The 288,358-nt window shown below is 29.7% G+C and overlaps 2 protein-coding genes and 2 non-coding genes across 5 annotated transcripts; 3 read left to right on the top strand and 1 right to left on the bottom strand.

Annotated features, from left to right (window-relative positions):
- Positions 1-417: 417 nt before the first annotated feature.
- Positions 418-489, top strand: Trnap-agg (transfer RNA proline (anticodon AGG)). The gene has a single exon. It is a non-coding gene; the product is annotated as a tRNA-Pro (tRNA).
- A 9,769-nt stretch (positions 490-10,258) lies between these two features.
- On the top strand, positions 10,259-10,330 carry Trnap-agg (transfer RNA proline (anticodon AGG)). The gene has a single exon. It is a non-coding gene; the product is annotated as a tRNA-Pro (tRNA).
- Positions 10,331-71,000: 60,670 nt separating this feature from the next.
- On the top strand, positions 71,001-82,884 carry LOC129969522 (CB1 cannabinoid receptor-interacting protein 1-like). Its single transcript, XM_056084129.1, has 4 exons — positions 71,001-71,324; positions 76,408-76,505; positions 79,994-80,138; positions 82,405-82,884. Exons 1-4 carry the CDS (start codon positions 71,247-71,249, stop codon positions 82,567-82,569), a joined length of 486 nt encoding a protein of 161 aa, XP_055940104.1. The 5' UTR covers positions 71,001-71,246; the 3' UTR covers positions 82,570-82,884.
- Positions 82,885-86,055: 3,171 nt separating this feature from the next.
- LOC129968490 (epidermal growth factor receptor-like) lies at positions 86,056-266,039 on the bottom strand. 2 transcript variants are annotated; one of them, XM_056082419.1, is made up of 29 exons: positions 153,240-153,503; positions 122,884-123,371; positions 122,606-122,730; positions 121,537-121,747; positions 119,855-119,992; positions 119,003-119,190; positions 117,323-117,464; positions 117,116-117,217; positions 115,185-115,476; positions 113,712-113,911; positions 111,428-111,560; positions 110,664-110,733; positions 109,920-110,044; positions 109,167-109,254; positions 108,429-108,530; positions 108,006-108,257; positions 104,980-105,092; positions 104,752-104,887; positions 103,092-103,232; positions 102,889-102,987; positions 102,483-102,668; positions 100,843-100,906; positions 100,643-100,734; positions 100,472-100,547; positions 98,710-98,856; positions 96,971-97,242; positions 94,930-95,134; positions 93,158-93,322; positions 86,056-90,832 (listed from the first exon to the last, which is right to left on the bottom strand). In XM_056082419.1, exons 2-29 carry the CDS (start codon positions 122,984-122,986, stop codon positions 90,591-90,593), a joined length of 4,209 nt encoding a protein of 1,402 aa, XP_055938394.1. In that variant the 5' UTR covers positions 122,987-123,371; positions 153,240-153,503; the 3' UTR covers positions 86,056-90,590. The 2 variants fall into 2 exon arrangements, with proteins under 2 accessions (XP_055938394.1, XP_055938395.1); XM_056082420.1 differs by lacking the exons at positions 122,884-123,371; positions 153,240-153,503 and adding an exon at positions 265,836-266,039.
- Positions 266,040-288,358: the final 22,319 nt, after the last annotated feature.

The raw sequence follows: 288,358 nt of genomic DNA, 5'->3' as shown, positions 1-288,358 counted from the left end.
ACTGACGAATAAATTTCTTTAAACTGACCAAATTATTTGTAACAAGGCTTTGTCATTAAAAGAAAAGAGAAGATTTATGAGTGGAAATATGATCATATGCATACCACACGTCTGTGTACACATCACTATAATGATGTGCGTGTATTTTCATCCTCTATATACATGTATGCACTATAATCTAAAGGTAAAAAAAATAATGATTCACATTTCTAAATATGAGCCATTTAGAAATCGAAATTCATAGAGATAAACAAAAAATATCACGAGGAAATATTTGAGGAGGAAAGAAGAAATAAACACAGGTGTGTTTTTCAAAAGCTGTTCTTACTCAACGACGTCTCTCCATCCATATATATGAAATCTTTATAATGCATAATAGAATTTGATTGAAAATACTTTCATGCATCGTTTTATCGAGGTTCGGTGGTCTAGGGGTATGATTCTCGCTTAGGGTGCGAGAGGTCCCGGGTTCAAATCCCGGCCGAACCCTTTTGATTTTCGATGCATCATGAAATTATTTTCATGCACTCATCCTCTTCTTGCATGTGTTTTACTCTTTGGTTCATTATAGAACATTAAAACGTAACTGAATTGAATAAAATTTTGATTTGATTGAATCAATGTTTTAATAAATCAAAAAAAAATTTTTTTCGTGCAAAGGGATTAATTACAACTCACTTCCTATATATTGAGACCACGCAGAATGAATTCATCAAATGCAAAAGTTAATATGATTGTTCTGAATAATAAATAATATCTTTATTAGAGAACAGTATATAAAAAGCATCTATATAGATATTCAATTTATAAAAATATCTATATTTCAGAAGAATATCTATCTGAAAACTACACATTTTAGTTCTGAAATTTTTCCAACAGTTCTAGTTTGTTATAAATTATAGTAAACTGTAATGAGTGGACCTTTTTTGTGAAATTTTTAATTCACTAATTCAAAAATTATCTTAATTTTTGTATTTTTACTTCACTATCGCTTCCTTATAAAGTATGTCATTCATTAAAAAAAATCGCGCTCGTCTTATATTTTATCTTAATATAAAATATATAATAAGAATATTAGAATGGTCTTATACTTTCATAATATAAGACCATTCTAATATTATGAAAGTAGTTTAATTTATAATGAATATTTTCGTATAATATTATTATCTGCAACTAGACTGTGCTTAATATAGATAGTTTTGAGTAAAGCAGCGAATGAAACATTATTACAAGTGAATTAATCTAACTAAATAAATTAATTTATATTTATGCAAACTAATCATATGTACTTCATGATTATGAGACAGATATTTTATCATTCTTGGCAAATAATATTTTGCATTTCAAAAGGAATAAAATTTTATTTAATATTAAGATAATCTTTCAGATTCTGCAAAAATTACGAGTACAATGCGATGAAACTGGGATTCATGCGATATTTTTAATTTCATCAACAACTGAGAAAAAAAAATTATGAAATTCTTTGAAATTATAAATAACATAATAAATTACGAAGATTTGCATTTGAAATTCAGCACATGAATCACGAATAAAACAAGAGGCGAAATAAATATAAAAATATTAATTAATTACTGCAGTTTTTTTTGGGGGGGGGGATTTAACAGAAATAAAAAAAAATACATTTGCTGTGTCACATACGTTAATGTTTAAGTGATTTTTTTAGAACTGAAATATTTCTTAACATATATTATCTAGAAGAGAAAAATAGAGAGTAGAGAGCAATCAATCTTCAAGAAAGAGATGTTGTTGCTGCTGTTTATAATGGCACTTGCCATGAACAAGCTCGCTGACGAAATCGGCGATTTTAAGCTAAAGGAGCGTCTCTTGTTTTAGTAGTGCCAACTAGGGCCAAGAGTACGTCTTAGCTACTCACGCATCACATTCGCGTGCACAACCCCTTTTTATAGGGGGGGGGGGCACATTCACACATCTCACAGATAGAACAGATGAAGAACAACCATGTCCGAACCGGGACTCAAATCCAGTACACCCAGATCACGGAAAAGAAGCGCTTTCCCTATGCTAAGACGCCGGCTCAAGAAAAAATAGATGGTTCAGTTAGAAAATCAAATTTAATAGCTCCTCAGGATCTTAGACCATAAATGGATTAATACATCCAGCCATCGGTCAGAAACCAGCCATAAAAAAAATGACCCAAACTCCTTGAAAAAACAGGAATATTGCTGAATTCTCACTCTTAAGTGCATCTCATTCATGCGCGGGGCTTTCACAAACAGGTACATTCGCAGCATTGGACTGCTGGAGACCGTTAATCAGTTGTCACAATTCGTATCGTCCTTCAAGACAGCCAAGAATTTTCTCACGTATTAGACAAGTTTCCATAATCAAGAATCATTCCATACAAGTTACGATCACCACGTTTTGAAATGAGATTCATAAGCGTTAAAAGTTTAAGTGGTAAAAGCGAAAGGTTCATGCTAGCCATAAGAACGTTCCCACTATGAATCGCTTAATACGATTTTTTGGCTTGAGAGTGTGCCAAATTTATCACATTATAAAGCATTGCTTAATTGACTAATTAAAATAAAAAACAACTTTTGAATTTTTGGTCCACTTATTTACGACTTTCAGTCCTCCAATTTTGGAAAAAAGGTATTTGTAACATTTATATTAGTAACTTATAAATTTACAACTAAACACTGGCATTTATTATAATAAAAATGCTCTATATTTCTCATACAAAAATTAATTAACTCTTAAAAATTTATTATGTAAATTTTTTAATCAATTTTCTTGCAGCGAGTAAAGAGAGGGGACCCTGCGGCGTTTCTTGGAGATTTCCTCCAATAATGCCATTTTTGTCTGAAAGAAATTTAATCTATTCACAGTAGAAAGTGAAAGGCAGCATATGGGGAGGAGAGATAGCTGAGTTGAAGTGTCCTTAAGTGGTTAGAAGTGCCAACAAAAGATAAAGTGAATGCAAACGCTTTTGAAGTTTGAAGGATTTGTTTTTCAATATTTATCATTGACAGAACAAAAATTACCCAAGTTGATCGAAATTCATTAGAAGGAAAGCTGTAAGAAAATTTTCGAATCTCTTCGAATGATTTTAGAAGAAAATCATTTAAATCAGTTCATATTGCTCAGAAGTAGAGTAGCCCGCTGTTTACAATTCATTTTTTTTTTATTATTATTATTCATATTATTTACATTTTGTTTTAAGTTTGAATGCTAAAAGATTCCATATGAAATTATTCCATTAGAAATTGCTGTTCATTTAAAATTGTGTTTATGAAGTGTTGCATGACAAATCTGTCTTTTAATTCCCTCAGTAAATAAAAAAAATATACTTTGCTGATTGAATTAGTCGCGGAATTACTTAATGACAAGATTCGAAGAAATTTTTTGTTTATCTTCTACGAAGCAAATATGAAAATAATAATACGAAAAATAAATTATAGAACTTGCAATAAAATGATAGAAAATGAAGAAAAATAAATAAGAAGAAATTTATCTTACAGTTTCTTCATAAAATGTAAATTCAATTAAAAGTAAATCTTTTAGAATCAAACTCATTAGAAAACTACTAAAATCATTCTGTAATAATTTTTTTTTAAAAAAATTCAGCAAAAAAATAATTTGAAAGAAAAATATATTTTGTAATTTTAATATAGAAAAAGAATATTTTTTATGGAAAATTGATTTTTAACCATTTTATATAACGTTTCAAATAATTTAAATGACACAATAAATAAATAAACATTATTTTTCAGTTAATTAATAACTGTGCAAATATAAAATTTGCGTTTTTAGTTCTGAAATTTTCAACTGCTAAAGCATTATATTTCATATTCATTCATAATGAATAAGTAATGTTTGTTTCACTAATGAGTTAGAAGCATTTCAATGATTTTAAAAACCATTCATCTATAATTTGGAGAAATAAAGTATTGGAATATCTGAGCTGAAATATTTGAATTCCTTAAATTTATCTTCAAATTTTCAACATGATTAAAAATTTCCAAATATAGGATTTAGATTTTCTTAAATTCCAATAACTTTTGTGAAAAGTTAATCGCAAAATACATCTATTGCAATAAAGACGAAAAATTTCATACACAAAATGAAAAGAAAAAGTTACAAAATATTTGTTGCTTGATTATTTAATGATACTAATTTTCAATTTCATGTAGAAAATTAAATGCACTTATATTTTAAAAGGGATTTAAAAAATATAACTTAACTTATTTTAATTTTCAAGGATACTAAGCAAAGTTTTTTTTCCAATAAAATCATTCAAACAATGTTGTTTTAAATTTTGCTATAAAGGATTTGAGACATTTCATTAAAATTATTTTGCATTTTGTTTTCTTCAACTTTTCGAAGCGTTTTACTTATTTATTTACTCCGATTTTCAATTAATAGTTTTAATGCAAAACCTAATTAACAAATCCACTTTTTCTCATTTGCTTTATTTAATAATTTTTTAAAAACTTTTCTTGAAAGTAGACTTTTATTGGTGCAATAAAAGTAGAATTCCTTTAGTTATTTTTTTTTCCTTTTAGTTTCCTTTATTTTGAAAATAAAATATATTTTAATATTTTATACAAAAAATTAAAGATTAAATTACATTTTATTATCAATTTACATTCTTATAAATACTGTGGATTTAATTTTTTTTCCCGGTCTCATTACTCATTGGCGCCATTCATTAAGTAAAACAATTAATTAAATGACTAAGTGATTTTAAATTCTAAAATCATCAAGACAGTATATAGATACCAAAATCATACAAAAATCTATAATTTAAAAAATATTGCATATTAGGAAGCTTGGGACAAATTTATTACAGAATTACAGGTTTATAGTCATGAAATAAATAAAGCTAAAGAAATAAGTGTAAAAATAATTCTTGGTATTAATTTTATAAAGACTATATTACATTTTCAATAATGCACATTGCTTCTAAATTTAATTTAAACAAATAATTAATCTTCTACCTTAATAACAATTTTCTTCAAAGTTTGTTGATTCAGTATTTTTTAAAGAAAATATTGGCTCATTCAAATTTTAAAAACTACTCAATTTTTTTTTTCTTTTTGTATCTTTCAGTTTATGTAAATATATTGAGACTGCATTTTAAGCTATTGAACGTTCTGTTTGTTTACCAAATGCTCTGTTGTTTAATATAAAATAGAATCGAATAATTCCGTATCCAAAAAACAGTAACTTTTCATATTGTCGGAAAATCCTGCAGATTTCATATCTAATGAAATGCTATATTAAAATTTTAAAAATAACTTATTGTTATTTTTTTTTAAATGGGACCAGAAATTGAGCCAAATTTTGAAGTGGTTTGTGCAGAGGTATTCTCAAATTGGAGCATTCCACTTTTTGCATTGCGTAGCTTTTTCTTTTAAAATGCATATCACATAAAGCATGCTACATTTAAGCTTAACTTGGAAAAACAGTATCTTTGAATTTATTATACATTTTTTAAAAATTTACGAACAATAAAACTAAAAAAACTGATTGCAAAAATAAGAATTTCTATTTTTATCTGAGGCATAAATAGCGGGTTTTCTGTTTTAAATACAAATAATATTATAGCTGCCGTAACAGTTATGACCAAGCAAGGGGCAAGTTCTATCTAATGGAAGAACTATAAATAGATTCTAATCTTTTATCTAAATGCAGCTGTCCCATTCCTCCCAACTCTCCCCTCTATCATGATGGTATGTAAGCCCCTCAGTCCGCTGTGGAACTATACAGGCAGTAGGCTGCTTGGAAAGTTTGATATACCCACGAGGTCTCCCCAGGATCTTCGGAATTCTACACATTTAAGATGGATGTGAGATTAAAGATCATGAACTAAGTTTCAAACATCTTTATATATATATATATATATATATATATATATATATATATATATATATATATATATATATATATATATATATATATATATATATATATATATATTGGATATTCTCTTTGTATATTTTTTCAGCCATGAGAAAAATTTTATTTCATACCAATAATATAGAGAAATAGGGGTTTATTTTCCTTATTTACGGAATTCACTAATATTTCTGAACATTTTGAATAAAAAGAAGTTGTTGTTTTTTTATTGTTTTCATATTTTTAAATTTACGCTTTTAATTATATTGTCTCATAATATCATCGAAATTTTATAACCATTTCAAAGACTTTTCTTTTGGCAACCTTTGAAATTAAATTTAAAGCTTTTCGGAAATGTGTTTGATAACTGTTAGAAACTGATAATTTTATTCTTTTTCCTTAAACTTTAGCAACCCAAACACGGATGAAAGGAAAGAAGGTATTTCACATAAAATGGCAGTTTGACGTTTTCGGCAAATTAAGTTCTTCAAATATCCTTCAACATTTTTTTTTTCTGTAAAAGTTAAATATTTCACTTCAAAGTTCTTTTTTTATTCATAAGGATTATCAAAGCTGTTTTCTAAGGGTTAATTAAGGAATTTAAACTTTAAAAAATCCCATTCTTCTCGGCCTTTCTAACCTTCTTAAACACTTTAACAGCCCTTAATATCTTTTTTTTTCACCCACTAAGTTATCTTTTTTTCATTGAATGAAGGTATTTATAATATTGGGTGAGTATTTTAATTTATTAGAAGGATTTTCTTCAATATTGATCTATAAGATATATGTTAAAATTTCTTTCAAACATACTCTAATAAAAATGTTATAATTTGTGAAAAATTACAATGTAAATGTTAAATAAGAAAAATAAAATTTTTATAAACAATACTTTTGTTTGTGCATAATATAATAAAATTATACAATACGAATAAAATATAAATTTTTATCAAAAACATACATACCGTACAGAACAACAGATACCATCTTTACATAGAAAACATTGTTATTTGAAGAATGGAAATAAAAAATACTACAAGTATTTTTCGATCTCGTTATTAATTTTACACGAGAACGAAAAATAACTTTCAAATACTTTTTGCTACTTACTGTGTTTTGCAGGTCATCGATCTTCCTTCAAGTTCCATTTTCAGTCTCTTTCATTTTAAAATTTTCGCTTTTACGATTTTTAGATTGAAGCTACGTCTCTATCATAGAATTCATTTTTATTACGCATCATGATTTTTTGCAAACATATTTTATAGCATATTGAAATCACAGTAATAAACTAAGCTGCTGATAAAAGGATAATAGCCGTAGGGATAACTGATGCAGCTGCTACATTCTCCAAATCTCTTATCGCAGTATTATGCCATTTTCATCAACTGATTTATTAACTGCTTAAATGCTATAGATTTATTAACTGCTGTGTTAGATCCTTTCAGTGTTTTCCTGATTCACAATGTTGATATTGTTTGCGTTTTGAAGTAAAAATAATTGGAAAGGCATTACACTCCTTATTTAAAAATAGGCGATCTTATTTAAAGGCTTTTAAAATTTCAGAATCAAATAGAGAAATTTCTCAATGGAATACATTTTTTTCCTTTCGACTATTTATCGCCTTTTTATATTCTTTTTATATTTGATTTTAAACTTTCAAAAATTAAGCGAAGGGAAGAGGAATGCTGCGATTTTGGACTTCTTAGATTGAAGCATTAATCTTAGAAACAAATATTTGTTTATTTTATTTAAATTTTAAAAATGCAGCAAAGGAAATGAGAAATGAAATGTTATTTACCAGTTTTAAAGCGCTATTTGTCCCAAAAGCAGCTGTCTTCTTCTGGATAATAAGAAAATGTTCACAAGTTCTTTTCAATGCACTTTTTTTGCCTATCACAATAATGAAATTGGATGTGCGTGTGTGAGTGAGTGAGTGAATGCATGAATGCATGCGCTTCGGTCTAGAGTCAACAAATTTGGCCAATTAAAACCTTGGAAGTCGGGAAATGGCCCTTGGAACAATTGTTTGGAAATTTTAATTAACTAAAAATTAAACTGCGTTTCGAGTTTCTCCGAGTTTAATTTTTGAAAATATGATCACAAAGAAAGAATTTTGTATCTTTTCAAATTTTAAAATAAAACCTAAAAATAACAAATATTTTATCGTAAAAATAACCCGAAATGAGTTATTTTATTGCAAAAAGGAAAATCTTCTTAGCTTAAAAGGAGGAGATGTAAAATTTCAGTGAAAATATTATTTGTGCTAATGAAAGAAGAATTATTTCTTTTGTGAAGCCAAAAGTAACTGTTCTTTCTAACACATATAAATAAAAGAAAATGTTCAAGTAAAAAAAAAATCCTTATCGTTACTCTTTAAATCACTAGGTTTCAAATTTTATCATTTAAGGCACAATTTTAGATGAGGCGCTTAATCAGAAGTTGAGTGAATATGCATTTGTTTTATTCAAATTCCTACAATGCACATTTTTTTACCTATTAAATTGAATTTTTTAAGAATTTTTTGCAGTATTTTGAAGAGAACTAAGATTGATTATTAATTTGAACTAGATTTTGAATTATTAATTGTTTACTTGAGATTGTCGTGTCTTTCTTTTCATTTCTCTCTCTCTTTATTATTTTTTTTATCTTTTTCTAATTGAAAAAGTTCTGAAATTAATGACTTCCTATCTAAAAGGCTCGAATTTATTCAAAGGAATAAAATAATTTTTGACCCAATTAAATGAGTTTGCACCATGAGTAAACACATATTTTCTAGTTCATCGTACCATTCATATTTTTAAATCACTTCTTTTTTTCAAACGATTTTCGCCTTTCGCTCACAAAGAATCAATTCAGAAACTATTTTAGCTTTCAGACACAGAGAAAGAAAATTGATTGTTCTCGAAAAAAGAGTCGTAGCAGTTTTTGTAACAATGTATCTATCTGGCGGATTCTTTGAAAATTCTTTTTAAATACGACTTCCTGTAGCAAATTACTAGTATACTGGTAATTTGTACATCGTACTGACAAAATATTGAATATTTAGGGTTTCGGCAAATAATATAAAACATGTTTCTTTGATTTCTCTATTCTTAATGACAGAAAAAAAATATAGTAGAAAAAAGTGTGATATTTAAATTGATAAAATACTCCATAAAATCCATGTAATGCTTTAAAATATTTTTTCTTTGTTTTAATATTTCACAAAACCAAAATAACACATAGAAATACTTTTTTCGACGTTGTCTTTTCTAAGAAATAATGCTCATATTCATGGGTCCTGAACGATTTCAGAGAAAATGAATTTCAAATCCTTACTAACCATCAATGCAGTCTCTGTTTTAGGAAGTAGCAAAATTACAGAGATCTGTGAATATTTGTGCTGTAACCGTGGTTTAAGATCATCCTAGACGCTTGTTTTTCATTTTATTAACTTTGGAATGGTTTGTAACGGAACTGTGACATGATTCTACGATAGTTATAATTTTTCAAAAGTAATAAAAAGAATGGATGCTTGGCCTGGTCTTGAGTTTACTCCACGACGACCCAGCTCGAGTTATTAAAGGCTACAAAAGTTTTCTATTTTATCCATATAGAGGTTTGATTGTTTTTAAATCTCCTATTTCTCAAACTCTGAATCTCTGATTGATTGTTTTCAACATATTTTTAGTTTCTCAAACAATTAGTTTTTTATATTGAAATGGTTAAAAAAATTAATTAAATTTTAAAACTTTTAATTTAATTTAAATTTAACTTAAATTTAAAAATATTAGACTTAAAGGTTTGCAGATTTATGCAACATTGCAAAGAAGAATACATGAATTTGTTTCCAATATACTGTGTTTTAAATAAAAAATGAAAATGCAGTTTATTTTTCTAAATTTTTTGTTGTCTTTTCTGTCGTTAATAACCCTATATCTTCGCAGTTGAGACACTTTATCTGTTGATGATGAGTACCTTGATTTGGAAATATAATAAATCTTAATTCTTACTTGAAGTTTCGAAATAGATAAAATTTAAATATATTTCTGTTGATTACATTGCGTCAAATTAAACGTTAAAAGTGCAGTGATGTGGCGAAATTTAATAATTTATTTATTTTTATCTTAGGCGTCATTCATCATATAATGGCACTGAAAATCATATAATGGCGCAAACATATCCAAAAGGTAACAGATAACAATAAAAGCATGGTAAAAGTTGTTCAACCAAAAATTATTACAAAAATATCACTTTTCTTCAGAAAAACGAACGATAGAATATAAGAATCAAAACAGAAAGAGAAAGAAAAGGGGGAATATTCCCGGGTGTATTTATTTTACATCCTCTGAGCAACATAGAATTGATTATAAAGTTTTCTTCTTAATAATCGGCAGCTGGTTCGGTGGTCTAGGGGTATGATTCTCGCTTAGGGTGCGAGAGGTCCCGGGTTCAAATCCCGGCCGAACCCTTGTTTTTCTCCAAAGAAAGCAATTACTATTTTCAAATTATTCTTTTTTTTTATCTTATACTTTGCATCGTCAGTCATTATTTCATTGGATTACATCAAGTTATTGATTGGGACGCTTATGTGCAAATTTTAATATGTAATCAATTTGAAATAATAAATTAATCTCATAATTCAGGAAAAAGGTTCTAGCAAACTTGAAGCATCTAACTGGATTGACAAAATAAATATAGTTTTGCATAGAAGTATATACACGAAAACGTTATGTTTCCATTTGCTCTAGAACTAATTGGATAATACAAATTGCCAGTATACTTATTAATTAGAAATTCTAATGAAAGGTTTAGACATCAGATATATGCTTAGCTAAAGCAAATGAGTGCTATGTTGCTTTTCTACGAAAAAATTTCCAAGCGTATGCTTGCTTTAGTGATTTTTTTAACATTTTCGCCAATTGATTTCATGCTCCACAATTAACACTCTCTGTGGTGGAACATTGGAGTAATCGAATAATATTTTCACATAAGACCATATAAGAGATACACTTCTTTATTTTTGGAGATAACAAATATTACCTTAATTCATAAAAATAATAATTGAAACTATATTGATATGGTTTTGATTACATTTGGGTATGTAAAATAAAAAATGGTTAATTCGTAAAATTCTGATGAGCGAAATTTAGAAATCAATAAAATATATTTTTTGACATATAAGATATTGGAACGATATTGTTGTCGATTGACTAGAAATGTATGCAATGAAAAATAAAATTAAGAGAAATCTGATTCGAAAAACAGTGTCAAGTCATTGTAAGTATGGACGGAGTCTTTTATTGGTAAACAGAACACAGTCTTTACAAATATTTCATGCAATAATTATTCACCCACAAAAGAATTAAAATCTAGTTTTATTTGGAATCTAAATTAGTCGATTAAAGTGTGAACCGATAAAATAAATAAATCGTTAAATTGCTCTAAATAGATGGGGAAGTAAAAAGAGGAGCACAAGACAGACCAAACCAATAAGAGCCTCTATTGTTTGCCTTTACATGTGCATATACATAGTTTCGCGTCCAACAAAAATTGCGAGATTTACGCTTTTATTTTCGAATTTTTTATAACGCAATAAAAAAATTTGTATAGCACGTGGCATTAATAATTCTTTGCGTCTTGTCGTTGCCTCCTGTGTAAAAGAACCTATGTCATTCAAAGACATTTTTAATAATAATTTTAGCTTGTCCGAAAAAATGTTCGACAAATATTAATTTTTTTTACAATATTCATTGTTTAAAATAGTATAATTACGCAACCCATGTTTCAAATTAAAAAATGATAATAATAATAATAATAATATAAAATGGAAACGTCGCCATTGAAAAAATTTTGCTTTTATGTACTCGAAAGTAAAATATTCATTATGTATTATAAATATCATAGAAAAAGTTAATAACTTGTCGAAAGTGTACAGAAAAACTAAAAGATTTTAGATTTTCTTTTCTTAGGGTTCCTATAAATTATTCATCGCTATTGTCGATTAATTTTTTTTTCAGTTAATGAACATTTTTAGAAAACTCATCTGCATAATGAAGGAAAAGATGAAAGAAAACAAGTTTAATCCATCAAGCATTAAAAAAAGGCAAGAAGAATTCTTTTTTTCTCAGGAAGAAAAAACCAGCTGCAAAATCTTTTGACCGCGTTTTCGGGAAACAAATTGTGAAAGAGAAATCAGTACCGTTTATATGATATTTACAGAAAACAAAAACGGGTTATTGAAAAGTATTATAAACGTTTCAATACATAAAACAAATACTCACTATTTTATAAAAAAATTATATAATTTGTGATTACTTAATACATCCTCATTCATTAAAACTAATTTTAGTCATAATAATAACTGTACTCTCATAAATATAATTATTGATTTTGCTAAATTTTTCCTCTAAATAACGAACATATTTATGTACCAATTAAACGCTTTCCCTATTCTTCGAATATAAATATTCATTACATTTACAGTTAAAAAATCTATAGGAAAAAATCAAATGAAGGAAGCATTACATCACGTCTGTAATGAAACTCACGAAGTTCTAAAACAGCTGGCGAATTAAAAATATTTAGCCGATTCGAATGGGATGTAAAGTAAGATGATGATATGTACATATATGTGTTAATAACATACATATGTACTTAATATTGCATATGCTTAATAACATATATACCCGTTATATATGCTTAATAATATATAAGGGGAGGGTTGACGAATACACGAGGTTAATCTAGAAAATAAGTTCCCCTTAGCAACACAAGAAAAGGAAACAATTATTTGAAACTAAGCTTTAAATAATGAAGTATAATGAATTTCAGACTATTTTTCGGCACAGGTACCACCATCTGTTAAGCATTTACCTTAACGGGGTGCGAGTGTTTATATATCTTCATCAAAGCACTATGCCACCCGTGTTTGCAATCATTGGGTAACAACGGATTAACCTCGTCGTTGCCCCTGAACTGCTAGCCAGCAACAAAGGACTTCAGATGCTTGAAAGTTTGAAAGTCACTTGGCTCGAAATCCGAATTTTAGGGGGGGAAGGGGGGTCAAAAATCTGTAATCGCATCTCCGTAAGACATAGTTGTTTGTCACCTTCAGTATTTGGACATTTATTGTCATGATTGAGCAGAATCATCATCCCGGAGTATGCTTAAATATGCAAGACGCTTATTCTGTATTGCATGATACAGTTTTCTAAGCTTCTCACAATAAAACTGTTTATCTGTCTCTGTTTTTCCGCATGCCATGAAGTGTCGATCGCAAAACACTTCACGCTCTTCATTAAATGCCGCATTCTTCTTCTGACCATGGAATCACTCATTGCATTAGGTCCGTAAACTTCTTAAATTTGTCTGCAAATTTCACAAACTTAGGTGTACTTCGCGTTCAGAAATCGGATGACTGATCGTATCTGGCATGCAACGAGAAATTCGATTGCTTTAAACGTTTTCAACTTTCATCAAACGATCACCGTTTCAGTCAACGATCTAAAAATGTCTTTCCTCCCTTTTTAGTGGTTCGGAGAAAAAAGACGAATGTTTGAACTAACAAATGTAGCTACTCAGTGGTGAAAATGGAAAAGGTAATTTCGTTTATGGATTATCTACTCATATGCATTAAACGAGATTCAGAGCATTTGGACTCGTAAATCGGAATATTTTTCAGTTCATCTCGTAGCGTGGTGACCCTATGTTGTTTCTTTTTTGTTAATATTGTTTAAAGAAAATATTAAAACAGCGTGAAAAAAAGTAAGGGAAATGAATATAGATATATTAAATAAATCTCACCCTATCTGGACTAGCAGATTATAAGAAAAAGGAGCCTATATTTTTCTTCTTATATCGCCGTGATGTGTCTGGAACAACAGTTTTCCTTAATATAATACCAATTTAAAGAAAACATCAATTAAACAAATGGCAAAACAGCATATATTAAACAAATTTTTTTAATATACATATGTTTATCATACATGTATATTAAACAAATTATGATTGTGGATACATAGATCTTTACACAGCAGAACTCGCTTTTCCTTTTCTCAACTTCACTAAAGCTGCTCTTTTTTTGTTTATGTCATGTCATTTTAATTAAAAGATTAATACAGTTTCATAAGATGATATGGGAGACCAACACGTGCGCATTAAGCAAATTTCAGACTAATCAGTCCCATGAATTGTATGAAAGCAGAACTTAACATTTTTCATTTCGTGTTGCCGTGATGTAATCGAAATTACTCTTTTCGGTTTTTTTTCTTTCAATCTCATAGAAACATAAAAACAGTGTGATTGGATTAAATGTTGTTTAAGTTATTTTATAAGGTCCATGTCAAAACGGTAAATATTCATACCTCGTTGTAGGAAAAAATGGGAGAATCAACGACTAATTGCAACACATTTAAATAAATGTTTATATATTTTACATGTGTTTACAATTTCTTGATTCCTAATTTTTTGGGCTTAACTATTTATTTATTATATACATCAAAGAGACATTCAACAGTTTTATTGATTTTAGCAATTTGTTTTAGAAAAAGGACAATTTGTAAGAGACGTGGAACAAGTTGTTATAATTAAAATAAATATATTATCTCCTATTATTTTCTTTTATTAATTAAAATGCATAAGGCATTTGGTCATTATTATCACTTGGTATAGTAAAAATAAATGATAATATGTGTGCTGCAGTAATATAAAAAGATTGTTTAACCAATTAGCATAGTAGTCAGTCTGCATCAGAATTATAGGTAACGCAAACGAATGCTAAACTGCTACTTATAGGATACATTTTACATGCACATTTGCTAAATTAAGAATTGAATTCGTTCTCTTTCAGCAGAATTGCTGGCCGCACTGGTCTTGTGGTGATCTCTTAATTTAGGGATGGATTGATCTTGGTTCAAAACTTGGCTTCACCAAAGAATCAGCTTGCAAGCGTGTCTGGCGTAAGTCAAGTGCGGATGCTTGGAGAAGAAACAACGGCTCATGCGCTGTCCAAGTCATCTGATTGCAACTTAAAATGCCATTGTGTGCTCTAAAATAGCCTTTAGGCTTTTTCAAAGCAGGCTATTAATGTAATATACTATAGCATATTATAGTGAAGAATGGGTGTACACGTCTCTAAAAGTTAAGCGAAACCATTCTTCTTTTCCAGAATAGGTATTCGAGTAGAAGAGATTCTTTTTCAAATGTTTTCTTTTTTTCTGAAGAAGAAGAGGAGGAGTTGACATTTCCTCTTCTTGTTTTCATTTCCTATTAATTATATCATCATATTTTCTGTTGCTTCTTTTTTAAATGAAGCAGTTTGCATAGGAAGATTTTTTTAATAAGCTTCTGTTAAACTTCTTTCGAGGCAAATCCTTAGGGATCACTATGACTTTTGAGAATGCTTGTTAATATTTAAAATAGAAATTCTAACTACATGAACCAAGGATAAACTAGATAAATCTTTGGAAATGTAATATTTTCCAATTTGCCCATTGCATAATTTAGGACATTTTTATTGATTTATAAAAAAATATTGCAATTGGCAAAAAAAAATTAAAGAAGTTTTTTTTAAAGAAAACTTAATACAAAGACCAAGTAAAGTAACAATCAAACTAAAGGCATTTAATGCTAAACTGGCTCTCTGATGTCCCAAGTTTTCTAGCAATTGAAGTTGAACCTTTACCATTACTATGAATCCTTCTTTCCCTATCGATAAATCTAGTCTTTTCTTTTCATACATAGAAATTTTTCTTTTCATACATAGTATTTCAATTTAAAGAAAGTGTTTAAAAAGTTTAATGGAATAAATTAGAAATTTATTTTTACTATACAGAAGTATATAAAGACGACGGTTGAGGTATACGAAGTTTTTATGAAATATGTAAAAAGAAAATATTGCAATCATAAAAAAAAATCGAATTATAGATTTAGACACATCTTTACATTTCAAACTTCCTTGATTTCAACCTTTTTTTTCATATTTTGTCTGTTTAGCTGCAAAGAAAATAATTTTAAAAAAGAACTTTGAGTTAGACAATTAAAATTTGGTATATGGAACTGCGACTAAATTTTAGATTTCAATCAAATTTTGGGCGAAATTTTAGTTATTATTAAAGTCTGAGTTCATACACGAGATTCCAATGGTCATGATTTTCAAAAGAAAAAAAACCCATTTTAAGATTATATAATATTTCTAAAGAAAAGGCTGTATTATAAAGCAATGACTGAGAAGTAGAAAATAATTCAAATAAAATATATTCTTTTTTTAGTATATAAATAAACATTGCATTTAGGAACCGCTTTTATCATTGATATTTGCATTATAATTCTTTATTATTACATATAGAAGTATTTATTACTTCTATTTTAAAAATTATTCCTTGTATAAAATTTGAATGTTATAGTTTTTTTTCTTACATAATGTTCAGAGATTATATTAATTAACGCAGTATATTGCTTAAATACAATCCTATTTAATTGGGGGAAATTAATGTAAGCAATTCATCCCGCTCTCCTTTTCACAGATTTTTTACAACAAGTTTGAAATAATACGGCAACATTATTAATCAATGTTCAAACATAATCTTTTTATAAATGCAATTCTTAATCAAATCCATAGCTCGACATCTTGAATTTAATACAATCTGAAAGCCGAATTCAAAGCGCGATTTCATGCATGTATAATCCAATCAGCATTCTGTACTATCATCTCTTCCACAGCAAGCGATATCTGACGAATCGTAATCTTGGGAAAGTAATTAATTAACTTGTAGTCTCTGAAATTCTGTCGAGAGAGTCCGTTGCTCCGAGAAAAGAGTCAAACCCGAATGAACCTTTCTTTAATCTGACTGATCGGAGAAAGCTGCTCGCTGGCAGTGACAAACGGCTTTGCGTCACTCGCACGCCTTGAAGAAGGATTACAGAAAATAATTAATCACATTTCACGATCTTCGCCAGTCTGCAGTTAAGATGTACCACTTTAGTTAAATATTATACTTGAATTGCAGAAGTTTGCATTTTATCGCTGTTAATGATGAAAATACAACAGCCGCATGGATGTTAATTTAATCTTTTGTGGTGATACAAATGACTTGGTTATAAATTTTAAGAACCATGGATTAATACCTGAATGAAGTCATTAAATGGTACATTTTAAAATATAATCCTTGTAGACTTTAAAAAGTAAAGAGTTTTTTTTTTTTTTTTCAAAACTTCAGATATTTTTTCAATTACTTTAAATAGTTTAATAGTGTTTATCCCTTTGCACTAAATGAAAATAAAATCAAAAATTTAAAAAAAAATTAATTAATTAAACATCAAAATAATGCAAGTCTTGAATGGTGAGTGAGAGTTATCACCCGAGTGCAAAGAGTTATTACATTTTGTGGATAATAACTAGGGATTGCAAAACCGGTATACGGGGATACCGAATGCCGTTATTTTGAGTCATTTGTACAATTATTGTAATACCGGTATTCACAAGTTTAAATACTTGTTTTCCGGTATTTACTAGAAATTTTTAAAATTGTCTCCACTATATGTTCAGGTATCGCGAACATAGTAATATAGTATACGTTTTTGTTTTTATGTCTCCCTAACGGGCGAAATTAATTAACTAATTAATAGCTTAATTAATTGCTTAAATCTAAATTAGCGAAACATGGATTATCCCTGAAAGAAAATATTGTATCCATAACGACTGATGGAGCAACAACTATGAAAAAAGTTGGAAAGTTGATTGGTGAAAATCAGCAATTGTGCTATGCACATGGAATTCAATTCGGAGTAATAGATGTATTATACCAAAAATATAAAGAACAGAAGAATCCAAATACTGTGGATATAGAAACTTCGGATCCCAACTTTGAAAAGAGTAAGAGTGAGAATGATATTGACAATGAAGATAATGACAATGTAATTGTGGAAGAAGATATTGCTAATGAGGATAAAATATTAACCTATCAAGAATTGCTTCCTTTAATATTTAAACGTTCCCCTATGAAAAGGATATATTACTAAAATATATATTAACTGAATATAAAACAGAATATATGTTAATATAAGATTCTAAAACACGTTGGAACAGTTTACTCCTAATGATGGAACGATTTTTGAAACTGAGAAATCCAATCCAAAAAGCAATAATCGACTTAAACCTGTAAATTAATTTTTCAGATAGTGAATTTGACTTAATTTCAAAAACTATATCAGCTCTAATTCCAATAAAACTGACTGCTGAGGCATTATGTCGGAGAGATTCTAATTCCTCAACAGCTAATGCAACAATAACTTTCATGTTGCAGGCACTGAAAGAACAGCACACACTAGTATCTGAAGAATTACATATTACATATCTTTCTTTATTTTTTCATTTATTTTAGCCAGTTTACGAAATCATTCCAAGAGTTAAAATGAAAAATTCCAAATCAAAAACAGAATTTAATTTCAAAATATTTCTATATTTATTCGAAATTTTACGAATCGAGTTCACGCACACGCGTAGAATTCATACGTATTCTTAACATTGTGCTTTTAGACCGGATTGAAACCGTATTTAAAGTTTTACTGGACAGTTGTAATGAGAATCTTAGACCCTTTAAAAGGTATCGGGGGACGAGGTTTGGTAGATATATAGGCAGAGTGTGGCGCTCAGCTTTCAGGTCTTCAGTTCGAGGCTCGAAGCCGAGAAATATTTTTATATATTTTTCTATTTTTCAAAAATACTTATTTTAGCCAGTTTTCTCAATCATTCCTAGAGTTAAAATGAATAATTCCAAATCATATACATCAAAGATAGAATTCAATTTCAAAATATTTATATATTTATTCGATATTTTACGAGTCGAGTTCAAATACATGCGCAGAATTCATTCGTATTCGTAGCATTGTGCTTTTAGACCAGATAGATACAGCATTTAAAATTTTACTGGACAGTCGCAATGAGAATCTTAGACGCTTCAGAAACTCTCTAGTTACTAGGCTTCGTGTTTAGATAGGCAGAATGTGCTGCTCAGTTTTGCAGGTCTTCAGTTCGAAGCTGAAAGCCGAGAAATGTTTTTATATATTTTTCTTTTTTTTAAATTTATTTTAGCCAGTTTTCTCCATCATTCCTAGAGTTAAAACGAATAATTAAAAATCAGATACGTCAAAAATAGAATTTAATTTCAAAATATTTCTATATTTATTCGAAATTTTACGAGTCGAGTTCACGCACATGCGAAGAATTCATTCCTATTCTTAGCATTCTGCTTTTAGACCAGATTGACACCGTATTTAAAATTTTACTGGACAGTCCTAATGAGACTCTTAGAATCTTCAGAGTCTCTCGGGGTACGAGGCTTGGTTTCTGGATCGACAGAGTGTTCCGCTTAGTTTTGCAGGTCTCCAGTTCGAGTCTCGAAGATGACAAATATTTTTATATATTTATCCTTTTTTTTCACAATTTCTTTTAGCCGGATTTCTGAATCATTCCTAGAGATAAATTGAATATTTCCAAATCATATACGTCAAACGTAGAATTTACTCTCAAAATATTTTTATATTTATTCGAAATTTTACCAGTCAAATTCACTCACATGCGCAGAATTCATTCGTATTCTTAGCATTGTGCTTTTAGACCAGATTGACACCGTATTTAAAATTTTTCCGGACAGTCGTAATGAGACTCTTTGACCCTTCAGAGTGTCTAGAGTTATGAGGCTTGGTGGCTGGTTCGGCAGAGTGTTCCGCTTAGTTTTGAAGGTCTTTTGTTCGAAGCCGACGAATATTTTTATATATTTATCTTTTTTTTTTTTTATTTATTTTAGCCAGATTTCTCCATCATTCCTTGAGATAAGTTAAAAAATTCCAAATCATATACGTCAAAAATAGAATTTAATTACAAAATATTTCTATATTTATTCGAAATTTTACGAGTCAAGTTCACGGACATGCGCAGAATTCATTCGTATTCTTAGCATTGTGCTTTTAGACCAGATTGACACCGTATTTAAAATTTTACTGGACAGTCGTAATGAGACTCTTAGACCCTTCAGAGTATCTTTGGTTACGAGGCTTGGTGGCTGGATCGATAGAATGTTCCGCTTAGTTTTGCAGGTCTTCAGTTCGAGGTTCGAACCCGACAAATATTTTTAGATATTTATCTTTTTTTTAAATTTATTTCAGAATGATTTCTCTATCATTCCTCGAGATAAAAAGAATATTTCCAAATCATATACGTCAAACGTAGAATTTAATATCAAAATATTTCTATATTTCTTTGAAATTTTACGAGTCAAATTCACGCACATACGCAGAATTCATTCGTATTCTTAGCATTGTGCTTTGAGACCAGATTGACACTGTATTTAAAATTTTTCCGGACAGTCGTAATCAGACTCTTAGACCCTTCAGAGTGTGCCGGGGTACGAGGCCTGGTGGCTTAATCGGCAGAGTGTTACGCTTAGTTTTGCAGGTCTTCAGTTCGAGGCTCGAAGCCGACAAATATTTTTATATAATTATCTTTTTTTTTTAATTTATTTTAGCCAGATTTCTTAATCATTCCCAGATATATATTAAATAATTCCAAATCATATACGTCAAACGTAGAATTTAATATCAAAATATTTCTATGTTTATTCGAAATTTTACTTGTCAAGTTCACGGACATGCGCAGAATTCATTCGTATTCTTAGCATTGTGCTTTTAGACCAGATTGACACCGTATTTAAAATTTTACTGGACAGTTGTAATGAGAGTCTTAGACCCTTCAGAGTCTCTCGGGTTACGAGGCTAGGTGGCTGGATCGGCTGAGTGTTCCCGTTAGTTTTGCTTGTCTTCAGTTTGAGGCTCGAAGTCGACAAATATTTTTATATATTTATTTTTTGTTTTTTTTTAAATTTATTTTAGCCAGATTTCTCAATCATTCCTAGAGATAAGTTAAATAATTCCAAATCATATACGTCAAAAATAGAATTTAATATCAAAATATTTTTATATTTATTTGAAATTTTACGATTCAAATTCACGCACATGCGCAGATTTCATTCGTATACTTAGCATTGTGCTTTTAGAACAGATTGACACCGTATTTAAAATTATTCCGGACAGTCGTAATGAGATTCGTAGACCCTTCAGAGTGTTTTGGGTTACGAGGCTTGGTGGATAAGTCGGCAGAGTGTTCCGTTTAGTTTTGCAGGTTTCCAGTTCGAGGCTCGAAGCCGACAAATATTTTTATATATTTATCTTTCTTTTTATTTATTTTAGCCAGTTTTCTCCATTATTCCTATAGATAAATTGAATATTTCCAAATCATATACATCAAAAATAGAATTTAATAACAAAATATTTCTATATTTATTTGAAATTTTACGAGTCAAGTTCACGGACATGCGCAGAATTCATTCGTATTCTTAGCATTGTGCTTTTAGACCAGATTCACACCATATTTAAAATTTTACTGGACAGTCGTAATGAGACTCTTAGACCCGTCAGAATCTCTCGTGTTACGAGAATTGGTGGCAGGATCGGCAGAGTGATCCGCTTAATTTTGCAGGTCTTCAGTTCGAGGCTCGAAGATGACAAATATTTTTATATATATATTTTTTTTTTCTTAATTTCTTTTCGCCGGATTTCTCAATCATTCCTAGATATAAATTAAATAATTCCAAATCATATGCGTCAAAAATAGAATTTAATATCAAAATATTGTTATATTTATTCGAAATTTTACGAGTCAAATTCACGCACATGCGCAGAATTCATTCATATTCTTAGCATTGTGCTTTTAGAACAGATTGACACCATATTTAAAATTTTATTGGACAGTAGTAAGGAGACTACTAGACCCTTCAGAATCTCTCGGGTTACGAGGCTTGGTGGCAGGATCGGCAGAGTGATCCGCTTAATTTTGCAGGTCTTCAGTTCGAGGCTCGAACCCGACAAATATTTTTATATATTTATCTTTTTTTCTTAATTTATTTTAGCCAGATTTCTGAATCATTCCTAGAGATAAATTGAATATTTCCAAATCATATACGTCAAACGTAGAATTTAATATCAAAATATTTCTATGTTTATTCGAAATTTTACTTGTCAAGTTCACGGACATGCGCAGAATTCATTCGTATTCTTAGCATTGTGCTTTTAGACCAGATTGACACCGTATTTAAAATTTTACTGGACAGTTGTAATGAGAGTCTTAGACCCTTCAGAGTCTCTCGAATTACGAGGCTTGGTGGCCGGATCGGCAGACTGTTCCGCTCAGTTTTGAAGGTCTTCAATTCGAGGCTCGAAGCCGACAAATATTTTTATATATTTATTTTTTTGTTTTTTTTTAAATTTATTTTAGCCAGATTTCTCAATCATTCCTAGAGATAAGTTAAATAATTACAAATCATATACGTTAAAAATAGAATTTAATATCAAAATATTTCTATATTTATTCGAAATTTTACGAGTCAAATTCACGCACATGCGCAGAATTCATTCGTATTCTTAGCATTGTGCTTTTAGAAAAGATTGACACCATATTTAAAATTTTATTGGACAGTAGTAAGGAGACTACTAGACCCTTCAGAATCTCTCGGGTTACGAGGCTTGGTGGCAGGATCGGCAGAGTGATCCGCTTAATTTTGCAGGTCTTCAGTTCGAGGCTCGAAGCCGACAAATATTTTTATATATTTATCTTTTTTTTTTATTTATTTATTTTAGCCAGTTATCTCCATTATTCCTAGAGATAAATTGAATATTTCCAAATAATATACGTCAAAAATAGAATTTAATATCAAAATATTTCTATATTTATTCGAAATTTTACTTGTCCAGTTCACGGACATGCGCAAAATTCATTCCTATTCTTAGCATTGTGCTTTTAGACCAGATTGACACCGTATTTAAAATTTTACTGGGCAGTTGTAATGAGAGTCTTAGACATTTCAGAGTCTCTCGAGTTAAGAGGCTTGGTGGCGGGATCGGCAGAGTGTTCCGCTTAGTTTTCCAGGTCTTCATCTCGAGGCTCGAAGCCAAAAATTATTTTTATATATTTATCTTTTTTTTTAAATTTATTTTAGCCAGATTTCTAAATCATTCCTAGATATAAATTAAATAATTCCAAATCATATACGTCAAAAATACAATTTAATATCAAAATATTTTTATATTTATTCGAAATTTTACGAGTCAAATTCACGCACATGCGCAGAATTCATTCGTATTCTTACCATTGTTCTTTTAGACCAGATTCACACCATATTTAAAATTTTACTGGACAGTCGTACTGAGACTCTTAGACCCTTCAGAGTCTCTCGCGTTACGAGTCTTGGTGGCTGTATCGGCAGAGTGTTCCGCTTAGATTTGCAGGTCTCCAGTTCGAGTCTCAAAGATGACAAATATTTTTATATATTTATCTTTTTTTTTTCTTATTTTCTTTTAGCCGGATTTCTGAATGTTTCCAAGAGATAAATTGAATATTTCCAAATCATATACGTCAAACGTAGAATTTAATATCAAAATATTTTTATATTTATTCGAAATTTTACGAGTCAAGTTCAAGAACATACGCAGAATTCATTCCTATTCTTAGAATTGTGCTTTTACACCAGATTGACACCGTATTTAAAATTTTACTGGACAGTCGTAATAAGCTCTTACACCCGTCAAAATCTCTCGAGTTACGAGGCTTGGTGGCCGGATCGGTAGAGTGTTCCGCTCAGTTTTGAAGGTCTTCAATTCGAGGCTCAAAGCCGACAAATATTTTTATTTATTTAGCTTCTTTTTTTATTTATTTTAGCCAGATTTCTCCATCATTCCTAGAGATAAGTTAAATAATTAAAAAATCATTTCCGTCAAAAATAGAATTTAATATCAAATTATTTCTATATTTATTCGAAATTTTACGAGTCAAGTTCACGGACATGAGCAGAATTCATTCGTATTCTTAGCATTGTGCTTTTAGACCACATTGACACCGTATTTAAAATTTTTTCGGACAGTTGTAATGAGACTCTTAGACCCTTCAGAATCTCTCGTGTTACGAGGCTTGGTGGCTGGATCGGCAGAGTGTTCTGCTATGTTTTGCAGTTCTTGAGTTCGAGGCTCGAAGCCTACAAATATTTTTATTGATTTATCTTTTTTTTTTATTTATTTTAGCCGGATTTCTCCATCATTCCTAGAGATAAGTTAAATAATTAAAAATCATATCCGTCAAAAATAGAATTTAATATCAAACATTTTTTATATTTATTCGAAATTTTACGCGTCAAATTCACGGACATGCGCAGAATTCATTCGTATTTTTAGCATTGTGCTTTTAGACCAGATTGACACCGTATTTAAAATTTTACTTGACAGTCGTAATGAGACTTTAAGACCCGTCAGAATCTCTCCAGTTACGAGGCTTGGTGACTGTATCGGAAGAGTGTTCCGCTTAGTTTTGAAGGTCTTCAGTACGGGGATCGAACATGAAAAATATTTTTATATATTTATCTTTTTTTTTACATTTATTTTAGCCAGATTTCTAAATCATTCCTAGAGATAAATTGAATATTTCCAAATCATATACGTCAAACGTAGAATTTAATATCAAAATATTTTTATATTTATTAGAAATTTTAAGAGGGAATTTCACGCACATGCGTATTCTTAGCATTGTGCTTTTATACCAGATTGACAACGTATTTAAAATTTTACCGGACAGTCGTGATGAGACTGTTAGACCCTTTAGAATCTCTCGTGTTACGAGGCTTGGTGGCCGGATCGGCAGAGTGTTCCGCTTAGTTTTGCAGGTCTCCAGTTCGAGTCTCGAAGATGACAAATATTTTTATATATTTATCTTTTTTATTTATTTATTTATTTATTTTAGCCAGTTTTCTCCATTATTCCTATAGATAAATTGAATATTTCCAAATCATATACGTCAAACGTAGAATTTAATATTAAAATATTTCTATATTTATTTGAAATTTTACGAGTCAAGTTCATGCACATGCGCAGAATTCATTCGTATTCTGGGAATTGTGCTTTGAGACCAGATTGACACCGTATTTCAAATTTTACCGGACAGTCGTAATGAGACTCTTAGACCCTTCAGAATCTCTCGGGTTACGAGGGTTGGTGGCTGGATCGGCAGAGTGTCCCGTTTAGTTTTGAAGGTGTTCAGTACGAGGATCGAACCCGACAAATATTTTTATATATTTATCTTTTTTTTTTAAATTTATTTTAGCCAGATTTCTGAATCATTCCTAGAGATAAGTTAAATAATTCCAAATCATATACGTCAAAAATAAAATTTAATATCAAAATATTTCTATATTTATTCGAAATTTTACGAGTCAAGTTCACGCACATGCGCAGAATTCATTCGTATTCTTGGACTTGTGCTTTGAGACCAGATTGACACCGTATTGAAAATTTTACTGGACAGTCGTAATAAGAGTCTTAGACCCATCAGATTCTCTCCGGTTACGAGGCTTGGTGGCTATATCGGCAGAGTTTTCCGCTTAGTTTTGCAAGTCTTCAGTTCGAGGCTCGAACCCGACAAATATTTTTATATATTTATCTTCTTTCTTCCTTTTTTTTATTTTAGCCAGTTTTCACCATTATTCCTATAAATAAATTGAATATTTACAAATCATATACGTCAAAAATACAATTTAATATCAAAATAGTTTTATATTTATTCGAAATTTTACGAGTGAAATTCACAGACATGCGCAGAATTCATTCGTATTATTAGCATTGTGCATTTAGACCAGATTGACACCGAATTTAAAATTTTACTGGACAGTCGTAATGAGACTCTAAGACCCGTCAGAATCTCTCGGGTTACGAGGCTTGGTGGCTGGATCGGCAGAGTGTTCCGCTTAGTATTGCAGGTCTTCAGTTCGAGGCTCGAACCCGAAAAATAGTTTTTATATATTTATCTTTTTTTTTAATTTATTTTAGCCACATTTCTGGATCATTCCTAGAGATATATTGAATATTTAAAAATCGTATACGTCAAACGTAGAATTTAATATGAAAATATTTTTATATTTATTAGAAATTTTAGGAGGGAATTTCCCGAACATGCGCAGATTTCATTCGTATTCTTAGACTTGTGCTTTGAGACCAGATTGACACCGTATTTAAAATTTTACTGGACAGTCGCAATAAGACTATTAGACCCGTCAGAATATCTCCGGTTACGTGGCTTGGTGGCTGGATCGGCAGAGTGTTCCGCTTAGTTTTGCAGGTCTCCAGTTCAAGTCTCGAAGCCGACAAATATTTTTATATATTTATCTTTTTTTTTAATTTATTTTAGCCAGTTTTCTCCATTATTCCTATAGTTAAATTGAATATTTCCAAATCATATACGTCAAAAATAGAATTTAATATCAAAATATTTTTATATTTATTCGAAATTTTACGAGTCAAATTCACGGACATGCGCAGAATTCATTCGTATTATTAGCATTGTGCTTTTAGACCAGATTGACACCGAATTTAAAATTTTACTGGACAGTCGTAATGAGACTCTAAGACCCGTCAGAATCTCTCGGGTTACGAGAATTGGTGGCTGGATCGGCAGAATGTTCCGCTTAGTTTTGCAGGTCTCCAGTTCGAGTCTCGAAGATGACAAATATTATTATATATTTATCTTTTTTTTTATTCATTTATTTTAGCCAGTTTTCTCAATTATTCCTAGAGATAAATTGAATATTTCCAAATCATATGATTCAAAAATAGAATTTAATATCAAATTATTTCTATATTTATTCGAAATTTTACGAGTCAAGTCCACGAACATGCGCAGAATTCATTCGTATTCTTTGAATTGTGGTTTTAGGCCAGATTGACACCGTATTTAAAATTTTACTTGACAGTCGTAATGAGACTTTAAGACCCGTCAGAATCTCTCCAGTTACGAGGCTTGGTGACTGGATCGGAAGAGTGTTCCGCTTAGTTTTGAAGGTCTTCAGTACGGGGATCGAACATGAAAAATATTTTTATATATTTATCTTTTTTTTTACATTTATTTTAGCCAGATTTCTAAATCATTCCTAGAGATAAATTGAATATTTCCAAATCATATACGTCAAACGTAGAATTTAATATCAAAATATTTTTATATTTATTAGAAATTTTAAGAGGGAATTTCACGCACATGCGTATTCTTAGCATTGTGCTTTTATACCAGATTGACAACGTATTTAAAATTTTACCGGACAGTCGTGATGAGACTGTTAGACCCTTTAGAATCTCTCGTGTTACGAGGCTTGGTGGCCGGATCGGCAGAGTGTTCCGCTTAGTTTTGCAGGTCTCCAGTTCGAGTCTCGAAGATGACAAATATTTTTATATATTTATCTTTTTTATTTATTTATTTATTTATTTTAGCCAGTTTTCTCCATTATTCCTATAGATAAATTGAATATTTCCAAATCATATACGTCAAACGTAGAATTTAATATTAAAATATTTCTATATTTATTTGAAATTTTACGAGTCAAGTTCATGCACATGCGCAGAATTCATTCGTATTCTGGGAATTGTGCTTTGAGACCAGATTGACACCGTATTTCAAATTTTACCGGACAGTCGTAATGAGACTCTTAGACCCTTCAGAATCTCTCGGGTTACGAGGGTTGGTGGCTGGATCGGCAGAGTGTCCCGTTTAGTTTTGAAGGTGTTCAGTACGAGGATCGAACCCGACAAATATTTTTATATATTTATCTTTTTTTTTTAAATTTATTTTAGCCAGATTTCTGAATCATTCCTAGAGATAAGTTAAATAATTCCAAATCATATACGTCAAAAATAAAATTTAATATCAAAATATTTCTATATTTATTCGAAATTTTACGAGTCAAGTTCACGCACATGCGCAGAATTCATTCGTATTCTTGGACTTGTGCTTTGAGACCAGATTGACACCGTATTGAAAATTTTACTGGACAGTCGTAATAAGAGTCTTAGACCCATCAGATTCTCTCCGGTTACGAGGCTTGGTGGCTATATCGGCAGAGTTTTCCGCTTAGTTTTGCAAGTCTTCAGTTCGAGGCTCGAACCCGACAAATATTTTTATATATTTATCTTCTTTCTTCCTTTTTTTTATTTTAGCCAGTTTTCACCATTATTCCTATAAATAAATTGAATATTTACAAATCATATACGTCAAAAATACAATTTAATATCAAAATAGTTTTATATTTATTCGAAATTTTACGAGTGAAATTCACAGACATGCGCAGAATTCATTCGTATTATTAGCATTGTGCATTTAGACCAGATTGACACCGAATTTAAAATTTTACTGGACAGTCGTAATGAGACTCTAAGACCCGTCAGAATCTCTCGGGTTACGAGGCTTGGTGGCTGGATCGGCAGAGTGTTCCGCTTAGTATTGCAGGTCTTCAGTTCGAGGCTCGAACCCGAAAAATAGTTTTTATATATTTATCTTTTTTTTTAATTTATTTTAGCCACATTTCTGGATCATTCCTAGAGATATATTGAATATTTAAAAATCGTATACGTCAAACGTAGAATTTAATATGAAAATATTTTTATATTTATTAGAAATTTTAGGAGGGAATTTCCCGAACATGCGCAGATTTCATTCGTATTCTTAGACTTGTGCTTTGAGACCAGATTGACACCGTATTTAAAATTTTACTGGACAGTCGCAATAAGACTATTAGACACGTCAGAATATCTCCGGTTACGTGGCTTGGTGGCTGGATCGGCAGAGTGTTCCGCTTAGTTTTGCAGGTCTCCAGTTCAAGTCTCGAAGCCGACAAATATTTTTATATATTTATCTTTTTTTTTAATTTATTTTAGCCAGTTTTCTCCATTATTCCTATAGTTAAATTGAATATTTCCAAATCATATACGTCAAAAATAGAATTTAATATCAAAATATTTTTATATTTATTCGAAATTTTACGAGTCAAATTCACGGACATGCGCAGAATTCATTCGTATTATTAGCATTGTGCTTTTAGACCAGATTGACACCGAATTTAAAATTTTACTGGACAGTCGTAATGAGACTCTAAGACCCGTCAGAATCTCTCGGGTTACGAGAATTGGTGGCTGGATCGGCAGAATGTTCCGCTTAGTTTCGCAGGTCTCCAGTTCGAGTCTCGAAGATGACAAATATTATTATATATTTATCTTTTTTTTTTATTCATTTATTTTAGCCAGTTTTCTCAATTATTCCTAGAGATAAATTGAATATTTCCAAATCATATGATTCAAAAATAGAATTTAATATCAAATTATTTCTATATTTATTCGAAATTTTACGAGTCAAGTCCACGAACATGCGCAGAATTCATTCGTATTCTTTGAATTGTGGTTTTAGGCCAGATTGACACCGTATTTAACATTTTACTGGACAGTCGTAATGAGACTCTTAGACCCGTCAGAATCTCTCCGGTTACGTGGCTTGGTGGCTGGATCGGCAGAGTGTTCCGCTTAGTTTTGCAGGTCTCCAGTTCAAGTCTCGAAGCCGACAAATATTTTTATATATTTATCTTTTTTTTAATTTATTTTAGCCAGTTTTCTCCATTATTCCTATAGTTAAATTGAATATTTCCAAATCATATACGTCAAAAATAGAATTTAATATCAAAATATTTTTATATTTATTCGAAATTTTACGAGTCAAATTCACGGACATGCGCAGAATTCATTCGTATTATTAGCATTGTGCTTTTAGACCAGATTGACACCGAATTTAAAATTTTACTGGACAGTCGTAATGAGACTCTAAGACCCGTCAGAATCACTCGGGTTACGAGAATTGGTGGCTGGATCGGCAGAATGTTCCGCTTAGTTTTGCAGGTCTCCAGTTCGAGTCTCGAAGATGACAAATATTATTATATATTTATCTTTTTTTTTTATTCATTTATTTTAGCCAGTTTTCTCAATTATTCCTAGAGATAAATTGAATATTTCCAAATCTTATGATTCAAAAATTGAATTTAATATCAAATTATTTCTATATTTATTCGAAATTTTACGAGTCAAGTCCACGAACATGCGCAGAATTCATTCGTATTCTTAGAATTGTGGTTTTAGGCCAGATTGACACCGTATTTAACATTTTACTGGACAGTCGTAATGAGACTCTTAGACCCGTCAGAATCTCTCGGGTTACGAGGCTTGGTGGCTGGATCGGCAGAGTGTTCCGCTATGTTTTGCAGTTCTTGAGTTCGAGGCTCGAAGCCTACAAATATTTTTATTTATTTATCTTTTTTTTTTTCTTAATTTTTTTAGCCGGATTTCTGAATCATTCCTAGATATAAATTAAATAATTTCAAATCATATACGTCAAAAATAGAATTTAATATCAAAATATTTCTATATTTATTCGAACCGTATTTAAAATTTTACTGGTCAGTCGTAATGAGAATCTTAGACCAGCGATTCTCAACCTGTGGGGCGCGCCCCCCTAGGGGGGCGCGAGAATATCCAAGAGAAAATATTATTTTAAAAATTTGATTAACTGACTGAAAGGAAAGCACACATAACACATACAAAAAAAATTCATTTCGATATATTTTATAACTTATTAAAGTAAAACAACTTACTAAATAAAAACTTACTTAATCAAAACATACCAAATTAAAAACAAATTTAATAATTATTAGTGATTTGCTTGGGCCTTTCTTGCAAAGCAAACTTTTTCGAAGGAAGGCTTAGTATTAGAAATAGCCATTTTCATTTCTGTTTCTATATTTTGTCTTCAAAGAAGCCATAGCAGAAAATCCAGTTTCCCAAAGTTGGATGTTTAAAATGTTAATAGAATGTGAAATGCCCTTATTTTTAGTGTTGAAAAATCATCCTTACTCCTGCCCAAAATTCAAATAGCGATTTATTACTAAATTGTATTTTAGTTTCGCCACTTGTCGTGAAGTCTTTGAATTTTTCTTCCTCATGAATTGAGAGTCCTTCGGGAGTCTTATGAAATAGATCCCTAACCAACTCGTAACTTGCTATCAGTTTGTCGTCAACAAGAAAATACTTTTTCAAAATTCTTTACCAGCATGGTTAAAAGATTTTCAATGATTACAAAACAACTTTTACATGTTCTTCTTCAGCCTTGTAAGTTTTAGTACAATCATTCACATTTGCAAACATTGTTAGGGTTTTTTGCTTTAAATTCCTGCTAAACAATTCCAATTTTCTACAAAAAGCATTAACTTTATCACTCGTATCCAACATACGTATGTGTATTTGCTCCTTGGAGTTGAAGATTCAAGTTATTTAATTTCTCAAATATGCCGACCAAGTACCTCAATTTCATCACAAATAAACCATCGCGAAAATTCTCTCCCTCCGGTCTGTTTTCTTTTGCTAGAAAATTGGCGATTTCTTCTCTTTATTCATAAACACGTTGCAAAAATTTCCCATATGATGACCATCTTGCCTCGCAATAAAATAGTAATGCTGAATGTTCTGAAACCCATGCCTTTACAAAGTGTGGAAAAGATTCTCGATTTCAGGGGTCTCATTTATATAGAATTTACTACGGTTACAACCGTAGTTAACACAATATTCAGACCAGGACTCATTGCTTTCGAAGCCAAAGCTTCTCTGTGTCACGCAACTTCGAGAAAAGCTGACACTGTACATCTTCGGCTATATCGCCAATTCGATGAGCAACAGTATCATTTGAAAGAGGTATGGACTACAATTGTTTTGAAAAATTATCTCCAAACATAGTTTCTGCAATCTCAATTGCTGCTGACAAAATAAGCTCTTCACCAATGGTATGAGGTTTTTTTACATCTGGCTATTTTGTATGAACTTTGTAAGATGCAATTAAAGCTTTTTTATTCACAGACAAAGTCTCTTTAAAAATGATGTTTGCTTTTTATGTAATTTTAAATTTAATTCGAAGAATTCTCTATGTTTATTGACGTACTCACTATGAAGCGTTTCCAAATGTCGTTTAAGTTTATTAGGTTTCATGCTGTCTGCGGCCAATATTTTTGAGCAAATGATACACAGGGGCCTTTCTTCTTCATTTACTTCAGCACTGGTAAACCCAAAATTTAATTATTCTTGAGAATATTTTCTTGATTTTATTTTCGGAACCACGCTCGTCTGTGCACTTGTTGATGTTTGACTATCGTCTAGTGCTTGCTTACTTCCGCTTAAAAATTTATCCATGAGTCTGCATAAATCTACTGCCGTGAATATTTAATATGGGGAATTGCAATTAACACGAAAACATATATAACATACACATTCACTATAGATTCGATAACGATAAAAGGATCGACTCGAATGAGACTGGCTGGAATTGAAACTTGGAACGAACATTTTCTTCTTACTATAAGAAAACATTTGCTCGGCGCATGCTCGAGACAGCATAGGTCGTGTGGATTCCCTTCCACAAACATTGCTTATTTTTTTCACTTTTGTTTAGTCATGCTTCTGTTTTATTTCTTTTATTATTCGAAAAAAATGTATTCCCAGTTTCTAAATTTAGCTAACCTCGTCTAGATTAACTTTCATTAACGATTTTTTTTTTATTTTCGTATTCTTTTAACGTTATTTCCCTGTTTGGCTATCATTTCAAATATAATATTAAAATTTTACCCGCTTTCATTCGCTTCATCTGTTTACCACCGGCTTGTCGAAAATGCAAGATGTGGTTTCTCGCTAACGTTTTCTCGCTTTTACTCTAGTTTTGGCAGTTAGTTAAAAATAATTTAACAACAGAATCCAAAATACTCAATATACATTATTTTATTGTAAGCGGGGGGAGCAATGGAAATTATGATTGAGCCCTCGGTCGCAAATACTGAAAGGTTGAGAAATGCTGTCTTAGACCCTTCAAAAGCTCTCGGTTTACGAGGTTTGGTAGTTCGATCGGCAGAGTGTGGCACTTTGTTTTGTAGGTCTTCAATTCGAGGCTCGAAACCGACAAATATTTATATATATATATATATAGTTTTTTTAATTTATTTTAGCCAGTTTACTCCATCATTCCTAGAGTTAAAATGAATAATTCCAAATCACATACGTCAAAAGTAGAATTTAATTTCAAAATATTTCTATATTTATTCAGAATTTTACTAGTCGAGTTCAAGCACATGCGCAGAATTCATTCGTATTCTTAGCATTGTGCTTTTAGACCAGATTGACACTGCATTTAAAATTTTACTTGACAGTCGTAATGAGATTCTTAGACCCTTCAGAAGCTCTTGAGCTGTGAGATTTGATGGCTGCTTGTGGCGGTCGCTTTTGCAGGTCTTCAGTTCGAAGCTCGTAGAAAAATTTTTTTTTATATATTTTTCTTTTTTTTTTAATTTATTTTAGCCAGTTTTCACCATCATTCCTAGAGTTCAAATGAATAATTCCAAATCATATGCGTCAAAAATTGAATTGAATTTTAAATTATTTCTATATTTATTCGAAATTTTACGAGTCCAGTTTACGCACATGCGTAGTATTCATTCGTATTCTTAGCATTGTGCTTTTAGACCAGATTGACACCGCATTTAAAATTTTACTGGACAGTCGTAATGAAAATCTTAGACCCTTCAGAAGCTATCGGGTTACGATTATAACGTATGTGCCGACAACTGCGTTGAACCGGAATACGGTAATTTAACTTTAATTACAAATTGAAAATTTAGTCGTAAAGGAACATTTCTTCCCTAAAATACAAAAGGGCATGTGCTGATATGAGAGACATGAAAATGGAGAAATGGAAAAAATATTCAATAAAAGGGAACAAGAGCATAGCCTACATCACTTGCTACACTACATTTCATTTTATTACTACATTAATATTCTATGGATGCTACTACAATAAATTTTGAATAAAATAAAATGAAAGTAATGCTATGAGAAAGAAGGAAAATAAATAAATATGTAAATGAAATAAAGATAAACAAAATAAAATAAAATAATGTGAAAAGAGAAAAGAATAACCAGGAGTTGTCATAAAATGATTTGTGTGGCACAGAGCGCATAAATTTGGAGGAATTAGAATGATGAACGCAGACGCACGGAGCCCCAAGTATTCTTTATATTAAACCACAAATCAAAAAACGGGCGTCATTGCCGAAATATTAAATTGAAATCGATTTCAATGATTATCTTGGTTTATTAACTTATCTTCACAATAATTAGCTTTAGTTTTAAATTTAACTCTTTTTTTTTTTTGGTCACAATGAATAAAATGTGGGTCAAGATAATTTCATTATTATATAATTATACTTTTTACAAGGGAAAATCAACAAATTGCATCACAAAAACTAATTATATGTGTCATAATTTTAAAATCTACTCTATATGATCAAAAATATTCGAGCACTTTCAAATTTACACATATTTTCGAATTTACTCTAGAACGGCTAGATGAAATACCCTTTGACCATAAAAAAATCTTGAACCTCTTTTTAAATGAAGATTCGATCTCAAAGGCATTTACCGTTGATGCATTCCTGGTGATACATGAATGAAAGAATGAATTCGGTTCACCCCCTTTATTGCTGTTAATGACTATCACCAATGATTTTATTTGCTGAATAAAATACTTGCATCATGTTCATAAAATCTGCATGCATATTTGAAAAGTTATTAAAGTATTTTTGAGAGACAGTAAAATTGTTCATGTGCTTTTGGCTTATAACATGAGGAGATTTCAACGAAATTGAACGAAATTCGAAGGTATCTTAACGAAATGATAGATTAAAATTGAAATTAAATTCTTTGAATATTCGAAGAAATTTGAATATGTGCAGCAATTTTCAAAGTTGCATATTCGAAACATAACATATATTTTCTTTGATAATTTCAAAGAAGTCATATAGGAGAGCTTTTATAATTATTCCTGATGGTGACCGTTAGAAGAACATCGGCATTACAACCTGTCTTTTGTTTGTTTTTCTAATAAAGAAGCTAAATAAAGAGGGTTTTCTACGAATTTATGATTTTTTTTTTAAATCAACATATGCTGAATACCCAGGCACATCTAAAAATTAAATACATAATTTGAAAACAGTAAATTAGAAACCATAAACAGCACTAAATTTTCATTAAGTCATTTATATTATTTGCACAAATATTAGAATCGTAACAATATGTATCTCGAGGAAAACTATATAATTAAAAGAATCCGGATATTTTTATGTTTATCTTGCAAATGCTTCAGTAACTAATATGAACCATCTTTTACTGTAACTTCGATTTCTACGCTACAATGACCAATTGTGTTTGATATATTTTTGTGTTTGATTTATTTTAATAGAAATAGCACATTCTATTAAAATAAATATGGAAAATTCTGTTAATGATGGGAGTTATTGTCCATTAATAGCATGGGCTTCCATTGATTACAGCATACACATTTGACATCTTTACTCATCCTAAATTTGTTTCACCAGATTGAAATTCAAGCACTGGGCAAAGAGTACAGTTTTTTAACACAATTGAAGTTAAAGATCCTTTCCTCTAATATTTCTGGAAAAATGAGAAAAATATGAAGTGCCTGAAGTGTCAAAAATGTTTTGATTCTATTTAGTATTGTCAGACATTCAAATTTAATAATTCCTCTTTTAACCAAAATAATATTTATTAAATAAGTATACATACAAACTTAAACTGAATATTGATACAAATTTTCTGCTTTCTGACGAATTACTTTTGAGTATTTAAATTTGTATATTTTGAAGGAATTAAAAATCTTTTTTTAGAAAATTCGTTGCTCGATATCTTTTTCTTTCTGAAATTTAAATTGTATAAAATTGAAGCAACTTTAACTAAGTAATTCCGTCAATTAAATTAAGATATAATGAAATGTGTATCTTGAAGCATTTTATTGTGTTATTCTTTTCTATTATCGTTATTCATTATAATTTATTGGCTTTCAGTTACTGGTAAAGCTAGCGTTTAGAATTATTTCAATTATCCATTCAGAATAAGATTAATTTTGAATATGAATACAATAGAAATTTTTTTAATTGTTCTGCCTATATAGAATGGGAGCATTTGAATGTCTTTGGAATATGCTTCTTGTATTGGATATTTCTTTTCTACTTCAGTTTGCTTTTATATATGGAAATTATTAAAATAAGAATAATACTTTTTCCTCTTTTGAAGAGTGAAGATAATTCATTTAATATTTTTAATTGATTATAATTAAAATACATAAAATCTTATGTTTATCTAATTCCAATTCTTCGATCATTTAAAACTACTTTTCTTTTATAAAAATCAATTTAGCATTAAACTCACATTTTTGTGCAGAATTTGTAATACATTCTGTAGCGGATTCGTGACTCTAAAAATTGGAGAAAATGTCCTTTCGTACAATTAATTGCTTTAGATTAAATTAATAGCTTGTCTAAAAGTATTTCCGCTTCATTTGCAATTTCAATTTACTGTTCGTTTTGTTAGTTTTTTAAGAGAAAGGGACTGAAATATACTCTCAATCAAACAAGCGCTACAGTCAAGGGTATAGAAATGCACACAGATATAAAATATTTTAATTCTCTCATTTTTATCAGATTAATTAATACCGGCAAGTATTTTCTCTTATTAGCAAGCAAATGGAATTTTTAAAACTCAGTGGTTTAATTAAGCAACATTATTTCTTTTAGTCAAATACAAAGAGAGAAATAAAGCATTATGCCATGAACTTTATAATCAGATCATTTTTTAAAATCGTATTCTAAGAATTTACCACAGATCTTTTATGTCTTTTTATTCATAATTTTTATTTCGATACTATGACGAATTCGTCAGTTGAGTACCCATTTTAAATGCTCTAAAAAATGATACTTATTAACACGTTGACTGCCGTGTCAACCATATTCGGGTGACAGCAAAAATTCTCATTCAGCTTAAAATTTGATGCAAGTATAAAATGCCTATTTTAGTTTATATCTCTGTTTTAAAATCGATTCTCACCATATGAATCGCCTGTTTTTCGTTCTTACTGTCCAATTGGATATTCTTTTCTCTATTAAAATGAAGAAAAAGCAAAGAAGCAAGCATTTTATTAGATAATGATTCGAATCACATCCATGAATTACGACATGTAATCTTTTTGAATCACTGTCAATTATTCACACATCACATTCATTTTACATCTCTCTCTATCTATCTCTAAGTTTTTTTAATTTTGTCAGTTGCCCTTGCAGGATCTTCGAGTCCTGTTGATACTGCTTCGTTCAGTGGTGGTGGAGTGCTCGGTTGTAAACAAGAAGAAGGATCTTCGAGTGCACAGTATGCAATATGCGGGAAAGCGGATGGATTCTTGACATAGCATCCGTACAGTTACTTAAGAAATGATGTTAGCATGAAAAGATGGACGAACAATTACGTAACATATATTAGCGAAAATTTTAATAATATGGAGAAGGAATAAAATGGGGAAGGAAGAAAAAAGGATGGAAGATATTTTATATCACAAACGTTTTTGGAGAATAGAGTACACATTTAATAACATGGATCTAATGCATGAACCCAGGAAGCATCCACTCAAAGTATAATTTGTATAAAAACTCAAATTATATTTTACTTTCTTCACTAAATAACAAATTATTGCAGAAAATGTATGGCAGGACCTAACAACTTCAAAAAAGTTTTTAGTGTTTTAAAATTAAAACGATCAATGCAGTAGTTGTTGAAAATTATAATCATTCATTCTTAAGAAATCTAATTTGATTAAAAAAGCGTTTGGGAGAATTTCTGAATAAATATCTGGAGATGATATTATGCTTACATAATCACTTTAAAGAGAGATCATATAATTTGACTTCAGATAACTTAGAAAACCATTCTGAATTTCATCACTTCAGCTTCGATATCTGTACTTGGTAAAATTGATATCATAAGTCCGGAATATTAGCACTTTATCGACAACAATAGTACGATTTCGATGATTCATATATGATATGTTTCCAATAAAAGGCAAAAGTCTTGTAAGATTACATTTGGAAAAAAAGTTTTAATCATACATTGACCTTTAATTTTGGATTTAGGATATCATAAATTTCCTGCATGTGCTTTTAGATGGCCTAAGGAACTATATAGTAAATTGATAAATTCAATTCGTTGAAAGTAGCAAATAACCGCCATTTTTCAAAAACATATATTGATTTATGATACGATAAGAAAACATCTACTAAGATTATTGCAAAAGTACTACTGGATTACATGTTAACATTGGAATGAGGACACCAGAAAGATTTTGAAAGAACTTTAGTAACGTTATCGAACATAGAAATACAGAAGAGATTATGGAAGACAGAATGGTAAGATTTGTCAAAAGCAGAAATGGGAAACACAAATTTAATCTTCTTTCATTTGGAGATAAACTATAAGATGAATGACCTGCGCAAGGCGGATAATAATGAGGATGATGAGAATTAAATAAAATTGACGCAATGTGTGCGTCGTGCATTGAATCCTCAAAAGAACGTTTATTTCATCATTGATAATAAGCTCGGTTATTAGCTACTCCACCATTAACGTCAAAACGTTGTAACTTACTGGTAAGGTCTCGGATACTGTGCTGGGAGATTTCAGACCAGAATTAAATAAAATAAATATTCTGTGTTTCGTGCATTGAGTCCCCAGAAGGACATACATCCCATCATTGGTAATAAGGTCTGTTGCTGGCTATTCTACCATTAATGTCAGGACGGATAACTTATTATTAAGGTATCAAATGCAAGGAGATTTCCCGCCAGAATTTAATAAAATAGACATATTATGCATCTTATGTAATAAGTCCTCAGAAGCATATACATCCCATCATTGGTGATAAGGTTGGTCATAAGTTATTCCACCATTAATGTAAGCAAGGAGTAACCTATTGGTTAAGTCTGGGATTTGGTGTTAGAAATTTTAGATTTGGCAAACCGTAAATCTATTGTACGATAAGCATTCCTCCGTTGGTGTGTAGGAGAAATTTGAATAGACATTCTCATTTCTGATATCATCTCTGTCTTCTGACCATAATTCAGAATGGTGTCACCATAATGAAATGGAATGGAAATCACCATAATTGAGAATGGTGGTTTCCATCTCCAAAAACCCCTTGTATGTTTTCATAAAATAATGTTGGTGTTAATTCACTATTTTTGCACTACTGAAAGAGCCAGAAAATTGCTTATTTTTTCGGTAACATTTCCTGCCTCCTCAAGATCCACTCCTCATAGAGATATTTAATGTACTAAAAATTTGTACAATTTCTAATCTACCCTTAAAAAATGTACAAAGAATTGTCAACGTTTCTTCCCGATTTCGTCTTTATATCAAAGTGAAAGTAAAAATGAAATAATGCTGAAAAGGAAGTTTTAGACCATTTATGGAACTGGTAATTGTTCTTTAAATATATTTAATAAATCAATAAGAAAATGAAGTACAAAATTAGAATAAATGTGAAGAAAAAAAAGACAGGATTAGAATGCTAAAACCTATTCGCTGGAAGATATTTTTTTCTAATATTCCAAAATCTTAATAATAAAGATAATGTGAGACTAAGCTAAAAATTAACTGTTTCATAAATTTAATTTTGAAAAGTGAAATTCATTGAAACGGTCAAAAGTTATAATGAATTCCAGTTTTTAAAAGGCTAAGAATATCGTTATTCTTACGTGGAATTCGATCATGTGCCTCAATTTAAGTTTCAGAACAAATAAAATTCTTATTTTCACAAGTTTTTTATTGTTATAAAAGCTTTTTTTATGTAATAAAAAAATAAAGTATTCTTGTCAAGAAATTCTAAATAATATTATGTAATCAAAAAAATATATAAAATAAATTCAAAATGATAGATTTTAAAAAACTGTACAATTGTAAAATAGTTCAATATCGAAACATAATTTTCAAAAATGCTGCAAAACGTCAAATATATATGAAAAGAATGATAAATACATTCATATATAGATACATATACAGATCTAAAACAAATAGAATAGAGAAATGAAGATGTTAAAGAGAAATTAAGCATCACGAATTTAAAAATATATATTATTACAAATACTCAAATATAAATTGGGAAAATGGTACATGCCTTCACATATATATATTCTTTTAAATCACAAATTGTGATTACTCGATTACAGCAATTCAATTCCTTTAAATTCCCCGCAGAAGATTAATCCTTTGTGATAGAAATCAAGAAACATTTCTTCATTTGATTTCTCTCGTGGTTGAAAGATGACTCGAACCGAAATATAATTGAAAACCAAAGGGAATGTCGATTTAAAACTCTTCTCATCTTTTCATTCTGAAGTATTTAACATTTAATAATGCATTCCTTATTTTAATTATGATTTTCACTTATTCATCACGAACACTTAATTTCCTACCTTTTTGGTTTCCGAGTACCAATTTTGAAACCTAATGGCATCACCTCGAGAGCATTAATTCTTAAATATTCTCTGTAATTGAAGTTAAAGTTTTAAATGTTCAAGTAATGAACAAGAAATTCCATTAGTATTTCGGAATAAATAGAATTGTTTCATTCTAACTTCTGATGGTAATTTGTATTTTATGAATGATGGAAATAAATGACAAATAATGAATGAAAATGTGTTCGTATAAATTTGTTTCATGTTTCTCTTATCAAAATATTAAAGTTCTAATTAATTTCCCAAGTTTTATCTTGATTTAGCCCATATTAAATTAATTTTTAATGTTCTCTTATTTCCTAATCCAATTCCAACTTTTTTATTTAATCAATACAACACGAGTTCTAAAATTGCTGAAGTCGATGGGTTCCTATGCTTTGAGCGAAGAGATGAAAAATTGTCCACCCAAGCACAATCTTTTAAAATATCCCTATAATTCCCTTACCTAATTCGACAAGTGTAAAGAAATCCCTCTCAGAATCCCAAGATAATATGGGATGTACCATATGATTAATAAGAATAATTAAGAACCATAAAATCGAATATGCATTTTGAATTGAAGCCAAAATTTAAATTGCAACCGATTGATTGGAACCAAAATTTAGAGTGAAACCGACCGATTGAAGACAAAATTCGACGGAGAACTGCAATTGTATTTGACTAGTATAGTTGGCATATTACATACTAAATTTCTTTTTGAGTTTGTACACTTACACGCATGCTAAAGTCCAGGCTGATAAACTGTTAACTCCTGGACGGATTTTGTTCCTAATTTAATCATGGACATAATTATAAAATGCAGATCCGCAACACATTTGGAACCAAATGAATCAAGAAATATTCAATATTCGCCTGTCATAGCCTCTGCTCGTATTTCATCATTACAAAACGAACTAGATTGTGTTAACACAGAAGAAAATTGAAGTGACAATAATCCTTTCGCGATCGATTACACTATCAGAAAGAACTTACTTTCCTCAGTTTGGAATCAAATAACTATTATTATATCTTATGTCTTTTATATCTTCGTCGCTTCAGACTACGAAGAACTGTGAGTGACTTACTATGTTATTTCAGGCCGTCATAGCAGACTTTCAGTTTTATACTCGATTGTAGAAGAAAAGTTTCCAATTACAACTCGAAGGCAATCCAGACCATTTTTTGTTCCTCAAGACTGACCGTGAAACAATTTAAAGAATTAGGAATTAACGCTTAAGAATGCAGATAATGCAGGGTTTGAAGCCAGTAAATTAATGTTAAACACATTTAAGAATTGACTTAATAAGAAGAAATTTCATTTATACGGCACTGTTAAATCTAAAAAGGATTTTGAATAAACAAAATCTGTAATTTTGGGAAAGAATTTACATTAGGATATTCCATTAGCGTGAATTTGAAGAAAAAATTAAAAATAAGATTTTTAAGGAGTTTTAAAAGAATCCTTATTTCTGTGAGAAGTGCTCTAGCCGTCATATTCAAACATAGCCAAATAACAATCATTTTCAAAAAGTACATTAATTTTCATAAAAGAGTAAAAGGGTGAATTCTCATTATATAAAATAATTATTCTGCTTCTATGATAAAATCTAATAACATTTGCGCAACTAATTTTGATTCGTTTTTTTTTAATTTGGTAATTTTTTTTTAATTCTCGCAATTTTTGGAGTATTAAAATTCTGTATTCACATATAATATTGGTAGAGTTTAAAAATAATTATTAATTTTTAAGTTTTATATGCCATTCCTTATCCCTCCTGGTCATCTTTCTCATTTATGGATAAAGGCATAACAATTAAAAATTTATTCTCCTACTATATGATAATTATTTTTTAAATGTAATAAAATAGAAAATTAGTTAATTAATTGGATTGCAATCATCATTTTAAAAAGATAAAATACTTTTAGCCATCTATTTTTTTCTAACATATTTGTACTTGTATATACATAAGCATATAATTAGAAATTACCAATAGAATCAAGAAATTTTTTTAAATGTTAAGCAAATATCATCTATATTTCAAATATGAGCTCCACAAAATTTCCGTTCCATAATCCAAGAAAAAAATCATGTATATATGTTATAAAATGAAATCAATTCCTTCAATAATACTAAGAAATAAGGGGAAAGGGGACAAAACGTATTTCACTCAAATTTTTATTGCGAAATATAAATCATACGGTATATTACACTACTTGACGTGTTATCGTAATTTATAGAAAAGTCTATGGAATAAAAAGTCTCTTTAGATTTAAGACCAAAGTGATTCCAAATATCTTTAAAAAAATGACTTTCCTGTTTTCTTTCCAAGATGAGAGCACTACAGATCACTGGAAAAATAGCAGCCGCCATTCTACTTTTATAATAAACGGAAAACTTTTCAGATGGAAAATAGCCAATTCAAAGAACAGCAATTTTATATCTTCTTGGGAAAGGATTTAGAATACGAAATGCTGTTACAGAATACTGATATGATAGCAAAACGATTCATTTACAAACAAATCAATGAAATACAAACATTTCTTATATTTGGGAGCTTCATATTTTACAAATCTTGTTAATTTTTATTCCCATCATTCGAAGCTATGCATTTTTAATGCCATGTGATGTGATTTGGTACTTTTTCATGTTACATTTTAACTCCGATCTAGCTACATTTTTTTTAAATTATCATCTCTATGTTCAGAAATTCATAAAAATAAAATAAATGTTTCTTATTGGTATTTGCCTCTGTTACTATTCTGCCATGACCAATGAAAAAATTATTTCAAAGCCATTTACATTACCTACCATGTGATTTATTAATTTATTTACATAGCTTTTTACTTTTCAAAATAATCATTGTAATGACAATAAGAGTTACCTTTGTCTTAGAGCAGTAAGCCATTTTTCATCATGTAGCAAAAAAAAACGCTTACGGCAAAACATAAATAAAACAATTTTTTCGTTCGTCAACTTCGAAAATTTCCTTATTAAATGGAATATACTGATTATTGCATTTTCTTGCAGTCATAATAGTCAATAAACATTTGTCAATCTAAATATTCATAAATTCATTCTTTGTAAATATTTTTGCAGATTGAATTGTTTAGGTACCCTTTATGAGGTTCATTTAACTCCATTCTTGAAAATTTATTTTTAAAATTATATTTTAAAACATATTTTGAATTCACTTCTTAAAATAGTTCATTTAAAACATATGCAGGCAAAGGCTGTGAGGTTTCATTTAAATTAAAGAAATGCAAAGACATTTCCACACTATCAATATGTTTGACATACAAAAAAGTATGCCATCAAGTTTGCAAATTATTTCCCTTTCTTAAAAGACAATTGGAGAATTCAAAAATAAATCTCAAACATTATTATGCTTAAAATGTGTAATCAGAAAAAACACAACAAACTGAAAAGAAATTGTTTCCTCTATTTTACTCATAAATGGTTTTACTACACATTTTTATTTGAATTGTATTGTTTGTAGAGAAATTTTTAGTCTGCTTTTCATTCACTTCATAATATGCTAAAGCTTGAAATTTTATACACACGGTGTTTTTGGTGGCAGTACACTATTTCATTATTTTCAGCATCAGTTAGTTAATTAACTTAATTTAAATTTGCCTCCATACGAGTAGCGCCATCTTGTAATGAATCTGAGAGTGAAAATACCAAATTTCCATAATATTTACAATAATAAATTTTGAAGTAGAAATTAAAAGGTAAAAAATAATTTAAAACAAAAGAATCTACTTTTTAGCTCATTAAAGAAAATGTGTTTATAAGAACTGTTTTTAAATCAAGTTTATTTTGCTTTAATTAGATATTTCAGGATGTCTTATTTTTACAACATGATTATCTGTTTTCGGATTCATTTAGCCGTTGTTTTATTTACTTATTTCCGACATGGAGGTAACGAATTTTGCACCATGTATACCTTTCACTGTTAGAAATAATATTTATCACTTGTTTTACTTTTTTCGGATATGTGCTATTAAAAGTGCAGCTAATTCTGCAACGAAATTAACAATGGCACTCAAACTTACTCTTATGCAATGCAAATTGTGTTCTCTCTCTCTAAGACATTCAAATTCTGGCTTTGGGATTGCAGCAACGAGGGATTCAACTCAGTCCTTTTGTTCACCACTTGCCGTGAATGGAAGCGGACGTGAGCAGCATCCGCGCCCCGGCAATTTCGATTGGCCCGCTAATAAGGAGAACAGGGGCTGTGCAAAGTGGTAATAGATTCCACTATCATTTAGTACAGCTGTGAATGGTTCGGAAGAAGAGCTTTCGATATTCAATTAGGCCCGATCGAAAGATTTGGAAACTTGTTCTGAATGCCCAATGATTCTTGTCTTTTGTGAGACAAGAAAAACGCCTGTAGAGCAAGTGACCTATCCAAACTGAAGAAATAGTAGTCATAAGATAGGAGCGTTTAAATGGAAATAATTCCATTTAAAACCAATGATTAGGTTTTAAATGGAAGTTTAAAACCATTTTATTTCAGTTTTATTCACTTACAATTCCTTCCAGAATAGTTTTTATTATGTGTTAATATGATATTTAATTAAATTAAAATATGGTGTTAATATACATGATATACATGGTCAAAAGCTTTCATGAAATTCAAATTTTTGATGGCAATTAAAAATAATTTTCTGGTGATTATTCATTTCAGTTAATATTTCTCTAAGATTTTCTGCAGAATCTGTAATACTGCAGTAAATATTAAATAATTATTTGAAAACTTTCATTTATAAGAACTCATTCATTTAATGCTACATTCCGTTTTCAGTAGCTTTAACTGCCTATTACTAAAATGTCGGCCTGTAAATTATACAAATATTATTCAATATTTTGCAAAAATTATAAGTTGGGGCATTACATAGGACCCCACGTAAAAGTCAGAATTTAATAAAGACATTGAGAATAGAAATAGCTTGGGAGGGGGGGGGGTGCACTTCTAAATATTACATTGCTTGTCACCTTGAGTGACCAGATAATTCGCTTGGAGTATTGGTTATATTTGATTTCAAATGAATAGATTTTTTATTAATTCCATGTTCATGATTCCATATCATCCTTTGATACTAATGTTATTTTAATTCTCTAATTTAAGATTTATTAATCTTGTATGTGAACTTTTCTAATGGCGATCGTCCCATAGCACTATTATCCGATTCATCTATCTTCTAAACTTCGCGATATTGTAACCTTCCAATTTTTATTTATCTTGCGAAGTACAGAGATATTAAATAGAATGTTTCCTTTTTTAGCTTTCAACTATTGGAGAAAATTACACTTTAACATTTTTGATGAAACAATAAAAATGTTTTGAATTTTTTAGACAACAAAATAATAAATATATAAATGGAAACAAGAAAAAAAATATTTTTTGAAAATTAATGAAATTTAGAAAAACTTTACTTGAATATTAAACTGATACTAATGAAACGAAAATTTATTAAGGTTTGAAATAATTCAAAAGTCATTTTTGTGCAATAATATTTTTTGGAAGTTATTTTAGAAATATGCCAAAACTCAACTTAAATTTTAATAAATTAAAACTTTCAAAAAATTACTCCCATGTGAGCATTCTTACTCTCCAAGATATATGTATGAGATTTAGTAGCTGTAGAACAAAATGTTTGGCCTGTAAAGCGCTAATACATAGACATAAATGCATTGATCTTTATTTTTAGTATAGGTAATTAATGATTAAAGAATAGAATAACATTGATTTTAAAAGAACTTCACTGTTCATGAGTAGAAAAAGTATCAGCCCGTTTTCAAAAGACTTAATAAACCTTCTTGAAACAGAAAGACATCGTCGTAGAGTCTCAAAATTCTTTGTATTGTATAAATGAACCAATATCAAAATCGAACAATAACAGCGAAAACATGATCTAAAACAATTTTTAAAACTTCACTTCTGTTCCAAGATACACCTCTTTATCATTAAACAAAGAAAGACATTCTTTATTTAAAAATTACTTGTTTTTAAAAAAAGAAAAATGTGTTGTCCAATCTGAAATTAAAAATGAAGAACATGAAAATATACCAAAAATTCTGTCCCTCCTTTTATGTTATCAAACAAACATCCATCAAGCGCTTAACAAATATGTAAAAGAATTTTAAATTTTTATTTTTGAAAATGAAAAGATAATTAATGACTATATAAAGAACTGAATACGTTTTCTTATTACCTATATTTAAATGACATGTGGGAAAGTATTATTTCATTCGTTGATATATTACTTAAGATTTAAAAATATATGTAAATTACTAAATTAATAAAAATAATAAAACATCCGCCTCAAAATGTAAAAAAAAAAAAAATACTACTTCAATGAGACAAGAAATCGCCGAAGTCTTTCCTAATTCCTTGTTTAAAGTTTTGTGCTGTTAGCAGTGTCAGAGATGTCATTTTTCACTTCTTGAAGATATTTTCTTTCAAAGACAAATATTAAACTCTTGTCTAAAGGAATAAAATTTTTAACATATAAAATATTAAAAGTAAAGACTGTTCTTTATCTTTTTCTTGCGAATTGTAGTTCACTTTTGTTATGAGAGATAAATTTGAATACCAATAACGCTCATAAATCTCGAAAAGGCTTTTGCGAAATATACAAATGGGCACCTCTTTGCCTTCATGTGGCTAACAATCTGCAAAGTATTGTTTCTGTTGGAATTTTCAGAAATAGTCTAAAATTTTCACGTTTGAATGACATTCATCAAAGAAAGAAAACGTAGTATAAGTTTTGAACTTAAGATTCAGACTACATTTAAAATAGGAATTTAATTTCTATTTCGTATGAATAAGGAGCATAAATTACAGTCAAACCTCGCTTAACGAGGAACTAACATAACGAGTCATTCGCTTAGCTAGCAAAACAAAATGGAAAAATAATGACTCGCTAAACGAGCTATATTTCGCAGAATGAGTGGAGAGGAAACAACTTGACATCACATACTGGATTTATATGAATCAGTCTGTGCTGAGTACTTGTTTGAAGAGAATCTGCTTGGAAGGAGTTTTGTCAGGATAGTATTGTCGAACGAGACTCTGAGCAACCACATGTCCACAAGATCTTGTCTGTAGTCACGATTAAGAGGATGAAGGTGCATTGAAAAATATCGACGAGTTAGTGAAAGAATTCAACCAGAACTACAGAAGTTTTGTATCTGCATTCTGTGTCACAACAAAACGCTGCGGCGGAGATATGGACAGGACAGGAGGAAAATCCTCCTTCCATGTGAAAACAATTCCAACAACCTTCCAACGAAATAAGAAAGATGCTAGAAAGTATTGCATCGAGAATTATTCATTGTACGCTGAGAAGCATCAACCTAATAAGGTGGCAGTTTGTGCAACTACAAATTCATTTAACAATGACACTACTTCTCATTTTATCAAATTTTGAAGCTCATCCAAAGTCAAATGTCTTAAGATAATTTTCTTGTCAAAAACATGCATTATAAATAATTAATGAAATTATTATGAATTTGTTTAAATATTTTTCCCACAATGGAAAACATTATCCTATTAAACATGGAATCCTAAGAAAAAAAAATATGTTTATCTTAACAAGTGTTTCGCATAACAAAAAAAATTCAAGAAAATTAATCTCTTAAAGCGAGGTTCCAATGTTGTTGTTCTTAATATTTAAGAAATCACAAACATCCAAAATTTAATATTAGTTTGAAAATAATTATTCTTCAACAAAAAATGGAAGATCTCTATGAAGTCATACAATAGATGGCATATTTTGCAGATTATTTATTATGCTGCATTGCACTATGGAACTATGAAAAAATTATTTTTATCGTAATTTTCCTACAAAGCTCAAAAAACGTGATAGCCATAAACTTATAAAATTGTGCTGAATATGACACAAAATTTTTATGCAATTACATTCTGTATTCAATTCATTTTTCTCCAAAAGTATAAAATTTGTTTCAATAGAAAAAAATATTTTTAACAAAATATGGACAAATTTTTAGCTATCTTTCCAAAACTATTTTGTTAAAAAAAATTAATCCCTTCGTGATTTTGCAAACGAATGTAATATTTTCAATTTCTTTACGTTCACTTAGTATGATAGGGACGAGTTTTGAGACATCCGTCATTTTCTTCGATTTAAAAGGATCATATGAGATTGATAATAGAAATGTAATATATGTGAGAGCATTATCATGTTGTGAAAGGTTAATTAAACAATGTTTTTTTTAGTTTACTTAATAATTAATCCATATCAGTTACAGCAACGTTCTTAATTACCGTGTTATGTTCCTAATTACGCCTTCATCTGTGGAGTAATTCGGAACGTGGACATTAACGAACTGACTTGAAGAGAATATATTTGAAATGATAGTAAAGTATTATTTATTATCCCAGAATTTATTTTGCTTTCAAGTCACAACTGTCCCAAAGTATTATCTTCTAAATGTTTATATAGATGTTTATATAATGTCTAAATGTTTATATAGAATATATTCTATAAAAATATATTCTATTTCATGGAGCATCTCTTTTAAACTATCATGTTATTTTATGTTTTCAATTTGGAGTAATTTATAATTATTCTATCCCCAATTTTTTCAGTAAATATATATTGATATTTACAATGGTCTTTCAAAAGACAGCAACATATTTGTTACCTGTAACATATTTTCACATGTATATATGCTTAGTCATTCTTTTTTATTTATATATTTTCTTTTAATATCAAAATGAAAGAAGAAACCAAATTTTTAAATCAATTATTAATTCCATATTTTAAGCTAACGTGCTCTCACATTTAGAAGTACTAAAAATACCAATTATTAATACTGGTCAGAGAAAATCGTTCTAATCAGCTTAGTAAACTCTTCGCTAGCACTGTCAGCGTCTTTGACGTCAGCAGTGTTTCTTGTGAGCGGCAGTAATTAACTGATATGGGATCATCCAACGTATTTTTATTCCCCGTGTCCTGGATATCTTGCTTATTTCGACAGTTTCTTGCGAACTTGACAGTAAGATATTTTAGGAGCTTTCAATCTTCATTCTCGTTAAAACAGTCCAGAAAAAGTATAAGAGACGTCCAAGTATTAGAACAAATTTTCAAAAAACACGTTACTTCATAAAATCTTATTGTTTTTATTTTATTAACTTTGTTACTAATTTGCACTATATATACGTTTTACAATAATTTTAAAATTGCACTTTTCAGAATAATATTTAGTGAAGCAGATATAGTCGATCAATTTCAATAAATGTTTTTTTTTCTAAATTACCTCTAAAGCAATTGTGGTATTCTTAAAAAAAAAGTTAATTACTTAAAGTAAAATGATGATAAATCCATTATTTTAAAATCACTAAAAGTGCCGTTTAAGAGACAGTTATCAAATAATTGTTATTTCATCATCTTATTTAATTCTATAATTTAATTGTGCATATAAGTAATGTATAAAAGATTTTACCGTGTTTAGTCACGATTTGAACCCGAAACCTCTGCACCATCAATGAGAATTGCTTCCTTATACTATCATAACACAACTTACGCTATCATAACATAACATTCTATAAAAGGAAGAACGATAATAGCTTAATAACATGTATACTCGCAAGTAGGACATATGAGTAACAATCTGCCTCAAAACCATACACTCCCTCTTTCTTTCGTATTTCAAACTATTCTATTCATAAATTAGAAACATTAATGCACTATTTTCTTCAAAAGTAGTATTTCATTATGCACATTCTGAAAAGAGTAATTCGTTGGTTAGACGTTTTAAAATAATTTGAATTTTTCAAATTGAAATAATAAATAAAGCTTTTCTTGAAACAGACATTTTTATCAATATATTAAAGATAAACAGTTTTTTAATCAAAAATCTGGAGGCAAAAATATAAATCAAATCGAATAGCTTTAATTAGAATTGTAAACGTATTTACAATGTATTTTAGCTTTTATATGATTGATGTTTTGGAATTTCTTGTGGTATACTATAAATTCGATTACAATTCCAATCTGTTAGAGTGTTTTTATTTGCATCCTTAGGTTTATCGGTTTTTGTTTCGATTATTTTATATATTTGATGGCAAGATTGTTTTGATTTTAACAAAAACATACTTTTAAACCATTTAGATTTTAATTTCTGCCTAATTCTTTATTGTGCCATCTATAAAGAAATTAATGGATCAAATATAATTTTCATTTCCTATTTAACTCTTCAGCATTTTTAAACATATTTTTTCTTATTTTTTTATAAAATACTTAAAAAATATTTCGATTTTCATTAAAATATAATTAGTTTGAAATATGTTTGAGTTTCAGTAATTCAAGTGATCAGATGCAAGCGAATTGGATAATTGATCCGATCATTCTTAAATTGCAAATGTAATTAGACATGAAAAAGCATTATTTCCCTTTTCCAATCGATCTCATTATTTAGAAATGTGCTGAAATATTTTCGTGAAGACTAATTTATTTTCTTCTCCCGTCTTTATGAACAAATTTTAAACTGAGCGTTCGCGTATAATATGCAAAACTCCTCCTCTGACAAGAACTGATTTAAGAATGAAAACTTGCATAATACAAGAACAGGCTCATTATTCAAATTCAAATCATTGTGGTGATTTTTTTTCTTTCCTCTCGGTTAAAATGAAATCCTTTATGTGAAACTTCTCCGATACGAATTGTTAAAGAACGGGAGAATTACAACGAATAAATCACTGACAATTCTGAATCTAACCTAAATTAATAATCCATCTTCTTTCCATTTAAATTATCGCAACAAATTTGCAAAAAAAAAAGAAAGAATAGTTCCTGTTGAAGCGAATGTGTAATTTGCGAAAATTAATGGAATAGATTTATTCATATATGCATATAGAGCAATCTTTCTTAACAAAATTTCTAATTGGATCAAAATGAATTAAAGTGCATACTTGTGAGAAATATTCGATTTAACAATAAAGATTCTACAATTTATAAATTTAAAAATTAAGTTTTGTACTTATTTTTTTACTTATCAAAGGAAAAAAATCTGCTTTTCATGAATGATCCAACATTTGTTTACAATTTTTAAGTTCTACACATGGCCAATTTTATTTTTTCTTCGGAAAAAAACATATTTATATTCTTCGAAAATGTTTAATAAAATTGTTGCGAAGCATTTTTATTTAATTCAATGATAATTTAATTTTTAATTATCATATTGTAAATTCTGTAATTTTAATATCTTGTATATAAATTATATAAAAAGAATATATTGTAATGGACAAAAATTCGAATTTTGTCGACACTCTGGAATTCACATCTTGAAGAAAAAAATATCGTAATTGACAAAAATTCGAATTTTGAAGGCATTCTGGAATTCACATCTTAAAAAGAAAATATCGTAATGGACAAAAATTCGAATTTTGAAGGCATTCTGGAATTTGCATCTTAAAAAGAAAACATGGACGAAATTTCGAATTCTGACGACAATAAGGGATTCAGATCTCTCCCTGTTTTTTTTTTTTAAGTGCATCTTTTGAAAGGATGTCAGTCTGTAAACACGATAATTAGAAAAGAGGAATGAAATTTCGTTTTTACACCAAATTTGTGGATTTATATCAAATTTTGAACGAAATTTATTATTCAAATTTTGATACACTCTAGAATTCACATCTTTAAAAAAAATGTTATAATGGACAAAAATTCGAGTTTTGAAGACACTCTGGAATTTACATCCTAAAAAGAAAGTATGGGCGAAATTTCGAATTAGAAAAAGAGGAATGAAGTTTGGTTTTTACACCAAATTTGTAGATTTCTATCAAACTTTGAACAAAATTTATTCACAGGATGTACATCTGTCTGTCTGTTTGAAAGGAAGTGAAAACGATAATAGCAAAATGTAAAGAACTTTTTACAGTAAATGTATCTAGTAAAAGTAAAGATCTAGAACACAATTTTAACTGTAGATCGGTCTCAGTTTCTGAACAGATTGATCATATGTCCCTCTATATATTTGCATACATGTAAATGCAATGACTTAGGTAAAAAGAAAAGTGGTGTGCGATCTTGTTATTAAAATTGTAGTCATCTATCGCTATCTTCAGAAAGATGTAAACGCCAGAGCTCAAAAATGCAGGGATTAATCACCAAAAAATTCAACAATGATCATATAATAGATTCAGTAAAAAAATCTGAATTCATAAAAAGAGAATGTTTCGCAACTATTGTGAACCAGTGCTATTAAGGGCGTTCTCTTCCTTACCTAATATTCATTTTTTAAGGTATTGGGAGAATTACAGAGTATTATTACCTTTATTACAGAGTATTCAAGAATATTTTGGAAAGAAAACCGCTTGTTTATTCTAGAGTGGAGGGGGAAATACCTCTTTTAGGGAGTATGTGATAAAGTTTTGAGGAGACCATTTCCCGAATTTTGCAACAAAACAAGAATTAAATCCAGCATTTATCTATTACACTCATGTCCATAAATAAATTAATTCAGAGTCGCACGTAAATCGAACTCTAAAATACATATATCACCCATAAAATGACTACACACATCTTCAGAAATCAAATGAAAATTGCAGGAAACCACCATATGACACCGATAGTATGTCACAATGACGAGAGTGTAAGAGAGTGATGTATAAGAAATACAGGCAAAGAAGTAAAATTGTTCGCAAGAGCTTTATAAGCCTTTCAGTGCAATAAGAGCATAGTTATGACATGAAGGACGCATTTGGATGGTTTTTTACGTGGTAGAATTATCGGCCGTCTGGAACGTGGGCGTACCCAGCTGGAAGTATCCGAGGAACTTGGAATCGCCCAAAGTTTCCTCTCCAGGCTTTGGCAACGATTCCAAGATGATGATAATGACAGTAGGCGTTACAATACAAATCGCCCCCATGTTACAAAACCGAATGAGGACCTGTATTTGGCAGTTACTGTCAAAAGAAATAGACGGAGCACAGCATGAGACCTGTCTCGTCAGCTCTCATCAGCCACTGGTAGGACAGTTTCAAGGCAGACCGTGTACAGACGCTTAGAGCAGATTGGTCTATATGCTCGTGTGTCTGTCAGATGTGTTCCATTTACTGCAACTCATTGTCGCCTGCTGATAGCCTGGAGTAGAGAACATGCATTATGGGCACCGCAACAGTAGGCGTGTGTGATGTTTTCCGACGAGTCCAGGTTTAGATTGGAGTCTGATTCTCGTCGGATTTTCATATAGAGAGCGCCAGGTACCCTTTATCACCAAGAGAACATCATTGAACGATGGTGCAGGATTGCTCGTTTCTGGAGGAATTATTCTGGGTTCCAGAACTGACCTGCATGTTCAAAATATGACCATGACAGGTCAAATCTATCGGGACGTCATTCTGGAACAACATGTACGTTTGTTTCGGGGAGCGATGGGCGCAGAATTCGTGTTTATGGATGACAACGCCCGACCTCATAGTGCAAACATCGTAAACGAATGCCTTTGATCGGAGGATATCACCCGTATGAATTGGCCATAATTCTCAGCGGATTTGAATCCAGTAGAGCATTTGTGGCGCATTCTTGGCGGACGAGTTGCTATTAAAACTTCCACAGTATCAAAACTCTGTGGTTTGCACATTTCTTCTAAAACTATTTAAAATCGGTTCTTTCTAGCTAGCTATCTCTTTTACCTTTTAAGCTTAATTACTAGGTTAGCTGTTCTACTTAAACCACGGTTTGGAGTAAGAAATCTTGACAAATTGTAAAAATTAGACTATATTTATGAAATTCTAAAACGAGTTAAAAGACTCTTTCAAATGAACAGTTAAAAATTTTACTACTTTTTTTTTTCAAATTATTTACTATACACTGTCTTTCTTTTAACTAACCTCTAAAAAAATATTTTTCTCATATCTTGCATATTCCATCATTTTAATTTTCTTTGTCTTTACTTGATTTGTGTCATCAATCAGATATAATTTTAAAACCTGTTCCACAACAACATGAAAACATGAAGAGAAAAAGAAAAGAAATTTTAAAGAAGTAGAAAGAGAGCAAGATACAAAACATTTATAAAGCTGTTTTTCCTATTCTTTTAAAGCAGCTGACTGAGAAATTCTCTTCACAAAATGCTGTAAAGGATTTTCAAGACTATAAACTCTACCCTTCAATAAAACTGAAATAGTAGTGCAAGTATCAATCGCCTTAAATTTTAAAGGAGATAATGGGAACTTCCATCAATTTCAAAAGAAGTTGACGAAGTTTTATATTCCACATTCTATTGCATCTCCTTTGAAAGAATTAAAGCTGACAATTCTTTCAGCATTATCACCACCAGCATTGAATGAAACAAAAATTGCATTGAAAAATTCAAAAGCAAGAACAATTTCATGTGCAGTCAATGTGCAATCAGTCATGTGCAAGTTCTCGTAGTAGATATGCAGCTTATCTTCATGAAGAGCATTAATGTCATAAAAAAGCATGCATTTTTTTTCTCCAAAAACATGATAATGTTGCAACCATGGAGAAATTCAAAAAAAAAAATTAAAGTTCCATACCATATAGCACCTCCTTCAGACAAAATGTCTGCTGTTGTTGGGCACTGGTAAAGTAATAAGGCAAAAAATGAATGAAAACATTTGTTCGCAAATTTCTTCAGCAGAAAATGGTTTGTTTACAGCGAAATGTCAAATTAAATCTCTTCTTAAAGAAAACTTATCTTTTCTAGGAGACGAAGAATAAGACGAAATTGAAAGTGAACACATCATTCAAATGCTACATGAACCCATATAGGATACCATAGGACATTATATTTTAAATTCTTGATATTAAGATTTAAAAATAGTTAAAATTTTCTTAGGATTATGTTTATTAAAGAGCATATTGTCTATTATTCTAATTAATTTTAATACTTTAATAAGATTTTACGAGTCATTTCCTTTTTTTACTTCCACGTATGTGATTGTTCAAGCTTCTTGTGTATTGTCTCATATCAGCGATAGATGGCGCTGTTCATTTGTAAAGTCTCCTTCATTGAAATCCTTATAAAAAATTACAAGTTGTTCTTGTGTGTGTAGCAATTGTGTGATATGTTCCTTTAAAAAAATATATATATATATATGCGTGAAGCTATTGATATAGTGTCAGTGGCGTTTATGATAACTATAAAAAAATTATAAGAATCATCGAAAAATTCATACTGACGAATGTCCAAGGTTTAAATTTCCCTGAATTCTAAAAACGCATTTTTGGAAAATATCTGTCTGTGACGAAAATAACTAGAAAGGTCTTTGAATTTAGGAAGGTGAAATCTTGTATATGACTTACACCACTATAATGATTTCAACAACTTACGAATGCAATTACTTAAAAATGTCTGTTTGGTGTGTGATTTTGCGACTATGTCAAATTTTTGATTCAATCGTTCGCAAAAAAGACGCCTAAAACAAAAATTTAATTTTCGGACACTATTAACCGCATGCTAGGAATGAATGGCTGAAAATAATTTACAAGAATCACCCTATAGATTCAATAAAAATTCTAAATTCACATCAAAATTTAATATTTCGAACTATTATATGACGCCATGCAAAGTGTTCTCTGGAATAAAACCCTTCTAAAAATCTTTACGCGATACAGTTTTGAGGAAACAGCATCCGCTGGTTTCCTCTATAAACATTTTACCTCATACACTGCTCATAGTGACATTTCTAAAACATATGAATGATTATATATTATAATATTTTGTAGAAGAAGTAAATAAAAGAATTGTGGCAACTCTCAGATAGTTTAATGTAAAATATTTTTTCTAAGAAAGTATAAATATTTAATATAATTCAAGAGCTTGACAAAGTTGAAGCTGTCGTTGTTGTTTAAACCACAGGATTCAGACGGACGCCACAGATTTCTGACTCTTTAGTGATTACTTATATGCTAATATATGTCATATAGATATTCTCAATGTAAATTATCAATTTTTCAGTTAGTAATATCATTTCCCTGTAAGTTCAACTCAAAGTCACCATTTGTTTAAGTATTCTTTTCCCCTCTATCCAGTTATTACATCACCAAAAAATTGAATATAGTCATGTAGGATTTGACACCAATATGATTCTCTCTGGAGAACCTTGGATGGTCTGTCGTCTCTTTCTTTTTATCTTCTTTCTTTCTTTTTTTCCCCTTCCATCTTGTGCTCATCCAACTGGTTAGATAACTTAGTGTTATAGGCACCGGGGGCACAGGATGGCGTTACGTTATGTCGTTGTTGTTTTTTTTATGGTCATTTTATCCCAGTTTAACTTAAGACTTAATTCTGGCAATTATACAAGACAGTTTCTGTAAAAATATTTTATAATTACAATTCTCGAAAAACATAGGTTAATTTCTGAAAATTAAGTTAATTTATGCTATTATAAAATATATTGACATTTTTTTTGCGATATGCTTAAAATAGTAGGAAATTTATATTTATTTTATTACTAATTAGTGAAATTCAAAGCATGGCAATTAACTTTGCACATAAAATTTTAAAATTTCCAGGAATCATTCAAACTTTAAGACTTTTCTTTTGCTTACCTTAAAATATTTACCAAGAAAAAAATTGTTTTTATCATTTTTTTAAATCACTGGAAATTGTAAATAGCTCTGTTTTAAATCAAATGTACTGCCTAAAACCATCATTAGCATTTTGCTGATTTCGCAGCTTTTAATTGGAGAAAAAGCTCATTCACTTTTAATTCCTTCGCACATTTTTATTACAACTTATAAAGTTAATTAATGTGAAAGTTATGTAGTATAATGTCAAGCATTACTGAGTTGAAAACAAAAAAGAAATAGAGAAAAAATGTCAGTAATTTTTTATAAAATATGATTGCCAATAACTGCACAAACCATAAAGCAGATTACTTCTTTTCACCGTAATTTTACATTACCATATGGTCGTATATTTACCATACGTTTGGCGCAGCATATCCATGTTTGACTTTTGTGCCAATAAAATCCAAATCCAACCAACTGTCCAAAACATTCATAAAAATAGTTTTACTAAATCTGTGTTAGAAAAGCCAGCTATTTTTATGTTATGTAAAATGACATTATACCTATTTGTGTATTTATGTTTTCATTAGAATTAAAGAAACTTATATTTTGATAAAAGTCAAATTAATAATTTGCAAGTGTAAACTTTTATATTCAAAACTATCTTACCTGCGATTTTAACATCTTAACTGTTTTGCCAGTACGCCATACGTGCCTCGAATTTTGATAGTAGTAAGCAAAAAATAAACCATTCATAACGATTATAATTCAATATTAAAATTACTTCGAATACATAGATAAATTAAGTATTCAATAGATTTCCATTTGAATCAAAATGAGAAAATGTTCTCAAAGTAGTAGGTACCATCTTATTAGATAGTAAAGAAAATAAAACAGTTAAGTGGTTAATAATACATTTTTCACAATTGGAAATCAGTTTGATTTTCATGGCTTAGATTCGAACCAAAATTTATTCTATTAGAGAACTTTAGAGTAAAAATTGTCAAAAGGTTATCTTTAATCTATAACTTTGGTTATTTTAAATTATTGTGATAATGATTTCAAAAAAAACAGACAAATATGGAGATGTAATTCTAAAAATAATGTATCTCAAAAGAGATTGAAATCATCGGAATTCATTAAAGTTTCAAGGAATTTTTAGACAATTACAATACTTTCTATATATTTACTTAGCTCATGAGAAAATAACAAGGTCTAAAAATAATAATACGACAAAATTAATTATTAAATTTTTCAATGAGTAATTGCTCCAATTTTATATTACAATTCAAAATTACTAGAGAGAAAAAAACAAGTATTCTATAAAAAATAAATTTAAAAAAATGGCCTAAATGTAAAACGACTCCTCAATTCCTCCCAAAATTCCAGTGACAGAATAATATTTCTCATGCTTAACCAGATTCACTTACTAATTTATCATTCAAAAGTGATGTATAAAGCATTTTAAATCATTTTAATATCATTTAACAACATGATGTATAATGTATATTTATTATTAAGCGTATTCTTTTTCCTTTATTTCCCCAACTTGATTGAGGCATCTAGCATTAAAGGATTAGTTCTACTGTTTAACACCTAGAAATGTAAATTTTATAATATTCAGAGATATAATACAAATTTTGTAATTTAATTTCCAAATCTAATTAAATACTGTCGCCTATGCTTAAAACCTTGTGAGCTGAAAACACAAATTTCGATTAAAATTACTGAATTTAGACTTTGTATTGGATCTTCTATAGTTAGTTATCGGTTTTCATTTAACTTGAAATTGTTAATTTTCATAAAGGTAGAATTTGGTAATACATTTTCCCCAGTTCTTGATAACTTTATTACAACTTTTAAAATTTAGTTATCAATAAACCTATTGATTTAAATTAAACATTCATTTTATAGAAAAGCCATCTGGTGAAAAACTGGCGAAAAATCTATTTTAAAATTTTACACTGCATACGATAATGAATTATGAAATAATTTATGAATTTTAAAGTAGAAAATCAATTAAAAGGAAGAGCTTTTAGAAACACTTTGTTAGCAAATTAAAAACTAAAAATTTTTTTTAAAAAAAAAAGTGAAGATTGAAACGCAAGCATAAAAGTGTGAGTGAGAAGAATTTTATATTTAAACTAAACCTCAATGAATAAGGTAAAAAAAAAATTAATTTAACTAAAAAATAAAATATGTTGCAAATGTGATTAAAATTAAAATTTTGATACATTCAAATTTCATCAGAAATGAAAATAGAATATTTCTGTTAGCACTTAAATTCCGTCGTTCACAATTTTCATTAAAAAAAAGTTTTATACATTTATTAATAAAAACTGTTATTATTAAAAACTGGAATATTAATAAAAACTGGTTTTAGGGAAAAATTTTTAGTTTGTAATGTATTCTGTAATTTATTATTATTAATATTATATAATCTCAAAATCAACTTTTTTCAAATTCACTCTCACATAGTCATCAGCAGTCATATGGAATCAACATTTAATTTAAATTCATAGATTAATTATCTTTAAATTATAAATATTAGGCAAAATAAAATTCCGAATTTTGCAGCATTAAGAAATGACAGAAAAACTATGACAGAAGTTCCATTTTTAAAGACATGAAAGGTGACAAGTTAAATAAAAAGAAGCAAAAACGTGTCATATTTTTGGTTTAAAAAATTCTACTACATTTTTAGAAAGGCGATTGAAAAAAATAACTTTTTTTCTATTTTTATTATATTTCTCCTCAGCTTCTGTGGCAGGCAAGTAAAAGAAAAAAACAGAGACAAATCCTCCCACAGAGGTGATATTTTTATTTGTTTGATGTTTTGCCGATCCTCTCGATCTATGTAAGTGTCATCTAGCTCTTTTCTTTTTTTTTTTCTTTCTTTTTTTAGCTCTTTTTGTCAGCTCTTTTTTACCATTCCAATGACTCCTCAAGAATCGCCCATTTCTTTACTTCCTTCAGATATGTATAAAAAGCTATTTCATAGAATTTCCTAGGAACGTTGAAGAAAACCATTTCCCCCTGCTCGGTTCACCTGAGTGTTCTTATTGCATTCTCAGAGAAGAAAGCAGGTCGTTCGGATAATCCCCATAATAGCTTCTTTTTTTCTTTTGTCTGATATTCTCTTACGTAGATCGATAGCTGAGTTGTCTTTCAAAGTTCCATTGAGTTTTGGAGAAGGAAGTAAAACTGAACAGCGTATATTTCATGAATCCTAAGTGCAAAATGATATTTATTTGAGTCAGAAGAAAATTAAATTACAGCAACGAATATTACTATTTATTAACAGACGTGGTACAAATTTAAGATCGCAAGTTCAAAACCGCTTTCGAGCCCCGTTGGCCTGGTGGTAAGGTCTTGGCTGCGGAGCCGGAAGGTTTCAGGTTCGAGGCACGATTCTACCGAATCATTATTGTGTAAGAGGGTCTGGTGTACCCTAAATCGGTCAAGGCGAAACGTCCTCAAGGTGGTGTGATCTGGAAGTTTGGAGGGGAGCCTGCTCAGGTGTCGTCTTCTTTATCTGACGAAGGTTCAAAATTCCAGCATAGAACCTGAAACATATCGATAAAAATTATATTTTCCTAGTTGCAAATCTTAAGCTTTTAAGAAATATAAATTTTATATATGATAAACTGTTAGGATAATATTTACGCTTTATTTACTGATCAGTTATATATTATAACTAGTCAGGTTCTAACTAATGTTTCATTATTTTCACTTAGTTATTTGAATATTTACAAGACTGAACATCTCATACATTAAAATTGTGTGCAAACGTAGATACAGGGCATTTTGAAGTCATGACAGTTATGCGAAAACAAACAGGTGGTGATTCATATTGATACGGGGTGATTCATACTGAATGGAACAAAAATAAGTATTCCTATGAATACTTTAAATAAATTTATTTTTATAAAACAAATTTACTATGAATCTACAATTATCCAAATTCTAAAGCTGTTCCATATATGTCCCTCCGGAGATACAGCAAATATCTATATATCAGTTGTTGCCACACTCATGATATAATATCTCATGTTGATGAGCCCTATAAGTCAGGTAACACATTTTACATTTCCAAAACACAGGCCACACTGCTTTTGAGGCATATTCAGAATTGCTTTCATACGATGCGTTGATTTTTTGGGATTTTTCAACAATTTCAGTTTAAGCGGGAACTTCTGATTTGCTTACATAAACATCCCATGTCCTTCAGGCAATGGGGGCTGCGGTGACCTGGAGATAAGGTCCGCTGTGGAATAGGAAGGTTTAATGTTCGAGACCCGATTCCACCGACGAAATGAGGTGTCGGTGGGTCTGGTGCACGCCAAATCCGTCGGAGCCAAACCCCTCCCATTGGAAGGTTGGAGAGGGAACCCCAGCTCAGGTGTCATCCTCGCCCTCTGACCGCGGTTCAAAATTTCGAGGTCAGTCTCAAAATACCCTTAGCGTTGCTTTAAATCGTGACATTAATATAACTAAACTAATCTTTAACTAATGTTCCATTTGGGGATTCTTCTACCAAAAGTAGTGCGAAAATCTCTTTAAACGACAAAAAGTGAAGATATTTTAGCGTAATCCAAAACGCATAATACTTTTTCGGGCAAGGATGACTTCATTTTGATAATGACGGTGGAGAACGCTTTCTACTAACATTCTCTAGCAGCAGTTTCATTATTGAAAGAATTTTCCCTATTGCCATATGAAACTTGTGTTATTAGATTTTCAAAATAAATTTGTTTCAGCTAAATAAGTCAATTAAAGAATTCGTACTTTACTGTTCTTTTTATTCCATTCGATATGAATCACCCTCTACATATTCAGAAAGCGAAATAAAAGACATTCCTCTAAAATAAATCATTATTATGCTAAAAATGAGCTGAAGTTTGAAATTATTTTAACTATCATGTTTAAATAAGGGCCTAATTATGTTCATAATAGAGGGTTGCTAAATATCTAAACCCGCCATTGTTAATATGTAGTCCTTTTCCGACACATTTTTTTTTTATCAAACCCTTAATGATAATTACTAAAAATAAACTAAGAGAAAATAAAATATTATACACAGTTACTAACATCTTTCTAACACATTTTATACATATTTGTTACGTTCCAAAAGCTAAATGATTTTTAAATTTCAAGTATTGTATAGATCAGCTTTGTCTGTGTTGAATGTGTGCGCAAATAAACTTATTGATGGGCATGGGGATGGCTCATGGGAAAACATTCGCATTCTGTATGAGCCTGTTAGTGATAAATCCTGTTAAAAAAAAATCAGAAATAACTGAAGAAAGTGCACAAGTATGCTGTTTGATACATCAAAATAAAATTTGTCACTTTAGGCAATAATCTATTTTCTACATCAGAATACTTCATGAAAAATTCATGTAGACGGAATATCAATATCGATCAATACTTGAAAACGTTTGCTGGGAGAATATTTGTCCTCTACACGATGTTTTTGAAATAAATCTGTTATATTCTGTATATCTATCTCGATAAGATTAGTCTATTTTTCAGGAGCTTATTTCGAATATTCATATAATATATATTTGGAAGTGCAATATGAATTCCATACAAAGTTAGGAAAGCAGGCATAGAAAATTGCCTATTATATTTCTGTATGTAACAATAAAATATATAAATCGTTTTGGAATGTCGCAAGATTCCTTGCATTCCTACCCAAATGGCATTAAATAGTGGAATTCATTTTGCAGATGGATCTCCGAATGGAAATGTATACGCTTGATATATGAATTGTTTGGCGCTTTCTTTTTTTCTTTTTGCCATTTACAGACGAATAATCTCAATAATTGCTCTTAAGTGCATATAGCCATATTGCTCACCCGAATATTTGGAATTGTTTCATATCCTCTCAGATTCAACAAATTCAGCTGACTCGGCTTAGGAATCTAGCTGACTTTTTCTACGATTATTGAGGATATTTTGCTTGCATTTCCCATCATCGTACCCGAGATTCCGTGAAATCCTGGCCTCAGGTTATCAGACATGATGGCGGTGAAATTACCAATGTTTATGGAACCCACATTTCTCATTTATTGTACACCCGGTTGAATGAATACATGAATGTCATTTGATGACTATCCTGTCATCATTTATTTTGGAATATGATTACATTGGCCCTTCTGTGTCATTTATCCCGATTTTATAGAAGAGAGTGTGTTTCATGTTATTAAACAAGTTTCTCAAATTATAATAGTGTTAAATGTGAAAAGTTACAAAATAAAAAAATATGTACACGAGTAGAAAAGAAAGAATTTATGAAATTAAATTCTAATTAATTGAGCCCACATTCCTCATTTATTGTACACCTGGTTGAATGAATGCATGAATATCATCTAATGACTATCCAGTCATCATTTATTTTGGAATATGATTACATTGGCCCTTTTATGTCATTTATCCCGATTTTATAGAAGAGACTTTATTACATGTGATCAAACAAATCGAAAGAGTTTTCGCAATTCGAATATAGCTAAATGTTAAAAAGTATAATATAAAAAATAAGTACACGAGTGAAAAAAAGAAAGAGAATTTATGAAATTGATTTCAAATTAATGGTACCTACATTTCTTCTTTATTATACATCCGGTTTAATTAATACATGAATGTCATTCAGTGACTGTCCTGTTTCTATTTTGTGTTGGAATATGGTTGTATTAGTCCTTCTGTGTCACAGAGAGTGTATTACAAATTGAACATGTTCCCCAAATTAAAATATAGTTAAATGTGAAAAAGTAAGTACATGAATAGAGGGGAAAAAAGGATTTATAAATTAATTACAAATTATTCCATGAATATACATGAGGAAATTTTTAATATCATCGCGGGTGTTATATATTTCATCAAGAGCATATTCGTTTGAAAGAGTCCTTAACTATTTATTGAATTATAATCTCTTATAATCCTCTGGTTTTTTTTTCTGTCAAAAGAGTTATAAACTCCACATCTGCATTAAGAAAACCAATCACTACCAACGTACATTTCCTTTTTGGTTTATTTTTATCATTAATACTGAAATAGTTCAAATTTTCAGAATTTCAATAAATATATTAAAATTCTTAAAACTTGCTCATTTTTTTTAAAAAAACAGCTCTAAATTCTGAATAAAAATAAATTACAACAATCTAATAATATTCTTCATTTTTTTTAATTTCTCTTCTATTTTTCATCTAAACAAAATCTCATTCTCAAGGTAAATCAATAAATATTTCTTTGAAGGTTAAAATAGAAGAATTAATCAGCAAGTCCTTTCCTTCTAAAACCTTTTGTTAAATTGACAAATTATCTCGTTTCTAGAACACGACAGATCATATTTGTTTTTCCGTTGTCTAGACACATATAATTTCTTTTGCTATGCATCTTTTAAATGTATCGTTTTACGAAAGGAGCATTTTACTCAACATTACTCTTATTTCCCATTTACATTATTTATTCCTTGTTTGTTCTTCTGTTTCCTTTTTCTCCAAAAGATAAATAGCTCAGGAAAAGATGCGCCAGATTTCTTGCCATTTTCACTATTTATTGGAAAATAATTTACTGTTCAAATAAATGTTTTTCTTCTTTTTTTTTTTTAGTTCTTTGAAGCTAATTCATGATTTATCTCGAAACTTTTACCTTTCTGTATAACATCAATCTGAAACTCTTTGTTATGATTTAAACCTAAAAGAAAAAGATAAAATTCGGCTCAATTTTTAATAAGAAATGCTTCCTTGGTGAAAAAAAATGGTAGATACAAAATATATTTATAGTTAAAATTTTAAACTCATTTCGCAATGATGTAAATCTAAGAAATAGAAACTTTAAAATTTTGAACTAAATTTTAAGTAAGAAATCTTGAAAAAAGTCGAACTTTGTAATAAAAATACAGAATTAAATTCAAAATCATGTTATAATTCTAAAACACAAAATATAGAAATAATGTTCTTGAACTGATGTCATCTTGGAATTTCTTGTTGTCACTACAACAACAAGAACTATATGATGCATAAAATAAATGCCACTATATAATATACATATTATATAGTGGCATTTATTTTATAAAATTTCATTTTGTGTATTTATCCTATATAAATATTAAAATTACTTCGATAACTTTGTAAATACATTTTTTAAAAAAATAACCTACTCAGTGATGGCTGGTGAACTCAAAATCTTGAAGTGGGGCAAAACATATTTATGAAGGGCTGAAATAACATTATCTATTCAAACCAACGGGAATGGTTCTCCTTTCGACTCTTTCAATTGCTTATACACTCTGATCCTTTTGTATTTAACCTTGTATAGGGAAATTAATCAAATTTACAATTTGGAATCTTTCTGACATCCCTATTCAAATGTATGGTTTTAATGTCGAAATTGTACATAAAAATTCATTTATCATGTTTATTAGTTTTGGAGTTGCCATGTTCACACAGACAATCTCTTCATTTAATGTATATCTTAACAATTTTTATGCATTCCAATTCAGAATTCTCATAAAATAATTTTTCGGAGGACAGCTCTTAAAATCTTTGTTATTTGAATTAAAAGATCAATTTGCAGTACTTTATAAAAAATTGCAAAAATTATCTTGATAACAACATAAGAGCCATGAGATATCCAATATAAAAGAAATAAGATTTAATAAAAAAAACCCTTAAATGTTTGAAAATTTTGTATCCTGTACAAAAATATATATTGAAGCGAACTAATAAATGGCATTATAAATGAATGTAATTATTAATTCAACTGTTTGAGAATTCTAAGAATCACATCGGTGTTACAAATAAATATACGTGCCTACTTATCATAAAGGAATTTCAGAGATATGTCTTCTACAGATCATTTTGGAAACGAACGATTATCTATAGTTCCCTCTAATTAGCTCTTTCATTCAGTTGAGAGATTTCCTTCGTTGGAATTCAAAGAGATGGTATTACAAATAAAAGTAGTGGAGAGGAGATGTGTTAATGTCTGTTGATACAATTCTATCAGCATTTAAAGTTATTTCAACAGATATTCTATCAACTTTGTTCCAATTCTGTTGAAAATTAACTCTGCTGAGTTTGACTAAGAAAAAAAGATAGAATCTAAAAAGCAATAATGCCACTCACAAAGCGCCAATGTCATTACAAATTATGAATGATAAATTATTCAGTCTACTACTTTTGATTTAATGATAATTTGAGGAAAAATAAAAAAAAAACACTATTTATAATAATAATTTATTGTTTCACCTTTGTTAATAATAAAAGCGTGTGTGTGTGCGTGCGAAGATGCGTATTTATCCAGGGCTACTAAATTTGACCCAAATATAATTTGGAAGTTGGAAAAGGTGCATATGATAAGGTTTCTTTTTTATTTGAATTAATAAAAAATTAAACGAAATGTTGCATATTTCCTCTGCAACTCCCGAAAATATTATTTGTTACATAAAACAGAAATGTATGCCATTTTAAAATTTAAAGGATTTTCTTTTTTTAGTGATATCAGTTTACGTGTCATGAATTTATTTTTATGAATTTTGGCAACAAAAAAAATCCCTTTTTTGCATAATTGTTAATGATTATTGTATAATTGCTCCACTAAAATTTAAGACGCTTTTATTGTTTCATCAAATATTTAACCTCTTGATTTTGTTCCATTCCTTTCTAAAGAAGAAACATTCCGTTTAATATCCCCGTAATTTGCATGAAGAATAAAACAAAGAAGCTAAATAAGCCAGAAACTATGATGATTCTATGATATCATTGGACCTGGCACCATTTGAAGGATTCGTGTTTATTATAAACAGGACAAAATTACATACAAAAGTTATGCTTAAGAGATTTAAGTGAAATTAAATACAAACAATACACTCGACGAATTAATTGGTCACCAAAGGCGGCTAGTTGTAAATAACATAACTACAAAAAATAATTATTAACTAAATTTTTAGCAACATTAATGGAATAATATTTAAGCAAATCATTGTGTTTATACAAAGATGACATAGTTTCTGTTCGTTGTTTTAAACAGATGAATAACATTAAATAATTAAATATAGTGTAAATTAATATTTAAAAAAGATTTCTTCCAAAAATGCATTTCTAAGTGACAGTCACAGATTGTAAGTAATGATATACCCCGCACTTTCAGCTCAAAATAATTTGAAGGCTAAAAAACCTGCCATCTTCCAGAATCAAATTCTTGGTCAGATTCACGGTAGATAGCTGAGAAATGTATACCTTCGTTTTGGTTATTTCACTTTCAAACTTCTTGACTGGAGAATCTTTTATTCAAATATGGGTTGGAGTAATAATCAGATGACTATAGAGAAGTGACAGAAAATATTTAAAACTATAAAGTTATTAAGACAAAAAGTTATTAAAACAATAAAGGTATTAAAACCGCATAAGTTTGTTCATCAAAAAAGGCTTTCTCTTCAGTTGAATAGAAAAACCAGTGATTCTGCTGCCATCTATTGGACAAAAATGGATATCTTGGTGATGGCAAGGCTGTTGTGTAAAGGAATGTAAACAGGTAACCTAACAGTAATTAAACGAAGATTAACAGGTACGAAAGAAAATTGTACATTTCATGGGACAGAACTTAACTTGTCTTCATATTTTCTTGTCTTACATGGCACTTTAAGCCTTTATTTCCTTTCTGTCACTTCACATTTCAAAAACTACTACTTAGAAGATAAAGGGGATATTTCAAAATGAATACAAAGATTAAAATATATGAATACTTTTTTCCATTTTTTCTTAAATAGAAAGCTTTAGTGTTATGTGTTGTTTTTTGCTTTTTTAAAAATGCTTTGCTCTTTTCTTTTCTTTTTTTTTTTTACTTCTTTTCTTCTTTTCTTTTTTATCGATATTATTAAATGTGTTTCGGGTTCTTTTAATTTTGTTGTTTTCATTCAGTAACTTAAAATAATTGCTTTCAGTATTTATTTTTTCACATCAGAAGCAGACGCTAATGTTTTCCTGTCGAGATTGAGACTTGATAAAAATTTTACATACAAAATGTATTATTATTTTCATTTGTTCTCATTATAAATTCAAACAGAAACTAGATTTTTGATGAAACGAAAATTCAAAATGTCAAATTTGTTAAAATGTGCTAAGAACTTAAGTAATCAGCTGATACAATCCCTATTATCCCTATTTGAGGATTTTGAAATTTTACGTACACTACTTGAAGTCAAAGATATAATTAGTACGTCTGACAGTTTAGTTTCATTTTATATACATCAGTTAATATTATGCGTAGCAGAAAGTCTGTATTCTATGCTTCGCTACTTTCCAAAAAGCGAACAAATTTCAAAATCATCTGTAAGTTGAACGGAACAGAATTTTTATACTTGAAGCATTATATATATTTTTGGTTTGGTTTTTATATTATAACGAAATACCGTAGTTCATAAATATATAATTTATAGTAACGATCTATTACTTACATAGTTCTTTAATTTTTATTAAAATGATCTTATTAATCATTTTCTTTTTCAAAAATACCAAATATTTTCATAGCAAAACATGATCTGAATATAATTACACTGTTACACAATTAGGTTACTTATATATATAATTTATCTGAGCAAAAATTTCCAAAATTTTGGCAATTAATGGATTAAGAACATGATTTTCTTCCTATTTCAAAGCTGCACCACATACTGTATTTTCCATTTTTGACTTTTTAGATTTTAGTACTAAAATGAAAACTAACAAATTAAAAATCGTATGGTGTTCGTATCTGCTTAGGCTTCATTTAATCAAGATAGTTAAAAATAGTCTAACAATATTAAAAGAAAAAAAATGTTTTTTTCGATTTTAAAGGAAGAAAAAAAATGAAACTTCCAATTCTCCGTTAAAAAGGTTACTGAAAAAGAAACTTCAGCTTTTCGATTCGAAGAAGTAAAGCATCATTTTGTTATGAAAAAGATGAAAGTAAATAATTTTTTTAAATTTTCCAGCCAGTCGACACGGAATTTTAATTTCTGTCTGTCAGGGAAGAAAAATAATCTCCTTATATCACAATGCTGACTAGTTAGTTGTTCACCTTCGATTTCAGATGGATATATGCTTGTTATTTTCCCGTATACGAATAATAGAGAAACTATAAAAATTATCGAAAAATCTGACTTCGAGATTTCGATGAATCTCCACGTATTAAACCTCTCTGAGTTCGAAAAACATATTTTTGAGAAATGACTCTGAACAAGATGGTTCAAAATTACTTTGAGCAAGACAAATAAAATTTGATATACCGCCTTTACATTAAATTTGTAAATTTCTATCAAATTTTGTATTTTATTACATTATACTTTACTTATTATACTCTATTACTTTATACTTTACTTACTATATCTTATTACTTTATATTTTATACTTTACTTACTATACTTTATTACTTTATACTTTATTTTATTATATTACTTTATACTTTTTATACTTTACTTACTATACTTTATTACGTATACAATTCTTCCAGCGGAAGTCTGTCTGTCCTGCTGTTCGAATATAAGTTAACGTGATAATTGTAAAACATAGGAAGCTAGATGGATAAAATTAGGTACGGAGATTTAACATCTGTAGTGTAGATCCCTCTCATATTTTCACCCATATCCTACAAGGGGTTGAAGGTCTGTCGCTCAGTATTTTTTGAAACATATAAACGCGATAACTCAAAAAAGCAATAACTTAAAGGTGTAAAATTTTGTATTTGATTTTGGATTGCAATTGTTGTTCTGTGTCAAATTTTGGTTTGAATCAGCTGGAAAAAAACTCATCTAAAATACAAATTCGGCTTTACTAGAGGTTTTTTTTTTTTTTTTGGCTTTATTAGAGGGGGGGGGTCGGCTTTATTAGACGGTTTAAATTTTGGGGAGACATCTCCCACTGGTTCTAAAACAGAAATGTATGATACAAAGAAGATAGCTCAGACTTAAGAAGACTGTAATGAAAACATTTGTGTTTCATTCTGCGCATTTTCCCCTTAACTATCTTAACACATCTTGAAATTAGCATCACATATTTTTATGTGATAATTTTGATTATAACTGTTGTAAGTGATTATTTTTATGTGATAATTTTTATGCATATCACACATCTTTTAATGACACATTTTTAAATTCTTGATAAAATTCAGCATGCTTTTTTTTTTTTTGTTTGTTCCAGGAAATTGTAACAGCCTTTGTGGTACACATTTAATGTTTTCTAAAAGGCTCTAGAGTATCTTTCTTGTTTAAAATTATTTTATTTTGGATTTAAAACATTCTTAATTTTGTAATTATCATCATTTTTTTAAGTAAACAACGTGTGCAGCAAATGTGAAAAACAAAACATTTAAATGTTTTCTCGTAAATTCAATAACAGCAGTTAGCGAATAAAAGACATCGTTAAAAATTAATTCTTCCAAGCTTAAACCCCCCGTGTTGTACAGAAATCTAACATATGTAAAGTATGTTTAATATCATTAGTGTGTTTGATCTGAAGTCAACTGCTACTGAGATAATAGGCAATACCGAAAACTGCTTGATTTTCAGTTCAATAATTGTATTCCTTGCCTCAACAAAACTAAAAATTTTGAATAAGAAACAAGTGTTAAAATTATTTTAACTTACTCGTTTTCATTTCACTTGATTTCTTTCGCTTTTGCAAAAATGAAATTTTATCAGTCATGTTTCTTTTCCTATTTGATAGAATAAAATTTCCAACTTGTGCGAACTTTTGTATTCTTGATAACAATATAATTCTTGCTATTCAGAATTTAATTATCAATTAGTTAAATACTAACCCATACCAGTGGTACCACTAGATGAGAATTTGAGAAACTGAATTTCAAGATCTCATATTTATAAAACTAAATTATAAATTAACTATATAAAAGTAAAAAATTATTATAATAAAGTGATTCTACCTTTTTGTATAGAAACAAATGTATGCTTTTAAAAATTGTTTTTTTTTATTCTTTTATAATTAGAAAGTTGATATCAAACTTTCTTCACACTTCATCAATTTGCACACTGATTCCTGTATCTTATGTTGCAAAAATATAATAGTAATATCTTTCACGTAATTTTGAAGAGAGTGACATTTCTTATCGTTTCTTATCTTTTATAGAGATATTGCTTAAAAACAAAACGTCTTTTTAAAATTAGATAAGAAAATCAAATCTCGGCATAATAAACACACAATCAAAATTGAAAAAGACAATCTGGAAATAAACAGCCACGTGTTTTTCTCCCTTAATTTCCGGCGTATTAATTATTTCCTGTCCCATTTCTTTTGGCAGAGCGAATATTCGAACATCTAATCCCGCTCTCCGAAGTTGGCAGAACGTACTACCTGCATACTTCGGTGATGGTGCAAAATAGAAAAAAATATATTCTCTTCCGTTCGGAACTTAATCAGCTTGTTCGAATTGTGAGATAATTGATATGACTTCATATCTGCACATGACTTAAAGGTTGAAAAACCGCCTCTTTCATTTAGCACACAGCCACGTTATGTTTAGTTTAGTTCGTATTTTTTGAAGAATGTGGGAATGAGTCTAACGGGCCACAAATTCCAAGTTTCTCTCAGTATTAAGAGAGATGATGGGAATGCTTTGGTGTTCTATAAGGCAAGTTGGCATGCGCCATTTTTTTTTCGCATCATTTCAATTTTTGTTTCCACCATCTTTTCTATTTCAATTAAATAAAATATCGTACTAATATATTTAAGATAATGATTACGTTGCAATATTTCTTTCATTTGAAAATATGATTTTCTTTTTATTTATTGATCTTAATGTAAGAAAATTTTCTTTTCGAAACCATTCGAATTTCGTTTTTAAAACCTGTTTTGGAGAAATTGCACTGTTTCTTATATTTCTATTTTTATACGTTTTAATGCAATTCTACATCTTTATACTCTGTTTCCTCAAATTCTAATCTATGGTAGAATTTCCTTACGAAAAACCTTATGATTAACCTAATGTATATTTTTTATTCAAATTTGATATAAAAGTTTCTCAATATGTTCTGCAGTTCCTGAACTAGAGAAAATGTAAAAATATTTAGAAATGATCTGAAGTTGTTTTAATACGTTATGTTATGCACAGTGCGAGAAAAATGGGAAATTTCATGTGATTTATCAGTCGGTGTGATATATATATATATATATGAAGAGAAATATCGGTTATTATTTTAGTTCAGAAACAAAATAATTGCACGTCTTTTAGCCAAAATAAGACTTTTTTCAAATTTTTAAAACACTTTTGTCAATTTAATTGATATATTTTCGTTTCATAGCTGTTTTTTCCAAGATTTTTTTTTATGTAAAAATTCAAAAATATGATTATTCTAGAGCGTTTTTCAATAAATTATTCTGAACTTTGTCACACATCTCAAAAAAACATCCCTAAATATTAAAAATAATCTTTCTGGTTGAAATAGTAATTAAGTACAGAAGGCAATAGGATTTATTTTAAATTATTATTCATATAATTAATTTTATCCTAAGTGGAATTCTTTTTTTCTTTTTTTTTTTTTTTTTTTGCCTTATAAATACAATACTTACATCTTACATATATGTAATGGTCTATTTCTTCCAACTACCATTTAATTGACATGAATCAAAATTAAACTAAGCCTACATTTTTTTAAATTTTATTTCCGGTGTATTTTGTTTTACAAAAAGTCCAATCGAAAAAGAAATAGTAATCATCAACACAACGTAATTGAGTAGTAAAAATCCAATCTTTGTACAAGAGGTTCATCATTAGTTTCAAGTTTATATAAATAAATGTATGTTGTGCCATTTTTAGAAACTCTTCGATTGGTTCCATTTTGTACAGTGAGCTGAGTGGTGGCTGATATGTTCAATTAATTTTGATTAACATTATATCTGAACCAACAAAAGAAGAGCACGTGTTAAAAAATGAATTCGCGATGAGATTTAGTATAATGGTAGTATATCTTTAAGATGTTCATTTATTAAAGCATTAAAACACAATAGCCATCCTGAATTCTGCGAAAATAGCTTTTAAACTTTTGGCATAGTTTATATACTAGTAACATGCATCTTGATTTTTGTAAGTGAACGACTTGGTAGTTTGACTAAATGCTGTATAATTATGATATTAAACGTGACTTTTTCTGCTGTTTTACTTTTTTATCAAAATTATTTAAATTAAATCAATAATGGACAAATACTTTTAATAAATATATTTTTCCATTTTTATGCAAAAATAAATGTTTATTTTTCTAATACTTGAATTATTATTTAATATTTAAAAGTAAAAGAATTATAAAATAAATACGCTTTTCTAAAAGACTTTTCAAAATTATTTAAATAAAATTTAGTTTACAGATAACTTTAAATAATATATTATACGTAAATATGTGTTCTTCTAATAGCTGAATTATAATTTAATTTTAAATGAAAGTAGAGTTAATATTGAATAGCAGTATCGAATATCAGAATATTTCATCAATATTAGGTTTTATCATTTGAAGGACGAATAAAATATTCCAAAAGCTTTTCTTTCTTATTCCTTGTTGGAATTTGAACGATCATTGAAATTTTCGACCATCTGCTTACGCATTAAATAACTTAACACCTGCTTCCTAATATTTCACAGCTGCTATTAATATCGGAAACATTTGCTAACATATTTAATAAATTATCAACTGTTCTCTTTAATATCCGGTATAAATACGGTTTCACTCAATTAGAATAAATAATTTGCCATTATTAAAATCCTAAAATTTAAAACATTTAATAGTTTTGAGACGGTAAAAGTAATTTACTTAAATAATTAAAGTAATTATTTATAATTATTAAAGTTATATTTCTTTCAAAATTTAAATTATAATTTAAATATCAGAGGAATAAACATTTTTTTATAGAAAAGGACAAATACATTTAATTAAAACTATTTGTAAATTATTAATTTAATCTAAATAATTTTGAAAACCTTTTTTTAAAAAAATACGTCTATGTTTATGACGACTTTCTGATAACGTCCTGCATAGGGGTAGTGCGTCTTATCCGTAATCTGGGCGTCGAAGATTCGAGTCTCGGTTTTGGCATGGTTGCTCTTCCGTTGTTCTATCTGTGAGATGTGTGAATGTGTCCTCCTGTAAAAAGGGGTTGTGCAAGCGAATGAGTGATGGTGAGTAGCAAAGTCGTACTGTTGGCCCTAGTTGGCGTTACTATAAAAACAAGAGATGCTCCCCCTCCGGCTTAAATCCCTGTCTTCGTAACAGCGGGCTTGTCCGTGGCAAAGGCCATAATGAAACAACAACGACATGATTATTTTCTTTGAAAAATTAAATTATTATTTCTGTATCAGGGGAATAAGCATTTATTTTTGCATAAAATAAAAAAAAATGTATTGCTTAAAAATATTTACAAAATGTTAATTTAATTTAAATAATTTGGAAAAAATTTTAATGACGAATCGAGTTCTGACAGCCTCGTTACAAAGCAGCTGCCTCAAAAACCATGCAGTTAGACTACTAAAATTGGGATGCAAACTTCTAGTAAATAAGGCTATTTTCTTGGAAATAGTTCAATATTGCACTTTATTATTTTATTGAATGAACATTCTTAAAATTATTCTACCATTTTATCAAGTCTCCTCCAGAACAAGATTTTTCAAATCCGTACTCTCCTGTTTTCCTTGTAAGGGATGAATTGGCTATATACATCGTGCAGATCTTTGTCAACAAATTCAAAATGCTTATCTTTAAGTTAAAAATGATGAACTTAAGCGCATAACTCGCATAAGGGCAAGTATAGTTAAAAGAATGTAATAATAAAAGTGCTTGTTTTGAACAAGTTTTTAAACACTTTATCTAGTTTTACAAAATTAAATGAAAGTTATTAAATACGCTATTATTTTTTGGATCTTTCATTTTAATGTTTCTGTGTGTGTGTGTGTGTGTGTGAATACAATCTTAAATGCTGATATAATACAGTGACAATCTTATCATCATTGATAAAATTTCATTCCGTTCATGATAATATATGTTTTATTGTATCGTAGTGCAGTGCTAATGTATTTTATGTTGTTTTGAATCAAAATTACTTCCTAATATAAACGAGAAGCTTTTTTCATTTTAGAAGAACAATCAAATTTTTCAAATCATGATAAATTACCATTATAATTTTAATGTTTTATTGCGCAAATTTTCTTTGCTTGGCACTTCAACTATAAGCATTATATTATGTATTGGATATATTTTTCTTGTAGGAAAGGTAAATTGCGTAACAAATATTTGTAAATTATGGCATGGCTTTTTTTTAAGATTAGTCAATACTTATCATTATTAATAAATCGATACAAAAAGGCTCTATCTACTACTAGATTTTTACTAATGTACTTCCAGTTTCTAAAGTAGATGGAAAAGACAAACTAACAGTGCAAAGGCTCCAGACTCTGTCTATAACCCACTCCCTTAAAATGCCTTATCAATAAAAATATTGCCTTTTTATGTGTTTTGAAAAAAAAGAAGAAATTTTATTTATAGCTCGAAATTTTCCAGCCATGTTTCAAAACTTTCTATCGTGATAATATTAATTCTAAACACACATTTGAAATCAATGATCAATGTAAACTCATTTTCTAAGTTTTTATAAGTAAAACAGGCTACAATAAATTTTGAACAGACATCGCAGAAACGCAGCATTTCTTACGTTTACGTCATACCAAATAGAACTATGATTGGTTAAAATTTAGGGTAGCACTTCTGGTTGCAAGATGAAAATGCAGGTGCGAAATATGCAAATGGGAGTAGAGGTTTTGAAAATCAAATTGGCCTGCTGTCTAACAGCATTAGTTCTCTTTGCATTGAATGCATAAACAATGCATTCCGTGGTTAGATATTTAAATTTAAAAAATCGCGTTTTGCTTATTCCCGGCCGCAAATAAAACATAATGCCAATGGTATGTGAAAGCTATGGTAACCATTAACGTCTCAGCAGAATTAATATGAGAATGTAAATCCTTTCCAGGCCAAAGATATTGCATTTTGGTAGCAGGTCCTTTAAAAAAATTATTCTTTGTTTTAAGTACTTTTCCTCAAAAATTCCTTGAATATAGGTTTCAAATAAAAAAAAGTATCTCAAGAACTATAGATATACAGATACAAATTATTTGGCAATAAATGCAACTTAGTACAAATATGCTGTTGGAAGTCTCCTGTGATTTGGCTAAATCAACAACAGTACAATGGATCTTGGAAGAATACAAGGAATGGAACTCGGAAGGAACATAACAATTTAATTTTAATAGCAGGGACCTAATTATTATCAGTAATTTCCGCATGCTCTCTCCTCATCCATCAGTTCCTTCTTCTAGAGTGCCACTAGAAAAGCCCTTGTAGAGAACTGAGAGACAAAGTCCTGCAGATACACAATCTACATTTGTTCTGGAAATTAATTTGTGTTTGTTGCTTGTTTCGTAAGTTGAAGTAACTTGATTACAACTGCAGAATACAGCAATAGCTGAAAATCTCTTGATTAATTTTGCTTTTGAAAGAAAACCTTTCACATTACTATAGGATGTCTAGCTCAACGTAACAAAAATTGTTCATTGTCATTCTTATTCTCACACTTTTTATGCTTTTCTGAGAAATATAAATATATAATTATTCATACTTCTAGATTAATTATTATTTTTTTATTTTATTTTATTACTTTACATTTTTAAATTTTAGCCAGATGGGCAGAGATTTGAAAATGATATCACCATCAAGATGAAAGTTCAAACACCCTATAAACTCTTGCTGACCGTGCGACCACCGCAGAAAATCAAGTCAGTTTGATTTCTTTACTATTTTTCACTCGTGTTTTTCATTCTCATAATTTATCTTTACTTTGGAAATATCGAAATATGAATTACTCTTAATAACCGTTGTTTAATATACTGTTTTCAGTCATATGTCCCCAGAACTAATGGATATCTGAACAAAAGACAAATAAGTGATGTAATCAAAAAGTATCGGAACTGGCGACCAACTCTCAAGGCTACGCTTGATACATGTTGACTTTTAAATCTCTTTCGCTTATTCGGAAATTTATAGTCCATTTTTGTGCAACAAAGTTTTGAATAGTTGTTTTACTGTTATACGGCAAAGAAAATTAAGTTGAAAGCCACATTTGATCTAAATTTGATAGGCCTTGGACCTTTCGTTTAATGGGGGGGGGGGACACAGGCAGATCGATTTAAAAAATTGATACTGATATAGTTGTCTAATAAATAAATTTGTAAAAATAAATATAAAACTCTAAAAATCGAATTGCATAAATTATGAAATATTAGAACAATATTATTATTTTGTGAGATATGACTAACCAGCTTCGAGTCTGTTTCATTTCATTTAGTGCAGTATCATAGACTCAAACTAATGATTCATCCTCTATTATGAATGACAATGAATAATTAATTGGTTTATTATAGATAGCCTAAGACTCCAATGATCTATAGAGGATGGTTATGAGCGAGGATAAAACCTGGGACCTTGTGGTTCCCAGCCGAGTAACAAGACCAAAAGCAATAATTGCCTGTGTTTCGTCGCTGTTATCTGGCTTATAAGCTTTTCACCACAGTACTCTCCCTCCACTGAGGCGGAGGTGGGATGAATGATATGGCTATTGAGTGGTGATGTATTTATTAGCTGTTGATTCTAATGCGCCTGTACCCAGTTGAGCATTTGAGTAGCTCCAAGCGTTATGGCGAGCGTGTGTGGGTGAGTGGTTGCTGTTGCGTCAAGTGAGTCTGACGACTTTTGGGTTGCTGTGGGTAGATGGCGCCACGACAGCTGCACGAAGGTTGAAGGTTCATCGTCCGAGGGCCCAGGTTCTATCCTCGCTCGTACCAAACCGCTATAGATCCATCCATATATGATTAAATAATATAGAGCCATTCAATTACGGACCATAATAAATAAATAAAAAAACCTATGCATTTTGCAAAGTTACCGAAATAAAAAATAAAAATAAATAATAACATGTTAATTAAGTTAAAAATGTGTTGAAATGCGAAACAAAATTGATAGAAAAGAAGGGATCTAATACTATACAATAATGGTTGCTTATGATTACGATCATTTTCAAATGGTTTTCCTTATTTATATAAATTTTAGGCGACCTAGCTTATCTTAAAGCCAATCTTTCTTTTATCTGTAGAAAAACAGCATTGGCAGTTACTTATCTAAACCAAAATTTTAAGATGGAATCGAATGAAATATACTATAACTACACTCTTGTGTCGCGATGTAGACTGACGTATTTCTTACCGCTTATTCTTTGCACGTAAATTATGCCTCCCTTAGAGAAATAAATCGAAATTTTAAATTTAAAATGTTTCTTCTATTCTGCTACGCAACTGCTAAAATATTTTTATACACACACCTGAACAACCTGCCTCTGAACAATGTTGTTATTTGCGACTGATTTAAGATGACTCCATTTTTTTTAATTTCTTGAAAGTTCCAAGAAATTAGAATAAATAGAAAAAAAATTTCATGCATACATTAATTGTAACAAAAGTAAAGCTTATAAATTATAAATATTCATACATTCTTTAACATTTGTATAAAAATTGAAACTGAAAATTATGTTACTCGATCGCATTAATATATTGAATGAAAGAACGTAAGTTATGGTATTGTATCTTTTAACCTCCAGATTTTCAACCTTGATATATGAAAATAACATTAAAAGTTTAAATAAGATATTCATTATACCTTTAAATAAGATATTTCATTATTATACCTATAGATATTCCATTTTACTTTCATTATACCTACATACCTTCCTGTATGAAATTAAAATTTATTTATTTATTAATTATATTCTTAGAAAAAGGTGGATATAAAATGAAGCGAGGCAAAAGAAAAAATTTTCAATTTTTAAACTGAAAATAACAGTAAATATTTAGTTTGAATTTTTAACAGTTTTAACAAATTATATATGACTGATAAATAAGATCGAAGTTATTTTAATAAATAATATAATAATTATTAAATTTAGTTTAACTTTAAAAATGTTGAAATATAGTAAATAAATAATTTTAATCAACAGAAGAAACATAGGACTTTGAATCCAATATTTGTACAAAATAATTTCTGACTATCTGTACAACTCACGCTTAATAGGCTTTAAATATGATAGTTTTTTATTTATTCTTTTATTGGCTGCCTTCTGCAGCATTAAAGCCCCCGAGGGAATGACTATAGACTATAAAAATTTATTCAAAACAGAGGAAGAAGCGATATATCTCATTAATAAAAAAGTTCATAAATAAAAATATACTTTTCTGTTTTTAATATAAATGTTGAATTCGCGAAATTAAATTCGAATTTTATACAAATATGAGTTAAAATCTTTTCATTGGTGAAATTTTACGGTATTATCTAGCTTCAGTTTAATATTATTATTTAAATAGATGCTTTAAAATTTAATATTTGTTATTCTATGTGAATGTATAACTATCTGCAATTGAATTAGGAAAAAGAAATTGAGTCCTTTAACTGATTATTGAAATTCCGGGATAGTTTCTAGTTAGTTCCTCAATTTTTATAATAATATGAGGAAATAACAAGTAATAAACTAAAGAGCAAAAATTTTTCGTCGTCTACATTCCAGTTATACAATCAATGAAAAAAAATTAATAGCCAAGCAGAAATTATGGATATTGTTGTACTTTATTCTATTTGAACAGATTTATTTGTCAGAAGAATTGCAAAAACTCGTCCAGATGAATTCAAAGGAAAATATAGTATATTTTATTTCATCCATATTAATTTAAATTTTATTTTATTCAAATAATTTAAAAAAAAAAATATTCATATTTTTGTAGCCAGTTTAATTCTCGAATTATACAAAAATTTAATCGATCATCTTAATAAAAATATTTTGGAACCATATATTTTTTCAATGGCTTATTACACATTCAATTTACTTTTGTAAAGCTGTCTAAATTCAATTTACTCTAAAAATTTGAATTTAATTTATTCTAATAATATAAAGTTCTCCAGTCTCAATTTATTCTGAAAAGCAAGAGACCTAGTTAAAAAAAAGTAAAAGAAGGAAAATGTATTTTTGAACAAAATAACAAAAATAAACAGAAAATCTTTGAAAAATATTTCTTAATAAATAGCAGAATTTGAAAATTTTATTTTGAAGAATTTGGAGAGCTGAATGCTTAAGGAAAAAAAAGATGATAGATTTAAATATAAATGCTCGTAAAAAATAAATCGTTGATTTTTTTTTTTTTTTTTTTTTTTTTTTGTAAATTAGATTGGCATCTATGAAAGGCGAGGAATTGGAAATGACTTCCGAAGAAGTCAATTCAGAATCTACGAAGTATGCTTTTGAATGGAACAGCAACAACATTCCTGTGACGAAAAAGAATCGAAGGTTGAGTTTCAATCTCATTTTAGAAGTAAGACTTCAAACAGAAATTTTTTGTTGACTTAAAAGATTTGTTGAAAAGGACTGTAGGAAAAAAAATATTATTTTGAGATGTTTTCATTTAACCTCTTACATTGCATGCACCATGGAGCCAAATGGCTACACATTTTTATTTCAACTTTTAAGCTTCAAATGACTATTCCAAAAGGCAACAATGAGTATTTGGAAATCCTTTTTTAAATGCGTTTTGATAAACATTTGTAGAAAAAAAAATTTATATAGAACTAGAAAATTAGATTTGAACTGAAAACTTAGAAAAATACCAAGATGGTTGTTGTATGAATAGTTCTAACATTAAAAATACTATTTAGTATTTTTAATACGTTGTATGTGAGTGCGTGCGTGCGTGTGTGCATGTCTCTGTGTGTATGTGTACGTGCGTACGCAACGTAGCTTCACAATAAAGCAAAATGAATAGAATGTTCATTTAGAATTAGCATTCTTTCCTCTATTAAAATTGGTCGAAAATGCGATCTACTGGCATATATTTTAAAACTTGTTAAGATTTTTTTTAAAAAATCAGAGGAATAAATATACGAATAGAAAAGCTTGCATCAATTATCTTTGGATTAAAGTCATAAGTTTACGTATTTATATTCAAATTTACTTGTTACATGTATACAAAAAAAATTATAATCTTGTAAACAATACTTTTACTTACCTTCAGATGTGTTAGAAATTAGAAATGTGATGCAAGTATGAGTTAGCGGCTATAATATAAAAATTTAATATTTTTAAAACTTAATAATCTTTTACAGGTTAGATTAATTTAATTTTGATTGTATATGAGTGGAGCCATTTTGTAGCGAATTTCAGATAAAAATTATTCATTAGTATGTATAATTATATTGGATTGGCAACTTAGTAGTTGCGGATTTTTTTTAGAAAATCAAAGACAATTTTTTCATGGAACTAAATAACTTTATTCTGTAATGTATTGCCCATTTTGATCAATGACCTTTTGCCATCTTTCAGGCAGCATCATAATCCCACGTTCATAAAACTTCTGGTTTTTATTAGCAAAAAACTGAATCAGGTACGATTTGACATCATCATCATTATTGAAATTTTTACCATTCAAGGAGTTTTGTAAACATCGAAACAAAAAGTAATCAGATGATGCAAGGTCAGGACTATATGGTGGATGTGGCAAAACATCCCAACCAAGCTCCAATAATTTTTGCCGAGTGACCAAAGATGTGTGTGGCCTTGCATTGTCATGATGGAATACAACACCTTTTCGATTTGTCAATTCGGGCCGCTTTTCTTCAACTGCATTGTTTAATTTCATTAGTTGTTCAATGTAGTTCGGTTTGGTGGTAAGAGTTCAAAGTAGACAATTCCTTTGTAATCCCACCAAACTGATAACAAAACCTTCTTTTGATGAATATCAGCTTTTGATGTTGTTTGAGTTGGTTCACCTGGTCTGCTCCACGATCTTTTCCGCTTGATATTGTTGTAAACAACCCATTTTTCATCCCAGTTATCAGTCGTTTTAAAAATGGATCATTTTCATTACGTTTCTTTAGCAAATCGCAGCTGTTAATGCGTTGCGTTAAATGCGTTTCTTTCAGTTCGTTAGGAACCCATGTATCGAGTTTTTGAACATAGCCAAGTTGCTTTAAGTGATTTTCAATACATATATGTGATACATGAAGTTTCTTTGCAATCTCACGTGTTGTACTGTGACGATCCGAATCGATTATTGCTTTGATTAGGTCGTCATCAACTTCAACTGGACGATCAGAGCGTTTTTCATCTTTGAGTGAAAAATCACCAGAATGAAATTTGGCATACCAATTTTGACACATGCCTTTCTTTTAAGGCTTCGTCACCATAAACAGCACATAACTTTTCATGAGCTTGCGATGCGTTTTTCCCTTTGCGGAAATAAAAAAGCAAAATATGACGAAAATGTTCCTTTTGATTTTCCATTTTTCAACGAATGCCAAACGAAAACTACGCAACCGATCAAAAAAATTTTTTTACTGATTGACAGCTGAATTGCCAACTATCAAATAACAAAATGCGTTTTACATTTGTGCTACGTCTGCAAACCTAAAAATTCAACTGAAGCCATCTATGAGTAAAATCCGCAATTACTTAGTTGCCAACCCAATAAATTAAAGATTAAATAACAAAATATAATAAAAGAATAGACACCTCTTTTATTATATTTTATAAAAGAATAGACATGGATTTTTAAAACTTATTTCTATGAAATCTATTTTTTACAGATCCAAAACGGGGGAGTCTTGGAGTTACCACTGCAAATGAAATTTTACAATGCGTCTGACACTCATCACTCAGCTTGGGGGAAAAGCTTGAATCACATCGAATTCAACTGCATGCACAAGACAGGCAGTTCTTTCGTAGAAATAATCAGCACAGTGTATCGTTGACAAAGTTCCGTGGCAAGAACTCATTTCCGACAATACAGAAAAAATAGTTCATTTTTATTTCGTTTGCTTGTAAATTTTGCTTGCAATAAATAGGAAATAGAACTACTTCTGAAACTTGCATAAATTGAGCATAGAATTTGGATCAACACTCTCCACGTGCAAGTCTCCAGTCTCTACATAAGCAGAATTCAGTGTATTCTACTCAAATCAGCTGAAAATGTTCTTGTCTAATGTGCTAAACACCAAACTGTTTAACTATTTTGTACGGTTTTATGATTTATATAATGCATGTAATAAAATCACTTATGCATCGTTTATTTATTACTTTTTCTTTAAGAATACAAACGCATGTTTAACAGAAAACTCAATATTAAACAAGTACAGATTAAACTGATAAATTAATACAGGCAAATATTCTCGCCCAATCATGAGTTTGATTGACACGGAAACTGCGGATAATCCCCAAATAGGATACAAATCAATGCAAACAATTATCTTTCAAACAGTTTTTTCTTTGCAATTAAAACGGATTTTCAGTTAGTTGATTGCATAGGGCCTTTCCATAAAGAAGGGCTGCAAGCAAGTTGATTAAAAAATGTTACAAAACTGTTTTCCAAATTAATAAATTTTTAAAAATATTTACGGATAATAAAATATTTAGAGTAAAAGATGTTTTTTACATTAAATTATACAAAAATTATTATTAATCAAATTAAAAATAAATTTTAATAAATTTCTATGATATTTTATAATATTAATTATTTATTTGGCGGTTTACGCTATGTTTCACAGGTCCAGTAAAATATTAAAATTTACTGATATACATTTTTAGATTTTTTATTTTTTAATTCAATTTAATAATTAAATATTTTAATTTGCAAGTGAGAAAGTAATTAATTAATAATTGTGGAATCGTAATTTGCAAAGAATTTTATTATTTTAGTCATTATTTTCCAATGATTCAGTACTAAAAAAAAATTAATTAAACGTGCATTTTCAGAAACTTTCATATAAAATAAAAATGCAACTAAAATAAAGTATTAATATGTTGTTTAAGTTAAAAACGTGTTAAAATGTGGAACACATTTGTTGGCAAGTGCTGTTTAATTTGTATCGTCAACGCCGTTATAACTTCATTTACTGGGACTGCTGCGTCCATGAAGAACGGCCGTTGGTGTTCTTTATTCTGTCCTTTGTCTTTAAAAATGTCTCCTAAAATTATTACTTTCCTTAATACTCTTGATAATTATTTGTCAAAACTAATAAAATTTATTTTCTATTGGTAATGAATTCCTCTGGCACTTTCCTTCCTCAGCGGCGTACACTATGAACCTGCTTTTTCAATAAGATTTCCAATTTAGTTGGTTATTTCAGCTCAATTTTAACATACTAATGATTTATTTTAGATTAATTGTTTTTTTTTATTTTATTATTTCAGGTTATTTTTTGTGAATATTCATTTGTTTTTATTTATTTACTAGCAGCCTTTAGCAACCAGCTGATTCGCTGGAAATAGCGGCTATGTTTTAGTTAAATCGTTTAGATAAAACTTAATGTCCATGATTACTAGGCATTAAAGCTGTGACATTTTGATAGTTTTACGTTTGTCGTGTTCTTTGTACAAATGAACTTTTCTAAAAGTAGTTTATAATGGACTGGCCATGGATCCATGACATAATAGCCTTATTATGTCCGATTGATCTTTAAATTTATTTACGGTATCGTAAATTCAGTTTTTTTATTTGTCATATAAACTGCATGGATATTAAACTATAAACTATACGGTTACTCAAAAAATGAACATTATTCTCAAGGTCCAAAGAATACAAAATATATGCTCAAGCTCCAACATATACATTTACCAAATTTGATAACTGCTCAAACGGCTTGTAGAGTGCCAACACATACATCTTTATCATTAATATAGATTATGATTCCAAATTACCCGGCATCCACATTTGTACACATAATTATTGAAGCAGAAGCACTACTTTATAAATAATTCTGATAATTAAATGAACGTTATAAAGATATAAAAAGTTGAACAATTGTACGTGATAAAGAGTGAATATTATCCTAATTTATCATTAATAGGATTCGTACTTTTTACAAATTTATTTAATTTGCAAAGAGGAAAATAAAGTTTTTTAATTGACTTGCTTGCGGCAGCTGCCTCTCTACCACAGTTAAAACGACGCTGATGACCCTAGTCTAAGGTTGAAGCATTACTTCTGAAAATATCGTTTACCTCTTTCAATCATCAACAAGGCATTGTAAAAGAAATAAAAACATGACTGATTCCACGAACGAATTCAATGTTGAACCATCTGCTCACGCACTTTATTTTGGCTTCAAAATAAGAGTATGAAAGTTTAGTGATTCCACAGTAGAAGGTTATTGAACGCATCATTGTTTTGAATTAATGAATTAAAAGAGAAGATATGTAGACGTGTTTTTTCTGACTCAGTTTTAAAACACATTCTTTAGACGCTGCTAGCAGATGTTACAGTATAATAAAATAAAAACTGTACTCTATCCCATTGTACAAAGATTAAATAACTATGTATCTAATATAAATTTCACTGCAATTGTTATGAATTTCGATGATCCATTTTGTTTAGACGTAGACTTTTTTCACATCAGAGATAATTTAAACACGTCCTTCAAAAAGTATAATGTTTCAGCATTTGCCATTCCAAATTGTAGTTTTTTTTCGAATAAGGTTTCTTGTTAACTGCTCCTAAATTTCATTTTTATTGGATAATGAACAATTTTTCTCATGTTTAGTACAAATAAAATACAATTGCCATTACTAACGAAATTCGTTTTCTAAATTTTGATTTTTAGTTGCTGGATCGTATTATCATGACTCCTACTGTTCAAATCATATAATTTGTTTTCAAGGCAATTAGCCAACTAAACAATTAATTCTCTCTTTTTTTTTTATTGGAAAAAAGAAATTGTTTCTATCAGGTGTAAGTAACAATAATAAAAAAAGTTTAAGCAGGGTTTTTTCTTTATATGCGTATATTTGATTTCATGGTTAATGTTTAAATGTAGTAAAATCTTTATTTCTTGAACAGTCAGAAATTACTACTAGGCTTCAATATTCATGCTCAATATAGTATATTATTCTTGCTAGTAACCATTCATTCCAGCTAAACCGAAGATAAAAGATCCCAGGCTATGCAATGAGATCTACATTTTTGGCAATTCGTCTGGTGTTGCTTCAGGGATTACCAGTGTTGCAGATAGTTCCTTCTGCACATCATTTGCATACATATATGCAACTTTATGATGTAAAATGATAAAAATTGATCCATTCATAACAGAATGAGTAAGTTAATTACTTTCTTGTATAACAAAGTACTTTCACGAATTTGCCAATACAAGCAATTTTTTAATAAAATCTTAAATATAAAAAATCAAGACATTTATAAATATACTTTATATATTTATTGAAAAATAAGAGTAAAAAATACACATATTTACAATCAACAAGGCACTGGCATATTAGACATTATCATCATCACTGGAACATTTACACGAATGTATTAACAAACTGTGAATTAAACAGTCTAACTGTGTAATATAAATCCCCCATCTTTGGTCATAATGCTGAATACCTAATTAAAAATTTATACTTATATTGAATAAGAATTTTTGAAGAACAGTGTGGAAATCCAACATTTTATATAAAATATATTTAAGTACACAATTAATCACAGATGAATTTTTCAAAAAATAATATACAAATAATTTTTATTTCTTATCATACCACGTACTACTTTATTTTTAAGAGTGTAAATCTGGAATGTAACTGGTTGAGATCCCTAGGAATCAACTACATAACAATCTAAATAATAATAATAATAATAATTAAAAAGATGTACAAATTCTTTATATGGAAACATGTGAGTTATATACAAGAAGAGTGATTTCGAAGTGTTAGGTAACGAATGCAAAACATGTTATGTATATTTCTAAAATTTATACAAATAATCGGGGGGAAAATGATACAAAAGTTCGTAAAACGTGCATAGAAACAAAAAAAAAATGCAAAGCCACAAAATTCTTTTTTTAAAAAAAATGCTTCTTGGTAGAAAACAAATATGATGTATCGAAGACATGCCATTTTTCGATAAATTTCACGGCTAAAATTACAAAGCTAATCAAAAAGAAATTCTACACGATTTAAAATATTGTTAATTTTAATAATTTTCCCAGCATTAATAAACATAAAAAGCAACGAATGTAATTGCAAGATCGTTAATGTTAACTAGAACTGAATATAATACTGCTTTAAATTAAATGAAATGTTAAACACAACGAAAAATATTTTAGACTCGCAGATGAAAAAAAAAAAACTTTTAATGATATCATATGCTTTACCAAACGATTCATCACAAATAAAGATTGTTAAATCAATTATTAATACATCTATACTGTTGAACAAATGCTGATAACAACAGGTAATTAATTTTCGTTGAATACAGTATAAAACAGAATATAGCAAATGTAAGAAAAATTGTACTGCATTTGCAAAGTTTGCGTAAGGATATTTAATTCTATCTACCAATATTCCATTTAATATTTAGCTTCACATCACATAAGGAATCAATTGACAAAAATATTACAAAAAGTTTTGCATCGTCATCGAAAATATGATTTAATTATAATCAAATATATTTCCTCTGCTATAAAAATTCTATTATTAATATGTGTATTAATTAAATTCTATGTAAATTCTATTATTAATATGTCGTTATTAATATGTGTACCACATATAAAGCTGTCCACCTTGAAAAAATAGACAAGAAGATACCAATGCTTCAATAGCAAATATTAAGGGCAGTATAATACTTTTTTTCAACAGTTTAAAATCAAATGAAACTAAAAAGTGAAAAAGGTAATATTTTAATTGTTTGATACTATACTTAATTGCCATTGCTACTTCTCTTTTTATTTGTACTAAAAATTTAAACAGATAATGAAATTTTATAAAAAAAAAATCGTTACTCAAAATTTAGATCTTTTTTCTTTAAAAACAATAAAAAAAGGCAAATGGATTAATTTACTAATATTTGAAATATGGATTTGTATTTATTACATAGATATTATCCTAATTAAATTATTAGCGAAGAAAATGTTTTCCCAGATAATACATTTCTATAGAAATTTATTGCCTGGATAAACATCACATGGCTAATCAAGTGGTTTGAATATATCTACACATTTCAGTAAATAAGGCGAATTTGGACAAAATAAGAACAAAAAAATACAATATAATAGAAAAAAAAATTAATCACTTTCCTTTACTTCAAAAATATAGCTTACTAAAAAATATTTTCTGATCAGAAAATTGAGTTTCATCATGATTTGCATTTAAAACATGTAGACAAAATGTTTTTCCAGTGAAAAAAATGTATAAACCATCATTATTCTTCAAATAAAACACTAAAAAATATCAGTTACACAAGAGTACAGAATTATGAACCACATATTTGGTGTTAGGAACATATGAGACACAGGTACAGTTTTTAATTAGAGCTTACACATATTAATGGTCATTTAGATCATTAAATATGAAATGTAGCTATACATAAAATGAGCATGTACAAGAAAGCTGGTAAAATATATGCCACCAGAATTCCAAGAACATTTTTGTTTAATACCTATAACCACTGTTTTCGGCTTTCTGTTGTTAAGTTTCGTACTCATAATATACATGACTTATAACTACAAACAATCCTTTTGTAGTATTTTTTCATTATCAATATTTTACAAGAGCAAATATTTTCAGCATCCAAAAGGAACGGAATTTAAAAAACACTAATACAGATATCGCTTAGAATTACAATATAACAAATATTAATATAACTCTTGTAATCCTGCAAAAGGATTTTTGATATTGATATTGTAATATCGAATAATACAATAAAATTATGGCAATTATTAGTTTTTACTTAGTAGGTAATTTTCACTTATTAAATCTTTTACAAGAAAAATAATTAATAATTATAGTCATTAAAAATAAATAATGTACATAAATTTAAATCCGTAAATTATAATTAGTATACAAACAATGATATTTAAGTAACATAAATTATAAATGAAGACAAAAAGCATTTAAAAAATCTATTGAGGATACGTACGATAGTTTTAGTACGATAAAATTTATTTTAAAATGTATGCAACATTTTTATTCCTGTAAATTTTATTTCCATTATAAATTTAAAAATGTGCAAAGCTTTATAAAGCAAACATTTATAAAGTACTGGCCTGCAGTAAGAACTCAGAATACAGAACAAGTATTGGTATAAAAAGGGCAGGGGATTCTCATTTAAAATGGGTTGGGTAGAAAGTGAGTATTTATAAAATTCTGGATTATCCAAAAGACCTACCTTTTTTTAATACCTACCAATTTGCCACATAATGTCGAATAGCTGCGAATCCAGCTGTATTCTTTAAAAATGAAGATTTAAATTGGAGTTTTATAAGACAATTTGGCATAAGAATATTACATGTGTATTTCAAATAACGAAGAAAATTTATGCAAGGAAAAAAACTAAATTACCTAAATTTTAAAATTTTCATTCAAATCATAAAACATTTTTTTTATATTTTGTTCTTTTATTCAAAAGGGATCATGGAATAAAAACTTCTAACAATAATGCCAGAAAACAAGAAAGCGTTTTTGTTTTTTTTGTAAGTTTTTTATGTAACAGGTTAACTGTATTTTTAGCTCACAGAAAAAAAGAAAAAAGTTTAAAATTTATTTTATTCCGGCAATTTTATTTTCATAAAGATAACCAGTGAATAAAAGTGAAAAGTAATAATTAAAATTATTTTTAAACTTTTGAATACAAAAATATCTCATTAAAACTCATTCATATTTTTTTTTTAAATTTTTGTAAACATTTTTGGGACAATTATATTTATTACTATAAGACTTAACGAAACCAATAAATTTCCGAAAATTGAAATTCAAATCATTTTTCAAATCTGAGCAAGTTTTAAATTAAAACATATGATTCACATATCTACAAATGCAAACATTAGATAATTACTTTTAAAATTAATTACTTTTTAAAAAAAATAAAGCAACTAATTCCAGGGGCAGTAAGTGAAAATATGTTTCAGGAATGCTAGGAAATAGTAAAAACTTTTGAAATACAGCGTTCAAAAAGCACTATTCTCTTTTATGAAAAAAGAGAAAACATATTAATATATATATATATATGAATATACAGAGTTTATAAAGGTTACTTTGTTTTGTACTTCTACTATGTTTTTACAAACAATATATATTTTCTATCAAAGGAAAAAGAGTTCATAAAATAATTTATATTCAATAATCACACAGTCCCATCAACATTTTCAAAATATTCACTGAAACAGGAAATTGTTGTTGTTACTCCACAAAAGGCTGCATTGCTAATTTTCATAATAACACTTACTAAATGGTGATGATTATCAATATGGGAAAAAACACTGACATATATCACAGACGGCTCAATCTGCTGGGTTCCACCCAATACTAAAAAAAAGATAATGCTTTGGAAAGTTTCAAAAAAAATTCCAGTTGGAAGACACTCTAAAAGTTTTCTGTATGAAATGGAAGCACTGAGAACACAGTTTTCTCTCTCACTGTAGCATGTCGTGTGCACATGAAATCGACCTGTATGAATATGACGAATTTGTATACACTACTTCTGTAACAAACTGTTAGATCCCTAGTAACCCACATATATTGTACAATATTGTATGATATTAAACAATATTTGCAATACTGAATAATATTGTTGAAAATTGTTGAACAATACTGTACAATATTATGTAATAGGTTGTTACTATATGGGATAGTAAGTAGTCACTCCAACAAAGATGATTGATTTAAAATATCGTTTACAATTATTCATTGTAACTGCTAATGGTCACACTGTACACAATGATGCAGTAGTGTAACCTTGTCTAGTTTTCCAGACACATTGTCCGTTCATAAACCGTTATTATAACTATCATACAGTTGTTTCATTTCGATGATTATTCAGAGGTTGCAGTTCTCTTTGAAGTCCATCGTAGTCATTATAATAGTCATGTTCATCAGTGTCCTCATCACTACTGTTGGATTTCTTCTGGTGAGTTGGAGGCACATCTGAAGGGATGTTAGGATTGTGTTTCATGAGATGATACTCTAAATTGTCCACTGCTTGGTGAGGTAAAGTTGTAACAGGAAGGAAATTCCCAACAAATGGTGGCACTATAAAAATAGTTATTTTAATACAAATCTGAATTTTCCGAATATAAGAAAAGCAAGTTATCTTAATATAAATCATTGTGGCAATGTATATAAGCATTTTCCACATCTCCTAAATAATTAAGTTGAATTCAACAAAATTTTTCACACTTATTAAATAAGACATATCAATTTTCCAAAGCAGAAAAATTAATTACATATTCAATTAATTAGAACTTAATAAAATTCGTACATTTTGAACTACTATTTTTTTAATTTTCTTTTTAATTTTAATATATTTTGAAACAATGTTTTTATTGGTATTATTTTCATGATTTAACCATGCTCAGAAATTAAAGTCAATCGCTCAAACGATAAAAGCTTTCCTATATTTCAAAGTTTGAAATTAAAATTTCCTATCTAATATAATAAATCGTAATAACAAATGAGGAAAATTAGCTATCGGTGATTTTTAAAAATAGTCAGATTCAATAGATATTCTTATTTTAATTAAAAATAGACAGACAAAAAAAATTTGTAAATTTTAACATTTTATACAAAAGTATTTTTAAGTTAAAAATGTTTCACGTGAAAAGATTTTTATCTCGAGCAAAACCGAATACATCAACCAAAACAATTATTAAAAAAATCTACCAATTATAAAAACAAAAAAAATCATATAGAACGATTCTAAATTTATAGAAAAAACTTTAAGGAGGGATAATGTAAGTGATTTTGAGCAAGGGATCACAAATACAAAGCGGTCATGCTATTAACCAGTAAATCCCTTACAAGAAACTGCTACACAGAAGAGATAGTGCGAAATTTAAATACACAATAATGCAACAACCTAGTTGTATGAATAAGAGCATGATATGTATGTATATCTACTGATGGAAAGTTCTTTAACGCTTATCTTATTCTTATTCTGACAGACCGTTGTTGTAATTCTGTGCCGCTGATTGTTGTCGTTCTATAGGTTGTTAAATATACGGGTAAATTGTTGTAAATAATAAGTTTGTTGCATTGGCAGATGTTGTTGCAGACTGTTGTTGTTGTTATCTTTCTTATTGCATATGATCAGTTATTAATGCAATCGTGTTATACTATTTGGAATTAATATTTCATTTAACTCGAGAAGAATTTTTCATCTAGTGGATCCATTTCTTTCACTTAATTCATTAAATGTTGCCTGCCTCTGCATTTGAAAGCCTGGTTTGTTCTATTGTAAAAATGAATTATTCCTGAATGCCTAACTAATCTCAAAGCTTGTTGTATAATTTAAAAATTACCAAGCAAGTACATGTTAAATATGCATTAAAAAATCTAAACATTTGTAATAGAAATATCCATCAAAATCTGTAACAGAAAGCGGAGTTAAAAAATATACCAGCTCCTTTGGTCTGCGTTATTAACAAATGCACAAATCCCAACTTCTGTTTTAGCTTCAAACAACTCAGACACTCAGCTGTCATATTAAATTAGATAGAAATTATGAAAACTACAAATATTTCTCAAGTAAATACACTACACAACAATCAAATCCAAAATTTAACTTTTGTTCCGGGGCACATTATCGTTTTATAAACATAGATGTTTAAATAGATTTACTGGCATTTCCATAAAGCTTATGATTCCATAATTAATTTTTATTCATGAAAAAATTAGTTATGGTATTAGACTGGGTTGTATTCTGATGATGATTAGTACCGATGAAGTGTAATACTGGAGTATTCTGATGATGTGTGTCAAGTACGGCGTTACACCGGTAAAAAACTCATAATTAAAATTTAAAAAAAAATAGAATTTAAAACTGGGAAAAAATAAATTTATACTGGATTGTAGAAAAAAAATCAATGAACTGAGCGGAATGATAAAGATTTAGCAGAGAGATAACTGCAGAGCATGTCAAGAAAACATTAAATCAAGGCTGACATATTGTTAACAAATTAACAGTTCATTTAGATGAACACAAGATCTTTGGAGTTTCTATAACAGTTAAAATATAGTCATTTTTTTGTGTTTAAATTATTAAAAAGTTGAATGAGCAATTGTAGACATTAAATTATCACCGTTTAATGAAACGCTGTGTGGAAAACTACCTATATTAATTTTACAAAAAAAAATTAAATTAAGATCTAGAATAATAGCAAAAAATAGTTAAACAAATAAATTAAAAGGCAAAAATTTAATTCCAAAACCTAATTTTTACTGCCAAAATTGTTTTCAAAAAATGTGCGAATTGCCACTATTTACTCTGTATTCAGTCTAATTTGTTCGAAATAAATAATAAGAACAAAGAACTGACAAAGAACTTTTCATAAAAGAAGCTGCAAATTCTGAGCTCACCTGAAGTTTTGGCATCTCCTACCAGATCCATGTATCCAGTGGAAGTACACGAGCGAGGGGAAGGAACTAAATAATCTTCTTGATCCACGGGCAAATCCAGTTTGATCTCCTTCGGATGCATAAGGGATGCACCGTTCGGATGCATGAAGAGATCTCTATCTGCATCTGCACAAAGGAATAAATGCAGCAAATCAATCCTCCACCCTTCATAGAGAGCAATGCTCAATCAATACTGAGTGAGCACATGTAACTCTTACTTAATTAATTACCTAATAAATTCAGTTACTGTAACAACCATTTAAATCGTGTATGACTTCAAGAGCTTAAAATTTTAACATAAAGCAAATATATTTACTGTCAAAAGTACACGTCTTTAAGTGTTTTTAGTTATGAATGATAGTTTTTTTCATGCGTGTATTATTTTTAACATCAGGTCATCTATATTTTAGAATCGGATTTTGCATGCGATGTATTTTTTAAAAAATAAATTAATAATTACGATTACGGCTATGATTTTTTTTATTTTCTTGATAACGTAATTGCACATTCTATAAATATTAATTTGGCATTATTTCAAACATTAGATTTCAAAATTATTAATTTGTTATCCAACTGTGAATTTACTTTAAACAATTTTTTTAATTAGTTACAAAATTTGAAATTATTGTAATTTAAAATGGCCAAAATGATTAACAATCTCATTTAATTTTTCATTTTAAAAAATCATCCTGCTTAAATTTTTTACCGGTTGAAAGTGCCTAAATACTCAAAATTTAAATGAAATAATAATACTTTTTTTGTGCACGTTTTCTTTATCGTATCTTCCAATTTATTTCTTGATTATTTGTAGCAATTAATATTACAAAAATTAAAACCCAAAAAAATAAATGATTTCAATAAATATATTAAGTGACATTAACAAATTAAACATAATTTGTGACATAATTTGTAAATCACACAAATTAAAAATTATTTTAAATATTATTATTTTAAATTTTGTTGCAATTAGTTTTAGCACTCCAGGGTGTGCGTGGCGACGGATGGGGATATTAGGTAAATTGTTGTTTTCTTTTTTAATAAATGGATTGGGAAGTTGATTAAACATTTGCCTTGGGCGCCATTTTATGTAGGCCCACCTCTGCGTCACAGGCAAATGAATTTAAAAGAACGAGCAACTCTTGTTGAATCACATATACATTATTAATTCATTTTATTTTTTATTATAAGATAAAGCTTATTTTTTTAGTAATCAACAGCATTCTTTGTCATTATGCATCCTAAAGATATTTCTGGAAGTTCTTATAATAAAACAATTACCATGTTATGCAATTATCATCAGTCTTTTTCTGTTCAATATTTTTTTAGTTAAGAAGTTGTCAATATAAAAGATTTTGTTTTGTGGGCTAGTCATATCTTAACTATTTGCAAAAATAATTTTAATTTGATTCCATGTGACATTACATTCAAAATGCATATTTACGGTAATGACTTATTTTCATTTCATGTTAAATATATGCATAGCCTAAAATATGAAATAAAAACAGTTCGTAAAAATATATCAAGAACGATACAAAACAATCAACAAAAAAGCGCCACAAAATACATTCGTTACAATAAAAACATTGTTATAAAATGCATTTTTTGCAAGTATTTATATATTCTGTTAATGTCATTTGACATGAAAGTCACTTTTTATTGGTGAAAAAAATTATGATCCAAGGAAGGTAATATATATGTATATCTGCACACACACTTCGTGCAAACAAAATTACCTCTTTCCAGAGATGTCAAAGGATCGGAACAGTATCTTGTACTGAGACTGGTGTCCCTGTTATCTCTGTTATGACAAATGTGGCTCAATCCACAGCTTTCAGGGCAATTGCATTTCAGGTTGCTGTGATTCGGATTCATTTCGCCCGAATTATTGGCGGAGCTGTTCAAAGAATCGCCATCGAAACCTCGATCTTCCATGAATTTCTGAAAGGGAAAATGATCGAAAGGTAAATATATCACATGGTTTAAAAGGGTAATAATACAAGAAATACATAATAAAACATCGATTTTTTTTGTTTGTTTCCGTAATAGGTCTTGATCTTAGATTTGTTTAGCCGTATAATGTAGAGAATGAAATATGTATAATTGATAAATGCCCCCTACAGAGATAGATATACCATTTTCTTCAGGCCCAAAATAGATACAAAAAGAATTTTAGTGATAAAATCATATGCCAAGTAGCATTCAATCATTCCTCTCATTGCATTTTTACTTTTTAGTATACGAAGTATAGAAAAAGTACTGCAATCGTCAAACTCGAGATTTTGATTTAAATCTCCGTGAGTTCAAGAAAATGCATTTTTAAAAAAAATGTTTGTTAGTGATAAAATTAAAATTCAAAAGCGCTTTGAGCTAGATGGATGAAAATTGCCATGCGGTCTTTAAATCAAATTTAGATATTTCTATAAAATTTTGAGTAAAATCTAATCAGAGGAAATCAATTTATTTGGCTGTTCGAATATAAGTTACCAGGATAACTACAAAATGAAGATAATATTCGTTTAATAATTGAGAATACGAAATACAATTTAATACAAAATGAAGATAATATTCGTTTAATAATGAAGAATAAGAAATACAATTTAATACAAATTTAATACAAAATGAAGATAATATTCGTTTAATAATGAAGAATACAATTTAATACAAATTTAATACAAAATGAAGATAATATTCGTTTCACATATTTCACAATGTAGACACACCAGTTGAATTTTGAATTAAATTCAACAAATTGTCGAACAACTGTCTGAAAATACTTTCAGAATCATGTAAACGCGATAATTAAAAATCGCAGTTTCTTAAATATATCAAATTCAGTATGTAATTTTGTGCCGATAACAATAATTTTTGTTTCAATCGATTGTGAAAAACATATCTAAAACAAAAATTCAATTTTCGTACATTATTAGCTGCATGCCGGGATAAATATCTAAAACACTTACAGAGGATCACTCGAGAAATTAGAAAAAAATTCTAAATTCAAGCCAAAGTTTGATATTTCGTAACTATTGCACGCCAATACCGTCCACGGCGTTCTCTGGGATAACATCTTTATTAGAGATTATGATAGAAAGTTTTGTGGGGACCACTCCCACTGGTTTAAACTATGCATATAAAAATAAATGGACACACAATGATTCTTTTCTCAATGGATTTTGTAGAATATTTGATACAGATTTACAATTTCGATGCGAAAACAATAAACCAAATTTCATGCAGCAAACATGTTTTGTATCGGAGTCATCATATTCTCAAAGGGAATGAACATAATAAAAAAGATATATTTTTTTCCCCAATTTAGTGAAGCCTAAGACATAATATTCATCAAAATCCCGATGTTAATCTTAGTATAAATCTCGATATTTTTCATGATTACAATTTTTTATTTTGAAAATGAAAAAAATAATAAGTATAAAAGTAATACTTATAAGTATTATTTCTAAACTTAGTATAATACTAAGTATAGAATAATACTTTATAAGAAAAAAAATTGTAATACTTCGAATTAGATTAATAATCCATCAAGTGCAAATAAATTTATTTGAATTAAATATAAGAGCATTTAAAGGCATCTAGAACAAATTGAATTAAATATAAGAACATTCAAAAGCATCTAGGGCAAATAAAATTTATTTGAATTAAACATAAGAGCATTTAAAGGCATCTAGGGCAAACAAAATTTATTTGAATTAAATATAAGAGCATTTAAAGGCATCTAGGGCAAATAAAATTTATTTAAATTATTTAAAATCATACCTTAATGGGAGTGGGTGGTGGTGGAGAATCCGATCCCATTTGATCCAATTTCGGCTGCAAGTACTCCTCGGCGTCCATGATTTCCTCGTTCCCTTCGATGGGCATACTAAGGGTGCGAATCATCTCTTTCTCGTCCTGAGGGGTGTAACTGGGCAGACGCATTAGCTTGTCTCCGGGGATCACCAGGAACCTTCCCGGATCCCGCGCCATTTTCGCAAACTCGTCCGCCAGCTCCTTGAAAGATGGTCGGGATTCGGCGTCCAGCATCCAGCCTGAAAAAGAAATCATAAAATTCAAATTCATAATAATTAGAAAGTGAAAAAATGCAAATGTTGAAATTAAATAAGTAGTCAAGGGAAGGAAAGGAAATGACTCGGATAGATAGTCGATAAATTTGATAAATAAATTACAAATTAATTTCAAAAATTATAGAATAAGCATTACCTATTATAACATAATTGTTAAAAAGCATTTTCTCAAAATAATAAGCATAAATGTGTGGCAGCGCACGGTGTGAAAACGATGAACTCTATGAAGTTTAAATTTCAGCATTATTAATGTTGACATGCTTAATGTTCAACAAATTTCATGAAAGTAACTTTTAGTAAATAATTTAAATTTATTAAAAAATTTTAAGCTAATAATATATTGTATATAGAGCTCATAATATATCATATATATATTGCATTCATTCATTCCATATATTCTCTCTATATTTCTCTTTGATACAATTGAGTCAATTCACACAACAAATTTTGCTACAAATATCATCCAAGAATCAAATTACCTCTCATATTACCATAAGCATGGTGTGTCCTTATCTCTTGCAAATAGAGCGGTGCCATGAAAAATCAAATTAACGTGACATTTAAAAAGTATCACATGAGAAAGAATCAACTCTTAGTAAATCATTTTTCTTTTAATATTTTCACGATAAAACTCGATTTCCTAAATAAAATTTTCATATAGTCTGTTCTTTTTGTAATTTTTGACTTTCATAATTACATTCTCACATATTTGATCTCATTTTTCTCTCTTTCTCTCTCATACACACGTGCAAAATATGTTTCTTTTATACGATTCGATATACCATAAAAGAAATACAACAGTCGAGAACATAATTTATTATCAAAAATTATGTACAAATATAAATATGGTTATTTTTCGATTGGAGATTCGGATATTTGTCATATCATGGAGCAGGTACCAATCTGAACCCTTACCTTTTAAGTTTCTTATCTGGCTGAAAGTTCTTTGAAAATCACTTTAAGGAAAGAATATAGGGAAAAAATGTCTAAACATCCACCCTTTTAAGTCGCAATTTCACACGCTGGTGATCAAGTACGAAGAAGGTTTCACAGCATGAAATTGCTTTATCCTTCGTTTTTTGAATGACTTGATCAACTTAATAACAACAGTAATCACAAAAGAGCTACACCTTGCCTCAACGGACAGGTTAGTTGAATAATGGAGAGGCAAAGAAATTTAAAACGAGACTGCAATAAGCACATTATAGCCTACATTACAAATGGTTCGTGTGTCTAGCTATCATACAAAAGTACAACCCTTCATGGGTGTGAAGGCTACTCGTTCCCATTATTATAAACACCAAGGAAGCAAGAACCAACCACCATGCCTAAATTTTTAATTTTCACATCTGGTAAATGATCTCCGGAAGAAATTTTTTTAAATACAATTTTTAAATAATAAATGATAATAAATATACTAAAAATCCTTACATTTTATCATGATCATATAAACATCGATGGTGCAAATAGAAGGCTGTGGAAGACGTTCTCCTTTTTCTAGCAAATCAGGTACTTCCCTGGCAGGGACATTTTCATAGGGTCTTCCGCCGTACGTCAATAATTCCCAAACAGTCACACCTGAAAATGCATTTTAAAATTTTATTTTTGTTTGAGAGTAGTTAACTATAGCTTAAAGCAGAATGACAAAGTTCAATTAAATTTTCGTTTTCCGTTATATGTTAAGAATATAGATCGATTCAAATTAGAAAAACCTTCATTAAAATATAATTAAATATCTTAAAGGTCTTTGATTTCTGATTAAATATAGATAATAAAATTTATAGATTTATAGATGTCTGTTAAATATAATATTCATACCGAAATTTCTAATCATAAAATTAAAGACAAAATTTGAAAAAAATAATTTTTTTTAATTTTACACAGTATATCAAGAAAAATTCGAATGATGAAGTCATTCCTTCAGGCGTTATATTAATTTTTTCAAACCAGAAATGAAGAAATAAAATATGTTTCAAATTCGTTTAAATCAAAGTTAAATTCAAATACATATAAATATCTCTGATTTATGATATGCATTATGGTTAAAGGTGGTGAGCTCTGATTTTTTAAAAAAATATTGTCACAGCGAGTTCATTTAGTAATATTAAATTAATTTATTAAGTTATATTAATGCAATATCTTGAAGTAACATAACAGTTATTTTAGGATGGATCCCGTACTCTCAAACCATGATTAGATGACAGCCTCGTTGGTATCTCTTCTCCACACTTTTGCATAACGTCAGAGAATGAATTCTGACTCCCAGTGGGCAATAAGTCCAGCATATGTCAAGTCTTTGATGATATAGGATTCCAAATTTAGAGCTTTTAAATCACAGAATAAAAATTTTATCACCTGAACATTCAGGTCCTACGTATATTTTCCGAAATGAATAATTAGTTATAGAAATTTAAGTATCATCACGGTTTATTTGCATACAGTAAGTTAGGAATCATTTGAATTTTAGTTTATTATAATAATAAATCTTCTAAATCTTATGTATATTTTCCGAAATGGATAATTAGCTATGGAAATTTAAATATTACTTATGATGCACCAAAATTTATTCGCATATAGTATGTTAGGGATCATTCGGATATTACAGCTTCTTATAATAACAAGTTGAACTAAAAAAAATTGAGATACTCAGATTTGCAAAGTAAATACTACAACAAACACTTCAAAAAACAATCCTTATCATTTAGGGGCAACGCCTATTTTCCGAAATGGATAACTGGTTGAGGAAATTTAAAAATTAGTTATGATGTACTAATGTTTATTTGCTTATTACTAGTAGTATGTTGGGAATCATTTGAATTTTACAATTTATTTGGTAGCAATTTGAAATTAAAAGAATTTTGAGCTACTGTAATTATAAAGTAAATGCCACAATTATCAGCGCATTAAAAAACAACATTTATATAAACACTCAAGCCTTAAGTAATTTTCCGAAATGGATAATTAGTTATCGAAATTTAAAAAGTTACGTAGAATCAAGGTTTATTCTCATACAGTATTATAGGAATCATTGAATTTTACAGGTTTATTACAGAAATAATTTGAGATTCAAAAATTTGAGATACTGTAATTACAATGCTAGAATTGACACTACAACAAATATTTTTTTTAATTCAATAAGTATAAAATAACCAGCAACAGTTAAAAAAATTAAAAACAAAAAATAAATAATTACCAAATGCCCAAACATCGCTTTTGTGAGTGAATATGCGATGTTGAATGCATTCCAGAGCCAGCCACTTGATTGGCATCTAATAAGAATTAATGGCATCTTAATAAGAATTTGTTCATCTCAATAAATATATTAAAATAAAAAGTTATTAATTATGAAAATATTCATTCTTACTTTCCCACCAGCGGCTTTATATTGTTCTTCATTGATATCTAACAGTTTTGCCAAGCCAAAATCTGTTATTTTAATGCAACCAGGAGTTTGAACTGAAAATGGAAAAATAATTGCATTATATATAAATTTAATGAGCACTCTTACTAGGTTGTAAAAAACATGATGGTTTATTACTAAAAAAAGGCAGTTAGAAGACTTACGAAGCACATTTCTCAAAGCCAGATCTCTATGAACCATACGACGTTCTTCAAGATGAGCCATACCCTAAAGAAAAGTATATAATTTGTAGATTCATATTTACTAGCCATTATAATATGTAAAACTTTTCTGAAATAGAGTAAAATTATTATTTACATATAAAGAAAGACGATGTTTTTTTATTTCTTATAAAATTCCGTGTGTATAATAAAACTTTTTTATAGAATATTTGGCAGCATATTTAAAAACATTTGTAAGAAATATCTTGTTTCACTTTGTGTAGTTATAAATGTATTCATAAATTTGCGAACTGTTGATGCGATATTATAATACCTCATTCTTAAAAGTGAATAAATTTTTTTTCATTATCTTTGAGAAAGTGATGACACTCCTATTTACTACATCAGAAAATTTGCAACGTTTTTTTTTTTGTTGTTGTTGTTTTTTTGCAAGACTTCTAAGCGATTATTGAATTTCAATCTATTACATAATGGAGTAAAAGGTTATTTTATATAATTTCTGGGAGACGATCGAAACAGTTAGCGGATGAAAGCTAAGAATGAGTAAAACATCAAAATTCTTAAGCAGTATGTGATGCAATGATATTATATTTCATAAACTTCCTTTTGTATGGTTCTATAAATATGAATTCAATATTTCTTTAAGGACCTTTTCACTTACTCGTATACGAAATATCGATTAAATATTATAATCGCGAAAAACTCAAACTCGATATTTTTACGTATTTCCACGCTTTAGATCTTCCCGAATTCGGAAAACACAATTTTGGAATATGTCTGTCCATCTGTCTGCAACAAAGATAGCTTTGAGATAGGTAGATAGATGAAATAGGGAGTATGGTCCTTATATCAAATTTGTAAATTTCTATCAAATTTTGCGCAAAATCAATTCAGAAGTCTGTCTATCCATAAGAGTTAACACGATACTTGCATGCGAAGAGAATTAGATGAATAAAATTCATTTTATAGATTTAACATCTGTAGTATAGATAGCTATTAAGTTTTGAGCCAAATTCAACAAGCAGCTGAACACCTATCTGTCTGTCTGTACTTTCAGAACCATGCAAATACGATAACTTAAAAAAGCAATGACTTAAATATATCAAATTTGGAAAGTGAGGGTGTTTTTGTGATTATAAGTATAATTCTGTCTCAAATTTTGGTTTCAATCGGTTAGGAAAGCAGTCTAAATCACAAATTTAATTTTTGGATATTATTTACCACATGACAAGATTTAATCGCCAAAAACACTCGCCAAGATAACAAGATAGATTTAGCGAAAATACTAAAACCACTCCAAAGATCAATATTTCGTAACTGCTACCATGTAAAGCGTTCTCATGGATGACATCTTTATTACACTAAGCGATGAAGTTTTGGGGAAACCACATCCTTTCCTTTGAGGGGAAGGACCTAATATAATAAATTGCGCTAAATTTAAACAATGCAACAAGTGTGTATTTAAATAACGCAACATACATGTATTTTTCCTTTCCTGATAAACTACAACGATAACTGAAATAGGAATTTAAAAAATTCAAGTACTTAATAATTAAATTGAATATATTATTATTGAGATATAAAACAGCATGAAAAATTATAATTTAACAAAAAAATCTTACTCTAGCTATTTGAGCACACCAGTTGAGTAGCGGTTTTGAACCAATTTTATCCTTGTTGTTTCTCACATAATCAAGCAGACATCCCAGAGGCATCAGCTGAGTAACCAACATCGACTGGGAAGCCATGCAGACGGCCAGAAGTTTCAACAGGTTCGGATGATCCACACTGGCCATGATATATGCCTCCTGAAAGGGCAATAAATAATTTTGAAATATAGAGAAATGTATAGTATTTGAAATCAAGAAGACATAATCGATTTTTTTAAATATTATAATCTTACCAAATAAGACAGACTAGTATTTTCATCCAATATATAAGCATGGAATGACAATGTATTGAAATTAATTGAAGAAACATATAATAAAGTTCTTAAATGTAAGAAATAAAAAAAGACAAATTAAATACCTCGAGAAAATCTTTGCTTGCACTTGGACAAGTGCCTTCACGAAGTACTTTGATTGCCACGGGAATCTTTATATTTTTTCCTTCAGGTACCCATACACCCTGGATTATATAAAAATAATTAATATGATACCAAAAAAATTAAAAAATTAATTTTAAATTTTGGCAACAAAACAAAAATAAACGCTTTCGACTCATTTCATTACTTTGTAAACTGTTCCGAATGCTCCGTATCCCAGAATTCCACCACGTCGAAGCTCAGCCTCTTTCACTATTATTAGTTTGGCCAGATTAGGTTTAACATTAGTTGGTTTTAAAGGTTCGTTGTCTTCAAATCCACTCATTCTCTGAATAAAAAATTTTCAAAAGAACATTCACTAACTCATAATAATTAGAACTTCCAACAGATAGAATACATATAAATCAATTGAAGAAGGAGATCCAATAAATTCTTTTAAATCAAAATAAAAAATTATTTCTAATAAAAAAAACGGCAAACAAAACTCGCTATTATTATTCAAAATACCGTAAGAAAATAATAATAAATATAAAAATTCAAAATATCAAAGAGAAAAGAAAATACAGTACAGCACCATTTATAAGTATTCAAAGGATTAATGTAATGAAAAAATCACATTATAAATTTATAATTTAATATTACCGATTTACATTCATTTAAAAGTAATTAAGTTCTTCTAGGCATAATTATTATAATACTGAACAGTACTGAAAGCAACAGTTTGATTGTAAAATTAGAGATTTATCAAAAAAACAAGAGAAAAATCAAACCATTATTGCATATCTCAGAAACAAATTAATTTTTCCTATTTTATACGATTTATTTAAATGAAGGTATGCATTAAATTAAAAAAAAATATATTAACCGTCATTTTAAGAGCTTATTGCTTGTGAATATTGATAAAAAAAAATTTTAAAACTGAATTAAATTCACTAGAATTTATAAAATAGAAATTTTTCAATGGAATAAATTGTGCCTTAAAAGGAAGATAGAATGAATTCTTCATCATAATTGTTTAAATTAGCACCCTATAATATACCTTCAATTAATTGATCAATTGTGGATGATTCTGAAGTTATGCTATTAATAACGTAATTCACACACTCCTCGAAAGCGATTTCTATTATCAGGAATTTCCAAACTTCTCTAAAACTGAACCCGACATTTAACCGAAACTTGGAATCCCACATTTTACAGAAACTTGTATAAAAAAGGTGTTTTATTATTGCCATAGTTACGAATGAATACGAAAGGGGAAACGCATAAACTCTGCTTTACTACATTTATTTGCCAATTAATCAAAAACAAGAAATTTAAAAATTCTATACGTACTAAGAAAAAAATATTTATTATATTTAAATACAATAAATAAAAAATGATCGTAAAATTGAAAATTAAATACATAGAAATGAACAAAGAAATACCAGAAAAAACATTTCAATATTTTTAAATGCTTTATAAAATGATCAGGGAAAATATAAAAAATCCTGCTATATTATGGTTGTAGAAATATGAAATACTTTTACAGTTATGATACAGTGATATTTACGAATAAGAATTCAAACAAAAAAAATTACATGTGAATTACTTCAAACAATCTTTAAAAGAAACAGTAAGATATAGTCTTTAATAAAAATGTAATAAAACTTCAGTCTTATCTTACAACAACAATACTTCATCTTAAAATATGCAAATCATCTTAATTATGCATATTCACATTATCCTAATTATGTATTATGCATGCTTACACTATACTAATTATGTATTATGCATGCGTACACTATCCTAATTATGCATTATTCATGTGCTCATTATCTTGGACACTTCGTTTTAAAATCAACACATACCATGGTCATCTTTACTGTATTTTCCTTAGTTCGAGCTCTTTGCAACCACTGGTAACTAAAAACGGCCATGAAAATTCCCAGGATGATAAAGCAACCCATAACACCTCCCAAAATGGCTGGAATGTGGTCTTCTTCACTGAAAATAAATTTTCGAAAATTAGAAAATACCGAGAGAATTTTTTTCAAAATAATCATCTGTTTTATGTCGAAATAAGAAAGTGTACGTACACTCCATGAAGAGCAACAGCATTTGCATCTTCTGAAGAGCAATAAGGGTCTCTGACATTATCCACAAAAATTTTGTATGGTTTATCTGATGGGCAAGATGCTGTGCAGTTAAACTGAAAAAGAAAACCAAATGGTTCTAAAAACAATTTTAGAAACACAATAAACTGTTTCCATATAAAAAACCAACATAAAATAACAGTACGGCATGCTGCATAAAGTAATATAATAGATTTTATAATCACTTATTATGCTTTAAGTTCTTAAAAGAAGCATTAGTGTTCTATATAATGATGGCACATAAAATTTATTATAGTCTCACGACAAATAGTGCTTAGTGCTTTTGCAATCTGTATTTTTATCATATTCGATATTCCTTTATAATCGCTCTTATTATAATATGAATATTTATTATATATGACATAATTCTTGGATACCTTGGATGGAAACATATAAATACTAATTATCTTAATTTTTTTTTTATGGGGGAACCTTGATTTAGTATATGATATAAAGGGATTAATAAGATTAAAGACAAAAGATGAAATTAATGAAATAAAACTACTCCGTTAATTTTCAAATTTTTTGCCAAATTTTTAATTTAAATGAATAGTACATCATTGGCAAGTCTTCAGATTTCGAAGAAGCATATAGAATTGATAATAACACAAGAAGGAAAATTCAAGGTAAAGATGGGAAAAATCCTTTTATTTTCAGATTTAAAAAAAATATGCAAGATTATAATTATTTACCAAGAAAGAAAATTTAGTTTTCAAAACTACACAAAATAGAATGAAAACGAGAAAATGATTAATCTAAAGCACTGCGATTTCATATGATGAATGAAAAAAAATAAGCATACAACTGAATCAATATATAGTCGAGGAAATACGAGATGCTTCTTACATAATACTGAAAAGAAGATTTCAACATAATGCAGAGAAAAACTGAAATCCTACTGGAAAAAAAATTTAATATCCATATTTAAATTTTCTTTACATAGACAATGGAAACAGCTTCACTCAAGAGATTGCGACATAATCATTATCATTTCTCTTTCGCTGGCATTTGATGAGTGGAATTTCTTTTGTTCCAACGTCCGAATGTAACCGTGTGTAACAAGTAGTATCTGCATTAACCCGCGAGCACTCGCACCCATTTTCGAACACGAGAACTCGCGCCGGGTATCTCATACCCTAATTCATTTCTGCTATTTAAATATTAATTAATACTGTTTATAAGCAAACCTTAGGTAGTTAAATATTACAAAACAATGCATTTAAGAATTTAAGTGAATTTAATAATAATTACTTACATGTTTAGAGACAATGTTTACAAATTACATACTGATGCTCTACACCGAGACTCCTTTCACATTTTTGGCACATAAACCTTGATTTTCTGTCTTTATTACATGGACAAAATGCACATCGTTTATAGTTTCCTTTGAGCTTTTTTGCAGGCGGTTCACTATTAGTAAATCCCAATTCCTTAGAAGTGCTTGGATTTGTTATTATTCCTTGAGGCTTACGGTTTCTATGTTGTTCTGAAAGAGCGAGTCCCAGTGTTTTCAGAAGCGACATTTCTTGAATAAGGTGTATTACCTGGAAGCTTGCTAATTATGTTCCTTGAAGGCTTCCTAACATTTTGCCGATATTTTGTCTTTTCCCATTTTGTTACTTTATCTTTACCTATATAACAATCTGTTGTTGACAGTGAACATTCATCTTCTATTTCTGTCTAAATTTCAGTGGAAGAATCGTGATCGCTGCAGTATTCTTCATCCTCAGAGGCAACACTATCGTCAGATAACGGTTCATCGTCACTAGAAAGTTTCTATAAGATGTCGTAACTATTCACTTTCTTCCTCGTAATTCATATAGCGCGTCATACTGCACTAAACTAAGAGACAGAAATGGAAACGTTTGACGAACACGAGGACTCGCATGGGTATGACATGCCCTCAACCCCTCTTTCTCAAAATCTATTTTTAGAACAGAACTGGTTTTTCCCCTAATGAAAGAATGTGGCCTTGGATGCAGCTACATGAAATTCTGGCCTAATCCGAAAAACAGGAAGCAACAAAAACACTGAATGAAAATGGATCGGGCATGTCATACCCGGTGCGAGTGCTCGCGGGTTAAATGTCACATGTGTGCAAATATTTTATGTGATTATTTTTTCGATATAAACCTTAATGATATATATATATATAAATGTAGTGACGAACGCCTGATGACGAGTGCCATCTGCTGGCCAAAAGGTGTTGATGCTTGTTAGACGGAGTACACATCAGACGGGTCTCTGAACGAAAGACGCGACGTAGGTCTGGACGAGAACTATGAGACGATGAATGCAGCTGACGAAACGACGAATACTGCCATGCAACGACTGCGATATTAACATGTGAATTAATCCTGCGACGTATTCGACGATATCTGTTTAATGTTCATTTCCTTTATATTGTTCGTCCTAAATGTAATTCAATGTGCGTGATTCTGATTCCTGAGTCTTACACACACACACACACACACACACACACACACACACACACACACACACACACACACACACACACACACACACACACACACACACACACACACACACACACACACACACACACACACACACATATATATATAATGCTAACAGAAATGGCTCTTATTACTTATTGCTGAATGGCAATAGTGAAATGTGAACAAATCATAATACGAACGTTTCAGACTGTTTTATAGAATGTTTATTCTTTTGCGCTTGATTCAATGTTTCGCTCATTAATGGCGCTGCAAAATATTATTAGAAATGTTTTAGAGGGTCTGTTATTCAATTAAATCAGGGAAAACAAGATGTAAAAAAATAAAGAAATGGGCGTCAAATAGAAAGTTTAACAAGCGCTAAAATAGGTTTAACCGTTGTCAGATGGATAGTCGCTATGATTTATCTACTCTATATTAATCACTTAAAAAGTCAATCACCTGGGATAGCAAGCTGATTGCCTTAGGCGGCTAGTTATTATTGATACTTACCAATGTTTTATTGACTTCATCATAAATTCTGAAGTTTCGGCAAGCAAGGCAGTCCATTGTGGTGGGTCCTGTACATCCTCTGCACTCATCCGCACACTTAATGCAAACTTGGTTCGCATCATCCGCATAGTGATCTCGTGGGCATTGTTCTTCGCACTGTTCACCGCTTAAATAATGCAGGCACTTGCACACAGTGTAGTGAATGCCATAGGCGGTGCAATTCTTACATAACTGATGACACTTGCGACATACCTGTAGAATAATTCATTAATCAGAATGAGGCACAAAGCATTCATATAATTATGATACTTTCACTAAGCAAAAGAGTTCAGATGGTTTTTCAAACTCTCTCCTCAAACAACATCAAATATTAATTACAAGATCAAAGCTGAAAAAAATCAAGAGTTAGAACCCCAGACTTACCGATTTTCCCGTCAGAGACTTCAACGCTCCTTCTTCCTGCGGTCCTATATATTCTACATAAAATCCTGCCGAACAAGGCTCATCAGAACGTAAACACTGTTCCTATAATGAAATAAGGAAACGTGAAGTTATGTTATACATTCATCTATCAACTTTAGAAGAATATTTCAAACATAAATACATTTTGTTTAAATTGGAATAAACATATTTGTGCACAGCAGTTTTCCAAATAAACCAGACAAGTTTATTTGGAAAAGTTAAGAAGCTCATAGCGTTACTAAGAACTACTTCAAATTCAACGCAGGCAGTCCAACAATCAAATGTGTATCTGGAAATGAATGATATACAAGTGATATTGATTTAAATTTCCTTTTACGAACTAAAAATATACAAGTTTTTTTTTTGGGGGGGGAGGGGAGATGAAAATATTGAATCAATTATATTTTCTTATTTTTATTTAAATAAATTCGTTTATGAACTAGATTCTTTGGATATATTGTTTTGGGTTTTTGTCAACCACACATCAGATAAAAAACTTGATGTTTAAGAGACGTATTTACTGATTTTCTAATCTATATTTATAAAATTAATTTCCTTTTGAAATCTTATGAAACATGGCGATTTGTTTAGAAAAATAAATTAATTCCAAAATTCATATAAAGCACTTTGTAATACTGTGAGCATTAAATCGCTTTTCTGTCTAAAGTGTTTTTAAAAATTAGTAAAAAGGATACTTACAACTATGTTAGGATCAAATGCATTCACAATTGCTTTATCACAACTTTTGCAGCCATTTGGACTGATATTATTTTCCGGGCCAGTGCATCTAAAAAGAAGAGCCATTTTTTAATAGTTAACCAGACTAAGTTACAGGAACAAAAAAGGCACAAAAACAATCTAGGGAATCACTTCACTTTCTAAAAAATTATTAGAATAAAAATACCTATTTCATTTCAAGTATGCAATAATATCAGCAGTATTCAATTTATTTTCAGAAGAAGGTACCGCTATATTAGTGATAATATGTGTATTTAGTTAAAATAAGAATGTCTTCTTTTAGTAGAGTCAAGTTAAAAACAATGGAGTTAATATCGCAGATCTGGCAAACATATCAAATAAAATAAGAATATATTTTATGAGAAAATTAGCAGGTTAAAAACGTTTTGAGAACCAATGTTAAAAACTGCAAAAACTATATTTTCTTTTGATTTAAACACACAATAATGCTACAAAAATGGCAAAAAAGAATAAATTTAAAAAACATCTTTCTATGTTATTGTATTCCTGGAACAAAAAACAATACACAAGTTTCATGTATGATTTACTCATAAAACTCTTGTTTAATTTCTCGTTTCTAATATTCCCTTAAATGATGCATCAAAATTATAGCCAGAATTGTATTCATCGAATTTCTATAAAAAAAGACTTCAAAAATTTGCCAAAATTTCAAGCAACATTTAATCTAATCTTTGAAAGAAGATTGTAACTTACCCTCCAACACAATTTGGATGACAAGGTTTACACTCTCCAAAATCATTGTATTTGGTGTCAGGACACTTATTGACACAATAGGGGCCATCGCGCACATTGCGACACGCAGTGCAGTTGCCATTTCCCTGGTAAAAAAATAAAGTAATTCAAAATAAATTGAAAATTTTCAAATGGTGAGATTTCTTTCCTTTTCTTTAATGTTTAAAAGACTGCTAAAATTCTCGAATGATAAAAATTCAAAACATTTGAGTACTTCATTATTTTTTATACTTCTACTAAATTCAAAGCAAAAAATATTAATGTTCTTATTTAATCCACAAAAATCAATATTACATTGTTCCATTATTTAACAAAGAGATTAAGATTGTTCCATTACTTAACAAAGATTTTATTTAGAATTTCATAGAAATTTTCAGCAAACTCAAAAAATTTATTTTAGTTAATATGAATTCAATTATTCAATGTATTCTAGTCACTATAATAGTACATTCAGACATTACATTGAAGTATCGTACAATAAATAGTAAGTGATTTTGAAGAAAAATAGTTAACTAAAAATTATAATACTGATTTTTCAAAATTAATTTGTAATGCAAACTTTAATTTTTGCAAAAATTCTGTGAAATTTCACAACAGAATCATAAGGCATTAACAAAGCTATCTAAATTGAATTGTCACTAATTCTGCAGATATTATTTATTATTATTATTGCTCTATTTTAAGATGTTTACTAAATGTACTTACAGGCCCAGAACATTGTCCTAAACATTCTTCATGGCAGTATTCACAGCGGTTAGCACCGGCATCATATATTCTAAAAAAAAATACATGTTATCATTTTACAATATAAAACCAAATGAAAAACATTTAATCCAATTTGAAAAAACTTTTCCCATATCTGTTAAATCAATACAAATAAAATTAAAATCAAAATTTTCTACATAAGCCTATTTTGAAACTTAGAATTTAGTAATTAGAACTTTGTGTACTGACATCGAATGGGAACTCAGAAATAAAATTCGTTTTTTAAACATGTTAAATTCTTGGATTGTTATATAATATGGATGCTAATTATTTTTTGGAATGCTTGAAAGGGCCATTTAAGGGATCCTAATTTTAATTTAATCTTATTATAGGTAAACAACTTCTGCACAGAACTTTTTACTTTTATATATCTAGTTTATAACGTGATCACCTAATTTATAAAGTGTAAAACTCATATAATTTATAAAGTGTTGCGGAAATCGATTGAAAATGAAATATGAAAAAATTTAATGTAAACTAAACCAGCCAGTTTGACTGTCGCTTGGAGACAAAGGCTACAAAATACTGAAACTTGAAAATATTAACCTAAAGAGAAAAAGAATACAAAATTTTATTTCCTAGGTATTTAAAACTAACATTTTTTCCAAAAATTAGTTACATGTTCGCAATTCCAAAAAATAAAATTAGAAAATCTGTCGTCTAACTAAATCAAGTGGTTCCATAGGGATAAAAAAGATACCTACCCATTTGCTTTGTCACACTTTGCCACACAGGTATCATCCAGTTTGTAAGCTTTGCAAGAAAGACACTCATTGCTTTTAGGACCCCAGCATCCGTCTTCGGAACATTCGGAATGGCAAATTAAATTTCGCTTACCTAACGAAAAGAAATACTTTCATTTTAAACATGGCAAGTAATTTATAGACGGACAAAGATATTAACAACACATATTTAAAATGGGGTGAGAGATCTCTCTGAAACTTTGAAGCAGACTAATAAATTTTCTAGCGCGTTATTAACTGCATGCCATTAGCAAACAATTAATGAATCTATTAATGTACGAACTTTGGCAGGATTTTTTGGCGACTCATCAAAGGCATGCGGTTAAAAAAAAAATGTATGAAAAATCCAAAACTATATTATGGGTGCCTTTATTTTGACTCATTGAAACTAAAATTTGATACACTACTACAAATATAATCACAAAATCACATACAAATTTTCATTTACTTTCATACGTTTTAGAATAACAATGTTTACATATTTGTGAAAGAAGAGGTCAACAGATGGTCAATCCCTTGATGGATGTGGTTCTAAATCTGATAAGGATATGCATAACAGATGTTAATATTGTGTACCAAATTTCATCAAGCGAGCTTATCGCATTAACTAATATTCGGACAGCTAACAGACAGAATTTGTCTGAAAGTTTTGTCTTAGTTTAAAATTGTATAGAAATCTTTGAAGTCTTCACATCAAATTCTACAGAAATCTATAAATTCGGGATTAATACTAAAAACCAAAATTCCGTTTAACTCAAAATGTTTTTGAGTTATCGTGTTCACAGGCAAATATAATTTTTAAGATTCGAGCTGAAAGAAACCTGAAATGTGATGATTCGTCAAACTTCCGAGATTGAATCTTTTGTCGATTCCAGTATTTAACCTTTATATACTTGACATAGCAGAAGAGTTGCAAATTATTTAGAAAAATTGTCAGAACGTTTTTTTTTTTTTTTTTTTTTTTTTTTTGACGAACACAATATTTTTTTCTTTGTATATTTTATATATGAGAAAGAAATAATAATGCAAGAATAGCTGCATGAAAATTTACAATATTAAGTGCCTTGCTTGCCATTTGCCATATAATCACGATCCGAAGGTTAAATACAATGAACCTTCAAAAACAAACGGGACAATTTAATTGTTCTTTTAAAGATTCATTTTTCTGCGGAGTAAAAATAATGAAACCTTTGAGAGTTCTTCCCACTTACTTAATATAACTTCACCATTTAGTAGAATCAGTACTTTGGAAGTAACCAAATGTACTGTATTAATCAAATAATTCCTAATTTCTTCCTAAGTAATCAAGATATGATTTTATAACAATCTTTGCCTTAGGCAGAAAAAATATGAAAATGAATTAGCATCCACATGGCACGAAGTTGCACATTGTATTTGAGTGTGGAAGCTGCCATCAACAGCACTCTTTCAGGCTCTGTGATCGACGTAGAAATACCCCCCATTGCAAGCTAATAAATCAAATATAAAAAACAATCCATCTAACTGAGGTACGGCCAGTCATCGGCGAAAGATCCAGGAGACGAAACATCGTATTTGTACTCACAAGGGAAGATAGAACCTGCTTATTTACTTATATGACAACTTCTTATCCCTATATTAGAGGTATCTCCCTTATCAACTGTGTTAACGGGATAAAAAATACATATCCGTAGTTTGCAGTTGATAACCTCCTTGAACTTTCATTAATGAAAGGGATTTCAAAGTGCTTTTCCAATTATAAAATCGCCAATTTGAGGCATCATTTTTTCAAGCGAATGTGAATTAAGATTGCTGTTTCTTTTAAAATTATAAACTAAGCTAAATTCGTAGTGGCAAAATCCTCATAATTTCATTAAATTTCAAAAACACTATTAAAAAATATCTTTCAACAAACTAAATACTTATCAGTAATCGGGGAGAAAATTATTTAAGTATGTCTATAATTCATGTGGAACTTAAATTAAATCATTGTCAGTCGAATATTTAAGAATTACGCCCTACCGCAATTTACAATTTCTTTCAGAGTGTAATTCTCAAATGGAGTAATCCAGAAAATTTCAATTGCAGCACTTTAATTTAAAAGTTAATAATTGTTTTCCACATGTAACAATATTAGCCGTTATTGTAGATAATGGCAGTTTGGCCAGCAATTGAATGGTTGGCAAACATTTCCTTGACAACACATCCCATTTAGCAACACAGCCTTAGTCATACCAAGAACTGCATTTCAAATGTTACTACTTACGGCATTGCGTTGCATTTGCGTTGCTCTGAAGGAGTATACTATGAGAGGATGACTTCATGAGGGACTGCCAATTAATGGTGTCAGCAAAACAGAGATTTTCATTCTCTAAAATTGCTACACTTCCCGAGCTCACTTTCTTCAAAGATCGCATATTGAGTGACTGCAGAGAAGTTTTGACGATGTATAAAGCAGCAAAGTATCTAAAAAATGTAACGTAAAAAATGCATCAACATATAGGAATTTAAAAAAAAGAAACAACAGATTTGCAGCATTAAAAGACAAAACTAAAAAATGCAGGACAGATTAATATTCTGAAGTTTTGAAAAATATTTTAAAGGTTATAAATTCTTTATTAAAAAATCTTAAATAAAAAATTCTAGTTACTTGAAATAAAATTCTTAAATTAATAATATAAAAGTAATAGATTCTTTGCAGAAACTGATTCAAAATACACTGGGTATATCATATTTAAAAAAAAATCAATACAAAAATATTTCAAATGTATTTTATACTTCCATATGATGCACCTTGCAAATTTGATGCACATCACTTTGAACATGCACATCAAGAATTTGTAAATATTTCAGTAATTTGTAAATATTTTGTAAATATTTTTAGTTTGTAAATATTCTATAAATGTCTGCCCTCTTCTTTTTTTTTAGAAATTATTTGACCGTTTCATTAATTGTATTCGTATTTTAAAAAATTGCTAATTTTATAATGCATTGAAGAAATGTATTTTATATCACTATCGAAATATATGGAATAAAAAATACAAGGAGAAAAGAAAACGCTTAAGAGATGGTTGAATGTAAATCTTATTAGAATTAAATAAACTAACTTAAAAAAATTATTATTTTTCATCACCAAATAAGAAAACACACACACAAGAATAAAAATGCAAAAATAATTTTGTTCTGATAAGGGTCGAGTACTTTTTTTTTTTTTTTTGTAATTACTCATTTACTAGAAAGGTGCAATAAGCACCTTTCTATCCGATATGTATCAGCCGGTGACGTGGCCGCAGTGGCCTGGTGGTAAGGTCTCGGCTTTAGGTTCGAGACCAGATTTCACAGAAGAACCGTCGTGTAAGCGTTGTAAGCGCACGTTAAACGTCCTCCCGCTGGAGTGGAGAGGGGGGGGGGGATACTAACTCAGGTGGTGTCGTCCTCGTCATCTGACCGCGGTTCAAAATTACGAGGTCCGTCCCAAAGTAGCCTTAATGGTGCTTTACAACGAGACGTTAATATAACTAAATTAAACAGCCGGTGACGTATCAAAACTCTACAAGACATGCAAATAATGTAAAATTAACCACTAAAAGCTATATTCTGAAGTAGTTTTTCTTAATTATCAGTTAAAAACAGAAATAATTTATCTGGTTAATACATTTTGAAAGACGACATTTCAAAGTTAAAATATATGTGCATTAAAATCTGTTGAAAAAAGATAATTGAAAAAAAATCTGCTTACTCTGTGAGTTGGCGACCGCCAATGGATTCTAAATTTCTAAAATATGTGAGATTTTTGAAATCTGGATGAGAAGCTTGAATACTAATGTAACCGGTGACTTCTTTTAATGTACTGAACACCTCCAATTTGGACGGATGCATCTTGGGATGGAGGGGACCAAAAGTGAAATCTGAATACACTTCTTGAAAACCGTCGAATGATGTGTCCAGTATAGTTATTGAACCTTCAATGATCGTACAGCCTTTAAAGGAATCCACATTATCCGCATGAACAACATCCACACCTTCACAGTCTGCAAAGGGAAACAATTGTTTAGTTTTAGAAACTTATATCTGACATTAATAATAAGGAATGTCTGTGTGCTTAATATTCTACAGGGCAGGCGATAGCAGGGCTTAAGCCCCGTTCTGACGACCTGTTGACTTACAGATTTGGTCGTAAATCTGCCATCTAACCTATTGTTGGACCACCCGCGCCTGTGGACGGCGATCCAGAATTTCCAGCAAATTGTCGATAAAATGAATAGATATCAAAGAACCTCAGAAAACCACGAGAGAGAAAAGAGGGGAAAATGTGCCTGACTCAAGGCTTGCATAGATCTTCAGGACAGGGTTTTAGAGATATTAAATCTCATACAAATACACAGGATGTACATAACTGAGCATACTAACTTTGCAACGCTATTAAAAAACAAAATATATTCTTCAGAACAGGGTTTTGCAGATATTAAATCTCATACAAGCACACAGGATGTAAATAATTAAGCATACTAACTTTGCAACGCTATTTGAAAAAGCAAAATATATTCTTATAGTTCATTCGAAATCAAAAAATAACTGATGGAAATTTAAATTCAACTCAGTTAAATATTCAGAGTATTCCTACATAAATAAATAAATCAACTTCGAAAGATTATTAAAAGAAAAGAAAACGTATCTTAACCCTGTTATTCAACAGAAATTAAAAATAACATCGAAAATTGAAATTCAACACAGCTATAAATGCTCAGTGTGAGCCCCCTCTAGAAATAAGTAGAACGTCGTGGCGATACAACAACTTAACACACAATTCTTAAGAACGTCTGGTGTGACACTTTGAAGAGATTAGTGTGTCGTCAACGTCAGGCTCTTGGGGACGAAACAAACACTTACTCCCACTGATTCCCGCGGGAGTTAGAGATTTTTATTCCTTTACTTGCAGTGTTGAAATTATAGAATCATCAAATTTTTACAACGCGTGTTAGAAATAATTAAATAAAAAAAATTGGGAATTGGATTAAGAAATGAGAAAAAAATGTGAGAATAAAATAATATGAATGAATTTATGATAAAAAACAGGAAAATAATGAATATTTAAATTAGATTAAAAGTTATATATATAATGTAGACATATATTTTTTAAGCAGCAGCGTAGTCGAATAGAGAAGACGTTTTTGTAATTTTAAAACTTCGCTTTTATTCCATCCCGAGAGATATAATTTATGTACAAGAAAGAAGCGATGAGATACGTCAATCTACAGCAAGACACAAGAGCAAAAGAGCGAAAGCGAGTGAATTATTTTTTCGAGTGATTTTTTATTATGAGATTCTGATAGGGATTTTCTTGACACGTGTCTATTTAGGTAAGAAAATTTAGGCATCTTTTAGAAGAATTTGCTAGCTTCACAAATTTTTATCCCTTCACTTGGAGTATGAGAAAGCGGTGCTTAAAGCAGTTTTACAGAGCTCGTGTAGCACTAATTATATAAAAAAGATGGAATTGGATCAAGAAATAAGAGAACATTTTAGAATGAAGTTAATATGGGTTAAATTACGATAAAATTTTGGAAATTGATTAGGATTTAATTCAGATTTAGAGATATCATTACATATATATATACATATATGTATGTATAAGAAGAAAAACGAATAAATATAACTATTAATAAATACTTTTCGGACAAGGTCCATCACAGGCCACGCATTCATGGTTCTCAGCTTTTTTATTCACCGGACAAGTTCTCACGCAGGCACCACTGTCACGTAAGAGATGATCTGAAACCAAAACGTAACGTAAATAACGGTAATTCCAAGATAAAAGAAATTAAAACTGAAAGCTTATTTTCTAATAAAAAAAGGGAAAAATAAAACAATAAATACCTGGGCAATTTTTCACACAAGTAGCACCATATGCGTATTTCCCATTTGGATTACTTTCCCACTGATAAGTTGCCGGATTGTACCTCAGCATATTCGGACACTCTTGCTTGCAGACGCCTCCGTCATAGAAGTTTCGGCAAGCCTGAAATCGGAGAAAGAAGTGGATTGTCAAAAGACATCCATTTTTCCAAAAGAAATGAATCTGCAATTTAACATCCGAGTTGGACTGGCTTTTATTTTCCTATAAAGACTCTAACAAGTGCCGTACCAAAATGCCATATCAGCAAATTTCCTTCTTAAACTATATAAGCTAAAATGATATTCCCACGGGCTAATAAACAAACAGAAACCAAATGCTGAAATAAGAAACATATGCTGTTGTTGTTGTTTTCAGATTGATGGTTAAATTCATAATTTATGTTTCAAATTTCTCCCTACATTATTTTCTACAAGGATTATTTAACTAAATCAACTGACTGTTTTGTTCATTTACAATATAAAATATCAGTGAAGCACCGTCGATACGTTTTTCATTTACGTTTTTTCATTGCTGTTTTATCAAAATTCATTCATAAGCATTGTAATGATAAAGTTTCTTTCTTTAGGGCGCAAAATTTCAGTTATACATCGATTTTTCTTCTTTGCACAATTAGCAGATTTGTTGCCATGGTAAGATTAGCAAATTTATCCGTTTCAACTAAAAAAAGAAATTTTTCCTAGAAAGCAGGGCTTGGGATAATATTCTTTTTTTTCTCTCGTTTCATTAATTTAATCTACGAAGAAGATTAAGATGAAAATGATCCACATTTCTTTATAGGACAATAGATTCCATAGAAAAATGTGTCAACATTTAATTTAATTTATTAAAATTCTAGTGAAAAAAAATTCAATAAATTAATTCGATTCATAATGCTGTACTAAATACTCATCACAATCTCAAATCCAATATATATTTTCACTTCTATGGTTAATTTTAGTTTTAATTATTTTATTTTAAACGTGAAAATTCAGAATTAATATGTAATTAAAATTAAAATCATTGTTTTCAATACCATATAATAATATATTAAAACATTTTCAACACTTTTAAATGAACTCGTTCCACTCATATTGTAATAATATAAATAGTTAAGTTTCCTGATATACGCCTTTACATTCACGCGTTGTTTTAAGTCAGTAAACCGAAAGACCTTTCAGTGATAATAATTTACTTCGTTAATTAAAATTTCGATTATCCGTCTTTACATTTATATGTCATTTCAAATCTGAGCCAGGAAGGATGTTTAAATGACGATAATATACTTTGTTTATTAAAATTTAGTTATACACCCATTTTATTTATATGTTGTTTTAAATAAGTATCTCAAAAGACGTTTAAATGACTATAATCTACTTTGTTTATTAAAATTCAGTCATGCGCCTTCTCGTTTATATGTCATTTTAAATCAGTACCCCGAAAGACGTTTAAACGACGGTAATCCACTTTCTTTTTTAAAATTTGGAATATGCGCCTTCTTATTTACACACCATTTTAAGTTAGTACCTCAAAAGACGGTTAAATGAAAATAATCTATTTTGTTTATGCACTTTTTTATTTTTACGTCTTTTAAATTAATACCCCGCCCAGAGATGTATAAACATAGCTTTATGTATATCTGATGTATATATATAAGTGCATACCAAACAATCGGCTTGTGTGGGTCCAGTACATCCTCCAGCACAAAACAAATGGCAGCATTCACGGGGATTCGGACCGAAGCATCTTCCCTGGTGGCACTGAGGAGAACAGTTGATCTTGGAAAAATGCTGACAGTTGTGAGGACCGAGGCCCCAACAACCTGCTTCGCAAGAAGAATCACAAGGCGGACCTATAAAGCAGTTTCGGATAGCATTTAGGAGACAATACTTTCAAAACTTTTTAAGGAATAAAAACTGAAACATTTTTTTTTTAGCTTTAATGACATCGTTTTAAATCAGTACCTCGAAAAACGTATAGAAAACGATAATTTGTTTTGTTAATTACTATTTGTATTATACTTTTAAATATCAATATACAAATTTTCAAAATTTAACCACTGAATTTTGAAACTCAAATATAAATTAAAACTTGATTTTGAAAAATAGGAAAATACTTTAAGCTTTTATAAAAAAATTGTATAAGAAATCTTCTTTATTTTAAGTTTAATAATTGCTCAATAATTGTATGAAATAGATATTTTTTTATATCCAAAATATTTACAAAATACTATATGCAGTAAAGTTATAAAAAAACGAAATTTGATATTGTTTGTTATCATTACCCTTTAGGATATCATTCAATTTTTAATAAAATTAACACATTTTTGATAATACATTTTATTGCTTAACAAAACGTATTTTAATAAAATAGCCTATTTGATATATCCATTGTCAAACGAAATGATATGTATATAATATTACAAGAGCTAAATAAACGTTTATTTTATAAAAACATTGTATCTAAAACAATTACAGAAAAAAATAATGGGTGACTAAAACACTCCATTTACTTACATTCTCTTTCTGCTTGAGTGAAATTGTAAACATAGACAGGTTTCGCATGAGGTCCAGTTAAAATTTCCTCCCATTTGATAGTTCGTATGTGACAGAGATTGTAATTATTATAAAAACCAACACTTCCGGCAAGAATATCTGAAAAATTAATGACTTTTAAATTATATCATCCGTTTAATTTGCGGCATGTTATCTAATATTACATCATATAGATTGATAGGTCAAAACATACAATATACAAATGAAATAATTATATTTTTTGAGCGTGAAAATTGATACTAGTTTTATAATTTCCTACTAAAACGCAGCTAAATGAAAGTTTCTTTAAATAAGTAATAGTATATAATAAAAAGGATTTAATTTACTTTTATTTTTATATAAGAGAATATAAAAGAATAATCGTATAAGAATATTTATTTTTTTATAAGAATTATTACTTTTATTTTTATATAAGATAAAGTAAATACAGACGATGCAACAAAAAATATAACGCAACCATCAAGAATTCATTCAGTGGGGTTTCGAAGCTTTGCCAATGGAAAGCCAATAAATTGGTTGAAATACTAAAAACAATATTAATAATTTTCTGATTTATTCGGAAAATTTTTATGGCGGCCGTTGTTATCTATTAAAAATTATATTTCTTGTTGCGAAATAATATTAAATCGATTTTTAACAAAATGGTAGTTTATTCAATCAATGCCCTCCGTCCTTCAAAGCACTAAAAGTTGAATAACATGAATCCTACTGACTAACGGCGGCCTATTTCATGGTCTGGTGGAAGGGTCCCTCCCGGCTTTGGAGCCGGTGGGTGTCAGTTCGAGACCCGATTCCACCGAAGAACCGTCGTGTAAGTGGGCATGATAAATCCGTAGGAGTCAAATGTCCTCCTGTTGGTGTGGAGTGGTAGTTTGAGGAGGAGTGTACCAGCTCAGGCGTCGTCCTCGTCATCTGACCACGGTTCAAAATTACGAGGTCAGTCTCAAAATAGCCCAAATGATGCTTTAAAAAAACGGGACGTTAATGTAACTAAACTAAGCTAGCAGGCCTAATGTATTTTAATGGCGCAGTATGGTCAGAATTGGCTCTTGCGCCATTAAAACCCACAAATCCAAATCCACAAATCTAATTTATTTTAAAATTCTCGAATATCAGTCAATCTAATTTCCATAGATTGAAGATCCCTATGAGCAAAACTATATCTATTTATTGTATCAAAGATCAATTCCTAATGATTCAATGATCCTAATAATTCAATGATTCCTAATAATTCAAGATCAATTCCTAATGATTCTAATCCTACTGATTCAATGGAGAGACATTTGTACTAGTTTTAAAGAAAAGAAAATTTCAAATAATGAACTATATACAGCATTTGTTAAGTCTCTGTATTCTTCCATACATTAATGGTACAAGAAGCAAGTTGCATCAGGTCAATACTTTCATTTCGAAATGCATTAACCTATTCAAAGGACCTAAATAAATAGACTCGATAGAGATTGCTAAAATCAGATTAAAAATCTTCCAATGTACTGACATATATTTTTCAAAGGTCCATCCTATGCAAGATTCTTCAAAGGATTTAAGTAAACAGACTCGATCGAGATTAATGAAAGCAATGTTCCTCTGTACCAACAGATGTTCTTCAAAGGTCTATAAAATGCAGTATTCTTAAAACTTACCTCTTAAGGACGGCAATTCCAAATTTTCCATCTTGCTAAGCGTGACCATGAGCGCAAACATCTCGTTCCGTACATTGAGCTTGAACAGATTCCTTCCTCGAATAATCATCAACTTGGGCAGGACGATCCGTTTCACGTCCACGTGAGAAATGAGAACATATCCAGTCACCTCCCGAATCTCTTTTAGGAAACTCAGATCGAGAGTCTCGTCCTAAAAAAACATAAAAAATGTGTGCACTGGAAACTTTTATAAATATGCAATTTATGATATTTAATACGTGTGGTGATACCATTGTAATATAATAAAATATCAGCTGATAAAATTTTGGGTGTTTCATAATTTACGCAGGGTTATGCAATTATTGAACGATTCAACAGATATTACGAGATAATAGTTATTTGCTCTAAACATTAAATAAATAGTTCGAATGATACCTCTTATCAATTAAGAACAAAATATAACCTATTGTATATTGCAATGAAATTAGTTCAATTCTGCGTAGCATGATTTTAACTGCTTAGACACAAGATGTAAACACTAAATTCATAAGAAAAAAAATCCATCTCTGAAGTAAAACTAAAATACATAAAATGCAGCTTGAGTATGAATTGCATACATTTTAAAATAATTACGCTGACTTTAAGAAATTATCCAGAATTATCCGAAATTGTTGGCTTTTTCCAGAATCCAATGAAAAAAACATGTCCAATCATAGAATAATTCGGAACTTCAAAATACAAAAATATTACACATTTAGTATGCATATGATTCCATTTCCCAACAAAAGATTAATTTCATTTTTTCTCTCACCCTCCCAGCCAGCACAGCCTGTTGTACAATACTGGCCAATATTATATTATTTAAAATTCACCTATATTATACAATATAGCAAATACTGCTTAATAGCATATAATAATGTACAATATTATTTCACATCCCTATTTTAATGATATGATATGGAAGAGCTAATCAATCAGAAAAGTTATCCCACAGGGTCCTTCAGGTTCATCCTCTTGCAATAACTACTTTATCAGCAACAATTCCACAAGAAATAGGATTTGTACTTACCTGCAACCATGTTAACTCAAGATTTCCGTCAACATAAGTACAGTTGGAGTAGCGATCTCTTAGATTCTGGTAATGATGGTCCCTATTGGATGGAACAGACATTCGTCCCGTCGTACCAATGCATACTGAGAAAAGCAGAACAAAATGAAATAAATAAACAATGTCTCCAACCAAAATACATACAAATCACATGGTTACTAGCAGTTAGAAGCCACTTAATGAAATCAATTCACTTTACATATTTACAAAACAAAAGAAATAATGAAAAACAAACTAACTTCTTCCTTTTGTTGCGTCTTCTTTCCAGATCTTTCCAACACACGGGTATAAAATTAGTATAAAGAAATATAAAATAAATAATATTTTTTGGCATATTATCATTTTTGCAGTCAGCAGTAAACTTCAGACATCTTGAAGTATACCGAGGAATTTCCGACAATGTTTCTTTGGCAATACAAAATGGCACGTTATGTACAAAGGAACAAAAGAATTTGGAAAACACTTTTTCACACAAACATTCCTGAGTCAGATGAACAGCTTTTGGGGTAGTTTGAACAACAAATGTTCACCGGGATAAACGATAGTTGAATGTGAGAAGAAATATTTAACATTTTGTGCATTTTTCCACGGAATCTGCGGGCCTTGTGAAACCTGATTTTTTCAGATCTCCTTCCATACCACAAGTTTTCACCGTCTTCTTCCACGTAGGACATTGCATCCTTCCATTCACAAAGCAACTTTCGAATGTGTAAAATACATCCACTTTCTGAAATAAATATGAATCATGAATGCATACTGATTTATTAAATGTAGTGAATCTCTGTCTTCTTTTTCCGAACTTTTAGGCATATTTATCCAGTTGAAATTAAACCAAAATCTGCTTTTTATCCAGAAAAAAATATTACACCAAGCTTCTTTCAAAATATAAACATATATTTTGGATCATTCTTTTTTAAAATTTGTGTGAATCTAATGAAATAATATTTAAACTCCAAAATTCTATTAAATTTTAAAATTTCAAACCAAAACTTTTAAATTATAAAATATTTGCTTGAAATTCATAGATAGCAACTTAAGTGGTAATAATGCGTAGTTTAATTTTGATTAACTTCAGTGGAATGATTCTTTAGACCATCATTTTGTTCTCAAAATGATATAGTATTTTACAGTCGAATTGATTTTTGATGAAATAATTAAGTATAATGTTGAATTTCAAGCAATCTATTAATAATACTGGAATCACTGTTTCCTTTTTTTCATCTTTGGAATTCATTGTTCGAAGTTTTCATTTTAATGCACATCTTTTACAATTTTGCAAATATATAGTGGGGAGAATAAATACACTTAATAATAAATAGGACTCGTCTTTATATACCAAATAAGATTTAAATAATATTTCATGAATTTTAATAATGATTAGAGACATTTGTACTTATTTTTCAAAATGGATTGTAGATACCTTTTAAAATACGCCTCAATTCTAATGTAACAATATTTTAAGACGAAGTTAAAAAAAAAAGTATAAAATTACTTTGAAGGGGATAACAAGAAGGGGTGGAATATCTTTTTCTTGTTGGAAGACATCTGCAGATAAAACTAACTAACTGAATGAAACCAAATTTCATATGCAGGTTTTGAAAAGCACAAGGTGAAAAAGTTTGCAAAAATAAAAAATAAATTTAAAAATGCTGAGCAATATATCCTGTGCACAGAGAAAAAAAGATAAAAATAAAATGTTGCACTTAGTCCCGAGAACTATAATGCTTAATAACAAAATATTATTTTCTGGGAGCTCCACCATACTGTATGTTATTCATTTCTGTATGAGCATTTTTAAATTTTCTATAGTTTATTTTTAGAATGCTCATTGCAATAATGTAACAAGTATATACCGATGTCAAGTCCGGGAAGAAATTTATCTATCTAGCTCTCTTCGTTTTATAATTATCGAATTTATATTCGAACAGCTGGACAGACAGATTTCCTCTGAATAAATTTTGCTCAAAATTTGATAGAAATCAAGAAACTTGGTGCAATTATCACATACCAAATTTCATCTGTCTAACTCAAATCATTTCTGGGTTATCTTTGTCTTAGACAGACAGATATTTTCAAAAAATGTGTTTTCGAAAACTATTATATTTTATAGTTATTTCTTTCGTCCAAGATTTTGGTATCTAAAGCAGATAACTGTAATAAGATGCTCTTATTCCCCCCCCCAAAAAAAATTCTATTATTTATGCCAAAATCTTTAATATTTAGTTATGCGGAGTCCATTTCTTATTCAAAAATTTCCACTACAATTCAGAATTTGTTATCTCCACAGGCAATCAGATTAGGAAGGCACGCATTCCAGATATAGCTTTTGAAACAGTATAAATACCTCTACTCAGCCTGGCTTTGGAAAAATTATGCATACATTTCTGTTTTTTATAGTTGTCAAATTTTAAGCAAAATTTCTGATGTAGATAGGAAACCGCATTTAATTTTCAGTCTGGTAATGTCTCAAAATCTCTGCAATCACAAGACAAAGAAAAGAATACCAAAGAAAACCCGAGATGATGTAACAAGAACAAAACAAGTTCTTTGTTACCAACTAAATTACTGCACAGAAAAGACGCGACCTGACCACCACAGTTTCTTCGCACGATTATTGTGAAAAAATTCGGACGGGGGTTGCGGAGAGAGGAGAAAAAAAAGAGAGGGTTGTATTTTAAGACAGGTGAGCAGTGTCAAGAACTGTCACGATTTTCGCCTGGGCTCAACATTCCAATAGAAAGAATTCTATGTTCGGTCCAATACACGGAAGATGATTGCGAAGAGGTGGACTAGGTGAAGTCGACTTTGGCGATAACACGGTTGCTGTCTTTCACGAAATATCGCCAAGAAAGGCGTCTGTTACTTCACGATAAAAGGTGGCCTAGAGAAAAAAAGCATTAATGGAGTTCAAGGACGGAACATGTAATGGATTACAACAATATAAGCGCGAGCGAGATTAGGAATCTGCCTTTCTTTATTTATGTTGTACACTCTTTTTAACTTCTTTTTTTTTTTTTTTTTTTTTTTTTTTTTTTTAAGCTAGGCACGATTCGAGGATGAGAAGGAAAGGTATATAATTTTATTAATGCTTCAGGGGGAAGAACTTTGTTGGTAATTTCCCGGAACGATTCCTCTACATATTTGGTAACAGAAGTAACCAAGGCGACGATTTTTACTCAAAACTTGATAAGGCGCTAATAAAGTGAAAAGATAAATCTGCGAAACGCTTCTCCCAGCGAGGGAAAATGGTAAAAATGGCGTGGGTAGAAATGGGAATATCCGTGTCTAACAGAAGTCCAAGCTGATAAAGCGCGGGTAAATTACACTCACGAGCATTCACTTTGAAACGACCGGCTACTTTAAGGTTTCAGTTACCTTTAGGAAGGAAATGAAAACGAGATATAAACTTACAAAAAGAAAATTTCACCTTTAAAAGGAAGTGAATGACTCTTAGAAAGAACAGCTGGCATCTGCAAGCAATGATAGTCTACGAATTTGCAGAGCAGCTATATACGGCCAGATTTCATATGGCAGCGTAAGTGATTGTATAATGTATGAGATATTAATCTGATCATCTATAAATTGTTTCAACTATTAGAATACGGCAAATAAATAACGCTCTGCAGTAACAAATAAAATAAAATAAACACATCTTAATTTTCTTTCCTGAACAATATTCAATAAAATTTAATTGGTTTCAACTAGCCAAGATAAACCTGCAACCTAAAAATAAATATAAAATTTTCATGCATTTCAATGTTTTATGATTCGTAAGATTTTTCGCTCCAAATAATCTAGTAAAAATTGTAAGCATTCAAAATTTTAAGAACCAGTTAGCACACTTATGGCTTTTATCTCTGTTACATTAGTTTTTCATGATTGGCACTAAAAAATGTGCTTCCATTTCTACATGAATTCTAAATTTATATTTATTTGAGATTGGATTATTTGAAATCATTCATTTAATAACTAATTTATTATGACATTCGAGAAAAAAAAATTGTTGGAATTTTTGATATGATAATAGACGATGAAAATTATAGATATTTTTCAGAATAAATTAAAATGAAAAAATCTTTTTATCTTTTAACATTTAAAAAACATAGAAAAGGAGGGTAAAAAAAATAAATTCTTGTGTAAAAAATATTACTCATACAATTCGAAAATTATATATGTTAAGGAGCAAAAAAATTTTCGTGAGAAATAATGTTTGAGATCTTTAAACATATTAACATCATTATAAATTCCATCATAATTTAAACAGTATTAAAGATAATAAGAAGTATTTTGTTTAAAAAATAATTCCATTTTATGTTGTTGGTATCATAAAAATCCATAGAACGGGCAAATTTTGAGTTAATTGAGTAAAAACTATTAAAAACATCGGTCAACCACACGACATTTAGTTTTCCATATGGCACCAAACTATTCTGAATAACAAAATGAAAAATACCTTTATACGTTTTGGCAAACATTAAGAAAATAATGTTTTGCATGAAAATTCATTTCAAACATTTCGCAGTTGAGTGTAGATAAACACAAGTACATCAGCATTAATATATTTTGAACCGATAAATAAAATTTAAAAAAAGGAGAATCACGGTTGGCTTTGTCTTAAAACAATGCTAATATCATTTTCACTGTGAGTTTTTCAATCACCAATACTCAGGGTTTCAACACTAGTTCATATTTCCCAGAATATTTCAGAGGACAAAAGTTGTCATGTGGCAGGTGTAACTGATTCCTGACAAAAATATTTAATAAATATTCATGATTACTAAGAGAAAACGTCAGCAATTTTAATTTTTCACGCACACTGGAAAGATATTTTACCATATTGACTCGCCTTTTTAACCATTAGTTTCAGAAGTACTTCTGGGAAGGTCGATTTCTAAAGAAAAATATTTTGCAAATTGATTTTTAATGAAGTCGATGCTGCGCATTTAGTTTATGACTCCTATGCTAATAGAAGGGTAAAATATAAAGTAAATTCTACATTATTGGTGGTTGTTATTTTCAAAATGTTGAAAAAAAATTTCAATCATAAAAAAGAAAGATATCTTAATACTGAAAAAAAAATTAAGGATATTCGAGCCTTAAGGTGGAAACATCGTAGCATGGTATTATTATTTTTTTTTCGTTTTTTTTAAATTTGATCTTAATAATATCCCAATGATAATACACTCAGCAAATCTATGCAATATCACAGCAACACGTTTGTATATAAATTCGGTGACCAAAACAATTAAAAGCACTGTTGTAAGATATATACCAAATATTTCTTAAATATATTAAAATTACAGAAAATTTTTTCAAAAATGAAATTGATCTTCGGTTATTCACAGTTGCCATACAACCTAATTCGGCGGACAGTAGGCAATTTAAGGTACTTATATTTTCAAGTCTGCGATATAACAATTTCCTTACAATTAAAACATTAGTATGCAAAGGCCTTGTAAACAAAATAACAGCATATAAATAAGAGTATAAAAAACAAGATTTGAATTAATTTAACATGTATAAGAGTTAATTAAAGAAAATATCTTTTATTTTACTTTGACATATTTAAATTCCGTTTCTATTTAAAACATTCTTAATTTACTTATGTAAAATACATAACTTTAAGTAGAACGCATTTCTTAAAAAATTTGCAAATTTATTTCAATTATGACAACATAAGCATTTACACGAATATTTAGTATTTCGCATTTTATGTATTTCAATTTATTCATATGAAATAATTTTTTTATTCATCCATGCATAGAAAAATGGTAAAAGCTAATGAATAAAAAAAATTAACTAGAGAATTATATTAAAAAAATTCAAGAAAAAGTAAAGTTTAATTCAAGAAAGCTATTTTTGTTTAAATATAAAGGACACTTAAATGAAATGTTCATTTTTATAATTATTATTACTAATCTGAAATTTTAATTCTAGTTTGTCGGGATAAAAGTAAACTTATAATATTTTTTCTACAAAATTACTAATTCAACATTTTTAAAAGCTGAAAGTGTTTAATTTTCCCACGATGCATCAAATAACATAGATTAACCTCTTAATGCACACAACAGATACATAAATGTAATCAGCATTAAATACTTGCAAAGAGATACATTCCTTTAACATTAAAAAATAAAAAAATTTTAATATTTTATTTGTTAATAAAAATTATAATCATTATTACCCTTTTACAATTATCAATATAATTGATTTCATTCTTGTCTCATCTTAAAAATATATTTTTTAAGCAAATGAATTGATGATAAAGCATACAAATCTATTATTATTCAATATTCTTTTACCACATTAAGAATAATTAATTTTTCATTTGTTGATGATTGCTAATTAAAAAAACATAATTATTGTTACCTTTTTAAAGAATTAAAATTAATAGCAACAATTCATTCCTGTCTCTCCCTCTCTCTCTCTCTTTTTTTTTTTTTTTTTTTTAGAACTATGAAAATACCTAAAACATTAGTCACAAGCATTTCAGCGATGAGCACTTATCATTAAAGCTAAGTAAATTCTTTCCTTCAATTCTCAATCATTAAATTCAAATCAAAATGTAGCTTTCCAAAAACGGAATTTTTTAAAATTTTCATTTGTTAATGATTGTTAATAAAAATTATAATCAATATTACCTTTCTGCACCTATCAATATCATTGATTTCATTCTTGTCTCATCTTAAAAATACATTCTTGTTAAGCAAATGAATTAATGATAAAGCATACAAAACCTTTATTATTAAATATTCTTTTACTACATTAAAAATCTAAAAAAAAATTCATTTGTTGATGATTATTAATTAAAAAAATATAATCATTACTATCTTTTTACAATAATTAATATCATTAATTTCATTCCTGTATCATCTTTTTAAAAAAAATTTAGAGCTATGAAAATAACCACAATATAAATCACAAGCATTTTATCAGTAGGTACAGATCATTAAAGCTTAAAAAAATCAGTCAATCCTTTATTGAAAATGTAGCTTTTACATATTAAATAGCTAAGCTGCGCAGAAAAAAAAATGTAAAAACAAAACCGAAAGATTGAACAGCGAGTTGAAGCGATTTAATATGGCCACCAATCCGATAAGATTATTGTAGTGGGATAGCACGAAGGGCGTGATTTCGTGTAAAATGCTCTCCACATAAATGTGAGAAATCATGTTAACGATAATGTTCCAGCAACCGATCCTACGGCATTCCTCGTCCGCCCCTCCCCTTTCCCTGACGCAGGTTCGACTGATTCTTTTCAAAGGATAAGTAAGCTGCAGCCACGTGCGTGGCGTGCCTATGGGATTTTAGCTTCTCCTTGAGATGTGATGCTCCCGCTTGATACATTGAAGAAAAATGAGACAATGAGTTAACGTGCAGTAAATGCTGACCGAATGCATTCTCAGTTAAGTTTTAAAAAAGAGCCGTGCCTCTTAAACCAACGACAGTGGTCTTCCCAAAACTTACTCGCATTTTCACAAATAAAGGTGTTATTCCCACCCCTGCAAAAAATTGTGGATCTTGGGTAAGGTAGAGACCGACATGATATTGGCATACAATTGTTATGAAATATTAAACTTTGGCGTTTATTTAGCACTTTTACATTTTTACCGAATCCACCATGAGATCCTTGGCACTTTTTAATATTATGAGTGAATTATATGACTATCAAAATTTGAAGTTTAAAATATTTTGATAAAGAAACTATTAAAGTAGGAGTTGCATAATATATTTAATTATTAAAATTTTAACAAACATTAAGATTAGCGAACCGGCTGGTCGCCAAAGGCGGCTAGTAATATAATAAAGTCGAATTCATTTTTTAGAACGCGTTTGTTTTCTAACCTATTAAAACCAAAATTTGATGATAAAATCAGTTACCTAGTTTAATTAAAATCAGATAGTTTGTTTTTTAATTATCGCGTTTACAGGCTTCTGAAAGTACTAACCGACAGACGATTAACTACTAGTTGGATTTGGCTCAAAATTTGATAAGTGTCTTACACTATAGATGTTAAATCTATATACCTAGCTCTCTTCGTTTAGTAGCTATTATGTTAACTTATAATCGAACAGCCTGACATACAGACGTTCTCTGAACAGATTTTCCTTGAGTTATCTTTGTCACAAACAGACACGCATTTTACAGAAAAGTGTTTCTCGAGCTTAGGAAGATTTAAAATGTGTAAATTCGTCAATATGTCGAGTTCGAATTTTCTGACGATTACAATACTTTCTCTATACTTCTTACTCTCTTATACTAAAAGAAAAGTAAAAAGAAAAAAAATAATGAATGCATTTTTCAGTTTGTGAAAACTATTTTGTGAAAATCAATATATGACTACCATTACCCTTTACTTGATCGCAATTTTTCGAAGAAAATTTTACTTACAATATCGGGAACTACCCCTAAACGTTTCTCAAAAATTTCCATAAAAGGATGTCATGAGAAATTTTTGATTGTAAAAAATCTCGTTTGCGTAACATGCAACTATTTTATAAAATATTCCAAAATCACCCATTCGAAGATACTCATTTAACTTAGACTCATTTTTTGCAAATTATGATAAAGACTGAACACCAAAGTTCACTCGTTATGGCTCAATGTTACTGTATTTAAATGATTATCTGCAGGTAAATGAGCAGATAAGTCTACTTATTAAAGGCTAAAATCTTATAAAAGCCTACAGTTATGATTATAGTTATAAAATTAAATTAGTCTATCTAATTACTATTTTAGAATTGCCATTTTTACAGACAGAATGCCATACCGATTGAATTAATTCCAAATATGTTCTTAGCATTCTTGCAAATCTAAAACAGAGAAATTCGTGTCAATGATTTGAGTAAACATCGCAAATAGAATTTATTGATAGCATTAGAACCTCTCACTTCACTTAGACGAAATACTAACAAAGGAAACGAATTGTTATCGCCAAAAAATTCGAAAATGACATTTTTATGAATCCACATCTGATACCTCAAAAACGCTTTTAAAAAAAAAACTGAAAAATGGTAAGCTCAAAAACGAGCTAGAGAGATAAAATTTAGCGTCTTTACATTAATATTTTGGATTTATATGTTAAATATAATCCAATCAAAGGAAGTCTATTAATTTATTTCATTAAAAGATGAAGAAAATTACTAAAAAATGAGCATCAAGGCAATAGAAAGGATTTACCCAAAACAAATGACTATGAAACGAAGATTATCAACCTAAAGTGTTTCCAGACATTCCACATAAAATAAAGAAAGATAGAAATAAAATACAAGCTTTTAAGCAGCTCTTACAGACACAACATATCAATCTTATAAAAACTGCAACGAATTCAGTTTCTTTAAAATAAAACTAAGTCGAATGTTTTACCAGATTTATATATAAAAAAGAGAGAGAGAGAGAGACAGAGCGAAAACACAAGGGCATTCTTCCAGCATTTACTGTCCCGACAAACCATCCAGCCTCGAAAGTTTCAGCTTATTACTAAATAAGGGGGAAGGCAATAAAAAAGGAGAAGGCATCCCCCCTCCTACCCGTGCCCACAGGTATCAGTCACGTTCGCTCCACCTTAGAAGCTTGGGGGGGGGGAGGGAAAAAAAAGAAAACTGCAGCCACTAATCTATTATTAGTTATGTTGTGGAGCAGGCAGGGAGCCGATCTCTTCACAGAAATCGCGAGAAGATCCGGAATCGGGGGAACCACCTGTGCCTCCCTCCCCATCCCCACTGGCCTACCTGACGCCTGGGATGTCGATGATTTGCCACCTCCAAAAGATTTATGGGTTCTAAGCCGCACGAGCAACGCGAGCATATCTCGCAGCAATTTTCGAACACAGGTCGCTAACTATGAGTACTGAAATTCGATACAGAATGTAATGGGTGTCTAAGACACCGATGGGAAAGCAAAAAAAAAAAAAAAAAAAAAAAAAAAAATTTAAAAGATAAACATTTATTGAAAAAATTTTAGAAAAATGTTAGTTAGAGACCAAGAATTATAAATAATCTATTTTGTTATTATTTTTTTTTTTTCTTCCGGAGTGTTGCATTCATGACAGCCAAAGTAAGATGACAATTTTCGATACATAATATAGAAGCTAGCGTGTTTAAAAAAATAAATGCAGCTCATCGTTTTTAAATGTGAATTATTCGCTCATTCGCAAACCAGCGGAAGTGGTTTCTCCAAAACTTTCACACATATTTTCTGATAAAAAAAGTTATCTCCTTTCCCTCGCAAACAATTATAGACCTTGGGTAATAATGGAAATGCCTTGCATGGCACTGATATACAATAGTAACGAAATATTTATCTTTGGTGTAATTTCAGGATTTTTAATGAGTCTTATCATATATACCTTGGCAGTCTTCTTTTGTGAATTAATCTTTGGCATGCGAGAAATTGAATTTGTGTTTTAGACTACCAACCGATTGAAACCAAAACCGAATGATCTCCCAACCGATTGAAGCCAAAACTGAATGATCTTCCAACCGATTGAAGCCAAAACTGAATGATCTCCCAACCGATTGAAGCCAAAACCGAATGATCTCCCAACCGATTGAAGCTAAAACCGAATGATCTCCCAACCGATTGAAACCAAAACCGAATGATCTCCCAACCGATTGAAACCAAAACCGAATGATCTCCCAACCGATTGAAACCAAAACCGAATGATCTCCCAACCGATTGAAACCAACTCCCAACCGATTGGAACCAAAACCGAATGATCTCCCAACCGATTGAAACCAACTCCCAACCGATTGGAACCAAAACCGAATGATCTGCCCACATAAAAAAACTACAAAATTGCATACCAAATTTGATACACTTAAGTCATAGAGTTTTTGAGTACTTCCATTTACATGCTTCTGAAAGTACAGATAGACAAGCTGTCAAACCGTTGTTGGATTTGGCTCAAAAATTTGGTACTTATTTACAATATAGATGTTACATTTGTATACCGAATTTTATTCCTCCTTCTGTCTTGTAATTATCGTGTTAGCTTAGATTCGAACAGTCGGGTTTCTTCTGAATTTAGTTTGCTCAAAATTTGATAGCATTCCACAAATTTGATGTAAAAAACATATACCAAATTTCCAAAGCTCAAAGCATTTTTGAGCTATCTTTGTCATAGACAGATAGATAGATATACAAAATACCAAAACATGAATTTTTCAAACTATGGGAAGTTTAAGATCTCCAGTTCCAATTTTTTGATGATTGCAATACTTCGTATAAGAGAAAGTAATTACAAGACAATCTAAGGCATCTAATTCAAATTTGAGATAAATTTAGTATACCTCATCAGTCTGCAACTATCTTAATTAATTGCAAAAATACTTGGTTCTTGCATCGATTTTATCAACAGATTGCAGACGTCTTTAATGCAGGCAGTGTAATGCAATAAAGCTTATAATATGCTTTTAAATATTGTGAGAGTATCAGATTTACTTAGAACAATTCTAAATATAAAAGAATTCTTAAACAGAAATTATGGATAAAGAGCGACTGAACATCGATTTAATTAAGGCAGCACATTTCTGAGAATTTAATGTAATAAAGGAAATTCAGAAAAACATTGTAAAAATTTGGCACCCAAAATCGGCAGGTTATATTTAATTCAATCGACACCATGGGCAGGTTGAATTTAATTCAATATTTTTTTAATAAAACGCGTCATATAACATAACTAAATGTTCTTTCCTTAGATTCTAAAATAGTTTGCACATCTTTTCCCAGATAAGATTGTTTTCCATTAACCGAGAAATATGAATGCGAAACGGACAACTTATATCTTGCATTTATTACTTTCTTAATCTATATAAATAAAATAGAAACATCTGTTTTCCTGTTTCATATAAAAACCTTAACTACTGAACACTTTCTTTGCATCTGTCTTATAGATACTGAGACAATGCTGTGCGCTGATGAATGACAACTACAGAAATATTCCATTAAAAATTTATTTAACTTATAATTGCATTTATATAAATTGTTTTAATCTGAGATTTTCTCATGTGTTTGAAATATGGAAAAATCTAACGAAAATTCGCCCGATAATAATTTTTGCGACTCCCAAATTTTTCCTCGCAGTTCTCAGTTTGACCAAGCTTGATATAAATAAAAACTAAAATAAAATCTTGCCGTGAAAGTAATTGTCATTGAAACGTTTTCCAATTGCTTTACACTACCATACATCTATCAGGCCTCTAGTCAAGTAGAAAATGTTTTTACAGCAGAAATACGATAAAATTTTAAAAAAATGAGAAATGACGACAAAAGTCAGTAAAAGGAAATACAGTCATGAAAGAGATCTAAACCATTATTTTTTAAAGTTAGAAATCGAAATGGGATGGAATTACGAAAATTGGGTCTTTAATAGGCCTCGAATGCTAAATGAGAAAGGAAACACCAAAGATGCTACTCCTACTTGAATGCATTTTTTTAAAAGGACAAACAACTTGAAGATAAACCTAGTCAGGATGAATAAAAATATAAAAATAAAAGGTATTAATTTGAGTGAATTAAAAAAAACTCAAACACTGAAAAACTTTTGTATCCAAATTTTATTATGTGTTCATTTTGACTGTATGTATAAATGCCGTAAAAATATATATGTATAAAAAAATATATGTATAAATGCAATGAAATTTGTCTTAATACTTTATCCAAAATGACCAAAAGACGATACAGATATGAATTCACATGAACACTTCTAAAATGATAAGTTTCTGACTGTCAACTGAGGACAAAAGCGAAAAACGAGACCAATCATTCTAAAAGTAGAATGAACCCACTCAAGTACACCACTGGAGATTCAAAAAATTACATGAAACACTATATTGTCATTAGTATACCAACCGGCAGTATATGATCACACCGCTATAGATAGACTATTACTTTGTAATTTATATCACTCTTTTCATTTAAACAACGGGATCAAAATGAACACATAATAAAATTTGGATGCAAAAGTTTTTCAGTGTTTGAGTTTTTTTGTTTTTTTTAATTCACTCAAATCCATACCTTTTTGTTATTTTACCTGTAAATTTTTAATAACCAAAAAAATGGGGCAATAAAGAATAACTTATTCCATTTAAGATAAATTCAGGACTAAAAACTCAAAAAGCAGGGTAGCTCCAGCTGAACAGAGGGACCAAACGAACATACAATACAATTTGGACACAAGAATTTTTCGGTGTTTGATTTTTTTTTTTTTTTTTTTTTTTTACTCATTCAAACTAATGCGTTTCTATTTTACATGAGAATTTTTATTAACTAAAAAATGGGGCAATAAAGAATAATTTATTCCATTTAAAATAAATTCAAGACAAAAAAAATCCCTGAAAAAGCAAGATAGCTGCAGCTGAACAGAGGGACCAAACGAATGCATAATACAATTTGGATATAAGAATTTCTCAGTGTTTGATTTTTTAAACTCACTCAAACGCATGCTTTCATTTTGTTTTACATGCGAATTTTTAATAACCAATAAAAAAATGGAACAACAAAGAATAATTTATTTTTAAAGATAAATTCAAGACAAAAAAATGAGAAAACAGGATTGCTCAAGCTGAATACGGCCATCTGAACATTTCATAAAATGAAACATCAGACGAAAAACGACCTCACTAGACTAATGCGAAAATGGCGACGCTTCGAAATTTAAATTTCAAATGCAACCTTTCAACGGCTGTACGACATATTTGTTTTGCAAATACAAGCGCGCGGTATCAGCAAATGCTCACGAAGCACGATAACTCCGCTTGAAGCACTGTTTGTCTAGGGCTCTGCCTGCTCAATACAAGCCGTACGACCCGTCTTGTTTTGATAATACATGGCACAAATTGCGATTAGTCCGCCTGTAAGCTGCAGCTATTCAGGGATCTCGACGAAAACATATCTCAAGTGCCCGAAAGCAGCGATAACAATTGCAGATTACAAAGACTTCGCAGAGACATCAAATGCGAAACAGAAAAGTTGCAACCAAATGAAAGTTTACTATCAAATAAATTCCATTACATAGATGGTATCGAAATTTTGGCGCGATGTTCTAAGTAGCGTACTTCGATGTTTTTAACTTCTTTTCTGGATGCTATGTGAGCTAGGGGAGGGTGGGAGGGATGCATAGCGGGATTTTACAAAATCCAGAATTACAAAAAAAAAAAACGTAAAAATTAATAATAAGATAATTTACTATAAAAAACGATTTTTAGAAAAAAGGAGAAAGAAACACAAAATATAAGATTCTGTATTTTCTTCAATTATTTTTTTTATTTTATTTTCCTGCATCGATTTATCCACAATGATTACATAAAAGAATCATTATTCACATATAGCAATATCTGAAAAAGTTGACATTTTTGAATAGTCATATTCTTTATCAAGTAAAATCTAGGAAGAACTCTTCAAAAGCTAACTTTTTTAATGTTATAATTCATTATACATTATTAAATCCATTTCTTAATAAGCAAAAACTGAGATGGACCGTGCAGTGGCAAATTTTGAAAAGCATGAATCCAATTGAATCAGTTTATGGCAAATTAAGAATTGCATATACTACGAAATAAAAATCCTACGATGAAGTTGATTATCTGGCAAAAGCACGCAATTGAATTTTTGATGGATGCGTTGTAAATTCGTCGTAACATTGTTATTTATTGTATATAAAATTGAAAAATATTATAAAAATTAAGGAGAACATTGTACCGAAATAAAATTATTAAAAAAATCAGTTTTAAAATAATCGGAGGACCATTTTTGTAAAATAATTGTTTTAGAAACTATGAACAATTTCTGTAGCGATTACCCATTTGGCGACGATTAAATTTATTTTCGCACTCGATTAAATTTTCTGTTTGAAACGTATTTCTTGAATTTTTTATATCTTTCCTCTCACTGAAAGTACTTTTTGGCGACAAGGTGAACACTCTACAGGAACATATTTCTCTATAGGAATATATTTATAGTCATATTTTGCACTGTCATTTATTACTGAAAGGAAGGCTCAATGAAGCAATGTGAAATTCGTACAATAGTTTGTTTACATTTGACTGTTGCCATTCAACAATAAAAATAAGAACGATTTCTATGTCACATACACTAGCGTTTTATATACGTTGATTATTGGTCAGGTTCTTATCTGTTATATTAAGTTCACTTATTTATAACATTGATTTCAAAAATGGAGTGTCTGCTTAAACAATAGTGTGCAGAAAGCTCCACAACCGTGAGTTATGATAAATAAATAAATAATAACATAATGAAGGGTTGGCCTTATCTTTTAAATCTTAGCTTTATTCCTTGTCATTAAAGTGCAACAAAACCTTCCATTTTTAAGTTAATTTAAGTTTTACAATTTTATTGGATCGCCATTCGCCATGATTTTGAATAGCATCCTCTCGAAACCAGCGCCAAAAAAATTAAAAAAGATTATTTTTCTAAAAAATTGATGACCTAGAATTTCAATAAAGCATTTTATTTTCATGTGTTTTTCATACACTTCAATGTTAGGCAAAGTTAGATACTGAGAAGTGTATGGAAAAGCAGATGGCAAGTAAGCCAGAAGTTAAAATAAAAGTACTTTTTAAATTTTACTTAGTAAGTATTTAGAAAAAGGATTAATTTTTAAAAAGTGAACAAACTGAATTTATTATATACTAGCCACCTTCAGAGATCAATTGTTTACTGAGGATTAAGGCTCGCTAAAAGTTTTTATTAAATTCACTCTAAAATTTCTTATCTTTTAATTTAAGCGTGTATCCCAAGAAGAAAAGTTTAATTGATAAATCTAATTTCAAGAATCAGTATTTGTCTTAGGTAGTTAATTTCATTTTTTATATGGATTCCACTCAGTTTTCAATTAATGATGTAATCAGTCAAACCTAATCAATGTCTCAAATTACCTGTTCTAGAGATTCTAATCTATTAACTGCTGAGAAAAACCAACAAAAGTCTGATATAAAGCTTTTAAACTTAATGCAATATTATAATTCACTATCTTAAGAATTAATTTTAGCTTTTAAGCTTCTGTGAAATTGAATTTTAAAAAATGCTTCCAGACATGGAAAAGAACTGTCTGGAAAATGTTCTTAATCCATTCAAGGTTATTTGTTTGATTAGGTAATAAATACATGATTATTGAATTAAGGGCTTTTTTATTCTTCTAAATACTAATTCTGAAAATTAAAATATCTAACCTAAACTTGTTTACATAAACGAGAAGACTGGATTAAATCAGGTTGGCAGAGCTTTGAACTTGAGTCCGATTTAGAAATCCATAATAAATCTTATATATGCAAAACAATAAATTCAATATAAACATGTTGTTTTGAAATAATTATTACATTAAAATTTTGAGCAGTTTAATATTCCAATCGAAGAGGTGAATCACTAACAGTTAAAACTTTCCACAGAATGGCATTTCCCGACTTTAATTGAGAACATTGGCTTCTAGATCAAAATATCCGCATGTATGTAATCCTGTTAAGTATCAAATATGAAATCTTCGATCAAAGATCTCAAGAATGCCGCTCTTATGTTTCAACTGACTAGTTTCATAATAAAATAGCCGTCATGTAACTTCAAAATGGCATGTTAATTTAACTCAACAAATCTAAACTTATTTCTGGCGGCGCCCTGGCATAGGGGTAGCGCGTCTTCCCCGTGACCAAGGCTTCCCGACTTCGAGTCGCAGTTCGGGGGTGGTTGTTCTTCATCTGTGCTCTATCGGTGAGATGTGTGAATGTCCCCTCTTGTAAAAAGTGTGTGTGCAAGCAAATGTGATGCATGAGAAGCTAAGACGTAATCTTGGCTCTAAATGGCGCTACTGAAAACAAGAGACGCTCTCTCGGCTTAAAATCGCTGAATTCGTCAGCTGGCTTGTCTATGACAAGTGCCATACGAAACAGCGCCGGCGTCCTGGCCTAGGGGTAGCACGTCTGCCCCGTAATCTGAGCGTAATGGGTTCGAGCAAGTGTGTGAGTAATATCTTCATGAGCTAGAAGTTAGACTTCTGCTCTCGGGTGCTCAGGGGTCTTTACCCTCAGAAGCTACTGCAACCCTCTTTCCGTGGTGATACGGCATCATCATAAGAAACAACAAACTTATTTCAAGTTGCTAAAATCCAATAAGCATATTTTTGATTACACTCTTTAGAAAAAAATCGTTCCAAATTTTGAACAGTCGGATTTTTTTTTTTTTTTTTTTTTTTGGCAGGTATGTATTAATTTCAATCAGCTATTAATGAACTTACATCTCATCAAACTTCTATAATTTAATTTGAAACTTTAAATGTCATTTGGATCAATAAAATCTAAAAGAATGAAGTTATAACTGTAGATAACAGCAGGCGACATCTTAGAACAGCATTCAGAAAACGCGAGTTAATTCCGTGATCTTTCCTCTATTCTGATAGTATGAATTTTAAGTGAAAGAAAAGTTACTGCAACATGCCAACGAATGACGATATGTAGGCTTCGAAAATGTATACCAATAATGTAAAAATGCTTTCAAAGAAACCAAATTACAGATAACATATCATTTTTAAATTACAAATATAAAACCCAAGAAAAGTCATCTATGTTTCATAAATATATAGAAAAAAAAGAACATTACGAAATACTTTTACAGTAATTCGAACAAATTGATATGATAATCCACAGGCATTTTGTGAGATTTTTTTTTTTTAAGATAACACATTTTTAAGTGAAACACAAGTTGAAACGATAAAACAATATTGATTACGATAGCAGTTTTATCGAATGATAATGTATTTTAACTATATTAAATTATAATTAAGATATTTTAAAGATCAGATTGGACCAGATATTATTTTTAAAAAAAGAATTTCACGGCTCATCGTATTTCATATAAAATATACAGTTCAGTCTTGGCCTAATAGCTAATTTTTAAACCATTACAAATAGGTGAATTAAGGTGTATGTATGTACACACTTAAAGCTTCAAAAATCGTTCAAAATATCGAATATTTTTTTATTGCTTAATAATGTTCACTAATCCTTTAGCTTTCAGACGATACCAAGATGTCAGTATTCGAAATATTTCTCGAGTTATAAATATTTTTCTTGAGGTGCTTTCATTATAAACTCTAGTTACGGTTTAATTGGGCAATTTCGAATATTTTTAATTATTATATTACAATTTATACATATAGTAACCATTATATTATTTAATTTTATAATAATTTTAATTATTTTTTGCTAATAATCAACGTTTGGTGAATTCAGCAATTTAATTTTAAACTTTAAATATAGATTCATGAATACCGTGGGAAAAAGTGAAGCATTAGTTGCTTGAAAGGAAATATAACTGGCTTTCTCCAGCAAAATAGCAATTTTAATAACTATAGAACAAATAACAAATATTTTATAAATAATATTTAATGCGTTACAAAATTGAAAATGAGAGATAATTTAATAGTAGACGTTGAAATATATTATACGTTTAATAAAATTAATATTCATAAAAAATTCTGTTTCTAATCCCTCTTTCACTCTGGGATTCAATCCTCTAGATTAGAGACAGAAATCTACCTCCAGTTGCCAAAAAAGGCTTTAATGATATAAAGAATGACTTTTTTATGTAGTTTGAATCACTAAATATTGTACTGAAATAAAATAAGAAACACAATATCCTATTATTCAAACTGAGTGAAATAATTAAGACATAACTATCGTTTTCAATACTTCTGCCACCAAACCCAATCAAGTTATTCAGCTTTAAATTATCATATTTTAGTTAAATCAATGACTGCAAAAGTAAACGATCTACAGATGTATCTCAAGGAAGTTTTATAAATTATTTTCACTGGCATATAATTTTTAACAAATGATTACATCTACACCCTTTTAACGCTTTTCTTTAATTGAAAGTATATTATCATCTTTATCAGTTTAGTAATTAGCTTCTAAATGGCGATTAGAATGGATACTCTGATTATAAAAAATTTTTAGCTGTAATGAATATTCTAATTGTTTCTAAATGACTGTAACTGCGCTTATGTTCTTAAGTTGAATTAATTTTTCGGAGAGAACGTATATCAATATCTTAAATAATCAATTAAAAATATAAGAAGAAATTAATCAAGGAAAACAATTTTTTTTTGATAAACTGTCAAATTATATGTATCTCTTTAAAAGAAAGAACTAGAATAAATTTTAAAATAAATTCATTTCTTTCACAATAAGCTCCTTCACTAGTTATTATTTCCCTTCTTTCTTCTAATGTATTTCATATGAGACTTTGTTTTAGTGCTCAAAACCAATCTTATATCTTAATTCTTATGAATAGAAGTAAATTCTGCAAGTAAGAGAAACAGTGTTCAAAAAGCCAGGCTTTCTAATGCAACAGTTACCATCTTTGATTATCTGTACCACCTTGTGGATTCTCAAGAGCCTCAAAGCTCTGAGATTTCAGATAACTAAAATGCCTGAGGTTCTTTTTCAAAAATAAGAAAAATTCTCTGTCCCCTCTCAAAAGTCTCAATAACATCTTCTCGGAGGGGGGGGGGGGTAATAATTCTTAAGAGATTGACATATAAAAGAAGATTCTTTTAGCTGACGGCTACTGGGTCCTCTTCCTTCTTTCAGAGAGTAATAATGCCTACCATGGGTATTCAATTTATCATACATGGGGAGGAATTCGCAACAATATTCGGATATTTCGAGTGATCGCCGTACTTCACTTGAACAAGCGCTTTGAATTCTTCCAAGTCTAAAAAAGTTATGATTCTCTCCCAAAATCTGGAGCACCCCTCGCATTAGTTCAAAAAATCTAGCTACACACACAACAAATCCGACAGATTAATGAAATATTTTTAACTCTTCATTAATTGCAATCATTTATGTTTTTTAATAACAACGATATATCATGTATTAATCAGTGTTCTTGGCGATTTTTAAATTTATTCAACGTTTTGTCCATCGGGATTTTACTAATTTTTTTTTCCTTTACAACCATAAAAAATAATACTAATGAGAATGTAAATGAGTATTCTGATCTCTTTCTCTGAATTCCGAGAAAAAAATCATGTTACAATGAGTTAAAAACAGTCAATATAATAAGAAAGGTGTGAAAGCAAAACTAGCATCGCATATAATTAACTGAATAAAATCAGAAATGTTGTTACTACATCAAAAATTATGGATCTGAATCAATTTTTTCAATTGTCCGACTAAAAGCATAATGAATGCTGATTCATACAAAACTATGTTTACATAGTAATTCAAAACCGAATCAAATTGAGAAAATAAAATATAGTAGATGGTTTTCATACCAACATTTTAATTTACAGAGTGATAATAAATGAATAATATCCCAACTTCGTAGCGATATTAAAAGCAAACAAAACAAAGTGCAACTTTGTTGTTAGTCGGAAATTAAAAATAATAATTAAATGATAAAATTCAATATAATTATAAATGTTTATTGTAAGCACCTCCAAACATATGAACGATTTAGAGGCGGTATGATAGATCATCCGATAATTCGTCAGTACTTTTCATGTGAAACTTCATTTCATGTGCATATATGCGTATCTGAAATTCATCGTCTTTAGTTGATAGTGGTGAAATAAACACCTACTGTTTTATGTAGCCCCCCCCCCCCAAAAAAAATTGCCATCCAAACATATCTGCAAATTTTTAAAGCTTCACACCAAATATGCTAAAAAATTGTGGGTTAGGTTATCCTATCAGTTCGATTTCTTTCACATTTTTGGAGGGGCTCACACTGAACACTTATAACTGTGTTAAATATAAACTTTCAATAATTATTCCTATTTCCGATGAACATCAAGGCTATGCTTTGTTTTGCTTTCTTTTAACATACCTCCAGAGTTGGAATATTCATTTACATTACCCTGTTTTTGAGCGCTTGGATCAAACTAGTCAAAAGGATGAGATATTTCAAAACGCATGCGATGAAGCTAAACATAAAAAGTATAAAATCAAAGAAATATATTAGAATATCAAGAAGTTTTCCCGCTTCTTTTAGTGTAATGCATTATTACAAACATAATTTCGAAGCTAAGGAGTCATAACAATACCAAAAAGAAAATATTTATCAATATTAATAATGGCAAAGGAGCTCGGGCGAAATGCAGATGAATTGCGCCACTGAAGGGAAAATTAGTGTCAAGAAACCCCTGGCGCCGAAACAACGTTTGGGAGAGGCTCTTCAAGGCATGATGCTGCTGTTATTCCAAAAGGTGTTTATTCTAATCGTCTCGGAGCCCAACAGAAACGATTGAGAGCGGAATTTGCAGGGAGTGGAACGATGTTTGTTCAAACGAAACAAGACTCGGAATTAACAGACTGCAATGAATAAACCAACTCGAAATACATATGCCATGACATGCGAGAACTTAACGCTGGTAGAAACGATAGATTATATAAACACACAAAGAAATAATGAAAGCAGGCATAAAAGAAAGAAATAATGTATAAGCAGGCATAAAAGAGGAAAGAATGTGTTGTGGAATTGTGTTAGTTATATTTTCTTTATTGAGAGAGGTATTGATGAAGGCTAATTTTTCTAATTCAGCCGATTCACATAAATTCAAAATAATAAGTTCAGGAGTAAGGAAAAAATAATCTATGACAGAATTACCAGCAACAAAAACGAAAGTCTAATCTAAACAGTAGAATTAAAATATATATATATTTTTAAGAGTGTTTTTACTATGAGTTGAAGTAAATTATTTTTCCGTGCAAATGTTTGGATAAATTTCTTTTACAACTGCATAATTTATATTTGATTATTTTTGTGTACAATTAATAACTTACACAACCAGCTGCGAAGGTTGTGAGCACTCGATTTTTTAAAAATGTGATCAGGCAACAGGGCTTCAAATTCATCTTTTGTCTTGGATAGACATGGTTATCTTCGTGTATTCATTTCATTTAATGTCATTAAAAAAATGGCAAAATTATAGAGGAGAGACAAATAGAAAACAATAAGTGTTAAAACATTAAATTGAGACTAGATCCAAAATAAAAATATCATCTCATTAATTCTTTACTAATTATGCAAGATTTTTAACATAATAATTTTTATTTTACCCAAACCCAAAAGTAAGGCTCGAAAGCAATTCCCCGTTCAGTAGTGTAGCTGCATAATTTGAACTATCAAAAATAACAACAACAAAAGCAATAAATAGGAAAGTATTTTATGATCTAACCGCTTTATCATATAATTTTGCATTGTGATTGACAATAAACCTTGGCAATAAACAATAATGCTATAAATTACTTTAAAGCTCATATTTTTAAAAAAAGTTTTGAAGAACTGCATGGATTTTTGAAATTATGTTTTATTTTAACATTAATTAAAATAGAGTTTAATGTTAAAAACATCTAGAATTGAAGATTTAGTACAACATTTAAAAAATGAAACGAATATCTTAATTCTATCAGGAAAGCCTTTTAAAATATATAACTAAGTCCTAATAGTGAAAAGTATTTAACGATAGACTATTATTTTGTATTATCTAATTTATTTTCCGGAAACTGCATTGATAAAATTCAATACGGACACACAAAATCGTGCTTCGTTAAATGCATGTAAAAATAAATGTTATAGAAATGAACATAAGAAACGGCAGAGAATAGAGAAAGAAAAAAAGATTTGCTCATTTGTAAAATTGATGATGTTACGATTTGTTTACGAATCTTCTTTGAATTGTTTATAAATCTGCCATTTGGATAACGAAAATTTCAATTCCTATGATGCTTTTCAGACAATGCGTTGGAATTATACAATTTAAAATTTTCCAACTTAATTTTTTTTTTAACTTTAGTTGATCTTGCCAAAGTTATTTGAGGCACCAATTTCATACATTTACGGGGGGGGGGACGACTCCAAGAAACATGGCATTATTAAAAAAATGTTCGACCCATTTATCAGCTTCAAAATCAGTCAAAAATCATACTAATTATCCATATTATTATTTCATCTTACTATAACCAATAAATATCAATTATTGCCACTTGGTGGATTTCGGCATTTTCCGGTCATAAGGAAACAAAAGTCTTTTTTTATTAACTTGAATGCATTTTTAACTTAATCACCACATTACGAATTTATTTACGGATCACCACAATACGGATTTATTTTTTCACTTTAATAAATTTGTAAAAATGTACACATTTTTATTTATTCATCATGACTCATGACTGTGTGGCATCTAAGTTTTATTTCTAAGGCAGGTAACTATGTTGGGAAAGTAGATTCTTTGCAGAAATACCTTTTTATTATTATTATTATTATTATTAATTCTCGAACAATCATCCTTCTTCAGTGTGAATTTTGTTTCTAAAATCATTCTTTGTAAAGTTACATCGATATTCATATAACACATGTTATAATACTATTTCACAGTAACTTTATTTTAAAGTGCTGTTTTCTCAAATACTTAATTTTTATAGAATACCCATGCACAAAACATCACAAATTAAACTCTAAAGCATATTTTTAGTTCAAAATTGGCAAATCATTTCTCAATAAGCTGTGCAGTTTCTGAACGAGTGAATAAACAATCTGTTCATTTAAAAATATTCTATAATTGTTTTAATGCTTTACAATACCAAAAAAAAAAAATTAAAATTTTGAGTTTTTTTTATCAATGAACCCCAAGGTTTAATTATTAGATATAAGGAAGGCTTCTATTTTAGTTCAAGAACTGGGAGATATATTAATTAAGTCAGCTGCAAGATTTTTCGCAAATCATTCATTAAACTTTTAAACTAGAAAATTTCTGCTTTATACGTACTCCATTTTAGCCAAAACACCCACTTTTTCAAATAGAAAAAACTTCAGACATTTTAATTATATATTTTGTTTTCATTAATGTGTTTTCGGTTTATTTTATGAAAAAATATATAAGTACGGCTATTTTACAGCATTTAAAAAAAAAAAACATCCCTTAATTTGTCATATACCAAAACAGGCCTTAGTGTTTATAATATTGCAATAAGTAAGTGAATGTAAAAAACAGACAGGAACCTGACTAACCATATTAAACAAAATGTAATTTGTATTTTTTCAAATTATTCCATTACTACGCTCATGCCATTTTTTTTATTTATTTATTTAACATGCCTGTAATTCCATTCCACTGAATAGTCCTAGACGATTAGCTAATCTGCCATTGATTCTTACCTGAAAATGATGTTTTTATATTTGTGTTCAATTTCTAAGTTCCGAATTCATACGAATCTTATAATTTCCGTATTTCATTTCAAGAATTTTATCAAACTGATAAATCACATCAGCAGTCCTTTTAAAGCTATAATAGGGATACACGATGACGAAAGGCATTAAAAAATGATTCATATGACAAACACGATATTTGCACCGGCAGCTAATGTGTCTAGATTCTCACATTATGATAGTAAAAAGTAAATGTTAAGCCCCGATAAATTTTTGTGAATATCAAGTCCGTATATATTAGAAGGAATCTCGAGTTGTAAACGCAAGACCATTCGATCCCGAGACAAGGATATTGTCTGGCCATTACAACACTGTCAGGTATTTCTAAGAAACAAATAATATTGTTTCTAATGAGCAAATTAAATATAATTTTTTTGTCCCAGATTAACCAGGGTACTCATAAATTTTACCTGATTCTCAAGAGGTCTGTCTATAAATAAATTCTAGATGAATTTTTTGAAAAACGTTCTAAAATAGATATACTTTTGAATTTTTACATTAAAAAAAATTTAAAAACATTGATGAAACCAAAAGATACCAATTAAGTAACAATTTTTCCCCTAAAAAAGAGGTATAAAACAAAAGAAAATTATCAAATTATTTGCTTAAAATTTTGCAGATGGTTTACGAAATATATTAGTTAATTCCTAAAAAAAAAATGAAAAAATAAGCTGAATTTTTATCTACTCTTTAAATACAAGACTGACTGACAAAAATACTCTTTAAAAACAGTTCGACTGACATATAACATGAAGACTTCAGACTTTTTATCATTATTAAATATTAAAACGAATATAAAATATTTCTAAACGAATAGATTACTTATTCTCGACTTCAGGCACTGCAGATTATATTGCTAAATCATTATACAAAACTGGGGCACAAAATATGCATCAGATTTTAATTTAAAAGGTTTCCGTAAGAAGATTCTATCTATGATTAGAATTTGAGGAAATAACATTTAATGGCGTAAAATCGCATTAAAATTACATAAATGCAAATACAAAAATTAATGTAACCTCCCAAAAAATAGAATCAGAAACAAAATTTTAACGACTTTATAAAGAAACCTGTTCAAACATTATGAATATTAAATTTTAAAAATTCATGTTGTTTTTTTTAAAAAAATGGATTATTTAACGTAATCACCTATATTATTACATGTCTCTAACTTAATTTCAAAAAATAATTGATATCGCTACATACAAATCTTAATTACAAGAGACAATTATTAAGACAATTTATTCTCTCTCCCAATTTCTATTAAATATATATTAGGTGCTTGGATGTAATTTAACCAGTGACACTAATTGGTAAACATGCGAAGTATTTATAGAAAAGGCAATGATTTTGGGTTTTACCAATTTATTATTACTTTATTGCAATCATTTTGAACGTATTACATTTAGTATTATTAAGTTATTCAGTGTATAAAGATCTCAGTCATGGAACGCTACAAATTGCATTTTCGACATTCATTGCTTTTTTTTTTTTTTTTTTTTTTGATTTGAAGATATTTGCTGCCGAAGCCCATCAGACACTTTTAGAAGCTCATGGAGATGCTGCTCCGTCATATCCCAATTATCGGTTTTGGTTTCAACGATTCAAGAGTAGTGATTTCGATGTCAATGACAAAGAACGGTATAGAGGATCCCCCACCCCATCCCCAAAAAACGAAGACAATCATTTGCAAGACTTATTAGACGATAATGGAAAAACGCTGTAGAAAATGATGGAAAATATTTTGATTGATATATATTGTGCCAAGTTTTCTCAATAAATGTAATTTTAAAGTGAAAACTGATCAAAATACATGCAAGCACCTAATAATTAAGTCCCATTAATATGACTAATGGGGGCACATCAACCTCAAATAAAACTGGAATAATAATTAAGAATTTCATTGTTTCTGAGGGCTCCCCCCTCCCTCTTCAATATTCGGAATTCACAAAACAGTTAGCGACTCGCGATCCAGAACATCCCGGATCGAAGTCTGGTCACTTTAATCCAACGCTTTTCTCTGAAGTTGATTCAAAATGGTTCTAGTTGGTCACGAACTGATGACCAAGAAATGAAAAAAGAAAGAAAACTGATGAACAAGAATTCGGCTGAGAAGATGCTCCAGCGTTTCTCTCCGGCAGCGTCCATGGCAGGCGGGACAGGAATTGATTGATGAATGATTACAAATACAAAAGCGTAGGTCGGTAAACGTGCTTGCCAACAAGTGATGGCTACAAGCTGCATTTTTGTGTGTGCACTCAGGCTAAGGAAAAAACAAACCAAAAGAAAAATAACGAATGTAGCTACTAAGTCCAGTTGTTTAAACTTTTGCTCCAAGTTTTCTAAAATAGAATAAAGTCAGTGATGCGATCTAATAAGCAACTGCATTCTTTAAAACAAAGAAAAAAAGGAAAAAAAAAAAGAACACTGGAAGAAAGATATACATTTTAGAACTTAAAAAAAAAAAAAAAGAACGATGAAAGTAGTTCGCATTAATAACAAACCGAAACTTTGAAAAGTGATTTCAAAACTTTTCGTTAAATAATTCACAGTGAAGTAAAAGAAATATGCAACATCATTATATAACTAGAAAAAAAAGCATTTATAAGCTAAAAAACACTAGCCCTAGAAAAATATACAAAAACGAAGTTTTGCAAAATACTGCTAAAAAGTAGATCAATCATGGTTCTAAAATCTTCCTAAAAAATATGCTATAGAAATTTCAAGGAAAAGAATGATGAATAGATGAAATTTAACAGCAACAAAAATTTCCATAGACTTGTTAAATTTATCAAATGTTATATTATACATTTTGAGTTTAGGAATACCTTTCCCAAAATATAATTCTATCATAAATAAGATTTCTGGATGTAATCAATTAAATATACTAAGTAGTTCGGAACACTAATTTGAACAGTAAATTAAGTAGATTACAGTTATAATTCAGTTCCCAAAATTTTGATTTTTGTACACTTTTTTTTTTTTAATGTTTGTACAAAGGAAAATTTTCAAATAGAAACTCATGATATAAAGAATAAGATAGAGAGCCCTTTTTAATCTGTGTTGCAGCTGATGCTATGAAATACACAACATCGAAAAGTAATTTAATTGGATACAACAATTAAATATGAATTCCCATTAATACAAATCGATAATGATCTAGAATAATCAATAAGGATCTTTTAATATACTTTAATTAATATGTATCAATTATATATAAATCACATCGATTACATATGAGTTAAAGTCAATAAACAATTTCCATTGTTTGTTTATTATTAATAATAATGGGAGAATTGCTATTTTTCGATCTTTTTTGCTTCAATGAACAAAGTCCTCATTTTTCAAAAGAAATGCCTGAATATTCCCGTTTCGCACATAAAATTAAACCATTTAAAACAAAAGTTTAAAAACGATCAATTTATTTAAGAATGATTTATTCAGTTTATAAATTTATATTCAGAAATTTCCTTTCACTATAGTCAGTAGCACATTTAAGTATTTTGCAGCCCTAGACAGAGCGCATTATGAGGTCCCTGTTCTAATATGCTTGTCAATTAATAATTTAGTTTATTTTTTTAAGTAGAAACTTCGTGAAAATGTCTGTCTTTTATTTATTATGATTCATAATGGCACGTCATCCACATTTGTAAACAATATAATTCAACAGAGGTATGCTGTTTATATTTGTAGTAATAACTAAATAGTAATTACTATAACTAATAACTAAATAGTAGTTACTATTTGTAGTAATAACTATTAAGTAATCAAATAGATATCTGACAATGTGTTGGTATAATCCTAATATTTTATATTTAACAGAATTTGTATTTTATAGGAATTGCTTAACAATTCGGCTAATAGAACTTTTTTAATCGATTGGCAAACGGCCCTAAGTAGTTGCATAGATTATAATCAGGTTATTTTTCTGAATACTACAGTTCCATATTAAAATTTCACAGCATATATTAATTTCATACGTAAGCTCACGTTATTACTGTCACTGATAAAAAGCTCAAAATAACAAGGAATAGTTCAGAGGGTCAGAGGTTTCGACTGGCTGCATAGGCTGCACACCTCAAACCCTCATTATCTAAAGTGTCTGGGATTAACTATGGCTCCAGAGTTATTGAAAATATCCTGTTCCCTTTAATTAAGACAAAGGAATGAAAAACCAAGAGATTTATTTCAATTAATACAATAATCACCAAAAGAAGTCATTGCATAAGAATGATTTATATTTTATATTATCCTTATGTTTTACTTTTTTTTTCTTTTTTTTTTACATTTTTCACAGATTTAGAAGTAAAACAACAATTCTGAATAATGCATTATCATATTAATTTTATAAATGGGTATTTTTTTCACCTGAATACAGATGTTACATTTAAGATAGAAATTTTAAAATTGCTACTTAATTCAAACATAACGCTTGCTTTTCCGTCGACTCTAGACAAAAATGTAAAAACAAAATTTTAAAAATGTAAACGATTTTCTGGGCAATAACTACAAACAGCAATGCGAAATTTGATGAAAACATTTCTTCGAAATTCATTCCAATTACGAAATCCTAGAGAGAAAAATAACAAAATTTGCGCTATCGTTCTAACCACAGATATCGCCATTCGCCCTCGTAAAAATTGAAAAATAATTGTTAAAAAAAAAAAAGGAAGAAACCGATTCTCGCGCGTACTGGATTGTTTAGCAAACAATGATGGAGTTTTCTCTAAATTTCTCATTCTCTCTCTCTCCTTTTATTGATATGATACATTAATATTGCAACACTCATACGTTTTTTTTATTAATATTATTATTATTGAATTAATTGTCAGATATCCTGGAGCAGCTGAAACAATCTCCAATTTTGACTTTTTGTTCTGGATTGAAACAACACATCGTATTTGTCCGTGCCTCTAATTTAATGTATCTGATTGTTCAGTTTTTTTTTCTTTGTTCTTTTTATAACTAATCAGCTGAGATTAATTTCGTATTAAAAAATTACAAACTAAATTTGATGGCTAACTACATATACGCTTTCACACAGAATTTCTTTTAACTTTCACAATACATTGTGTATGTAAAGCTAATATAACCAATTGGAAAGGGTAAATTAAAAGGTACTTCGCCTCAAGAAAAAGAAACAGCGATTTATTTAACAATCTATTGATACCCTAGATTAAGAATATAACTGATAGGATTGTTTTATACTATGGCATTTTCTACCTTATTTTAATATATTTTTGCGTTTCATTTTGATACCCCTTTTTCGGTTTCCAGCAAAATCTAATTACATCCAATTATTCACCACTCAATGTATCATATGGCTAAGATAATTTGCCCATCATTTTTGAATTTTTTTTCACGCTTTCTTTATAGATTTTCTGCATAATCCACTTCTAAAATCTAAAAATGTCGAATTTATATAAATTAAATAAAATTTCCAATATATAATTTCAGTAAGTCTGTATGATTTAGTGCGTGTATAATAAAGACGTGCCTCCCTTGAAGTTTTATGGGCTCTTCACTATTTACTACACACCATAAACAGATTTTGGAGAATACATACTTTAAAAATTTAATTTATACGCCAAATCAACACAACCTCTGGAGTTTACAATTTATACCTATAGCACAAAAAAAAAATGAATTATAAAAATTCGCATTTATGACTTTTGATTTTCATTTCCTTATTTTTTTTAAATTAAAAATAGTTCATATTTAAAAAGAAATTGCAAACTTTCAGCTAGTGATATTTTTGTTAAAATAAAAATACATCATAACTGTTTTTGATATGCTTAAATAATACGATTGTTTTAACTTTGTATAATTACCTAAAAACATAAATATAATTTTAATATAGATATATGGCGGAAACACCTGGCATTTAAAATTAAATGTTTCATCTTTTTGGCGAAATAAAATTTTCTTATCATAAACGCGTTTATAATTTGATACACAGCAATGAATATTTTTTATTAATTTAAATTAGTTATTTTAACTTTATTTTATGAACAATTTAGTTTTTTAAAAATATATACAAAAATTATTACAGTCAATGTTAAACTTAATATAGACCAAACAAGCATTTGAAAAAAATTATTAGACCAAAAATCATTACTCTAGGTAACATTATATGAGAAAATATATTCCAGAGAGAGGTAATAAAAAAGGTAATATTTATATTGCTAGTAAAAAGTCTGTAATTTTAAGATTCTGGATATATAAAACTGCAATGTTGACGGAGGAAATCACATAATCACACATGAATTTAAGTTCGGAAAAAGAAGACACAGGTTCAGCAAAATCAAAGCAATCGAATTTAAAACGTATTTATTCAATATACTCTAAATAAACAAACTAATGAAAACTTACCTCTGAAGTCCCCGACTTTGTTTACGTCGATTCCTTTGAAGCATGAAAAGTAAGCATATGCGTTTGAGATTCGAAAACTTCGCACTCTGACGTTCAGCGCAGGTGCGCACAAAATTAAATTTTACGTTCCACACGGTAGTGCACACAAACAAGGTGCGCACACATCAAAACAAAACACCGTGCAGTCTTTGCTTCATTTACACGCACAGGTATGTAGAAAATACCGACGATCGGCCGGAGCTATGAAATCGGTCCGTGTTTGCAGGTAGATCCCGCGTAAGCAATCTGGCAACGAACTTGTTTTGCCCGGGGCGAGTCAGGTGCCCATAAATCGGAGAGATTGCCACATTTGGCGATTATCATCGTGATTTGGCTCGGGGAAAAAAAGAAGCTCTGTTTTCGTTTAAAATAAATAACAGGATTATTTCCAGCGCGGCAACAAAGAGATATGAGGAATAGTATGCTAATCATGCCGCTGAAACATGACGCCTGGAGGAATGTTATTAAACAATCAAATGTAAGATTTTACCTTTCTATTGATAGGTTTCTTTTAATCCTATTTATTTTGTTCACAACATAATCTTCCGAGATGATTTAGATCAGATCTGATACCAAAAGGCGATTGATTTTGATATAAAAAGCACGATCTAAACATTACTTTAATTATTTTTTTTCTTAGAATGGCTGAAAATTTATAAATGTTTTTTTTTATGTATATATATATATATATATATATATTTCAATGCATAAAAATAAAACATGAGGAATAAACTAAAAAAAATTTCTGCTATACAATCCCGAAGTATACTGTTAATATTTTAATGATTTCAGCATATACACATACAAAAAGACAAAAAAATTTATATGAAGCATTGACACTTCCAACTAGCTAGTTCCTTTAGGGAACTAGTTTGAGTGAGGGCTCTAAGCAGGTGTTATTAGAAGACTTTATTTTCCTACTTTGAAATAAATAAGTTTGTAAAAAATTCAAATTCTACAAATGATAAAATATTAAGCTATATTAAGACTTAATCACGTTTTCGTACGTTTCATTAAGTTCACTTAATTATGAGAATATTTATAAACACTGAACTTATGTTTCAGTAATATTATGTATGAAATTGGATGCCGAGAAGTCTGGAATTATAACAGATAAATAGAAACATACATTATAACTAAGTTGATAAAATTTAAAAAATATATATATTAATCTAAAATAAATCACAACCTGCTAAAAATGTGTTGAAAACTAAGTAGATCAATTTATTAAAAAGGGGTATCTCGTAATTTAACCAATTTAAGGCTGCAAAATATCCAAATTCGCCGCTGTAAAACATACAACTGTAGATATATTTACATGCTTTTGAAACATGATGGTACATTCTTAAAATCACGACTCCCTCCTTATAAATATGATATGGAAATACACTTGATATATATTTTATGTGAAAGGAAAAAAATCTCTTTCAGTAACATGCTCTTAGCAAAAAGTAGAGCTCCCTCTCTTATCTCTAAATTAGTAAAACAAAATTTCTTTTTTGAAGAAATTATATCAAAAATATAGTTTTTTATAAAATTTAATTTTGTCTGTGATTTGTGAACACTACTTATGACAACAAAATAAATCTGAAAAAAAATGTAGAAATAATCATTGATATAATTTAAGCAGTCGACATTCAAGTCTAAAATTTTGTAATATCGTTTTAAAAGTATTATAAGACAATCTTTGCAAACGGTCAAGTAAAAATAACTGGGGTCAAGTAAATATAACTAACCTTTGTGATACATAAAATCTGTATGCAAATATCAGTATCATATAGACGAAATGTATTTTTTCCTTCTGAAGGTAAATCAGATGCTAAAAACTTTGCCTTTGTAATACATAAAATCTGTATGCAAATATTACTATCATAAACGAAGTGCATTGAATAGATATATATATAAATTATTCGAAAAAAAAGGCAGAAAAAAGTCTTTTCAGTTATTATCAATAAATGGGGAAAAAATTAACGTTCAAATCCACTTAAAATAGTACCGCATTAGCATTTTCTTTTTCCTTTAATGTTTGACCTGTTAATAAATTTTTCAGTACTTTATCGGGTGAACTTTTTAGTGGCCGCCCATCACTCAGAGGTGGTTGAGGCACACGAGTAGGGACTAACCGCACGTGAGCCACGCGAACTTGCTTTTGTTGAGAATCGAATTCAGTGGGTTTTTTTCGCCTCAGGCCCGCTAGTTCTTACACTTATTTTGCGCTTTTTTATTTTCCGTCAAAAAAAATTGCTTGGAAGATATGTTGCATAAAAGCCGCGGTTTGCTTTTTATTGTTTTTTTAAAAATCAAAACCGGTTTTGGAAAGGAGAAAAAAAAAATGGCTTCGGAGCAAATTAAAGATAACAAAAAGATATTAAAAGCATTTACAATATTTTTAAGTGCATCTTACAAAGTTCAGATGAGCCCGAAATATTTCTCATCCTCACGGTTATGGTTAATGACAAGCCTCTGACTTAAGCCCGAATGCAGCTGCTTTCGTTTCATGCATTAAATTATAGATGAAAGCAGTAGCAAAGATAAAATTAAGAGTTAAAATAATGAAAGTACTTAGAACTTTAATTTAAGACATGAAACCCTTTTCAAAATAGTTAATAAATGTGCTGGTCCAAATGAAAAATAATATATAAAGAAATAAACATAGACCAACTTTTTCCCCCATTAGTTATAAATAGACTTCTCAGAACAAGACATAAAAATGCAAATATACGGGTATCTTCCAATCATTAGAAGTAGGCATAACGTTTGAATTGGAGAAATGCTTCAAATGATGCGAAGAATTTTTTTTTTTCTTATGTGAGTCAATAAATGTAATGCTAAAAATATTACCGAATATAAATATTTATACAATCGCCCTCTCCTTAGTCATATGTACTAAAATAGATACAATAACATTTTAAGTGGAGGAACAAAAATAATTTGTCTATGACAAACCTGAAAAAATTATAAAGTTCTTAATTCCATCATTAAGACCAATCAACGACCGCCTCAAAAGAGTAGTAGTGTCCGTTGATTGAAAACTCAATAATAAAGGGCATTTTAATAAACTCAATAAATAAGGGTATTTTAAAGGGCAAAAAAAATATTAAAGAGGAGAAGGGAAATAGCTAATTTCCGTAAGTTCCAAAATTTAACTATTTACGCATTCCCTCGTAACAGTCTATCAGTTTTCTTGTATAAAAATCTCCTTTCTGTATTCAGGTTACGTTACTTGGACATGTACAATTTTCGTAAATTTCATAAGGATCTACAGTTTCTGCTTAAACTGTGTATCAAATTTTATTCAGATATTTTTTGCGTTTAATGTTTATCTTACACCCCTGATTTCAGACAAATTTCCTTCGATCAAAATTAAAATATGCAGGCAGTTAGTCATTTGATAAATTTCGTTCAAAATTTGATAAGAATCTACAGTTATAGCTAAAACGGTGTACCAGATTTTATTCAGATAGAGGTGTGTGTGTGTGTGTGTGTGTGTGTGTGTGTGTGTGTGTGTGTGTGTGTGTGTGTGTGTGTGTGTGTGTGTGTGTGTGTTATATATTTATCGTGCACTCTTGCTTTCAGACAAATTTTCGGAATGGATTTCGTTCAAAATTAAATAAAAAGCTTAAAATTTTGATGTAATGAGCTTATGCTTAATTTTAATCGTCTATGTCAAATAATTTATGAATTTATGAGTTATTATGTTCACAGACAGGCATAGTTGCAAAAAAACAAATTAGTTTTTCGGTTATGAAGAAGTCTAAAGTGTGAAAATATATTGAAATCTCATATTTGAACTTTTTGATGATCATAATAATTTTTTAATGAAGCTTTTTTTAAAAAAATTTCATGAATTTTATGCACGAGAAAATAACAAAAAAAGAAAGCTCAAAAGTTCACTGCTAGTAAAAAAAAAGTCATAAAAGATATGAAAAGATTAATTATACACGATTTTCGACTTCAAAAAAAATATACATATAAATGCATTTTTATAATATGTACCAAATGAAGTTTCATTTACGTCATTTATACAATTAAAAAATCATAATTATGATTTTTTTGAGTTTTAGTATTTTGGTCTTTCAACTTTTTAAAACTCTAATAAGTTTCTGGTCACGACTTTTATTTCAATTTTTCTTAATTAGAAGAACTCTTTTAAAAAATAAGAAAACATTCTCGGCAATAACGATGTTGGCCTTAGTTTTCTTTTAAAAATATGTTTTTTTAGTTATGGCATCGTTGGCTTATAAGAAGAAAAAAAATCTTTTAACAAACTAAACGTTATGGAGTAAAGTTTAAAAATAATTTATTTACAAATAAAATTGTTCGAAGTGTAAGCAAAATCTAAACAAACATTTTCTTTCGAATTTCTAAGAAACTTTCCAAAGAATTGAAATCATTGATATCTTTGAACTATTATTATGTATATCTATAAACATGAGCTTAAAAGTTTCAGCTATGCGATTATTCTAAACCAGTTAATGAGTTTCAGTTCTTCGACAATTTTAAAATAGGATTAATTCACGATAAAATTAAGAATTTGAACAATCCTATTTGAATTACAAAGTCAGAGAAATATTAATAAAACTAGTGTGAAAAGCGAAATTTCGATATATTTCATGAAATAAATAAAATTTGCTATAAAATTAACAAATTCCTCATCGATTTATTAAAAGGTAAATTTGCAGAGAGCGCATTTAATCTTTTCTGAGATTCCGCCCAAGTTTTTAAACATTAGTCATAGTTTAAAACTATTTTTAGTCCCGAAAATGCCTTAGAGTATAGAGTCATAACTGAAGAGTATCATTAGACTCGCAATTATTTACTAGCAAAAAGTCATTATTCGAAATTATTCTCTTAGATATTTTAGTAATACACTTCGTTCAGACCTATCCTTGTTCTAATTAGTATTTTAAAAACAATAAAAATGTGAAGTGGAATGGAATGGAAATGATCTATTTAAAGATCATTAAAAAAATGATGCATAAATAATGGGAATTCAAAGGGGGCTTGGGGACTGTGAAAAATTAACAAACACTCACGACCATCAACTCTTATCTTAAAATTTCATCACTGGAAAAGAACAAGAGAATTCCAGACACTTAATCAACTGGTCGTTGTATGCATGAAGTGAGAGGTACAATGAGAAACTACATTCTCAAGCTGTGCAGAGTACCAAACTGTTCCTGACAAAAAGAGAATCCAAAAGTGACCGATGAAATGTTTAACACGACAGGTATGTAGACGGACGGACCGCCAAACACCGAAGAAACCTGATCCGCGGGCAGGATTCAAAGAATTCCACCCCCTTCAGGCCAATGGGGACATTAAGCTCTTTTGAAGTTCTTCGGTTGACACCGCGATTGTGGGGGTTGCAGGAGACAGATGAAAAATGTACTGTGGTCCAGGTGAACGAGGTGGTTGCTCCGATGTTTGTTCAGAGGAAGCAACCACACAGCCACCTGAAGATGTTCTTTGCATTCTTAGAGCATCCCTCTTTTTAGTCCTCATTCACTATTCTGCTGCACGTTCATTTTTCGACGGACTTCTTCGGAACTAGCATGTACCTCGATCAACGGAAATGTTCGACGAACTCGTAAACCTTTTGTTACAAAAATGAGACTATTAGCGGTATCAAAATTGAAGATTTTGCTCTGCAGAATAAAATATTTACTAGAGAATATTCATAAACTTTTTGCCTTTTGAAATTTTAAGATTCCCCCTTCCCTAGATTTTGTTAAGATAATTATTGAAAATTATAATAGTGCTATTATTTTACAAAGCATTGTCATCTGTTGCATTAGTTGCCCTTTTATCTCAGTCCAGCTCGTTTGAAAATGTAGTGCGAAACAATAATCCTAAATGCTTATTATTTGTTAACCTTTTCTTACATTAAAACCTTACATCAGTGTTATAGTTTTAAAATTGTAATATAAATTAAATAAATAAATTAGTGTTTATTAATTAAACTAGCATAAAATTTGTAAGGTCTTGAACCGATATTTTTCGGTTTTTTAAAGTTTCTTTATATATATGTAAGCATTATTTTATTTGAAGCAGAAGGCAGGTTTGAAGACATAGCCGAGATATTTTACATTTTTAAATTCATTTTAATCCATCAGGAAAGCATAATTATTTACAAGCAGAGACGCGGACAAGGCAAGTCCGCCACATCGCGTCACAAAAGCAGAAATGGGGAAGAAGAACGAAATAAATTATCCCTCGTCTTATATAACCCGAGATTTTGACACTGAAAATATTTCTTCATAGTGATAATATATTAATAAGATTTTGATGGGGATTTCTGACGCATATCAATCACAAGCAAGGAAAACACAGGGATCTTTTAAAGAGAAAGTGCTTACTAGACATTTTCCTATCCTTTCACGCGGAGCGTGAGAATGTGTCGGCGTTTAGCCGATTCAGCAATTTTATAAAGCTTCTTTTGAATTAATGAAGTAAAGAAAATGGAATTGGATCAAGAAATAAGAGAATGAACTTATTATGGGCTAAATTAAGATAAAACTTTGGAAATTAATTAAACTGAAATTAAGAGTTTAAAATATCATTACATATATATATACACTTTGCTAGTTATTAATAACACAGTTCTTTTCATTTCAACAATGTTAAAAAAATTAAATTAGAATTGGCTTAGTTTGGACCCAACCACAAAAATATTCCGGCATAAATTCAGATCGAAACCTTTGGACAATTTCATGAATTATATGGGCTAAACTGTCGAAATAAAAATCCAATTTCCCTGAAGTATTGAAGTAAGTATTTGAAGTAATTGTAACGTTTTCCTGATATAAAATCTATATCAAGGGAAGATCTGTGCGGAATTGGTTAAAATGCTTATTTTATAAAACAAGGCTTCTTAAGTTTTCCCTGCATGCAGTTATTGTTTGAATGAAATAATTTTTATAACTATTTCACGTCCGAATAAAATATTCGTCATTTCCAAAACACATAGCAGTAAGCTTGTTATACAAAAGTCGCAGTAAATGACTAAATAATGAACTAAAAGTACAGGTGTCGAAACTAGGATTTTAAAAGTAATAAACAAGCAAAAATAAATTGCAGAATTTGTAGTTCGATAAAATTTATAAAGTTATTTTAAACAAAATGGATTTCTAAATGTTACTTTTTGTTAAAATTCATAAGCGTTTTTGAAAATAGAGGCCATTAGAGAAGTAAGACATATTTTCATAGTTCCAAAATAATAAGACCAGTATTCTAAGAAACTATTTTTAATGTAATCATAAACTTAATACCTTTAAATGTTTGCTCACAATGTTTAGCATCTTGATTTATTACCATTTGTCAAGAAAAATTTAACAAAATACTCATATAAAACCACTCACTTAAAAGTTCTTTGTAAAAAAAACCGTTTTCTAAAATATAAAGCAATGAAATAAAGGACGGTTCTTTAAAATAAATACGTAAAATGAAGATAATGATGCGAATTGTATGCGAACAAATCCTTTTTTAATGAATAAGCGCAACGATAGGAAAAAGACAAAGTATCAGTGCTTGATAAAGAGAAAGAAAAAAAATGCACAGCTGCCTTTTCTTGTCCATAAATAAACGAAACTTCATTCCGGGGCAAAACAGGGAAGACACAGATTCGGAAGCGAGATTCCAGCAGCGTTAGTGAAGTAAAATATTTACTTGTATCAGAAATCTTGGCAGGAGACAGCTCTCATTTCCATTTAACATGCAAAAGCAGAGCGTTAAGAACTCGCTAGGCAACTGATATTTATGTTCCTGTATTGTGTTGCTCAGTTGCAGAGCATTTAAGAGATGCTCTTTGACTGTGCCGCTACTGCTGAAGATATATGTTTCTCTTAACTGCAGCATTAATCCGATCTAATACTTCCCACTTACCAGAGGAATATATGTGTTAATTTAAGCATATCTAATTGGTCATGATTCCATTTTACAGTGATTTTGTTACATTTCAAATTACCTCCATGGTGTAAATGATAAGAGCTATAAAATTTCATATAAGTAAATTAGAGAGTTTTAATATATTATGAATATAGAAAATATAAGGGAATTAACAAAAAGTGCATTACAAGAGAACGTTAAAAACGGAAATGTAAAAGCGAAGTACTATTATGTATTGAGAGAAAAATATAAATAAAGAGAAATTCAGCTGAAATGCATTAAATAATTTTAAATATAGTAAGATCATATTCATGACTTCTTAAATGGGCAAATGATACACCAGACAGCTGTAAACCCATACTGTGGAGTTATTGTTTACGATAAAAACTTCATTTAGTCTCTATAGTGATAATGTTAATAGATAAGTAAAAGCTACAGAAAATTAAAACAACAAATTCATCAGATAATTAGAGATGTAACCTTTAAAAAAATTGAATCATAAATTACTATACTATATAAGAATAAACACATCTTTGAAAATTCTTAAATGAATTTATCGACAGTACAAAGTACGTAAAATTATGCAAATGTGGACGATAAAAGAGTTCTTGTGATTTGCATTCGATTTTATGACAAACGGAAACTATAAAAACAGATATTTAAGGACTACAGTTAAAGTTACTGCACATATAAAATTCATTGCACAAATGAAGTGACATATCAAGGCACGTAAGGAGTAGCATAAAATCACACCCACGAATAAAAAGAAAAATATATTAACAGAAACGGAGAAACATGTTAATTCAAAAGCTAAAAAATAACCTTTAAATCTTTATTTTATGAGACTTGTTGCTTAAAAAAAAAGTTAAAAAATTTAATTGAGAAATAATCAAAGTAATTTCCTATTTCAGATTAGATATATTTTCCATGAGTGAATAAACCATCCTATTCTAGAATCTCATAGTATAATAATTTCTATATAACAATTTTCTTGTTTCGCATTTCGGGAATTTTTTCGCGATAAAAAAAAGAGATACTATGAAAGAGATACTATGTTCAAAATACTTGAATGTTGTGTTGAATGTCCTTGGTTAATTAAAGAAAAATTATCATTCATATTTAATTCCTGTAACAAAAAACAAAATATTAATATAAAAAGAAACGAATACTGAATAATCATATAGTATTACAGCATAGAGTAACATCTTAATTAACAAAAGGAAATTTATCAAGAAATTTATCTATAAGTTGTCTTCTATATTTCAATAACAAAATCAATCAATAATAAATCACAATTATGTTGTAAAAGCAACTTCATATTTAAAGTTGTCTAGTATTACATTTTAACGCTGTGAGTCCCCCCCCCATCCTTTCTTTTCTTATTTTTCCTTTTCTTGTAAGATATCAAATTTAATTAGGTACAATATGCCTCACGTGCACTGCGTGACATGTATAAATTGACGCCATTCTTTATTTCCAGAGAAAATTCATGGTGTATTTTTTTATAAGAATATCTGCTATACTCGATATCCACAATGCGCACTTCGTCAAAAAAAATCTAATTGTATGCAACATTAATTCGTATAAAATCAGAAAAAATCTTGATCCAAGAGTAAGAGTCGATAACTCATGATTGTGCATAATATTTGCATGAATGCTCTTTAAATGACAACGCTTAAAAGAAATAAAACTCCGTTGTAAAAAGGTTAAAATCTAAAAATTAATTTGTAAATGTAAACTATTTAATTAGAAGTAAAAGCAAGATAAATAAGAACACTTTGTTGGAATTTTGAACTTTCTATTAATCCGAAATAAAAAGAAATCACAGTCAGAACTTTCCCTGATTGATCTCACATGTCGGGTCACTCTATCAAACAAGAGACTTGAATGAAAACTACGGAAAAACAGAACAAATTCTAGATTTGTTTGTCAATCTGAAGCAAAAATTATATCTAGACTATCATGATCTATCTAATTCCCTGTATTGAATTAGAGATTCCAAAAAATGAAAACCTTTGTAATGAAACAAGCGGGATTTTCAATTAATCCGAAGCAAAGTATCACAACCGTGAGGCTATACTAATGGATACAGGAGGTCTGATCACTATTAAATTAGAGATTCGTAGAAATGAAGGCCTCTCAGCAACCACTTTAGGAATGGAAACGCATTACAGAGATCCATTAAAAAGACTCAGAGGCCGTCAGTTGAAGAATGTGAGGAATCTAGAAAGAATAAATCTCTTTTCTCAACAGGAATGAGTGCTCCAGTTTTGATTGCAACAGACGTGAGTCACGACTCTGCTGACAGCCTTGATAGACTTAAACCAAAAATACAAAAAAAAAAAAAAAAAAAAAAAACTCGATTATTTTGGCGAGGCAATTAAAGCGCCGAGAAAGAACATAATACAGATAGATGGTAAAAGATTTCTTTCCTATCGCCCAAAATCCGGGGCTTAATTTGCATTGCGCCATCTTTGGATGGGCTTTCGATCATGCAGAGTAACCTCGTGTTGGCGCTTTGAGATCATGATAGGATAACTCAACAAAAATTGATGGAGCTATTCAGATGAAGTTCAAGGGGAATTTTCGACGAAAAGTGTTCAAATCAAGGGGTAATAATTTATTAAATGAGAATACAAATCGTCCGTTTTTATCCATTTTTGAACCGAATCCCGCCTTTTTTTAAGGTTTTTCCTAGTTCTATCATAGATTGAAATATTTTGGCTCGTTTTTTATTACTAATTGAATATCTTGAATGTCGAATCATTTTTTCTGAATGTATTGGGGCTTATTATTCGTCTATCATAAAAAAAGTGGCTGTGAAACAAGATTTTCCCTGATAACAGTCAAAAAGTTCGGGAAGATTCAATTCAGTGATATATATATAGCAACCTTATTATTTCACCATGATCTGCTTTCTGGTCCATGATTTTCTTTTTTCATCAAATGCAGGTTAAAGATCACACATATATTGAGGTCTCGATTTGGTGCATATGTACTAAATTACTTCACAGATCTGATTTTTGGAACCTGACTTCATCCTATCCCAAGAACTGGCCCCACGGTGTAGGGCATCTCGTAATCGAGGATGAGAAGCTCCCGGAATGGTGGTTGGTTCTCGCCACCCTTGTGAGTTTACGAAAAGGTGGGGGCCTGGCTGCCCCCATTTATAGCGGGTCGTATTACCTTAGAAAAAGGTTGTACACATGGCCGGTGATGGCCCTTAGGACTCAGTCACAGTTCCCGCCAGTGTTGCTGTTGCGGCGGTCCAATCATTCAAGTTTTTTTCTTGTGTCTTCTGGCGGGTCGGAGTATCCAGTTTGTAATATCCCAAGAACAGCACTTTCAGTCTTGTCCCAAATGCAAGTTATAACGCAAACATATCGACACGAACCAACATAATTTCTTGTCCTTTTAACAATTCCAATATGGCAATGCAAAGGATGTGTGTGTAAAAATATGAAATAACAACAACCTGAACCTCATTTTAAATGTGCTTTTTACATATAGTTACGAAATTTAATTTCTTTTTATTTCCTTCATTTTATTTAAGACTTTTATTCTACCAGTTATTCCAAATTTATGGGTCATGACATTTTTTTCACTCTAAATATCGCAATCTTTCAATTTTTCGTCGCAAGTATGAAAAATTGAAAATGTTTAAAATGCATCTTATTTCTTATTCTTTAATTCTTAATTGCAATTGTACCAAAATATTTTTTTTTTTAATTTACGAATTTATTTGCATGTGGAAGTCGGCATTTACGAACTTCAACAAACGGAAAAAGATGTTGAAATCAAGACAGTCAAATACCAAGATTGTTCCTACTCAGTCAGGACTAGGGATTGCAATACCGGACCAAAATTTCAATACCGGTATTCGGTATTTTTTAGATTTTAATACCGGAATACCGGTTTTAATACCGGTATTAGAAATTTTAGAAAAAGAAAGAAAACACAGGTGTTTCTTTGTTTTATTTGCCAGTTTTATAAAAGAGTGTAAATATCACCAAAAATAATATGTAACTTATAAATTATAACAGTATATAATCACAAAAAAGTAAAGGAACATCTTATTTATTTAAATCACAAAAAAAGTGTAAATATCACTATTCAGTCTGTGGTACTATTACAAATTTTTGAAATGTGATCTTAAAAAACATAAAGCATCAATTGTACTGTCTTTAAGCCTGAAAAGTAATTTTGTGTGAAAATTACCAGCTGTCGAAAACGCTCTTTCGGCATCTACGCTAATTGGTAATACTGTTAGCAATGCGCGATATATTTTTTCCAAGTATTTACCTCCAAATCCCTCATCTTCAAATAAATCAATTTCTCGTCGGATGGTTTTGAATATAGCTGATTTCTGTATTGTATTTTGGTTCGTTGATTTTTTTTTTTTTAATTTATCGCTAATTCTAATTTCTGTTCAAGATACAATTCCTTTTCACTATCGATATTATTGTCATCATAATCTTCGATAACTGAACCTAATTCTTCTGAATGTGTGTATTTACTATAAACTTAATCAGATTTGAATTGATTATTTTCTTTTCTTCTTTTTCATTTTCATTTTTAAAATCATTATAATTATGTAAATACCATAAGACATTTTCTATTTCGGTATGCCTTTCTTCTGTGCAATTTTTCAATGTAATATATAATTCTTTAGATAGTGGTGTGTGCTGTTTTTTCAGTGACTGCAACATGAAATTTATTGTTGCATTAGCTGTTAATAAATTAAAATCTCTCCGACATAATGTCTCTATAGTCAGTTTTATTGGAAGTAGAGCTGATATATTTTTGGATATTAAGTCGAATTCATTATCTGAAAAATTAATTTACAGGTTTAAGTCGATTATTGCTTTTTCGATAGGATTTCTAAATTTCAAAAATCGTTCCATCATTAGGAGTAAACTGTTCCAACGTGTCTTAGAATCTATTATTAACATATATTCTGTTTTATTTTCACTTAGTATATATTTTTGTAATATGGCATTTTTTGCAGGGGAAACTTTAAATATCTTGACAATTTTTCGAACTTTATAAATTATAGGAAGCAATTCTTGATGGGTTAATATTTCATCCTCATTAGCAATATCTTCTTCAACAATTACATTGTCATTATCTTCATTGTCAATATTACTCTCACTCTTACTCTCTTCAATGTCGGAATCCGAAGTTTCTATATCCACAACATTTGGATTCTTCTGTTCTTTATTTTTTTGGTACAATACATCTATTACTCCTAATTGAATTCCATGAGTATAGTACAATGGCTGATTTGCACCAATCAACTTTCCAACTTTTTTCATAACTGTTGCTCCATTAGTTGCTATGGATACAATATCTTCTTTCACGGATAATCCATGTTTCGCTAATTTAGATTTAAGTAATTAATTAAGCCATTAATTAGTTAATTAATTTAACCCGTTAGGAGACAAAAAAAACGTATACTATTTTGCTACGTTAGCGATCCCGGAACATATAGTGCAGACAATTAAAAAAATTTCTAGTAAATACCGAAAAACCGGTATTTAAACTTGTGAATACCGATATTACAAAATTTTAAAATGGCTCAAAATACCGGTATTCGGTATCCCGGTATACCGGTATTGCAATCCCTAGTCAGGACATCTTAACACTTTTCTAATGTTTATAATGATACAAAGAGCCTGCGTATAAAGCAACAATAGAAAAGGTTTTTTCATAAAGAATTATCTTTTAAAATAAAATGATTAAATTCTGCATACACTAGAATTAGGAAAAGATCATTGCTCGGACCCTAAAATTTTTTAAAAAATGATTCATTCAACTTTTATTATAATTATTTTAATGTGAACTTGTTACTTAAAAGTAAAAAGAAGTTAAACATGACACTTTATTTAAAATCAGGAGGAAAATGATAATTTTTTAATGGGATAACATTGCATTGGCAAGGAGAACTTATTATGCTGTTGTTTCTTATAGCACTTGCCATGGGCAACCCCGCTGTTACGAAGACAGTGATTTTAAGCCGGTGGGGGAGCGTCTCTTGTTTTTATAGTAGCGCCATCTAGGGCCAAGAGAACGACTTAGCTACACACACGCCACAACCTTTTTACGGGGCGCACTTCATTCAAGCATTTTCTGCTTATTTACTTATTTATACCGCTTTGTCAAATTTGGTAATATAGAATAAATTGAATGAGCAATTATATTTCGCTCGATGCGTCTTGTAAGAGTGTTTACAAAGCATGCATCAGTACCGTATCCACCACCGTATCATTGAGGGATAAAGAATCATAGGCCGAGATATTGACGGTGAATCCGGGACATCTGATCATTTTAATTAAGTTGTTAGATTAAAATTAAGAGTGTAAAATTTTTCAAAAAAAAAAAAACACAGACTTATGCAAATAAAAGCTACACTTGAATGCCCACAAAAAGGATAATAAATATGCAGCTGAGCAGATTTCGATTTCAAAAGTCTGGTGACATGAAATTAAAATTAAATAAATGAACTAATATAGTGAAGAAGGAATTATTTGTGCAGCTGCCTATAATAGATGCCAATAGTCATAGTCGTAAGCTGATATAGTGTAGGTGAATATCAGACATCTGAGCTCTTAATTATGCTGTTGTTAGATCAAAATTAAGAGCGTAAAATTTCTCTTAAAAAAACGGACTTATTCAAGCAAAAACCATGCTTGAATGACCGTAAAAAAGAATATTTCATATACAGCTGATCAGATCTCGAAAACATTAAATAGAAATAGATATGAAATAAATAAACTAATGCAGAGAAGAACGAATTATTTGTGCGAGTAACATCTGCCTGTGTTAGACGCCAATGCATTCGTTCTAACGATTCCCAGTATTATGCATGCTTGCCTGGGGACAGCAACTACCTGAAGATGCTACTTATAATAGCAGTTTTTAATGCCCACGATCGCTCAAGGTCAGAATTCAAAGTTTCATTATACAATCCACTCTTTTAAAAAGTCATATTCCATGAGTTGCACGTTTTGCTATCTTCCTTGCCTCAGCTTTTCCTCGTAAAAACAATTTGTTAAAGGTCGAACCGAATTCCGCGCAGAATGGGTAACGGGTCATGCATCATTCAAACAGGTGTCAGAGTTTGGCTATTTAATTATGTGCTGACGATGCTCCGGGGATGTTCGTTTAGTGGACAAATTCCATCCTAGCAACGTTTTTCGTAATGATTCCGGGCTCGACACATGCGTCATCATTTAGTGATAATTTAGTTTTTAAAAATAACTTTTTGAAAAATGTACAACCCTGGGTTTTCTGATTTATTTTTTATTTATTAAAAGAAAAGTAGGAAATTTTTCTAATTTTTGAAAAATTAGAAGATTTTAATGAATTTTTTAGGCAAAAAAGCTCAATAAATTGTAACATAGTGTCAATACTGCTTCAAAATATTGTATATTAAAAACCACACACAGTAAAACATAGGAAATATAAATGAACTAGCTGAAATTATTAGTGTAATACTGTATTTTGAAATAATATTCAACAATTTGAGAGTCGATGTAAAATGTTTTGACAAATTTACCATCGATGTTTTGATGCAAAAGTGACTCTTATTTTGTCCCATCATTTCCAGTTAATTACTCGGAAATAAAAACAAAAGTTTTCTTTTCAAAAGAATTTCTTAGAAAGTTTCCCTCACAAAATGTGACAAACAAAATATAACAAAAAACAATACAGCAAGTTATATATTACGTTAAACTCAAAATATTATAAATATATTCGAGCTTTTTATGCTGTTTCTAGAATGGGAAGAAATCTTTATCAATTTTCAGCATCTTGATAAAGAATTCTTCTTTATCTTTATCTTCTTGATAAATAGATTATGGTTACCCTCGTATACATATGAATAAATTTAAAGAAAAAGCAATGAAAGTAGTAGCAAAATGCATAATTTACGCATTTTTATATTTTTTTGCTTCACAAAAATATTTTAACAATTCACTATTCCATTATTTCTAAATTCTATATTATATTTTTTGACCGATTTGCTGAGTTTTAGTCAATACCTCCACTCTTCTCCACTTCCAAACAGCTTCTCGAGTGCAAGATCATTTTAATTGAAACAACTTTATTTTCTGACTCGTTAGTTATTTTCCCGTACTGCTAACTATTCAGTTAAAAAAAGTTTAATTCCGGCTAAGAAAAAATAATAGGTGTGTGTTGAGGGAATGCAAAATGTTTTTCTTTTTATTTCACGTTTTCGAATCATGAGTTGGGTTTAATCAAGTGGGTGGTAACATTTTTAACATTATTTCATTAAACAAACCAGATTTCGATCGCATCTCATTAAATACTCAACAAATAAAGTAGAATTTTACTAAAATAAAAAATTACTAACCTATAAGATATTAAAATTTTTAATTATTTTATCGATGAGTGAAAGATTTTTTCTGTTTCTTTCCTGCTATATAATTCGGAAAATGAATTATTTCAAAGATCAATTTTTCGACTACATTCGCTCGTTTACGGATCTGTTTTTAATAGATCGTTTTCTTCAGACATCACTCATTCTCTGAAGAAAACGATCTGTCAACAAAAAAGCATCTGACAAAAGAAGAAAACAACAAACATTTCCTACAAATGGATTGGAATGTTAAGATATTATAAAATGAGATGAACTAAAAGAAAAAAAATATACAAAAAAAAAAAAAACTATATATGCAAAAAAATATATAAATTGCATTATTTTTTATTATTTTTCTTTCATTTGGAAAGAACCAATGATTTTAAACAGTTTTAATCGTATTGAAAAAGTCGAGAATGATACGTAACGCGAATCTTGAAACAAATTAGTTCGAAATGAATTCAGATTGTCTACACCTTTGCCTCAATAATCCCTCCTCAATTTTTCTATGGGAATGAGAAATTTCTGTAAAAATAAACAAGTACTTGCTTCTATGCAAGGTGGATAAATGCTCGTAATGTCTCCCTAAATGGATCATACTTCCGTTTGACTGACCATTGCATTGGCCATTCATTATTTATGAAGCTTTGACCATTTATTCCAAACTTAATGTTCACGGCGGCTAGGTTCTTAAGTTCACCCAGGGAGCTATGATAGAATTAGGTAATTTCTTTGTAGATATATTTAATTTATGTTTCATGCAACTTAACATACGTCAAAATATAGGACCGCCAAAATTTATTAAATAAAATGTAAATTAAGTTCCATTTTGTACACACTACAAATACCTATAAAACTTCGTTCCTTTGAATTCTGTTTCATTTCGATTCATTTATCCCATTTCGAAAAAGCCTTAATTAAGATTAGCTGAAATCGCAGATATCTTAACGTTAAATAAAATTTGCTAGTTTTTTTTTTTTTTTTTTTTTTTTTCATTTTGCATTTTTCTAAACAAAACAGAACGATTATAATGATCCTTTCTGTGCATTAAAGTACTACTTAACTCCAACAGGAATTGCATGTTACTTTTTCTGAAAAGTTTAAAGTGATATTTCGTGATTGAGTATTCAATGTACAAAAATCTGTCAATCCTTTACCGGGTCACCTCATGGATTATTCCTTAAATCTGATTTTTAGCCCCTAACTGCAATTTTGTATGGCCAGAAATGGTTAGTTTTATAATTAAAGTAAAAATATAATTCCTCTCATACCGGATCCCAATTGCCATGCATAAAATGAAATATTTTTGAAAATTAGAAAAAAAAATAAAACCTTTTCCTTATTCTGGAAATGACTTCACGGTTTTTTCACTTCCTTCTTATGACTCCTGCCACTCTTATTAATCAATAAAAATATGATGGAATTCATTTTAGACTCAGAACGGTTTGTTTTGCATTGATACTTACGCTATTAATCTTCATATATACTTTTCATTTAAAATGAGCAATCTAGAACATCCGACGATTTTTCGTTACTACACCTCTGCATGTGTCCTGCTTATTAATTCCTAAAAATGTTATAAAATTCTATGAGATTTGACGCAGTTTTAAAGACTCTTGATACCTTACGCAGGGTGCTTACCCTGTAAACACGCCTTAACTTACAGATGCAAATATGCATACAGTTTAAATTCGTTCCGAATCTTACTCTTAATGCGCAACACTCCTTAAGCAAAACAATTGTTTCTATATGAACTTCTGTAAAATAGACAATGTGTCTATTTTACAGGAGTTCATATAGAAAGGTCTATTTTACAGGAGTTCAATTCCAAAAAGAAAATCATACAATTTTATAATAATGTAATTTATGATTTATAATGCATACTTTTTAAATTATATACATAATATATGCTATTTAATATTTATAATGCATGCCATTAGCTACGCTTTAAAATCTGAGGGAAATGAGAAATAGAAATAACAAAATGCTTCTCATCCTGTTTACAAAAGTGTTTCTCACCTGTTACAAAAGTGTTCACAATAATTTCCCGCACTTTCAATCACTCTCTCATGTTATTGGAGAGTTGCTGCACGTCTGAAGGTATTATTTACTCCTGTCCTGACCAAATCTCTATCGCAGCTTCTTGCTGCTGCTCAAATTACAGCTTCACAAGTTTCTTCGGTAGTCTGGCGAGGTTCTTCCACCAGCTCATTGTTTGGGATAGTGATATAGTCTTGTCGATTAAGGTTCCACTGCCCATCGAAGTGACATTCGACAATCGCAGTCACTATCTGGGTCAAAATCTCTTCCATGTAGATGCCAGTGTTAACTATTTTTTTATCGCTGGCTGATATATGTGTCGTCACGATGTTCCCTCGCTAGTCATTCTACGAAGATTCACTTGATAAGCGAGTCACAGTATTACATTTTGATTTTGCACGTTATGGGAATCACTCGTTGTAAGAGGCTTTACTTTACTTTATTTTTTTTTTTTTTTTTTCATTTTCGTTCATTTGACTTTACTTTACTTAATTTTTTTTTTTAAATCATTCTGTAAACGCTTTTCTTAAGCATAATAGTGATAACTCTAAAGTTTATTAACTATATAAGCAGATGCAAATACCATTATAAATTACACATTAAAATAACAAAGGATTCATAAATGCACAGAAACTAAAATGTATAGACCCTTTTTCAACGATGCTTTTGTAGTAAACATCTATGAATAATTCTTATTTCATTCCTAAAGTAATGCTTTCTGATGTCGATAAAAACATCAAAATAAAATAAAATAACTATCTTTTTTTTAAAAAAAATAGTAGTTTCGTCTGACCTTCGAAGACTCGTAAATAAATGAAAATAAATAGCTGTTTTCCTCGAATACTAAATCAAAATACCATCCATTTTGCTGTAGTAATAATCACCAAATAAAAACAGGCTTCGATTTGCCATGCTTAGATAATTGCAAAATGTTTAGCACTCAATCGTCTGAGATTACTCGGTAAAAGATTAGGGGAGAAAAGATATGCACAGTGTGATACCGACGCTTGAAGGATAGTGATGTCTATTAGACATCAGAACTCGAGATAAGTAATCACTCTCTAATCAAAGACATCTCACAAAGTATTGATAAATCACACCGTTTTAATTTGAGAACAAGATTTTAACCCTATGAATAAATTAAATCCCATCGCAGATCATATTCCGCTGGAGAAATATCAAAACATTAATAACGAAAGATTGACAAAGATAATTTCATTAATTGTCAAAGGGTTATCAGTGATTAATTGTGATATCTGATTAATTTGTACCTTTCCAGTTTTATATATTGCAATGAGCCATTTAGGATTTGATTTCCTTCAGCAGAAACAAAAAGATGATAATAAATTTTTCGGGATTAAAAAAAAAGAAATCAAAAGCAGCAGCAACGAGAGAATTCATTTGGTTATCTCGTTTTTACTCTTTGACACCACGCGGCGCGACTTACATTACTTCCATATTAATTAGGGGAGTGTGCAAAAACAAAATAAAAGTCACTTTTCGGCGGTCATATGCAGAATAGATAGCCGTCAAGGATGTCAGAACAACTTCAATGACCTTCAACACAGAAAAGAAAGAACCGGACTGTTGCATTGGTGCATTGAGGTGGAACAGAAAGTTATTGGCATCTGATAATGATCGGTGGATCCTCGTCTAATCCTACAGACCAAGAAAAATAGTTCAAATAAACAAACAAAAAAAACCCCTTCTTAATTGGAAATATCTTTAAAAAATAATTTAATTTTTTTTTTTTTTTTTTAATTATCGACTTTTGTTCTATACTAATCCATGCTTGCCACCAAAAAAATCTTACAAACTCGACGATTAGTAAAAAGAAACACATAAAGCTGTTTCATAATTTTTGACAACATATATATTATTACTTTTGTGTCACTTTAATATAATTTTTGCATTGCTATCGGCATTTGATTGGCAAAGTTCTTAATATCTGTGGATGCTCGTTTTAACGAAATCCTGCAGACCAACAAAAATATTTCAAATAAACAATAAAAAACTTAAATGGAAATTTTTTAATAAATAATTTAAAAATTTGATTTTTTAAATTCTCGAATTTCGTCCTGTCTATGCTAGCCACCATGGTAGCTACCAAATCCTAGGTGTCCAAATGCTAGCTAACAATCCAAAATGTCCATGCTAATCCATGTTAGCCACCAAAATAATGCAATGACAAGTAAAGCTCAGTATCAGTATTAAACCTATGGAACATTTAAATAAGCTCAAAGAATTTACCGACTGAGGCAACACGCTTCTCAAATTGTTATTTTGGCAAAGAGTTTACTGCGATTGAGATTTCTGAGATGATATGGATTTCCAATATCTGACCCAAGAGTCATGAAAATTCATGAAACCTTATGATATAGTCATCCATTCCAGTTTAATGTGAAGCATTTAAAGTCGGTAATGGCGTAGCAGAGATGGAGCGCTCGGTTAGTTTTCTTTTCACTTTTTTTCTCTTTTAACCTTCCCTGATCCTACAACAACCCAATATTCTTGTTACCAGTGGTTTCATTTTACAACAGAGCAAACTGGATATGTAAGATGTTGTAAAGTGAACTAATTGTATTAGAAATTTGCCTTCGTCTTGATACCTATGAATTTCAATGTAAGCATCTGCAGTCATAAGGCGTCCCTATCTCTACGCTACTGAAAGTCATTAATTCCATAATCTAGTCTCTGATACACTAACGAAACATGGTTGAATTTCTTTATGTTCCAGATTCAAACCAGCTACGAAGCTCGATTCTCAGATCGAAGGAATTCCTTGTAAAAGGACGAAACCAGAGAGAAAACAAGTGTCAAAAAATATCGCTTTCGTAGGTGATTTATTTTCATTCAAGCGGAATGCATCCAAGCTCACTTAAAATTCCAATCAGGTGTTCAGCTTGTCGTCTGTCCGGCGCGTGCATTCACCACTTGTTTTGGAATTCATCAGGTATGATAAAGTACTGGACATGTAAGGATGAAATCGTTTAGAATTTCAAATAGCAAAACAGATTGGCATCTTTTGAATTATAATGATGTCATACTTTTTTCAGTGCTTTAATTAATTTATTATTCTACGTATTTATTTTGCAATACTTCCATAATGAGCAAGAAAAAGAAGATTAAACCGCAAGTGTTTTTATAAAATTTATATTTTTATTTCTGTTGATGTACTCTAGAGTAATAAATAATATTTTATTGCCTTCATATCTCCTAAAAAATGCAGTCGAACAAAAATAGAATATCCTTATGGGTGCTCTTTCGTTATAATAATTATTATGAATTTAAAAAATCATTTTACTTTTTTAAATTATGATATTAAAGCATAAAACATTAACACAAGGTACTTTAAATAGATCAATTTTATAATCGGTTAATTTACAACCAAGATTTTAGTATGGGAAGTTCGGAAATACTGGTATGCTCATTTTATTGCGTTCCAGCTCTGTTATATTGGTGGGTGCTTATAACAAATAATAGCCTATATTTTCGTGCGTCCGCGTGTGCTTGTCCTGAATGTAGCACGCACAATTGTCACATATATAATAATAATGATGATATAATACTAGATAGAATAAATGATATAATGGACTATATATTCAGATAATCTAGATGATATACTAGATATAGATGATATAATTGCCAGAGATACAAAATCTATTATATGATATGTTCATCTATGTTATTTTATGATATATTTATGTTTTTTTTTCTTTTCATTATGACTATAATAATCCGTTTTAGCTAGAAAACAAATGAATATTCTGCAAAAAATAAGGAAAATGTAAGTTAATGAAAGTAGACTGAAGCATCAAAAAGGGATTAACTCAATCTGGAATGCATATTCTTTAGATATTGTGACTAATAAAAAAATTACGATATCGTGCTCTTTTAAATTATATAATTTAGTTTAACTGTGAAAATGAATGGTGAATAGTTAAATAATTAGAATTTTATCAAAATCAGAGTCTATGAAACTATTTTATCCATTATCTCTTGCTAAAAAAAATCACATCTGCCAAAAACGGAAATGAATATTAAAAGAATCATGATAATATGAGATCAAGAGTTTCCGAGAAAATGAAGCTCCCAAACTGGATATTAATCCAAAAAAATCAAACCAGACATAAAGGAGAAATTTTAAAGCGCGGTCATTTGAATTATTTTCAGATTTTCGAATTCTACTAAGCATTCTGACTGTTGATGTTTACCCCTAAGGTTTGAAAAAAAAATCTTTTCAAAAACATACCTTCACAGATAGAAAAAAAAAATCCAATTTAGTTATAGTTTTCCTACGAATCATTAATGCCAAAATTTCGCAGACATGAAAAGTTAATTTACTACAGTGTAGATGAAAAAAAGAAAACTATTTTCTTTAAATCGATTCTTCACCTTCATGATTGATTTAAAGCCAATTCTTATCTGAAAAGTTACAACGAACCGGTCGAATCTACCGACGTGCAGACCATAATTCGCAATAAAAAGCAGGTTTTGATCTACGAGTAGATGTAGGAGGCATTGAGAGAGAAGTAATTTGTAGGTCTAACGATCTTCCGTGCTCGTGCTGAAAAGTCAAAAACCAAGAACAATACGGTAGTCTAAAATATTTTCCTGGATACCGTCAAGACCGGTCTAAAGATTCATAAGGTAAGTGAATAGCAGAATTTGATTCAAAACCAGCGGGACTACTCTATACAAAACTTTATCGCATAATCTCTAATAAAAGTGAATTTGTGTTTTAGATGTGTTTTCTCCCCACCCGATTGAAACCAAAATTTGGCACAAAATTATAATAGCAGTCACAAAACCCCATACCAAATGTGATAAATTTAAATCATTGTATTTTAGAGTTATCTTGTTTATATGCTTCTGAAAGTACAGACCGATTGACAGACGCTCAATCTCTTTTTGGATTTATCACAAAATTTGATTGGTGTCTACATTATAAAGTTAAATTTGTGTACCGAATTTCATCCATCTAGCTTTCATCGTTTTGCAGTTATCGAGTTCACTTATATTCGAACAATCGACCAGACAAACTTGCAGTGGTTATAATTTGTTTAAAATTAGAAATCTACACATTTGACATAAAATATACCAAATTTCATTCGTCTTGTTCAAAGCATTTTTGAATCATCTTCGCCACTGACAGACTTACAGACAGATATACATAATGCCAAAAAATGTCATTTCGAACTCAAGGAAGTTTAAAACGTGGAGATTCTTTAAAATCTCGACTTTTAATCTTTTGACGATAACAATTCTTTTTCTATACCTCATATAAGAATAATTAAAATTGAATGTGAATTGAAAATTGACTCTTGGGGTTGTTGCCGACGTTTTTAAATCCAGACCTCTTATGAACTCGATATCGAAAAATTAAATGATAAAAATATTTGTCTATAAATATAAATTTTAAACATATTTTATCAACTTTATGACGGATCAGTATGATTATCGGGAACCTTATAAATGCAAACAAAAATTGAAAACAGCGGTAAAATGATTAAATTCGGAAACTGTTGCACAAAAGATACAACGTTATCTACATGTAGTTATCAACATTAAAAAGTCAAATTCTTTGTAAAAGTATCAAATATTTTTTAATTCGATATTCTTAATTCCTGGATAGTTTTCATAAAACTATTTGAATTTTGTTCCTAAGCTTATTTTTTTAGGAAGTTACATTGAATTATATATTTGTATAATATATATTTTAATGCTATTTTATATCTTTAAATACGATTTTCTCGCAAATTAAAATCTAATACATATTTTTTGTTCGAATTTCACACAATAATTTTTTAATGCGTTCTATCGTTTTTGAACTAGAGAATAATCAATCTTTCCAATTACAAACATTCAGTAGTTGTTTTAATTCTTCAAAATACGAAATAAATTTAAACTTTCATATTATTTATTAGTTGAAACCCAATATTTGAAGAATGAACAAATCATTTGCTACAGTTTGAAACTGAAAGGCTTTACATTTTTTTTTAGCCAAAGACCGCACTTTTTTTTCCAGATTTTAAAAAATTGTTGATATTTAATTCCCATATTTTAGTTTCATTAATGATATTTCAATCTGTTTTATAGAAAAATTAAAAAATATTACACTCTTACTATGTTTTATAAAAATGTTCTTCCCCAACATAACTACATTCCTTTAGCCAAAATTTAAATTAAAGAACTTATTTACTGACGGCAGTTTTTTTGCCTCTGTTTTCTGTATTACTTTCCCAATATTCCTAATCACTTATATTTTATTACGAAGAACAAAAGTTAAAAACACAAATAAATATATTTAGAATTTTCACTGGACATAAAGGTATTGCTCTTGTTAATAAATGATTAACTAAACAAATATATAAATGAGACCTTTTTTTCTGGAAGTCAATAATAACCTACAAAAAAAAAAAACGTAAAATTTTTTTATTTAATATGAATGTCAATACTCGCTTTATAAAAAAAAAAAAAAAAAAAAAAAAAAATTAGGCTATTATTATAAATTCTTTCCTGTCGATATCTGAGCTAATCTAAAGATACAAAGCATCCTTAAATCAAATATTCAGATATCACGTGATACATATATATATGCAAAATATATAACGCTAAAGCACTTGGTATAGCGATCGCACTTTTTACTTCTTGTTGAATGGCAACAGTCAAATGTAAACAAACCATCGTACGAATTTCTGACTGCTTCATTGAACGTTTTTACTGTTGCATTGAATCCAACACTTTGCTTAGTTAATTAATGGGACTGCAAGATATTATTAAAATAATTTCTGGGGACGGTTCGCCGTGTCGCCAAAAAACCACATTTATTTAAAGATACAAGATATATATAATATTTAAAGAGATAAAGAAGGTATAAAAGAAATCAAGAAGTAGACTTCAAACAGAAACTTTAATTGAGCTCAAAAATAGACTTAACTATCGCGAGATAAGTAATCGAAATGGTTTGCCTAAAGAAATTGATGCTCGTATCATCCAAAACAATTATCTCACAAAAATATCTTTCATGTAATGATCTTGACACAACATATTGCCATTTTAATAATATCAAATTCATCTCCGTACACCACCACCCTTTAATTTTCATATTTTTTTATTTAATTCGATACACTACTCGTAACAGTGTTTTTAAATATTATGGTGAAATTTCAACTCGTCCATCAAAGCATTCAACCGCGAGTTTTTACTAATCATTAATTACCTAATAGGATTTTCACTTCCGTTTTTAATTCAAAATATATATACTTTTTAATTTGCAGTAAACTGATTCAATTGAATTCATGTTTTTCAATCATATCAAGTAGAAAGATGAAATGTTTTTAAATGCATTTTAATAGCTTAAAAAATCAATAATCTGAGTGAAGAAACTGGTCGCCGAAGGCGGTTTGTATAAAATAAATGTCTCGCTTATTATTGCGTAAATGTATTTCTGCTGTGTAATTATGCAACAACAAGTTACAATCTCAAGTATGAAACTTACCGACATTTATTATTACTTGATGACAAGTCTATTTATTAATTATATGATAACATACTTAATTTTTCCTGGATAGTATACAAAGGTGATCTTCAATCTTTATAACTTATTTATTTTAATTCACATTCATTTATCTATGTAATTTTTATGCTGATACATACATGAAAATAAAGTGGTGAATCATTTATTATTAATATTGTTTTAGATGCAGGAAAACTGCTGTTATGTGATTTGGATATCTTGGATGAACTATACTGCCTTTGGATCTAATTTCGTAGGGGGAAAAAACCTTGTTTTAATTAAAAAGAATTATTTCAAACAAATTATCGACAGAATGCAAAATTTCCGTTTCCTACTCTGTCAAATATTATCAAGATTTATCTGAAATGGTTAGCATATCTCTGTTTTTATTAATGAAATGGTGGCATGTTTTTCATGAATCCTTTGAAAGACTATTTTTTTAGATCCTGAAAACTACAGATGCTATTATAGGCTTTTCTGTCTTTAGCCTTGTTCTCTGTGCCATGTACTTCTTACACATTTCCTTTCACTGTCCTGAAGTCACGAACGTTGAAAGCTTCAGAAACCCTACTTCAAACCAGACAACTAACTTCAGATTGTTTACTACACCCCCAAATGTCGCTCATGAATTTCTCGAAATTCCTTTCGATGATAACGTGACTTCGAATACGAATAGCTTCATCCAGGGAACAATTTTTCCGAACGAAGTCAACGACCAATCAGCAGGAGAGATAATCATCTTTGGTAATGGGGAGTCCCCCCTCCCCCTGTGTCTACATTCCTGCTGTTCAAATATGAAGTTCAAAACTACGCGAAAACTTGAGATAGATTTCTCGTACTCAAAGCGTAATGTTGGTTTTGGAGATAAGGTTGGCCTGGGATCTGGGGTAAGAGGTGATAAGACTTAAACAAAGGACCAGGTGTAGGATTATTGCGACATCTCAATGCTGCAGGACAGAATGCTTTTCGTCGCATATTTCGATCAAAGCATCTTAACTTTTGATAAATTATAAAGCTAAGATGATCAAACGTCTCAGAATCGTCTCGATTTCTGCCATATTGATTTAAATATTATTTAGCTGGGGCAGACCCCAGGTTTAAGAAGGGTCTGATTCATTGATTATCACTTTGCACTCTGCTCCTGTTTATGAAATAAGAAATCTATCACATTCAATATTTAGATAAATATTATTTAGCTGGGGCAGACCCCAGGTTTAATAAAGGCCTGATTCATTGATTATCACTTTGCACTCTGTTTCTGTTTATAAAATAAGAAATCTATTACATTCTGATTCCTTAGACTACTCAAAAATTTATCTGGGACAAGTGCACTTATTATATGAAAGTACAGCGCATGTATGCATTTCTAAAACTGCTGTTCGATACAGTCTTTTAGCTGAATTTTGATAAGTATATAACTAGCTTAAACTTCGCGAAATCTTAAATACTGAGGAGAGGATAAGAAAAATTATCCGATTATGTAAATAGGACATTAATTCCATTATCATAATTAAGAAGAAAGTACAAGCGATGACGGAAAGAATGAAAAAGAGCATGCAAAACTGGATGAATATGCTACACGTTAATTTTAGTACATTATATGATGTACTTACTATAATCTACTATACAAGATACATTGTGGTAACAGCCTTTGTCGCTATATTCCTCACTGTTTATATTCAATTACTAAGATACATTATCAGCGATAAGGCACGGGCAGATGGATCATGTAAGGACCAGGATCTCTTTTCCTGATTCCAGAATCTGATTATCCAGCACTTAATACCGGATAATCTGCCGTTCCTTTTTCTGTAGAAGAGAAGTGGGTATTGGAAGATTTGCCAGGCGCTTTCTTTTAAACGAACTACTTATTTGTTTTTATGTTGTCTTTGCTCAAAGACACACACACACACACACACACAAAAAAAAGTGCTGTTTTCATTTATTGCTTCATAATCACAGTAAATTTTTGTTCTAATGTAAGAAAACTACTTTATATAATATGAACTATATATATTAAGAAATAAATGCCAGGATATTTCATTCAAATTCGGGTGCCGTCTTCAATCCAGGGCGAAAGACGGAATTCGAGATTTCTCGAGGCACTCGGTCATTTTACTTAAGGGCACATCTGACTTCACAAAGCATTCAATAACAATGTTGAAATGTTTCTTTTCTAGAACCCCCCCCCCCCTATTTCCAAATTTACCTCGAGATCATAAAACTCCTCCTCCTTGCACCTGTAAAAATTTCCCTTCTTTTGTTCTTTTTCACCTGCGCCAAGGTTGCGAACATTTCTCCGAGCGGGAAAAATTCTTTCGGTGGTTGGTCAGTAAACCGTCCACATAACCCCGCCCCGTTTGCGCTCAGACGCGGCGCGGCGCCAGGGGTTTTATGGACACACGTGCAGTAAATGAAGTAGGTTAATGAAAGATGCTATTTGCAGGCGTGGAAAGTGGCACACTCTGCGGCTTTTTTCCTTCTCTGTGTGGTCGGAAAAGATATTTACCCACTCATTCAACCTTTCATAAACATTCTATTTCATAAACATAGTTCGAAAGTTTTAAGTGACTAGGGCTTACAGACACAAGAAATCAACCATATTTTTCAACTTGATTTTTGTTGTTCATTTTATTTGTTAATACAGAAATTGGGATTGGTGTAATGAACTATTCGAAGTAATATGAAGGATGGGGAAAAGGATAGAAAAAGCGATGGATAACCAGAAATGTTATGAATTCTCAAATCCTACTCCGCACGAATCAATGAAAACATTACCCCCCCCCCCCACTTTTTTTAACTTTCTCATATACAAAGAATAAAAAAAGAATTGTAATCGTAACAATATTTCTCGAGATTTTGACGAAACCCTCCTTTTCACACCTCCCTGAGATCGAATAACACACTTTTGGCACCATGCCCGTCTGTGACAATGAAGGAAAAAGTTTTAGCTAAACGGATGAAATTCGGTATACACCAAATCTGTAAATTTGTTAAAGTTTGAACAATGCAAAATAAAAAATTGTCAAAATTAATTGTCTTTTTCATTGGACAATGATGGCATTAATGCGAAAAAATAGGCCTAAAATGAATGGTTGCCCTGGGTACTGAAATTGGTGGTTATCCCTTATCGATGTTGGGAGGTACTTTTTAAGAGAAAGGATATACCGTGACTGGTGCTGGCATTTAACATTCAACATTAGATACCGCCAATGCTATCGCAGGTAGTCATTGCAGTCAGTCATATACTTGCACCCCATGCACTTGTCTTGCGAGATGCAATGAAAACAAAATAATAGTGCGTTTATTATACTTTTGAAATTTAAACATAACTAAAGATACCGAAAGAATCAGAAGCTACTTGTTCTTTCTTAGCCGATTATTCGTTGTCTTCCACGCTTTTGTTTTCCTGTTAGGCAATTTTTATTAGGATCAGTAATCAAACTTAACTTGTGAAAAATTAAATATATCTAAATAAAACAAATTTCAAGGAATATTTATTCCTAGCCGTCTTTGGTGACCAGTTTGTCCGCTCAGATTATTGATTTTTTTAGGTTGTTCAATGGTTCATATAAATTAATTTTAACTAAGTTCTTTAGGTACTAGGTGCCTACTTCAAAAGCACTTTTATAATGAAATTATTTGAATCATCAAAATTTTGACAACACATATTTAGCACAATTTCACCAAGTTCTATTTAAAAAAATGAAAATAAATTAATTCAATAGATTTGTTTTATTAAACATCCTTTTATTTACAAATATATATGTATAATATCTATCTCTTAATTATTTAATATTTTACTATATATAAGTATACTCGCAGTTGAAAAAATAATGTTTTTCATTCGAAAATAGAATGATTAAAATATAATCATTCCATCTTTTTTAGCCAAAGAAATGCCTCAATTGCAAAAGGATCAAAAATAGTAGTCTGCATTCACTCTAGTTTTTTATTCGAAATTCCATTTTTATTTTTTGATAAGACAGGTTTTCAAAAATAAGAGGACTGGACCACCTCAAATCCATGACAGTTAGACCTGGAAATCAGTATTTTTGTAGTCGGCTCGCTTTGTGGATGTCTGTTCGCAGAAATAGCAATGTCTTCATTAAGGATGTGCAATTTCGAGGATACACCAAAGAAAAATAATAGGGCTACCTTTGTTCTTTCCGAAATAAATGCAACGTTTTCCAAAATTTAATAACATTAATACCGAAAAGCTATTGTTTCAGAAACGTGCGAAAATTTACAGTGATGCGCTCAGAGATGAAAGCATTACGATTGCTCTCGGTTATATGTCGAAGGATTGTGAGAAAGTCAGCGAAAAGAAGTAATGACAATGAACAAATAATCCGACGATGAACCGCAACTACTAATTTGCTGTTAGAGGCGACCACAAATTAAAAAAAAAAAATCATTCACATTCGTTTGCATTTGAGCTTACAACTTGTTTTCACGTGGTCTGTGAAATAGGTTAGCTTATTGTGAGGTAAAATATACACTTTTAAAAAAGTGGGTAATATTTTTGTCGTATTTTTCACTCCGAATCTCTGACTTAACATATTTGAGAGGACACACAATACTCTTTGGTTTTCACATATCACAATGTTAAATATCTGAGTATCCCAAGTTATAAATGAATGGACACGACATTCATTAAACCAAGCATTCTAATTACAAACTCAAACTTTTTTAAAGTTAGAAAAAATAAAGTTTTCCTATAGCATATTGCTGAATAATCTTCTATTAAATATACGAATATTTTTTCATGCGGCATTTCTTTAAATTGTAATAAATTGTAACATTAATTTTAATTTTAATATTTTTTGGTGGGAGAGTATTAAAACAAAGAGGAAATAAAAAAAGGCATATGTTTAATTAATGAAGCAAAGTGCAGACGACCTAGCTGAATTTAGTAAGTAGCAGCAACTATTCATCTTTCTGCATATCACCCTTTAGCGAAGTACAATCGTCCTAAGTAGGGATTGCAATACCGGACCAAAATTTCAATACCGGTATTCGGTATTTTTTAGATTTTAATACCGGAATACCGGTTTTAATACCGGTATTAGAAATTTTAGAAAAAGAAAGAAAACACAGGTGTTTCTTTGTTTTATTTGCCAGTTTTATAAAAGAGTGTAAATATCACCAAAAATAATATGTAACTTATAAATTATAACAGTATATAATCACAAAAAAGTAAAGGAACATCTTATTTATTTAAATCACAAAAAAAGTGTAAATATCACTATTCAGTCTGTGGTACTATTACAAATTTTTGAAATGTGATCTTAAAAAACATAAAGCATCAATTGTACTGTCTTTAAGCCTGAAAAGTAATTTTGTGTGAAAATTACCAGCTGTCGAAAACGCTCTTTCGGCATCTACGCTAATTGGTAATACTGTTAGCAATGCGCGATATATTTTTTCCAAGTATTTACCTCCAAATCCCTCATCTTCAAATAAATCAATTTCTCGTCGGATGGTTTTGAATATAGCTGATTTCTGTATTGTATTTTGGTTCGTTGATTTTTTTTTTTAATTTATCGCTAATTCTAATTTCTGTTCAAGATACAATTCCTTTTCACTATCGATATTATTGTCATCATAATCTTCGATAACTGAACCTAATTCTTCTGAATGTGTGTATTTACTATAAACTTAATCAGATTTGAATTGATTATTTTCTTTTCTTCTTTTTCATTTTCATTTTTAAAATCATTATAATTATGTAAATACCATAAGACATTTTCTATTTCGGTATGCCTTTCTTCTGTGCAATTTTTCAATGTAATATATAATTCTTTAGATAGTGGTGTGTGCTGTTTTTTCAGTGACTGCAACATGAAATTTATTGTTGCATTAGCTGTTAATAAATTAAAATCTCTCCGACATAATGTCTCTATAGTCAGTTTTATTGGAAGTAGAGCTGATATATTTTTGGATATTAAGTCGAATTCATTATCTGAAAAATTAATTTACAGGTTTAAGTCGATTATTGCTTTTTCGATAGGATTTCTAAATTTCAAAAATCGTTCCATCATTAGGAGTAAACTGTTCCAACGTGTCTTAGAATCTATTATTAACATATATTCTGTTTTATTTTCACTTAGTATATATTTTTGTAATATGGCATTTTTTGCAGGGGAAACTTTAAATATCTTGACAATTTTTCGAACTTTATAAATTATAGGAAGCAATTCTTGATGGGTTAATATTTCATCCTCATTAGCAATATCTTCTTCAACAATTACATTGTCATTATCTTCATTGTCAATATTACTCTCACTCTTACTCTCTTCAATGTCGGAATCCGAAGTTTCTATATCCACAACATTTGGATTCTTCTGTTCTTTATTTTTTTGGTACAATACATCTATTACTCCTAATTGAATTCCATGAGTATAGTACAATGGCTGATTTGCACCAATCAACTTTCCAACTTTTTTCATAACTGTTGCTCCATTAGTTGCTATGGATACAATATCTTCTTTCACGGATAATCCATGTTTCGCTAATTTAGATTTAAGTAATTAATTAAGCCATTAATTAGTTAATTAATTTAACCCGTTAGGAGACAAAAAAAACGTATACTATTTTGCTACGTTAGCGATCCCGGAACATATAGTGCAGACAATTAAAAAAATTTCTAGTAAATACCGAAAAACCGGTATTTAAACTTGTGAATACCGGTATTACAAAATTTTAAAATGGCCCAAAATACCGGTATTCGGTATCCCGGTATACCGGTATTGCAATCCCTAGTCCTAAGTGATCGTCTCGGGATCATGAAACAAACAGTAGAAACACCGCGAGCTCGCTAAAATAATATTATGTGTAAAACGTGGATACTAACCAAGTCATGATAAATAAATAAAATCATTTCCATAAAGTTATTAAAATGAGAAATAAACAGAACGCAAATAATGAAAACATTCATTATGCTAAAAATGCGTTGAAAAATTAAACGAAATTGATCCGTTTAAGGACCTCATAATGTAGGTTATCTGGAAACACAAAATTTCCAAACCCATATAACACTAAGAAACGTATAAATTTCGTGTGATATGTGTGGTAGTTTTTATGCCATAAAGTACAGAAAATTCCAATTCGTTTGATATTTTGTCATTGTTTTATATTTCTCCATTCCAATTTTTATTATAAAAGTAATGCAGATATCTTATTTCACGGAGTAAAACCGAAAGCTGCAAAAAAAAAAAAAAAGAAAAGAAAAAGGTACCTGTATGAGGTACAAAATTCCCATGCCCATAACCTGGGGATGGGAGGGGGGGGGTCCATCGACAAGAGATAAGGAAAGTATATTTTTCCTAAAAATAATTTATCGCCTATATGATATTAAAATAGTTTATCGCCTATATGATAAATGCCATATACATGAACTAAAAATTTACATTTGTTTTCTTTGAATACAAAACTCGCATCTTCTCTTTATATTAATAAAAATTACTGTTCGTGACTAGGACAGTAACTATGACGTTAACTAGGAAACTGGAAGAAAGACTTTTCTCTTGTTTAATCATCACTCACAATTCACGAACGGAAGTATTTTGGCTTAGAACCGGGACTAGCTTTCCAAAGCCATAGTTTAGTTATACATCAGTTTAGTTATAATTCTTAGAATTTTCAAAACTTATTTTCGATATGTGTAAGTTCATTCTATTTTGACATCAATGTTAAAAATACCAGATATCCCGGTTTTAGATTTTCCCAGTAGTCCCTTCCCCAAAATCTATATCATCCAGATTGACAGTTCAAGAAATCTGATAATTTCAATATAGAAGAACCTAGGAGATTGCAAACGATATCTCTATAGTCAGCAAACACGCAGTTTGTAGACATTTTGAAATCTCATCTTTACTTCCCTAATATTTGGAAACGCTGATACAACTCCTTTTCCGCACCTATGTAAGCATATCCGCAGATATATTGCTCAGGATGTGTCACGTGGTTGAACGACGTTCAGTTGAATCGTTCTAAGATCATTCAGCAAAAAGATTTGGTAAAAATCCAACTGCCTGCATGATCGGATTAGGACCTAAAGGGACTTGAGGCAACGCAAATATCGTTCCTCACCACTTTCTTCTTTACAAGTTCTAAAAAAAGATATCTTCAAGCGGTTTAAATTTCATTTCTATATTCAAAACAGTTTTTCAGTTTTAAAAAAATTGATTGCAAATTGAAAAATACAAGCATTTATTCGCGTGTCACTTTCTAGATAGTTGGTCTCACCTAGAAACAAAATTTTAAAAAAATAAAATTCATGAAGAAATTAGAAAAATTTTAATTTAATATAAATGCTCTTATTTAAAATTTACTTTAAATATTATTTCTGAGTTAGTTTGCTAAATGCGAAGAAATTTGGATGACACATATCTGTAAGTAAATACAAATGCAAAAAAAAAAAAAAAAAAAATCTATAGAACTATGTTGAGAATTTTAAATGATATTTGATTTCAATTTTAATAATGACACTTGTAATTGACGAATGCGATTACATGGCTCTTTTAAATCAAATGGAACCATAGAATGAAATGATCTTAAAATTTCAGCAAAAAAACAAAGAAAGAAAATCTCAATCATGGCCCAAAGTTTTGAAGTCCCTAGAAAGTTCCTTCAGCTTTCAGGGTCGCATTATCAAATAGATAAATGATAATCCGTTAGTCACTGTCTCTACTATGTGAAACTCGCAACCCACAGTGATAATATTTGGAGTTGATCAATATTGCAGCATAGGAAATAAAATATCATAAAAACTTCGTGAATTAAATTTACTTTTCTGAATTTCTAATATAATTCTAGGTGAAATAGTAGCATTATATCAAAAATACAGGAAAAAAAATTGTCATTTGTATTTTTAAGACGGTTTAAAAGCTTCAAAACTTTTATTTTGACCTTAGCTTTAACGAATATATTTCCTTATATATTTAACGAATATATTTGACCTTAGCTTTAACGAATATATATATATAACGAATTATTTAGCTTAACGAATATCACGCATTATTCTCCATTTTTAAAGCATAATGCATTATGCTTTAAAAATGGAGAATTATTTGCATACATCAAAATAAATCAAGAAGTAGGAAGCAAACTACATCTCATTTTCAGCATCATACGCTGTTGCTAAAATTTTATTACTTATAATCTTGTTTAATAAAAAAAATCTGATTATCCCTATCTATATCTCCTATATATTGATGTCTACATGTTTGATGAATAATTAATGAATTTTCTTTATATGAGAAGACAAGTGAATAAATGAAACAGTATTCAAATACAATAAAATATATAAAGCTCGATCGCAACGAATTGAAAATGTAATCCAAATGATGCATCATAAACTGTTTCCAAAATTTAATTACTTGTAATCTTGCGCAATAAAAAAAAAAATCTGATTTTCACTATCTATATCTCCTATATATTTGATAAATAATTAATGAATCTTCTTTTTATAAGAAGGCAAGTGAATAAATGAAGCAGCACTCAAACACAGTAAAATGTATAAAGCTTCATCGTTGTGGATTGAAAATCTAATCCAAATGAATTATTAGCGAAGAAACGAAATCGGAAATTGAATAAATACAACTTATTTTGCTACAAGAATGTAAAGAAGTAATAATTCCTTTTATTCGTATGCTTTTATGAACTTATATTATTTCTTCTTTTAATTTTGTAATTATAAAAGAATAAAATTCTCTCCTTTACACCCCCCCCCCAAAAAAAAAAAAAATTGGATGAATTTTTAAAATGTATATCTGGATTTGTTAGTAACTATATCTCTTCTAAATGTTCTGTTAGCATTTGAATCAAACGTGCTGCCATCTAGGTACGATTGTAGAAATTAAAGCAGATATTTCGTAAAATAGTTGTGCCGCCATCTACTGGATAAAAAATACATAATAAAAGTTTTTATTTGATTTCATAGGCGAAAAATGTAACTAAAATATTTTCTGATGAATTTTTTTTTCCTATTACTAATGGTTTCTCATTTGACATGAACGTATAAAAAAACGTATCAGATGACATCACTTATTTCTCTTGATTTAAAACTGGATGAAAACTGTTGAATGATAATGCAAATAAATAGAGTCTAAATTTATATATCCTCATGAATACTTAGCTCCCATACAAAATATTAGAATGTTTCAAGAATATTTAAAAAAATTAATACAAGAAGCTAAGTTTCCTAAATTTTCGTTTCCATTTTTATTTTCTGCATTACATAAAATGTAGTGGCTGTCTTCAAAATGTAATTCGCAGTTTTTCTTAATAATCGACTATTTTTGTCATATTTTTTTTAATATCTTGAGATGACCATTCTTTGTTTAATTATTTAAATAAAATAAAAATTTCATAACATTTTAAGATGAAAAGACACATGTCGAATCTTTTATTTTTTTTAACTTAGATTTTTACCATGTAAAAAGTATTAAGATCTTTTTTTAAAAACATGACGTATTAGGAATTCAATATATGTATGCTAATAATCAAAGGGATTAAACCTTATAGATTTATTTAATGAGAAAAATAATGCTCGCATTAAGAATAACTTAATAGTTGAAATAAAATTTAATCCATGATCCAAGTTTTTTTTTTCTTCTTTTTTTTTCCCTCGATAAAGGTTCTTTATACATCCATTTTTATTACCTAAAATGTTTGTTCAATTCTTATTTATTGCCCAAACTCCTAATTTAATTTAGAATTATGGGGATAATTAGAAATTTTCTTTTAAAAAAATTCTTTCTTGGTTCTGAAATATTTGTTTGGTTATCATTTTCAAATTAAAACATGAATTAAAGCAATACTGTTAACATAAAAATATTCTATATTAGAATAATTAAAGTGAGAAAAAATTTTGAATGATAAATGATGATTTTTCCGTATTATGCAGCATACATTGTTATTCGGTTGCATTCTTTTTCTTTTTTCTTTTTGTTATCTTCTGGAGATAGACGAATTACTATTTTTCTCAATATTGTTTCATTCATCTCACAATAGATGTCGCCACGCTTCAAATTATATCACTTTGATTTGTGACATTATTTGAAACGAAAGTAAAATTTCCTACTGCATATAATATATCCTGAAACATTATTGTATTAATAAAAAAAAAAATGAAAAGAGGAAAAAAAGAGTGGAAAATAAAAATGAAGTTCAGAAATCAATGATTTTATTACGCAAATTGCGCTGATTTCTGAATAGAAACAAAGCCTTGTGTCAAAGTAACGACCGAAAATGCGGTTTCTTTTAAAATCATTTTGTAAGTGCCCGCAAATCACAGACGGATTAATTATTCAATTTCTTAGAATGTTACGTCTTTCATTCCTAACCACTGGCAATGGCTATTTTTTTTTTTTTTAATTTACACATAGGGTTCGTTATTTCTTTATCCGAATTACATAAAGAAATTCCTTTTAATTTGATTACTGTATTTCAGCTTTCTGTTTATTCCAACAAAAAAACTTATCACTAAGAAATAAGTATCAGAAAGGAGAGTAAAAGAAAGCATTATATTTTGGAAGAATTAATCACGGTATCTTGGAAGAATAAATCATGAAACCTTGATCATTTTCTAATGAAAATTTATCTTTCGTTTTTATTCCTCTGATTTTTTATTATGCTTCCATCTTCACTTGTAAAACTGTTTTGTTTTTAATTCAAATTAAACCACATTGATTTCTGATAAAGTTTTCACATGTTTTTGATTTTTGATGCTCTAATATATTTCTGTTGAAAAATTGGATAAAAGTTATATCATTTTCTATCAATTACATTCTTATTTTCCCAAGGTTTTCATCAGAATCACTTCAGTCACTGAAATATAGAAATTACAGAAAATTTCGAGAAAAAAAATTCTCACACATTATTATAAAACGAAGTATGTGTATGTCAATGAATCAGCAATGCCTGATTATAGCACATAACCATATGCTTAATGATACAAAATAAAACAGTTTAAATATCTATTGTTTTTATGGTTACATTTTATTTTAGGTGAGATGGTAGATTTAAAGAACTGACAGGTGTATAGTATAAAGAACAAAAAAGAAGTTAGACTTTTAAAATAGTTTAAGTTACATACCTATCAAAATTTTAAATTTAAAAACAATTTGCCTAGGAGAAATAACAACTGAAAATTAGAAAATCTTATTAATATTTTTCGCCCTCAATAACTCCGGCCAAACAATTGATTGTCGAAGCTGGCTAGTGTAAAATAAAACGAATTAACGGTAATGTATTTTCATTATAGCTATTCTCTTTTCTTTCCTCTTCATCTTCTATCAAAATTTTTAATTTAAAAATAATTTCCCAAGAGGAATAGTCAACTAAAAATTAGAAAAATTTTATTAAAAATGTTCGCATTTGATAACTTTTGCGAAGTGGCTTATTGCCAAAGCTGACTAGTATAAAATTTAAAAAAAATTAATGCTAATATATTTTTATTATAGCTTTTTTTATTTCTCTCTTTTCCTCATCTTCTATCAAAATTTTTAATTTAGAAATAATTTGCCGAGGAGAAATGGCAATTAAAAATTAGAAAAATTTTGGTTGCCGGAGTTGGCTAGTGTAAAAATGTTAAAATGTTTTCATTATAGCTTTTTTTATTTATTTATTTATTTTTTTACAGTTTTCAAAATTTTTTTCTCTAGTTCGACAGTTCTAGTTTTAGTTAAATTCGCTCTTATTTCCTATTTCTGTTTTAGTGATTTTTGCATAAACGGAGAAAAAAAAAATCTCTTTACCGCATCCATTGATATTTTCATCCAAAGATATTTTATCTTCTCTGATCCCTAAATAATGCCACTGATGTGGATTTTAAAAAAATCTCAGAGAACTCTCATTGAGCTCAATGGCTTTTATCAAAACATTTCTTCATTTGTTCAGATCTTTTTTGCTTTTTTTTGGTAACTTTTTTTCCAGTTCCTGGTTTAGTGACATAGATTTTTGTCTAAATGGAACTAAGAAGTTTGAATTTTTGAAGCACATCGAAACTTCTGCTACCATATCTTATTGTTTTTAAAAAAGCCATGTTTGTATTGCATCCTCTCATATTTTCATTCAGAGACGTTTACTCCTCTCTGGCCCCTATATAATGCCATTGCTGTCGTCTTTCAAAAAAATCTCAGTGACTTCTGATAGTATTTTTTTTTTTTTTGACAAATCTGATTTACAACAGACGGAGACTATAAGGCAAAGGATTTTGTAATCCTTTCTCTCTTCACTTCCTCCTTCGAGTAATTTTTTCGCTCGTGTCATAACTTTCGGTTGATACTTCCCGCGTGTGGCGTCAACTGCAGGATGTGCCTGTGACAGATGAGAGAGCCTCGCATCTTCCATCTGCTCCGAGGATGCTGCTATCAGTGGTCGGGAACTCGGCGCTCCGAGTGCCGGAAATCATTGCCCATTAGAATCTCGGTTCTTGCATTAAATTGCAGCAGTTTTCGGTTATCTCCGAATATGAAATGTTTAGAAATCAATCAAAGTGAAATCTTAATTCTTGAATGAAAATGTCAAATGTTCCGGAAATTTTTGGATACGATATGAGTTTTGAAAATCAACAGAGATTAAAATCTCGAGTCATGCATTTAAATATTGCAAACTTCTGTAACTTTCGAATATGAAGTAAACTTCGAAAATATAAAAAAAGGAAGAAAGAAAAAGAAAAGAAAAAGTTGGAAATCCATAAAAGAATATTTTATATCATAATATAGAAAAAAAATGAACACGAAGATCAAAATTTTAATTTTAAAAACTAATTGTGAAGCATAAAAACCGTCTCCTTTTTCTCATTAAAAATGAAATAGGAAAAGTTTTTTTTAAGATCAAAATAAGTATAAAATGAAGGTTTTCGTTCTGATATAAATATATTGATTCATTAAATACTTTAAAATAATAACTTGTCTTTCAATAAATTCAATAAAAAAAACCATTTCATTTCCATGATTAAAAAATGTCAGTACAAGAATTGAAAAGAGGAGAATAAGGATCGAAATTAAGAATTTAGATCTCGATAGTTATTAGAAAAGATTAGGTCATTTGTAAATTTAAATTAACAATAAAAATACATTTAATAATGCGAGAAATGAATATGCCTCAAAAAATATATATATGGTAATTTAAAATCTGATTCTAAGATAAAACCTAGAGATCTATGAACGGTAGCTTCTTGTTCATTAAATACAATGAGACAAAAAAATTTCTTTTAAAAACTAAATTAATTCAAAATGGATCTTACTTCTTGTGATAAAAATGGTCAATGAAACTTTCGAATATAGAAAGAACCATAGAAAATAATAAAGAAATACTTGTTTCTAGTTACCTTTACGATTAAAGATGGCAGGATGAGTGATAAAAAAAACAGTAGGATTAAAATACTAAAAAATTGATTCTCACATGGAAACATAGAATGATTCTAAAATTATATACTGGGCGACGATTTAAAAAAGTCTTAAATGCGTACTCAGTTTTTCAACAAACGATTGCGTAAGATGTCACAATAGGAATATAAATTAAATTCTTTCATTAATATGAAAATAGATTTAAAAAATGGTTATAAATAGAATATGTTTTTTTCATTAATAAAAACATCTTCCATACATCAAAGTAGATTCTGAGGCTCTCAAGATTCTAAGAGAAAGTTTATATAAAAAAGTACAAGAGTCACTTCACCCATCCTCTATTTCCAATGAGGCAATAAAAAAATGAAAGTGGTCAAGAAATCATTTATCAGCGGTACAATATATAATGGCTATTGTTTTATTGGCTACTATTTCAATTACAAAATTTCCCTGAGGATCTTCATTATTTATATTTTGTGCGGTGCGTTAACAAAAAATTAAAGAAAGTAAAGCTTTTTATTAAAATTTAGTCTTCTCAATAAAACATTAACTATTTTTTAAAAAATATATATATAGCTATGATAGAATATTGCTTTTAAATATTGTTATTCATTGCTTGAGAGAACAACAGAATTTTTCAACAAAATGAGCACTAGAATTTAATAGCTTTAACATTATCTCTTTTTTTCCAGATGCTTTTGGATTTGAGCTCCCCCCCCCCTTAAACTTTTTCGCATACAAAGAATAATTATTGTAATTCTCAGAAACTTGAAATTTTGTCTAATGTCCACATTTTATACTTTCCTGAATTCGAAAAACACATTTTTGGTGATACGCCTGTTTCTCCGTTTCTTTGCGAATATAATTAAAAAATACTTTGAGCTAGCCAGCTGAAATTTAGAAAATGGACTTAACACTAAATTTGCAGATATCTTTCAAATTTTGAATGATATCAAATTCAGCTTAATAAAAAGACACGCAAAAAACAAAGTAAAAAAATAAAATTGGAGCAAAAAAAAAAAAAAGAAAGAAAGAAAGAACCCGAGGAATTTCGATAAATGCAGTACAAATTATTCTGAATAATCTTTGTTATTCACACGCTTTTTAAAATAAATTCATTTGTCGCTTAATTATTTTAATATTTCTTTAACCTAAACAAATTAATTATGCCTAGTTATGTTTAGAATGAAAATGAAAGAAAAAAATTACAATATATATTTCTAGTTATCAAAATTCCTTTGCATCAATTTTTTTTTCAGGAATCTTCATGCTCTACACATAAAGGTTCAAACGTATTTCGGAAATAACTGTGCCACTCCATCCACATCAATAAGTTGGAAAAACTGATTATAAGATCCAAAAATATATGAATTTCCATTCTGAAATAATGTTTCCTGAATGCGTTTGTGATTAAAAAAGGGTATATTTCAAATGTAAATTCATATATTTATTTATAAAATGATCATTAAACAAATAACTATCACTATGATCTTTTGCCTCTTCACAATTGCAATTAATTCTAGCTCTTTGGCATGAAAAATGTAAGCAAAAACTTTGATAAAGGAAAAACTTCCACATTAAAGGTATTCAGCGTTTGATTAATTATGCAATGAAATGTTCCTGAGACCCTTGACCCCCACTGAGAATATTCGAATCAACCGCCCATGAACTGTAGGACCGGCTCAGCAAGAATGTTACTTTAATGACTACTTAAAACTGCCTCCTTCCATTTCCGCTCCTCCAAAATTCTTCAAGACGGTGCAACGGATTCATTTTAAAAACTCGGGCGCCTTCAGATCCAGTCTTTCTCATACTCACATCGCTAGCAATAAGTGGCCAAAAATAATTTCACTTAAATGTATGCACCCAAAAGTTGCAACTGACATTAATTAAACTAAATATATCTAAAAATATCGCTATTCGTTACGACTGATTTTAAATTTTGAAATTTTGATATTTTTTTGGTAGAGATTTTGATTGATATTTTTGGCAGGTCTCACAATGTTCTCCCCGAATTATCTGCTATTTAGAGAACAAATACCTATGCGTCCATGTTGCAAGTGTGGAGCAACAGCTTTTCACATCCTTATTGATTGGTCATATTTTAATGATCCACTCTTATTTCACTTAAAAATAATAACAGTGATTTTGTTAGTGTTGCCTGGCGATGATCCACATGCTAGCCTTTTAGCCATACAATCTTATAGTTTTACTTAAACTAACTTTATTATTTTTATTATTATAATTGTCTTTTGAATTTTATTATTACTTTATACAACGATTATTTTAGACTATTTTATTTGAAACTACTCTTTTGTTAAGCATTGAAGAAAAACAAAAATTTGTTTGACGCATTACAGTTTTGATTCTTGAGCTATTAAATCACAAACCAAATTTGGCAATAATTACTTTATTCGTTCGTAAGTTCAAAAAAATCTTGATGCGTGCTTATGATTTGATTGATGCGTTGCTTATACTGATTTATTTGGAACACCTAACTCTCGATTACCTGGAGTTGTTAAATACTGCAGTTAAAACACAGTTCAGTTAAAAACACTTCAGTTAAAAAAGAATAATTTTATTTTAACTTTTTTTTTCAAAATAGGCAAGTTAACAATCTGGAAGTACAAAAATCTTTTATTTATATAAAACCATGATTCTATGTTTCTACCAAAAAAAATATATATATTATTATTTTTTTTAAGAATATTTATTGAATTTTTTTTACTCCCGGTGACAACGACATCCAGTTTCGCTGATAATCAGCAGTTTAACGTTTTGAAATTTTATTTTTTATCATAACAGCGCCATCTATCATACAAATTAATAGATAATATTTTCAATGAACCGAAAGAAGCCTTCAACTAAATAAAGTAGTTACTAAAAGTATATGTAATATATTTCTCAGGTATTCTGGTTTTCTCTTCTAAATATCTTAATGAATGGCTATATTAAATTTTCGCAATTATGTTTATTATTTGAATGTAACCTTTCTTGTATTAACTTATTTCAGTGGCGTAACAGAAGTATCTGTCGCATTGGGTATAGTACAATATTTTCGCCTCTTGACACCGTTAACTGGGCCTGGGTATGATATTATTTTAGCCGCGGGCTTGCGCCCTTTCGTCACATTTTTTCTAGAAAAAGTAACATAACGCTCTAACATTTTGTCTCCGTGGCGCCGCCGAAAACTGTCACCTGGGAGTCCTCCCTCCTTGTCTCCCGATTTCATTATATCAAATTTATAATAACGTTTATTTTTAACGTCATAACAAATATTCTTAAAAGAATATTTAAAAAATTAAATAATAAAATTTGAATTATATTTTTAAGAAATATTAGAAAAGAAGTTGTTAGAAAAAAAAGAGCAATCATTGAATCAATATGAATATATTTCGATTCAATTACGAGATATTTAATATTAAATCAGGTATGTAAAATTTGTTATTGTTAGATGAAGTACATATCCATACAAGCCAGAAAAAAATGCTCTTTGCAACAAATCCTAAAAATTTTAAATTTTAGTTCAACAAAAAAAAAAAATTGCTCCTTAAAAATAATTATGAAATTGCGATTACTTTTTTCAAGTTTATCGATATAATAGCTTTAGCTTTAAAATTTAATGCTTGATTTATAGAGAAAAGAATGGTTTTGTAAAAAAAAAAATGAAAAGCAATATAAACCAATAGAGAACTTCTTACTACATTAGTGAGTATGCCGTATAAGTTTTTATCATGTATTCAATGAAACACTACAAGTCAGTTTCGAAGAATTCTTCTGGGTTTATGATAGCATTTAAAAAAATCTATATGAACAGCTACATATGTTTGAATTAAGTTTTTTAGTACATAATTCAAGTGTTAATAAAAATAGAAAAAAGCGCCTTATGAATATATTTGGATTGTCTGCTTTTATTACATATTTGAGTTGTCAGAAAATCAAAAGCAAGAAAACAGTAAAGTAAACTTGGCTGCATATCAAAAATGTTGTTTTATTCACCGATAGATTGCTTTTTATGAAATTTTGTTACATTTAGCTTCTATTTTATCAGAGCAATTTAACAAAATATTTAAGGTTAAGTAGCTGTTAAACAACATTTTAAATGAATTTCACTACACAATTACAACAAAAGTAGTTGGACCTATTGGTAACAACTGATAAATATTGAGTTTAGTTTGGTTTAGTTATATTAACGTCCCGTGTAAAGCAACACTAGGGCTATTTTGGGACGGACCTAGTAATTTTGTATCTCAGGCATATGACGAGGACGACACCTGAGCAGGCACCCCCATCTCCACGCCACACCACACCAGCGGGAGGACGTTTGGCATGACGGATTTAACGCGCAACAGACCACTTTACACGACGGTTCTTTGGTGGAATCGGGTCTCGAACCTGAAACACTATGGCTCACAAGCCGAGACCTTACCACCAGGCTACCTCGGCCTCCTGTCAAATGTTGAATAAAATTAAACCGTACAAAGGAGTTAAATTATCGGCAAAGAATTGTTTTTAAAATTTTCTTTCTGCAAGAGAGTTCTAAACCCAAACTACTTTTTATTTTCTCGTATAGGAAATATTGTAGTCATCACAAATGTGGAAAATGAGATTTTCAAGAATCTCCACGTTTTTCACTTCCCTGGGTTCGAAAAACACATTTTTGAAAAATGTTTGTCCATCTGTCTGTGACACAGATAAGTAAAACATGATTTGTGTTAGAAGATGAAATTTTGTATATGTTCTTCTTACACCACATTTATAAATTACTATCACATCTTCAGCAAAATCTATTCAGAGAAAATCTGTCTATCCAGTTTTTGGAATATAAATTATTACAAAACAAAGAAAGATAAATGGATAAAAATCGATCTACAAATTTAACATCTATATTATAAGCACCTATCAAATTTTTGAGCCCATTTCAAAAGGGAGATTAACCGTTTTCCGGTCTGTGCTTTTAGCAACATATCTTAAAAATGCAATGACTTAAAGATATCAAGTTTTGTATGTAGTTTTGTGGCTACAAGTGGAGTTCTACGCCAGATTTTCATTTTCATAGTTAGGGGCAAACGCTTTTGAATCACAAATTCTATTTTCGTATATTATTAGCCTGCAATACTAAATTCAAGCCAAAGATTAATATTAAGTAACTATTGTACGTCACCGCCATGTAAAGCATTCTTTGGGATAATACGTTTATTAGAGAGTATACAAGCAAGTTTCGAGGAGACCACTGTAAGATTTACGTTGCAAGAGGGTATTGGGATACATTGCAATCACTGAAAAAATATATAGGGATGTAGTGTAAAAACGGTTGCCCTGTTGGGTGACATCAATTTCGGTTACGCCACGGGGTGTAACGTGAAAGGAATGAAGACCGGGAGACGGAGACATCTGCTTTTCCCTCTCCCTGTGTTTTTCGAGTTATCCTCACTCTTCCTCTCCCATCTTCTTCATTCCCCAACCGGTTTTTCAAAAAAATCGATAGTTCTTGAAGATAATAATAAATAAGCTCTTATTTTAAAAAAGTAAGTTTTATGAATGATTTAAAATTATAACCTAATGGCTCAAGACCTTTTTAACTGTGTGTTTAGATCTCAAATCAGGTAACGAACATTAATTTTAAATTCAGACATGAAATGCTTGTCAGCTTTTAGATTGATTAACATTCCGTTATTTCCCGTCAAAAGTTTTGTTCCAGTCTTGAAAGTTAGAGGCAAGATTTCGATTTATGAATTGAAGGATCCCAGGTTCGAAAACCTGGTTCATCCAAAATCTGTCGTCTGTTCGTTTTTTAGTAATCATGTTATCCCGGACAACCGTACAATCAAATTTCCTTTGAAAGGATTTCATTAAAAATTTTATAGAACTCTATAAATTAGATCAAGAACCGCATATTAAATTTTGTTTACCTAGCTCAAAGCTTTTTTAACCATCCGGTTCATAGAGGAACATACATAATAATAAAAAAATATGTAGGGCCGTGGTGGAATGGTGCGGTTCCTGCGGTTCCGGCTTCGGAACCGCAGGGTTTCAGGTCCGAGGCAGTATTCTAAGCTGGCGTCCTGGCGCAGGGGCTGCGCATCTTCCACATGAACTGGGCATCCCGTGTTAGGGTCCTGGTTTGGGAATGGTTGTTCTTTACTCTGTATTCTAAATGTGATGTGTTTGAAAGAACCCCACAACTTGAAAAAGAGTTGGGCAAGCGAGTGTGCGAGTGCCATCTTCATATAAGCTAAAAGTCAGACTCCTGCCTTCGGGTGTTCAGGTGCCTTTACCCTCAGAAGCTACTGCACAAACTCGGCTTAAAATTCTTTATTTAGTCAGCTGATTTGTCTATAGTAAATGCCATAAGTAACAACAACAAATAAGGTCTTTTTCTAATTCATAGACGTTCTAAACGAGAAAATTCGTCAAAATTTGGATATTTTTTAAGACGATTAAATTCTTTCTCTTTGCTATACGAGGGGGGGGGGGAGAGAAGGGAAAGAAAGCAATAGATGATCAATCGAGAAACATTAGCATGATTTCAACTCATCAGAACATTTCGAACAGGCCAAGAGATTACGAGCTGCAATTGGTCAGATGGCATGAGACGGCGACCCAATCCTCCCAGGGTCATGCGAAAGGACTTTCTCTGAAAGGGAAAAGCAAGCTAAGTTTTAAAAAACGAGATATCGAAGAAAAAGACCAACGGCCTTTCAAGCACAGTCATCCAATTTGCCCGTTTATCAGGTTCCATCTAGTCTTCGCAAACGACCAATCTTTTTGCAGAGGGAGCGGATGCTTATTTTTGCAAGGAGAGAGTAAATGACTTCGGAGGCAGACTCACTCATCTGTGACCCGCTACGGTGAAGCGAGGAAAATTTTGTTTTCGAAATGCGCGTCCTTGAAATTTGGTAAAAAGTGAAACAATGTCGTCCGACCATGGCATGGTATAGCACCTTATCTTTTCAAGGCACTTTTATTTTTCTTGAGTGCAGGAATGAAGCAGTTTGATTGGTGCTTTTATACAAATCTCCACTGCTCCCTATTACTGAAGCTTTAAACATTGTTTAATATCGATTACAATAACGCTCGCTCTATATTAAGCGCAACTCCTTTATTATATAGTTTAAAAACAAATATTAAGTCGGTTCTGAACTGAAATTATAGGTATTAAGTCGAAGAAAGGTTTTATTATTAGATACAGCATGTTCTATCAGGTATATGCGAAGTATGACTATTTTCGTAGAGACAAAAAGGATTTTATTATTAGATACAGCATAATCTATCAAGTATATGCAAAGTTTGGGTAGTTTCCATAAAGACGAAAAATATTTTACAATTAGATATAGCATGTTCTATCAACTATATGCATAATTGGGGTTGTTTTCGTAAAGACGAAAAGAGTTTTTAGATACAGCATGTTCTATAAAATATCCATAATTCGGGCAGTTTTCGTAAGAACGAAAAAAGGTTTTATTAGATAAAGCATGTTCTGTCAGGTATATGCAAAAATTGGGTAGTTTTCGTAAAGACGAAAAAGATTTTATAATTACATACTATCAGGTATATGCAGGATTGAGATCGTTTTCGTAGAGGCGAAAAAGGCTTTATTATCAGATAAAGCGTACTATCAGGTTTACACAAAGATTATCGCAAAAGGCATGATTGTTATCTTATCACTGTGGTGGAGAAAAAGAAATGGAATTTGATATTTTTCATTTTATCCGCAATTGTGAAAAAATGAGAAAGGAAGCTAGGAAAAGAGATCGTACACCATCGATGGTAAAAGTTTAAACATTCTTAATAACTCTTCCATTAAATAATTATGCATTTTACATTAATAATTATGCATCTATTCATTTCATCCACATCTTATTCTAAATTCTTCAAATTCTATTAAAAAGATCTTAAACCAGCATTAGTCCAAGACCTGTTTCTCTTATAATCATTTATTTGCCGCCAATTCGACATAGATCAACACCATGGTAAAAAAATTATTGCACATCCCCTTTCAACTCAAAATTATGATTGCATTCTCTAACAACAATAAATGAAAATAAATAAAATACTTAAAAACTCCACTTCCTCTTTAGTATTCAATAAAAACCGCTCTCGGTTTGAAAATAGTAGTCCTGCAAGGTAATGTTATTTTAGAAAAAAAATTATGAAAGTCAGGTATATTGGCCTATCCATTTACCTATGACAGAAAATAAACGAATCAGAGCATAAGGGCTTCCTGAATGATAGCCAACAGCTCTTGTTTACCAGATTGGAACTCAAGCAAATCAGTCGACTGATTGTTTAGACTATTTGCTGTTATTATTATTATCATCCCTATTATTTGATTTAGTTTTTCATTTGGAAATCATCATTGGAATTATTTCAATAAATCATTTGAAATGATTTTTAGTTCTATCAGTTTTTAATAATGAAAGTCAGCAACAAATCATGGAAGGAAGACCAGAAAGGTGAGGAGTGGCCAGACTCATAATTGTTTCAGTAATGTCCGAACCTTGACTTTGTCGACACAGGTCTCTAATGGTTATCATGGAAGGCCATTGTAATATTTTTGCTTTTCTCATTCTCCAGAATCTGAGACCACAATCGGTTTCATGAGTATTGAGGGATGCTCAATCGCTTCACCTTTCTGATTGTGCGGGGTGTGGGAAGGGCACGCTCGGATGCGCCCGGGCCGGATGCTCTCACCTCTTAAGTAGCTGAGAGTCTTCTGCTCTGTTCCCACAAGCATTGAGAAAGGGTTCAACGCAACCGCTCGCCCGATCCGCATCAATGCATCCCTACTCCCCTACAGAACTCTTCTCGCTTTCAGCCACTACCCCTTATGATTTTGAAACAAATGGGAAAGCTGATTTTTAACGGTGGTGTAATCGATGTGGACAGTACATGCTTGGTTTTTATTGTTCAAGTCAGTAGTGGAGCTTATCACAAGTTGGTTTTTATTGTCAATGACAATAGTGGAGCTCATCAAAAGCCTGAATTTTACTGTTCATTCCTAAATCAAAAATTTGCCTATCATTTTAGCCTGACTTGAGTTTGTGTTTCATGGCACAAAAGTTCTTCGGTTAGTTTGCGTTATGTTATTAAAATATTTAACTCAGTGTTATAACCACCGGCTGTGCAGGATGATGTTATTTTATTAAAATATTTATAGCAATTTATAATAAAATCAAAATGGGAATGCCAGGAGAAATCCAAATCTATATATTTTTTTTAAAAATCACAATCTTGTAAAACGAAGCAATGGTATAATGTATGTACAGTTTAGTTATATTAACGTTCCGTTTTTTAAAGCAACGCTAGGGCTGTTTTGAGACGGACCTCGTAATTTTGAATCGTGGTCAGATGACGAGGACGATACCTAAGCTGGCACCTTCCTCTTTCCAAACTTCCACGCCACACTAGTGGGAGGGCGTTTGGCCCCGACGGATTTAACGTGCACCAGACCCGCTTACATTATTGTTTTTTTTTTTTTTTTTTTTTTTGGTGGATTCGGACCTCAAACTTGAAACCTCCACTTCCGAAGTCGATACCTTACCAGCAGGCCACTGCGGCCGTTAGTTATAAGGTATGAATGACATTGTACTAAAAAGTTCGAACTAACGTTGATATCTGATTATAAATACCTATAAGTTTTTGGTTTTTTTAAAAAATTATCATGAGCAATTTTGGAAAGCTATTCATCCAGATTAGGATAAGACATCTGAAAAATTGTTAGACGTTGCGTTGTGAAGCAAATCGCAGACATTCTACAAAAATGTATGAAATAGACTCGAACATATACAAACTGAGCAAAATGATGCTGGTCTCCCTATCAGCAGATGTTAGTGGGTGAGCAATCCTCGACCAAGTTAAAGTGGTGTTGTCCTGTTTTATGCTAGGTAATGTGGGCTAGACATCCATTGAAGACTTAATTGTAGGAAAGTTATTACGAATCTGTTCTTCTCTAACAGTTTGCTAATGCAAATGTAAAATACTATATATATATATATATTTCTTATGATTCGGAAGAAGGGAAAAACAGATGAGCTTTTACATCAATACCTGTTCTGTAGTCTAGAGAAGGGCGAAACAGAGCTGTCCTCCCAACAGTAAATGTTGGTGGGTGAATCGGGTGTGACCAATATTGAATCTAGTTAAAATGGTATTCGATTTTCTGCAAGGTAATATGTACCAAAAATCTGTTGTAGGCTTAACTATATGAAGCTTATTATGAATCTATTCATCCTAATCAGTTTACCATTGGGCATCTAAAATACCGCAAAAGTATTTATTATGTTCCGTGAAACGGATCTGTGTTTGCAAGAAGCAGATAAGTCATATCGTTTATGTTAATGCACTGGTGCAGTAATCTGGAGAAGGTCTAAACAGAGAGTCAGGGGGAAAAAGAATGCTACAAGAGATAATGAATGTTTCGACTAAGAGTTCAGAAAGAGGGAAGAAAACCAAAGTGTTTGTGCGTTTCCTTTGTACGACGAAAAGAAAAAATTATTTCTCTAGCTGGGCTTTTAGTTCCTGTACAAAACCAAGAAAAACGTTTCTCTCTCTCTTTTTAAAGGTGGTGTAGCCGATGAATACATCATTTTGGGACAGTAGTGGAACTCATTACCGGCCGAAACTAAAATTTTATCTACCATTTCAGCTTGGTTCGAAACACATGAATCCCATATTTTATATTAATTGCTTCAATGGCTCAGCGAAAAGGCAAGAAGACATAGGCGTTCTAAGTAACAACCTTCTGAAGGAAATGTAGCAATCACTAACAAAAAAATATGTACGCTACCATTGTATACCTTACTATGCTATGTATTGTATTTCCCTAGATCAGGCTGTATTTTCTATGTCAAAAATAGTGATTTTATAAAAACAGAAATAATATATAAAAGTTGCCATCCGTTAAGAAATTCACTCAAGCAATGGAAGGGGGGGGGATTCTAGTAATATATTACCTTCTTATTCTAATAACACTGAGGGAGCATTAGAAGAGATTAATCTGAAGCTATAAACTTAAAATGATCGATTCTCAATTATACCAATGGTTTCGTTCTGAGGCTTTTAAGCAATATGGAAACTCTAAAATCCTTAAAAATTTACGTAAATCATGACATCATTATCATGAAAACGTATTCTATAAAGCAGAAAAAAAAAAAAAAAAACCGCCAGAAAATTTTTGCAGTTTTGTTTTGCAAGAATATTTTGCGAAGTGTTTTTCGTAGATAAACAAGTTCTTTGAAGAAAAAGTTATTTCTAGGATAAACAAAAATGATATGATGTGATGTAGGAAAGTAGAATTAAAAATATTGGATACATTTTGAGATTACTTTATAATGAATGATTTTGATTTAAAGTACAAAATTTTAAGTAAGTTCCAATGTTTATATCTAAAACTAGAAATAAAAATTTCAAAAAAAAAATTATTTTCTCATACTCATAATGTATCAAAAGATAATAATTTATGTGCAATATTCTCTTGGAAGTTCAGCAGTTCCGCTGTAACAAAAAAAAAATTAAGCAATTTTAAAAACTCGATGGTTGTTTCTAAATTGAAATTACCCTTCTTTAATAGCTTTTAAAAAAATTGCTGTCCTCATTTCTAAAATATAACAACTTTTTTTTCTATTGGGTATATCCTATTTCATTGCTTCCCTCAGAAGTTCAGACTATTTTTCAGCTACAGAATTAAAAAAAAAGTGAAATACAAACATCAGAAATCATATGGTATCTTTTTTCTTTCTTTCAGCTGTCTTCCTTACGACCGTAAACAAGATGTAAATCTGTCAGGCAGTCAAATGATACAACTTTTTCTTAGCTTTCAAATTAACCTAAATTCCCTCTTAAACGCATTATGTTCTCCTATTTCTGACGTCACTGTCACTGGATTAATTTCTTGGATTTCCTCACTCATCTCGATGTTATTTCGGATTGTGCGCTTTAGTTAAATGGTATCTGAAACGAATGGATAACTTCTTTAACAAGAGGAAATTACTTTATTTGAGAATCCTATAATACTAACGGGAAAAACTGCAAGTGGACAACTAACAAGTAAACAGTGGGCCACATGAAAATGCTTAGTTTGAGACCCATTTTTCGGAACAGTAATACGTCTATTTTTTATGTAAAGATAGTAATGAAATCTATGTGCCAGTGCAATAGCTAACATTCAGATCCAAGAAGACTCTAAGACGCAGTATTTTGCCAATCCCACTACCCTATAACTATAATATTATAATATTACTACTGTAAATGGACAGTGGACCACATGTAAATGCGTAGTTTGAAACCCATTTTTCGAGACAGTAATAGTCCTATTTTTTAGGTAAAGATAGTAATGAAATCTATGTGCTAGTGAAATAGCAACCATTCGGATCCCAGTATTTTACCAATTATTTTGCCTAGTATTTTGCCAATTCCACCTATATACTATATATACACTACCTATAACTACAATATACAATATTACTAATGTAAGTGGACAATTAACAAGTGGGTCATGGGTCACAGGTAAATGCTTAGTTTGGAACCCATTTTTCGGGATAGAAATAATCACATTTTTTTAAAAATAAGAACAGTAATAAAATCTATATGTCGTGCAATAGCAACCATTCGGATCCCAGAAGACTGTGAGGCCTAATATTTTGCTAATCCCACCACTCTATAACTACAATATTGCCCATAATAGCAAAAGTGTAATGTCAGTTTAACATAAAATGACTGTCTACAAACATCAATTACTGATCCCACCTTGAGTTCATGATGAGAGGTTGTGTAAAGCAATGGTTATCCCACCGAGGTTCGAGATGAAAGCAGATAATGTGTAAAACAATGGTGCGAGGCCAAATTACCGTCGCACTGATGACGAAATATCCTTCTACGGAAGTTGTACTGCGGTTTGTACATTAACCTCACCCTCTCAATTTCAACGGTCGTTCTCACCCTCATAACCTCACAACGGTCATTCAATTCCCTTGAAAGATAAAATAGTGCAAAAGCAAATGCATCGATTAGTACCTCATAAACTGATAGTAGGACGATTAAAGATATTTTTGGAAACACCAATAACACAATTAGAAGCCTCGAAATTACTGTTAATGACAAAATCGCTTTCATTTCAAACATATAATAGTATAATTACTATCTTGAAACAGTTCAAAAATAGTAATTTAGGTTCTTTTTCATAATATTCTACTTTTGCAGAAATTCCATTATAAAATACCAGTTTGTCTTGAAATATTACATTTCGTCACTCTTTCGAGATCAAGGTATGGAGATGATCGGACATTGAGGAGTATACATTTCAGGGATTTATGTAGATGATCATTTAAAATTAAACTGATGGAGCCTTTGCAAATGACATTATTCCACTGTCGTAGCATTTAGGGTAAAATTCTCCTCAGTTTTAATGTTTGCCACTAGGGAGCATAGAGTGATCGGTTTCAGCAGAGAGTGCATGGTCATTTTACTCTAAGCAAGCCGGCGTCCTGGCATAGGGGTAGCTCGTCTTCCCCGTGACCTGGACGTACTGCGTTCCGGTTCCGGTTCGGGCTGGTTGTTCTTCATCTGCGTTCTATCTGTGAAATGTATGAATGTGCCCCCGTGTAAAAAAGGGTTGTGCAAGCGAATGTGACGCGTGAGTAGCTAAGGCGTACCCTTGACCCTAGTTGGCGCTACTAAAACAAGAAACGCTCCCTTGGCTTAAAATCGCTGAATTCATCAGCGCTTGTCCATCAAAAGTGCCATTATAAACAACAACTATAAGCAAATATTATTTTTCACAACTCCATTTCCATTTGAGTGTAATTTCGCTGCATTAATATATATTATATATATACGCCGTGTAGAAAAATACATTGCGCTTATGCATAAAAAAGAAGAAAAAGCAGCGTGAGTGGTCTCTTCACAGCTTCCTCGCTTAATTTCTAAGAAAGATGCTATTCCAGAGGACGCCTTTTGCATGGTGTCGGTGTACAATGGTTCGAAATATTATTAAAAATATTAGAATTTATTGTTTTTACTAAATCTATCGTGTGGTTCTTGGTAAATTGTTCTGCTGATTAATCCTTGGCATGCGTACAATAGTATCCGAAAATCGAATTTGTGTTTTTAGCGCGTTCTTCCCAACTGACAATAACAAAAATTTGACGGAGAACTACTATGCCAAATTTGATATACTTAAATCATTGCTTTTAAATGTGAACACTTTTTCACATTTCTGAAAATACAGACCACCGATGGACGATCAACAAATTGTTGGATTCGACTCAGAATTTGATAAGCGTTTACACTACTTTAAATCTGTGTACCGATTTTTATCTCCATATAGCTTTCTTGCTTTCCTAATTATCGTGAGTACTTACATTCGAACAGCCGGGCATACAGACTTCCTTTGAATGGATTTTGCTTAATATTGGATAGAAATCTGCTAATTTGGTGCAAAGATCGCATACCAAATTTCATCTGTCTAGCTGAAAGTGTTGATGAGTTTGCTTTGTCACAGACAGACAGGCAGATGAACGGAAAGACAGACATTTCCCAAAAATATGTTTTACGAACTCAGAGAGGTCTAAAACATGGAGTATTTATTGAGTTCGAATTTTTTGAAGATTATATTGCAGTACTTCGTTTGTGAGAAAGTTAAAAGAAATAATTGAAACTAAAAATGCTATCTACAAAAAAATAAATAAAGTCAATTGAACATCAGCAAATGTATTAAATGTAGTCTTTTTTTTCCCCCTTGGACAAAATAATTAATCATTTTTTTTTAAATATAGAACAATTACAATCGTAAAAAAAAAAAAAAAAAAAAAAACAGTATGTGAAAAAATGTGTTCTTTTGACTTTTTTTTAAAATTAATCTAGAATCCTATTTTTGTGTTACTTGCTTTGATTGCATCCAATGAAAACAATCTTTCGTTCATTAATTTTAGCATGAGTTCTGATATTTCCACTGAAATGACTATGGGAGAAAAATACTTTTTCAAAAAAAGTTCATACCGTAAGTGATAAATCATCAAATCCGCGTAAGAATCTAGTAATTATCCTATATGAAAATTATTTCATCAAAACTTTTAGGTATTGTTGTTATTACTTTCTCGTATACGTAGTATAGAGAAAGTATAATAAAGGTCAAAAAATTCGAACTCGAGATTTTGATGAATTTCTACGTCTTAGATCTCCCTGAGTCCGAAAAATAGATTTTTGGAAAATGTCCGTCTGTCTATTCGTTTCTGACAACACTAGCTCAAAAACGTTTTTAGCTAGATGTTGAAATTCGGTATACAATTGTTAAGACAAATTTGCAGATTTTTGCCAAATTTTCAGTAAAATCGATTTAGAAGAGGATCGTCTGTCCAGCTGTTTGAATATAAGTTTGATAATTACAAAACAAAGAGAGTCAGATCTATAAAATTCGGTACACAGATTCAATATCTATAGTGTAGACACCTTAAATTTTGGACCAAATCCAACTACAAGTTGACTGTCTGTCTGTCTGTGCTTTCAGAAATAAGTAAACGCGATAATTCAAAAACGCAGTGGCTTAAATATAACAAATTTAGTATGTGATTTTGTCACTACATTTGTTTCAAGCGATATTCGATTTTTGGATACTAATAACGCATGCCAAAGATTAATCGCCAAATAACTCGCCAAGGATGACACGGTAGATTGAGTAAAAATGCTAAATTTACGCCAAAAGCTAATTTTTCGTAACTATTGTAGGCCAGTGCCATGTAAGGCGTTCTCTGACAAGTTGATTAGAGAGTATACAAGAAAGTTTTGGGGAGACCCCTGCCGCTGGTTTTTCAACTAAAATACATTAAAAAATGGTTTTCAGAACCGACAAACATTTTCTTATATAAAAATTTCAATAGGCTTAAAATTATACATAAATTCATCTTTAGATTGACTATAAGAACTCATCAAAAATCAGGTCATCTCAGAAGCATTTCGGTGTCAATACAGTTCAATATAAAGTCTTCATTACATTATTTTGAAAGCCTATTTTCTTTAGATATCAAATATAATTTCTTGTAATGACAGAATTCCGCTGTGTTTCGGCATATAATTTCATTTTTGAAACATAGACACTTTTAAATTATTATGTAACACATAAAACAGATAGCTTATAAGTTAGACATCTAACACATCTGAAGTCCGATGGGTTGTTTCTATGCGGCGCATTTGTTGCTGTATCATCGACACATTCTCAAGTAAAACTTCAAAATAATACTTGACTAAAGGACAGAAAAACATTTAAACAGAAAAACATTTTTAGTAGAATTGGACATCATGTAATTACACATAATTATAAAACCTATTCATGCATGCATGAAATATATACATGCATAATTTCATGCAGTCACACTTAATTATAAAATATATACATGCATACCTATCATAGTGGCTTCAAACTGCTAGAAAATGTTTATGCAAAGAATCGTTGATGTGAAAAATCTTTCAGCACTTACCTAAAAAAAAGAAAGAAAATAAGTATATTATATATACAGTGTTATCAATTAAAATTTAAGAATCAAGTCCTAATATATTTTAAAGAGGAAATATACGTTTCTTTTTTTCCCCCTTTCTTACAAAAAATAAAAATAATAGAAAAAAATTATTAAGCAGTTCATGTATATATATTTTGATATTTACTTTTATATTAAAATGATTCTCATTTGAATTTTATACTCAGATTTGTTAATAAAGTTCCCTCTTTCAAAAAAGCAACGAATTAATTAAAGAACTAAACTGATTTACAATAGTGAATTTTCACCAGAGATTCATTACCTACGCGATCTTGGTACAATTAATTCAATATGAGTCAAGTTTAGTTTAGTTTAGTTATATTAATGACCCGTTTTAAAGCTACACTAGGGTTATTTTGGGATGGATCTGTAATTTTGAACCACGGTCAGATGACGGAGACGACACCTGAGCTGGCAGCTCCCCCCTCCTCCACACCACACCAGACAATATGAGTCAAATATTCTGTCGTTAATACTGTACGTAAATTCCAAGATTGGTGTCGTTCACGTCATCTATCCTAGAGTCTGCGTTCTTTCTCAAATATAGTGATATAAATAGTTGAACTAAAAACTAATGACTATTTATCAGTTATATTTTGTAGAAGAAAATGCAAATATCCATGAAAAATGTCAGACCTTATTTATAGCATTATTACTTTAAGTCTTGCACTAAAGCTGCACTTTTCAACACAGAGGTGAAATTATTATTATCAAAAACGGATAGATCTGATAAAAAAATACTCTAAGAAAAATTAGAACTTTAATAAAATTCATAATGTATTTTAATTTCTATAATCTACAAAGATTCTTGTGTTATTCATTGTGATTTAATTTCCTTAAATGAATTGGCAGTTTTAATAATATTTCAGGAAGAATGCAGCAGATTTTTGTTAAAAAGAATGTCTACTTACTAACAAAATTGCGCTCTTAAAACAATTCAATTTTATGAATAGCTTGTTTCTATGTTTTAATATTTCATTTATTCATTATCATAAATATGTGATGATAATTTATAATAATTTTTTTCATGCTTACTATTAAATAGAACTTTCTCACATAGAATCAACATGTAATCAAAATAAATTCCATTAACAGATAAGTGTATTCAGAAAATACAAAAATATTACATTGTCGACGTGGAAACACATTTTAAAAAGTTTCAGAATTCTAGCCTATTACGAAAAGGGTGAAAAATAGATTTTAGAATCCCAATTTTACGCAAATGCAAGATGTTATGTTAAAAAAAGTGTAATTTCGAAATATAAAATAAGATAAGTAAGATAAAAGCGTTTAAAAACAAATAATTCATGCCAGGTGTATGAACTTCCAATCATGCGCGAACTCTTGCAGCAGAAATTTCCAGAATTCTCACCACCATTCTAATTTTTTTCATTCATGTTTCTAATTTCAGATGTCAAAACACATGCAACGCAAAAGCTAATCTGCTCATCAAGTTCACCGGCATAGTTTCCTATCTAATAAAAAGGGGAAGAGAAAAACCAGTTCCTCCAAGATGGCCAACTGTCCTCCATAATTAAGATGCGAAGATTCTTACTGAAGGGGGGAATTAAATTGCCCTCATGCAACAGGTGGTATCCAACGGAAGTCATTTTCCACCTTTTTTCGTTGTGTTCAATAAAAAAAAGAGATTTCTAGTAAAAGTGATGAGTAAATATCACGGTAAGACAAAAATTAAGAAGTAATAAATTATCTTAATTAGTAAAATTAACTGTTTAATTTGTACCCTAGATATCTGGAAGGTAAGAATGTATGAGGAAGAGGCGCAGTCAGGTCGGACGTGACCATCATGTGAAAGAGAACACTTTGGTTGGAACAGATGGTCACCACTTGTGATGTCGAAAAATGCCACATTATTAAAGAGCGAATGAAAGCCACTCTTTGACACTATAACTATTGAAGAAACATAAAATAAATAAATTGAAATTATTGCAATTGTTCTCAATCGTCAATTACAGCATGAGGAATGGCAATATAGTGGGCCAGTAAAACAAAAATTAGAGAATAGAAAACCGAACTTAGATCACTAAAGAGTGAAAAAAAAATACAAATAAGATTTCTTTCATACAAATAAGATTTTTAAAACTATTAAAATGAATAAAATTGGCACTATAAAGATCGTACTTAATATCCCAAAATTGCCAAATGCAGCAGGAAAAAAAAATGTAAAGGAATACGAGAACAATAACGATAAATCGAAAAAAAAATCGTATTTTATATAAAAAGTGAGATAAAATTCCCCTCCCCCAAAAAAGAATAGTAAAGATTGTTCAGTTGATGATGATATCAAAAAATATAATGCATAATGGCACCAAAAAGAAGAAGAAAATTATTATTCTGAATCTATCAGATAAGTAATGAATTAAAAATATTATTTTATAGTAGTAAAACTATATTCATAATTTTTATTTTATTTAGAACAAAGTGGTAGAAGGTCACCACTTGAGATGTCGAAACATATATGCATAATATTCAATAATGTTTGTCTTAAGACGAAAAAAAATCGACTAACAACAGCTAAAAATTAAAAATAGGTGACATTTTGTCAACTAAACTTGTCATTTGAAAAAAAATGAAAGAATGTTGCCTAAATTTAAGAAAATGATTTTTTAAAATATTTTTTCATATTTTTCGTTTATGATGCTGAAATGTATATTTACATATGCAATAATGTTTGTCTTAACATGAAAAAAACTAATTAGGCTAAAAATTAAAAATTGAAGACATTTTGTCAACTAAACTTGTCATTTCATAAAAGAATTTTGTTAAAATTGAAGGAAATGATGACAAGATTGCAATGAATTTTTTTTATTTTTTTCGTATTTTTCGTTTGTGATTTTGAAATATATATATATATACAATAATGTTTATCTCAACACACAAAAAAATAATTACAGCTAAAAATTAAAAATGGAAGACATCTTGTCAACTAAATTTGTCATCTGAAAAAAAAATTTAAAAAAATGTTATCTGAAATTAAGGAAATGATGACAAGACTGGAATGATTTTTTTTTATATTTTTATTTTTTAGAATTATGTATGATTAGACGTAAAACTTAATTGACAAAGGACCAAAGGAAATGAACCAAATTAGTAAAAGACGCAATACAAAGAAGATGATCATTTTCATTTTTACTAATATTAATTTTATTTTAAAGTGTAGTCATAGCACTTGCCAACGAAACTCAGAATCATGTGCAGTTGACGATACGGGGCACTGGATGCTCACCAGAGATACTAAGTTTCCAAAAAGCTCCAAAACGAAATAAATAAATTAACTTTTTTAAAAATGTGTTTTAAATGCTTTATTACACCAATTTCTTCTCAGAAATCCTTTCACTGATTTCTACTTCGATCATATTCATTATTTTAACGTTCTCGTACACAAAGTTTGGAGAAAGTAATGTTCGTTATTAAAAAATTCAAATTCGTGATTTTTAACAGATCTCTCCGTTTTGCGACCCCCTGAATTCGAAAGACACATCTTTGGCATCATGCCCATCTATGACAAAAATAACTCAAAAAAGTTTTTAATAGAAATTTGGTACACAGTCTTTACAACAAGTTTGTAAATTTCTGTTCAAGTTTGAACAAAATCCGTTCGGAGGAAGTCTGTCTGTCCGATTGTTTGAATATAAGTTAACGTGATAGCTACGAAACGAAGAGAGCTCAGGCAGATAAAATTTGATACGCAGATTTAACATCTATAATGCAGACACCCATCAAATTTTGAGGGAAATCAAACAAAGGGTAGACCGTTTGTCGGTCAGTACTTTCAGAAGATGTAAAGATAACTCAAAAACGCCATGGCTTAAATATATCAAATTTGGTATGTAATTTTGTGATTGCAATTCTACATCAAATTTTGGCTTCAATCGGTTCTCAACAAACGTATCCAAAACGCAAATTCATCTTTATTAGAGAGTATGCAAAAACGTTTTGGAAAGACCATTTCCGTTGGTCGCTTTATCAAGTTACTTTTAAAGTTATCAGCGACTTAAATCTCCCCTTTCTCTTGAATCCGAGCTGCTTCCTAGCATTGCAACCATCAACAGTTTTGACAAATGTTGTGTGAAAACAATTGCTTCGTTGAGTTGTTTAACTCTAAAGTAAATGAAATCCTTATTTTTGGAGATTAAACTGGAAACAATGTGTTAGCTGTCATGTGCGGAAACGATTTAAGCCATTAGTGACAAGAACTCTATAAAAGATGGATTAAGTATGACAGATGCTGAAGCGAAAAAAGATTAGAAAGATTTTTTTAAATTGCAAATAGCAAATCTCTGAAAAGGAGATTAGAGCAGGCTGATCTCTTAAGCTCTTCTTTTTTTCATCGAATGTGCTCAATATTCATTAACGATGATGAAAATAACATGAAAAAGCTATATTTTAGACAGTATTTTGGAGAATTCCATTATAAAAGTAAAGATTAGGAACTTAATCCATGGATTTCAAAAGCTGTTTTTATAAAGTCTCTATTCTTCAGTGAAAATGGGCGGGGGAAATTTTTAAGGCGTTATAAGTATTATACACGCATGGATATTTTGACGTCTCTTAAATAATGAAGATCTCTAACTCATTAAACACATACGCATCTATATTTTGAAGTCACTTTAAAGAACGAAGATCACCAATTCATATACACATGGATATTTTGATGTTTCCTCGGAGATCTCTATTTTAAAAAAGTACACACATAACTTTTTGAATTTTTAAAAATTGAACTCCTTTTTAAAAATGTAACAATGAATAATATTTTTCAATGCTTTTTAAAAAATTCTTCGCAATTTTTGGCTAGTAATGAAGTGTTTTGCACAAAAAAAAATTTCGAGTGGATAAAGTTCAAGAACCTTTTCTCAATCTGAATAGAAATCAATGACGATGACATAAATTTTCAAAATCTCTTTAGAAGGAGGATTTATTTATTTCATGTATACAATAATTTAATTTCTTAAGTATAAAGATTTAATCTAATCCTGAATTCCTAATGTGAAATGAATAGCTTTTGATCCATTTTTTTATCATAAAATAACTAATATTTTAAAATAGTTTGCAATTGCTTAGCGTCCTTATTAAAATGAAGTTACAGAAAATTTTTCTTTTTTCTCTTTTTATTTTATTTTCATAAAGTCTTAGTTAAAAAAAATGTGATTCTTCTATTTACATAATGTTTCCAAATATATTGTTGAAGAAATTTATTTCACATAAATATCATTTTATTAGAAAATAATACCGTAGCTAATGGTCTGTAACCCCGTGCTTGGGAATGCCATCACAGAAGTTGGAAAGGAAATAGTTGTATATGATGGCATTCCAAACCTACAATTTTTTTCGCCTTTGCTTGTCTTATAATAATTTTGCTATAAGAAAAAAAAATGAGTAGATAGTGTGATTGAGTAGATAGGCTGTTACTTACAAGTAATTTTCCCTTGGAAATCATAAAAGACATTACCATTTGATGACCGAATTTCTTTCTTATTTTTGTAGAACGTATCAGAAATTATTTCTACATTTTCTGCTGTGTTTTATTTCTTTCAAATCATTATATTAATGATAAAAGAAGTGCTTGTCGAATAAACTTCAGACAGATACATATTTAAAAAAAATTAAAATGTAAAACTGTAAGGCATCCCTCTCCCTGAAATGTGTTCAAACTCTGTTCAACTTCTAACAGACATGGACTTCTTTTACACTATTTATTTGCAAAGCTTTTCACAGCGAAAAATTTCTAACCTCTATTCAAAGCCGGATTATAAAACAGGAAAAACAGGAATCTGCACAGAAGACAAATATGCTGCCAGATTTTCATATTATTTTCAAAGTAATTGAATTGTGAATTTTCGTTTAATTTACAAGAGCTGTAGAGCCAAACTTATTCAGATTAAAACCATGTACGATTTAAATTTCAAAATGTTATCATAAAAATATTTTTCAAACTCTTTCGAATTTGTTTGTCGACTACCTTTGTCCAAATTATTTTGAAAACTCACTAGCCAACAATTATGCAATCTTTTTAATTAAATTATTTTGATCGTAGTAAAAAAGTATTAATTTTTTTTTACTATTTTATTTAAAATTACATCTAAATTTAAACTTGAAGACGGCACGAAATACAATATCACTATAATTGTCATTTAAAAATTGCTGATACAGAGTTTAGTTATATTAACGTTCCGTTTTAAAGCAACGCTAGGGCTATTTTGGGACGGACCTCTTAATTTTGAACCACTGTCAGATGACGAGGACGACACCTGAGCTAACACTCTCTCTCCAAACCACGCCAGCGGAAAGATGTTTAACCCCGATGGAATTAACGTGCAAGGTTTTTCAGGTCCCGAAGCCGAGACCTTACTACTAGGCCACCATGACCCTCAGCTAATACCTAGAGTAAGTTAAAATCAATAAAAAACAATATTTGATTTTTTAAGTTTAAAAGGAAGAACAGAAATTTTCGTTGACCATCAATGGCCATATAGGTCCCTACGAGAGTTAATCTTGCCCTTCATCTATGATAGATCGTTTCGTGATCCTAATTGTAATGAAAATAAATAAAAAAAATCAGATATGAGAACATCAGTTAATGATTAGTGATACATACGAAGTAATTTTAGATTGGAAACTTTTCATGAGAAATATGGATGTTAAATCATTGAACCATCTGATAGATGCATTATCTATGTTTTATCGCTTCAAAATTTCGTGTAAAGCGATCCATGCAGTTTAGTATGAATTCATGTTCATAAGTAGAAATTACGGTAAAATATTTCACATTTGTCTTTGCTTATCTTTAGCATTTTGAATATTAAAAAATTTGTTCTTAATATATTTTTCATATTAAGCTTAGAATGGAAGCCATAAAAAGCTTTATAATGCATAAGAAGACAGTAATATTTCGCGCAACGCGTTTAAAGGAATCATATTTGGCCTGAATGTTCGTTATTGGATATCTGTACGGCAAATTTATTTTTAATAGAATCATATACCAAAAAAATTCCTCGTATTGCGAAATTTATGATAATAGGTATAAAAATGTTTTAGTTAAATTTTAAAACATTTAAAAAATAGCACAAAATTGTAACACTTTTTAAATAATTGTTTTAAATACTCAAATACAAAGTGTACCAAGGTCAATAAAATTTAAGTTAATCAGTTAACTGCAATAAATAAATAAATAAGCAAAAATAAAATGATTATCTTGATTTTTAAAAAAATTAAAGACATGAAAAAAATCTTGAGTACAATGTTCTGAAATTTAAACATATTGATTTATTGGGCCCCTTTGATTTAAATAGAATGTGCTCAAGCACATGGTCTTTATGAATCGAAATGGAGCACATAATCAAATTATCCTGCAAAGTAAGAAAAAAATAATTGCAAAGTTACAATGTCCCTTGTTGCCTTTTTCTTCAGTGGAATATTGCATTGTCCCTATCACGACACTATTTATCAAAAGAAAATCGTAAAATAAAGGCAAAAACGTTTCCTCCCCCCCCCCAAAAAAAATGTTGTAAAAAAAACGTCTATACTTTCCTTCACCAAATCACCACTAACCCAATGAATAAGTTAATGGATAACAGTTAACATAAATGGAATTTGTAATTTTTCCATTTCTGTTTCGCATTTTTTTTAATTGGCCTGAACGACTGAATAAAAAAAAAGCTGCAGACAAGAGATTTCATATACATCGTATAACAACTCATTTACCAAGTATAAAAAAGTTCATTCTCGTAAGAGCTCTTGGTTTCGCCAACAGAAACACTTTTTGAACAAATTGTTGAGTCGTTATCAATCAGTTCCCGATTTCTTCTGGTAATTTCGGTAATTGTAGCATCGGTTTCTGTGGTTATGATTCCGTTTTAAGAGTGTAAGAGTCCGTTAAGAGTGTTTAAGAGTTCGTTTTAAGAGTGTATAATGATTAATACAGCTGATGAAAAATGAGGGTAATGTAAACAAGACTTTTCAATTTAGCGAAAGATTTCAAAACGTTGACATTTCAAACCTGGGATATTTTGACCCAATAAGGAAATAAAAATACTGAAATTCGATTCATGAAGACGAAAAATTAATTGGAAAGAAGACGTTACAATTAAGTTCAAAACACATCAGATTAATTTTTAAACTGCACATAATGGGCATATAATGCAATAAATTCATGCGATATCTTTGCCACATTTCATACAACAGTGAGTATGTCATCTAACATCTATCCTCTACTTTCAGTGACATAATATTGGGTTTCTCTAGCAAGATATGAAATGGTTCTTTAGTAAAATTGGCGCAGTTCATTTGCTATGAATCAGTTCCAGTGTCAATCAGCATTTCGAGCAGGAATCAAATCCAGCGTCAATTTATGCGACGATTTAGGAACTCCTGGTATTGAATTCGGATGTCATCAAGTATTTAATTATACATTATCTTACATTTTACTGGTGATATCGCGGCTTTTCTCTGGACGACACTTATAAATTCAAAATATTTCCACCGAAAAATCATCGGCAATAGGCTCACAAAACTCTTACAGTGTCTTAGCGGAACAAGGCATATTAGAAAAAAAATCGTCTGGAAGCAATTCTGGATTCTTCAGCCTTTCAGGCAGGCTACCCCTCCCCCTTCGTTAGAAAGTGCAAGGCATTGCCCTGTGACCTGACGCGATTCGCCTGACGAGCCATGGATAGAGCGCTGCCCAGCGCAATTTATTACCGCTACTTCAGACCAAGGAGATAACTCTCTTCTTCAAGAACCCGTAAAGATCAAGATTCCAGTTAATTGAATAAAGATGAACACTTCTAACACTTCGAAAGTTGAAATTATCTCTGTGGTTCATTTGAAAGAAGGGCAAAAAGTTGATGTGAAAAACTGGTCACGCTATTGAAGAAACACTTTTTGCAAGAACTGTGATTTCAGATAAGAACTACTTTTGAAAAGAATAATTATTTAATGAGTTTTTTTTTTTCTTTTGTACCTCAATTACAAAAAGGCATCTTCTAAAATTAACCTTCTTATTCATAGTGGGATCTAAAAATAAGAAAACCCAAAAGACAAGGGCAGAAAAGATGGCCAGCATATCGGATTAACTTTTTATTCCTCTTAGTGTAATTGTCTCGATTTTGTTCAGGCAAGTAACAGCTGACTGAGACGAGATTTGAATCAAGAATTTAGGTTAATATCTTAATTTCCAAAATTATGGAGACTTTAAAACAATGAAGATTAATTAAAATTGCCGGCTATAGAATATACTTTTATATATTATTAAATTTTATTTCATTTTTTCTCTAAGAAAAAATTAAGATGAAAAAAAAAAAGAACTCAAAAACATTTATTGGAAAATCTTTTCTAGTCTTGCAGTATTCCAGTTTGGTACGATCATGCGTAACATTATTCTGGTTCCGACCAAGGTCTTTCCAAAAGACTGCTTTTCCAGACATGTGTGAAACATGGAAAGCGTGAACTTCACTCGTACTGCTGATTATTTTTTCATTAGTTTTCTTCTATTTTTCTTCTCTGAAATTAAACTCACGAAATATAAAAATAACTGATGAATTCAGTATATCATTATTTTACTGGCTTTATTTCTTTAAATTTTTTGCTATGGATTTTCTGTAAGACGTTATTTAAAGTATAATTACATATTTTAACATTTATGGGCTTAAAAGTTTCGATTAAAATCCAAACTGTCAAATGATGTTATTTGCCCATTATATAGGAGTAAAACGCTTCCATGCAGAATTTATAATTCATATCTGTAGAATCGGATGCCAGACATTTGACTACTCTATTTCTGCAGCTCTTCTTCCATTTAGTATATTAGAACATTCTATCTTAAGCACAACCTAACAAAAAGGACCATCTGTATCAACAATAATACTTCCACTTCTTTCTTTTACGAGCTAACTGTAAGATATCCAATAGTTGAAATATGGCCACATTCTTATGATTCGAGTATATCAATTTGTTCCATAGCATGTTCTTCCTAAATCAAAACACAGGTATTACTACTTGTATTTAGAAGAATCTGCAGGTTATAAAACAAAAAGAAAAATAAAACCATAGTTTTATAAAAAGAAAAAGAAAATCCAGTAAACAATATCACTGCCGCCTTGCAATTCTGCTTTTCTTATTGAAAACCTCTGGTTTTTGAAAGTTCTCTTGGATTCTAGATTTTTGACATTACCTAGATTCGTTTTCAGCATTAACACTTTTTGAGAATTCAATAAAGAAAACAAATGTGATTAAAAATGTATTTGAACTGAATAGATCTAAAAAATAAATTGCTGATATATTTGTTCTATTTTGGATGTCAATCTTCCAAAGTGATTAAAAGATTGAAAGGTGTCTAGAGAGGAGTATAACATAGTAAAAAGAAAGGCTCTAGATTCCAGTCCTAGCTTTCTTCCATATATCACCAATATAAAGACTTGAATAACAAGTTCTGAGTCAGAGCAACCGGAAGTTGCTAAATGGTAGTTGTTTCATTTTCTGAGAAATAAATAGATGATTATGAAAGACCTTGAACATGCTGATCCTTGCTCCTAAGAGTCGTCTTCCTATAATCGTTATTTATCATAAAACACATACCGAGCGATCATCTGGACTACAGATAAGTAATGGTCGGATGGGACAGATACCCAAGAAGTAGTCGGGCATGGAAACAATGGCCAATTATCTGTTTCTCTGTCGCTCTTTCCATTTGGTCTCGCTTGGCGAACATTTGAAGAAGCTTTGCCCTCCGAGTGGATGCCTTGTATAGCTCCTAAAAGAAGGTTACGTCTTGGAGACAAAAGACCTGGAGTTGTTATGGGGTTGGGTTCGTTAGAGACATGAATGGAGTTCTTCGGAAGAGTTAACTACTGTATTGTTCAATAAATAATTGCTTCTTCGGAAGCTTAACCTTTGGCTCGGAGCGTACGTGAACAGACAAGCCATGTTTAGGCTTCAGTGCCCAGAAGACTCTTGCTGTTTTGATTGGGCAAATCATGGCAATTTTGAAAAGCAGCGAGTTCCTGTAAGCTTCTTATTGCCGCTAAAAATATTCGCCGATAGAAAGCAAAGCTATATCTAATCTTTAACGAACACTAAAGGATTTAATGAAGTGATAATTGGTGATATCACATAAGATCAAAAGCATTCCCATAATCTAACATAATCACCAATCTATTCAGACCGTCATTTGAGAGAAGTTCTTTCATTTTCGTCAAAACCCAGCGGGAATGATCTCCGGAAAGCTTTTTCGCACACTCTGCAATAAAGGCCTTGTATCTCTTCGCTCCCCTTCTCCACATAAAATTATGGACCTTGATAAGGAGCGAATGTCTTTGGCTGATATTAGTTTCAAAATATACATGGTTTGAATATTGATATAAATCTAACAAATTTATTGAAAATAGCAGATAGGCCACGATGGCCTGGTGGCAAGATCTCGGCTTCGGAACCAGAGGGTATAAGTTTCGAGACCCGATTCCTTTGAAGAACAGTTATGTAAGCGAATCTAGTGCCCGCTACATCCGTCGGGGCCCAACATCCTCTTGCTGGTGTGGTGCGGAAGCTTGGAGAGAGGGGAGTGCTAGCGTAGATGCCGTCCTCGTCATCTCAAATACGAAGTCCGTCCCAGAACAGCCATAGTTTTGCTTTAAAATGGAAAGTTAATATAACATAACTAAACTCGACTGAATATATTGAACGAAAATTTACTTTGGATGTCTTGTTTCCTACTAATTGATACCAAAATTTGCCATGGAACAATAGATGTAACCGCAAGATCACATAATGAATTTAAATTTAAATTATTGCGTTCATGGACATGCTTAAGTATAGGTCAACGGACGATCCATTATTAAACAGATTTGGTTAAAAATTTGATAAGAATCTAAATTTAAATGTTAAATCAATGCACCAAATTTTGTTTATTTAACTCTTTACATTTTAAAGTTAAAGAATTCACTCATAATTGAGATCAACGGGCTTCATCCAAATGTGTTTCTTTAAAAATTTGATAGAAATCTACAAATATGGTCTTAAACCTCAATTTCATCCGTCTAGACATTTAGCCAAAAATATGTTTATCGAAATCAAAGATCTCTAAAACCTGAAGATTCATCACAATCTTGAGTTCGAATTTTTTGACAATACTCTCAATTCTCTGTACTTTGAATACAAAAAAAAAAAAAAAAAAATTATCACGAGAAGTCGAAAGAGGCAAAGGCACGAGAAAATTGCCTCTTTCATTTGTTTGTTTGCATATAGCTATTATACAAAAAAATCACACAAAAAAAGTTAGGATGTTAAAAGTTTTTGGATATTTTTTTATATTTCTGATAATGTTTTTTTTTCCTTCATCATGCTTTTAATATGAAGTTTATGGAAACAACTCAGTTGCTCTACAAAAATGAATCTTCTACTATACGTTATCCGAAGGTTATTAGGAATAACAGACAGTTTCTCCGCATTCATTTGCATTCATAAATATCAATCAAAATATCTCTTTGTAACCATTAACCAAGTTATTTTTCATTTGATTTTTATAACTGCATCCTCATCTACTATATCATGATAACAAGTGAACACAGAATTCATGCGTTTTCTTTATACATTTTATCTCTCTGCATATTATTATTCCAAATATTTTTTCTTTAATTTTTCAATGTTGAAAATCTTATCATTTCTTATATGTTTGTAAATTCTGTACATAGCCATTTTTGTTTTTTCTACGGTAAATATTTTGGTATTTAATAAAATTCCCTTCACATGCCCATCAAACCGTTCAGCGTCCACAATGGTTACGGATAGGGGGGTATGAGACGACGTTCTGTTCTGCTAAACTGATTTTTCTCGTCACTAGGAAGATCACAAGATAAACTTCATATTTCTGATTTTGGAATCATTTCCAAAGGCGACACAAAATGTTAGAAGAGACCTTTTGAATTTATACATAAACCTGAGTCGATTATTTCCATAAGTCTGAGCTTAATGGCTCGGATGCCTAATAATTAGTCAGATGAATGAATGTAAAGTTTTCACCAATTGTACAGGTAGCATGCTTTAGAAGATAGCGAAAAAGTCTGTAGAAGTCTGTAAAAGTCTTTAGTCTGTAAAAGTCTGTAAAGTCTGTAAGAGTCTTTAGAAGAGAGTGAAAAGAAGATGTGTAAAAAATCTTGGTTGAAAAGATTACATATTCATTTCACAATTTCGTTTGAGATTCAGTATTTGTGTGAAATTTATAACTTTAATTCTAATCAAAGTTCCAACATCTTTATGTTATTGTTGTGTGGAAATGCCGCTTAATTGTTAGATTCAACTGCCATTCGAAATTTGCAGTTTCAAATCAAAAATGCTTTTGCCAAGTGTTTTTAGATTATAAATGGTGGATGAATAAATTTCAGTTCAATTTCAATGTTTTTCATTCTCTTTATTTGATCAGCTCCTCTGCAATAGGATGGATTGTAACAATAATTCGTCGAATGCACCTGATGTTTTATAAACTTCTCAAGCTAACTATGTGCCAATCTCTAACTTCTACATTAAATTCATATTAAGGCATGCCCCCACCTCCACATATGTAGTGAAGAGAGAAGAACAATTGCGCGGAAATATATGGCTGATACCGGTAAGAGTGTGTGTTTGTAGAAGCTCTAGTGGGAACTCCAAGAAATGAGTTTAAATTTAAACTGGCATTAAATTATATATTTGTAAATAGATATCGATTATTTGATCTATAAAATATAATAAACTCGTGTTTGCCAAGAAAAGTGTCATCACTTGTGCCAAGGCTAGGGCTGGCCGATGAACGAACTTCATCATCGCGATATATCGTGATATCATTATTTATTTATAGCTGTTATAAGTTTTAAATAGTATCGCTTAATATATGACTGATCAGATCGACTCCAAATGAAAGAAAATCTCAATTTATATAATAAAAGTATTCGTTTTCTTTTTAATAAAAATAGTTAGAAAATAATTGTGTTAAAACCCTTTTAATGAAGTGTATTAATGTCAAAGCAATGTCTGCATGTTACAATTTATTATACTGCATTTTTTCAATGTAATAATTTTTTAAATTTTACTCTTTTTACTGCTGATTAAAAAAAACACCTTCAGTTTCTATCATATTTCATAGGGAAAAAAAGGAAAACGACATAATAATGTCTTTAATAAGTAAAATTAAGTACTTTTAATAAATTATGAATTCAAAATTAGATATCTTGAAAAATTAATTTTGTATATGAATAAAACAACAAACATTAGCAACAAAAATAAACTCTAATCGGTAACCGAAACGAAATCGAAAAAGCAAATTAATTGAGAATATCGATTTATTGTATCGCGATTCATCGTAAACTATTATTCATGTTCCTGAATTCGATAGATCTATATTTTTCGAAAACTGCGTCAAGAAATCGATTTTTCAGAAATATCGATTTTTTTTCCCATGATAAATCGGAAATCCGCACAACCCTAGTCAAGACAAGCGACGGCATGATAACTTGAAATTTAATCAGATTATCATGTCTCACTAGATTATTTGTATAATTATAAAAACATCTCAATTACAAATAAATCAAATAAATTCTTTTCTAGGCTTTATTGATGGAAAGTACTGAACCAAAATCTAACAGCCTCAGAGAATGGCTATTGGTCTAAACGAAAATGGAGTGCAGTGGCATTAGGAGTTAAGCAGTGTCTACAAAATAAAAGGATTATTTTCCCTTCAGGAGTATCATTAACTTATGAAAGGCAAATGCTGCTCGGGGCACTTTTGATTTTAAACCAACCAGAGTAATATTCCCGAAGTTTTCTCGCATATTCTCTAGTAAATGTACTTGTGTATCATTAAACATATGCCATCAATGAACAATAGTTACGAAAGAGGTTATTAAATTGCTATCTTCGGTGATTATTTGCTAGGATGCGATTAATATACGAGTGCCAGATAACTGAAACGTATATTTTAGATATTTTTTCCAAACCTATTAAAACTTTAATGCGGAACTGCAATTTAGTTACAAAACCACATATCAAATTTCTTTTATTTAAGTCGGTGCAGTTTTGAATTAGGGCGTTGACATGTTTGTGCACAAACAGACCAGCAAACAGTCAATACTTTCATGGGTTCGGTTCCAAATTTCTAATCTACAAAATAGATGATAATGTCATGAACCAAATCAGTCCATTCAATTCTGTTCGTTTTGTAATTATTGTGTTAATTTATATTCGGACAACCATAGACATTATCAGCCATAGAAATCTACAAATTTTACTCAAAGATCACATACCAAATTTCATCCACCTAACTCAAAGCGTTTTTGATCTACCATATTCAACGACAGGCAACTCCTTGATGGTTTGGTTCAAAATGTGACACGGATCTACAAATTAGATGATAATGTTCTGAATCAAATTTTATCCATTCAGTTCTGTTCGTTTTGTAATTATCGTGTTAACTTATATTCGGACAGCCACAGACAGACTTCCTCCAAATGGATGGTTCCAAAATATGGAGATTCATTAAAATCTCGAGTTCAAAGTTTTTACCGAACGAGTTTACAACACATTCTCTTTGTATACGAAAAAAAAAAAAAAAAAAAAAAAATGGAACAACAATTTTATTTGCATGTATCTCTTTGGTATATTTTACTCCTTTGCCTCCCTAAATACTATCCCTCTATATAACTGACATATTCGAAAATCTTGCAGTAAATTTTCCGTTTAATTTTTTCATTAAAAAAAATTAAAATGTTTCACATCAGTTTGCTCAATAATGTTAACTCTAGATTATCCTGTGGTTGTTAATTAAAAAATGCAGTTAAGAAAAAAAAAAGACCTCTACTGCAAATGAAAAAGATCTGTTTTAACCTACACACATACACACACGCACACAAATGACCGACTTCTTTGTTAAAAAATTGAACCAACAGGAAGTGAAAATCTACTGCATATTGAGTCCTTAATGACTTAACTGAATGTATTAAGCATTAATAACTTAACTGAATGTATAAAAATGTTCAAAAGCATTTGATACTGATTCTTTCTTTTTTCGGTTATTTTACCATTTGCCACACCAAGCAAATCCGTGTATAAGCAGAATTTTGCTGCAGTTATATCGAATATTCACTAAGCAGTTATTTCTATTCTACTTTCCGATTTATTTTTCACTTTTCGTGTCGAAATAATGTTTTTCGCAAAAAAACCAGGTTTGCAAGCGTCAAAAGTTAAAGAAACTTTTAAATAGAATATCTGTTATTTATTTAATAAGTAAAAAGTAAATAAATTAAACGTCTGGGATGACAGGCTTTGTTGCTAAAAATCTTTTTACCCCCCTCTTTCAATCAATCAATCAATCAAATTAAACTCCGGTTTTTCGTCTTTGCAATGAAATCAAATAAAATTTTCCTGCGCAAATCGAAACGATTATTTAATGGTTCTTTCTACGGCAGAACCTAAGCACCTTTCTGCAAAAAATAAGATTCTTGGCATTCTCACTATTCATTAAAAACAAGAGAAGTTTAACAACAACAAAAAATAATAATCCTCGTGAAATTTAAAACGGACGGGAACAAAAAACCTGGGAAGAACAAGTGAAACAGTGATAATAAAAACACATAATACACCAGCAGACAAGACATCGAAACGAAAGCGACTGACGTCCAAAATCGCCAGACGGCGTTGAAAAATCCACGCCAAAGCACCATCTGGCGATGTCAGGAGAAAAGTTTGTTTTTCTTCCCCCTCCTTTCCGCTTCGGTGGTTCGAAGTGGTATTACGAAGGAGGGATGGAAAAACGATATAAAAAAATCTGTAAGGGGGTGAGACGTCGTGCAAGGTCACATCCGGACTTCCCATCGTAGGGTCTGTACTCCAAGACGATTATTTCATTTTTATTTTATTTTTAGGAGGGGAGGGGGGACTCCGAGAAAGAGATTTTGGAGGAGCAGAGTGTGGGAAAAAATCGCGACCCAATGAATGAGTTGAAGACGTAGTACTCGTACTCGTACTACTACGGAGAAGGGGGGGTTTCCGAAGTAAAGAAAGGAGATCATTCTGCTTTCGAAATTAACCACTAACCGCATAAATCGGTGTTCGGATGACTTGCGTCTTTTACAAAGAATGTGCCTCTAAATAAGCCACCGCCTATAACCAGTCGAAGATTGTAGGTGGAAAACATTCATATTCTTGATAAATACTTCCTCCAACATTACGCTTTCATTTACGTTTAAGAGAAAAGTTTTAGCATTAGGCTAAATTTTGAAGATACAATGTAGAGGTATTAGGAGATATATATGCTACGGGAAATGTAATAAACTGGTAATTATGTATAATTACCGTTGATTACTTAAAATCACCTTTAAACTTGGTAAATGTGATAAATTATTGAAAATTTATCAAATTTGCCGGTTGATTTATAAAGTGTCCTCTACTCACAACGGCTAATGTAATAAAAGTCCATCATTTTGTGGATCATTTTGTATTTTTCAATGCCTTTTACGTCATACATTATATACCTTATGTATTTATTATCTAATATATCAGTTCTAAAATATCTAAAGAAAGTAAAGTATAAAAGCTCTATTTTTAATTAAATTTTTAAGTTGAAATATCATTGCAAGTTTTAATAGAGTTTAAAAATTTTGCGACACAAAGGTCTATAAAGATTTTATATAATTTCACAAAACAATGAAAAAAATTGTTTTGCAACAAAATCCCTCTTCGTGAAAATGAATCCACAATTCTGATGTCGAGACTATGATAAATCTGGTCCATCAAACTGCTCATTGGTTCTTCATATTCGCACGGATAGATAGACAAAAACAAAGTTATAATTCTAAAATATTTTCTTTTCCTAACTGCTCATAGAGAGATAAAATTATCTCAGATCTTTTATTGCAAATGCGAAACTCTTCCTTTCTATATATACTTTGTATCTATGAAAACAAAACTGATGGCTTTATTACGGCATCTTAATCATTGATTAAAAGAAATTTCTTTTACGATATTTTACTTTTAATTAGAAAGTCTTGTATTCATGGCAAACGAAAATATTTATTGTCTTCAAGACGGTGTTTTCTTTTCTTTTGTAGACATGTATTTGTCGCTACATTTAATGTTACATATAAATGTATGAAAAAAAGATTCCTTTTATATCCTTATAAATCACAAAAATACATTTACTTGAATGTAATGCTGTCCATAAAAAATAATTACCAACATAACCTGAATAAATAATACTTCATTTTGCAAGTAGGATTTAGTAGGTTGAAAATAGCGAAATGGATACAAAATATCTGGAGGGAAATATAGAATATAATTTTGTAACTTTAGTTGCAAAGTTGCCACAATGTTTGACTGGAAGAATATTGCATTTTACATGAACACTTGCATTTATTCTAAAATTTTCAAGCAATAATGACTAAAAAATCATAAAGAAAAGAAACAGCAGTAAGTTAAACTATCTGAATTTTCGAAAATATCATATCTTAAATTACATAATTTAACTTAATAGAAAAATAGAATAATTCAGTGATAAAATATGGTAAATCAAATGTATGTCATTAAATATTTCACAAAATTTTGTACTTTACTTCTTAACGGAATGCAAGATTCTCTTTAAAATATTTCAACTTTTAATTTAAAAAGCATTTTTGGAATCAGCAGTTATTTACAGGCCATTTTTAGCTACTGTTTGAGCAAATGAAAATCGTGACTTTTCCTCGTGATATTAGCAATACCTTTTTGGAGAGAAGGGGGAAATTGAAATTGGGGGGAAAAGACTCTGTACTAAAATAAAATACAAATGATTTAATGATGAAAACTGCGAAATCATTTGAGAATTTATTTTTAAAAACACCAGCTAAACATATGTCGGAAAAATTTCAGTCAATTTGAATTTAAAAAATGATACAACAAGCGAATATTATAAATCAAATCAAAGAATAATTTTTCACAATTCTATCAAATAAATATCGAAAGAATATGCCAAGGTAAGAAAAAAAGAAATGAGCCGAATTTCGTAAATCAGATTTTTTTTTTTTTTTTCATACCAACTGTCACAAATGTCCAGTAGTTTCGTAAGAATGTAAAAGTAATCGAATCGCAATTTTTTCCTAACACATTTCGAACATTTCCTTTTCACATACGCATAAAGAAATCGAAAAAAAAAAAAAAAGCCCTTTTTTTAGTGGAGGTGGAGGCAAAAATCTCGCCTTATGCGATCAAAGCCCAAGACATAAAAATTTCTTTTCTCAAGGTTAAACCGCGAACTGCATTCCAGGTTATGCAACACTAGCTTTCGAGATTCTTTCTCCACATAAAAGAAACCTACGGAAGTGAAGTATTTCAGACTTACTTTCACATCGATGAAACTAACAAAATCTATCTCATTATTATAAATTTCAACCACTGCAATGGGATAGCAAACATAATCAATTAAAAGAATCGCTATGCAAAGAATGCTCTAACCGATTTTTATAGATTCCATTTCTAAAGGCTAAAAAATTAATAAATATTTACATAATTTCATACTGTACTTTTGTATAATGTAAAAACAACAATATATCTTACTACATTTCTGTGGTTAATCCATATGTTCGTACCCCTTACCTTTAAAGAAACTGCAAGAAAAATATCTACAGAAATTCAAAAAATAGAAACGAACAATGTGACGAATAAACATAAATACATAAATCATTACATAAATCAACTATAAACGTGCAAAAGTTCACGTACGTTTGATATCATTTCGATTCCCGTCTTTTCAGCTCAGCTTTCAATATTTGTCGATATCATTGGTATGTTGTTCATATAGTTGATAAAACGCAGACAGATCTATTTTTGCATAAAAAATAATGAGAAGGATATCCTTAAAATTTTCTGTATATTCTCTATTAAAAGTTAATTTATGTTTTAGAAGTTATTTTTTCTCCAACCGATAGGAACCAAAACTGGATACAGAACTACAATGAGTCACAGAATCATATACCAAATTTGATAAATTTAAAATATTTATTTTTGAGTTGTCGCTTTTACACAATTTTGAAAGTATAGAAAGACAAACTTTCAATCCAAAATTGGATTTGGCTCAAAGTTTGATAGGTGTCAACTTTATACATGTTAAACCTGTCTATCGAATTTTAAACATCTAACTCTCTTCATTTTGTAGGTATCGTGTTAATTTATATTCTAAAAGTCGAACAAACTTCCTCTGAATAGATTTTGCCCAAAATTTGATAGAAACCAACAAATTTGGTACAAAGGCCATTATCAAATTTGATAGAAATCTTCAAATTTGGTATAAAGGCCAGTATCAAATTTGATAGAAATCTACAAATTTAATACAAAGGCCAGTATCAAATTTGATAGAAATCTACAAATTTGGTATAAAGACCATTGTCAAATTTTAGCCGTCAAACTCAAAAATTTTTGAGTTATCTTTGTCACCAAAAATGTATTTTTCGAACTCAAGGAGGTACCAAACGTGGAGATTCGTCAAAAACTCGAGTTCGAATTTTTCGGCGATTACAAAATTCTCTCTGTTTCGTATACAAGAAGCTAAAAACCAAACAACAACAATGTTCAAATACTCAGAATGCTGCTGCTTCTTGGCAAGGCTATCTTCAGTCCTGCGTATGCGTAAACGAATAATAATAAAATTCAACAAATTCAATCAATTTATTCATTTTTCATATCATTATAGAATTCTTCGTCTTTATTCTACGAAATGTCCATACACCAAACCTTAAAAATTTTCCACGAAAGTATTCATAATCTCCTTTATTCGTAATTCGAACTGTTCATTAATAGGTCATCTACATTTTTTCCCTAATTGCTTTTTATTCATGTTACCGAACTGAATAGCCTTTATTGTAATTTAGTGAAAGTAATTTAGTAATATTTGATTCCAATTCAGAACACTTGGCCTCTTTTAAATATTTCAAGCAAGATATTTATACGCATTTAACTTTTTATTTATTTTAATGTGTGGTTAAACCGATGTGTCTAGATTTTCAATTCATTTACAAGTTTTCCACTGTTTTACTTTTTTATGCAAATTATTTTTCTACAATGTTAGAATGCAAATATAACGATGATGCAGAATATAACTACGCACTTGAATATCAAATGGTTAATTACTCGGGTCTGAAGACATATTTTAAGAGAATTTTTGTTCAAAAAACTTTATCAGCAGGATATTAATTACTTTCAGTTCTATCATAAATCTAGGTTACATGTAAATGCATCACTGAATTTCAATTAAGCACATTTAAAATGCGTTATGAAAGCTCTCTTTATTTCTACTCCCTTCACAAGTTTTATATAGCTTTTCTATCGCTATTAAATAGTTTTAAAAAAGCAGCTAACTGTTGAAAAAGCTACAAATAGTAATTCATTTAGAAAATCAGTATAATTAGACAAGAAGTGAAATTTAGAATTTTTACATAAGTGGCCTTCATAAAGATGGTGTTTTTTATTTAATGGATGCATTCAAACCGATGTTATCAATCATTGGTATGCATACTTCTACGTCATAACGGACTAGTTAGAGGAATGTGATGCAATGGCGATAATAGCGAAAAATACAAATTATAAGGAATAAAAATGAAAAAGTATAAAATTTTGTTTCTCCATATTCCTGTAAAAAAATGAAAGTTATGCAAGTCTGAAAGCTTATTTTATTTAATGGATGCATTCAAACCGATGTTATCAATCATTGGTATGCATACTTCTACGTCATAACGGACTAGTTAGAGGAATGTGATGCAATGTCGATAATAGCGAAAAATACAAATTATAAGGAATAAAAATGAAAAAGTATAAAATTTTGTTTCTCCATATTCCTGTAAAAAAATGAAAGTTATGCAAGTCTGAAAGCTTATTTTATTTAATGGATGCATTCAAACCGATGTTATCAATCATTGGTATGCATACTTCTACGTCATAACGGACTAGTTAGAGGAATGTGATGCAATGGCGATAATAGCGAAAAATACAAATTATAAGGAATAAAAATGAAAAAGTATAAAATTTTGTTTCTCCATATTCCTGTAAAAAAATGAAAGTTATGCAAGTCTGAAAGCTTATTTTATTTAATGGATGCATTCAAACCGATGTTATCAATCATTGGTATGCATACTTCTACGTCATAACGGACTAGTTAGAGGAATGTGATGCAATGGCGATAATAGCGAAAAATACAAATTATAAGGAATAAAAATGAAAAAGTATAAAATTTTGTTTCTCCATATTCCTGTAAAAAAATGAAAGTTATGCAAGTCTGAAAGCTTATTTTATTTAATGGATGCATTCAAACCGATGTTATCAATCATTGGTATGCATACTTCTACGTCATAACGGACTAGTTAGAGGAATGTGATGCAATGTCGATAATAGCGAAAAATACAAATTATAAGGAATAAAAATGAAAAAGTATAAAATTTTGTTTCTCCATATTCCTGTAAAAAAATGAAAGTTATGCAAGTCTGAAAGCTTATTTTATTTAATGGATGCATTCAAACCGATGTTATCAATCATTGGTATGCATACTTCTACGTCATAACGGACTAGTTAGAGGAATGTGATGCAATGGCGATAATAGCGAAAAATACAAATTATAAGGAATAAAAATGAAAAAGTATAAAATTTTGTTTCTCCATATTCCTGTAAAACAATGAAAGTTATGCAAGTCTGAAAGCTTATTTTATTTAATGGATGCATTCAAACCGATGTTATCAATCATTGGTATGCATACTTCTACGTCATAACGGACTAGTTAGAGGAATGTGATGCAATGGCGATAATAGCGAAAAATACAAATTATAAGGAATAAAAATGAAAAAGTATAAAATTTTGTTTCTCCATATTCCTGTAAAAAAATGAAAGTTATGCAAGTCTGAAAGCTTATTTTATTTAATGGATGCATTCAAACCGATGTTATCAATCATTGGTATGCATACTTCTACGTCATAACGGACTAGTTAGAGGAATGTGATGCAATGTCGATAATAGCGAAAAATACAAATTATAAGGAATAAAAATGAAAAAGTATAAAATTTTGTTTCTCCATATTCCTGTAAAAAAATGAAAGTTATGCAAGTCTGAAAGCTTATTTTATTTAATGGATGCATTCAAACCGATGTTATCAATCATTGGTATGCATACTTCTACGTCATAACGGACTAGTTAGAGGAATGTGATGCAATGGCGATAATAGCGAAAAATACAAATTATAAGGAATAAAAATGAAAAAGTATAAAATTTTGTTTCTCCATATTCCTGTAAAAAAATGAAAGTTATGCAAGTCTGAAAGCTTATTTTATTTAATGGATGCATTCAAACCGATGTTATCAATCATTGGTATGCATACTTCTACGTCATAACGGACTAGTTAGAGGAATGTGATGCAATGTCGATAATAGCGAAAAATACAAATTATAAGGAATAAAAATGAAAAAGTATAAAATTTTGTTTCTCCATATTCCTGTAAAAAAATGAAAGTTATGCAAGTCTGAAAGCTTATAAATAATAGTAAGGAAAACTATAAAGATCTCAGTGATGTAAAATATTACCCGTCCTGCATTTTCACAAATACAGAACGGGTGAAAAAGACATACTACTCTTTCTATATTAAGAAGAAACATAGCAGTAAAAGACAGTAGTAGCTCGTCAGCTCAATACTGCAATATTAAAAGTACTGCAAAAGAAACCTATAAAGAGATTGCAATTTAAAAAGAGCTATGTAACCTAAATAGTCTGTGCATAGTTGGTTTAGAGCATAAGTAGCCTAAGGTTTCTAATTTTAAAACCAGATATAGATCGGATTTTGCATTTCAAAATTTTAAAGAAACAGTATGTGAATTTCTTGTAAATTTATCTACAGAAAATGTAATGAATATTCAAGTGATGATTCAGCAGACAAAAATGATAGAGTTCCCACCCCTTCCTCCCGCAGGCTTCTTACAACCAACTAGTCAGCTCTATAATACTCATTCAAAAATGAATATTAAAAAAAACGTGCAATAAATGATCTGAGTTATTTTAATGCAATAATTCATAACAATTCATATCTAATTATAAAAATTTTCATCTAAATAACTTTTAGAAAATTATCCGTGCACTTTTTTTTCTGAAGGTTGACCTCCACAAAAGAAAATGAATATCCGTTTCCCGAAATGTATTTATGTCTGGGAAGCAAGAATCGAAGCAGAGGACTCATAAACGGCCAATGAGGGGAAGGGGGGAGGTGAAGAAGAAGAAGAAAGAAAAGAAGAGAAACCTGAGAAAACAAACTTCTGATGGAAATGAAAAAACGTAGGAATTATTATGCCGCGTATCAAGGTGGGGATTGTCTAGTTGCAGCTCTGGTTTCTCTAAATTCAAAGAGAAAAAGGGTTGTTTTCACTCTCTAAATCAATCAATCGGCCAGGTACGCAGCGGGCTTTCAATAATCTACTCACGAACAGCCTTGCTTCATTTCATATTTCTTTCTCCATTTTCCTTAATCAATGAACTATCGGAAAAGAAATGTAAGTAAATTAGACGTAAAAGAGAAAATGAAGCTTTTAAAAATAGTATCAGTTATTGCTGCAGTGCTCGAGCCCTAATGTACGAACCGTCTTTAGTAGTACGTTTTGAAAGCCGTCTTTAGATTATATTTGTTGAAACCTAATTTATAAAACTCAGCTTCAAAATGATCAAGGATTGTGTTATATTTTCTTTTCTTTCAATAACTGATTTACATGATGAGAAAGTGTCAGATTTCTTAATTAATTAGACAAATTATTTCATTTTTTTTCGAATGAGGAATTATTATTATTTACTATAAAAATGGAATGAAATATGAAAGCCAAAATAAGATTTCCGCATGTTATTACGTTAATACCAGTCACTTGATTCTTCAGTCAACTTATGTCATTAATTTTATTAGTAAAAACTTCTTAATGAAAAAAATTTTTGGTAAAAATTATGATATTCATAATATTCAAAAACAAAAAGACTAATCAATGGTTAGAAAAAGAGATAAAAGTCTGGAACTGCTTCCGTTTTTTGTAGTCTGAAAGTTTGGACAGCATAATTTAAAAGTTGTCTGCGTCATCTGCATGCAGATCAAAATTGCGACATGCATGTTAGAATAATCCTCATTTAACTTTAAAATGGAACTTTAATATTACTAATTATGTTTTCTTCCGTATATAGCGATCTTCTTTTTGGATTCAGTTTCCTCATAAATAATTGAATCTGCATGAATATACGAATTGAATTTTGAACGAATATAGCAAAAATAAAACTTAGATAGATAAGATTTAGATAGATTTAGTTTCTTCGTTAATAATTGAATCTACAAGAAATTTGTGAACGAATATTATCAAAAATAAAATTTAGATAGATAAGATTTAGATAGATTTAATTTTCTCTTAAATAACTAAATCCACAAAAATTTTTGTGAACGAATATTAGCAAAAATAAAATTTAGATAGATAAAGACATGCTAACATATTTCAAAACAAGTGTGAAACCGTGATAATATCCATTTTCTGATAAAAGTCTGAGTAATATTCCACATGTTTCGCTTTTCAAAAGAACAAAAGCACATTTTTACCAGGAAAAACTGACGAACTCATAATAATGAATATCTGTTCGTCATGCTTATATTATGACGAAGCAATCAAAGAGTGAATACAATCGTTACCTTGCAAGCGGCTAGAAAATGATGTCTCATTATCATTGAATATCAGTTACATCGATGCTTTAGATAGATTTTTATTATATCTTCGAGGATAAATAAAATGCTGCGCAAGATAGCAGATTTCCATTATTGTTGTCATTTACAAGTAATCAAAAGATCAATCAAATATATGAGATTTTATGATTATGGAAAGAAAAATGATTATTAATTACCTGCGATTACCGAAGTTTGTTCACTTTCGTCATTTTTAGATCTTCAATTATTTTCTGAAAAGTTAGAGCTCCACTTTTATTAGAGAAAGAAGTTTTTAAAGAGTAAGGAATGCCTTCAATAGATATATTATAAATTATAGACGTTGATTTAATTTGAATTAAAGAAAATGCTTTAATCAGTATTAGCTTCTTTTGAAATAAAAAAATAACATATAAAGAAATAAATTTCGTAAATATAATAGTATTACTAAAAACATAAATCTTTAATTCCTTAATTTTTCTTTTTTAAGCTTCCTTATAATTTTTTTTATCTTCGCTTATTTATAGTTTATCTATAAGTTAATTCATTGTTAAATAAAAGATTCAGAATGTTCCCACGTTAGTAGTATTTTTTTTAAATCTTCCAGACTTCTTATTGAAATCTAATACATAAATTAGCATCGTAAATATACATAGCATTAAATCAAAAAATACTGTTCAGTATGACGTAATACTGCAAGAAGTAAATAAAAGAAACAGGATGAATTTTAAAATTAAATTACTACGGAGCTTTTGATTATTGAATATTCACTCCATTAAAAAGTCATATGCTTTAAAAACATTCTGGCTACAATTAAACTTCGACAATTAAGCTTGCGGTTCCAGCTAACAGTAGAAACACTAAGTCATTTCGCCATTTCTTTATAATTAGTACAAAGTAATGGCATTTGGCTTTTTCGTTAACTAATAAATGCTATATTTACATTTCTTATCTTATCCTGATATTTTAAGAACACTAAAAGAATTGCTCAACATTTGTTAGGAAAAGCTTAATTAAACTTTCAATAACGGGAGATCATGTGAAAATCATATCGATATCGTTTGATGCGGTCCCATTATCAAACATGGAACAGCATGGAACTACCTTAACTGTGCAATGTGATGTAATACTGGAAGAGGTAAATAATAGAAGCAGGATGAATTTTAAAATTAAATTATTACAGAGCTTTTGATGTATTCCATTTGTCCAGGTACTCCCATTATTCTTGAAAAAATTTAGAAATCTTCAAAAAAAATTCGTTTAATTATCGTTAATTAAAATAATTTTTTTGTTAAATGAGATACATTTTGCTTTAAATTAAATTTTACAATGAATATAAAATTAAATTTCAGTGAAAGGTAAAATTATTATCTCATAAAATTAGATATTTGAATTAATGATAATATTTTCCAATGTAATACGATCTGATCAATAAATATATTAAAATTCAAAATCTCACTCTATAAGTTTTCGCATTTCTTTTCAAGATGAGTACGGCATTGGGAGCAATCCTAAAATTTAATTTAGAAATTGCATTCTTAGGTGAATCTATTTTTTATGCTATTAAGTTCGGATTGAAATGTTACTTTTTTGTCATTTACAGATCATCAACATTCAGGAATGTGTGATTATGTTTGACTGAGGGAATTTGTTAATTTAATATTGCAAAGAAATGTATATTACTCATTTACTAGATAAATCTACTCATATTTGTCGCAAAAAAAATGAAAATCAATCATACATAATCAAAATAAGATATGATTGTCCAAAACAACACCGGAAAAGTCTTCGTGCGTTATAATTTACATATGATATGATGTTGACAAATCGAAAAAATGAGCAAATCCTTCAAAAAAAAAATTTTTTTTTGTAAGAATTCCAATAGAAAGCATTGCCATACCATACACAATGAAAAGTGATTATTTACGCAACGCATATTTCTTGACTTATGGCAGAATGAGAGAGAGAGAATGAGGTACATGATAGTGATTACTGTCTTTTTCTTTGAGAGAAAAAAAAAACACACTGAAATGACATCCACACCTTCAAAGTGGGAACATTTCTTTTCCTCGAAGACACCTTATCATTAGAGCCGGGCGTTGACTTTGACCTCACTCTTTCAGACTTGATATTGATACATTTTATTTACCTCTTCACCTGAAAGGCACGAAAAAACTAACGAAAGTAAAACATAAATTATTGGAGGCACTTTTAAATTTGTGAAAGAAGAGTCTGAACTTATTTGTCCATGAAGTGTAGAGGAACAATTATTGTGACATTGGTTTCTAAGAAAAAATATTTAAGGGTCTTAAACAAAACTGATTTTGAACATTTAACAAGATGCGACTAAAATGATCGGACGTCTAGTTTAGTTTAGTTATATTATCGTCCCATTTTAAAGTATCATTAGAGCTATTCTGGGTAGAGCCAAGTAATTTGAAATCGCGGTCTAATGACGAGGACGACACCTGAGCTGGCACCCCTCTTTCCATGCTTCCACACCACACCAGCGGAAGAATATTTGCTCCGAAGGATTTAACGTGCACCAGACTCGCCCGCTTGCATGACGGTTCTTCGGTGGAATCGGGTCCTGAATCTGAAACCCTCCGCTTCCGAAGCCGAGACCTTACCACCATGCCACCGTGGCCTATTTAGAATAGAGTGGAGAAGTCAGGGTTTTTGACTTTTTAATCAAATTTGCAAAAAAAAAAAAACCCTTGTAAGCTTGTAACATGAACGGACATTATTCCTCTGTTTTATTTATAATTAAATGATGCATATTAAGTTAAAGATTTTATGTTTTAAATATAAATAGCTTCTGAAGAATTTCTCTTTTTAAATTTTGCTATTCATAGAATATGGCTATCATTTTATTTTCTCGTATGCGAAGTAAAGAGAAAGCACTGCAGTCAAAAAATTTGAACTCGAGATTTTGACTAATTTCCATGTTTTAGACATCCTTCAATTTGAAAAATTCATGACTGGAAAATGACTGCTTGTTCGATACAAAATGACAAAACAACTCAAAACTTTGAAATGTATATATACAAAAATTTTGGAATAAAAATAACACAGCAAAAAAAGGGGGAAAAATACAAAAGAGTATTTATAACGTGCAAGGACGATGCTCTTGTCTATTTTAAAGATAAGAAAAATGAACAGACTAAATGCTTACACTACAGCTAAATATTAAGCAATATTTTAGAATAAGAATGATTCTCAAAAGTAAGTATTTGAAATGTTTTGTTGACATTTTTAAGCACCACATCTAGGCTGGAATACTTCCTTTAGAACGTTTGAAAAAAAAAAAACATTTCTTTGAGTCTGCGAAATCCATCCTTAGTTCCTTGGATTAGAAAGCTATACTTTTCAGAAGAGCCTAATTAAAATTTCATTTTGTTAATAGTCCTTTATATATATTTTTTCGACATTATTTTGAAGACTTTTTATATATTACTTTCTGAATCACTCCACCCCCACCCACCCCTTAAAAATGTCTTCTTTTACTAATTCTATTGGCATAGGCCATCATTACCCTCAATTGTTCCTTGCAGAAGCAATACTTACAAAAACTGCTCCCCTACTGAATACTGGACTAAACAATTCGCATCCAAAGAAAAGTAAACATGACGTAACAAGTGTATTTAAAATTTGGAATTTAGCGTAGCTTTGATGTAAGTATGTGTGAATTTAAATAAGAAAAATGCATGTATAAAGCTTCTGTTGGATAAATAAGCTGTCCTACATTCAAGACACCAGTTTTCATTGGGTCATATTTTAACATGAAGATGAGCTTTGAGAGGCGCATCTCCGAGAGTTCTCACAGAGAACTTAAGTAGCTTCTTTTAAGCACTCAGAGACACACAACTCTTCCGTTGATGTCTCTAAAAACCCATTTCTTTGGCGAGGCGCTAAAACTTCCGTCCAAGTCAATTACTCTCCGATTACACAGCAAAGAAGAAAAAAAAGAAAAGGAAAAAAAGAAAAAGGCGAAAGCGATGCTTGAAGCCTCTTCGTATTAAGGCAACTAGAGAAGATGCTGGCCACTTATTTGTCGAACAATTCTCCTCACTCACTTCTTATCTTTTTTCGAAAAATTCTTATCATTCGGCGGCGTGCTTTTTCGCTCGCCGGGGTCAACTTCTGCCCGAAAACAAAGCTCTGTTGGGCCTGCCACTGTTTTTATGACCGCCCTTGGTCGGAAGACAGTAATGGACCACCTTTCATTTATTTATTTTGATATTGAGATTCTTATGAGAGAAGAGGGTTGCTTAATTTCTTCATTCGAAACAAAGTGGCCTCTGTCCTTTCGCTGGAATAAAATATTCTTCCAGAAACAGAGCACTTTAATTAAATATTCAAGCATAACTTATTTAACTCTTCCACAGAAGATAGTAACGCATTCACGATTTTAAAGAAGTTTCTTTTTATTTAATTCTAAATTAAAAAGGCATTCTAAAATGATTTTTTTTTTTTAATATTCAAATGGAAAAAGAGATTTCGTGTTTCATTTATAATTATAAAATGAAATCGGAAACTTTAGCTAAAGAGAATTTAACTTTTTCTTTGTTTAAAAGTATACACATAAATCATTGTAAAAGCCTCTAAAAGAGCCTTATCATTTTTATTTACTTAATTCGTATCATTCGTTGCTTCTTTCTTCATTTAATTATTATATTAAAGGACAATATTTATATACATTATTTTAGTTAATGTATAGTAATTTATTCTTATATATTATTACTATTATTATATTACCTTAAATATATTATTACTTCCATAATTCATGCTTTTGAAATTTATTATTGCAAATAGAATATAAAACTATCAACTCGTCTCAAAATTTAAAAAAAAAAAAGACAAAAATATTTTGCAACAATTCTCATAATTCACATAATTAATATGGAATTCCTTCGTGATATAAATATTTTGTATTAAGATAGAAAATTTATCAATTTAAGATAAATGGCACAGAAAATAACTAATTAACTCCTCTAATTTAAGTAATAGATAAAATGTTTTAATACAATAAGCTTTGGTTACAGCAAATTATTACAATAGTACCAATAATTTATATTCTATTCCTATTGATGCAATGCAATTAGCAAATACCGTGCTATGAAACAAACATATATAAGAGATACACATATTATGAAATAAAAGTTCCATTTCTTCCCTTTTTACTCTTTCTTACTTTTACTTATTTTGTTTTTGAAAATAACTTTTTGTACAAACCAGAAGATTTAAAAGTAATTTAATAAAGAATTTCCATGCGATACAAAACTTATTAAACATTATTTTCCTAAACAAATCAAAACTGTATGAATAATGTTCATCGCTCTGCATTGTATAATTTCTTTGAACAACCAAAAAAAATCACCAAGGTTTATTCAATTTCTTACTCGTTGATCGTACATCAAAAAGTACTTGGGGGGGGGGGGCAAGAGACATAATCTTTTGTAGCAAAACAGCTGTCGTGGAGCAAACACAACTTCTTTTTGGATACTTTTGACAAAAATGATATCTGAAAATTGTTTGCCTGCCAGTAACCTCCCTTTTAGACCACGAAAAAGCGAGATCCGTTAGACGATGTGAAGATGCAGCTGCCAAAACAGCAAGACGACTGCAAGTTCGAGATTTGATCGTTAAAAACTTATGCTTGTCATCCTATTGGTTGTTCCATGATGATTGTAATGTTTTTAATTTACTGGCGGAGATTTCTCTTTTAAAAAAACTGTATTTCAGAAACTTTGAATAAAAATTAGTAATACAATTTGTTTTTATTGCAGAATTAATGCAATGATAAGAATTTAGTAGTTAATAAATACGAAAATTATAATGTATTATTCATTCATGTTTATTGAGTAATTATGCTTCTTCTTACAAAACTGAAAGATTGAAAATGAATTTATAAACCGTTATGATGAAAATATTTGAAGCAACTTACTTTTCAATTTATAATAATTTTAAAATAAATTAAGTGTATACACTAAAGAAAGACATTAATAAAAAAGTAAATAAATTTTGTGAGGGTATCTCTAAAAATGATTCTTCAAAATTAAATTATTTGGAAGAATTTACTAAAAAAAAAATCAGTCACTGAATAGTCAATGTGATTTTTTTTCTGTGTCATGTCAACATGTCAATTTACAAAAAATTTCCAAATTCAACAGCAATTTCTAAAATTTTTGTTTATTTATAATTTTTTAAAAAAAATTTCCTTTATTTCTGGGAGAGATACATATAGACATGACTATTTTCAAGCTCTGTATATTTATTTGCGTTAGTTTATTAATGTACATGCAAGGGAAGAAACAGAATAAAAAAAATTAATCATAATTTTACGGTTCCTTTAACTGACCATTAACTGCGTAGAAATTCATATTCGCATCATAATAACTTTCATCTTTTTCAATTAATTTTGTATGAATTAGTATATGTATTAACTTTATGTTAATATGTTTTAGTTTTTGATAAATAAATAATTTTAAAACTAAAATTATTTACTATCATTTATTATTATCTAATAATTTATAATAAATAATAATTCACTTAATAATTTAAATAATTTTAGTTTCAAAATTAATTATTTACTATTTATATTATTTTTGAAGAAGAAAAATTCTGTAATAAAGAAATTTTAATTAAACAATATTATTTAAATTTTTCAAAATTCCTTTCCTTTTTTTAAGTTTTTCTATATTTTTACACTTATCTATATAGTTTTACAAAATTTTTTATTAAAGAAAGATTCTGTAGTATCCATTTAAGCTGAAAATTACTGTTCACAATATTTCAGTTTGGAATGCCTGTTACTTTTGGCCTGTTACTTAGCCATATACATGTAATAAATTCTTTTTGTCGCGCTTTCCGAACATAATCATTATAACATTCGTTTTCGCAGATTGATCGTCAATTTCCTATGATCTTAGAAAGCAATTTTAAAATATCAAATCAACATTTTTCTGAAAGAAATCTTTATTAAGGGTATTCCCCGTTTCGAAGTTATGAAAAGACACGCTATTAATATGTTAAGCGTTTTCTTCTATTTGATGATTGCCGATGACACACGCGACTCGGCGAACAATATTTCAAAATAATGAATTGTAATCATGAAAATATTTTAAATAATCGTAAAATTTAATTTTTTTACCCCACATTCTTTATTATCTTTAACATCATGTGAGGATTCAATAAGATGTATAATGCTAAAAGGAAGGGCTGTAATTATTTTCTGTGATACCTACTACAACTATAGTATGCAGGTAGTTATAATAATTGCTTTTAATATTAATTAATGGGTCTTTCTTACAATATGGCATTAATTAAAAGTATTTTACCTTTAAGAAGTTCAATAAACAGTTTTAAATTTGACTGCAATATTTTGGAAAAAGATAGCCCAGCTTTCTTTATTATCTTTTTTTCATCTGTAACACCAAGTGAAGATATAATAAGATCTATAATGCTAAAATGAAAGGTTGTAATCATTTTCTATGATACCTACTACAACTATATCATTTAGTTAGTAATAATAATTGCTTTTAATATTTATTAATGGGTCTTCCTTACTGTTTGACATTAATTAAAAGTATTTTACCTTTAAAAAGTTTAATGAACAGTTTTAAATGTTACTACAATATTTTGAAATAGATAGCCAGACTTTCTATGTTACAGGCTGCAAAGGTTGGCTACCAGCTTAAGAATCAGGGACAGGTTCCATTCAAGCGAACCGAAGAACGCGACGCCATTGTTGTCAGCAGTCAAAATCCTCGGAGCAAGGTGGGAATATTTTGTGAGGCAGTTCCACAGAATTCGGACCATCGGGAGGAGTCACGTGATCTCGTCCGCCACCTGTTCCCGAGAAACAAAATTGGGTTCAAAATGCCGGCAGCTGGCTCCCCGTGCCGTTCGATCATTCATTGTGAAAGTTTCCCTTCCACCTTGCCACGAACATTTCACCCGCGAAAAGGTGGAGTCTCGTCTGCAACTGCAGAATATTACTTCGAGAATTTGTTTTTATTAAAAAAAATGATGAAGTCTTCTCAGATGCAAAACATTTTAAGCAAAAGTTATATAGATTATAGCTCTATAGATAGATCTATAAAATAAAAATCACTTCAAAATAAATAGAAAGGAAAAAGAAAAGAAATCAACAATTGAAGAAAAGAGAAGTAGAAAAAAAAATACTCTCTGAAATAATTTTACTCAACTAATTCAATTCAATATGGCGCTAATTAACTTTCAGAGTACATAACAAGACAAATTGCTATTAAATTTTACCATGATATAAGTAGTTCACCGGATTAAACTGAATACATATGCACTATTGTTATTAAGATTATGTAGAAAGTTAGTTGACAGAATTTAATTTTTAGTTAATAGAAAATTAAGGAAATATATCAAGTTAAGATTTCCGTATCCGCACATGTCTTATACTAAAAGTAATAAATAAATAAATATGTCAGCATTATAAAGGTTTTGTCTGGATTCGTCTTAAAGCCTTTCTCTTAATTATAGTCATGATAATGTGTACACAAAAAATAATTTTTAGTATCGTCGAGACACATGTGTATGAATGACCTGATTAAAAAGAAAATGGGAACTTGTAAAATATATTTTAATGTATTTTCAAAAATGTACTAATAATATTGAAAAAAACTAAATAAAAAGTGGGGTTTTTTTTTTTCAATTTTAAAGTATATATATATAGCGATTAAAGAAAAATCTTAGTATCTCTTGCCCAAAAAAATGATTAAATATCAAATTTGGGAGCTTTATGCGTTTCTGCCCTATGTAATGTTTTGAACAATTTTTGTATGATGCATGTAACAGCACTTAATTAGCAACTGTAAACATTAAGACTAATGCTGAATTGTAAAATATACGCTAAGTAAGATAGAATAAACATTATCATCACCTGTCATAATGCGTCTCACTTGAATGTGTCAGTTACTACTCGACAAATGCAACAAAAATACAAGTGTGATCCCTCCAACATCTACCATTGTTAAGATGGAAGTTGCATTGTTTCACATGATACTATTGGTTACGTCGTTATATGCCTTGCGTCTCTCTGAATACCAGAGTTTTAATAATATTGAAATTTAGTCATGTTAAAAATCTGCAATAAACTAACATACCTGCATCGAAGTGAGAGAAGAGTGTAATGATGTCTATGACATTCAATTTTCCTTTCCGGTAAAAGACAATAGATTTGTAAAAACGGACATGACGCAATTACACAGCTTGTGGTTATTTTAGATTTTATGGACTTTTTAGACAGAAAACAAACGCGCTCAGAAGCCCTTTCCTCATAAATTACATATAAAAAGCATAAGTACTGATGAAATAATATTTTCTACAAATATATAAATAGATTGTGAAATTTACAATATATATATATATATATATATATATATATATATATATATATATATATATATATATATATCCAGACTATATATATTAAATATTCCATAAAAGATTTTTATGGAATATTTAATATATATAGAATGTATTTATTAAGTGTAATATTTAAAGTATTTAATGTAAATAAAATGTAAACAGTGTAATGCAATTTTTGTCACAATTTAAGGAATATAAATGAAATTCAGTCAAACGAAATTGCCAAACCTTTTTCCTTACACCCTGAAATATTTAATTTCTGTGCATAAAACATTATTCTATGAGCAAATAGGATGAAATTGAATCTCGTATCCGAATTCATTTCAGAATGAAAATAAAACATTTTATAAAATTTAAATCTAAATAATTTATTCAAAATTATAATAATAAAAGAAACGGAACAAGTTGCACGCTTTTTTAGATGAAATTAATATTTTGGAAGCGAAGATCCAAATACATAAGTAACAATATAAAAAGACCACAAAATCTCAGTGCAATCCTGAAAGTACAAAATAATAGGCATTTTACTAAAAATAAAACAATTTTATTTTTAAAAGTAAAAAATGAATGTTTTTAATTATTATTTTTAAAATGCAGAAAAAATAACTGTGAAAATAATCTAATATAGAATTAAAACTCATTTACAGAAAATAACAGTAGCTTAAATTAATAAAGAAACGAAACGTAAATAAAATAAAATGATGACAATATTTTCGGAATTTTTTTCCTTCTTTTCAGATCTACTTCATTCACTTAAAGAACATTACTTAAAAAATACAAACACGACATTTCATTAAAATGTTACTCTCATATGAACGCATGCTCACATGTTTTTTGTCATGAAATAAATGCATATAAATATATGCATTCAATATTAAAATAGTTTTAAATATTTGAAGATAGAAATAAATTATTAACAATATTAGATTCAGCATGAGTGAAAAATCTGTATTTTTAATGAAAATATGTGAAAAGATATTAACAATATTTTAAAACAATCATCGACATTAGATTGAGGCTTCATCTTGGTAGTATATTAGGAATATTTTTGAAGAAAGTTTCCATAGAATTCTTTATATTATTTTTTTAAATTCCACCCATTTCTTATCCATACAAAAATAAATAAATAAAAGAAGAAAGGAGAAGGAAAAGAAACCGCTTCTCTTAAAGTTTTCATTTTTTAAAACTGTTATTACCTAAAAAAAAATTTAATTATCTATAAATTTATTTTAAATCATCTAAAGAATTTTAATATTAAAAAGTATTTCAAAATAAGAATCTAAACTTTAAATTAAAGCTGTAAAAAAACCTACAAATAACCTTGATTAATTCGAACCTGACAGTACCTGTATCGAAAATTCAATCCATCCAAATATTCGAGTAATGAAAATTGGGACAAAATTAATTAGCAAGGCTCATGAACACTTTTCAGACATAAAAAAACAGTAAAAACATAGTTTTAACATTTAACAGTTATACTACACAATCCAGAATTCATAAATATTGATTTTAATAAATATTATGGCAATAACTATTATTTTTTAAAAATTTAATAACTTGAAAAAATATTTTTATAAATAATTTGTTTGAATAAAAATATATAGCCTTTTAAATGCAATAACAGTAGTAATACAACTATATCAATACAAATCTCAAAATAAATGGCCATCCAATTGATGTTACTTGAAATAAAAGACACATTGGGTACAAAGTGCAAACTTTTTTGAACTATTGAAAACAATTCACGAACTAAAACAATTTTTTTAATTTTTACAAATTTAATTTTAGGATTCGGCTTTAATTTAATCAAAGTAAAATCGAATTATAGGCAATATTGTAAGTTTACATCAATATAAACTTTAAGGAAATAGAGGAAAATTCAAATTAAAGACTTTTTATGTAAGTCAAGTCCCACTATACAATAAAAGAAACTTCATTAAACATAAAAATAAGATGATTTAATTCAAGCCGCTATTTCATGGATTTTCACATCAAGATTTTTCTTGGAAAACTTTTAACGTGTGCTTCCTTCTATTGTGTTGGCAGGGGAAATAAGATTCACTTTTCGTTAAATTCGTTTTGGAAAGAATTTGAAGAGAAAAAAAGTGGCAATGATTTTCTCTCTATTTTTTAGAAAGGAAAAACCCAAAACAAAAACTTTGATTTACGAGTCACCGACTTGTTTCCAAACAGTCACAGACATAAGAAAAAAAAAGCGTTGAAGGAGAAGGGGCTATGGATAAAAAAAAAATAATAATAAAGAACAAGAAAGCGAGAACGCTTGACAGCGAAGCGCGACGGGTTGTTGAAGCATGGAGGTAGACGCTGTAAAGCTGGATAAATTAATTACGGCTTTTTACTTCGATATAGCTCTAAGTACGAAGATCAATCGGTTTCAGTAATTTCGGTCGGAGGAATCGAAAGCGTAGCACCTGTAATTGATACTCCCAGCAGCAATAAAAAGCGTTTCATGGATTCTTGAGCAGGTTGAGCTTAAAGCTTTAATCTTTCTTTTTCAGGTTTTTCTCTGAAGAAGCATCAAAAAGGAATTTTCGTTTTTCTCTGTGTTTAGTCGTGGTTTATTTGGGAGCATTAAAATGCAAGTAAATCTTAAATGGGTGGAGATATCCAGTTACAGAACCAGTTTGAGAGATATGAGTTTGTAAAGTATATGTAGAAGATGGGACAAGCTATATTTAAATATAATATTTGAATATCTCTGTTTTCCTATTTGAAATTGGAATTAAGTCAGTTAGTTTTCGGAAATGATGCATCTATTGAGATTTTCTTTTTCAAGTAAGGCGGAAATGAAAGCAAAGGAAAAGTAACTCTATTTCTGCTCGCTTTTTCTTTTAGAAGTGTCCATGGATTAACAACTGGATGTTGTAATAATAAGGAGATATAAGTGTCAAGTGGAGTTTAGTTTAGTTACATTAAAATCCCGTTTTTAAAGCAACACTAGGGCTATTTTGGGATGGACCTCGTCATTTTGAACCGCGGTCAGATAACGAGAACGACACCTGAGCTGGCACCACCTTCTCCAAACTTCCACACCACACCAAACCAAACCAGCGGGAGGATGTTTCACCCCCACTGATTTAGCGTGTACCAGACCCGCTTACAGACGGTTCTTCGGTGAAATCAGGCCTCGAACCTGTAACCCTCCGGTTCCCAAGCCGAGACTTGACCGTCAGGCCACCGCGGCCTAAGTGTCAAATGGAAGACCATTTCAAAGTAAGTTATATGAAGAATTATAAAATTGCAAAACGTAAAATACTAATCGATAATTACTCAGATATATTGATTAAATTCCATTCATCAAAAATTTGGCGAATTATTTTTGTCAGATATCATAGAAATTGAAACTTAAAATGTCTTATTTTAAACTGGAATTGGCATTTCTTTTCCAAACCAAATTTCTTTCTGAAGATATCATATTTAGTAAACTGATGACTCAAATGAAAGCCTAATAAAATCTCGAATTTAACGAGCTAACCAGAATGCAAGCATGTCAGTGAATTTAAAAGTGCATCGTTCACGGTATTATGAATCATATTTAAAAAAGATTATTGGTTTTGAAATTAAGCATGATAATGATTACGAAAATTATTTCATGTTCTAACATATAAGGATAAAACTATCTCTCTCATTTAAACATTAAAAAAGTGAAAAAACCTAACACACAAATTCGAAAGAATGATGAAATGCCTAAGAATATCATTTAAATCTTGTAAAACAGTCAAATTATAAATATCCCTTGAAGAAATTCACACCAGTAAGGCTAAATCAACAATACTTTATTTTTCGAAGCTAAATTGAAATTACTTTGGAGTGATCTTTCTTTAAACAATGGTTAGAGGAAAAGATAACCGGCTCACATACTCCCGATCTCTACACCACACCAGCAAGATGGAGATAAACATAATGTATATCAGGGTCATAAATTTCTCTAAAATAATATCTCGAACCTTGATTCTCCAATTCCAATGCCTCTTCAATGTCAACATGCCTGAGATCGTTATATAATTGTGGAGAAATTTTTATGAGACACAATAACAAAATTTTGATTAATTAGAAATGGGATAAATACTGCAGATAATAAAATGCAAACATTTTCTTATATGTGGGTGGAAATTAAGCTGTAGTTCAAGATAAACAATTTGGCACATTCATTTTTGGCCTTACATATATTTTTTCACAGTAAGCCTGGAGAAAATTCAATGAATGCCACCTTCACCAAGCAGGACGCATAAAAAAAATAATAAGAATGATTCATTCATAAAGGTCCCAAAGGATGAACCGAGCACGTGGCTTGCAGGGTGTTTGTAACTTATTCACTATCATAGAGTAGTAGGAAACGATTTGTTTGGCTGTGCCATAGCAGACATTTTCCTTGTCGTGTGGGTTTCACAAACAGAATGTTTCATTCATGAACACTTTCTTTCAGATTAGTCCCTGAACAAAATCCAGACCTCTGCCACTGATGCCATTTCATAGATACTAAAAGAATGAATGGCGGTGTAAGAAATCTGCGGATGAAATAAAAAACAGATGGCCTCAACCACCATTTTTTTTCTACAAGAAATTTTTATAAGCAATAAACAAAATCAGGGACTTAAAAAGTGCTTTAGATACGCTATAGACCTGAGTAACTTACAAAGTTATAAACCTGATTTAAAACTTAGAAATTTCTAGAACTCATGTTAAGACCTCATATTTTTTATGTATGAATGGAGTATTTCACTATGCTTTATGTTTTGATCAACTCATGCGACAAAGAGCAAAGAGGAACATGCATGATGAAAGCTACGATAAGGTTTCCTATATTTATTGCATGAGCTGCGACTAAGTCAAGATAAATGGACTTTCATTTTCTCTATGTCAAGGAGTTTTAAGAACAGCAAAATATTTTGTCAGATAATGTATCTGTAAAAATTTTCTTCAATAATAATAATAATAAACTTTTTTTTTCATAAATTCGAAGGAAATGCTTTAAAACAGCAGCAAAGAATAAATGCCTTTTAATATGCTTTAAAGAGCATGTTTACAGTCTTTTCCCCCCTAAAAGCATCAATTGATCGCTCTAAATTTTAGAACAGTGATTGTAAATATTATCTCATATCGGTTGTTGAGGGGAGGGAGTTCAATTTGAAAATAATTCGCATTAGTATTATAAAATAGATGTCAGAAGAAAAATCGCTAAAAAAGATAATATTTTCAAAGACGACGCAAAGGTTTTCTGAGAAGCAGAGGAAACAATGACAATTATTTCAGCTGATAGCAATTTTTTTGTCTTCAAAATTACTAGCTGATTCTTAGGCAGGGGCTTCCGTCCTGACACTTCTCTACGTTTTAAAGCTGCAATTCGATGTGTTTAATAGAAATGAGAATTTGTAGCCCTATGATTTCAGCATCAAATCCAAAAATATCCATATGGCTCTAGGAAACGCCAGCGAATTGCATTTCGTTGATTACATATGCCTTTTTAGGTACATAGATGTATTTCTGAAGCAAAATTGCAGATGAAAGGCATTTTGGAAAACCATTTATAACCTTTCGGGTACGCATATGGAGCTCTGAAACAAAATTGGAAAAGAATGCATTTAGAGGACGCTTTATGTCTTTTTTTAATACAGAGTTGTAGCTTTGAAGCCAAATTGGTAATAGATGCAATTCGTGGGCACTTATATTCTTTCGGGTACGTAGTTGTAATTCTGTAGCATGATTAGAAATAGAATGCATTTTGAAGCTTTTTTGGATAGATTTGTAGATTTAAAGAAAAATTGGAAATAGAATGAATTTAGAGGGCTATTTATATCCTTTTGGGTGCATAAATGTAATCCTGAAGCAAAATTGGAAATGGAGTGCATTTCGAAGATCTTAACATCTTTTTAGAAAACAGAATTGTAATTCTAAAGCAAAAATCAAAAATGAAATGAAAAAAAAATTGTTTCATTTAAAAAATTACAAGTGTTCAGAATTCTTTCCCTAGGAATTGGCTTATGGAGCTAGGAATAGTTACTGTTCAATCTTACTGACTGATCTTTCAGCTTGTATTCTATTCTTTGCATTATGTCAGCATCGTTCTCTGCAAGGATAAAAGTAAATACTGATTAAAAAAAGAGACAAATTACCGATACAGACTATTAAGTTGAAATCATTGATTGAAAATTGGACTTTCAAATTTTCTTTCCAGGAAATGAATATTCTTTTCTCAAATAGCTTAGAACTTACAAGACTTAACTCCTAACTTAATTAAGATATAAGTAGCCTTAATGATCATTGCCATATAACTTTAAATTTTCTTTTATTATAAAAACATTTTAACGATTCAAGAATTATATGTAAATTTTTATGATGGATTGGTCTGGTTTCTTTGTTTCAAATAGTCTGATCTCAGCTCTGAGATTAGCAAAAACGTAACTAGATTTTGACAATAATTTTCTTTCTTTCTCTTCCTCTCATTTTTTTTTTTTAATTTCCAGATCCATTTAAAATAACACACTTATATCGTACAAATAAGAAAACTGAATCATTTTAGTGATTGATTAATTTGATTTAACTACTTAATTAATTTTAGGAAGGCGTGAGAAGCAAAAAACAAATTTCAAATGACATAAATTTTTCTCTTTTTTTTTTTGACAATTGATCATCAAAGTAATTCATTATTAGTATCGTAAAAGTCTAGTATCTTGAAAACCAATTCTATCGATTATGCAATCAGGCTTCCAATGTAAGTGATACAGATAACACTACCTGGACAAATCGTAGGCACGGTTTTCTTTTTACCAATATCGCTCTTATCTCTTCGAGGCGCCATCATATTGACTTAGTCGTATCAAATGATATCCGCAAGTTCATAATAAAAGGTTCAGCTTGTCATGAATGAACTTGCTCAATAGTAGTATGAAATTTTTTTTTGATACACTATGATTGTAACCATTGTAAACAATAATTTTATATAAAGTGTATATAGTTAGTTGCAGAGAAAAAATTTAAAAGATGTATGTGTGGCATTATTAATCTCTGGATTTTTCCAATACATGAATCAACTCTCAGCATTTCCATACGGTTTGAAAACTATGTTATTACAGTATTGCATATAAATAACATTTATCTGTTTAAGTTGTTTCATTTTGATTTTCTAACCGTTACAGATTACAAATAGCTTACGATTTAAAAAAAAAAAAATGCTTTGAAGTTTTAGAGTTATAAAATTATTTATTAAAATGAAATTAAAGCCAATAAAAATAAATTAATTAATTTGAATTCTTTTTGTGGTGGCCACTGAAACATAGTATGCCCATATGTCAAATGACATATTTGGTATTTGACATATTGTTATTAGTGATTATCAGTAATTAGAATACTTTCAATAACAAAAATAATACTGCATTTGGGTTCATTAATTAGAACTACAAGATTCGGGATTTTTTTTTGTCTGTTTATGTAATATAATTAGATAAAGTGTGTATGGATTACGCTTAATATTCCGAAACTTTAAATTAAATATGATATCATATTCTATTGTTGAAAATTCAAATTCATTAACAGTGTGTTTAGAATAAGTATTTTGTCACTTGCTTTAGCTAAATTTGTTTTTAAATTGATATTGCTTTGATTATTTTTTCCCTGAGAACGTCTTAGAATACAGTAAAAAAAAGACGATATATCTAATTTATAAATAATTGTTCTGAATTCGGCTTAATAGCTTCGGGGATTCACAAAATCAGGGATATAATACAAAAGATGTAATCAACGAGGTAGCGTATTATTTATTTTATCGTCTTCATGCCATATCTGACTTTTAAAAAATAAATGCAGCAATATATTCTCTGTACGTTACATCTTAAGTTTATAATTCTGGGCTAGGATATTCTTCTAGTGTTGTTACAAGTGTTCTAGTGTTGTTGATTATAAGTAAAACAATAATTCATTAAGCTGAAACGCATTTAATAAATTTTTATGTTTTTAAATACCATAATTTCTATGTTATTTACATTTTGGATATATTTATAAAACAATAAATCATTCAGCCCCCCCTCCGCATCTATCATATCATCTATCATTTTCCACCCTTCCTTTCTTTTTTTTTTCCTTTTTTTTTTTTTTCTTTTTTTTCTTTTCCTTTGTTACAGACTTATGTCCCGACTGCGTCACTGGAAAGGTAAGATCCTCAGCCATCTGACGCAATGGCATGTCCATTTCAATGATCTTCTTATATTGAGGCGAAGGTCGGCAGAAATGCGTTATGACATTCAAAAGGACACTGAGCACAGTGTCCAGAAGAGAGTTACATGGTCACGGTTGTTTGACCCTTTCAGAAGCCTCGTTCAGTAAGGTGTCTCGTAAATTCATTAAAAATTAAATCTTAATAATTTGCATGTGAAAGAAAAAGGAGTAACTGAATATGTATGCTAAATATATTTAAAAAAATATTTCTGATTCTATCATAAACAACATTAAAATTTAAGCAATTCAATTTTTATTTTGCACTGCGTATTATTATTTTTTAATTGATAATAAGTAATTTTTTTATTTCCGAAATTGTTTCATAAAAAAGATAAAAAAGGCTGGATGTTATAACTTAAAAACGATTAGAATGTATCTTATATATATCATCATCAACAGCAAGAATTAGATCAAACTTTGACAATTTTATTGCTAATTTTTTCTTAAGCGTTTTTACCGTTTATTGTAGGCAAATGTTATTTCTTTAAAGTTTTCATATAATCTTTCTTCATTAAAACTTGGTAGATTTTTTTCTTTCCTATAGTTATAGTAATTTATTGCAACGTAAAAATTACAGGCACTATAAATAGAAAATTATACATTTATTAAAAAAGCATTTCTCAGTAATGTAATTAAATGTAAATGTAAATTTGATGTAAATTTATGGCACACCACGACCATATTATAAATGTAAATGTAAATATCGAGCATCTAACTTCCCATTTCTTTCATTTTTTTTCTCTTGTAAGATGCTTAACTAATACCAAAATTATATTGATGTTTGTCAGGCATAAATCACTTGTTTTTGAAAATTATATTTACGGTAGTACAATTTGATTAAAGAGAATTAAATAAAATATTAAAAAAAATTAGCTTTTATTTTGCGAAGAGCAAAATAAAAGTTAAATGCTAATAAAGTCTTAGATTTTCTTAAACTACATTAAAAATTTGATTTCCAATTTTCTATTATTTAAGTTTTTTTATAATAAATTTTTTTTGTACTTGAATACCTGAATTAATAATATTCCAACTGTAAGAAAATTATACTTTTTCTGTCAGAATTTTTTTGTGGAAATTTTTTTGTTATTTTTCTACTTCTGCAAAGTTTCTGAATTTTGAACTTTTATAATTACTTAGACAAGAAAACTGATAAGGGCAGAGTGTGTTCAATTTCAAAGAAAAGCGAAAGAACAAACAAATGCGTGTAAATACAAAAATCGTTATCTCATGAGTTGTCGCCAAGAAATACATGCAGCTTGAATAATTCTACGTTTTGAAATGAATATGGCTTTTGAAATTATTTAATCATTAGTAAAAGCTTAATATTAGTAAATATATTTTTATTAGTAAGAGTTCATGGATGCCTGGGCATACAGAAGATTCTTTTAAAGTTTCATACATATGACAAAAAAAAATTAATATGTTATTTAAGCAAAAGCAAACATAAGTAAAGACTATTTATTATAAAATAGTATATTTAAAAATATATTTAGAAAAATCCAGTCAATCCAAATTAATGTTAGTTACTAGTATATTTAGTATAATTCAACTGCTTTGTTTTTAATTTTAAAAACTTAAGCAAATAAAAATTTTAATGCAATTAATCGCTTCAAGAATTTAACTATACGCGTTTGCCTTTTTCTAGAATTTTTTCAAAGCTTTTAACAATTCGTTACGCACGCTATCTCTTGTCCTTCGACTCCCCATACTTAATTTAGCAGGTGGTTTTTACGATCCACTTCGATGGTTCGAATGATGAGAAACGAACCAACGAAAAATCGTTGCAGAATTTTAATAGAACTCTTTTTTGCAAGCATATTAAGGAGAAATCTTCGCATCGTCTGTCCATTATCGAATTAGAAATGCTAAAAATGTTCAAAGCATTTTACTAAGATCGATTATACTGATTCACATTATGGACTATCAAAAAGTCGGAATACCTGTTTACAAACCATAAATGCTATCTGAATCAGAAGGCCTCAACTGATTTTAAACTCAGATATTTCTATAATGCAGTGAAGAGATCAGGATAAAATTCATATTTATTATTGACAAATGTAATACTAAAGCAGTATCAGAAGTAATAAAAATTCCCATAGATCTTGGAAGCAAGAATCTGAGTTCAATTTAAGGTTTTATAACATTACTTACAAAGCTCTACGAAGAACATCAAATTGTTTTATAATTAGATACTAATTTCAATTGTTAGCCAAAGTCAGATTATCAAATAGGCAAAACAGGTAGCTGCCTAGGGACACCGAAATTTCGATAGATTCTTTTGTGATATTTTCTACAATATTAATTTTGTACTTTAATTTAATTTACATAGGCTCCGCATTCGGACTGATTCAAATTCAAATCACATTTTAAATAAATGCTTATAGTATTCATAATTAATTCTTTACAAATTTTACATTATATTATTTAAAAAGTTCAAAAAAATCTATTGCTTTATATTTTAATAATATTTATATATTATAATTAATATAATTTATAATTAAATAATATTTAGATTGTGCTCAAATATTTTTTAGCTATTTTATTTAAGATTATTTTAAATTTTAAATTTGAATCTTAAGTTATTTTATATGAGAAATACTGAAACCATCTCTTTCAAAAGGATTACGTAATTAAATGTTGAATCAGATGATCAGAATTTGCTACATAAAATTGTTAACACATATAATTTGGGTCAGTAAAAAAATACTAATATAGGAAGTTAAAGATTGGAAAAAAGAGCCCAGAAGATGCATTTTCTAAGAGCTCTTACACCGCTTAATATGGCCCTCTTGTTAGTTTTTAAAATGAATAATCTAATGATCCCTTATAGAAGGATAGCGATATTTTCGAGAAATATTTTGTCACGCTGGTTTCTGAAATATGATACTCGATTATTTTTTCTAAGAATCACACAGAATTAAAGTATGTTAAGTTACTTGCTATTACGAATTATTGAACGAACGAATCCTTTGAAAATTTATCTATTAATGATAAATTCGTTATCACAATATTCATTATAATGCAATTGGAACATATATTGATTTTGAAATACGAATTAAACTTTCTGTCTTGCATAGTTTCCTAAATTAGGCTGCCAAATGAAAATGACCAAAAGATATTCAGGTACAATTTTATTTTTAATTTTATCGTGTTTAGAAATCTCAAAACTGAGTCAGAAAATTTTAAAAAATCCACTTTCAGGCTTCGAAAAAAAATCATCAAACAATATAATATGGTTTTAATTTCGATAAGTTTATAAAGCAAAGGTAAATAGTGAATTTTTACTAAATAAATTATTTCTTTCAGGCTTCTTATTTAAAGAATTTTTTTTCTTGGGCAAGTAGACTAAACTGAGCTTTTCTACAAATATATGGGACCAGAATTCATTAACTTACCTTCCAGTTCCAATTTCTACAACAAATTGAAACAAATATGAATTTAAATTATCCAAGACCAGAATTTATGAGGTAATGTATTATAATTATCTGATCGTTCAAGTAGAATTATTTATACGAACTTATTTTTTTTTTTTTTTTTTTTTGAATTTCGTCGATATTTCAATAAGATATTAAAGACCCTCAGCAGCCTAAAAAAAGAGATTATAACCAACATTCTTAACCTATCTCGCTCATCAAATTATTTTATGGACATAATTATGCATTTAGAAACAATATCTATTTTCATAGTCTTCTAATTCATAATTAAAAGCTGTATTTAAACGTGCATGAATTTCCTCTAAATTCAATTATTTGTTTTCAACTGCAGTACGATAATAATAATGCAACTGTGGTAATATTAATTACACAGTAATTAATTTTGAGAATGTAAACAATTACAATTTTTTTTCGCTAGGTTTTTACGAAAAGAAGTTAGATCTCAGAAAGTTGTTTAGGAGATGATTCGGTATAACATAATCAGCGCCATATAATTCTCACATTTCGTCGGTAAAACTAATTCGGTAATACCTGCATTTATACGTATTTCACATCTTATTAAGAATTTTAAAATATAATTTGCTCTCGTGGAAGAAGAGTTTCCATAGTTTTATTGATTCATAAAATAAACAAGGAAAAATCACTCAATATAATTTTAGCAACCCTCGAAACAGCAAAGTATTTTTTTTTTTTTTGAATGAATGCCTTTATCCGAAGACCATTGGCATTTTCCAGTCTCAGATTCATTGCACCCAAGGTTAATGTCAGAACTCTTTTTTTGTCAACAGAATGACAATAACTCTTCAAGTAATTAGGTATCTGAAAAAAAAAAGCAAGGAAAGAAAGTGCAGGAAATATTCGGTATCATGACAGCGCTATCGGATTCTCCGTTCTAAAATAATTTTAAAAGCTATCGTTGTTCGCCGGGATAATTTAATAATTGCGAGGAAGAAGGCAAAAGCAGCTTCCCATAGGCCGTGTTTACATTGGAAGCGTTCAACTCTTAATGAAATAAGCAAAAGTATCAGCTGTAATGCATATCTTTTTTCGAAGATTTTTAATTCATTTATTTCTTTTTTTTTTTTTTCCGCAGGAAATGAATACGCGTTCTTAAGAGAAGTAGTTTGTAGTAGGATTTTTTCCCCCATCCAATTCCGGTGGTACAGCTGATGAGTTGGATGTCTAGTATAAAAGGCTGCTTCAGTTGGACTACTTCCGCCTTCCGAGTTGAAGCAGGGAATCCATCCACTAAGGAAGAGGGTCCCGAGAAGAGTAAATATTTACATGGGCACATTAAAATAAAAATAAAAATAAAAAACAGATTGAAAAAAATCCAGGTCATTTCGCATGTTAATCGGCATTTGACTAGGGCAACATTTCCAAGAGAAGCAACCGTGGGGAGTTCGATATACAGAGATGAAAAGTTGATGAAAATAATCTGTTCCAAGGCAATGTTTGTTGATTGGTCACCGAATTACTACCGATTTTAGAGTGAACTCGATTAAGTTGTCAAGAAGCTACAAAAATAAACAGACCGTATTTACTTATATTATTTAATTTATTTAAAAGTATTTAATTTAGTGAAAGTAATCAATTCAATCAATAAAATAAAGCTCAAGGAATTTCCAAGAGAAGCAACCATGGGGAGTTACTCATAGAAAGAAATCAAAGAAGATGTTAGTTGATCAGTTAACGATTTAATGTGAACTCAATTGATTTGTCTAAAATCAACAAAAATATAAAAAAAATCGTATTATTCCCTATTGAATTTATTTTCATGTAATAATAATAATAATAATCTTGCTTGGTTTCTACGGTGAGAAAATTCTTAATACTGTACTTTTTAATGATCCCAATAATATTATCAGTGGTGTAACGAGGGATGAAGAAAGGTATATAGATATACCAGAAAGCTTCCTAGACGAACAAAAAGCAAACTGTGCATTTATTTTAAAGTAACTAATGTCTTTGAGTTTCAGAATTTAGAGATCTACGAAAGAACTTTAAAAATATCAATTAAATATTTTATTTTAGTAAACTCTTGTAATCATCTCCCCATCATTAAGCCACTGAAAAATATCAGACTTTTTAAATTAATGTTCCAGAAAGTTTAAAAGTACTTAATTAAGAGAAAGTAATCCAATTAATGAAACAAAGCTCAAAGATATGATGATGATGTTGTGTCCGAGTTAAAGAAAGGCGGTGCAGTAGCTTCTGAGGGTAAAGACCCCTAAGCACCCGAGGGCAGAAGTCTGACTTCTAGCTCATATGAAGATGAATCTCACACACTCGTTTGCACAACCCCTTTTTACAAGGGTTTACACCTTCGCTTCACACACCACACATACCTATCCATACCCGAATCAGGGCTCAAACCCGGGACGTCCAGATCACGGGGAAGACGCAGTAACCCTAGGGCAGGACGCCGGCGCTCAAGGATATAATATACGCAATTGTCATCAACTCATTCCAAAAATTGTTTAAAGACGTACAAAATCTTTAACTTCACACATTCGATATCCTTTTTCATTTTCTTATCTATTCACCTGACTAGACTTTTTGCTAAGCTTCGATTCCTATTTTCATTTATTTATCTACCATGACAGAAATCAACTAATGGTGGTAACATATAGATCCACAAAATTTACATACAGCGTTTTACTTTATCTTCTGTTCGCCCACTACGATGGTCTTAATCTGGACATGCATAGACATTCCAAACATAAAAATATTTGGCAAAGTATTCTTTCTCAATTTTTTCGTCATTTGAATAATTCATTAACTCATTACATTTTGTATATGAAGCAATATTATTTTTTTTTCATCTTATACTATCAAAATTTATCAAAGTTAAAAATATTCTTTTTTTTTTTTTTTTTTTTTTTACTATTTGGGATTTAATTTCCATAACAGTTTTAATCAATACCTCATTTCATTGATTTTTAATCAACTTATCATTTATTTCCAGTCGAATGGAAATAGGGAACAATTTCAGTAAATAGAAAAAAAAAAAAAAATGAGAGGAAATACGAAAAAATGGAATTTTATTTAGAAGGTAAGTATTTTTCACGAACACAGGAAATAAAAAGAACAAGTATTCAGTTACTTTAGTTCAGCTATGTATATATTTTAAAAAACAGTCAGCTAATTATTTTACAGAGGGTTGAAAGAGAAAAGAGAGAAAACAAGATATGTTTCAGAGTTATTGACATTTATTTGCAATATTCATGATAAAGTGCTATTGATATCAATGCAGTAAAGCAATAATATCCACAATTTATTTATTTATTTATCTATTTTTGGCAGAAATTACCAATTACGAAATATCTGCAGTTGTGTAATTCATTCAATTTTATTGTTATTGAATGAATTAAATTCATCATATTTGTTAAGAAGAAATCACTCAGACTCCAGACTCAAAGCGGCAAAATAATTGTTTTAATTACACATTCACTTCAACTGAATTATTTTGAAAAATTATTAAAAATAATCCTAATTTAAATGAACCAGATCCGTATAAATTTGCATTGTAGAACGATATTCGAAGTCAGACTAATTGGCATGGACTGCAAACAAATTAATAGTTTCATGGCTATTTAGTTTAAATTATTTTTTACAACATAATTCCAAAAAAATATTTCACTAAAATTTATGAAATAGAATCTAAGCATAAATAAACATGCATTTATTCTTATAAATACTACATTAGGTTAGCTAGAAAAACTGAAAAAGTCATAAAAATGTATTAAAATTTATAAAAAAAACATTCATAATATTTAATACATGCTACATAAAATTCGAAATTTATTAAAGAATTGAAATTGCATCGTGATTTTAAATTCACTCGCTGAATAAATGCATTCAAACCTTTGCAAAAACCACCTTTGAATTTTTCATAATTGGTTCCCCCCCCCCCCTTTTCAAAGAAACTCGAAAATGTGTAATAGCATTTTCGATTTTTTTTGAGGGAGGGGGGACGCGAATGCACCTATATTTCACTTAACGGCTGGAGATCGCGAAATCAAGTTCTTAATCAGGCACTTAACTGTCACATTAAATCAATCATTAATTCAAGCGTCCTTTCATTCATATAATATAGAAGCTCAAGGAAATGAATTTTAAACGAAGTACAATTTTATTTTATTTTTTCCATTAATCGATTATTTATGATGAATTAGCTATCGCATAGTCGCAATAAAACGACTTAGCTATCGCATAGTCGCAATAAAGCGACTTAGCTATCGCAAAGTCGCTTTATTGATGCTTTTAGCTAAGCAGAAAAACACAAAATCTTAAAATTTTAGGGTACGTTTGTATTCATGATTTTGTGAGTACGTGTGATCGTATCAATACAAAATACTGACACGTTGTAATTAATTTTATATATTACTATATAAAGTTTCTGGCCATCTTTCCCCAAGCTCTCAGTACTTTGATATTTATTAACTACAACCGTTTGGTATTCAAAGGATAACAGACGTTTTTGCTATATATCCCATTGCTCAATCATTCAAGTTATTAAATAAGGTTTGTCATTTGTCGACGACAACGATAAATTGAAAGGGATTTAGAAGTGAGGAATAGTTCAATACAATTTTCAGATGCGGGTGTTAATTTCTGAAATATCCGAATTTGAAAAGTGAAAGTACAAATAATTATTTAATATATGAGAGATTATTTTTTATACTGAGCATAATAAATGTTCAATAATAAAATATCCTCATGAATTGCCGGTAGCAAGTTTAATTTTGTGCTTTGGTAGAAAATAAGCATTTTCAATTCTTATATTGGTCATAGCTAGATATTAAATGTTTTTTTTTTCAATGGTTTAAACATGGACAATTACAAACTGATGAGACAACAAAAATGGAAATAAAACAAGTACAGTTCGGAAATCTGGAATCTTCTGATTTAAAAATAGTCCTTACATTTACAAAATAATGTAATTAAATTGTAACATAAAATTTTTAAAAAACTGAAATTCTGTTAAATGGTTTTAAATGAAATGACCGGAATGATAGAAAACAATGTGCAAGAGTGCAGATAGTATGTTTAGAGGATACAAGTCTGCTTAATGTTTTATTCCAGTAGTCAACGGGCGAATAAAACCGAGTCCATTATGATAAAACATTTCAAAAATTTCCTGAATAATCACTCTGAGAATGTTCAAATACGATAAAGTATCAAAATTGTTGAACTTCTCTTTCCGTCACTTCCGCTGATAGGACTAGTAAGTGTTCTTTTTAAACAAAAACTCTACCTCGTGAGGAAAATAAACTGTCGCGCGAGATTAACAGCATCTTTGGACTTTTGCCAAGCGACAACCTCCGGCACCTGTTGAGCATAAAAGGTAGAGGGTAGATTCCGAATCGGTGCAGATGGGAAATTTTCGCCAAACGCATTTCAAAATGATTAACTGTTAGTGATTGCGGCAATTATTCTAATAAAGCGATTTAATTTTAATTTTTTTTGAGCGCGCATTTAACCTTGTAGCTTTCTTTATTACTTTATTTATATTTGAAGCTTGCTGAAAAATCATACTGTCCTAGTTTTTAAATTAAAAATGATAATGGTATTTTAAAATTTTATTTTAATTCAACAAATGTTTACGCAGCTTGGCCAAAAATGACTCTTTTAAAAACCTCCAATAACCAACTAACTTGATAGATAGAAGTTGTTCGATTGAGACTAGGAACTTAAATGATTCGGCTTTAACAAAAGGAACGTATAGAAATGACGCAAACAACTATTTGAACAAAATCAAATTTTTTTAGGAATAGTTACACTAATGGCTTATATAGGAGACCACAAAATAACAAAAAACAGATTGCAAATAAATTGAATAAAAAAGAAGAAAAAATCAAGATATATTACTTGAAACAAAGAAAAAAAGAGAAAAATATTATTAACACGAGAAGGAAAAATGCCTATGAGAAAGTTTACTACATATAAATTGCCCAAAAGTTGCCTGGATCATAACTATGTAAAACCGATACAAAAGTTGGATCCCAAATTTAAAAATGAATGTAACTACTAATTTGTCAGCTAATTAAAAAAAAATTAAAAGTTTACCATTTTTTAAAAAATTAATGTAGAAAAAAAGGTGTCATTACTATTTTATTCATATTCAATTAAATGAATTCATTACAAAAAATTATATTTGTCACTATACTTATTTAAGAGTATTAACAAAAGCTATTAAATAATTATGCTAATTTTATATCTTAATCCTTAGAATTATCTTAAAATTTTCCTAATCACGAGCTTATTTTTAATTTTAAAAAATCAGTTGCAATCTCAAAATTTGAGAAAAAAATAAGAATTTAATTGTTGGCAGCTATCAAAAAAATTCAATAAAATAATTATTTACTAAACTTCAAGGAAATGCTTTCAGCCAGCATTAAAAAAAAAAAAAAAAAATTGCTCATAAATGCTCAGAAATTTGGAACAAAAAATCACTGAGAAAGCTTCTTCGACCCCTCAAATTTTTTTCCGCTCCCCTCCCTATTGGATTTGCAGACCATTGTTTATAAGTCATGCATAAACATATGGCCATAAATATTTTCCATTTTTTTTAAATATAGAAAGATATATTTTATTTCACCTTTCTTTAAATTCACCATTTCATCAAAAAAAAAAAAAAAATGTGACAGTAAATTGTTTTATTTAGCTTGTTATTTTCTTCTAGTTTTATGGGGTTTTTTATTCCAGGTATTTAAATTTTATTCTTCTGCTGTAATTGTACTTTTATCAATATATATATATATATATATATATATATTTTAAAAACATTTAGAGGGGAAAAAACATAGCAACGGCAAATCCTTTCTATAAAGAATTGTTAAATTCCGTTTAAAAATTATTACATAATCTGTCTGAGTGATTACGTGCAAACAATTGATTATGAGCATTGCGTGGGTGAACTTGAAAATATTTTTAACTCTATAACTGAAGGAAACAGGAGCGGATGTCCCACTTAATATTTCTTGTAAATTTTTTGTTAACACAATGCTTTTTGTTTTTATTCTTTTAAACGTAAACTGGGCGGACAGGAAAAGAATTTCAGCCAATGGTAAAAGGGTGGAGGTAACTTGAAGAAAGCTTGTTTGTCTCTAAGTGCAGCCTATTTACGGTTATATTTTGTCTCTAAAAAAAAATTCAATTGTCTTTAAAATTTTCATAAGTACGCAATCTTAACATGAAATACCACATTCGATTTTCAATGTCTGAATATAGATTTTACCTCTGAAAAACTTATATATTCAAATAAATATGGAGAATATATAAGAGTTTAATATAAATCAATGCTTGTTTCAATTTTTTTTTTTTTTTTTTTTTAGAATTTTGAGTCCAAAACGTATGTGCTAAAAAAGAATATTTGTCTGCTAAATAAAATCAAGGTACGATTTCATTAACAGTGCATTTTTATTCAGTAAGACGCAAAGAAAAGTAAAAATGCATATAAAAGAGAATAAATGACGCCATTGAATTATTATTGTTAGAAAAATGACAAAATGTGACAAATATTATAATTATGTTTATTATTTATTCCATAAAAAATAATCTATCAAATAATCTAATCAATAATCAGATTCTTTGAAGTATTAACCATAACAAATATTCCAGCTTTCAAGCACTGAAAAAAAATTGAAAAAATTTTAAAGCGATTTTTTTTTTTTTAATTTTAAGAAAGTTGGCGTTCTTATTGGAATTGTTTGGTTTAATAATATTCTATTAGCAGTTTTTTTTTTTTTTTTGAGTCGACAGAATTTTAAGATTTTTTTAGATAATCAACACATGTAATTACAAATTTTATTTAACATTTAAATTATATTTTTAAATCTTTTCTGAGATGCCAAGATTTATATTCACAAAAACTTAATTACGTCTGAGATCCCATAAAATATCTGAGATTTCATAAAATAAAATATTTTGTTGGCTTATTCTAAATGGATAATTACGAGTTATTTTAAGTTTTGATTTATTTCCAATTTAGGGCACTTAAGAATTCGTCAGAATTTTTTTTCTTTTTTACGTTGGCTACAAACCAACAATTTATAATGAAAAATCTATTGCTTCAGGGTTTCTTAAAAGTGGACCATGTCTCCGTGGGGGAGGTGACAAGAATTAAAAAAATTTAAGGGTCTACTTTTCCCTCCCAAAAAATATTTAATATTTGTAAGCAAAATTTCTTGAACTGAAATATTTCATTAAAACTCTATAAAAAATTAATTTTAATTAAAAGTTAATTTTTATATTCCGCTTCAGTAAATAAATTGATAATCGTTATTCATAATTAATTATTTCATCAGTTAATTATTTCGAAAGAGCAGTCAGAAAAGTGTGTGATTTTGTTAGATAATTGCATCATTAAATTATTTTTTAATTCGACTGACATCTGAACAATTTAAAAAGAAGAAAATACTTAATAAAAGTTAACACCTTTTTAAATAATAAAAATGTTTTTCAATATGTTTAATTCTTTAAAACAGTATAATCATATAAAGAAACAATTTCGAAAGAAAAATTAAATAGCTTCAAAATCCAGAATTATTAATGTTGTTTCAAACGAATTACATTAAAATAGAATATGGATAGAATAACTTTCATAATAAATATTATGTTAAAAACTTTTCCTTTTATCATTTTATGTGTTAATTCAATATAAAATAAAAAAATTATCTAATAAATTTAGTGATTTGTTGCTACTACCTCAAAATGAATACAAACCTAATTATATTTATTATCATTTCGAAATGTCACCTATCTATTCTAATCGCTCACCTTGAAAAATTCAGAGGATTTTTTGGAATAAAAAAGTAAATACGAAACAGGTGGGTTTCTGCACACAGAAGAATATGAACGCATCTTTTTCGGATGCAAATCGGCACACTTTTTACCGTCTGAAGTTCACCTAAACTCGTTTCCGTGCAAGACATCGTATTAGCTTTTACTCTACGGACCACACACCCCTGGGCTGCGGGGCACAACAAAAGAGTGGGCCCGGTTTCACGTGGGCAAGCACGCGTTCAAAGGGAATGAAGGAAAACTCCAATATATGAGAAAACTTACCTTTCTCTTCACGAATTGCACAGACGAAGGACATCAGAGCGAGGACAGCTACGGCTAAAGAAAATATTTTAGTATCCATGTCTAGGTGGCTTATATTTTTTCCTACATAAGTACGACACCCATCACATTGACTGTCACTTTTGAACGATAAACTTGTAAACACAACAGACTTCTCCCAACTCAGTCTCTCCGACGTTCTGCAACTCTTCGTCGCATCGCAGTTTACCTCCTACGAAGTTTATCAGAGACGATTCCTTCTCATTGGTTGCTTTTCCGCCCGACTTCAAGATTCTTACGTTTGGTTTGCTAGGTCTTGGCGACTTATCGCCTCAGCTTACCTGGTGAAGGTTTTGGGCGCTACTCTAGCTCTTCTCGCTGGTGACTTGTTTGGTGGATCGTATTATCGAGGGATGGGCGTTTTATTCTTGGCTGTCTCGATTTCATTTTCTTGTACAATAGTTTTGATCTACTCATGTGGCCTTAACCGTTACCATGGGCGGGTCGGAATAAGTTTTCTGGCGGGACCGCGATAGAGTTGAGATGAGATCTGTTGGTTTACTGAAAAGTCTTCATTCTATACTTAACTTCTTAAAAAAAAAATGTTAAATTGAATTTTGTCGATTGCAAACGTTTATCAGAGTTTGTTCTAAAACATTCAATCCAAACTTTTCATGCATTGCTTGATGAATCTTCTAGATTAATATAATTCCATGAAAAGATAAAATATTACTATCACTATTTTTACACAGTAATAGCTAGTTAATTAACTAATGATCATCAAATCAGCACAATTAACTTCTTGAAAATTTAATAATTAAAAATTTAAAAAAAAACGGGTTTTTTTTAAGAATAAGATTTTTGCTAAAAACATTGAAGTCCGTTTTGGAAAGAGCTTGTGGCGGATTTTTGAATTGGGAAACAAATTTTAATACAATGTAATTTAAATAAAACTAACATACTAAAATTTAAGATCCGGAATAGATGTTACCTGCCTTGAAAGAATGCCAATAAAAATCTTTAAACAAAATAAACTGGTTTCAAATAATAAGAAAGAAAGTAATCGTAATATATTTTAAAATCATTTCCTGTGTAGTTTTAGACAACGCGCGTGAATCGTTAAATCTAGGGCGTGGCATTAATTATTAACTAAAATAATAAATATAGAAAAGATAACTAAAAATAATTTGCAACTTTTAGAATGGGAAATAGTTATAATTCAATTTAAAATCTTATTTATAACCAATATTGTTTTATCATTCTTAATAATTATATTTTCTTGATTAACTTATGTTTCCGAGTTTTGAAGATTAATAATTTATTCTAAAAAGAAGAAGAAAAAGATAACCAATCTCAAACCACACACATGCTCCTCTTCTACAATGAGGAAAAGTCGATGAAATTTTAGACAATGTTAATGCTTTAATTGCTTTTAAAACTGATGATGACACATTTTTTACTTCTTGAAGAAGAATTGATAGGTGGAATATTAATTAATAAGTAATATACGAAATGTATAAATTTTTAAATGTGTTACCCAAACCAGGAGAAGTAGGTCCCTCGAAACTTTCTCGCACTTTCCAATAAAGGCCTTATCCCCCCCTCTCTCTGCATAAAACTATGGGCCGCAGATGCCTTGCAAATATTTGACAAATAATATTAATGAAATATAGATCTTTACCGTGAAACTAATTTTTTTTTTATTTACTAAGAGAATATGTTTTCGAATATCTTTTTTCCGAATGATTGAAACAAATTTCCCACGGAATTATACTTGTGTTTGTAAGATCGCTTGCCAAAATTCATAGATTTTAACCATTACTTCATTTGCTTTCTACCATTAGTTCAAAATTTGTTTTCATCTGTTAGTTTTCAAAATTTGATAAACATGCATGCTAAAGTACAGATCGACAAACTGTCAATCCTTTGACAAACGTGATTCAATATTTGATAAGAATCTACTGTTTAGATGCAAAGCCAACTTTTCAAATTTTATCTTTGCAACTCATTATGTTTCATAGCTATCGAGTTCACTTATACTTGAAAAGTCGGATAGACAGAATTCCTCTAAAAGGGATTGCATTCAAAATTATATGGAAACATACAAATTTGTTTTGAACCAATAGTAAAATCCATATACTATTAGTTCAAAATTTGTTTTCATTTGTTAGTTTTCAAAATCTGATAAACATCTAGATCTCTGATATTAAATCTGTGCATCGAATTTTTTCCATCTAGCTCTCTTCGTTTTGTAATTTTAGTGTTAACTTATATTCGAATAACCGGTCAAACAGACATTTGAACGGATTTTACTCAAAATTTTATTGAAATTCACGAATTTGGTGTAAAAACTGTATCCAAATTTGAACCATCAAGCTCAAAACAATTTAGAATTAATGTGTTTTTTGAATTTAGGATGATCTGACATGTGGAGATTCCCCAAACTTTTTCTTCGAAATTTTGTCAATTATAGTACTTTCTCTACACTTCGCATAAGAGAAGGTAAAAATGCGGTGGTTTCTCTCTCAAGAGTTAAAATACCTGAAACTACTCAATAAAAAAATAAAATAAAGGGCAGAACTGTTGGTAATCGGTTTATCGGCAAACCGCAGAATATGCAATTTTTTTTTTTTTTTCTTCTTCTTCTTTTTTTATAGGAATTCATATATTACAGTTAAGAACTTTGTATAGTGTCACGTGGTAAAAGTTTTTTATGGCGAATATGTCTATAAAAATATACTTTTGCACCAATTAACAAAAATTATAGTGCAAATTATTGATTGCACAATGCAAAATTATAGTGTAATGTAGGTTAACAGACATATTACGTTCAAAGACTATCGATTTATCATAAATTATAATATGAATTTATTTAAATTGTGTTAGAAATCTTAAATAAATGAATATACAATATCCTAATATTTTTATTTATATGCAGTAACAATAATGAGTACGTACATAACTTTGCATTTTCATCAATCCATCAAATATATACGCTCCAAAAGTTTGATTATAAATTTAAAAAATGAGACATTAACTAATCTTAGCTAATAGAAAATTCAAATAAAAATAGTTTTGTAGATTATTAGTTTTAACGAAATCTTTAAAATCAGCTTTATTTTCTGAGCTATTTTTCTTGTAAATGTTCAAGTATTTTTTGAAAGACGAAAAAAATGTGTTGAAATTTTAAAATTACCTTTCATTTTCACCTCGCCTATGCTTGAGGTTCAGAAATTTGAGAAATTCCGATTTGTTCTAATCATAAAACAATGAAAATTAGAATAAATTATGTAAAAGCATTATAATGCGCATTCCGAAGAAACATAGTTTCTATTCTTTTTTTTAATTATTATTATTTCTCTCTTAAAGTGCACTTAAAAAACAGCATATAATTTAGTATACACCTCTTTACTCTTTTGTTTTATTTTATTTGTTACTTTAAATTGGTATTCATTTTGTTGTTATGAATTGTATTCTTTATATTTTTGTTATATTTTTCATCCTTCAAATGTCAGCACTTGTCCATTCTGGCACCACTAATTTACTAATTGTAGTTTCATTTCATTAATTAAAATAAATCGCAATTCGTTTTCATTTCTTTAATACTATTAACAAGCAGTTATAGAGGATAGAATGTCTGATTTCATTCTTGTTTTCCTGTTTTTTATCTTTATTTTTATTTTGTAGACATCAAAAGCTTGATTTATTTTTCAAATTTAAAAGATAGGAAAAGTCTTTGTGACATAGTGTAGGTGTTATTATTGCTATATCTGGGCTTCGAAACGAATTATTATCACTGAGAATTGCAAGTAAACAATTTTGGATGGAATTTTTTTTAAAATTCTTTTTGATGATACACAGAGAAAAAAAAAAACAAGCTATGGGAAAAGAAGTGACGCAAATGATATTTTAGAAAATTAACAGCAATAAAAAATTACAAATAAGACCATTTTATATGTTTAAAAACTTTTCCTTAATTTTTTCTGTATAGGGACAGTTTGAATATCAAATACTATCGCGCAGTCTCATCGAAAAAAATACTTACTTTTAATTATTCGATGCATGATTAAAAAAAAAAAAACATAATTGAGAAAGATTACCACAACTTTGCAGCTCTTGTCTATCAAACGAAACTGTAATTTCTACACTTGTTTCCCAATCCTCATAGTAATGATTAGATGTGTTATCAGATGTTTTAATGAACTTTCGAAGGATACCTTAAACCAAAGTTAAAAATAGTTATTGAAAATTATTTTTCTTTTTGAGCAATTAAAATCTATTACTAATTTTTAAAAAAACAATAAAATGTATTTTAATTTTGTTTGTATATAGCTACATTATTTTACTTTATTTATTTATTTCATGAGAATATATAAATGCGGATTTTTAAGAGGACTTGTTATTTGCTTAGGAGTGCATGAATATTCTTTTTTCTATGCCCTAGGACTGACTCTGATTAGATCTCTAATCCTTTATTTTTATTTATAATAAATTTGCTGCTTTTAGGCCTTGTATCATTTCATATAATAAAAATAGCATTAGACACATATTTTACCTAATTTATATGAATTGAAAAATGGATAAAGAATAGTCTGAAATAGAAATAAAAAAAAAATACGCCTAACTGTTGAACCCGGAAGGACCAAAGCATTCGGAAAATTAGTTTTCAAAAAAAAAAAAAAAAAAAAAGAAAGAAAGAAAAAAAGATGAATAAAGAAAGTGAAAAAATTTGTGTTTCTCATGGAAACAGAAACGATTTTAAATTTCTTTTTTGACTTGCACGAAAAAAAAAAGATTTCGCCGTTTATTCTGTTTAGAGAAAAGCAGAATCTAGCGTGGAAAGCACAGAATTTAATTGTGGAGATCTCAAAACAGTGGTTATAATCCATCGAAACCAAAAACATAGTGGAATACTCACGCAGCTGACAGTGTTTTTAACTTAAGAGGCTATTACTTTTTTTTAAAATTTTTTATTTCTGTATCTTTTTTTTATCTTTTGCTTGTTGTTTTAGCGATTTTTTACTATCTTAGTTTCACACATGGAAAATTAGTATATTTTTCCAATATATATATATATATATATATATATAAGAAATACAATCTCACTTTTAAAAACATTACTATTTAGTTTTCTACATATTTTACTTTGTATTAATTTCTGAATGCAATCTCATTTGTCTCCAGGAACGAGAAGTTTAAATAAAGAATAAAGATAGAAATTTCAAACATTTAAAAAAAACGCATGCAAATATAATAATTAGATCGTAATTTTATAAATAGAAATAATAAGCAAAGGATGTGTTGTCGATTTACAATTTACCAATGATGATTATGTTGCTCTTAAAAATGAATTTAATAACTACTCAAACGAAATCCTTTCATTGCAATAATAAATTAATCAAGTTAATTCATGTAGAAATGTTTAAAATTTTTCTCTCTTCCACTCTCTCTCTTTATCTATTGATATATGTGTGTGTGCGTGTGCGTGTGTGTGCGTGCGCGTGTGTGCGTGCGCGTGCATGTGTGTGTGTGTACCATAATTCTGTAAAACGATGGCCGAACAGAAAACAAATTTAGAATTTTACTCAGAACATGCCTGTTCTCACTAAAATACAAGATAAAAGTGTGAGAAATTTTATCCTTAGTGCATTTATTGATAAATTCTTCTCAGAATTCTTTGGCATGGGTCGATTTACAAAAGGAATCTTTGGTATCTTTGAAAGAAATATGTGGACGTTAGAAAATTTTATCTCTTTGCTCGGAGCGTGAGAAGAGCGCTAGTCATGAATTTTTTTAGAACGCATATTAGATATAATTAAATGGAAAAGTGGGATTCGGATTAGGAAATAAGAGAAAATTTTAGAATAAAGTAGCAAGGGCTGTTTAACGATTTTTGACATCATATAGTCATTTTATCATTTTAAATCAATTGGATTCTAATCTAGTCAAAGAATCCCTCTAAATGCGCTTTCTCAACTTAACTAAGCGGTCTCGAGTAAAGCGGTAAAACCTATTTTACATTGCCATTATTCGAAGATTTTCCTATCTTCGTAGATTAACTTTTCCAGATGATGTCAATCCGAATCGCATTGTCATTGTTAAACGGATATTAAGGTAAGTTTTGAATATGAAAACGTATCGATAAATGTAACTAAGATAACCGAAGATAAAAGCATCCATCAGCAAAGGATTTTGCATAAGATTTGGTTGACTTGATTAAGAAATGATAAAAGAATCAATGAACTTTCAAAGTATCAGTAAAGTATCAATCAGTAAAGCTATTTAAAATCATTGAAACAATAGTATTGGATTGTCGACATTATATCACTTAAATACCTGTTAGAAACTATGCATTGTTCATTGATGAGTTCACTCTCGATTTACGCTATCAAGTTCTGAGAAATGATTATAATCTAATTGTCGTTGGTTTAAAAAAAAATTAAACTACTTAAGACTCAATTATTCGAAGCAAATCGAGTTGTTAAAGGCTCAATGGATATATATCCTTTGAGAATTTAACAACTCCTCTTGCCGGCGTCCTGGCATAGGGGTAGCGCGTCTTCCCCATGATCTGGGCGTCCCGGGTTCGAGTCCCGGTTTGGGCATGGTTGTTCTATCTGTGAGATGTGTGAATGTGCCCTCCTGTAAAAAGGGGTTGTGCAAACGAATGAGCGATGCAGGAGAAACAAAGTCGTGCTCTTGGCCCTAGTTGGCGCTACTAAAAAAAAAAAAAAAAAAAAAAAAAAAAACAAGAGACGCTCCCCTATTGGCTTAAAATCGCTATCTTCGTAACAGCGGGCTTGTCAGTGGCAAGTGCCATAAGAAACTACAACTATTCTTAACCCATGGAGAGTATCGATATTTATTTATTAACTATTAATAAACATTATAAGAAAATGCCAATATTATAGCCGAATATTTATAGCCAAAATATAAAGCAATAATAAGACTCCTGTCTTATTATTATGATCATTCCTAAAGATCGCTATGCAGCGGTCTCTCTAAAATTCTACCCATTTCACAGTTATGGAGGGGGGGGGGATCAACAAGGTGAATGAAATACATAGAAGGAAAAAAATTGTTCACTGCATGGCAGTGCCAGTGCCTTTGACGTAATGCGAATGTGAAAGTAGGTTACTGCTCATACTTTGAATTTTATTTTGTAACTTTCAATACCCCCATATATGTGTGTGTGTGATTTAATACGGTGATTATGCACAATCACTAGTTCATTACATTACCGTAACGTCTATAGCATAATTTATATTTTGTAATATTTTATGGAATAAATGTTGGATTCTTTCATTATTTATTACTAAAATGTTCTTCTTACAAATAAACTACCATTAATTCAGAGTTTTCGCTAATAATTTGTTCAACAGCTGCTTACTGTGAAACTACCGTATATTCAAAATGGTGTTCTTGTTATTTATATGTAAAAAAATAAGGTTTGAAGCGACAATTTTCCCAATAATTCGACAGTAACGATATAGACATTATTTGAATGTCGATTGGAGATTCTGTAAATATAGGAGAGTCTTAGCATTTACCTTATATCGATGTTTCACTGTAATATTGATACTTGATTTAAATTTAAGGAGGTACTGGAATATTTTTGACTGATACTAGAAAAGACCTCTCTTTTTGTTATGTAAATACGATAAATTTTCTTCAGTTTGGTAATTTTCTACTCTCACTGTATTTTAAACATTCGATAAAATTCGATTTATTTAACAAGTTCATATTAGTTGCTCTGATTCACGCTTGCAGTAGGGACTTTTTATCTAATTTGAAGGACTCTTCTTTATTATCTCTTGACTACAGTTTCTAACTATTTACACATTCATAGATAATATCTGTTATCTATAGATTGATATACTTTTCAATGCATAAGATTTAAAAGTGCGGTGGGAATAAGAGATTTCCAGACTGAAACAAGTGGGGCTTATCTACATGAGCAGAACGCTCAAGAAATTGTCATGATTCACTAAATACACTCTTCTCTATTATAATTAAAAGATAATTAAGAAGGGAGTCATTTAATATGTAAATGAGAATCACAGATATGAGTCAAATGACAAATAAAACATGATAAAATCTGAAAATTCAGATAATATAAAAATTATTTTGCGCGTCTTAAAATTCAAACCAATTTGAGCAGCCTTAACAAACATTTCTCGCATACATCTAATGAAGGCATTATCACAAAAAACGCGCTGACTGGTACTGGCGTACAACACTTACAAAAATTAAACCTTTGGTGTTAATTTGGCATTTTATTGATTTACTGATTTTATCGTGGAATCCTTGGCAAGTTTTATGATGATTAATCCCTGATATGCAGTTAATAGTAACTGGAAATCTAATGTGCATCTTAGACGAACTTGTCCCAACCGAATGAAAGAAAAAATTGTCACAAAATTACAATTGTTGCCACAAAATCACTTATCAAATATGATATATTTAAGTCATTACATCTTTGAGTTATTCCTTTTAGACGCTTCTAAAAATACAGATAGACAGACGGCCAACTGTTTGTTGGATTTGGCTCAAACTTTGATGAATGCCTACACTATAACTGTTAAATCTGTGTGCCAAATTTTATCCATCTAACTGTCTTCGTTTTGTAATTATCATATTAACTTATATTCGAAAAATAACCGAACAAACAGACTTGCTGAAAATTTGATTTAAATTTACAAATTTGGGGTAAAGACCTTATACCAAATTTTGTCAGTTTTTGAGTTACATTTGTCACAGACAGATAGACAGAAGGATATTTTTTAAATGTGTTTTTCCAACTCAGAGAGGTCTAAAATGTGGGGATTCGTAAAAATCTCCAGTTTGAATTTTTTTTACTTTTTTACAGTTGATATAAGAAAAAACAAAAATCAGCTTTCCTGTGATACCAATTGCATTCCTGTACAGTTATTTTCATAATTGTAATCATTTTGCCAAAACTTATTTAAACACAGTTTGTAACAATGCTTAATCATAATATTAATTTTATTTTCTATTTAATCATATTTATTGCTGGCATGCTTTTGCCAATATTGAAGTAAAATTGCTTTCAGTAGATACTTTACTTTTATTTTTATTTCGTAGTATTCGTTTTATTTCATACCTTAAAATATTTGCAATTTCTTTTATTGTTTGATTTAATTTTGTCTTATTTTTTGCGTATTGAAATTTTTGGGCAGTTTTCCTACTATCATGTCGTATGTCTCTTTAATGGCTGTTCTTTTAATTTGAGCTCATTGACTAAAATTTTATTCCAATTGAAATGTATTTCAGTTTTTCAATGCAATACAATATATAATTGCACTATTATATATTATATTGCATCATTTCAAGGTCATATATTTTTTTAATGTTCCAACGAACATTTCTTTTTAACATAGTTTTGGTCTCCTTATAACTTTTTAGAATCTGGAATTCAGACACTTATTTCCTCAATGCTATCATATCATCAGAGCTCAAAATCCAAATACTAGATTTTGAATATTTGATTAAATATTTAATTTTTTTCAATATCCAGACTTTTAAAACAACATGAAGTGTGAATGCGAATCACAAAATATGCATCAAATCGAAAAACTGTCGACAAAAATAAAAACAATCAACAATATTTGTATTTTGTTTGTACTTTGGCACTCCAGCGAAGGCACGTTGCATCTAGCTTCATGAAAATTATTTACTTGTGTTATCTGCATGTTGCAACAATTGGAATTTTGTTTTGAGCAGCAGCTGATATCAAGATTTCTACATGTATTATTACATCAAATATTAGCCCAAAGAAGTATTATGTCTCTGGGTTAAAAGAAATATTTAGATTGCCCTCTTTTAAAGATATTTACGTCTAAAGCTAAAATTCAATATCTTTAATTTCAATTAATTAATTGAACGGTATGTAAGAATATTTAGTTACAAAGGATGCCATCATGCCTCATTGACAAAAGTTCTTTCTAATATTTTTTTCTGTATCAACCTAGAAATTCAATTCCTCAATTTTACCAAAACTATAATGGGAACTCCAAGCAGTTTTTGCGTAATATAAAACCATCACACTAAATGTGTCATTCATTTGATAAATCAATGTAATTAGTTAGATTTAAATATAAGAATTCAAAAATTATACGAAGTATAAATGTGTGTATATGCTTTTTCTTATATATGACATATAAACATAGGCGGAACGTAGAGTATATGAGGATAGTTTGTGAAGTTTACAAAGCAGTCTCCTTTTGTTCAAATGGAATTTTCATTAATCGATTTCAAACTATTACTGATTTTTATCCATCACTCTAAGATCTTCCACTAATAGAATAAAAAAGAATTGTAATCAAACTGGTTGTGCTTCACATGAAGTAAACACGGAATTCATAAACGAGTGCCTCGAGTTGCATTGCTTTATATTATTCTTTGGCCAGTCTCACTCAAGCAATGAATTCGGTCAGCCCTATGTTGCAATTGGTATGGAGTTACCTTTTTGCTTTTTATTTTGATGAAAAGTATTTACTTTTAACTTAAATAAATCACGTCTTAACTAAATCATAATTTTTTTTTTTTTTTTTTTTACTTATAAATTTTGTTTTCGACAAAATAGTGTGGAAAGTTTTCAAAACTTTAAAGTATTGTTTCATATATTTTGATTTAAAGAGTAAATATGCGAAGTTTTTTTCGTTAATTATTTATATTCAGGGATAATTGGTTTATTTATTTCAGCAGATTAAACCAACCCAACCATTAATTAGCATAACATATCATGCATGCATGCAAATCTACGTACCGAATTTATCGATCTAGCTCTATTCGTTTTATAACTACAGTGTTAACTTAATGCTCAAACAGCCGAAAAGGCAGACTTCATCTGAATAGATTTTGACCAAAATTAGATAGAAATCTGCACGTTTGGTGCTAAGATTATATACAAAATTTCAACCCCCTTGCTCAACGCGTATCTGAGTTATATTTGTCACAGACGGGAGAACAAAAGACAGACAGACGGACAAACAGACCTAATACCAAAAATTCATTTTTCGAATTCAAAGAGGTTCAAAACATGGAAATTCGTTAAATACTCGAGTCCAAATTTTTTTGAAGATTAAAGTACTTTACACTTAGTATGAGAGAAAGTAAAAATGAGCATGCAATCATAACAAGAGAATTGTGGCAGCTCGAGTGAGCAGTTCACAAGTCTAAAGATTGTAAAGTGTTCAAAATTTGTTTCTGTCAGCTTTGCATTGTACAAAACGTGATAACGAAGCAAGCCACCTGGATATTTTTCCCAATGAATTTTACTGATGGATCAATTAAAGTTGCTACTGAATCATTAAATTCGAAATAAAGTTTCTTCTTACGAATATTTTTTTGTGATTGTAAATATTTTTAATATCGAATATAATAACTAAGAAAATGAGCTAAATTGCTAAATAGCTCAAGATTATAGCTAAATTGAGAGCTAAGATTATAGCTAAATTGTGCTACATGCACCACTTATAATGCATTGCATTATTTTTGAGAGTATAATTCTTATCAAAAAATTTAAATGAATATAAAATGACACTCCCTTTTAAAATTTATATTTTCGCTTTTACACACACAGATGTATATACCAATTACTGCAGGAACTCCAAAGGAAATGGGTTGTAAACGAAGACATCAGATAAAAAAGAGCCCACGCTAAAATCATATTATAGTAAACTCCTACGAGTGCCGAGATAAAAAACATGGTATAATCTAAATCTGTGATAAGAATTTCCAGAAAAAGAAAGAAAACTTATAAATCATAAAATATAAAATAAGTACAGTATATATATATATATATATATATATATATCAATTTTCAGAATCCGGATTTAATTTTAATTCTTTCAGTTCATTTGACAATTTTTCACAGGAAACTATCCTTGTCGACTTTTTTAATATGTAACATTATTTGTTGTGAAGCATGATGCAGTTTGAAGACAATGAAGATACTTTTAATTTTGTGACGTCGTTTTATTTCATTTTGAAGAAGCAAGCATATGTACAAGCGATGAGCACACAGAGCGACACAGAAAAGGAATGAGGGAAAAGCTCTTGGACATTTTATCCCTGGTCTTATATAACCAATGATTTTGATAGGGAAAATATTTCTTTACAGTGCTAATGTATTATGAGATTTCGATAGGGATTTTCGCTACAAGCGTGGACAAGGCAGGGGAAACACAAGGAGATTTTAAAAAAGAATTTGCCTGATCAGCGGTATTTTATCTCTTTACGCGCGGTGTGGGAAAGTTAGATTTTAGCTGATTCAACAATTTAACAAAGCTTCTCTTGAATTAATTAAGTAGAGACAGTGGAATTGGATCACGAAATAAGAGAATATTTTAGAATGAAATTACTATGAGCTAAATTAAGATGAAAATTAATTAAATTGAAATTAGAGTTAAAATATCATTACATATATATATATATATATATATATATATATATATATATATATATATATATATATATATATATATATATATATATATATATATATATATATATATATATATATATATATATATATATATATATATATATATATATATCGTTTTCTATTCTGATCAGTTTAAGAAAGTGATAAGCTTGGTATTTAATGGGGTGGAAATCTTTGGAATGTCGTTGCTTGAATCATATTTATGCTTGAAACAAATGAAGTTAATCACAAAAGACTGCTAGTATTCCTACCTGTCTAAAAGGCTCGTGGAAAAAACTGTATTACTGGACCGCCACGACGGTATTGGTGAGAACTAAAGTTGAGTCCTAAGAGCCACCCTCCTGTAGAAGGTATATCCCGTTATCAGCAGGGGGTGGATGACCCCCGTTATTTTTGTAACATCAGAGTGTAGAGAACCAATCACCATACCAGAAACTTCTCATCCTAAATCTGATGTGCTCCCTAGTGATAAATAGGTAATGAAATAGGAAATAAGTAATATGAAAGATTGTAAGTTCGACGTACTGATATTGGTTGCGGAGCATTTGCTGCATAAATCCTGATCAATAATGCACCGTAATATTCTCTGTTATAAATTATCATAAATTAATGCTTTGAATATTAATATTTTATTATAAGAAAATTGTTTTATTTACAAATGTAATTAAATAATATAATTTTCAAATGACTGATTGTAAACATTCTGTTTAGGATCCATTGATTTTAATGTGAAAATTTATGTATTATAATTATGTATTAATATTTATGTATTAAAGTTATAAAGCTTGTAGGGTAAAGGGGGGGGGATAAAGTAAAGATTTTACCTCTTAAACAGGACTTATTGTAAAACTACATGGTGTAATTGTTATTTGTCCCACTGTGGGACACCTCTAATATGGGAATGGGAAGTTGCTGTCAGGTTTTCTCTTCTCTTGAAAGTTTATAAATGGTATAGAGTTGAGTTGTTTATTTACAACTTTGGGTCGTACCCCTTCGTAGGTAATGAACGCGTGGGCTGCACCTAATGGGGTCCATTTTGCATTCACCTAAGTGTGTGTTTATGCTGTTTGTCATGGCTTCCTGACAATTCATTTTTCCTAGATACTTTGGCAGGTGTGGGGGGGGCAACTTCATTTGCAGTTGCTAAACACAGAATGTCGCCCTCGAAATAGATCGTTAGACTTAAATTAGCTAGCATACTTTTAAGGTTTAAAATTTACATTTCAGAAAGTAATTTTCTTTTCTTTTTTTAAGTCAAAAATTAAACGAAATTCGGATGTTTTTCCACGTAAATACTAAATCTCTTATAACCCCAAAATATTTCTTATGACGTTTTAAAATGGAAAGAAAAAAAAAATTCTAGAAAACAGTTTTATTTTATTGCAGTTTTTTCTTCGTTTTTAATACTTTATGAAATTAAATTTAAGCATAATTTATTCTTATTTGTGTGCTATTATTTATTATTGTAATGAAATTCAAACCAATATTTTTTCATAATTTTTTTTCTTTTTTGTTATGATTTAAATATTGTTCTTCCTAGTATTAACATAAAACCAGAATTTTCAATTTCATCTTTATCTCGTAATATGCATTATTCTTACAATTTCCGTATTAACCCTTCCATATTTTTATGAATTTCATACACTGTCGTTTTAAAGTAATTTGATTGTACTTTATTTTTATGCTAATATGTCATATTTCGTCTCGCATAATGATACTTTTTTTGTATCAAGTTTTATGTCACATCTTTTTAATGTCTATCTTACAACTGGAGCTTTTTAATTACAATTTTATTTCGTTTCTTAAGTTCTAAAACTTTTTATGGCAATTCAATATATAGTAAACAAGAATATCCCCAGATAGATAAATAAACAAGATGGAGACAAAACAAACGGAACATGTTTAAGATACAGCCATGTTACAAAATTTTATATAAAATATTTACAAATATTATGCATGTATTAAACATATTTTTATTTTTACTTTGCAGTAATATTAATCTTCAGAAGTTATCTATCATATAAAATATAATTTTTTAAAGGATTTTTTCAAGTTACAAGACATTCTTTAATATTTTGAAATTTTTATGATTGGTATATTTAAATGAAAAGAATTCTCAATAATGATGAAATTCATGTTCATATATTATAGTAATTTTACTCAGAATTATAATTTTTTTTTGAGCTTACCGATTTGTAATTATTACCTTTAAAATTATCTCATCGCAAACCTATTCCATTTGTCATTAAAAAAAGTAAATACTTTAAGGAACATATTTTCTACTGTTTTATAATTAAAACAAATCATTCGTTTTCCATATATCTTACATTTTCTACTGGATATTAAATTTAACTTGCTAAAAAATCCTTTTTATTTACTACTGTAATATCGGCAGTTTTCGTTATTGAGAACGTCTCAATTCCTTGGATTATGAACAAGAAGTATTTTTGATATGGTGAGATATTGAACAAAGCTTTCCTTTATGGCATCGCCTTCCATTGAGATGTCATTAAACTACACTGCATAATCCATTAAGACGGCAATATCATAAGATGAATTTTCTTTCTCTACATATTTGCTACATCTACTTAATAGCTTATATCTATATAAATGTGCAGTACAGCATCCTGCACGACGGCGCTAAGTACCACGGATTCAGCAGACCGTGCAGCGAGATGTGCATTAAGAATAATGGTTTCCAGAAGCAAATAATATCGTGCGAAGAACGGCGAAGAAAATGACGCCTTCGCGAGCACGCTGAAAAAACAAAGTGTTGACTCTCGGGAAGTCTTTGACATCGTAAGTATACAAAATCCGAAGAAGTAACGACAGCTAATTCCACAGCGAAGGTGGCGAGGTAATGTGACAGAAATGAGATGCCTTCTGCTCTGTTTGATCAAGCTATCAAGTATAACGAATACACACTCGGGTTGGCGGGGATGGTCATCAAACAGACTGGTTTTTCTTATGTTTGAAATAAAAAAGAAAAAATGGGGTCTGAAATATTTTGTATTGGGATTTCATGGGAAACTATTTTGGTATTCAAGTAATATTTCGTAAAAGAAGGCTTCTAGTGTGTATTGGTAATAATTACCAGCGGAAGTGCTCTTTCCAAGACTTTCTCGCGTACTCTCTAATAAAGGTGATATCCCAGCAAATCCTTTGCATGGCACTGGAGTACAATAGTTACGAAATATTAACATTTGGCGTGAATTTAGTAATTTTTCTGAGTCTATCATGCCATCCTTGGCGAATGTTTTAGCGATGAATCCCTGGCATGCGGTTAATAGTATCCAAAAATTGAATTGTGTTTTAGATGCGTTTCTCCAACGAGTGAATCAAAAATTTGACACAAAAATATAATTCCAGCAACAAAATTCCTTATCAAAATTGTTATATTAAAGTTGCTGCGTTTTTTTAGTTATCGCAATTACGTGCTTTTGAAAGTACATATCGACGGAAGGTCAACCATTTGTTAGATTTGGAGTAAAATTTGATGGGTGTCTACCCTATCGATGTTAAATCTGTGTACCGAATCTTATCTATCTAGCTTTCTTCGTTTTAGTAATTAATGTATTAAATTATCCAACAACTGAAGGAACAGATTTTCTCTGAACGGATTTTTTCAAAATTTTATGGAAATCGACTAATCTTATGTAAAGATATTTGATATTCCATCCGTTTAGCTCAAAACGTTTTTGAGTTATCTTTGTCACAGACAGACATACGGTCATTTTCCAAAGGTGTCTTTTCGAATTTAGGGATGTCTTAAACGTGGAGATTCGTCAAAATCTCGAGTTCTAATTTTTTGATGAATACAATACTTTCTCTAAACTACGTATACGAGAAAGTAATGAAAGAAATGCTCTTACAGATGAAATTTTCGGATTTAGATGGAACTAATTTAGTTCAAAAGTGTATTAGATTGTAGAATTGTAAATTTTTTCACTAACGACTCGAATTTTTGATTAACCCCTTAACTGTTTTGCCCGAGTGCCATACGTGCATCGATTTATCGAATTTTGATAGTTGTAAGCAAAAAAAAAACCATTCATAACGATTATAATTCAATATTAAAAATTACTTCGAATACACAGATAAGTCATGTATTTAATGGATTTCTATTTGAATCAAAATAAGAAAATATTCCCAAAATAGAAGGTGACATCTTATTAGATAGTAAAGAAAATGAAACAGTTAAGGGGTTAAACTTTTTTCCACGATTCTAACCACTCATTTAGATAAGAAACTAAAACAAACAAAATGAACCAATAAATAATCACAATAATAAATTCGTTTTTATGTTTAAGAATCTTATACAAGTAAGAATGGTCTGTATTTTCACGCCTACACTTGAAAAGGCATTCGTCTCATAATTCAGTTAAACCCAAATAGTGACGGAATGAAACTACACTATTTTTTTATTCATTGTTTTCACGAGGGTTAATGAAATCCCATTTGGATCACGGTTTAAACCATGTTTTACATGGTGAAAAGGAACAATAAAAATACTTTTTTAATTAAAAAATTGGTGAAATTTTTAATAATTTAAAAATTAAATGAAACGTTGTAACTGTTATGCAGATTAATTTATTGACTTTCAAATGATCAAAAACTCGGAAAGGATTCAATTTTAAATGTCAAAAGCAGAATTAAAAAATCTTCGAAATGTATTGGAGAATGAATAATGTATTTAAACTGTGAATAGTATTTTTAATGCTAAATAAATAAATCAAATCATTATAATAATGAATAAATAAATAAATAAAATTATTTTCTCTACATTCAACGATTTCTGTATTTATTTGTCACAGTTGGTGTTTTATTTTAGATTGAGAGCTTTTTAAATTGGATCATATGAAATTCCAAATATGGACAGATGTTCTTTTCCAGTTTATTTTGTAATTTGTCCTCAATAGAAAAAAGAATGGGAATAGTAAGTTAACTTAGGAACGTAAGAAAAACAGAATAATTTGTTTGGTCTATTTTTAAAGAAAACGTTTAGAGAGAGGAAATATCAAAATCGGAAACATTAAAAGTTATCAATACGAGTAACATCTGTCGTTTCTTTTTAAACGGAAAAGGCACTTCCTATCTATTAAGATAATCAGCGCCAGGAGCAACGAGATGTCTTCAATGATGGTGGTGGTTCTTCCGTTCAAAAATATCCCAGAGGTACTCGCCCACCTAAATGCTCTAAAATTCCGAGACAGATTCCACAACTTTATAATTATGTATTTTGCTCATCCTCCGCTTCTGATTTAAACAGTTTGTCCTCGGTATTTTGAACAAAACCTTCAGGACCGTGTAATCATACATCCGGAACTTAATTTTTTTAAAAAAATCCAGTATAGAAATGTTGTAAGGATTCTTACAGTCATATGGTCTTTAAAACTACGTAAAACGTCATAGATTTTGCTAAAATGACGTATAAAAACATTCAAAATCTCAAAATCCAATTTAATATTTTCGTTTTTGTAAGTCATTCACTATTCATAATTAGTAGTTTCCAATTTTTATTGATTGTTTTTAAATTTTATTTTGCAAATGTTTTTCGTTTTCCTCTGGAAATTTATCTCCCTCAAAAATATATGATCTAGGACATCTTAACATATTTTATTCATATACATTTTTAATATATTATTTAACATTAAAATTTTTCGCCTAATTATGTGTAAATTTAGTAACCTATTAAGGCAAAAAAAAAAAAAATTCTTCAATGAATTATTTTTAAAACTTTATTAATCATTTTGTTTATCGAAGGAAAAATTCCTTTGCGAAATTTTAGCACTATTGTCATGGAATAATATTCAATCTGTAATGTGGATAAACTTCTGAGAACTTTTCTGCAAATTAAAAATTAAATTTCGTTGGAAGATTTCTCTTTAGTAAACCACCAATAAAAATTAAGGTTAAAATGACTTCCCGAATAATGTTGTTTGTGATATTTTAGCATAAGTATCTTTAAAAAAGATATATTAAATTTATTTAAAAGGTTAATCTTGTGATAAATTTTATTTACTTTTTCTTAGTTAGTTGCTCCTTTTTTTAAACTTATTTTTAATAGCTTCCACTTAATATGGACATGTTTCATGTTTGTATTAAATGAATTTTATAATCACATTCTTCCTCATGTATTAGAGCTCTGAATTTTTGTATAGTTTCTGGTTTTCATATACAACATAATATCTTAATAATTTGAGAGCTCTTAATTATTAATTAATAAAATAATTTCCTAAAAACTTTCACCAAGTTGAAGCATCTAGATACAATTTGGAAAATGTTAATTTTTATATATTATAATATTTGCAACTATAGATTATGAAAAAGGCTAAAAAATAAAATATAATAAAAATAAGAGGCTTTTAAATATCATTTTGTTAATATAGTGAAATGTACTTTGTGGAAAATTAGATATTATTATAAATAACTTAAGACCCACTATAATCATAAGAAAGAAATTCTTGGCTATTTTTTCAGAAGTTACCAAATCCATTGAAATTTTGAACAACTGCAATTTATTTCATGTATATATCTCAAATACTTTTGTCTTTACAACTTTATTTTGACAACCAAATTTAATAAAAAGTTAATTAGTGCATTAAATTAAGATTATTATAAAAAGAAAAGTATTTAAAAAATTTATTCTTAGAGTAGGAACATCTCTAAATCGAACTAGATTGTCTCAGAAGTAAATTAAATATGTAGATTATGTACAAAATAGAATATTTATACATATAATTCTAAAATATTAATTTTCTTCATGATGAAATTTTATATTACTCTTTAGAATATAGGTATAAATTTTGAAAAAAAGCTTTTCGTTTTGGTATAGAGATTCGCAAACGACATTGTACTGCTAGAAAGATCCATTCGATTAATGGATGAGGCTTAGGCATTTTATGTCTTTTTCTAAGTCAAAATGAATGAATAAAGATATAATATCTAGAAATGACAAAGTAATAATTAGAAAAAACTTTTAAAAAACACTTTTGCATCAATGTATTAAGAAAAGAAATATAATTTTTTTATCAAAAATTTGGTGATCAAATCAAGAATTGTAAAAGTGAGAAGCTCAGGGAACAAGAAGTGAAAGACTATGAAACCACATTTAATATTCTAAGAAACAAATCATCCCCAAATATAAATTATAAATATAATTAAGTATTATAAATGTGATTATAATTCCAGTTTACTTAAAATTTATTTTTCTGCTTTTCACACGATTTCTGTTTTGATAAAAGCATTTTTTTAAATAATTATTATTTACTTTAATTTTCCATATTATCCGAATTCCTTCTAAACGTATAAACCGCGGTTGTTGCTCAACAAAAGTAAAAGCAACTACTTAAAATTTTATTACTATGCTCTCGAAATCTGTGAAGAAATTTGTTAAAATGTAATCAAAATGTAATGTTTTAAAAATGTAATCAAATATAATTCGATACAAAATATTTATTAAATTTATAACATAACATAGTCTGAAATTTCATGATCATATATGTACATAATAAGCAGAATAATATTTCAGAATTTGTCTGTCCTTGTATTAAACAAAATTATAGCTATGACTGTTATTGAATCAGTAATGACGTTACAAATGATTTCGCTTTGAAATTTGTATTTGTTTTCGTCTGCTGATAATGCTCAGATTCATGATGGCGCATAATTGTTTAGTGATTTTATTTGCGATTTAGGCGAAATTCCTCATTTGTGTGTCACTCGCTTCATATTTAATTCGTGTTTGCCCTTTCTATCCTTCCATAAATGCATGAAAATGAACATATATTTTTTTCGAAATAGAACTCCATTAAAATATGTAGGGGCATAAGTTGGCGGCATCTGAATTTTAAATGGATGAAGGAATTGAAAGTACATTTCATATACAGACTGGGAAAGGCATGGAAAGATGAATTAAACAGAGAAAAAAAATTAGTATCGAAACTTGCCGATAGAGGAAATACTAGAGCTGTGGGAGTGCAATTTTGATATAAATCATGAAACTCACAGAAAATAATCTTTTATTCATCAACATTAGTGTCCTCTGGACGCCGTGCAACATTTTCAATTTGCTGGCCTTCCCTGTATACAACATACTGCATAAGATGTATGGCATTTTCTGATTGTAAACTATCAGTTTCGATGTTCATAACAGACAGTTCTGTTTCAAGATATGCAAGTTTGGAACTCCACCAGCGTGCACTATGGATTTCAGGGATTTCCATAGTTTCAGGACCCATATTAAGCGCTGATCAAGAACACATCAATAGTTAAGAATGAACTTCTAACAGGTCGTTTGTTCTTCCCTTTTTATAAGGCATGCATGGCGCTGCTGTTACGCTCGCACTAGGAATTTTACATAATCCATCTTAATATACAAATTTCCTAGTTCGTACATAACAGCAGTGCCAATATTCTTCCTATCGGCAATTTTCGATACTATTTTTTTCTTCTTTTATATATATATATATATATATATATATATATATATATATATATATATATATATATATATATATATATATATATATATATATATATTCTGTAACTTTACATGGTTTTGAAGTAACAAATGTTAATATTGGCTTTATTGTTGAAAAGTATAAAAAAATTTCATACTAGATATTTATCCTCACAGTTCGCTCTTCATTATCGCAGGAAGCATATTTGCATTACGATCGCATTGACTGTGTTTTTGGCCATCAGAATTTTGTTTATGGAATCGATTTTCGAACTCTCGGTCTTCTAAACATGAAGTCACCAACGTTTTTTTGTCCCTCTTCCTTAATATAATCAGCATGAATATTTATAATGAAAGGATATTTTTATCTTACAATCATTAGAAAGTTTTTGTCTCTCAAAACGAATAGTTGATTCATCTAATCTCGTCCTTTCATATTCTTATATCTTTGGAGGATTTTGCTGTCTCCGATTTTGTCAACCAAACCCAGCCTCTTGACCCTTTTTTTTTTCTTCCGAAATTTATCTGCTCTTGGAGTAGAACTCAAGGTGATGGTTATATGAAACGGTTGCCCGAATGCGAAAACCGGTTGAAACACAAATCGAGCGAAATGATCTTCATAGGAACTGACAGCCGGTGGACGCGACACGCCTCACTCCTCGAAAGAAATCCGTTTCGCTCATTTACATGGAAGAATCCGATACATATTACTCACTCGACAAAAAAATTATTTAACCACATGGAAATGAGACGAGGAAGTCTTCCTATGTTTCATAGCGTCACTTAACTCAGGTGTATATAAATTCGCAGTGTCCGCCAACAATCTCGTAAAATTGATGGGATTGCTTTTATTGGAGTAAGAATACATAAAGCGATCGATTAATGAAAATATATTCATTTAAAGATGGTATTCATCTCAGTGGATTCTGAAATTCTGATTTATTAGTACTAGTTATCCAAAATATACATGTACTAGTCGATATCCTGGACGTTGCTCAGAATTAAAATACTTTCATGTATAATATTTTTATATTGAAATTACTTTTATATTAAATATTATAATGCATAGCATTTTCTCATCATCTGCTTTTAACCCTTCTTTACATGATGATGGAAATTTCCATCATAACATTTAGTGAACAAAAAATTGTACTCAAAACAGGTGTACTGTAAATCGGTTGTTGCTGGCAACTTTTTACACAATTATTGCGTAATGAGGAACGTAGCTGTAAAGAAAAGAAAAAAAAAATGTTTCAATCATTATAGAGGGTTTGAATTTGTCATTCCGCTGTTTGTTATGGCTGGAAGAAACGTGCGATTTTTTTGAATATTTTCTTATAACTAATTTGAGATTTTTTGTGCTAATAAAAGCGATAAAGAGTAGAGAAATGTAGATGAGTGGAGCATTGAAGATTTTATACTGAGCTGAACATGTAAGTTTGTATGATGATGGATATTTCCATCATACTGTTTTTTTAATAATTTTGTATTATATATTTATACTAGAATTTTTAAAACATTTTTTCTTTAATCAAGAGCATGAATTATATTTGTTTATTTCACAAAAAAAAAATCATGCAAAGAAGGGTTAATTAA

The sequence above is a fragment of the Argiope bruennichi genome, chromosome 5 (assembly GCF_947563725.1).
Source record: "Argiope bruennichi chromosome 5, qqArgBrue1.1, whole genome shotgun sequence".
Classification (NCBI taxonomy): Eukaryota; Metazoa; Arthropoda; class Arachnida; order Araneae; family Araneidae; genus Argiope; species Argiope bruennichi.
The sequence above is the reverse complement of the archived record's forward strand: the minus strand, read 5'-3'. Positions and strand labels throughout refer to the sequence as shown.

Excerpts from the sequence above, each read along its gene's own strand:
- LOC129969522 (XM_056084129.1), top strand. The coding sequence starts at position 71,247 with ATGAGTCTAACGGGCCACAAATTCCAAGTTTCTCTCAGTATTAAGAGA. Across the intron at positions 71,325-76,407 it reads ATGCTTTGGTGTTCTATAAG|CCAGATGGGCAGAGATTTGA; the intron begins GCAAGTTGGCAT and ends TTTAAATTTTAG. Across the intron at positions 80,139-82,404 it reads GTTTCAATCTCATTTTAGAA|ATCCAAAACGGGGGAGTCTT; the intron begins GTAAGACTTCAA and ends TATTTTTTACAG.
- LOC129968490 (XM_056082419.1), bottom strand. The coding sequence starts at position 122,986 with ATGATAATATGCCAAAAAATATTATTTATTTTATATTTCTTTATACTA. Across the intron at positions 117,218-117,322 it reads TTGTGTGAAAAATTGCCCAG|ATCATCTCTTACGTGACAGT; the intron begins GTATTTATTGTT and ends TTTTGGTTTCAG. Across the intron at positions 93,323-94,929 it reads TTTGACATCTCTGGAAAGAG|ATGCAGATAGAGATCTCTTC; the intron begins GTAATTTTGTTT and ends TCCTTTGTGCAG.